The sequence below is a fragment of the Lepidochelys kempii genome, chromosome 7 (assembly GCF_965140285.1).
Source record: "Lepidochelys kempii isolate rLepKem1 chromosome 7, rLepKem1.hap1, whole genome shotgun sequence".
NCBI classification, from domain to species: Eukaryota; Metazoa; Chordata; order Testudines; family Cheloniidae; genus Lepidochelys; species Lepidochelys kempii.
The window spans coordinates 35,930,967-36,196,255 of NC_136386.1; the positions used below are offsets into that span (position 1 = coordinate 35,930,967).

The 265,289-nt window shown below is 43.1% G+C and overlaps 1 protein-coding gene across 3 annotated transcripts; it reads left to right on the forward strand.

Moving 5' to 3' along the window:
* Nucleotides 1-47,364: 47,364 nt before the first annotated feature.
* NUP210 (nucleoporin 210) lies at nucleotides 47,365-165,067 on the forward strand. 3 transcript variants are annotated; one of them, XM_073352190.2, is made up of 40 exons: nucleotides 47,365-47,867; nucleotides 70,817-70,953; nucleotides 71,857-71,988; nucleotides 77,855-77,951; nucleotides 80,963-81,113; nucleotides 86,045-86,177; nucleotides 87,108-87,266; nucleotides 87,750-87,818; nucleotides 88,171-88,277; nucleotides 89,650-89,790; nucleotides 91,260-91,397; nucleotides 97,786-97,941; nucleotides 101,581-101,779; nucleotides 103,348-103,493; nucleotides 107,170-107,391; nucleotides 108,814-108,987; nucleotides 110,510-110,702; nucleotides 111,636-111,742; nucleotides 114,394-114,498; nucleotides 114,637-114,738; nucleotides 124,560-124,688; nucleotides 125,467-125,594; nucleotides 126,595-126,730; nucleotides 128,024-128,086; nucleotides 128,825-129,004; nucleotides 131,561-131,641; nucleotides 133,696-133,827; nucleotides 134,052-134,210; nucleotides 138,999-139,090; nucleotides 142,598-142,772; nucleotides 146,144-146,319; nucleotides 147,759-147,976; nucleotides 148,597-148,733; nucleotides 149,617-149,740; nucleotides 152,775-152,921; nucleotides 156,357-156,607; nucleotides 158,788-159,004; nucleotides 159,651-159,746; nucleotides 159,854-159,934; nucleotides 162,896-165,067. In XM_073352190.2, the coding sequence occupies exons 1-40, from the start codon at nucleotides 47,692-47,694 to the stop codon at nucleotides 162,994-162,996; spliced, it is 5,667 nt and encodes a 1,888-aa protein (XP_073208291.2). In that variant the 5' UTR covers nucleotides 47,365-47,691; the 3' UTR covers nucleotides 162,997-165,067. The 3 variants fall into 3 exon arrangements, with proteins under 3 accessions (XP_073208291.2, XP_073208294.2, XP_073208292.2); XM_073352191.2 differs by lacking the exon at nucleotides 47,365-47,867 and adding an exon at nucleotides 51,094-51,428; XM_073352193.2 differs by lacking the exon at nucleotides 128,825-129,004.
* The last annotated feature ends 100,222 nt before the right edge of the window (nucleotides 165,068-265,289 follow it).

Consider the following 265,289-nt stretch of genomic DNA (forward strand, 5'->3'; position numbering starts at 1 on the left):
CCTGGTGGGCTGCAGGGATTTGCAGGCTGAGGCCCTGAGGCAAGGACAAAGAGGATTCTGGGGCTGTGAGGAAGTGGCCCAGGGAAATCTACTGAGGAGTCAGAGGGGGTGCTGCAAGCAGCGGCCATCTACAGGGTCCCTGGGCCCAGATTAGTAGATGGGCCTGGGTACCCCCACTCGCCACTGAGGAAATGGCTGGATTAAGGGACTGTGACATTCTCTTGGAAGCGGGGAGCCCAGAGTGCAGTACAGGCAGAGGGCTGTGTCATGAAGAGGACACCGCGGTCCTGGGAGTGATGTGGGTCCCTGGAGCAGAAGTGGTGGTGGCAAGATGCCACCAGAAGAGGGCACACTGGCTAGCAAAGATGATCCCTGGGACATCCAGCAGGGGGTGCTGCAATGGTGAGTCCCACCCCATCACAACCATCAAAAACAATCTTCTTGCTCCTGCAGATAGAGAAAATATGACTAAAACTATGCATTGTACACGATAGCATAAGTTATGACCTCCCAAAAATATAAGGATGGCTCTGCCAATATCAAATCCATTCACTCTATCTATCCAACCTCCAAATTATAATAGGATATAATAATATCAGTACTACTTTAATAACAATAGTGTTGGAAGACCAAAATCTTCCTTGGGAGACAACATGCTTTTGAAAGCATAATGAGTTCTATGAGAAACCTTCATCAGCCTCTCAAACTCTCATAGTTTTGAAGTGTGGATCCCTGGATTTTCAGTTTTCAGGTAGGTGCATTAAGAGGAGTTTCAACTTCATCTGAAATATCCAGGTGACTGTCTGAGACAGTGGTTGATCTGTTATGGCAAATTCCATAGCCTTCTGACATTTGGAACTATGTATCTCATAAGCACTAACCCCTGCTAAAAACTATTCTTCTGTGTCACCTTCCCAACAGCCCACAAATGTATTTTGAAGCAACTGGGCAATCTCATAGCAGTGCCAAATTAAGAATTGTTGCAATTGTGTAATTATTTTCACCCATTATCTCTTTTCGAGCTGGAATTTGCCTAAATTCTGTTACTTTGAATGTCTCCCAAATGTATACAAAACACAAAAAACTTCCTGCATCTGCCCTGATTTCTTTAGATTTTTTTCTCACCTTTGCTTTCCAAGTTTTTTTTTTTTTTTTTGCCCCCTTCCCCTCATTCATACCATAGCCTCCCATCAGTCCAACCTTCAGTTTAGTGACAGTATGAAAATATGAAACTGTTCTTGGTGGTTAGGCCTTCTAGAATTAGAGTAAATGGTTTACCTGTCAGCCTCCAAGTAACATGCTTGCATTAGGAATCCACTGTCAGAAATGACCGTTGGATTAATCAGCACTTACTGGATACAGCACCTTATATTCATGCATCAAAATTCCATAGCAGAGCTGGGAGGTACACTCGGTAAGCACTGAAACACTCATTTTACATGAGAGAACCAAGTGAGAGAGCAGTCAAGTGTGTTATCGAAGTCACACAGCAAGCAAGTCTGTGGCAGATCCAGGAACAGAACCTAGGAGTCACGGTTTCCAATTTCATTCTTTAAACACTAAATAACACTGTCACAGTTCAGAGTAACTGCACCTGTACATCCCCTCCATGGTCCAGCAAGGGCATCTACTGTGAGGCTTCCACCTCCCCAGCTGTAACTCCCCCCACCATGTTTTAAACAGATATTTTATTGGAAACTTTAAATATACCCTGCAGACACGACATGACTTCCAGCTCAGGCCCTGGGGAGCTGGGTGGGGATGTGATGGGGGAGAGGCATGACGGAGCCAGTTGCTCACGAGTGCTCTTCGGCCAGCTTGTCTGCCTTCGCCACAGCCTCCTTGATGGGGCCCACCATGTAGAAGGCCTGTTCCGGCAGGTGGTTGTAGGCATCTGCCAGGATCTCCTGGAAGCCCTTGATGGTTTCCTTCAGTGGGATCAGTTTGCCCAAGTGGGCAGAGACACTCATCTCTCTTCCTCCTGACCTAGGTAATTCCAGGCTGCACAATTCCCTGACAACACTGAATTCCCCAGCAAGTCAGACTGCCTAAGCAGGCCTGCTTTGCCTTCTCCTCAGCGGCTATAAACAGTATAATTACCCATAGTTAAGTTACAACACAGCCCTTTCTGGGCAAGCATATTTATTCTAAAGGTAAATACATTACAGAGAAAACATACTGTAAACAATAAAAGAACCTACAAACGTGCTAATTAGTTTACCAGAGAGATCACCCTAACTCTAACGAGCTCTGGCCTGTGAATAGTCCTTCAAACCACATGTAGGTGTTTTTCTTGGTTACAAGTTCATAACACCTTTTGCTCAGAACAAGAATGCTCATGAGAAGTTTAGTCCCTCTTTTATGCAGGCTAGATCTTTGATCATAGAATCATAGAATATCAGGGTTGGAAGGGACCCCTGAAGGTCATCTAGTCCAACCCCCTGCTCGAAGCAGGACCAATTCCCAGTTAAATCATCCCAGCCAGGGCTTTGTCAAGCCTGACCTTAAAAACCTCTAAGGAAGGAGATTCTACCACCTCCCTAGGTAACGCATTCCAGTGTTTCACCACCCTCTTAGTGAAAAAGTTTTTCCTAATATCCAATCTAAACCTCCCCCACTGCAACTTGAGACCATTTTAATACATGATCTGGGAATAGGTAATTCATAGATCAGCAGTTCTCAAACTGTGGGTCGGGACCCCACAGGGGGTTGAGACCCCATTTTAATAGGGTCACCAAGGATGGCATTAGACTTGCTAGGGCCCAGGGCCAAAGCCTGAGCCCAGAGCCAGAGCCCAAGCCCGACGGCTTAAGCCCTGTGTAGCGGGGCTCAGGTTACAAGCCCCCCACTTGGGGCCAAAGCCCTTGGGCTTTGCCCCTCCCGCCCCACTCAGGGCAGCAGGGCTTGGCCTTTGACCCCCGCACCCCAGGCGGTGGGGCTTGGCAGGCTCAGGCTTCGGCCCCCTCCACCCAGGGTAGTGGGGCTTGGGCGGGCTTAGGCTTCAGTTCACACTCCTGCAGTTGTGTAGTAATTTTTATTGTCAGAAGCGGGTCACAGAGCAATGAAGTTTGAGAACCCCCATCATAGACAGTGGGTTTCTCCTCAGGGCGTGGTTTCAAAAGGTTGGGTCTAGAAGTGGAAATTTGCATTCCCTAGGAAATCCACTCAACCAAAAGTTCATTCTTGTCTAGCCCATTGTTTAAAAAAGTCCTAACATAACATTTAAAAAGTGTTATTAAAGAGTTCATAGCATTTCATGGGGTTTACACTAGCCATGTCTTCCCCTTAAATAAGTTACATACAATTCCACATAAAACATAAACATTTCCCTTTTTAATACATGAACTCCTAAGATACTTAAACATAATTCAGTAAGGTTTGTCCAGGATATTGCAGGAAATTGCCATATATGTCACAAACACTACCAGATTGCAGTACAAAAAATGGAAATGGAGTGACTTCAATAGACTTTATCATGCCCCTGAAACAGGTGCAGATCTCCTCTATATAGGAAGGGGACCTAGTTCGCTGCAAAGCCTCATTCCTTTTCCTATGGACACAGAGGAAGGTGCTCTTCAGATCTTTGCGTGGAATATTTGGGAATGGCCCCCTTTTTTTTAAATTATGACATGTAAGAAACTTTCACAGGCTCATGAGTTATGTCCTTGAGCTCTATCAAAGGGAATTTATTGTAAAATTATCATAAATCTAGATTCTGGTATCAGATTTTTCATAGGTAGATCTACGTATAAAACAGATGAAACATCTGTAGAGTAAAGAAATATGCTATAAGTAATATGAGGGATAAAATACATTTTAAGGAAATATGAAGAAAGCAATGGATTTTTAGATTACAATAGAATCATAGAAGATTAGCGTTGGAAGAGACCTCAGGAGCTCATCGAGTCCAACCCCCTGCTCAAAGCAGGTCCAACATCAACTAAATCATCCCAGCCAGGGCTTTGTCAAGCCGGGCCTTAAAAACCTCTAAGGATGGAGATTCCACCACCCTCCCAGTGAAACAGTGTTTCCTAATATTCCAACCTAGAGCTCCCGCACTGCAACTTGAGACCATTGCTCCTTGTTCTGTCATCTGCCACCACTGAGAGCAGCCGAGCTCCATCCTCTTTGGAATCCCCCTTCAGGTAGTTGAAGGCTGCTATCAAATCCCCCCTCGCTCTTCTCTTCTGCAGACTAAACAAGCCCAGTTCCCTCAGCCTCTCCTCGTAAGTCATGTTCCCCAGCTCCCTGATCATTTTCATTGCTCTCCACTGGACTCTCTCCAATTTGTCCACATCTTTTCTGTAGTGGGGGGCCCAAAACTGGACACAATACTCCAGATGTAGTCTCACCAGTGCTGAATAGAGGGGAATAATCACTTCCCTCTATCTGCTGGCAATGCTCCTACTAATGCAGCCCAATATGCTGTTAGCCTCCTTGGTAACAAAGGCACACTGCTGACGCATATCCAGCTTCTCATCCACTGTAATCCCCAGGTCCTTTTCTGCAGAACTGCTGCTTAGCCAGTCGATCCCCAGCCTGTAGCGGTGCATGGGATTCTTCCGTCCTAAGTGCAGGACTCTGCACTTGTCCTTGTTGAACCTCATCAGATTTCTTTTGGCCCAATCCTCCAATTTGTCTAAATCACTCTGGACCCTATCCCTACTCTCCAGTATATCTACCGCTCCCTCCAGCTTAGTGTCATCTGCAAATTTGCTGAGGGTACAATCCATCCCATCATCCAGATCATTAATAAAGAAAACATAAACATAAGACAAAGTATAGGATATTTTTTCTGTAAACTTTTTCATAGCACATCATTACATGAATTTCCAAAGAAGCTTTAATTAAGCTTTTAGTGAGCAACATCTTGGAAAACCATGCTACTTTAATCTCTTTGATCCTGAAAGCTTTTATCTATTATGTGGTGACATGATTGAGATCAGAAATCTATTTCCATGGTGTGTAGAAAATGTAAAATTATTGATTTCTATAATCCAGCAGGGCAGAAAAAGATCTGTTTTATATAGCTCAGAAGCTGCTCTAGATTTCATACCTTAGTATTGCACACAGCTGCTGGAAATGCATAGTTTGGATGCTTCTCAAAGACATCATTACTCTTCTCATAGTCTCATCTTTACTTACAAGTACCCTATATCTGCCTCCCTTGTTGACATTCATCTAGTCTGAAATTCTCTATTTTTAAAACAATACAGCCTGATAGCACTAACTACCATTTTATGGCTTCAGGTTAGACCTCATTCTTCTTTTGAAAACTACACTATTTCAACAAATTTTAGAATATACAAATTTCAGCTATGGTTTATCTAAAATAGAACTATAGCCATTTTAGATTCCCTAAGATTAAGTCTCTGCTAAAGGCCCTAAGGAGACCATCTCATGAAGACAGAGTCATAAGATTTGATTCACTGCTTTACACTGTAAATCTCTGTTGAAAGTGAGACAGCTAAAATTGCTTCTAGTGGAATGAAATTCTTTCCAAATGAGCACAAGTTTTCAAATCAAGTGTTAATTTGCAAGTCACTTTACAAGCATGACTAGCTAGTTAATGGGGCAGTGGTATGCAAAGAAGGGAAATGAAATGAGTTTAATAAGACAAAATAAGTACACACAAGTACACACACATATGTGTAACCTCTGATTTATCTGTCTTCACATAGATATACACGGTCAAACCTATTTAGAAATTTATATATGTTTCTTAGGGAAAACCAGTATCAGTCACAGTGGGATACTGCAGTATATGAAGCACTTTGGTATTCATCAGAATGAAAGACATCATATACAGTGTGTACGTTTTTTTAAATTTTCAGACATGAGAAAATGCAAACAATAATACACAGTCAGATAAACTCAGTTACACTGAAATTTTCTCCACTCTTACCTCATAGTGCCTTTGCTAATGGTGAGCTATGTAATTCTTTTGTTATGCATACAGAATAGGAAAAAGCTGATGAATTAAGTAAAATACAACTTCTGTCTCCTATGTAAAATAGCTTCCTATAACTTCCAACTCTATATATTAAAACTCAGGTGATTGGTATACAGCAGGTATCGAAAATGTGGTAAAATTTTGGTAAAATATTCAAAAAGGACTACCCTTTCTTAATCTAAAAGATAAGGATTAAATTCCATATTCCAAAATTCCCTTTTTCCGTATAGCTTCAGATGCATTTCTTATTCAGAAGGAATTAACATACATCATTCCCTTTGATCAAATCTTTGAAAAAATAAAAGGAAGTGAACTTTTACAGTGCACTTCCAGCACCACCAAGAAGTGGTTTAGTAGAACCCCAGTTGTATCAAACTGTGGGGAAAGAGATATTCAAATGTTTAACCCAAAAGTTTTCTGAGAAAAGATTAACATGAACCACTGGAAAGATGTCTATGTACACATAACACATTTCTATGCAGTACAACATTCTCTAGAAGGGATACTACATCCCTTAAAAGATTACTGTCAGTGGTCTGAGGACACTCAAGCTTATGTTGGGGAGGACATGGCTCATACATTTCAAACCAATGTAAGAATCCTACCTGAAATGTAGATGTAACATATTAAGCCTATATGGTTGTAAAGTATAAGGCAGAATTATACATACCAATTACTTTATTGATTTAATAGATCAAAACCCAATACAAAAAGAACATTGAGGTGCATGAATTTTCTACTACCAGCGTCTCAGATAACATTTGCAACTGAAATAAGAAAAATAACTGATTCAGGAAAGAATATGAAGTGCTGATGAAAGCGAACACAACCACTCAAAGTACACACATGAAATATTTGCAAATCCATTCACCATTTATTGAATATTTTGTTATGAACTTATTTTTAGATTTATAAAAATGCACCCTTCAGAATAACTCAGGGAGATGTACAGCTATTTATGCAGAAACAATATCAACATTTAGTTGAGCAGTCAACATAAATAAAGAAACTAGCCCATGATTTTACAGCAATATATCACATTCCATTTGGCAAAAGCCTGTGTAAACAGATGGGGTTCACGCCATGTGCTAAAAGTCACCACTCTTGAGTGTTTCAGACCAGTAAAGGAAATTAATTCCAGAATCAAGAGCATTCCAGTTGAATTTCCCTATCAGCAGCCCACACACATTTTAATCTAGGCATTGTTAGCTTGAACATCTCAGCTGATCTCAGCTGTCATGGAACAGCTTGGGAAGAGGTCAGCTCTCAGGTAACTGGAATTTAATTCATATGAGGCATTATAGATTAATATCAATACTTTGAATTGAACCTCAAAACAACTAGGTAGCCAGTGTAGTCAGTGGCTCCCTACAACCAGTTCTGCTAAGTAAATGCACCAATTATAGCTTCAGAGGTTAGCCCATTAAACTATAGAGGTGACAAAAGTATGATTGAGAGAGTCAACTATGCTAACATGGTTGCAGCTGTTACACCAAACTTTCTAGGATATGCAATATCTTGTATAGAGTTTCTTTCATGGGGCCTGCTTTTGTACGAGAATACTACAGAGTTTCAGTACTTAAAGAGCCTGAGGACCACGCCCATTGTGGTGAAAAAAGTGGAACACCTTAAGAATATTTCAGAATTGCATTCTTGAATCGTACTTGGCAGCCTTTTTATAAGTGTACTTTGATACTACTGACCATGAGGTTTCGGCATCCTGCTTGCAGTCTTTGGCTGGAGTAGACAGGACAATTCTTGAGTGATAGCTACAAGTTACATGAGATGCACCCAAGAGGCTGTTAGGGAAGCTAGGGATCAGAAATGCATACAGAAACCACAGTAATAGGGAGGGGTGCTGGTGTAGTAGCTACTATATCCCTGTACACTGCTTTAATTCCAGAATCAACCCACACTACAGAACAAACTGTTCATACTACACACCAGGATCTGGGCTGTGATCTCTATGCCTCTGTTCCTCAGGGGGGAGGGATGGCTCAGTGGTTTGAGCATTGGCCTGCTAAACCCAGGGTTGTGAGTTCAATCCTTGAGGGGGCCATTTAGGGATCTGGGGCAAAATTTGGGGATTGGTCCTGCATTGAGCAGGGGGTTGGACTAGATGACCTCCTGAGGTCCCTTCCAACCCTGATATTCTATGATCAGTAAAATGAAACCTCATAGGGGCACTGTGAGGATAAATGTGTTAATGTTTGTAAAGGACTCAAATACTACAGTGATGAGAGTCTCATGAAGACTTAGATTTGGTGCATTCTCATGCAATCCAAAGTCAAAATATATGCAGTGGAGGCTTTTGCACTGCCCAGGCAGGGGAATGGAAATTTACTAGAGACAGGGAAATTCCCCCTCTCCACATTATGATCAATCTGAACATCATTAAATAAATAAATAAAAACCCACACGTTTTCCAAATATCCCAGCAAAATCTTTCTTATTGCTCAGAGGAAGGAACTGCTCATTTCATCTTCATTTTTATTCCACAGGAAATTATTTTAACAAAGACACGTGCTGATCACAGAACATGAAAGTAATACACATTCTGCATTTCTGAGGTTAATAGGCTGCTCATCATCTGAAGTACGTCAATGACCAGCAATTAGCACCCACACATTTAGTTACAGTGATTACAGCAATTCTTGTATTAACACTGGTTTAATTGCAGCTTACATCATCTTGATTGGTGGCCTGTGGTGTTTTAAGGTATCAGCAGGGGATTGATGACTTAGCTCTGTCACCTACAGGAAAGCTGAAACCGCATTTGCTCCAACCCCTCAGACAGAGACAAACACCTACAAGATCTCTGTCAAGCTTTCTTACAACTACAATACCCACCTGCAGAAGTAAAGAAACAGATTGATAGAGCCAGAAGAGTTCCCAGAAGTTACCTACTACAGGACAGGCCTAACAAAGAAAATAACAGAACGCCACTAGCCGTCACCTTCAGCCCCCAACTAAAACCCCTCCAACGCATTATTAAGGATCTACAACCTATCCTAAAGGATGACCCAACACTCTCACAAGTCTTGGGAGACAGGCCAGTCCTTGCCTACAGACAGCCCCGCAACCTGAAGCAAATACTCACCAACAACCACATACCACACAACAGAACCACTAACCCAGGAACTTATCCTTGCAACAAAGCCCGTTGCCAATTGTGCCCACATATCTATTCAGGGGACACCATCACAGGGCCTAATAACATCAGCCACACTATCAGAGGCTCGTTCACCTGCACATCCACCAATGTGATCTATGCCATCATGTGCCAGCAATGCCCCTCTGCCATGTACATTGGTCAAACTGGACAGTCTCTACGTAAAAGAATAAATGGACACAAATCAGATGTCAAGAATTATAACATTCATAAACCAGTCGGAGAACACTTCAATCTCTCTGGTCACGCAATCACAGACATGAAGGTCGCTATCTTAAAACAAAAAAACTTCAAATCCAGACTCCAGCGAGAAACTGCTGAATTGGAATTCATTTGCAAATTGGATACTATTAATTTAGGCTTAAATAGAGACTGGGAGTGGCTAAGTCATTATGCAAGGTAGCCTGTTTCCTCTTGTTTTTTCCTACCCCCCCCCCCCCAGATGTTCTGGTTTAACTTGGATTTAAACCTGGAGAATGGTCAGTTTAGATGAGCTATTACCAGCAGGAGAGTGAGTTTGTGTGTGTATGGGGGTGGGGGTGATGTGAGAAAACCTTCATCTATGCAGGAAATAGCCCGACTTGATTATGTAAAGAGTTGTCACTTTGGATGGGCTAGCACCAGCAGGAGAGTGAATTTGTGGGGGGGGGTGGAGGGTGAGAAAACCTGGATTTGTGCTGGAAATGGCCCACCTGTTGATCACTTTAGATAAGCTATTACCAGCAGGACAGTGGGGTGGGAGGAGGTATTGTTTCATGATTTCTGTGTGTATATAAAGTCTGCTGCAGTTTCCACGGTAAACATCTGATGAAGTGAGCTGTAGCTCACGAAAGCTCATGCTCAAATAAATTGGTTAGTCTCTAAGGTGCCACAAGTACTCCTTTTCTTTTTTTGAAAAATACCAGTTGGTAATAAAGTTCAGCTCCTTGCCTGCGACCCTCTGTGTAGCATAGGCTTCCGTTTCTCTTCCCCACCTGGCTTCTTCTCTCTGATCCGCACGGCAGTGATGACAGTATCTACTTCTGTCTCAGAGTTAACCATTAATTTGTTCTTACCCTATAAAGGATTAATTTCACTGTGACAAAGGGCTGCCAAATCAGACTGGAATATACACTTTATTCTCCTCCGGTGCTACTGTCACAGTGGTTCTTAGACACAGTAGAATCAACTCATCCTTTGGCTGTGCTAGCTGGTGGCACAGAAACCTAGGATGCAGAATGCAGAAACCCAGGATGCTGCTAAGAAGTCCAGCAGGTGGGAAGGCTGCAGTGACACCAAGTGTCTACAACCCCAACCTTGCTATGTGAACTGGGGCAGGCCAGGACCATACCAAATGTGGTATACCCAGACATATGCTGATGCAGAGCATTTTCCAGGCAGTTTCCACCAATGGGCTCCTATGGGTGCTCAACAGCAAGCTGCCTATGCAGATACTGCCTACTCTCTCCCTAGCCTAATTCTCTTCCATGCAGCTTCTTCCACTAATGCAGCTTACGCTGTCTGTGACAGTGGAGATGGATCAAGCCCAGTTGCCGGGTGGCCCATGAGATTGACTCAGTCTGCACAAGACCCCTAGACTTGTTCCAAATCAATCAGACTTAGTGCCACTCCCTCCCACATCCCATGCTCAGGTTCACCCCATGGGTTAGTCACCCACTTATTCTATCTGCACTGGATGCCAGACACAAACTGAGACAAAGGTTTTGAGAAGTATATTGGTTTGTTTGTTCCTTTTAGCAATCCTAAATAACCAACCAGGCCTCCGGGCTGCTGTGTGGAAGGTATAAAACACAACCTAACATGGGCCTCTCTTGTCCAGAGGTAAATTCCCTTCTCACCCCCTAAAAAAGGCACTCTGGCTAAGCCCATAGCATATCTGGAGATCCACCCAGGGAACTATCCACAGTAAGAGCAAGATGGGTGGGTGCAACTCTGTGGGAGCCAAACAGCCTCCTGGTCTCAGAAGGGACCCTTTATCTTCAGAGGGGACTGATACAGGCACCAATCATCTCCCAAGGACACCCCCCCAACCTCATACTGGCCAATCACACACTTACTCAGGGAGACACAGACCTAAATAACCCCCCTCCCATGCATATGAGGATGAAAGGAAAGGGGGGCAGCGGGTGACCTCCCTGCTGGCCAGCATAAAGGAAACAATGTAGAAATCTCCCATCCTCAACTACCCATCAGGACCCCAGGGACTGTCTATCCCCTACCAATCTGACCAACTCAGCCGCTCCACTGTGATGGGGGAAGGATACGGCAACTTATTGATTTTGGCACTTTAAATATTATTTGCTCACTTCGCAGGCTTTGCTTGAGGACCTTGGAAGACCTGTACCATGACTAAGGCCATGAGTAAATCACAATTTCACAGACTGAAATAAGAAATAAGCACAACACTGTTTTTTCTGACAGCGGAGAGGAAGAAGCACAAATGCCCACTTCTGCCCTCTTACACACACTGTTGGAAAAATTGATTTATTGAGCTAATTTGGCAGCTTGCAAGGAGTGAGGGATGGCATCTCACCACATGGTGCTAGCCATCTGGCCCAGCCCGCTACTATTGCTTCCTGTCTGGCCGGCCAGCTGCGAGAGGGGCAGCATTGACAATGCATAGCAATTAGGAAACCTGCCCCAGTCCACCCCACAGCAGACCCTGGCAGGTCCAGGGAAGACACCTCAGGAACTGAGTGTGGGATCCACTGCTTGGAGCACGAGCATGTCTGCAAGGGGACCCTGCCCAGCAGAGGGTCAGGAGGGTGAAGGGGGCCCTGCCCAGTAGGGGGCTGGATCCTGGTCTCACCCTGATCCCCCTGCCAGGGCAGGGCCCCCTCATACACCTGCTCATGTTCCAAACAGCAGATTACAGTCTCAGCTTCTGGGGTGTCTCCCCTGGGCCTGCCTGGAGAAGCTGCGGGTGGGCCAGCCTGGGGCTCCTAATTGCTGTATATTGTTAGTGCCACCCCACTCTCCCTACGGGCTGGCCAGTCAGGAAGCAGGAGTGGTAGCCAGACCCCACGTGGTGAGACACCCCGACACGCTCCTGCCTTCAGTCACCTCCTACTCCCCGAGATGGGACTGGCTCACCACCTATCCACCCCGCACTCAGATATGTGACTGGCTCACTACAACCCCATGAGCAGCCACAACCGCAGCAGGGCGGTGGAAACTGGGATACCAGCTTTCACCTCCCCGCTGCAGGGAAAAATCACAGGAGTTCAGGGAGTGGACTCGGGGGCTGGGCAGATCCTGTGAAGTTCCAACACCTGCTAGGGTGACCAGATGTCCCGATTTTACAGGGACAGTCCCGATTTTACAGGGACAGTCCCGATTTTTCGCACTTGCTGTCTGGTCACCCTAACACCTACCCTTGACACTTCCATGATTTTGTTAAAAAAAACCCCAACCAACCAACCAAAACATGAGACCCACGGGGCCTTACCAATAACACCACACAATTGTGTAACCTGAGCTGCAGCTCTCCCGCCTCCCAAGTGAGGCAGCAGAGAACACTGAGCCTAGATTTTCAGTTGTAAAAACAACAACACCCTCCCCCCTGAGCTTTTTACGTTCAAATATCTGAGGCTGTATTTGTACATTGTAGGTTGCGGGCAGTGTGTGAGAAACAGCAACTTAGGAGTTTTCTGCTTTACAATTCACCTTCCATATTTTTAACAATGCTGAGAAGCGAACAGATAATGTTCTCACTATCTTATATGTATTTTAGGCAGAGCTGGTAGCACCACCTATTATTAAGATTGCCCGACACTTCCCATTGTAAGACTCTGTTTTCAGTTGCTTATAACTCTGCCAAACTAACCATTTGGGATTAAATTTTCCATGACAGATGTTTGCCTCAGGCAGAAGAATTTTCTAAATCTATATCTCTGTATATTTAATGCCAGCCAAAACAGGTCAGCTGCTTCTAGGAATGACACTTATGAAAAATGTCATTTTGCCCATGTTACAAAATTCTGGCCCTCTTTCCTTTGAAAAGCTCTACTGCCCCCCCATGCTTTGGAGCACTGACTTGAAATGCCCTCCCTGTGAAAATCCACCAAAATTTGACCGAGTTATAAACCTTTGAAAAATTGCAGCTCACAAATGCTGAGCAGAGAGTTGCTAGAACTTTACAGTTTAATTCCCCAGAGGCACAGGTAATCTTAATGCTGGCAGATGTGTGTGTGTGGTTTTTTTAAGGGGTTGAAGTTTTGGTGGCTGTCATGGGGTAAGATGCTATTTATTTATTATTTAGACACCAGTTCAAAACGAGAGCAGTTTCCATTCAGCAGCCTAACCCCCTTACGAAACATAAAAAAAACCAAATTCCCCCTCCCACCAAACAAAGCTGACCCACACCAAAGCCTACCTTCCACAACAGCCCAGGCAAACAGATGCACCTTGCAATATATTTTGTTCTTGTGAAGAGGTGACTGAGGTTTTGGATAAGCACCCACTTTAATTTTTTAATAAATCTAAATAAATAAATAAATAAATATAACCTGAATGACATTGGAGCAAGACTGTGTCACAGATTATTTTTATCTCATCGTAAAGAATCATTCATTTGTGACAAGCCCAGCATCCTCCTGAGGACATCACAAATCCGTATGCTGTATTTTGTATTTAAATTTCTGATTTAGCTGACAAATGTAAATCACAAGTAACTACAAACAAACTCCCTAGTGTTTACAAAACTGCAGCGTCTGAAGAGAACAAGTTATTCTAGCTGCTTCAGCCTTAAGTTATGTTTAATGTTTTCTCAGATCTATGTCCTTTCCGGATGGTACAATATGTTTTGGATTTGTTTTGTGCTAATTCTTTCACTTATCTTGGCATGCTCACGCTGAGCTGGTGTTGGGTGGAGGGAGGTGGTTCTTTCAATACAAATATGAGACTTTGGAGATGCCTCCCTTTGTTGAGTATCCAGTTCAATAGATCCAGAGACTGCTCCTTATATACATACAGCCAGATTTCAGAGGTTTGCAATTCAGATTGGCCTGCTGAACTGTGAGAGGTCTGCAGCTGGATTTTCTATTAAATTTACAGACTTTATGCAATCATCAAACACTTTACCGATAAATCAGCCTCTCTATGTTAAAGTAGATATTACAGGTGGGAATTAAACTCTTAGAAACTTTGATTCGAGTTTTACCGGAGTAAGGTCGATAGGACTAGGCCCTTTAGGCCCAAATTCATCCCTGTGCTGGTGACTTCTGAAGGCCAAATTTGCAAAGGTATTTAGGTGCTTAAAGATGCAGATAGGTGCCTAGTGGGATTTACAAAGGTGCCAATTAGGCACTTAATTCCCATTGAAGTCAATGGAAGTTAGGCGCTTAACCCAGGTGCTTTTCAAAATCCCACTAGGTGCAGGGCTGGATTAAGGCAGGGGCTTTAGGGGCTGCAGCCCAGGGTCCTGGCTCAAGGGAGGCCCCGCAAAATTAAATCACAGGCAGCCATCTCTGAGCTGCTAAAAGGAGTGTTCAGGCAGGCTGCCTGCATGCCGTGGCCACATGCCACTCCCGGAAGCGGCTGGCTGCTGGCACCTCTCTGGGGCCCCTGGCAGGGGTGGGGGAGGTGGCTCACTGCGCTGCCCCCACCCCCAGCATTGTCCCCGCAGCTCCCATTGGTTGGGAGCCGGCCAACGGGAGCTATGGGGTGGCATTGGTGGGCGTAGGCATCGCACAGAGACCTGCTGCCCCCCTCCCCTCAGGGGCTGCAGATACATGCTAGCAGCCAGCCGCTTCCAGGAGCGGCGTGGGGCCATGGCATGCAGACAGGCAGCCTGACCCCTGCTGCGCCACCGGCCAGGAGCCACCTGTGGTAAGCACCTCCTGGCTGGAGCCTGCATCTCCACTCCAACCCCCTGATCAGAATCCCCCTCCTGCAGCCCAACCCCCTACCCCAGGTCAGAATCCCCTCCTGCACCCAAACTCCCTCCCAGACCCCACACCCCCTCCTGCACCCCACTCCTCTGCCCCAGCCCCCTCCTGCACCAAACACCCTCCCAGGAAAAAGGCTTGTATACAGGGGCCCGACAACATCTAATAGCACCGGGCCCACAGGAGAGTTAATCTGGCCCTGACTAGGTCCTTATCTGCATCTTTAGCTACCTAAATCCCTTTGTAAATCTGTCAGTGCAGCTCCAGTGCATATTAATAAAGCCCTAAGGACATCCCTAGCTTGTGTCTCAGCTGCACTGGCTCCTATCAGCTGGAGAAACCCAAAGCACAGGAATGCATCAACCGTGTCCCTCCTTACCTTAGGCTGCCCCTAGAATCCCTCCTGTGCCAGTGGCTCTTGCAAGGGGTGGTCTCAAGCTGTCTGTCCTGGCTCTGTGTTCACAGGGGAAGCTCTCTGAATTCGGAGTATTTCCCTGATGGGGCTTGGCAGCCACTTTTCCTTGGCATAACCAGTGCAAAGTGGCCACAGCACAGGTCCCCCCTTCAGTCTTTCATCTATTTTGTAGTGTCCTCTTGAATAGTGGAACCTAGAGGGTTAACCCACAATGTAAAAAGAAAAGAACTTTACCCGTCCCTTAAAGGAGAGTTACAAAGGATTTTTTTTTAATTTGGGTTTATGATCCTTTTGATTGTAGCCCTTTTTACTTTGGGCTTTTGATCCTATTTCTGATTCATAATGAAGGCCTGAGCTTATTTCTGCTTGTGTTTTGTTTTTGGTCAAGAAAAATATTATACAAAAATTAAAGCTATTCTTTTTTAAATTTAAAAAAGGGAAACATTAAAAAAAAATAAAGTTGTACGTTTGTTTCAGATACCATCTTCGAAAAGGTGACTTGCTTGGCTAAAAGATGCCTTGCTTGGCTCTTGCAGCATTGTTTTTTTCATTAGCCTGTGCAACCCTGATTCTGCAATGAGCTACGTGCAGGCGTCTGCCCAGGCAGACCTCAGCATAGGATTGAAGCTTGTATTGCAAACTGACAGTATTTACATATTCCTTCTAATAACAAGCTATATCTCCGGCTCCCAAGGGTGCTTCACTTTACAATCTTAGCTCTGCTTCTAGTAAAGGATATGATGTGGAATGCAGCAATTCACTGAGCTACTCACAATGTGTAAAGTTAGTCATGTACATAAATCTTTGCAGGATCAGTGCCTCGAATTTTAATTATATGATTTTTTTAAAAAGAATTTGGAAAATTATTGGAAAAATGTTAATAAAGGGTTTTTTGCAGCATTGATGTAGCCATGTTGGTCCTAGGATATGAGAGACACAAGATGGGTAAGGTAATATCTTTTATTGGACCAACTTCTGTTGGTGAAAGAGACAGCTTTCAAGCTCCATAGTGCTGAAGAAGAGCTGTGATGCTCAAAAGCTTATCTCTTTCACCAACAGAAGTTAAAAGATTCACCCAATTTACCTCTCTAGTAAAGAATTTTGTTATTTTAAAGACTGTTTTTAAGTTGTAGGGAAATCTTATCCGTTACTGAGTTGTTTTATTTAAAATATATCCTTTACTAGAAATAGATCTAGAATTGTGGAGTGGGAGACTGAGCTATAGCATGGTATTCAAATTCTTATGCAAATTTTACCAATTTTAAAATACAGGCCTGGAACCTGCACTGAGCTCTGCATCCCAGCTAATTCCTGAAGTTGCACATAGCTCAGTGCAAGATTGGGTTCACACATGCTAATGGGGAGAAAAAAAATCTACAAGGAGCCAAACAACATATCTTTTTAACAAAAGCCACTCAATTTAATGAGACTGCTCACAGTGTATAAAGTTAAATATGTGTAGGATCTGTGCTGGAAAAAACCACACAAAGTCAAAAAGAATGTGTTCAGAAATGGATCAAATAAAGCAAATTTCAAGCTATGCAGACTACAATATGGATATTTTAGTCTTTGTTTTTTAAATGGTGGAATTTTAAAGTTAAAACACTGATGAATATTCAATTATTTATAAAGAAAAATCTCATTTGTGTTCCACTTTTAACCAAGTACTTTTTCAATTTGAAAGGGTTGTTTGATTGTAATTAAGCCAAATGTTACTGAATAATTCACTCCTTTTTTTTCTTCCTTCAGCCTGTTACGTCAATTAATTTGGGCCCAGAGGCTCATACATTCAAATAAATAACAAATCTTTATTCAAATAACAGTTAACAATCAAAGGCTGGGAGCTGTTAGAACAGTGAATTATAAGCAAAGAGACTATATTTGTCAAATAAAAACTAATAACTGAAAAACAAATTTTTCGTCAACCTAAAAATTTCCACAAAACCAGGCCTATGTACAACATAGTTTCCACTGAGATTCTGTGTGAGATTTCATTTTATTGTTACAGAACTAAGATTGGCATTCTTGTAATTAATTTACAACGTTAATGCACATAAGACATGGACAAAGTAATTCACGAAGAGATTCCACGTGCTATACAGTAGCTTTGAAATCATCTTTTATTTCTCAATGAATTGTCAGATACTCACTTAAATAAGGCAACTTTGCACTTCTAGGGCTCCTTTAAATTGAAGAAGTCAAAGAGCTTTCCAGACATTGGGTGGAACATTAAAGCTGTAAGCTATGCTAATATTGGGCCAATTCATGAGGTTAGTCCCACCAAAGTCAAAATCATTGCAACTTGCATGAGAAAGTCAACGACAGAATTTGGTCTATTGTTATTAGAGATAGGCCAAAATTAGAAACTTAAGTGCAAATCCCTTTGAAAAAAAGTTGTTTAGGGGTATGAAAACAAAAGGCTTCATCTTAGATTCAGCCATTATTCCAGATTCCTTTTAATAGCTCAGTTTCTTGTTAGCCAGTGATACTTTCTTTGGGTAGAAATTACATCAAAACTAAATTTAAAATCAAACTCAGTTTATTCATTGTAAACACATTTTTTTCTTTATAACATTTCAGGTATAATTTCAGGTCTGTATGGTCACTTGCTTTTGCATTTGGTAATCAGTATTATCAGGATTGCCAAAGTATTCAAAAATGAACATATATACTATCTCTTCTCATACAGAAGTCTTCCCATGCCGCTAATTATTTCCATTGCCCATCTCTAGACCATGTTCCATTTCTGTTCTTTCTCATGAGAGATGGGATGACCAGAACTAAGACACAGAATTCCAGAGGTGGGTACACCATTAACTTTTCTTTAATGGTATTATAATATTCTAAGCATTTTCTATCCCGTTCTTTATGTATGATAACAGTTTCTATGTTGATTTCTGCTAGGCACTGAACAGACTTTTTCATTGAACTGACTACAGTGATGGTCTTTTTCCTAATTACATGTAATTTAGAACATAGCATTGTGTGGGAGAAGTTTAGATGTTTCCTTCTAATATGCACTATTTTGCATTTGTCAAACACTAAATTTCAGAAACCATCATGATGCCCATTTGCTTAGTTTTGTTTCTCTGAAGTTCTCACAGTCTCCCCTCATACTGATGTACCCAAAATAATTTTGTCATCTGCAGATGTTGCCAAACTCATTGTTCTATCCCTTCCCCATGCCTCCTCTCTTCCAGATAATAACGAATACATTCAATACCAAGCATAATACAGATCCTTGGGACAACCCAACATTAACCTCCTGCTATGCTGAAAACTGACAGCCTGTTGATTTAGGCCTGGTCTACACTACAAAGTTAGAGCAATTTAAGTTGCCTTGCATCGACCAATTTATGCATGTGCCTACACTCAGATTTGTCTCCTACCACGCCATTACGGTGATGCAGTAAAACCACCTCCCCAAATGGCATTGAGCCATGGCTGATGCAGTGTGAGTCTAGACATTCTGTGACCTATGTTGGCCCTAACAGTCCTCCAGCAGCTGTCTCACAATGCCCAAAACTGACCGCTTTAGTCGTAACTGTGAACTCCACTGCCCGAGGTCACAGAGACCCCAAACTCCTTAAAATACAGCATATATTTTTAAAATGCTTTTTGCTGACTTCCCAGCTTGGAGACCACATCTAGCAGCTCTCCCTTATTTTGTGCAGCTGCCCGAATGACCATGATGGCAACACTTTCCAGACACACTCCTGCCTGGAAGAGACAGGAGGTACTGGATCTCCTGGGCCTGTGGGAGAAGATGCTGTTCAGGCCCAGCTGTGGAGCAGATGTAGAAGAATGGACATCTACAAAAAGATTTCAGAGTAACAGCCGTGTTAGTCTGTATTCGCAAAAAGAAAAGGAGTACTTGTGGCACCTTAGAGACTAACCAATTTATTTGAGCATGAGCTTTCGTGAGCTACAGCTCACTTCATCGGATGCATACCGTGGATACTGCAGCAGACTTTATATACACACAGAGATCATGAAACAATACCTCCTCCCACCCCACTGTCCTGCTGGTAATAGCTTATCTAAAGTGATCATCAAGTTGGGCCATTTCCAGCACAAATCCAGGTTTTCTCACCCTCCACCCCTGGATTTGTGCTGGAAATGGCCCAACTTGATGATCACTTTAGATAAGCTATTACCAGCAGGACAGTGGGGTGGGAGGAGGTATTGTTTCATGATCTCTGTGTGTATATAAAGTCTGCTGCAGTATCCACGGTATGCATCCGATGAAGTGAGCTGTAGCTCACGAAAGCTCATGCTCAAATAAATTGGTTAGTCTCTAAGGTGCCACAAGTACTCCTTTTCTTTTTACAAAAAGATTGTACAGGGGATGCAGGCAAAGGGGTATGACAGGGAGCAGCAGCAGTACTGGGTGAAAGTGAAGGAACTGCAACAAGCATAACGCTATGCCAGGGAGACCAACAGTTGATCTGATGCTGAGCCACAGGCCTGCTGCTTTTCTGATGAGCTGAATGTCATATTTGGCAGAGACCCCACCTGCACCCTGCAGGTCACCCTGGATACCTTGGTGGAGCCAGAGTCACAGACCCCTGCTGTGAATAGCGAGGAAGAGGAGGGACATGCAGCACAGGGTCCAGCTATGCCCTGAGTCAGGATACATTCAAGATTCTGCCACTCTAACCAGTCCTGCTAGTCAAGCCTGGGCGAGCCTGATTCAGGGGAAAGAACCTTGGGTATAATGAATAGTTTCAGTGAAAGATAGTGGAATGGTTATAAACGTACAGCAAAACACAATAATTCTTTGGTTCATTGTATTATATGTCTAAATGCACACCAGGCACGACACAGCTCCTACCAGCCCACAAACCTTCAGGGCCAAAGCACAGCCAAGCACAGTACATTAATATGGCTGACCATTAAAGTGCCCTTTCAAAGCCTCCCACAAATGCATCACTCCATGCTGGGCTCTTGTCATTGCCCTTGTGTCTGACTGTTCAAATTTAGCAGCGAGCCACTCTGCCTCCATCATCCTCCCTAGTGGCAACTTTTCTCCCTTTGCCTCATGTACATTACGCAGCACATAATAGGCAGCTATAACCACTGGGATAGTTTTCTGACTGAGATGCAATCTTGTAGTAAACACCATCAGCTTCCCTTCAATCTACCAAAAGCACATTCAACCATCATTCTGCACCTGTTGAGTCTGTAGCTGAATCTTTCCTTAGTGCGGTCCAAGTGGCCAGTGTATGGCTTCATGAGCCAGGGGAGCACGAGGTAGGCTGGGTCTCCCAGGATCTCTCTTGGCATTTCAACATTGCCAATGGTAATCTGCTGGTCATGAAAATAGGTCCCTGTTTCCAGCTTTCTGACCAGCCCTGTGTTCTTAAAGAAGTGAGCATCATGCACATTCCCTGACCAGCCCACACTGATACTGGTGAAGTGTTCCTGGTGATCCACCCACACTTGCATAATCATAGGAAAACAGCCCTTGTGGCAAAGTGGGCTGGTGCAAAATTAGAGATACGCATGCCAGTGTCATCTATCACCCCACTCACTTCAGGAACCTCCTGGCTGCAAATCCACTCACTATGTCCTGCACATTGCTGAGAGTCACAGTCTTGCGTAACAGGACACGATTAATGGCCCTACGCGCTTACATGATAATGGCCCACACTGTGGATTTTCCAACTCCAAAATAATTTCCTACTGACTGATAACAATTCAGCAAACTTCCAGCACATGATCACCATTCACTTCTCAACTAACAATGTAGCTGTCATTCTGCTATGTGTGCGCTGGAGGGCTGGGGTGAGCTTGGCACACAGACCCAGGAATGTGGCCTTTCACTTCCGAAAGTTCTGCAACCACTACTGCTAGACCCAAACCTGCATTATGATGCAATCTCTCCAGTCTGTGCTCATTTCTCTGGCCCAGACGTGGTACTCCACCATTTGACGCTGCTCGGTGAACACCACCACTGACTATGAACTGTTTTTTCCTCTGTCCCTCAGCAATATGTCCTCAGACAAATCATCATGTCTCCCACTGTTGTGGTTCTTCCTGTGGCTCTAATAATACTGGAGAATCAGGCATCCTGTATTTTCAACATTCAAGAAAACCATACAGAATTGTGCGGGCTCCAGGCTTCTGTCGGAGACGGTGGACACTGAACTGTGCTGCATGGAATCTTTAAAAAAAAAAAAAAAAAGGCAACAAATCATGGGATAGGGATGGCATTATGGGATGGAGCAAGTTGCTTGAAGAGCACTTGACTCCTAGCTCCCAGTGTTCCCTATACAGCTCATATCTATGCCACAACTGCAAAAACATCCCTGAATGCACTGTGCTGTTTGGCAGCTCATGGTACCCTGGAATATCTATTCACTGTGCACCACACTTTGCATCAACACAAGCACTCCTGGTGACCATGTGAAGAGCTGGCGCAAGCAATCAAGTATGTACACACACGAGCGATATACTAACTGTGTCAGTATATGCCAACATAACTCGCGTCAACCACAGTTTGTAGTGTAGAGATGGTCTCACTGGTCTTCTACCTGTATGACAGTGGCAGTGTTGGCAGGGGAAATGCAAGAATGACTAGTTTCAGCTCTAACCCAGAAAGACCAACTCTGTGGGTGATCTGACTTTTCAGTGGGGCCAAGCACCGGCAGTTCTCACTGACTTCTGTGGGAATTGTGAAAACCAGGCCACTGATTTTATGTAATTTTAGGCAATTTAGTTTGGAAATTATAGCCTATACGTAAAGATGCTGAAAATACCTTAACACAAAAAAGATGAAATTATCTCCGGATCTCTCTACTTACTGCTCTGTAGGCTATTTTTGGAATCAGTGAACTATTTAAAGACTCTTAAGCAGATTTCCTCTGAAGTTGTTATTAAAGGCTCCTGGTTAGGTAGCTGGGTGACCTTTGGAGCCTCAAAAGCCCTTTAAGGTATTTAATTTTGACAGGCCTGCGTACAGAATTTAGAGCCAATCAAGCTTGAAAGTAGAAGCTGACCTAGGTGAAATAAACTTGTAAATGCATTTCATTCATATTGTTTACTGTAGCTATTATCAGAACTGGCAAGGAATGACTCCTTGTCAAAGTCATTTAGTTCATTCTGGCCACTGTAGAATTTCTCAAGGAAATATCTAGAATTTTGATACAAGATTAATATGCATTTCTTTAAGGGAAATATATACTTTAGGTCAAATTTATCACAGGGAAAACTGTCTTTTGTCTAAAGATGGACCCAAGCTGCAAAATTCAGATCTCAGTTTCAAATGGCCTGAAGTTTATCCATTATAATATTATTATTGACAATAATTATAATTACTGTAGCACTTAGGGGCCCTAGTCATAGACCAGGACCCCACTGTGCTAGGTGCTGTACAAACACAGAACAAAAAGATGATCTCTGTCCCCCAAAGACTTACAATCTAAATAGTTATTGGGGCAAGCTGCAAAATCCAGATATGTTCCAAGCTGGCATTTTCTCTCTAGGATTATCTCTACTTAAGACCATGCTGATGTTCACTTACAACTAATATTGGTGATATCTGCTCCATGTTTATATCTTGAGAATTGATTTCTGTGGGAGTTACAGGTGCTCAGCACTTTTCCAAAGTTGGCACTTTATTTGCAAAGAACTGTAAATTCGAACATATATTAGAATGCTCATTGCTGATATAAACCAGTAGACATGGCGCGGCTCCTGCTAGGAGAAATGAAACTGTATCATTGCCCAAACATGAGCTATCTACACCTACTCTCCATTCATTACAAACTCTTGTACAATATTTAAAACACTTTGGTGTATTTAGCTAAGTCCCATTCTCCCATCTCATCCCCTAACAAAATTCAGCTTCTGTTCACAGGGTTCCACTTAACAAAATGGCAAACATGGAAATTGAGTATAACTTATGTCTATCTCCATTTTATTTCTTCCATAAGCTGCAAAAGTTACATTCATACTGTTCCCTTTTTTTCTTTTGTCAAGAAGTTGCTAGGTGTCCCTTGCCTACCATCGAGCCCTATAAAAGTCAGCAGTTTAATCTCTGCATTCTGCTGACACTGGAGATACTAATAGTGTGAACCTGGAATGTTTTATAAACGTCAGCAGAACCTCTAGGATATGGCTAATGTTTAAAATACATTTTACTTTAGGGTAACAGTTCAGTGTGTGAAGAATTGTTGTGGGTTTTAAAATTTTGTTATTAATATGAATTTTTAAAAATATGCTAATCAACATTCTCAAAGCCAATATGCCTTTTTTGTTGTTTAAATTTCATACCAAAGAAGAGCTGAGAGAATAATGCAAAACTATTCATGAATATTCAGAGTATTTAAATGAGTGCCCCTCAGCTGTGATTGCATAGTCTTTTGTGTTCAACTTCCATGAACATTTTGAAAGACTGCGTTTTATTGGCAGATGTCTGCATAAAGTTAACAGCAGATTTCAGTGGTTAAAAGCAAATCAGGTTTAAAATATAAATTCTAGTTTAGTAATCTCTGGTGTTATTTCAGTAAGAGATAAGGAACAGTTCAAATTTTTTTTATCATGTCTGTATTCCTTTCAGATTTTGTAGGTATGAAATTCGAGGTTTTGTGTTTTTAGGGGTTTCTTTCCATTCTAATATTTTAATGCACTCTAATTATTAATTTTTATTTTGTACAACAGTTTATTATTATTGTATACAGGACCCAAAATGTTCTAGAGGAAGGATGACCTTGTGGTCAATGCACTGGACCAGGACTGAGGAGATCTGAGTTAATTTCCAAGCTCTGCCTCGGACCTGCTGTGAGACCGATTAATTCCACCGTGTTTTAGTTCCTCATCTGCAAAATGGGGATAATAATGCTTCCATAACTGCTGTGAGAACAAATTCATTAAATGTTTGAGGCATGCAGATTTTTATTGCAATGGGGCTACGAAAGAGAAAGATACCTTTACCAAACAAACAGAACTCTACAATCCCTGCCTTTAAAAGTTTACAATCTACAGTGAATCTGTGTCATTGATATTCTTTTGTAACTTGTTTTATATCACTGATTCACAAACTTTTTTGTACTGCAGGCAATTTCTTTAACAGACCATTTCATGACTATCTCCCTTCCCGATCCTGAACCTACACCTTCCCCACCGTAACCTGACTGGCAGCTTGATTACATGAAAGTGACATTAAAAGAGAATTAAGGAAACAAAAGACACATAGTGTTATTTATGCAATGGATGCATAAAAGTAATACAACACCCTCTTCCCCATTTTGTACCTCTTCTATTCATTTCTGTTCCCTAGGTACAGGACTTTTTGGTGTCAAATAAGTCCTGACTGCTCGCTTTTCCCACTGCTCTAATTTCTCCAGTTCATTTTGCAGTGTGGTTCTGTCATCCTGTGTGTGTGCTACCCTTACAATTTTGTGGTCCTACACAAATGTAATCACAGATTTACCACCAAAAAAACACTGGCCGAAAAAAGACACGAAGCAGTTACACAGGGTACAAAGTGGGTGTTTGTTTTTTTTAAAGTTACTCAACAAAAGCATCTAGAAATCCTGGGTTACAACTCCCAAAATGGACTCCTTAAATGATGGTGCACTCCTCACCGCTGGGAAGCAGGTCTGTGGAACATGTAAAAGTGCTGCACTGATCTCCAGTGGACCACAGACCATAGTTTTCAAAGGACTATTTCTGTCAGCCCAATGTTATATAATATAGGAGTAAACTATATAATGAGTCCCAGCTGTTAACATTTACTAGTTATCTTATGATAACTTAGGCCCTAATGCCACAGTGAGAACTGTGGTGGCAGATTCCTGCATCCAACTGAAGACCTCTTGACTTCAGAGTGCCTAAGTGCAAATGCCCAGGTCCACCTACATTATTCTCATTGTAGGACTGGGGCATTATTTTTCACTACTACACTGAAATATATATTGATAATGAGAAGTTAAAAAAGAAAAAAAAGAGTGCATAAAGCAACACATTCCCTTTGCAATTATTAGTCACTTTCCCAGCTAATCAAGCTAGCATAAGCAGTTTATTATATAAGACTTTTTACACATTCATTTGATTATTGAAGAATTGTGAGAACATCCCTTCAGGCTTGCAGAGATCTAATGATGGATCGATTGAAGCTATAAAACTGGGCACTGTGGTTATTTCTACCTAGCTTTTCCAACAAGTATCTCTGCAAGGTGCTTGAGTGAAATATATAAATCCCCATACATAAGGGAGGAAGTGGATAAAAATTTAAATTATAGCATTCAATTAATGTTAATAAGGAATGTAAATTTAGATTTACATTGGGTTTACTTTGTTTTAAATTATCAAAAAAGGAACACTCTTGATTAGCAAATCAGTGAAGTAGGGGCCCAATCTGCCGTTCTTTGCACAGCCAAATCTCCCATTGATACCAGTGGAAGTCTTGGGTGAGTGCAAAGTATGGTGAATTAGGTCCCAAAAGAGAAACTTCTCTCTTTTTAATTCTGTATTCTTATCATATCAATCCATTTCACTTGCAAGAATTTCCCAGATGGTGTAAAACCTTCTCAAATTATTCAGGATGAGAGTCATAATGCTGAAACTATAAAACAGGATATCATCAGATAAAAATAAATGTTTTTCACTTTCAAGTTTATCTACCTTTCTAGTGTAAATGTTACAGCTATTAAAATAGGTTGTTTACAGTTGTCCCTTTTCAAACTGTTACATAATACTGCTTTGGCCTTGTGCCTGTCAATGCAGATTATAGTTCACATTAATGAGCCATTCACTGAATGAATGAGTGAATGAAAGTCTCATAAGAAAGAAAAGCGATTTCAAAAGACATATTTACATAGGAATGAGATCTTTTTTCCTTAAATCTACATAATGGAAGCTGATGAAAGCCTAGGAATTCCTTACACGTTGACTGTAATTAACATTAATATATACTTACATAAGTGGGCATATGAATTACACATTACAGTTAGTGGCATGTACACATTGGAAATTTTTAATAGGCAAATCAGGTCTGGCAATCTTGAGTCTTTCAAATTTAACAGGATCTGGAACTGTTTTGTTCAATCATACTTCCTGACCACCTGCATTGCATAGGATATTGTGCAAAATTATATAACTAATTATCCTTACCTTTCTGAACCTACATAATTCTTCTGATTTCATATATCTTGGTGCAACCATGTGGCACTGGCAATGATCCCACAACTGTTTACAAAGTTCTTATATTTCTATATCAGGACTGTCGGACTTTAAGAATAATGTGCCTCCGTATACGAGCAATCTGTGGCCTAAAATTTCAGGTGTGAAATTATTTCCATGACTTGTTTTTTAATTCTAACAAAACATTCATACAAAATATAGCACATTGTTCAGACAGAATGGGCCGAATACTAACTGCCTTATTCACATAACTAATTCCACTGATTTCAAAACTGCCTTACCATAAATGGGACTATGAGTGTGAGTAAAGCAAGTAGAATTTGGCCTGATATACAGTATAGAGCAATACATACAAAACAGGCATGGTAGAGTAACACTAAGTCACACTACTTAAGGATGTGCTTAAAAAGTCCTTTGCTAGATTGGGAAATTTGCCAAATTTCAACTCAAAAACCTCAGGCTCTAGAGGTGGGGGAGGGGAGGAGACTACAGCAAAACTGACTATTTTCACTTGTACTCAAAAATGACTGAACCATTTTAAATCAAGCTTAAAAAAATAATTATCCCTCATGAAGAGACTAAGCCTGTAAAATTTCAGCTCAAAAAGGTAAAACTCCAACCAAGTCATAAGCAACTGAAAGCTGGGAGTTATAATAAAAAGTGCTGAGCAAATGGAATATAGTTGGGAGAGGTCAGGTTATACTGCATGCCTATATAAATATTGTGGGGGAGATTCTGTGCTGCACCAAAACTCGTAGCCCAGGGGGAAGGGAACACTATGATATCTTTAAGTCACCTTAACCCCTCCCCAATCCTGGGGTGCTCCAGGCCTCTGGTGTAATTTAGACAGCCCTGAAAGCCGTTCTAAGTTATAGCTGTCTCACAAGGCTGCTTTCTGTGACTAGCATCTCTGCAGGTAGCTGTACCCTCACCTGCCCCAGCCAGATACCCTATAGACTTGCAAAGAGGTCCCTCGAAAGCAGTCTTATGGCTGTCTTACTAAGTTGGAACCAGGGCTTTTAGGGCCCCTCAGAGCTGCTCCAATGCTTTTACATGGCTAAAAGGGGCTGCAGAGGGAGTGGGAATCTCTCTGTACACACATCTATATAAACATTCAATTTTAAAACAAAAATCTTCTACCATATTCTTAAAACCTTTTGTATTTGTCCTATGGACGTCTATGTTCACAGTCAGTGAATTTTAGGGCTGCACACTAGAATACTCATGGAAAGTGAACTTTAAATTTGCTTTCTGTGAGCACACCCATACTTACATGATTATAGGAGCTAAGTTCTTCCAGGCCCTGATTCAGGACAGGACTTAGCACATACTTAATGGGAGCTGAACACATGCTTAAAATTAAACATGTGCGTTTGGCCGAATAATGATGCTTTCCTGAATGAATCAGGGTTTGAGCTAGGGAACAGAAACACCAATACAGTGTAACTTGTGACCAATCACAACTAAGCAACTCAGTTTGCTATTTTGGATTTCAAATACCAAGCTATAAATAACCTTCTCAAATCATTTCATAGACTATTTTATGGATTAAATTTGAGAAAACAAACACTAGTCTCAGGAATTCTGTGAACAATGACAAAGGGAAACATTTTCTTATATATTATTTGTTATGACTATTCAGCCAAAGTTAGTAATAGTATAAATAATGGGAAGGATGAATATTAGCCCACTAATTGTTTTGATATTTTTTCCTCTTTACCCACCTATGCTCTGTGTTGCCACTCTTCAAGAAAAAGCGTATGTCTTGATCGTGATCTTTACCACATTATGCATGTACCTATTGGGTTCTGGGAAGTGGGCGGGTGGAAGCCCGCCCACTGCTATAGGACCACCCCCCCCAGCCTAAGGGGAGGATCCACAGGACCTGGAAACCAAATGATTCCGGGGGACAACTAATGAAATAAAAGGGATAGGAGTGGGGTCAAAGGGTTAAAAGAAGGGAGCCTGATGGGGACACCGAGCGGAGAACCCTGGACAGCGCCCACTGTTCCTCAAAGGCATCAAAGGAGCCAGTGGACGCCGCCCAGAGGAACTCTGCCCTGATACGTGAATGGACAGAGGATCGGAAACAGGCCCCACAGTCACAGGAGTCCCCATCAGCCAACCTCCTCTTCCTGGTTTTATAGATGGCAGTTTTAGCCAGGGCCAGGAGGAGGTTGACCAGGAGGTCCCGTGACTTTGTGGGGCCACGGATTGGGAGTGCATAGAGAAGGAGGTGAGGGGAAAAGTGCAGGCAGAAATGTAACAGAATATTTGTGAGAAGCCGGAATAGGGGCTGCAACCTGGCACACTCTAAGTAAATGTGCGCCAGAGTCTCCCTCACACCACAGAAGGGGCAGGTATCTGGGATAGGGGTAAACCTGCCAAGTACACACCCGAGCTCACGGCCCAATGAGGGTGCCACCAGCTGATATCCCCGGTGGGCCTTGGGACCAGGGTGGAGTATAGGCTGGCCCACTGGGGCTCCTCACCCTCTAGAGGTGGCAGGAGGTCCTACCACTTTGTGTCAGGGTGGGACGCGAGGGTGAGGAACAGTAAAGGGTGTGGAGCACGAGCATGTATAGGTGTTTCCTTGGCGCAGTCTGGAAATGAACCGGCTGCAAGTCGTACAGCCGGTTCAAGGAGAAGAGGCAGGGGGACCGCTTGGGTCCACCGGGCAAGTGCCCAATGAAAAGGTCCGGAGGGCCTGGGGTGGAGGGTGGGTGGGGCATGCCCTCGTGCAGGACCCAGTCAAGGTAAGCCCGAGCAGCAGGTGGCAAAGCGGCCCTCACCTCCTGAAGTACGCGCCAGGGAGTACAAGGCCTGGAGAGCCCCATACGCTGAGTGAGCATCAGGGGATCCAGCCAGTCTCCCCGGTCATAATCCGGGAGGTCTCCAACTCTGACTTCATCCAGGACCAACCTCTGGTGCACCGAGGGGGACTCTGCCACCTGCACACGGAGCTGGGGGTTGTGTAGCAGGGGCTCTGTGAGGAGATCTGCTCCCTTGGTGGCCGCCGCTGACCTGGTCGCCGAGAACAGTTTTCAGGTCTGGAGGAGGTCCTGGTAGAAGACCGGCAGCCCAGAGAGGTCTCACGGAAGACCTCTCAGATCGAGATAAAGGAGCTGCCGGTCGTACCAGAGACCTTGGAATCGGCGCAGGAAGGTGTGCACCAGTACTCTCTACACCGGACTACCTGCACCATAAAGGAGCCTCTGCAAGGCCTGGAGGTGGAAGACATGGACCCGAGTGCGTAGGCACTTCAGACTCTGCCCTCCCTCCTCCAGGGAGAGATGGAGGACCCCTGCAGAGACCCAGTGCAGTCCTGGCCAAAAGAACTCCAGAATCACTGCCTGGAGGTCAGCGAGGAAGCCCAGAGCCAGGACCAGGGTGTTGAGCTGGTACCAGAGCATGGACAGGACTAGGTGATTGAGTACCAGTGCCCTCCCTCAAAGGGAGAGGCACCGGAGTAGTCCTGTCCATTTCCGGAGCCGCTCTATCACCCTGCCCTGTAAACCATGCCAGTTCTCTGGCAGAGACGGATGCGTGGCAGAAACATAAACGCTGAGATAGCGCAGCGGACCTGCGCTCCACCGGATGGCCTGAAGCACGGGTGGGAGGGAGCTCACCTGCCACCCGTCCCTGACCACGAGGCCAGAGCTCTTGACCCAGTTGACCTGGGCAGAGGAGGCCGCCAAGTACACGGTCTAGCAAGCCTCCACATGTGCCAAGTCGCCCAGGTCCTGGACCACAAGGAGCACATCGTCGCCGTACGCCAAGAGGACCAGCCACCACTCTGGCTCTCGGAGCACCAACCCCGTCAACCTCCTGCGAAGGAGACAGAGGAAGGGCTTGATCGCCAGAGCGTACAGCTGGCCTGAGAAGGGACACCCCTGCTGTACTCCCCGCCCGAAGCTGACCGGCTCGGTCAGGGTCCAGTTGAGCCTGACCAGACACTCTGTGGAAGTGTACAGCACCTGGAGAAAACCCACAAACTGAGATCTGAAGCCTAACGCTCGCAGAATGCCCAGGTGATAACTGTGGTCCACCCTGTCAAACGCCTTCTCCTGATCCAGGGACAGGAGGGCGAATGACAGACCATCCCTACACCCAAGCTCCAAGAGATCCCCGACCAGATACAGGTTATCAAAGATGGTATGACCCGGGATGGTGTAGGTCTGGTCTGGGTGGATCACGTCCTCCAGCACAGACCCCAGCTGCAGTGAGATGGCCTTCACTATGATTTTGTAGTCCATGCTGAGGAGCGAGACGGGATGCCAATTCTAAGTCGCGGAGGTCCCCCTTCTTCAGCAATAAGGCAAGCATGGCTTGCCTGCACGAGAGAGGGAGGACCCCACTTTGCAAAGACTCGGCCCAGATGGTGACTAGGTCTGGGCCGAGGATGTCCCAGAACACATGGTAGAACTCCACGGTCAGCCCGTCCATGCCCAGAGATTTATTGGTGGGCATGCGGCGGAGGGCTTCCGAGAACTTGGCCAGAGAGAGAGAGAGAGAGGCAGCTCTAGCCGGTCCCGGTCACCCACGCTGACTGTCGGGAGTCCGTCCCAGAGCACTCTGCAAGTGGTAGGATCGGTCCGATCCGGGGAGAAAAGGTGTGCGTAGAAGGTCCTGGCCCTCTCGCTCATCTCTGCCGGATCTGTGAGGGGGGTGCTGTCCTCTGCCAGAAGGCAGGTGACGTGCTTCTTGGCCCCCCTCTTTTTCTCCAGGGCATAGAAGAAGCGGGAGCCGCGATCCATCTCTCGAAGGAAGCAGATGCGGGATTGAACAAAAGCACCCTGGGCCTAATGGTCGTTGAGGGCCCGGAGCTCCTCCCGCTTCTCCCGGCACGCTCTGCAAAGGGATGGATCCTCAGGGCTGGCGGCCAGATGCCTCTCTAGCTCTAAGACCTCCCGTTCCAACTGCTCTATCACCGCATCCCTCCATTGGCTGGCGCCCCGGGTGTAGTCACAGCAGAAGAGCCGGGCGCGCGCCTTCCCCATGTCCCACCACCGCCATGCCGAGGTAAAAGCACACTGCTGCCCTTGCCAGGCCAGCCAGAACTCCCGGAAGAACGCCGTGAAGCCCACATCCTCCAGCAAGCTGTTGTTAAAATGCCAATAGGCTGTCCCCAGCCTCTCCGCTCAGAGAGAGGCCATCACGGTGGCCAGATGATGATCTGAAAAAGGGGCTGGCTGGATGTTCGAGGAGTGGGCCCGTGAAAGGTGGAAGCGTGACTGTAGGGAGCCAGGGTGGCTCCCCTCCGAACCAGAGGGTAAAGAGCCACCCTCTGAGACTGAGTGGGCGGGGCCAGGCCAAGCTTCCGCCAATCCCCGGAAGGGGAAGGGTGGGACAGGAAGTACAAAGGGTGGGGCCCTCTGCCCAGGGAGGAGAGCACCAGGGAGGGAGACAGACACAGGCGGCTGGCTGTTCCCTCGCGATCCTGCTGCTGACCCAGGCGAAGCCCTGGGCAAGGAGGAGCCTGACCGGGGGGAAGGCCTGTGGCAACCAGGGCTGCCGGCCGCTGAATACCCAGAGGACCTGGAGGGGCCGGACTGCAGCCCGGGCCAGCGTGAGTCCGATACCGAGGGGGAGCGGGAGTGGCCTGCAGCGGAATACCTGGAGGAGATGGAGGAACCGGAGCTGCCCACAGTGGAATACCCGGAGGAGATGGAGGAACCGGAGCGACCCGCCTGAGAGAGACCGGGTAGCAAGTAGCCCAGGGGCCCAACTACACCGTGGGGTGGGTGTGTTTGGTCAGTGGGCGCGGACTGCCCCGCTGACCCAGTGGCGGGACCTTCGCCTCCCGCCACTGTCAGGGCCCTGGGCTGGAATGCAGTGGAGTTGGGTGGGCCTGCGTTCCCCTACCCCGGCTCTCCCCTGCCTGAGGGGCGCACTATTGACTCTTGCCGGCGCTCCCCTGCCTGAGGGGTGCGCTACTGACTCCTGCCGGCGCTCCCCTGCCTGAGGGGTGCGCTACTGACTCTTGCCGGCGCTCCTCTGCCTGAGGGGCGCACTACTGACTCCGGCCGGCACACCTTCCCGCTAATTCCCCAACGCCTGGGAGGTGGGGCCGAGGCCTGCCACGGAGACCATTGCTCTCCATCGCCCCTAGGGGCTCGGAGGACCGACTGACACCTGTCACAAGTGGTGGAGAATGCGGGCAGGTGATCCCAACCCCTGCCGAAAGGGGTAAGTGCGAGGGTGCCTCTGAAGCTCCCCTACTGGAAAGATGGAGATGGAAAGGCTTATCAAGTTCCTGGCTGAGAGCCAGCAACAGCAGCAGCACCAACTCGTGCAACAGCTGGGCGCCCACCAGCAGCAGTTGCTCCAAACCCTGGGGGCCCAGCACCAGGAACAACAAACCCAGTGCTTCCAGCAGCTTGCAACCCTGTGGTCGGGCCATGGTGGCGCTCAACCGGAGCGGGCAGCCACCCTGACCCCTCCTGCCCCACCAATCCGTCTGGCCAAGATGGGGCCTGAGGATGACCTGGAAGCCTACCTAGTGACCTTTGAGCGGGTGGCCTCAGTGGCTGGTTCGGCGCCTGACCAATGGGCGACACTCCTCGCCCCGTATCTGATGGGGCTAGCCCAGAAGGCTTACCGTGGGCTCCCAGAGGATGAGGCCCACATTTATGCTCGAGTGAAAGCGACTATCTTGGATGCCTTCGACATTACCCCGGAAACCTTTCGGCGACGGTTTCGGGAAAAGGTCTACCCACCGGGCGCCAGACCCCGGGCGGTGGCCCAGGAACTGAAGGATGCGGGTACCCGATAGCTCCAACCCAAGCGTCAAACCGCAGCTGAGGTGACAGAACGGGTCATCCTTGAGCAATTCGTGCACATCCTCCCACCCCAGGGGAGGGCTTGGGTGTTAAGGCACCGGCCACAAAGTCTGAGCTCGGCCGTTGCACTTATGGAGGACTTTCTCGAGGCTGAGGCCCCGATAGGACCAGCTGCCCGCCCCCCAAACCCTGGACCCAATGCACAGAAACTTGAACGGAGGGGGCCTGCCTCCCAAACCAACGCACCCCACCGTACCCGACGACCAGAAGGCGGCAGGACCGAGTTTTCCCAACGGCCCGAGTCGACACCACTCTCCGGCCCTGGACGCTTAACCCGACCACCAGGCCCCCGCCCACTCGGCGGCCCCCCCAGTGCCCCTACGCGGCTTGCGCGCCCAGAGGTAGGACCTTGTTTCCGATGTGGCGAGTATGGGCATCTGCAACGGGGCTGTCCTGCAATGGACTGCAACTTTGGCCTGGTGTGCGCCGTGGAGCAACGGGCCCGTCTGCCCTCCGTGGCCAAACTGACAGCTCCCATGGAAGTTGCCGGGGTCCCCGTGGTGGGTCTAGTCGATTTGGGCTGTGGGCAGACCCTTGTCTGCCAGGCACTCTTCTCGGACCCCCAGCAGACCGTCGGGGAAGTACGGATTCAGTGCATCCACGGAGATGTAAAATCGTACCCCACGGTGCGGGTCCCCATTACGGTGCATGGAGTAACGCAGTTAATGAATGTGGCGGTGGCGTCATCCCTTGCCTATCCAGCGATCCTGGGCCGGGACTGGCCAGACTTCGTCGAGGTGCTCCAATCCCTACCCACCAAAGAGGCATTTGAGGGAGCCCCGCCTGAGAAGAAGACAGGGCCTGACTCAAGCTCCGACCCTGGAGCTGCGACCCCGGGGGGTGTTGAACCTCTTGAGGGAGACTTGGGAACACAACCCGTCTGCAACACAGGGTCTCTTGCAATATGTCTTACAACTGCAGGGGCGGCTGGCGTGGGCGGGCGAGCTCGCGAGGGAGAACTTAAACACCGCCCAAAGAGCCCAGGAGCAACCCTACAATCGGGGCGCCCAGGCTCGATCATTCGGGCCAGGGGACCGAGTACTCCTCCTGCTCCCCTCGGAGGAATCAAAGCTTTTTGCCCGCTGGCAGGGTCCGTATGAGGTCCTCCGCCAGGTAGGGCCGGTAACTTATGAGATTCGGCAACCTGGTCGCCGTAAGGAAAAGCAGATTTATCGTGTAAACCTCCTAAAACCTTGGCAGGACCGGGAAGGGCTCCTAGTGGCCCCATATCCCCCCGAACCGGAACTGGGGTCCCAACCACCCAAGGAGTCGGATAATGGTGAACCCCAGCTAGCAGAGACACTCACTGTCGAGCAGCAAGAACAGGCACTCTGCTTAGTGAGGGCGTTCCCCAAGACGTTCACCACGAAACCCGGGCGGACTACGCTCACCTACCATGTGATCCAGACGGAACCCGGGGTGGTGGTCCGAGAGACAACCCAGCCATTGCTAAGACGAATGTGGGAGGCCGTAGAGGAGGAAGTCCAGGCGATGTTGGAGCTGGGTGTTATTGAGCCCTCCCAGAGTGAGTGGCGGAGCCCTGTTGTCCTCGTACCGAAGCCCGATGGGAGCCGGCGGTTTTGCATTGACTTCCGGAGGGTCAATGCCATCTCAAAATTTGATGCCTATCCGATGCCCCACGTCGACGAGCTCCTCGACCGGCTCGGGGAGGCCTGTTATATCACCACTTTAGATCTCACCAAAGGGTACTGGCAGATCCCCTTGGATCCCAGGTCCAAGGAGAAGACCGCGTTTGCCACCCCTTCAGGGTTATACCATTTCACCCGGATGCCTTTCGGCCTACATGGGGCCCCGGCAACCTTCCAGCATTTGATGGACCGGGTGTTGCAACCACACACGAAATACACGGCGGCCTACCTGGACGATGTGGTCATCTATGGCAATAACTGGGAGAAGCACCTTAACCAAGTAGCGGCAGTCCTCCGGGACCTCCGTGCCGCCGGGCTGACGGCCAACCCGAAAAAATGCCGAATCGGTCGGGAGGAAACCACTTACCTGGGGTACACCTTGGGCCGGGGGCAGGTCCGCCCCCTCATCGGGAATGTCCAAGCACTCCAGGAATGTCCGGTGCCGACCACGAAGAGGCAAGTACATCAATTTTTGGGCTTAGCTGGTTATTACCGGCGGTTTGTACCCCACTTTGCAAGCATTATGGCCCTGCTAACGGAGCTCTGGACAAAGGACAGTCCCCGCCGGGTGCATTGGTCCAACGAGTGCGAGACGGCCTTTCGAACCATCAAGGAACAGCTGTGTAGCGATCCAATACTCTTCATCCCCGACTTTCATCGTGACTTTATTGTCCAGATAGATGCCTCAGGCGTTGGGCTTGGGGCGGTCCTCTCGCAGGAGGTGGATGGGGAGGAACACCCGATTGTTTACCTCAGTCGGAAGCTGTTCCCCAGAGAACGGAACTACTCCGTCGTGGAGAAAGAGGCCCTAGCCGTTAAGTGGGCAGTCGATGCTCTCCGCTACTACCTCCTCGGGGCCCTCTTTATACTGGTTACGGACCACGCACCCCTGAAATGGCTCAATAAGATGAAGGACAATAATGCCAGGCTGATGCGATGGTATCTCGCTCTGCAGCCCTATGCCTTCATGATCCACTATCGGGCGGGACGAGACAACGCCAATGCGGATTTCCTATCCCGCCTCGGAGAAGGTGAGGACGCCAGCTCCGAAGATCGGGAGCTGGATTTGAGGGGTGCGGTATGTAGGGAGCCAGGGTGGCTCCCCTCCAAACCAGAGGGTAAAGAGCCACCCTCTGAGCCTGAGTGGGCAGGGCCAGACCAAGCTTCCGTCAATCCCCGGAAGGGAAAGGGTGGGACAGGAAGTACAAAAGGTGGAACCCTCTGCCAAAGAAGAGAGTACCAGGGAGGGAGACAGACACAGGCGGCTGGCTGTTCCCTCGCGATCCTGCTGCTGCCCAGGCGAAGCCCTGGGCAAGGAGGAGCCTGACCGGGGGGAAGGCCTGTGGCAACCAGGGCTGCCGGCCGCTGAATACCCAGAGGACCTGGAGGGGCTGGACTGCAGCCCGGGCCAGCGTGAGTCCGATACCGAGGGGGAGTGGGAGTGGCCCGCAGCGGAATACCCGGAGGAGATGGAGGAACCGGAGCTGCCCGCAGCGGAATACCCAGAGGAGATGGAGGGACCGGAGCAACCCGCCTGAGAGAGACCGGGTAGGAAGTAGCCCAGGGGCCCAACTACACCGTGGGGTGGGTGTGTTTGGTCAGCGGGCGCGGACGGCCCCGCTGACCCAGTGGCGGGACCTTTGCCTCCCGCCACTGTCAGGGCCCTGGGCTGGAACGCAGTGGAGTTGGGTGGGCCTGCGTTCCCCTACCCCGGCGCTCCCTTGCCTGAGGGGTGCGCCACTGACTTGTGCCGGCGCTCCCCTGCCTGAGGGGCGCGCTACTGACTCTTGCTGGCGCTCCCCTGCCAGAGGGGCGCGTTACTGACTCCAGCCAGCACACCTTCCCGCTAATTCCCCAATGCCTGGGAGGTGGGGCCGAGGCCTGCCACGGAGACCATTGCTCTCCATTGCCCCTAGGGGCTCGGAGGACCGACCGACACCTGTCACAGTGACAAATAGATGCAGTTCAACCAGGAGTGGCACGACCGATGGGCCTCCACCCGGACATAAGTAAACATCAAGACATCATCCGGGTGATGGTCACGCCGGATGTCCACCAGGGAGTGATGTTCGACAATCTCCCGGAAGATGTCCGCAGTGGCCAGGCTCTGCTCAGTCCCTGAGTGGTCCTGCTCCTCAAGGGCAGTGTTCAAGTCCCCACCCAGGACCGGCACGCATGAGGATCCAAGGAGCCAAGGAAGGCGGATGCCTGCTGATAGAATCGCAGCCGCTCCGGGCCCGATGTTGGGGCACAGACGTTAACGAGGTTGACCATGAGCCCCTCCATATGGACCCGGAGATGCAGCAGGCGGTCCAGCACAGCCTCGGCGACCCCCAGCACCTCGGGCCGTAGGTCGGGGGAGAACAGGGTCACCACTCCAGCCGTACGAACTGAGAGATGGCTAAAGTCGACCCTGTCCCCCCACTCCAGCCACCAGCTGTCTTCGGCGGCCAGATCCATATGGGTCTCCTGCAGGAAAACCACAGAGTACCCCCCTCCTGAAGGAAGGAGAGCACCTGGGACCTGCGAAGACCCATCCTACAGCCCCCAGTGTTCAGTGTTGCAAAGGTGATAGGTGCCATGAGGAGGGCTGGGGGGGATCCTCACTGGCAGGGACGCTCACGGCCCCCAGTGGGCTGCGCAGCAAACCGTGACCTACCCCGAAGGTGAGCAAGGAGTCACAGAAGCTGCGGGCCTGGTGGTCAGTTGCGGCACCCTGCTTCCCGGTCCTTTTACCCTCCCCCATGAAGGCTCTCGCGGCCTGGAGGATTTGATGAAAGTCCCCCCATCGCTGGAGAGCGAGCTGCACCTTATTACGGGAGCCACGGACATCTTCAGAAACTCCCACAGCTCTTCTTGCAGCCTATGGCGGGGCCTCTGGCCCCCATCGTCCTCCGGTGGGGCCCCTGGCACAGCCCCGTGGCCCACCAAGATGGGCAGGCAAGTGGCAGACCCTTGACGTGGCGCCCGATGGGCTGGTGCCACGTGGCCCGCCTCAGACCCCGGCTCAATGGGGAGAGGCGGAGGGAAGATAGCAGCTCCTAGTGGGTCGGGACAGAGAAACACAAAGGCCGCTCTGTGGGGGTCACCCTCCGGGAAAGGGAAGGAGACAGCCCCAGGAGCAGCAATGGCATTGCGGGAGGTGGAGGGGATAGGGATGGGGTCAGGAGTAAGGTTGGGGAGAGGGACAGAGGCAGGATCCTGGGCCCCAATAACTGGGCTGCCGGGAGGTGGCTCCCCTTAGTCTGGCTCAGGGATCTGAGGAACGGGGAGGGGATCCCCAGTGATTCCGGGCTCAGGCTCAACGGCAGGTGTAATAGCCATGGCATCAGGAGGTGGGCAATTTTTAGTGGGGCCCCCGCCCGAGAAGGAAGTCAGTTGCCCCATGCCAATGGGGGATACCCCTGGTAACTCGGGTCCCAGCCGCAAGGCACTGGCCCTTGCCTCAGCAGGCTCGACGGCCGTCAGCGGAGCGCCACCTGCAACCGGGCAGGTTGAAGAGTCCAGGGGACCCTCGGAGGCGGGAGCAGAAGCAGTGGTTATGGGGAGGGAGCACGGGAAACGGAGGGCCGGGGTGAGGTCACTCAGGTCGAGGCCCGCTGGCAGAGGGTCGTCCTCCCGCTGGGTGACCGGGGTCAGACCCAGGGCCTCGATCTCCTCATAGATGGAGGGGAGATCACCTCCCACCACCCCGGGGCCCTCCCAGCCAGCACCCGGAGTGATGCTCGCTTCAGGGCTCGCAGGGGCTTCAGATGTTAAAGGGGCAGGAGGGGCTCTATTGGAGGCCTTCGTGGGGAGGGACCCCGACTGAGGGGGCGTCGCTCCTCTCCAGTGTTGCCACAACTTCCCCAGCCGGCACCAGTGGATGGAACGCAGCCATGGGCAGGGCGGAAGGCTCGGCAGCGGTGCCCCCCTTCCTGGTTTTCTGGGGGGCCTCCGCATCGGATGGCAGGATCGGAGCTCGAGCCTTCTGCTTGCCCCGCTTTCCCTGTACTAGGGTCCAGACTTCCATGGCATTGTCTGCGGGCTGAGTAACAGGGGTTAGGTCTGGGGGCAGGGATGATGACTCGGGGAGGCAACTGTGGGGCAGCACGGGGGCAGGGGCGGGGCAGATTCCCTCTGGGGCGGGCCCTGTCCCATGCCCGGCGATACTCCCACCACACCCTCCTCTACGGGCTCCGCCAGAGTGCATGCAGCAGAAATGGGGCTCTCCCGCTCATCTGGGTGTACTGAGGGAGGTACCCCTAGGGCCCGAGCAGGAGCAGTGGTGGGCTGGGAAAGAGAAGGGGCGGCTCTGGGGGCTTGGCAGCCAAGGATGCTGGCGATGATGGGGCCGGCGCCCTGCCGGGGTTCAGGGGTCCCGGGCACTCCTCCATGCCGGGCCAAAGGGCAGTCCCTCTGGACGTGCCCCATCACCTGGCAGAGGTAGCACCAGGCCTCCACCGTGGAATAATGCACCCAGTAGTGGGCCCCCTAATAGGGGACCTAGTAGGGAACCAGGAAAGACCCCTCAAGCGCCTCTCCGCCACGTGCCGCCAGCAGCAGTTGAAGCTGCCCCTGCCGGCAGAACGAGAGGACATGACAGAGGGCGGGGTCTTTGCAGCCCAGCGGGAAAGGGCTGATAATGGAGATTGGTTTCCTCAGGGTAGAGCAGGGCAGCATTGGGGAGGAAAGGAGGTCAGGACTACATGAGCACTCAGGTCCTCCAGCTGCTACAGGGGGACGAACATGCCCCCCACCGCCAGGCCCTTCTCCACCGCCTCCTGGGCGGCAGCCTCCGAGGCAAGGAAGAAGACAACCTTGCCATATGTTTTGGAGGCTGCCATGATGGCTGTGGGCCCCACCACCTCCCTCACCAACGCCCAAACGTAGGTCTCCGCATGGGGCGAGGTGGGCATCAGGAGGCAACGGACTCCGTGCTTCCTGGTCAAGGTGGGGAAGGGGCCCCGGCCGCTAGGGATGGCAACAGTGACAGTGGTTGGGAGAGATGACGTAGTAGTTCGCGGCGGGTCTGCCGCCACCTGGGCATACACTCGGGGGGCCGGAGCAGGGGCCTCTGCGGTGCTGGTGGAGGGAACAGTGGGGAGGGATGCTGCAGCCGGTGGCAGGGCTGCGGCAGTGGGGGCAGCCCCTGCCATGGAAGGCTTAGTCTTTCGAGTGGGGCTCTTTCCCTGCAGGCCGGCAAGGCCCCCCCCACTCAACAGCAGCATCAGCAGCAATCCAGGGAAGGATCACTCCAACCAGCAACAGCTCAAGGGAGGGAGAAGGAGCTCCAACCAGCAGGGCAGCCCGAGCAGACTGACCTTTTTCTCCTGGAGCTCTGGCCCTGTGGGGCTTAAAAGCCAGCCCTGGGCAAGAGCCAGGGCTGAGGGCAAGAGAAGCTAGGCTGATTGGGGAAATGGCTGCAGCTGGGCCTATAAAGAGGCTGCAAGGCTGAAGCCTTGCCAGAGTCTTTTGTGTTCTGAGAGGGAAGGGCCTGGTTGCAGGGACCTGAGGGAATACCTAGTTTGGAGTAGGGCTGAGGGGGGAAAGGCCTTGGGGGCAGAGAAGCTCTGGCCTGGAAACCCCCAGGCTGTGAGGTCTAGATTAGGGCCTATTAGGTACTGGAGTTGCAGCCCACGGGTAGACCAAGGCAGCAGGTCGAAGCCCCCTTGCCTGTGTTGAGTGGCTGATCCACTGCAGTCTGTCCTGAGGAGCGGGGCTAAGCGATGACTGGCAGTAGCCAAGACTGAGGTGAGGTCTTGTGGGGTAGTGGATGGGGGTTCCCTGGGGAGGGGAGACCCGCAGGGATTGTTAGGGGTTTACTGTCAGGGGGTAGCAGTGGGTCCTGGGAGGGACTGGGGCTAGGGGTAAGGCAGATCACCAGACAGCGCTCCAAAGGCTGATGAGCTAATTCCCAAGGACAACCAGCAGGACACACTGCTGGGTGAGTCCGGCTCTATTACAATGCACTACATGGGCATATGTCATATGACTAATCTTACAAGAAGACTAATTTGGACCCATACCTTACATCATAAATCCACTCAGTGTGTCCAGACCTTCACCTAACAGCTGAGGAAATTAGTTGTACCACTTACTGATCATTTATATTTACTACACATATTAGTTTTAATATACATATAAGGGAAATAGCAAGTATGGAGCCTGATCCTGTTATCCGTACTTCCACAAATAGATTACTTCTGTGGAAATACTCAGGGCTCAATCTTACAAATACACACATGTTTAACTTTAAGCGCATGCACAAGTCTTCAGGAGCAGAGTCTGAGTCACAACACAGAACAACAGCCTTTAAAATATTTTAGGTCTTTTTTTAAAAAAAAAAAAAAGACTTAAAAACAGGTTGTCAAAAAGGTGAGTATGAAACTTACATTTAAAATAAGAATGTCCCTTAATAGAACATTCCTCTAGCGAGGGGTGAGGTGAACAAATGCATGATATTGAGAGAATGCAAATAGAAGAAGAGGGAGGGGGTAATAATAAATCATCAAAGGAACACAACAATCTGGTTGGGGTATACACCAGTATTAATGACCTTTAATAAAACAGATTGGAAGTGCCTAAAATATTAAACATAACATTCAAAATCTGATATTTAAGTGTATCAGCAGTCAGTGAAGGTGGAAATATGGAGGACAGTGAGAAATTGTCAAAGCTGAATGGACTGGAGGTTATGGATCCAAGAATGTAGAAGAATATTTCACTTGCCGAATGGGGATATTCTGTAATCAATGGATGAACTAAGTTTTTAATAATACTACTTTGCACTTACATAGTACTTTTAAACCTTTTGGCACCTTCTAAGTATTGTTTATTGACTAATTTAGCAGCCCAGCCAGACTACCAGTTGAGAATCACAATGAACAGCTTCCCTGTACAGTCCATGCTGGAACCATACCTCTCATTTTAACTTCCCATTTGAAATAAAACACTTGATTTAACATTATTTTAAACATACATGTGGATACAAATGTCTCTATACTCTACATAAATAAACACCATTACTGAAAACATGGTCCCATTCTTCCATATACCTAATTAAATTACTCAATAAACCATAGTATACTTGAAGATACCAGAATACCTTCTCCCACCCCAAAAAGGATATACTACTATTTTTGTGGACTTTTACTGGAACAGGGAAAAACAAGACTAGATTTAAGTGGGTTGCCAGGCTCCTAAATCCTAAATTCTTTTGTGAATGTGGGCTCCAGTTCCTATCCTTGGCCACATTGTACCCAGATGATTCTCTTGCGCAGAGAGGTAAAGGAGGAGGTCACAATGATATCCCCTTTATACTTTTGCAAAGTAATGGGTATAACTGGAGCCCAAGCACAGGGATAGCTACCTCCACCCACCTGCTAGGATGTGAGCCTCCAAAGTTGGTGAGGAGAAGGTGGTGCCATTGCTCATTCCCCCTTAGTACTAGTCAGCAGAGGTAGACTGTACACAAGAGGAGTATGCTGCACCATCCCACATGCATCGAAGCTCCAGGAGGCTGAATTCCAGAGGCAGAATTCCTCCTGGAGCTCTCCTCTGGAATGAAGCAAAACAAGCCGCCTGTTGGAAAACATAATTTATTCAGGTTTCAGAGTAACAGCCGTGTTAGTCTGTATTCGCAAAAAGAAAAGGAGTACTTGTGGCACCTTAGAGACTAACCAATTTATTTGAGCATAAGCTTTCGTGAGCTACAGCTCACTTCATCGGATGCATACTGTAGAAACTGCAGAAGACATTAACTACACAGAGACCATGAAACAATACCTCCTCCCACCCCACTCTCCTGCTGGTAATAGCTTATCTAAAGTGATCACTCTCCTTATAATGTGTATGATAATCAAGGTGGGCCATTTCCAGCACAAATCCAGGTTTTCTCACCCCCCGCCTTCCAAAAACCACACACACAAACTCACTCTCCTGCTGGTAATAGCTTATCCAAAGTGACCACTCTCCTTACAATGTGTATGAAAATCAAGGTGGGCCATTTCCAGCACAAATCCAGGTTTTCTCACCCCCCTCCCCCACACAAACTCACTCTCCTGCTGGCAATAGCTCATCCAAACTGACCACTCTCCTTACAATGTGTATGATAATCAAGGTGGGCCATTTCCAGCATAAATCCAAGTTTAACCAGAACGTCGGGGCGGGGGGGTAGGAAAAAACAAGGGGAAATAGGCTACCTTGCATAATGACTTAGCCACTCCCAGTCTCTATTTAAGCCTAAATTAATAGTATCCAATTTGCAAATGAATTTCAATTCAGCAGTTTCTCGCTGGAGTCTGGATTTGAAGTTTTTTTGTTGTAAGATAGCGACCTTCATGTCTGTAATTGCGTGACCAGAGAGATTGAAGTGTTCTCCGACTGGTTTATGAATGTTATAATTCTTGACATCTGATTTGTGTCCATTTATTCTTTTGCGTAGAGACTGTCCAGTTTGACCAATGTAGATGGCAGAGGGGCATTGCTGGCACATGATGGCATATATCACATTGGTGGATGTGCAGGTGAACGAGCCTCTGATAGTTTGACTGATGTTATTAGGCCCTGTGATGGTGTCCCCTGAATAGATATGTGGGCACAGTTGGCAACGGGCTTTGTTGCAAGGATAGGTTCCTGGGTTAGTGGTTCTGTTATGTGGTATGTGGTTGTTGGTGAGTATTTGCTTCAGGTTGGGGGACTGTCTGTAGGCAAGGACTGGCCTGTCTCCCAGGATTTGTGAGAGTGTTTGGTCATCCTTCAGGATAGGCTGTAGATCCTTAATAATGCGTTGGAGGGGTTTTAGTTGGGGGCTGAAGGTGACGGCTAGTGGCGTTCTGTTATTTTCTTTGTTGGGCCTGTCCTATAGTAGGTGACTTCTGGGAACTCTTCTGGCTCTATCAATCTATTTCTTCACTTCTGCAGGTGGGTATTGTAGTTGTAAGAATGCTTGATAGAGATCTTGTAGGTGTTTGTCTCTGTCTGAGGGGTTGGAGCAAATGCGGTTGTATCGCAGAGCTTGGCTGTAGACGATAGATCGTGTGGTGTGGTCAGGGTGAAAGCTGGAGGCATGTAGGTAGGAATAGCGTCAGTAGGTTTCTGGTATAGGGTGGTGTTTATGTGACCATTGTTTATTAGCACTGTAGTGTCCAGGAAGTGGATCTCTTGTGTGGACTGGACCAGGCTGAGGTTGATGGTGGGATGGAAATTGTTGAAATCATGGTGGAATTCCTCCAGGGCTTCTTTTCCATGGGTCCAGATGATGAAGATGTCATCAATATAGCGCAAGTAGAGTAGGGGCGTTAGGGGACGAGAGCTGAGGAAGTGTTGTTCTAAATCAGCCATAAAAATGTTGGCACATTGTGGGGCCATGCGGGTACCCATAGCAGTGCCGCTGATCTGAAGGTATACATTGTCCCCAAATGTAAAATAGTTATGGGTAAGGACAAAGTCACAAAGTTCAGCCACCAGGTTAGCCGTGACATTATCGGGGATAGTGTTCTTGACGGCTTGTAGTCCATCTTTGTGTGGAATGTTGGTGTAGAGGGCTTCTACATCCATAATGGCCAGGATGGTGTTATCAGGAAGATCACCGATGGATTGTAGTTTCCTCAGGAAGTCAGTGGTGTCTCGAAGGTAGCTGGGAGTGCTGGTAGCGTAGGGCATGAGGAAGGAGTCTACATAGCCAGACAATCCTGCTGTCAGGGTGCCAATGCCTGAGATGATGGGGCGCCCAGGATTTCCAGGTTTATGGATCTTGGGTAGTAGATAGAATATCCCAGGTCGGAGTTCAAGGGGCATGCCTGTGCGGATTTGATCTTGTGCTTTTTCAGGAAGTTTCTTGAGTAAATGTAAGGAGAGTGATCACTTTAGATAAGCTATTACCAGCAGGAGAGTGGGATGGGAGGAGGTATTGTTTCATGGTCTCTGTGTATATAATGTCTTCTGCAGTTTCCACAGTATGCATCCGATGAAGTGAGCTGTAGCTCACGAAAGCTTATGCTCAAATAAATTGGTTAGTCTCTAAGGTGCCATAATTTATTCACTGGCTTCATATTCAGATATTTAGCAGTTATATTTCAAATCTGGATGCTGAGGCTTTATTGGAGGTGAAAGGATTTGAGAAAATGTTGTCTGAATATGCAATGAATGTCATTATCAACTAGCTTCATGCAGAGCACCCATAATCTTTGGAAGCAGGCTGCTGGCATGATGAATTCCACTCTATTTTGGTCTCAACAAGCCTCACTCTGGCTGAATCCTCTTCTCCAGATTGGCAAGCCCCCTTTTTATGACAAATTCTCCCTTGGTGTAATTACACTGAAATCAGTGGAGTTACACCAGGCATAAATGTGGCCAATGATGAGATTAAACCTTTGCCAGTCTGTAGTAGGAACTGCAGCTACCTTTGATACAGCTATGGACATATTTTAACATAAAAGGATACTATTCAATAGTTCTGGAAAAAAATGTACTCTCCACACATACTACTGAACGGCAATATCCTCACTAGCACAGCCTGGGCTTCAGATAGAGCTTCAAATATGTCAGCAAGTTTTCTGAGCCAACAGTTTGACCTAAATATCTTAAACATGTTATGGGAAACAGATCTTGCAATCATCATCTTCCAGAATGGGCAGTCATTACCTGCTACATTGTTGTTCCTCATGTGCTGATTCAGAGATACACACACAACTGGCAAGTTATTTTGCCTTAACACAGCTGAAGATACCATTAAGGTTTTGCACTAGAGTAAAATGTTGGATGAAGCTGGGCTACATATTTGCTCTTGTGTATCTGTTGGCAATAAAACCAAAAGCCTCATGGAGCCAGTGGTGTAGTGGTGTATGCAACATGAAGTCTGAGAGGAATGCACATCTTTTCCTTTATTTCAGGGGTTCTCCAACTGGAGGTCAGGACCCATCCAGGGATCGGAAGGTTCTTACATGGGGGGGGTCACGAATTGTCAGCCTCCACTCCAAACTCTGCCTTGCCTCCAGCATTTATAATGGTTTTAAATATATTAAAAAGCATTTCAATTGATGGGGGGGGGGGGGGGGTCACACTCAGAGGTTTGCTATGTGAAAGGGGTCACCAGTAAAAAAAAGTTTGAGAATCACTGCTTTATTTACATGCTTTTAAGGTTTTTGGATGTGGTGTGTCCTGACACAACCTTAACTGTCACAAAATATAACTTTTGTTTGTTAAATTATAGAAACATGGAAAAATAACCCTATATTATTTAATGTTTGGGCAGTCGGAACAAGGTAGGGAAAGCAGGACTTCTGGGTTCCTTAATGTTCTGCTGCTGACTCACTAGGACATTAGTAAATAATTTAAATTTCTCTCTGCTTCAATTTCCCCACCAGTAAAATTGTGATATATCACATTCCTACCTTAGTCTTCCCTTCTGGAATGTCTTTTGCAGAAAAATTGCTTCTCTAAATTGAGATATCTAATGGCCCATATTTGGGTAGTGATAATTCCTCTTTTCCCACTGACTCAGTGCAAGGTGTTTCCTAAAGGCCATAATGAGTGCCAAAGGACTAATTCTACTAAATATAAACATGAATCGACATAGATGTGTAGACTAACAGTGTGATAGATATGGCTAAATGTGAAAAAAATCCCCATGTGCAGTGTGGCAAAATGGGATATGAATGACTGTGTGCGTTGTGTTCACAGTAAATAGCTTTATGAGATTATTCTGCCGCAGAGGACACAAGGATGGGTGAGTTTGGAGGCTTAATCAACGTTTGTAAAATGCTTTGAGATCTACAAATGAAATTATTATTAAGAGGGAAGGTAGCATGGACCAAACTACACCAGGAAACCTGGGCTCTGCTCCCATCCGTTTGGTGACCCTGAGCAAGTCACTTTGGGCCTGATTTCGAAGACTTCTGGGCACTTAGAACTCCAAGTGAAGTCAACCAGAGCTGCAGGTGCTCACCGCCTTTGTAAAAAAAAACCAGATGCTCTGTTCCTGAGCTTCCCCCACTAAAGTGGCACAGCGCCACACACCACAATTATTATGCAAAAACCCAGGGACACCTGTCCGACTCCTAATTTAGGCTGCCCTTAGATTTCCTTTCATCCCTTACTGGGATGGGTTGCCACAGCCAGCCTTCAAGGCTGGAGAGACCCAAGCGCCTACGCTCCAGGACCACCTGAAAGTGAAACAAAAACTGCCTGCTGCTGCCGGGGGTTACAGAGACTCGCTGGTGACCAGGAGCTGCCATGTGACATTCGCTTTTTGCAGCAGCACTTGCGGCTGCTCTCCCCGCCTGCGGCTGAGCGCCCGCCCCCGAGGCACACGGCCCCGCCCCACCGCCTCGGGCCCGGTTTCCCCTTCCCCGGCCGCTGACGTCCCTCGAATAGCAGCACAAGGCGGGTGATTGTGATTCTGGCGAAAGGTTCGGAGCCTCCAGCGGGCGCCGCGGCCACCCCGGTGCCTCTTGGTCCCGGTGCAGCTGGGCTCATCCCCTGCCCTTGCCCCACACACGCGCCGCCTGACAACAAGCGTTGTGGCCACGGCTAGGCCACTTTGTAGCCGGAGACCTTTCCCCGGCTGCGGGCCCCGCATCCCGCCTGACCCCCCCTCCCTACCTGCAGCCCTCCCCAGTCCCCCGGGCGCGGGCAGGGAGAATGGCCCAGCTCGCTGCCCCTTCGCCCCGGGCGCTGCTGCTGCTTCTCCTGCTGCTGCTGCCGCCGCCGCCCTTCTCCGTGGCCTCCAAGCTGAACATCCCCAAAGTGCTGCTGCCCTTCGCCCGGAGCACCAGGATCAACTTCACCCTGGAAGCCAGCGAGGGCTGCTACCGCTGGTGAGTGAGCGCGGGGGGCAGCCCGCCCGGGCGCTCCTCTGCTCGGGGGCTGCCTGTGGCGCGGGCGGCCCCTCAAGAGCCAGCCCGGAGCAGCACGTGGGGCTGGGAGCCCTGGCAGCTCGCGGCCTCGTCCCTTTGTCTGCAGCCGCCCGCCTGGCTCTGGCCGGGCACCCCCGGGGGAGGCGTCCGCTCCCGCGCGCTCTCCCCAGGGGGTGCGGCCGAGCTCTGCAGCCTTTCACGCCCCTGAGAGCAGCCGAGCCTGCAAGGCAGCGGCTGGGAGCCTGGGCCCGAGGGCGTCCGTGCACCTGGCGCTGCAGCACGCCCAGGGCGGGTGAGATCTGAGCCCTGCGTGCTGCTGGGGCTGATAGGAGCGGGCGGGTCCCTGGGAAGGCTGGCCTGGGGCTGAGCGTGGTGTGAAATATCAGCTCCTTGCACTGCTGGGCCCCGAGAGCCGCACACACCAGCTCTGCAGCTCTGTGCCACGCGTGTTTGCACAGGGCCCAGACCGCGCTGCTTAGGTGCCCCGTATAGGTGGGAGAAGGGCTGAGAGAGTCTGTTGCAGGCAAGGCCTCTCTCTCTTACAGTGTAGTAAATGGGCGTGAGGGGCACGGGGTGCAATAAAAAATAAGTGGGTGCAATGCAGGATGGGGGAAGAACTGAGAAAGGGGCTTGCTTGTATGCACCCTTTGATGGACCCATTGACATTTTCATATGGAAAAGGAACCTCAGGTATGCTGGCAAAGCAACCTGTAGTGACTTTTTCTGGTGATTTGAAGGTGTTCAGCAGCCTTTGCTGTGAAGGATACCTATTTTTTTTTAAAAAAAAGCATGTATTAATTATATTGGGGGGAGGGATAGCTCAGTGGGTTGAGCATTGGCCTGCGAAACCCAGGGTTGTGAGTTCAATCCTTGAGGGGGCCATTTAGGGATCTGGGGCAAAAACTGGGGATTGGCCCTGCTTTGAGCAGGGGGTTGGACTAGATGACCTCCTGAGATCCCTTCCAACCCTGATATTCTATGATATTCATATTTTAACTTGGCACTTTATCACATAATAGTGGGAATCCAATATATGCATTGGCTAGCTCATCCAAGGATAGCACATACGCTAGGTATTGTGGGAACACCAGCCATTCTCTCATCCTGCGAACACTGGACGCTCACCTGCTTTTGCAGTGTAAAGAAATATGAGAGGGAAAATCCATAAAGGCCTGATCCTACATAGTTTGAAAAACAAATCTCATTATTTTCTACCCTCTGCATGAAAAATTCCACACCCGCCTAGCACCAGATCCACAGAGGAAGTTAGGAGTTTAAATAGCTTTGTGGATCTAGATGCTGAATCCTGGGCAAGAAAAAAAGCCAGGAAAGTATTTGCATATTGGGCTGGATGAGGAATTTTTAGGTACAGAGAAATATATACTCTCACTCTGCATGTGAAGTGGCTTTGAACATGTCACCAACCTATATGTGGGCATGGTAGTAAAGGAGGAGCTAAATGCTTAGATGTCTGTCCAAATACTTAGTCAGATTCACCCCTAGTGTTTCTTCATTGGGGATTATGCCAGAAACAAAGCATGAGATGTAACAGCTAACCCCTTTCTCAATCCCTCCATCCAAAAATGTAAAAATTAGGCAATACCTCACTGTCATGGCTGATTTAGACAATATGCTAAGCATGTAGCCTCAGGAGAGACTGGATCAAAGAGGAACACTCTGTCAGGTTGTTGTAAAAGGTAAAAGATGCCCCAGTGTGAATAATTGTACTGGCCTCTGGTCAAGATGTCAGAGTAAGGTACAGGATATAATCAAACACTGCATGGGCGTGGAATAGACATTTCTATGTTGGGAAGCCTGCTTGTTCACGTGAAGCAACACAGAGGTTAGATGATAGGTTGGACATGTTTAACTCAGTGGGACTGCTTGCTGAGTAAAGGAACACATACTGTACATGCAAGTGCTTGCAGATTCAGAGCCATAAGTGTTTCATGATGGTGCTAATATCTTCATGCTAAACAACGTTTAAGTAACACATCTCTGATTTGCAGTAGCAGTGAATGTGAGGTGTCCAGCTAAAGAAATGTTGATATTCCAAGTCTTCTTGATTACATCTGCACTTGCACTACTTACATGTTTGTAGCAGATTTTAGTTGTTAAATTTGTGGTTGAAAACCATTAAAACTCGTCCCAGTAGAATATATTTTTCCTTTGTATCAATGAACTTAAGCTATCATTGAGACTTTTATGTACTTGTATATTTGCCTTGACATTAAATATTTGAGAGGCTGATCAAAAACCTTTAATATGGCTACTTACAAGTTTGAGTCCCACTCCTCCCCCACCCAGGAAGAACAGTAATCAGAGTTGCATCAAAAGTTTATTTTAATCCTAAACTGCATGTGTAGAAAGAAAAGAGGAAGCAAGTTATAAAGTACAACAGTTTTTAAATGAAAACAATAGTTTGCTATGGAGCTGTTTAGTGATTGCAAATTTATTCTACAGATATTTCTTATCATATTTTTTTAAAGGTGGCTGGAGACTATACAGAATCATTTTACCAGTCAGTTTGGCTCATTAAAAGAAAAAAAAGTCACAAATTAGGGATGTAAAATATTCAACGGTTAACCGGTAAGCACTAGTTTTATGGTTAACCGGTAAGCATTAGTTTTACTGTTAACCCACCCTAACCGTTAACCCCTAGCCGCGCCAGCCGGAGCAGCCCTGGGCCAGCCCAACCCGCTGCCCTAGTCCCTGCCCCTCTCCCTTTAATCAGTTAACCAGTTAAACGATATAATTTTAATAGTTTAAACGGTTAACTTTTAAAACGATATTTACATCCCTGTCACAGATGCGTCACAGTGGTACTCGGTTTGTCTAGGCAATATATCTTCATTATTCCTAGTAAATGTGTGAAAAATAGTAGTGAACATTCTCTCTCTCTCGTATCGATTAGTTCATGGGAAAAAATAATGACAAACTTTCTTTGTACCAGACATCCATTCAGAATGTCAGTTTCTCTATTCTGCATGATTAAAAGCTTGCAGTGGTAGTTAACATTAACTAAGAGATGTGTGAATCAGATATTGATCACAGTGGAATTGCACCCTTAGGCAATATGGCCTAGTGTATAGGACACTGGCTTGGACTCAGCAAAACCTGGGTTCTGTTCCCAGCTCTGCCACTGGCATTCTGGATGACCCTGGGCAAGTCATGTCACTGCTCTGTGCCTCAGTTTCCCCCGCTGGAAATGGGAGTTAATGATGCTGACCTCAGTTTGTAAGGCACTTTGAGAGCATCTAATGAAAAGCACTGTATTAGAGCTAGGTTTTATTATTATTTGAAGGAGAAAGGCCCAAGATCTGGCATCAATTTAGACTTACTACGGTGTGCCCTCTTTTTCAGTTTTTGTGATATAAATCTATCTTAACTTCTCTCTTGCAGAGCAACAGGCAGGATGTGGGTGACAGTCTGTGTATATCCATAAAACCTTTTGGAGGAAGTAGCAGCTCTCTGTGAGGGGCTGAATATAAGTGATGAAGATGATTTAGCAAAACTGAAAATGTTAAGTAAATTGCATTGATTAATCTTTCTTTCCCGTCTCACAACCACCTGCCAAAAAGCCAGTCTTTAACTAGAATGCGTTAGAAGGAGACCTAATATGAGGGCAGACTGTTGCACATCTGCTTATTACTAGGTTCTCCTCTGAAACAAGTGGTTCTGCCCATTGTCAGAGACAGAAAACTGGACTGGATGGACCTGGGGTCTGATCCAGTCTGGCAGTTCTTATGTTTAACTCCCCCTTTGCTTCCACCCAAACCTTTCCATAAATATGCTGGTTGGAGTTGCATATGCAAAAAAAACAAAGTATCAGAATTACAAGATACAGGCACATATGTCTGAAGAGAGGATTGAGACTGTGTAACGTGGAGCAGTGCTACCACATATCAGAGGTAACAGTATAAATATTTAGGGCATTGCTATCATTTTAATCATTTCTACTCTGCGAAGATACAGCAAGCAGATAAGAGTGGCATTTGAATTTCTCCTCTTTCTAGAAGAGAAGAAACTTGCATAGGCTAGAGAGTGGTAGCTGTGTTAGTCTATCAACAGAGAGAATGAGGAGTACTTGTGGCACCTTAGAGATTAACAAATTTATTTGAGCATAAGCTTTCATGGGCTAAAGCCCACTTCATCAGATGCATGCAGTGGAAAATACAATAGGAAGATTCTCTCTTTCTCTAGAGAAAGAGAGAGAATGAAAAAATGGGGGTTGCCATACCAACTCTTAACGAGACTAGTTGGTTAAGGTGGGATATTATCACCAGGAGGGAAAAAAAACAACATTTGTAGTGATAATCAGGATGGCCCATTTCAAACAGTTGACAAGAAGGTGTGATTAATAGTAGGGGGAAAATTAGCGTGGGGAAATAGTTTTTAGTTAGTGTAATGACTCATCCACTCCCAGTCTTTATTCAAGCCTAATTTAATGGTGTCTAGTTTGCAGATTAATTCCAGTTCTGCTGTTTCTCGTTGGAGTCTGTTTTTGAAGATTTTTTGTTGAATAATTGCGACTTTTAGGTCTGTAATTGAGTGTCATGGGAGGTTGAAGTGTTCTCCGACTGGTTTTTGGATGTTATAATTCTTGACGTCTGATTTGTATCCATTTATTTTGCCTAGAGACTATCCAGTTTGGCCAGTGTACATGGCAGAGGGGCATTGCTGGCACATGTTGGCATAATCACATTGGTAGATGTGCAGGTGAACGAGCCTCTGATAGTGTGGCTGATGTGATTAGGCCCTATGATGGTGTCCTCTGAATAGATATGTGGACACAGTTGGCAATGGGCTTTGTTGCAAGGATAGGTTCCTGGGTTAGTGTTTTTGTTGTGTGGTTGCTGATGAGTATTTGCTTCAGGTTGGGGGGCTGTCTGTAAGCAAGGACTGGCCTGTCTCCCAAGATCTGAGAGAGTGGGGGATTGTCCTTCAGGATAGGTTGTAGATCTTTGATGTGCTGGAGAGGTTTTAGTTGGGGGCTGAAGGTGATGGCTAGTGGCGTTCTGTTACTTTCTTTGTTGGGCCTGTCCTGTAGTTGGTGTCTTCTGGGTATTCTTCTGGCTCTCTGTCATGGGGTGCAGACTCACCCGGCAGCGCCGCCTGCTGGTCATCTCGAGGAATTAGTGTCCAGCCTCTGGAGCGCCTCCTTCAGGCCGGTGTCTCACCGCCCCTGGCCCCCGTGTCCCTCCCGGTGCACTTGTTTTGGGTGCTACCCCCTGGCAGTACCCCCACAGTTCTGGGTCTCTCCCTCCCAGGTGAACCCCCACCCACTATCTCCATCTTGCCTCAGTCTTAGGCTACTGCCAGTCACCAACTAGTTCCTGCTTCTTGTGGAAGACTGCAGTATAAGGCCCTCATCACAGGCAAAGGGGTTTGGACCTGCTGCCTCTGCCTACCCGTGGCTGCCCCTGCAACCCCTGTACCTAATAGGCCTTCCCAGGTCTGCAGCCTGGGGCTTTCCTAGGCCCGAGCTCCCCGGCTCCCTTGGCCTTCCCCAGCCCTGCTCCCAATCTAGGTACTTTCTCAGCCCTTGTAGCCAGGTCCCTCTCTCCCCAAGCTAGAGAGAGTCTCTACTGGAACTTCTGGCTCAAACTTTATAGAGCCAGCTGGGCCCTGACTGGGGCATGGCCTCCAGCTGCCACCACTTCCCCCAATCAGCTGGGGTTTTGCTTCCTTCCCCAGCCCCAGCCCTAGCCCTCTACAGGGTTTTTCCAACTCCCTCAGGGCTGGAGCGGGTGCTCACCCCGCTACACTCTGTCAATCTGTTTTTTTCACTTCAGCAGGTGGGTACTGTAGTTGTAAGAATGTTTGATAGAGATCCTATAGGTGTTTGTCTCTGTCTGAGGGGTTGGAGCAAATGTGGTTGTATCGTAGAGCTTGGCTATAGACAATGGATTGTGTGGTGTGGTCTGGATGAAAGTGGGAGGCATGTAGGTAAGTATAGCGGTCAGTAGGTTTCCGGTATAGGGTGGCGTTTATGTGACCATCGCTTATTAGCACCATAGTGTCCAGGAAGTGGATCTCTTGTGTGGACTGGTCCAGGCTGTGGTTGATGGTGGGATGGAAATTGTTGAAATCATGGTGGAATTCCTCAAGGGCTTCTTGTTCATGGGTCCAGATGATGAAGCTGTTGTCAACGTAGCGCAAGCAGAGTAAGGGCATTAGGGGATCAGAGCTGAGGAAGTGTTGTTTTAAGTCAGCCTAAAAATGTTGGCATACTGTGGCGCCATGCAGGTACCCATTGTAGTGCTGCTGACTTGAAGGTATACATTGTCCCCAAATGTGCAATAGTTGTGGGTGAGGACAAAGTCACAAAGTTTAGCCACCAGGTTTGCCGTGACATTATCGGGGATACAGTTCCTGGCGGCTTGTATTCCATCTTTGTGTGGAATGTTGGTGTAGAGGGCTTCTGCAGCCATAGGGGCCAGGATGGTGTTTTCTGGAAGATCACAGATGGATTGTAGTTTCCTCAGGAAGTCAGTGATGTGTCAGAGATAGCTGAGAGTGCTGGTAGCGTAGGGCCTGAGGAGAGAGTCTTCATAGCTTAGCATAGGCTAGGAATGCAATCTAGATGATTAACTAGGTTATGAGAAATGGGTCTCTTCTGTGATGGTGAGGGAGTGTGAGAAGTCTTGTCTAGTTACTTTTTTCTTGTGCTTGTAAAGTTCCCTGGGATTTCTCTTTGCACTCCTTCAGATCTCCTGAGGTGAGGAGGCCTTTACTTCTGACGGATGAGTTCTGGATATTGATTCCTTCAGAGCTCATTACTGGTCTAGGAAACGGGACATGGGAGAGAGGACATAATGCATTCTGCTTTCCTCCCCTGCTCATAATGATTGCAAGCCCTACTTCTGTAGCACTTCCTGTCCAGGGAGTGGGGGGGACTGACTTAAGTCTCAATTTCTGGCACATCTGTGGTAGAATAAATACCATTAGATTAAAGCATCTACCTGTTTCTTTTCTTATTCATTCCTTCCCCATCTTCTCTATTCTCCTCTCTGTAGTGTTCTTTCTGAGCTCTCATTCCAATGTCTTGCCATTGGCCTGTGACACGGTCAAGAATTTTGCTGCAGATTTAGGGAGATTTTTTTTTCTTAATTCCTGAGGAGCCTGCTCCTTTTATCTGTTGGTAAACATTCAGTCTGTTGTAAACATCTGCATGGTTTTTTTTCTTGTGTAATTTTACATGTTGTTTGATGATAGAAATTGGAAAAGGTCCAATGATACACTAATAAACTGCAGAAGTTTTACAGTGTAGTACGAATGAAGACCTGTTCATAGTCTGATTTTAAAAAAATGGGGCCAGGGAGGGAATGAACCCTTTCTAGGATGAACTCTAAACCAGTAGCTGTCAAACTGAGGTCCATGCTAATTGTCTGTTTGGGAATGTGGTTTGGTAACATGTTAACTGTCCTTACTTCTGGCTGCTAAATTTGATTAAAAGACTATCAAAATATTTTATATAGTTGGTTATGTTATCTGTCTACATAAACAATTGCTATGGTTGCCCCAGCAATGTAATGTGAATGGGAGGGGAGATGGTGCATGAGAAAATCTCTCAAACATATTTTAGTCCATGCTATGAAAATGTTTGAGAACCCCTGAAATAGGCTCCTCCTTTCATGGTTCTCTCTTTGATCCTGGATCTGCTGACAGTTATGCACATGCATAACTTTATTTACATGCACAAGTTCCACTGAGTCAAAATTAAACACACACATCATTGTTGATAGGATTTGGGCCTTAGTTTTCAAAATGAAAGATTGTCTTAGGTATGTCAGGAATTTCAAAGAAATGTTTGTTTTCAGTAATAATTTAAGGGCTATTTAACATTAAATTGAATATTGAGTAACTGAGGATGGTGGGAGTTCTGACACTTCTGATCAGTTGGCCTCTGCCCCTATATGTCATGTTCTAGCTGGGGGATTACTTTGGGTGAAGTATAGACTTTATAACTTTTACTTTCGTTTACATCTTTGAAGATCCTGGTAGGACAACTGAGTAGACCTAACGCTATATTTTCTAGTTTGACTACATTAATGTAGTTTAATTATTTATCCTACTTTTTCTATTATTTAATGTGAGGTACTTTGATACATAGAAGTGATTAACACAATTGCAAAACGAGTTGTCTAGATGTTAATACACACATTTACTGTACTGAGTCAATTCTCCTTTGCACGTAATTATAAAGAATTTCAGAACAGGGTCAATATGTACAAAATTATTTTTAATCTTAGCCTGAAAGGATACTGCTGTCACATGAGACATTCCAAACTTTGACCTCTGACACATGGTTTGATAGCTTGTAGCAGCTCTCTTAGAAGACATCACTGTTACATGCAGAATCCACCCACTACACAGTTGTTTAACTGGTTTCAGAGTAGCAGCTGTGTTAGTCTGTATTTGCAAAAAGAAAAGGAGTACTTGTGGCACCTTAGAGACTAACAAATTTATTTGAGCATAAGCTTTCGTGAGCTACAGCTCACTTCATCGGATGCATTTAGTTGTTTAACTGTGCTATATAGCTGTACGTGATGCTTTCTGTATGAAAAATTCAAGATAGAAATTTAGATTAAAATCTGCTCTTTGAACCGCACTCCATTGAGGGTATAAATGTTGACCATTCAGTGCAGGAATCCTAAATTGCAAATCTAAGTAGATTTATTGGTTAATTGTTCAAAGTTAAATATAGTCTTTCATATCAACCCTATGTAAATTGGTGTTTCGATGTTGTCTTATCACCATCAGTGGCTCTCTTTTTTTGAAGAACACCTTATTAATGCTCCTAGTACAGTATTCCCAAGCATTAAAACCCCAAATATACACGATTTGGCTTTTTTTATTTGTCATCTGTCTTTTAAGCATTTGGGGTTAATGTTTTCAAGAAAAAGGAACAGGAGTACTTGTGGCACCTTAGAGACGAACAGATGTATTAGAGCATAAGCTTTCATGAGCTACAGCTCACTTCATTGGATGCATCGAATGGAACATATAGTAAGATACATGTGTGTTTTTTTATACACACACAGAGAGAGAGAGAGATAAGTTGGAAGTTACCATACAAACTGTGAGAGGCATAGGGCCTAATCACATCAGCCACACTATCAGAGGCTCGTTCACCTGCACATCTATCAATGTGATATATGCCATCATGTGCCAGCCGTGCCCCTCTGCCATGTACATTGGTCAAACTAGACAGTCTCTATGTAAAAGAGTAAATGGACACAAATCAGACGTCAAGAATGATAACATTCAAAAAGGTTTAAGAGTAGCAGCCGTGTTAGTCTGTATTTGCAAAAAGAAAAGGAGGACTTGTGGCACCTTAGACCCTAACCAATTTATTTGAGCATAAGCTTTCGTGAGCTACAACTCACTTCATCAGATGCATACTGTGGAAAGTAGAGAAGATCTTTTTATACACACACAGCATGAAAAAATGGGTGTTTATCACTACAAAACGTTTTCTCTCCCCCCACCCCACTCTCCTGCTGGTAATAGCTTATCTAAAGTGATCACTCTCCTTACAATGTGTATGATAATCAAGTTGGGCCATTTCCAGCACAAATCCAGGTCGTGTTCTCCCCCCCCCCCCCCCAAGCCCACTCCAGTTGGAGAACACTTCAATCTCTTTGGTCACTCGATTACAGATCTAAAAGTTGCAAATCTTCAACAAAAAAAATCAGAAACAGACTGCAAGGAGAGAGTGCTGGATAGAGTTAACTTAGGCTTGAATAGAGACTGGGAGTGGATGGGTCATTACACAAAGTAAAACTATTTCCCCATGTTTATTTCTCCCCCTCCACCCCCCACTGTTCCTCAGACGTTCTTGTCAACTGCTGGAAATGGCCCATCTTGATTATCACTACAAAAGGTGTCCCCCCCACCCCCCCGCTGTAATACCTCACCTTAAGCGATCACTCTGGTTACAGTGTGTATAGTAACACCCATTGTTTCATGTTCTCTGCGTATATAAAATCTCCCCACTGTATTTTCCATTGAATGCGTTCGATGAAGTGAGCTGTAGCTCACGAAAGCTTATACACAGAGAACATGAAACAATGGGTGTTACCATACACACTGTAACAGTATTCAGAGTAGCAACCGTGTTAGTTTGTATCCGCAAAAATAAAAGGAGGACATGTGGCACCTTAGAGACTAACAAATTTATTTGAGCATAAGCTTTCGTGAGCTACAGCTCACTTCATCGTATACCTTTTGTAGTGATAATCAAGGTGGGCCATTTCCAGCAGTTGACAAGCACATCGAAGGAACAGTGTGGGGGGGGGGGGGGAGGGGAGAATAACATGGGGAAATAGTTTTACTTTGCGTAATGACCCATCCACTCCCAGTCTTTATTCAAGCCTAAGTTAATTTATCCAGTTTGCAAATTAATTCCAATTCAGCAGTCTCTCCTTGGAGTCTGGCTGTGAAGTTTTTTTGTTGAAGAATTCCCACTTTTAGGTCTGTAATGGAGTGACCAAAGAGATTGGGGTGTTCTCCGACTGGGTTTTGAATGTTATAATTCTTGACATCTGATTTGTGTCCATTTATTCTTTTATGTAGAGACTGTCCAGCTTGGCCAATGTACATGGCAGAGGGGCATTGCTAGTGCATGATGGCATATATCACATTGGTAGATGTGCAGGTGAACGAGCCTCTGATAGTGTGGCTGATGTGATGAGGCCCTATGATGGTGTCCCCTGAATAGATTTGTGGACACAGTTGGTAACTGGCTTTGTTGCAAGGATAGGTTCCTGGGTTAGTGGTTCTGTTGTGTGGTGTGTGGTTGCTGATGAGTATTTGCTTCAGGTTGGGGGGCTGTCTGTAAGCAAGGACTGGCCTGTCTCCCAAGATCTGTGAGAGTGATGGGTCATCCTTCAGGATAGGTTGTAGATCCTTGATGATGCGCTGGAGAGGTGTTTTAGTTGGGGGCTGAAGGTGATGGCTAGTGGCGTTCTGTTATTTTCTTCGTTGGGCCTGTCCTGTAGTAGGTAACTTCTGGGTATTCTTCTGGCTCTGTCAGCCTGGTTCTTGACTTCAGCAGGAGGGTATTGTAGTTGTAAGAACACTTGATAGAGACCTTGTAGGTGTTTGTCTCTGTCTGAGGGGTTGGCGCAAATGCGGTTGTGTCATAGAGCTTGGCTGTAGACAATGGATCGTGTGGTGTGGTCTGGATGAAATCTGGAGGCATGTAGGTAAGCATAGTGGTCAGTAGGTTTCTGGTGTAGGGTGGTGTTTATGTGACCATCGCTTATTAGCACCGTAGTGTCCAGGAAGTGGATCTCTAACAGACTCCAAGGAGAAACTGCTGAGCTTGAATTAATCTGCAAACTAGATACCATTAACTTGGGTTTGAATAGAGACTGGGAGTGGCTGGGTCATTACACATATTGAATCTATTTCTTTAAGCTAAGTATCCTCACACCTTCTTGTCAACTGTCTAAATGGGCCATCTTGATTATCACTACAAAAGTTTTTTTCTCCTGCTGATAATAGCTCATCTTAACTAATTAGCCTCTCACAGTTTGTATGGTAACTTCCAACTTATCTGTGTGTGTGTGTGTGTATATATATAGATATATATATCTTACTATATGTTCCATTCTATGCATCCGATGAAATGAGCTATAGCTCACGAAAGCTTATGTTCTAATACATTTGTTAGTCTCTAAGGTGCCACAAGTACTCCTTTTCTTTTTGCGGATACAGACTAACACGGCTGCTACTCTGAAATCTTTTCAAGTTTTTCTCTGAAACCAGAAATGGTAGAAACTTACCATTGGTATGCATTTTTTTTCAACATGAAAGCTCAGATTCTCATGTAATTAAATGACTTCTAGAGCTGGGGTTTCAAGAAAAGCACAAAATATCATGAGTCACATGAGAAAATTATGAAAGACGACAAAACTACAAGTGTGGCTTTAAATGTACTTCTGACATTTCAGGAGTCCATTGCTTTCTTGAGGTGTTACTGTTACTCTAGCAGGAAAGAATAATTTTTGTAAATTAAGTTTTAATCTAGATTTGTGATGTTTCTAAGTATAAACATCATATATAATACTGGTATTTTTTTTGCAAAACACTGTACCTACAGAGAAATGAAGACAAAACTTAATTTAAAAAATGCTCCAAATTTATGGTTACTTTCTAATCATACTGGGGGAAGGGAAGCATTCAGAAGCAGTGATTTTAAAATAGCAATGCTCGCTGGCTGAACTCTGTATCACACAATTGCAAAACCTCTTTACATTGCAAATTAACGTGTGGGATTTATATTTAAGTTCACATGTGGCATATAAATATGCTTATATTCTTGGAACACACTTATATCCGCATCTCTTTTGTGGAAATGGAAAGCATCACGACACGGACCTCTGCTGATAATGAAGTATTGCTGTGTTAAGAAATATTACTGACTACGGGTCTGATCCAATGCCTATTGGAGATGGTGGAAAGTTTCTGTTGACTTCAGTGGGAGTCAAATTGGGTCCTAAAGCCTTAGAAGAAGATTGTTTTAATAATGCTGAAATAATAACACAGGATTGAAAACTTATCCAGACACCCCCTGTGCAGAAATAGACTAAAATTGTTAGCTGATGACTGATACAAAAGATGGGCAACAAGGTGTTGGGGCTACATCGTGATGAGAGCACAGTTGCTGGAGCTCTGTCTCGGTACTGCCACTGGACTCTACTTAGGGTTCACTCTTTCATTGCCACTGGCAAGTGGGCATTTGATAAACTTGAAGTCTGTCTGCCCCTTACCATGATTCCAAATAGTTGCAGTAAAATTGACCAGTCTTGTTCATACTCTTAGGAAAGAACACTAGGAGAATTATTATTACTATTATTCTTTAAATAGAACGCTTAAATGACTTCAGTAGATGTTGAGGGCACTCTGCACCTTTCAGGTTCATGCCCTTTTTTGTGTCAGGGTCTGTCTTTTCGTTCTTGAAGCACTTCCATATCTCTGCTGCTGTAGAAGTAACAATCTTTTATAATTTTTGTCCATGATCAGAAAAAGAAATGTAGAGTAAACATAAGATATATTTAAAATAATGTAAATTAAATAATGGAAGGGTCACTGGAGCATTAAATTAAAGGAATGAGCAGGGCTGGCCAAATTAATTATACCTCCTGTGGATCTTTGTGCTGTTCAGTGCACATCTGACAAGATAAACATGCTTACTACATGGTTAACTTTGCCATGTTAGCATGTACAGTGCAGCCTATCTTCTCTCCAATCACTGATGACAAGGGTAAGAAATAATAGTGTATCAAGTGTCAGTCCCAAGACAAAAAGAAAAGGAGTACTTGTGGCACCTTAGAGACTAACAAATTTATTTGAGCATAAGCTTTCGTGAGCTACAGCTCACTTCATGGGATGCATTCAGTGGAAAATACAGTGGGGAGATTTATATACATAGAGAACATGAAACAATGGGTGTTACCATACACACTGTAACAAGAGAGTGATCACTTAAGATGAGCTATTACCAGCAGGAGAGCCGGTGGGGCGGGGGGGGGGCCTTTTGTAGTGATAATCAAGGTGGGCCATTTCCAGCAGTTGAGAAGAACGTCTGAGGAACAGTGCGGGGGTGGAGGGGGGGAATAAACATGGGGAAATAGTTTTACTTTGTGGAATGACCCATCCACTTCCACTCTCTATTCAAGCCTAAATTAATTTATCCAGCTTGCAAATTAATTCCAATTCAGCAGTCTCTCGCTGGAGTCTGTTTTTGAAGGATCTACAGCTTATCCTGAAGGACTACCCATCACTCTCACAGATCTTGGGAGACAGGCCAGTCCTTCCTTACAGACAGCCCCCCAGCCTGAAGCAAATACTCACCAGCAACCACACGCCACACAACAGAACCACTAACTCAGGAACCTATCCTTGCAACAAAGCCCGTTGCCAACTGTGTCCACAAATCTATTCAGGGGACACCATAATAGGGCCTAATCACATCAGCCACACTATCAGAGGCTCGTTCACTGCACATCTACCAATGTGATATATGCCATCATGTGCCAGCAATACCCTTCTGCCATGTACATTGCTCAAACTGGACAGTCTCTATGCAAAAGAATAAATGGACACAAATCAGACGTCAAGAATTATAACATTCAAAACCCAGTCGGAGAACACTTCAGTCTCTTTGGTCACTCGATTACAGACCTAAAAGTTGCAAATCTTCAACAAAAAAACTTCAGAAACAGACTCCAATGAGAGACTTCTGAATTGGAATTAATTTGCAAACTGGATACAATTAACTTAGGCTTGAATAGAGACGGGGAGTGGATGGGTCATTACACAAAGTAAAACTATTTGCCCATGTTTATTCCCCCCCTCCAGCCCCCACTGTTCCTCAGATGTTCTTGTCAACTGCTGGAAATGGCCCACCTTGATTATCACTACAAAAGGTCCCCCTCCGCCACCCGCTGTCCTGCTGGTAATAGCTCACCTTAAGTGATCGCTCTTGTTACAGTGTGTATGGTAACATCCACTGTTTCATGTTCTCTATGTATATAAATCTCCCCACTGTATTTTCCACTGAATGCATCCGATGAAGTGAGCTATAGCTCACGAAAGCTTATGCTCAAATAAATTTGTTCGTGTCTAAGGTGCCACAAGTACTCCTTTTCTTTTTGCGAATACAGACTAACACGGGTGCTACTCTGAAACCGGTCTCAAGACAAGAACCTGGGTGTCTTGGTTCCAATTCCACAGTCCATCCCTAACTCCCTGAACTAAACTGCTTTCCAGCAAAGTAACTGAATCTGTTATCCCAAATGAAAAATATGGGTGATGATAATTTATACTTGCATGGTTCTTTTACATCCCTACATCTCAAATCACTTCACAAAAATGGATAGAAACCATTATCCCCATATTATAGTTCACCTTCCTGAGTATAGAAGATTAAAGCAATTTGCATGAGAGTCTCTGTGGTCTAGCAGATAACATACGGGTCTGCCACCTCAGGGCAGTGCTCTGTTCCAAAAACGGTTTTACATATTTTCTTCAAGCTTTGCAGAAACCTTTGCTTTTTGAGTAATCTGGCAATTTTCAGGGCAAACTAATTTTCCAGGCCAAAATTATAGGGAATGAAGAGAGCACTTTTTCTACTGTAGTTGGTTGCACACTTTACTGTGGAGAGTTTATTGCAGGGGTCGGCAACCTTTGGCACGCAGCCCATCAGGGTAATCCGCAGACAGGTCTTGAGACATTTTGTTTACATTGACTGTCCACAGGCACGGTCCCCCGCAACTCCCAGTGGCCGCGGTTCACTGTTCCCGGCCAATGGGAGCTGCAGGAAGTGGCGGGCCGCAGGGATGTGCTGGCCGCTGCTTCCTGCAGTTCCCATGGACCTTTACAGGGTGAAAGCTATAAATTCTCCTCTGGATTGGAGAGGAAGGAGGGGTTAATTTTTCCCACCTCTTGGCAAACCAGTTTACTTGAAAAAAACTAGGAGTACTTGTGGCACCTTGGAAACTAACACATTTATTTGGGCATAAGCTTTTGTGGGCTAAACTCCACTTCATCGGATGCATGCAGTGGAAAATACAGTAGGAAGGTGTATATATATACACAGAGAACATGAAAAAATAGATGTTGCCATACTAACTGTATGCCCACCTTAATTAATTGGTCTCGTTAGAGTTGGTATGGCAACACCCATTTTTTCATGTTGTCTGTGTATATATATCTTCCTACTTTATTTTCCACTGCATGCATCCGATGAAGTGAGTTTTAGCCCACGAAAGCTTATGCCCAAATACATTTGTTCGTCTCTAAGGTGCCACAAGTACTCCTCGTTCTTTCTACTGATAGACTAACACGGCTACCAGTCTGAAACCTGTTTACTTGAAGTGAAGGTTTGAATGTGAAGGAGCCTTCTTCTGAATCCGTGAATTTTTGGGGGGAGAATGGGGAAAGAGGAAATCACCGCAATGGCTGGCATCGCACTAAGCTGAACAGCCATGCAATATTCTTAGACTTGCGTGCTCCCAAGATACAGTGGCATGAGTTCTCACCAGGCATGCAGCCATACCTTGACTCTCCTTTTGATGATTTATACAGTCAAACCTTAATCTGTTTTGATTGCATTCTAATATTTGGATTATCTCGTGATTTAAAAAAAAACAACAATTAACTAGCAGGCTACAAGCATGTTAGCCTTCTGTCTGTACTCTCTCTAGCTTTTTGCATAAACGTTTCAGCAGTTATAATAAAATACTTTTTGGCCACCTGTCCATGGCAGTTACTTTTGTTATCTTTTCCTTTTTTAAAAGTCCAGCCAATATTTCTAGTTTGGTTGGATCAAAAACTTTCTTTGTGGAGAATTAACCATTTTCCTTTACCATGAATAGGTTGCTATCCATAACCTCTTGGGAATGGGCTATTCTATTTTAGAATTTGTAAGGTTGCCTGGGAAATCTATGAGAACAACAGCTGCAGCAGAGAAATGCCACTTTTTCAGAACCGCAATGTGATGGCTATTGTAGAGCTTTTCTGAACACCAGGAAAGGTTCAATAGTATCTAGACAAAGATAGGCTAACTACAGCAGTGCAGGGGAAAAAATGTTTGTGAAGAATCTCTGGGTGTCTGGCTGTGCGAGAACTTGGCTATTCATGTATTTAACAAACCTAACATGCCTGTACTCTGCCTCCGTTGAATATAGATTTAATGAAAAACTGCGATCTTGTTCTAACGCACAACTGTCCCATACACTTTATTATTATACATTTATGTAATCATAGAATCATAGAATATCAGGGTTGGAAGGGACCTCAGGAGGTCATCTAGTCCGACCCTCTGCTCAAAGCAGGACCAATCCCCAATTAAATCATCCCAGCCAGGGCTTTGTCAAGCCTGACCTTAAAAACTTCTAAGGAAGGAGATTCTACCACCTCCCTAGGTAACGCATTCCAGTGTTTCACCACCCTCCTAGTGAAAAAGTTTTTCCTAATATCCAACCTAAACCTCCCCCACTGCAACTTGAGACCATTACTCCTTTTCCTGTCCTCTTCTACCACTGAGAATAGTCTAGAACCATCCTCTCTGGAACCACCTCTCAGGTAGTTGAAAGCAGCTATCAAATCCCCCCTCATTCTTCTCTTCTGCAGACTAAACAATCCCAGTTCCCTCAGCCTCTCCTCATAAGTCATATGTTCCAGACCCCTAATCATTTTTGTTGCCCTTCGCTGGACTCTCTCCAATTTATCCACATCCTTCTTGTAGTGTGGGGCCCAAAACTGGACACAGTACTCCAGATGAGGCCTCACCAATGTCGAATAGAGGGGGACGATCACGTCCCTCGATCTGCTCGCTATGCCCCTACTTATACATCCCAAAATGCCATTGGCCTTCTTGGCAACAAGGGCACACTGCTGACTCATATCCAGCTTCTCGTCCACTGTCACCCCTAGGTCCTTTTCCACAGAACTGCTGCCTAGCCATTCGGTCCCTAGTCTGTAGCTGTGCATTGGGTTCTTCCGTCCTAAGTGCAGGACCCTGCACTTATCCTTATTGAACCTCATCAGATTTCTTTTGGCTCAATCCTCCAATTTGTCTAGGTCCCTCTGTATCCTATCCCTGCCCTCCAGCGTATCTACCACTCCTCCCAGTTTAGTATCAGCTACATACAAAAACCTCAAAACCATAATTATTCATTCAGAAGCTTTTTTCAGTTTTAGGTCAAGACAAGAGGAGGAAGGGTCCAAAATATCACTTCAGTGAACTTAAAAGGAAACAATATGTCAAATAATTGCCTGCATTTAGGAGATGCATAATGTTAATTTTGCTAAACACAGTCCCAGCTAAAATTCTGGAACAAAACCCATTATGCTTTGGGGAATGTACATCTTGTTTTCTTATATTCTACCTAGTGAAGCTAAAGGCAGAACAATCCACAAAATTAAATCATATTTTAGCTAGAGCAGTGTACTGTAATACTCAGTGAAGGCCAAATCATGAGAGACTTACTAAGATTAAAACCCCATTGTCGGTTTTGCCTAAGAAAAAAATGAATGATAAAGATCTTTTGGATTTAACAATGTGATAGATTTGATTTCAGTTGGCATTCTAGGTCTGATGTTCAAAAGCAGTCACCGGTGGCTTAACTCTGCTCCTGTTGCTGTCCAGAGGTGGGCCAACTCACAGCCCTACTGAAAACCCCACTCTGAGCAAAAGCTTCACCCTTGGCTACTCTCACTGTGTCCATCTATTGCATTTGCCTCTAAAACATAGGACAGGATGGAAATCTGTTTGCTACTCTTTTTCTTAGTACAATGAGAATTGGTCTAAGAGAGGATCGAGTAGACTTAAGAAAACAAAAACAAATAAAACGTCCCCTGTAGGTTTAAAAACTCATGCAAATAGGGAAATTCTGTTCCATTGTGAGGAGGGCAAGGCTGTGGTTCAGCTTGAACATCTTACGATTCCCTGGGAATCTGTTTGGAACCATAATTTGCTGATACAGATAAAATTGCTTCTATGTTATTTTGGATGCTGTGTAGTCAGTTTGGTATATAAACAGTAAATTGGGTCCTGAGATTCACTGTGAATACAGCACCAAACATATTGTTCAATCAAGTCTCTGTTGAAAGGCTTTACATGCCAGTTGATGTTACTGTTTCCATCTGGCTACATGTCTGTAAATGTTTCTAAGTCAAGTCCTGAAACATTAGATGAGCTGATAATTATTTATCTTCAGAGAGACTTATTTTTGCTAATTATGCATTCTGAAGAGCAGTTATTCTGTGGTACTTAAACTGTGCAGTCTGAACTTATCTATAAATTGATGCAAGAGTATTCACCAAAATAATGCTAAAATTATGGGGAAGGACATACGTTTGTCAATACTTTAAAATGGATTATTAACAGCATTAAATATGGTTAGACATAATCACCCATGATACCCACTTACTTTTGTTCCTCTACCATGGCAGATAGTTGAATATTATTCTTGTAATTTTGCAGTACAGTAACTCCCCACTTAACATCCTCTCACTTAATGTTGTTTCGATCTTGCATCCCTGCTCAGTTACAGAACATGCTCCATTTAAAGTTGTGCAATGCAACCAAACAACGTTATAGCAAAGCTTGCTTTGTCCACAGCACCTCCCGCCCGCCGGCAGACCCCGTGGATCAGCGCCTTCCCCCTCCTCCCCCTGCCTCCTGCCCGCGGCAATCAGCTGGCTTGCAGTGTTCAGGAGGGAGGGGGGAGGTGCGAGGACTTAGCACGCAGGCTCCCCCTGCCTCTTGAACACCGCAAACCAGCTGATTGTTGCCGGTAGGGGGGGAGGCTGCGTGCCGAGTCCTTGCTCTTCCCCCTCCCTCCCCTGCCCCCTGAATGCCACAAGCCAGCTGATTGCCGTGGGCAGGGGGGAGGACGCAGCGCGCCTCCTACCTTGCTCCCCTGCCTCCTGCCCGTGGCAATCACCTGGCTTGCAGCATTCAGGGGGCAGGGGAGGGAGGAGGAGCCTGCGTGCTGTGTCCTCGCTCCGCCCTCCTGAATGCTGCAAGCCAGCTGATTGCCGTGGGCAGGAGGCAGGGGAGGGAAGAGCGAGGATGCTATGTGTGGAGTAAAGGGGTGGGGGGAAGAAGAGGTGGGTTAAGGGTGGGAGTTTGGGGGAAGGGGTGGAGTGGGCGGGCCGAGGGTTGAGCCATCCGCCCCCCTCCCCCCGGTGCTTGCAAAGTAGGGGACGCAGCTGCTCATGCTGCGCAACATGCTTCTCCTACCCTATGGCACCTTCAGCCTCCTTGCCTGCCTTGTTGTCTCCAGTGCCAGTGGGCTCTGCCTGTGTGGGGTAAGGCCGGGGCACCTCTCAACTATAGTACTGTACTGTATGGCAAATTTTTTTTTCTCCTGGAACCTAACCCCCCCCCCCCCCATTTACATTCACTCTTGTGGGGAAATTGGATTCGCTTAACATCGTTTCACTTAAAGTCGCATTTTTCAGGAACATAACTACAATGTTAAGAGAGGAGTTAGTGTATTTGTATAGGGACAAATTTAGGGCCCAATCTTGTCCCGCTGATGCGAGTTTTGCTACTGACAGCAATAGGGACAAGATTGGGTGTGTAAAGCCTAAAACTTAAAAAGTTGAACATAATGAGGTAGAAGGTACTGAAGTCAGTGGGAGTGCTGAGCAGTCACCTGAAAGTAGAATTTGGCCCAAACTGTTGGAGTAAAACAAATGTTGGGACATAAATTACATATTTCTTTTGTTTTTCCCTCCCTCTTCGCTATTCTGCTTCTTCCCACCAGCACCACGCAAGCATTGTTTTTACTGCTAGACGCTATTAGCGGTTTTAATATGTAATTCAAGAAGTCCTACCAGGTACATATTGGTAGAATCTAATGTTGAAACATTAGTAGCTCTTTTAGCATCTAATTACTGGCATGCTGTCCCAGGAATTAAAAACACTGCAGTAGTTAGGATGTGGAATAAATTGGGGAGGTATGTGTTGCTTTGTGAAATAGTGAATTGTTTGTCTATATCACAAGACTAAAATTAGCTCTGTGGAGGGAAGAGCATAACAGAGTGCAAGACACTACTGTAACAACATTTTTTCAGTTACTGTCTTCATCATCCAACCTACAATTATTACGCCCTATTTATGGGCAAGTGTAGATGGGATTCTTATTAGTGAAAATTAATGTATAATATTTTCTCTATCAGGACTTGACTCTCACACTTTTAAGTACATAAACTTAATTGTTTTCTGTTTATTTTCAGACTTAGACAATTGATCAGTTCTTAAACTGCCCATAAATAACTGCTGATAGCTGTTCATTTGTTGTGGTTTGGTGTGATTTTTGTTTTGTTTTGAGTAGGCCAAATCCTGGTACTTGTTTCAGAAACATCAGTGACAGTTGCGCCCCGTTCTTTAAACCTAGTCCTTACTTGGGCCAAACATCTGTTGGAGTCATATTCATTAATACATTGACTTCAGTGGTGGTCATTTTGCCTAAGAACAGCAGGGTTTGGCAAGCAGATATGCAAAACCGTATAAATCCCCACAAATCTGCATTTTCATGTGCAATTCCTATAATTGCAAACCAAGTACTTGTGTACTTTACAGATCCAGTACTTTACTCATACCTTTAAATTGTAAGCTGCTTAAAGCCTTTTGGTCATGTGTTTGTTCAGTGCCTGCTATGGTGGAAATCTGGTCCTCACCTAGGTACAACTCAGTGCCAACTGTGTACAATGGTTACATGTCCATTTCTACAGTTATACATGTTGTGTAGTTTTGAAAATGTATTCTAATTCAAACCTTATTGATCCTGAAACTGATCTGTTGTTACGTGTTTCATTTGAGGAACCCAACTGTGAGACTTGCAGAGTCTCTTGAACTTCCATTGATCCTGCTTGGAGTTGATGGTGTTCAGTATGTTGTAGGGCTGGATTCAATATTAAGATGGTGATTTTTGTTGTTTAATGTTGCAGTGGGACAAAGAATTATTTATTCTAATTAATATAACAAAGGTGGTTCTGTGTTCTCCTTGGCTGGATAACTAACTGAAAGAAAACTGCAAGTACTGCAAAATGCAGTGTGGTGGTAATGTGTTTATAATGGGCATGAATTAATCACAAAGGAAGGGGCTAATTTCTTGATATGGTTAATTTGTTAATATCAAATCCAAGCCTCAGGTTTGGAGAGAGAGTTGATGGAAAATCAAAACATTTCTGTTTCAGGTGATCTCCCATAGATCATTGCTTTGTGAAACTTTTCCAAAAATTGCCATTATTTGGAAATAATTCCAAAAACAAGGTCAGTTCTTCAGCCGGTATAAATCAGTGTAGCTTTGCTGTTTCCACCAGCTGTGGATCTCACCCATAGTTTTGATTATTATTTTTGAAGAAAACCCAATAACCAATCAACTGTGCTTTCATCATCACCATGAAGTCGCCTTAGAGAAATCCACAATGTTTCTAGCTGTGACTCTACACCCCCCTCCCCGCCAATCCCGCTTCTATTCAGGCCCTTGCAACATTTAAGAAATTAAAAATTTGGGCCCCAGTCCTGCAATGAATTCCGTGTGGACCCAGGGGCATGCAGAACTCACTACAGGATTGGGGTCTTGCTTTTTAAAGAAACACAATTTTGAGCAAAAATGGAATTGGTCAAATAATTTATAATGGTTCAAACTGTTGTGTTAATTTAAATAGCACCAAATAGTATTATACAAGCTTCTAAATCTAAATTGCATTGCATACATTAACTAGATATTATATCACATGTGAATTTCTTAATTAGAAAAATGTTACTCATCACTTTTACTATTAATGGGCTCTGCCACAGCGAATCTATGGATAATTGTGACTTTTTGTAATTGGAAAAAACCTGAGTCATCATCCATACCTTTGCTATGGAAAATGCCAATTATGATTGCAAGTGAGGAATAGCATTTATCTTATGACGGTAATTGATAGACTTAATCTTAGGTTGCACTTCATATTCTGTTTGCATTTTATCTTACTGTCTCTGCTTCTAAGTTGTTAAAACACAAGATGAAGGATTTTTTGGCTTAGTAAATGCATAGGATTTTTTTTTTTTTTAAAGCAAAATGACTAGCATAAGCTGGCGTTCTTGTGCTGCGGTGAAGGGTATATAGATATAGCAATAGGCTTAGGGCATGCTTTTTCCCCAGAAGTGCTGACTAACCTCAACTCTGGTTGAAATCCCTGGTAGATGTGGGCACTCTGCACGTGCAAAAGTCAGTCCCATAGCTTATAATATGAAGACACAGATTTTACATACGGTAATGGTGGTGGTGGTTCAGATAAAAAGGTTACTGTTGCTTTTAAATAAGAGTCTGTGCATTTTCCATGATAGCTGACTAACATTCCAGTAACTTTCAGTGATATTCTTGTAGGTCTTCCACAAGGCCAGAAGTTGCCAGCATAGAACCTGCAGATCACGATGAACGCCAGTGTTCACAAAAGGCTGTTGTCCAGGCACGTTCATCGCAGCCAACACGTCTGACAAGTATAATTTTTGCTGAAGATATATGTACGTTTTCAAATTTTTAAAGTCACATTTTATTGTGTGGGTTAAAAAAATTGTACAATACTGCAGGTCTATGAGCCCTGTGACATCTTTAAGGGATACACACATATACACACTGTATATGTAACAAACAAACATCCATTCATCTGTGCACTTATATATAAGCAAAGATCACATGAACCCTGTTCCGCAGAGGTCTCAAGTCAATGTGGGTAAGGCATCTGAAATCTTCAGGGGTGGGTGATAGGTGTATCTGAAACCCTCACAAATCTGGGGATTCCTAGAAGTGAATGTTTCAATTTTAATTTTACATAAATCAGTTTTAGATATTTGGGATTTGGAAAATTGGAGTTTACTTCCATGCCTTACATCAATGCAGGGTACTGTCTGCCTTTAGAAAGAAAGATATGCAAAGTAGATGAGTTAATAGACATTTATTTGTAACGTAATCATTGTATAATAAATTGGCTATGTTATATTGCACTTTTCATCCCAAAGGAATGTAGGGTGTTTTATGAATGATACGTGTAGGGGGATTTTACCCATTTCAGTCACTGAATTGTGTCCAGGGAGCTGCTATTCTGAACCAGCAACACTCTACAAACATTTTCTGGAGGGGAAATAATGCAAATTTTCTTCACTGACAGTATGATGGGCATTGCAAATCCCACACAAACACTTTTATTTTGAGCTTAGAAGGGAGGAACTACTTCTCCTGTCTTCAGGGCCTAGTTTGTTTTTCAATAGCATTCAGGACCTGGATTCCATTCCCTGAATGGCAAAGCTTTGTGCTGCCCTTCGTTTAGATCTGCCAACTGGTTAATATGTTCATCTTATTTGCTTAATAATTTTGGTGGTGATCATGCTCAGTGCTACTGACTTCATGTTTTCTATTGTTTCCTTAAGTGACTGGTCAAGTGCTTCGTTGTGATGCTATAGTTGACATAATTCATGGCATCCAAATTGTGTCCACGACAAGAGAACTTTATCTTGAAGATTCACCGCTGAAGCTGAAAATTCAGGCTTTGGATTCTGAAGGTCAGAGGCTTACTATTAAGATGTGAAAGTGTTAATGAAGTCATACATGTGTGTGTGATGTACTCTGCTCAGACTTTACCTAGGACAGGACTGGATGTTGGAGCCCAACCCGGACAATGTGTAGGAGAATTGTCCTGTTGGCGCACAGATACTAACTTATTGTAACATTTGTGGTTAAGTATAAGAGGGCTGACCAAGCAATCCCAAATATCCAGATGGGCCAGTTGGACACTGTTTCATATCAGACAATTCCTGTTTAATTTTTTCTGTGTTGCTCAGGAATCAACTTTAGTATTGATGGCATTTCAAATATCAGAATCCCATATAAACATATTTACATGTAAAAGCTCTAACTTCAGGGAAAGGGGGTGAGAGAAACAAAAAGCAGGAAGCAATAACATTTGCATTGCTGAAATGTCACATCAATATTTGGCTGGTCTGGTCAGGGCTACAAGGAAGATTGAAGCAGTAGTGATACAAGTCTGTGAACTGCACTGTAGATTGATAGGGTTTTGCTAAGCTGAGGCAAGGAGGATGCATTTTTAAGGCAAACCTGTAAAAAGACATTTTATATAAGGTCAAACAAGTTTAATGTGTCTTTTGTTCACATTTTGTTCACACTTCTGTCCCTATTCCAGCCACCAACAGCTGGGCTTCATATCCCTCAATCTAATATCATCTAGATTTTTTTTATAGTTGTTTCCACCAACATAGGGTCTGACCCACTGAAGTCAGTGAGAGTCTTTTCAGTGACTTCAGTGGAAGATGGATTGGGTCCTTTGTATCTAAGAGGAAGAGGAAACCTCTACTTGCCATAGTGTATGTAGTAATCTGAATGCCCTCAGGAACTTCAGACCTTGCTTCAGCAGCTCAATTCTACACACAAAACAAAAGGTTTTTAAAATACTTAATGAATTAAGGAGGCCAGCCGACTTAAACAGCAGTAGAAGCTTGATGTTTATAGTTTGGATACTAGAGGCCTAAACCACATATGTCTACTTATAAATCATAAAAGCCAGGCTCTGTACTGCAAAATATCAATAGGTAGAACTGTTAAACTTCCTTATTCTATTTGTAATTCCAGAACCTTGGCGTGGTGTTTCTGTAGATTCTCAAACATACTCAGCTGACAAATTTTCTTTGGGAGCCATCCAAGTTAAAGTTTGAACAGAAGCTGTGGTTTAAAACCCACAAAGAACACTATAATCTAAATTGCTGGAACAAGATGTTCACTAGGAGCCTAAGTTTAAACTATCAAGCTTAAATTAATGGAAACAGTGATTGCTCAGCAGCTCTGAAAATCACTTTTTTTTAAGTGATTAACTTAGGAACTCAACTTTAAGAATTTTGCTGGCGACTTTTAAACTGCTATCGTGTTCTCTTACAGTACTTTCTACACATTCATCTCCTTTTGCAAACATTGTTCCTCTACTAACAGATGACCAAGTTTTGGAACATGAGCAGAGTTATTGAAGACAGTCTTTACATTTCAGAGATGCTCTCTTTTCATTTAAGAAAACTGAATAAATGACTTTTAGACAATTTATTATTTATTCTTTTGCATACAAGAGGAACAAAAATAAAGGGAAAAAATAAGCTTGTAATTGGTGAACAGTTGAACACTGCAAAGGGCCTGTAGCTGGCTTTTACTTTGGACTTCTGTTTATATACATGATTATATTTGGTAGATTTTGTAGTAACTTGTATGTTATTTCATTTACTCACATAATGTGATGTTAGGGAATTTTTAAAAATGTTATCTTTGGTTCAGACTGACCATATGCTGTACCTCATTATTGCATCTTGTATGAAAGATCAGGTCATGCATTACTGTGAACCTCTGGTCCTGTGACAGAGGATGCTGTAAATAGCAGTACCTAGATATATAGTTCAGTGGTGCCTCCCCTTACACATACTTGTTTGGAATTTTGTAACACACTTAACATCCTAATGTATTGTGTGCAAATTATTTTTGTTAATGCCAGTAAAAAAGGAAGAAGACACTTTAAACATGCACATTAAATATGTCTAACATGTATTTTTTTCTGATGATACCAGTTACGGTGTGCTGTTTAAATCGGCACTTAGCACTTTCCCCAAATAGTTTTGCAGCATTGTTGAAAAAAATTAGGACAATAGTTACACCATGGGGAAGTTGGCCTCATGAATGTATGGAGAAGGGAGATGATATTCAACCAATCTTTGATACGGTGAGCCAAATTAGTCTCGGTGTAAACTCTTGCACATCACCCATTATCTCAAAATAGCTTTATATCAAGGCACTCTGTAAACACAGAGAATGTTAATGTTAAAGCCATTATGTAAACTTTTAAAAAACTTAATCACAAAATTACTGTGCATGTACATGTCTTCATAGCTTCTAGACTTGATTCATTTTTGTACAGTGTAAAATGAATCAAAATTCTGATTCACAAGTTCTGGACTAAACTTCCTACCAAATATTTTAGGAAAGTAAAGTTATTTTGTTATGCTTGACATGAATTATGGAGACTTAAATACAGTGAAAGCTTCTCGTTAAATGCTTGAACTTCCAATTGTTGGTGACAGAGTAGAACTCTTAAGATTAAATTCCATCTCAACATTTTAAAAGTGCCATAACATTAGCTTAGCTCACATGATTAGTCTTGAGTTCAAGAATAGCTATTTACATTTGTAAGTGTTTGTTGGACCAAGCCAAACCTGCAATCTTTATTAAAGGCAAAAGTCCCATTGAATTCATTGGGACTCTTATCTGGATAGGGCCTGTGGGATCAGGGCCCAAAGTAATTTCATATATAGGATTCCAAAAGCTGCTGGAACCGTTGCAGTTCCATGATGAACTCCAGTCTTATCATAGCTCAGTGTAACAAAGAGTTGGTAGGGCTGTTGCTTTAGAACTGCTGTCATAGATCTGTTAGCAAGCGCAGGGTGGGGTATCTAAAATGATTTTTTAAACTCCTGTCCAAACTTAATCTTTACTTGATTGATCAGTGTGTTCTTGGCGTAAACTCTGTGTAAGGATTAATGGATGCTAATCAAGTCATAGTGGGACTAAAGTGCTTTCAGTTTCTAGCAGGCAGGATGAAATTTAATATATCGTGCCACTCTTTTTAAATTATACTTCGGGCTAAATCCTGCTACTAACTAAAGTCTAAATGGAGTTTTTCTATTGACTCCAGTGAGACTAGGATATGACTTTCTAACATTTGTTTACCTTGGATAACTCATGTGCTTCAGAGCCCTGTCCCCATTGTCCCAGCAGGGATTTCATTGTGCTTCTGCTGAGTGTTTGCTGCTGCACAGTTCAGGCACATCTCTGCACGTTGCTTATCTTTAGTTTGAGCAAGAATGAGGGAAGACTTGTCTTAGCTTTGCAAAGCTAAAACATTTGTTATGAGAACAGCTAATTGAGCTCTGCATCTTAAATAAAGTATCCTCAAGCAGTTCAAAATATGCTGCCCCTGTAACAGACTGAGTTAAAGAAAGAAGTTTTAGAATGGAAGAATAGAAAGGTGCTTTTTATAGTCACAATCTTGTTCATGCAGGATACAAAGCTATTTGTGTCTGTGTAGTATATATTTGGGAGGGAAAATATGCTTTGAATTGTATTACCACTGTTACAACATTTCTGTGGTTTAGATGATGCCATAAGCCTTTAGCTGTAGGAACGTGGCAGTGAAGTTGCAGTGGTCATTATAATTTGCCAATGAAAGAGTGAGAGAGGAAAACAAAGAATATAAGTGAAAACAAATTATTATTAATAAAAAAATACTAGCAATATAAGGCTTCAGCTCTGCACCCATGAATGTCAATGGGAGCTTAGTAATTGATTTCAGTGGGTGCAGCATCTCTCCCCAAGACTGAGAGATCTTTTTAAAAGACTTTCAGATTCAGCATGAGACAATTCAGTGTGTTTATTCCATTTGTAGTCCTTTAATATCTGTTATTTCACATGTTGCAATGACTCGGGGCTTGTCTACACTTACCGGGGGATCGACGAGTGGCGATCAATGCATCAGCAGTCAATTTAGCGAGTCTAGTGAAGACTCGCTAAATTGATCGCAGATCGCTCTCATGTCGACTTCTGTACTCCATTGGATTGAGAAGAGAAGGGGGAGTCAACGGGAGAGCATCTTCCGTTGACATCGCATAGGGCGGACCCTGCGTAAGTAGCTCTGGGCTACGTCGATTTGAGTTACTCTATTCACGTAACTCACACTGTGTCGCTCAGGCTGAATTTCTCTTCTAGTGTAGACAGGACCTAAGATCTAGCCCCCCAAAAAAGTGAATGACTTGAATTGTCTATATTACAGGTAAATCCATTTCAGGTTTAAAAAAGTCATATTGAAAGTGCATTTCATTAAAATGTGGATCCCAAATTCCTCAAAGAGTATCTCAGATCCACATGTCTCAAAGTGCTGGATTATACGCTTGGCTCTGAGTTAGCTGAAGGGTGTATAAAATTATATGTAGGTTGATAGTTCCTTACTCATAGTATGTCTAAAGTGTCTCATGTATGTGGTTTGTTTCCACTTGAATGTGGAATATACGGTACTTAGGAGATATGACTGTGATATACATATGCCGTAAAAGAGATTTGCCATTGACTTGAGGGGTAGTCGGATCTGGCCTTCTGCAGATAGCCAAGGTAAAGGACTTAACCCTCTCCTTTTCTGCCAAGCCACTGAGTTGTTTAAGGACTTGTATATCTGCCCTAATGTACCATTAGGGAGTCAGCAACACTTTGTTATGGAGTCTGTTAGCACCTATGATGCAAAAATGCTTCTAATTTTAGGTGGCGCACAAATACTTCGGGATTGGAATCTATCCTGCATGTGAAAATGAGTTTGAGATAAATTATATTGTGATGTTTTCAACATTCAAATGAAGGTGCCTCATATCCACTTGGCCCAAAGAGCGTGGGAGTTTTGCTGATTACCAGGAATGGACTCATTGTCACATCTGACTTTTGTAATAACCTGCATTGAAGGATGCATGTGTCCTATTGGTATCCAAAAAGTAGTCACAGAATCTAATCGTGGTTTAGGTAGTTCTTGTTTTGAAGGGGGAAGGATGTGATTTGCTTATTCCAGCAGTATCTTATTAAAAATTCAGACAGTTAATTCCCTTTTCTCCAGAGCAGACATGCTGGTACACTTAGTGTGACCAGAAAATACAAATTTGTAGTTGAGCAGTGAGGGTCTATGATAATGTATATATGTACTGGGATCCAAAGCATGCCCAATGTCGTATGTTGGGCATAAAGTGGAACAACTGCATTCTTACCGCAGATGTTTATGGTCACCACAGGCTACTGGGGTCATTGTCTGCAGATGGTGTCTTGCACTTTTTGGACATGTTGCAAGAATGCCACAAGACGTTCTGGCGACTTCCATTCTACAGCTGGCTCGTAACATCCAGGATAAAATTCCACCAACTGAGGAGTGTAGGCGGCCCAGAGGCAGACACCTTATTACAGGAGCGTATCAAGTCTGTTCCAGTGTTGGACTCTTGGCCCGTCAAGCCCTTGCGGCTGCACAGGAACAGACCCAATGGCAAACAATTGTTACGGCCGACCATTTCACTAAGCGTTGAGGAAGAAGAAGATCCAAAGCCATCAGACCATATGCCGGAAACAATTCTCTGTTCCATTTTGATTCTCCAAACCTTCCAGTTACCTGGCTTAATAAAAACCCCCTCCTTTTTAACTTTAATGAAGAGCTATCGTGTTTGAATGATTTTTGCAAATTTAAGATGCTCCTGCTTCTGTTCATTGATATTTTTGTTTGTTTGTTTGTTTCCAAGCAGCAGGAAGACTTCTTTGTCATTTTGAATTTTATTACCTAATTATTCATTTGATTTATAGGAAACACTTTTAGCACATTGGCGGGGTTAGCCTTTGACTGGACGATAGTAAAAGATACTGAGGCTGATGGCTTCTCAGATTCCCACAATGCATTGCGGTAAGCACAATTTACGTTATTCTCAAAGCCCCAGGTTTAGTCATGTTCTTAAAGTTAGGCATGAACAAAAGCTACCTTCCTGAATCTGGGTCTATAAACTGAAATGATAATATCCAAAGTATCGTATACAGGTTCATTGTTTTAGATTTCTAGCTACTACAATTGCCAATCCACAATTCTGGGCACATTCACACCCATTTAAAATTCACAATAATAAAAATACAATTAATGATGTTCAGAAGTTGCCCATATAGCTCTAAACCACCAATAAAAATTTAATAATAGACTCAACTGTGCCATAGCTGACCCCTCCCCAAACAACTGGGGAAAACAATAAGGTATTAGTGCTGTGATTGGTGTGCAAGGATGTGGGATTGGCTGCAGAGGTCAAAGGTTAGCCTCTTGTTTGGAAGATGGGGCTATGGCCCATTCAGTATTTGGCCTCTCTGGTGAGACTGCCAATAAGGTGGCCAGAGTGTGGTTGCGGTGTTGGTGACTCTCAGCACCATTTACAAGGAACTGTATGGAGAAACAAATATTTCATTTTTTAAAAGGGTTTAATAAGCTTTTTGAGGCTTTCAGAGCAGGGTATTTAGCGTTCTAGTGGAAGATGTAGCAGTTTTAGCCTCTCAACATTTTGAAAATCCAAACCACTGTGTCTTGCTTGGCACTTATAATCTGTAGGAGCCCTACACACCACACTGGGACCTATGGTGCCATCGACTTGTGAGTATGATCTGGCCCAAACTCTGAACTCTAATAGAAACTTCCATCCAAAAGTCTTAAAGTGTTTTGTAACTTCTTAATGAATTAAGCCTTGTAACACCTCTGGAAAGTAAGGAAATACTCTCATCTGTGTTTAACAGATGGGAAACTAAGACACAGCTAGGTTAAGTTCTTGCCTAACATCATACTGAGAGCTTGTGGCAGGAATAGGAATACGCCTAGCTTCCTGTGCTTATCCAACAACAGCCTTCCCCTCACTTTTAGGTACTGCATAAGCTTTCACTGTACCTACTTTAGTATTCTGTTGATTTCCTTTGACTGAGAGGAGTCACGCTACAGGAATTTCAGTTTCCACACTTATTAAACTCGTCAACTTTGAAGGCTACCTGGCTTTGTCGTATTTGGGATATTCTTCATTTTAGGTTCCCAAAGTCCTGATTCAGCCTTTATATTGATACTGACTGACTGACTGGTAATAGGCCTTCAGCAAAGCAGGATTATTTTGTCTATTAGAACTTTACTAGTATCCATCATAGTAAATGCTACAATGAATGTTTGCTTTGCTTGATATGAATGTCAGCTCCAGAAATGCTTGCCTGACATACTTTTGGGTTTCTGGTCATACCAGAAGCATATAAAACACTAACTCAGTTTTCTTTCCTATCAAGCAGTTTCCACACACTAGTCAAGTAGAACATTAAACTGACGTTCTTGTAATATATAATCGGGATGCGAAGACACGATAGATTCAAACTCAAGTGCCAGGATTTCCATTTACTTAAAAAAATAATATCCAGCAAAATTTAGTTAGTAAAGAAGTGAATCAAAGCGTGAGGCAGAGGAGATAGGAAAGCATATTGTGCTTTGAGTCCTGCTCATTAATGTGAAATATCTGTGGTGTTGTTGTGTCTGTAGTACACTGTTATGTTGGGTGTGGTTTTTTTAATAGTAAACCGATGTCATTTCTCTGATCAAACCTACGTTATTTTTTTATTGCCAGTATTTCCCCTGGGTTTTGCCTGTAATGGCAAAACATGCCTTTTTAGCAGCTTATATGGCTAGAACTCTTTCTGCACTAATGTGTGTGTGTGTTTTGTTTTGTTTGTTTTTTTTAAATGGTGCAGCTTTTGTGTGTAGATGAGCCCTGAGTCACTTAGGTGCTTTTGAAAATCCACCCCAGCTCTTAGAAAGACATCCCATCTTGATTTAAAAATGCTAAGGGATGGAAAATCCTGTCACAATTTTAACATATAATATTTTTAATAAAGTGGTTGTGTTAACCGCCCCTTCCCTTCCACCCCCCCCCCCCAAATTTTCTTTTGAAGCAAGAAATTCAGAGTTTAAGGCTGATTTTTAAAGAAACCCAAGGGAGTTAAGTTGCTGAACTCCCACTGAAATTTAGTGGAGGTCCGGTGCCTAATAACATTCAGTTTCTTGGAAAATTTCATCCTAAATTTTGTTTTTGGTGTATTTTTGCAAGCAACCTTCAAAATTTGACCCTGTTATCAGCACCTAACCAGATCCTGTCCACCAGAAATTCCTTTTCTCCTAATTACTATACCTCATCTAAATTTCCAACAGAGACCACATAATACATAGTTTACATACTGCCCGTGCACATGTAATCAGCGCTTCTATCCACTTCACATCAAACACCCTTCTAGTTCACTTGAGCAAAACACCATAATGTTCTCTTAATCACAATCAAAACCGCAATGCCTTTCCCATTTACCATACCTCACTGATCTAGAGAATCCTCTATACGCAGACTGGAAACATAATTCGAGATACCTCGTCCATGTTTCCTATATGTCTCTAAGAAGGTCCTGCCTTCTGTACATAGGCTTCAGATACACTTTCATCCGAGTCACTACACAAATTAGCCACAGAAGCCAGAGTGCCACAGTATCAGAGCACACAGATATATTGTGCACTATATGTCCATTGCAGAATACAGTGCAAACTCGGAATTATCTTGGTACGGAGTACAGTTATGCCTAACAGTCGCAATGCGGGTTAGAAAAGGGACCTGCACATAGGTATTACAGACATCTATGTTTTCCAGTCCTACACAAGCCCATTGAGCACCCATGGAAGCTTAATTTAACATTCATGTGTTCAGGAATATAAGTGAAAATTGAGCCTCTCCTTCCTGGTATAAAATAAGCACCTTACATTTGCTGTGGGCGTTTTTGCGAGAAGTAAACAATACTGTAGTTCTGATATGGGTTAGTATATATTATTCATGACCCTTGTCTCATAAAGTTGTTCTGTTCACTTTTCAGTATACTCAAATTCTTAGAATCTACTTACATACCACCTTCCTATATATCAGAGATGGAAAAAGTTGCCAAACAAGGAGACACCGTTCTGGTGTCTGGAATGAAAACAGGTAGTTCCAAATTAAAAGCAAGAATACAAGAATCTGTCTATAAGGTAAGAAATTCACCTGGTTGATTTATTATTTCTTTTTCATGGCAGAACTTCCCTGGAGCCGCATTAATTTTCCCTCTCGTATTACTACATACTCCACTCCAACATCTCTTCCTTTATCAGCTATTGTAACACTGCCCCTCTTTCCCAATGAGTAGATTATATGGCTTTCCGTGAGGTGGTTGCCCATACTACTCCATTGATTTTTGCCCAGCACTCGGGATGAATAGTGCAGTTGTCCTGTTTAATGAGCACCGCAGATGATGTGGGTCCCAAAGCTAGTTTCCAAACCTGTCTCTGTAACATGATAGTGTAGACAGCTTGTTCCTGTGTTGTTTAGTTTGTTTTACAAAGGAATGCACTTTAAATTCACAATTTCTTTTCCTTCTCTTTGATCATTAGCTCTTCAGGGTAGAGACCGCCTTTCACTCTGTTTATATGGCACCTAGTACAGTGGGGCTCCATTTCTCATTAGAGTCTCTAATCACTGGTGTAATACAAATACTTAATAATAACGTGAACTTATTGTGGTGATGTGCAAGCCAGAAATAAAACAGCTTACTTTTGAAATCCCAGCTTATGTAAGGCTTCCAGTTATAAAAACAGCTGTTCACTTGTTTACTGTGCAAACTTCTACTGGAAGTCTGAAAAGTGATTATGGAAAAAAAAAGGCATCTTGGGATTCCAAGTTTATTGTCTTTGAATCAGAGCATAATGACACTTGGATGCTTGCACAGTGCTTTGACATCATACATTTTTAAATAAGTGCTGCTATTATTAATGTTTGTTTATTAATATCCTTGGACAACATCTGCCAGATTCTGGCCTTCACTTAACGCTGTGCAGCATTGTGTAGCTCAACAGGGCCCTGATTCAGCAAGACACCTAAACACGTGTATCTTTAAACATACAGGTTGTCAGCCTGATTCAAGTGGGGGACACACAGTTAGGTGTCTGCTGAATTGAAGCCTTGATCTACTACTGCTACCAAATAGAAGCATTCCCTCTGCTTGGTGATTATCTGAATTCATTGTGGGATGAGGTTTTGGCCCTCTGGCTTCCTGTCAACAAATATTAAAGATTTATCTGATGGATTTTTCTATCTTGAGCATTGTATTGAATCGAGACCGCCCCCTTAGTTCCCTGCATCGTACCAATCCTCATTTTGTAATCAATTCTGCCTCATTAGATTCCAGTCTCAGAAAGCACTGAGATCAAATGCTAATAAACAAGTGTGTTTAACTGTAGCATTGGCCTTTTTCCTAGCTCACCTATCGATTTATGCTATTTGTTACTTCGTAATCTACAGTAACAGTGTTTTCATTTTAACCCTAGCAATGAAATTGTCCTTTCTGTTAGTACAATCTACTTAAGACATTTATCTCTTTCTCTCTTTTTTTTAATGGGTTATTTCCTACAGGAATGTTTTGCATTTCATTAGTATTTTAAACGTTGCAATATTTTAAGAAATAAATGTTCACCTACAGTATTTTAAAAAAAAATCCATCCAGTATCGGTATGCAATTACTTGATATATTGCCAGTTTCTCTAGTAAACAAAATATATTGGTTTACGTTTTTTAGATATTGGTTAAATAATCTACGTCCTCTGAAAATATTATCTAGAAGTACAAAAATAATAGTGCATCTTAAGGACCATATTTTGGTTGCAGTGGTGCAATTGAAAAGTAATTCTGCTCTACTCCTTGCAATTACTCCAGATTCACACTATTGCTGATGAGATCAGAGTATGGCCCGGTATTACTAATGTTTATTTTTGCGGTGGTCCTTAGCCACTTGAAGTTGGTTTTGTTTTTTATCTTCATATTTATTTTTTTCTGCATTAGTTCTGGCATCATTCTGTGAATTTTGATTGAAATAATAGTATCCTGTTCAGAACTTTATATGACTTGCTTTGTTACTATTGTCCTTACATCTTTCACTGCTGCCAGACCACGTGTTTTCAGTGGAACATCCCTCAAGCAAATGGAATAGAACAGTATTTGATTTTGTGTAGTGTATTTCATATTCTTGATTTTATAAACAAAGGAGTTACACAGAGATACCATAGCACAGTGTTAGAAGACATGCCAAACAAAGGTATGTTGGACCACCCTGAAAAAAATGCATTTCCAGATCTCAGATTATCCATTGTGTGCTTGCCCCCAAAAGTCGTAGGGTGAGACGCATTCTCCACAAGATTAAATTGAGCAGGTGCCCTCTACCCCATCCTTCTGCAGCATTGCTGAACAATGTATAATTTGGAATTGCTTCCTTCTTTGAGCTGCTGCAGGGACAAGCTTTTTGCATCTGCAGCTATTGTAGAGTGTGACAGGCAGTCCACAAATTCTAAAGGACCACTGAATTTTTGGGCTGTGCGAGGATGCAGACCATAATTTATGGCTGAATTCTTGCACTGAAATCCTGACTCCACTGAAATCAGTGGCAAAACTCCTATTGACTTTTGTGGGTCCAGGATATCACCCAGGTTCTTGGTGTTCTTCCCGCTATCCAGAACAATAAACCTGAAAGGTGGAAGAAGGACAGAGCACTACGTTTTGCAGCTTCAATGTGTTCACTGTTGTATGACCACTTTCATTTTTTATAAACACTTTTTGGCATGTCTTTGGGCTATAACAGCAAATATAAATGGCTTACATAAAAAGGAAAGGATATAAGAGAGATCCATCTATACATAAGTAAATTAAATTCCCTGTTAATAAAAAAAAACCCCAAGAATTTCCTATTACCCTGCACCTTCTTATTTTTTTCCTATTAAGAATAAACCGAAATATGAAGAAACTTTCAATGCACTGAGCCTCCTAAGTTGTTCTACCTGGATATGCAAAAGACCATAAGGAGAGAACATCTGATCATAAAGGGAAGCATGATTTAGTGACCGAAAGCACACATGATTCATGAGCTCTTCATTATATATATTCCTGGCTGCAACATAGTGTGGACTAATTACTTATACACTCTATGCCTCAGTTTCCCTATCTGTGAAATGGCATTAGTATTCCATTGTTGAGTTGTGAAGTTTATTAACGCCAGTAAAGAACTTTAAGGTTTTTGACTGGAAAATACTATACATTTTAAATTATTATTTGCTAATTGAGATTTTTATTCACTTACTGGTATAACCACTATTTAGTAGGCTTTTCTACTCGGAGTCAGTTCTCAAGGTACATAAAGCCATGCCATGGCCAGTTGGATTGAGCTGGAGGTCAGGGACGGTGTTGTTAACTCGGAAACTTTTCTGCTGGGAGTAGTGGCTATGCCAGTGCACTCTGTGGCACTGTTGGCACTGGTTTGTGAAAGGGATAGTTGGCAAATTAGAGAGCAAGTTAATGCGTGGCAAGCCAGGGTGAATCTACAGCACACCAGGTCTCTGTGAATCAAGATCCATGTAGGCATGGCTGTGGTGCACTGAAAGTTAGCATACTATACTTTCAAATGTAGCACGTTTAAGCCAAGCCACACTCCACACTTTCAGTGCACCGTAGCAGCGTCCACATCGGATGTTACTGCATCGCAAGATGATGTGCTGCAGAGTCACACCCCGGCTTGCTGCACAGTAGCTCACTATGTAGCCTCTCACATGGCAATACGTGTTACTTTGCCAATAAACTAAAACTGGCCGCCTTCAAGCTTCCTTGAGTATTTAACAGCAATTTCCTCCCAAAAGCCTCACTTTTTTCTTCACTGTCCCACCCTCAAGAAATGTAGGCTTGTAGGCAATGTAGAACTGCAGGCTTTAACAATGTGTACAGTTTTTAATCTAGGCCATAGATTGGAATATAGGTGGGGGGATTTTAAATGTGTGATAAGGTTAAAAAAAATTCCCAGTACTTGAAAAATGGGAGAATCCACTCTTAAGTCTATCTGGTAAATATGTAAGTGCCAGTTCTTCATAAAAGTATTCTGCATTTAATACACCCGAATGTCTCTTCTGAAGCATTTCAAAACTGTCATGCAATTAGAGAATATCAATGTTTGCTGCACTGTAGTATAAAAAGAAAAACACTTGTAACAAATACCTACTGAGCTTGTCCTATTCTGGGAAGTCATTTTAAAAAAAAAAAGATCTGTAACAGTTTGGTATGATGCATGGTACAGTACAGACTTTTGGAGTGCTGCTACATTTAATCTGCTTGGACCCTTATAAAAATGCTCCCTGCAGCGCACAAACAGATACAAAAGTTTATGATACACTTACCTTTTTCCAGCGCTGCAGAAGACGTGTATATTCTTTCACTGAAATCCAGTCTTTTTCTGTCTAGTCATGTGATATTCTTAGCCATCAATATTTATTAAATGGTACACTTCAAACAAGCCCAAAGCCCCAGAAGTGTGCCAACGTTGAGATTTTTCAAGTTATGAAATTTTGAGAGCAATTGTGGAAGGCTTTATGAAAACACTGGTTGATCTTAAATAAGAGGTGCACAACAAGTACTATTGTAATGATTAGAGAGGAATGACTGTGACCAAAATATTTTGATTGCCTTGTCTCTAATGCCCTGGGCAGTTTTATTTATTTGTTTGTTTATTGATTTATTGATGCTTGTCTTCTTTCATGATCTTTCCTCATCTCTGTATATCTGAGACCTCTTCTTTGTATTATCACTTGATATTTTACACATTAATCATTAAGTTAACTGTTTGTTGGTTTGACCCTGCTCAGATATGTTCAAATGTCTTATTTTGCTTATCTCCTTTAACATCCATTGCTGATGGTGCAAAGTGAAGCTGTGCTTCTGTGCCCCACTATGTGCTCTGAGTTCTATTGCCATTAGAAAAGTGTTGGTGTGAAACTGTTCTTCAGGACAGAAATAACTTTATACATATTTTTAATTTGTGGATTATGAAGCTTTATTAAAATAGATATGTTTGTAACTTTAAAATGTGGCTTTTGTTTTTTCTTTTAACCAATAGAATGTACATCCTGCAGAAGTCAGGTTGCTTATTTTGGAAAACATTCTTCTAAATCCAGCTTATGATATCTACCTGCTGGTAGGAACATCACTTCAATATAAAGTTCAGAAAATAAGACAAGGCAAGATTACAGGTTTGTCTTCTTCCATTTTTCTTAATATTCCACATTCAGTGTGAATTTTTCACCTATAAGTGGAAAATTAAAATATTGTGTATACTGATAAGGAAATGGTCTTAAATTCAACTTAGTTTGTTTTAACTTTCATAATCAAAATTATGATGAGATATCCTTTATCTCTCCCCTTTCTCTCATCATGCAAACACTTACGCATATGCTTATCTTCTGTGTAGGAGTAGTCCTATTAAGGATTAGTCATGTGCATAACTGTGAGCACATTTATAACAGTTTGCAAGTTTGGGACCCAGGTCTGTATTATTCAAACAAGTTCATCTGTCTTTCATATTGGGAAACATTTGAATTTTTAGTACATTTGTTTTCCACAGAAAGGCCTCACTCACTTTGTGAAATGCCTGATTTAGATGTTACTCCATTTTCTTGGCACATTAATATGAAAATTGGAAAAGGGTTGAACTAGCTGCATACCAATTTCAGAGGATGAGGAGATTTGTTTATAAGATACAGGTACAAGTACAAGACACTTGCAATATTGTTGATGGGAGTTATTTTAAGAAACCAGATATGAAATAATGTATTCACTTAGACTTACTTCAGCTTTCTAGCTGGCTGTATGGGGTACAGCAGCTTGGATTTCAGTTGCTCATGTGAAAAGTTCCCTTTGCCAAGACTAAGATGTCGTTCTCCTTTAAGCAGGAAGGCAATTTTAGTTGGAGGCTTCAGCAATGGGAAAAAAATATTATTTTATTCACCTAGCTTACATTATGCTTCATGCCTGGGTGTAGAAAATTACTACAAAACTATTTAAAGCGCCGATTTAATGTGTGCTAGGCATCAAATAAAAAATTAATCAGTAATAATTAACAGGGTCCAAACAGTGACACATTGGCTTGTGTTGTTTCATATGTCTTCTTGCTTCATGTACAGAATTAATGATGCCTTCAGATCACTATGAACTGCAGCTTCAGAACAACATCCTGGGTCCTGAGGGAGATCCGGCTCGGCCTGTTGCCAAGCTGGATCAGGCAACATCAACGGTAACTGCATTGCAGCAGGGACAAATTAACCTAGTGCTGGGGCACAAAAATATCCTTTCTGTGGGGTGCTCTTTAGTTCAGCATTCAGTGCCTGATGTCAGAAGGCAGATTTTCCACTCTCTGCCACACACCAGGATAAAACTCTCCAGGCTTTGCCCAGTGGTCTGAAAATCAGCACTAGCTGACAGAGGTATAGAAAGCAACATTGCTGTGAGTTCAGTCACAGCACTACCTCAAGATACCTTGACATGCTCCTAGAAATTAGGGCTTTAGGGCTGGAAAAGATCCATTACATTATCTTGCCTGTTACCTTAGTGGGAGGGAGGAGGAGGGACAGAGAGAGTATGTGTGTTTGTGTGTTGTAAACCAGTATAATCTGGAAATGCTCACTCTTTTAAGGGAGGTAGCATTTTTTTGTCCTTCTTTTCAGGAACATGGAGTCAGTTTTAAATAACATGAAAGCAGCCCTAGCCAAAAGTTAGTTTTAATGTTCTTCTTTCAAAACCTTTTAGTTCCTTTACTGAGCTTGCAGGTATTCGCATGCAAAGTGTTTCCAGATTACCAAACAGCACTATCTATGTTGTGGATCCTGGGTATTTAGGTTAGTATTTGCTGTTACTCTTCGGAGTGTTTATTTCTTTAACAAATTCTCAGACTATGTATCTGTATCAGTGCCTCTCTGCAGTATTGGTGCATATGGTATCTAAGTACCTGTACCTGCTCACATATATAAATCGTAGTTAGTAGAAATGTCTTTTTAATAAGAAAATGTTTCATATTAAGCAATTTTGGCTTTAACTTGATTTCCTCTCTGTTTCCCCACCACTAGTCTTTAGCAATTAAAGCACATCTTTAAATTTTATGAACAAAATGTTTGTGAATATATGATACATAATAGTTCATCACATAAATGGCCTTCTGGTCTATGCTGTTGAATGTTTTCTGTTTTACAGGATTTACAATTCATCCTGGTGACAGATGGGTCCTAGAAACAGGCAGACTTTATGAAATTACAATAGAAACATATGACAAATCAAGCAATAAGGTGTATTTATCTGATGTAAGTACAGTGTTAGCGTATGTTTCTATTCTGTGTTACTGGATGTTGTGTGTCTAGCAAATCTGTAAAAAATTTTGTGAAATTAGCAAAGCAGCCCTTTACTTACACAGACTTGGAAAGTGTATATTTTTTGTTCTTAAAAAGCCTGCTGGGTAGCTCTGTCAGGGGACACATCTTAGCACACGTGACAGAAAAACGGAGAGAACATTGGCTGCATCTCTGCAAGTTTACGATAGAATGAAACTTCCAAACCAGTGCAGCCAGTAAGGATGAGCACCAAGTGTAGTTAGCAGACATTTTCAAGGTATTGAATCTTTTTTGAACCTCTTGTTAAAGGTGTTTCTTCTCTAGTCTTAGGAGTAAGTTTACATAATTACACAGACGTAGCCCCCCAGTGTAGATGCAACATATATTGACAGGAGGAGTTTTCCTTCCAGGGTAGGAGGAACACCACCACAGGCACATCAGCTACACCAACACAAGCAGTCTTCTGTCGGCATAGCTGTGTATATGTTGGGGTGGGGGGTGTGTGTGTGTTGGCATAGCTGTGTTGTTCAGGGGTGTGGTGTTTTCACACCCCATACCACATAGCTGCACCAGTGTAAGTTTTAACCCAAATTATGAAGAAATTTGTTGTTAGGGAAATAATTCATATATTTCCTTGCGTATTAAGGATGACAACATAGAGAAATTGTAAATTGGAGATTGTAAAATCTGAATTGATTAGTTTAGTGATAGAAGTAGTGCTGTCCTTTCCTGCCACATTACAGGTTGTTTTTGATGGAAATAAATTCTCTTAAATTATGATAGAAGTGTTTTTGGATGCTAGTACTCTGTCCCATAGGAAACCAGTAAGATGACCTTGATGCACCGGATGATGTCTGTCTCAAAGGGGGGGGGGGGGAGGGAACCCTCTTATATGCCTGAATTTCAGATATGCTTGTTTGAACTATATATAGTTATACAATGTAACTTTACAACATTTGCTTACATTATTTATGTCAACATTTTCAAACTTCAGTACCTCCGGTTAGGCATCTGAATCCATATTCATTCACCTACATGAGTGATCTGTTTTGGAAGTTGTCTGTGCTCAGCACATCTGAAAACCTTATTTAGCTTTCTAATCTGAAGCACCGAAACTTGGAACTTTTAGCTTAATTTTATTTATTTATCTGAGAGGAAGGTTGGATATTTGGGGATTTATTTGTTTGTAAATTGACCATATATGTGTAGTGTGACTTTTTTTTTTCCTCTGGTTGGATTTTCTGATTATTTTTTTTTAACAGAATACTTTTTTTGGCTGTCCTGAAATGTACTCCTCAATGTTGTTAATCCATGGCAACACATAAGCAATATATTTTAATTTCAGAATATCAGAATTAATACAGAATTGTCTGAAGAATATTTTGAGATTCTGAAATCCTCTCTGAATGGATCATATCACTATGTGAAAGCAATAAAGAAGGGTCAAACTATTATCGATGCTGCTTTAACATCTGTAGTAGATCAGGTATGTCTTACTAAGAAATGTTCCAGTTTGCTCATATGCTTAGAAAAATTATCAAATACACACACGTCAGAATCTTTTTATTGGTATACTCCTCTGAAAGCAAAAATAGGAATTAAGTGACTAAGCCACACAAAAATAAGAATATATATAAATGGACAAGGGGGCAGAGCCTGAATTCCTTACTTAAGCAAAATGCTCAACAAAGTGTTTTTGTTCTGTGTTTGTACAGTGCCTAACACAATGGGGTCCTGGTCTGTAGGTGGGACTCCTGAATGCTACAAAAATAGATATAATGAATAATAGATGTTTTGCCTGAGTAAGGCTTGCAAGATTGATTCCTAATTGTGGGCCATTTACCTCTTGTTTAGAGTGATTGAAATGCACTGCTCTGAATTTCTTCCCTGGTAGCTATCCAGAATACGTGGGCATGGCTTGTAGCAGGGTGCTGACTTAGGGCCCAGTCACACACTCTGAGTAAATGTCAAGGCTCACTACTGTGTGTAGGGAAATTCTGACTCACTGTGCCATGTCCTGGTCCTGCTGTGCATGACATTAAATTTTGGGACACTTTCTGTCATTTGGTAAGTGATCATTAAATGCTAGAAAGAGGACCTGCCAAACATACCAGCCTACAAGCCTCTTAAAAACTAACATGGATTAAACTTTTCTGCTACCGGGCCAGTCTTGGTGGCTGCCAAGTATGCAGCCACCAGGGCACTTCAGTTTGGAAGGGTTCCTCCCCATTCAGCAATTTGGTTTTATGTCTGAAAGTTGACGGGGTTCAAATACCTAGACACGTTTGTTCTCAAATCTTTTCCTAGCCGCTCTTTGAAAGTGATGAACCAATTCTACCCTCTGCTTCAGGCAGTCGGCCTCTCTCTGTCAGCTTCTCTGAAAAGGCCTCCCTAAGGTCTGCGAGAGTTGCAGTGCTTTCAGAACCCCAGCAGGGGGAATGACATCTTCATTGGGAATCATAGTCATGGAAGGCTCTTGATGGAAACGTAACAGCCAGTTTCAGAGTATGGTATTAACAATCCCTTCCTTGGGCATAGATGCATTATTCTCCACCCACAATCCGCCCCTTTCCCGCTGAACAGGATGTAGTAGGTAGGAGGCTGAGCAGGGTGTGAAGAAGGGTTATGAAGTACAAGGAGTGGAGAAGGGGTAAGTGGGCTCCTTGTTACTTAATTTGCCAGTAAATTTCCATGTTCATCTATGGCTCCAGAGTAATGACAGTGGTAATATTTATCTAATTTAGAGTAGGCATTACTCCAATGAGTTGCTAATTTGCTCACAGGAAGTGCAGAGCTAATAGTAAAAAAAAAAAAAAAAAAATGGTGCTAAATATATCCTTTTGTGTGTGTGTAGGTGTGTTTCCTCAGTAACCTAATTATAAATAAATACAGAATATTCTTCTAAAAAGTGCTATGAATGTCATTTATAATTATACACGCTGTTACTTATTATAGGATGGAGGTGTTCATACATTGCCTGTACCAGTACGAAACCAGCAAGAAGTTGAAATTTATGTTCCCATTGTCCTTTCTCCAAGCATTTTGACATTTCCATGGCAGCCAAAGGCAGGAGCCTATCAGTACACAATAAAGGTATGCTAAGGAAGCCATCTAAATGCAGGAAGTGTCACTCTGGCAGATTCAGTGAGGCCAGTAGTTGTTTGGGGAATCTGCTGCTACATATTAACTCTGGATGCTGTAGGCGTGTTCACGTTAAAAGTGTGTTTGGTGGAATTTCACTGGAGTTCAGTTGCACTGACTGGTAACTGCTTTAAAAAGAGTTGCACCTCTTATTTTTGTCTCTGTTGTTGGTACCTTTTAAAGTAAAGCATAATTACAAAAAAGCCAAACTTAATGATAATTGAGTGTGACAGATTTCAGGCAATGAGAGAGGCACTTAATTTATTACAAATAGGTTCCCTGAATTAGTTGGCATAGTGACTGACTGCCAAGAAGCCATCTTAAGATGAGTGAGCAACTCCGTAGAGCATTGACATTGGCATTCTTCGTTCCCTGCCTATCTCCCTGGCTATCCCAATAGCATGGTTATTGGAAGGGAAAGGCCAAAGCTGTCTTTACCGTAGATGCAACAACAGTGTTTTTAAAATTCTCCTTTCTTGTACTCCTCCTGTCCTTCTCATGCTGCCACGCTTGCCAGGGCACACTATTAAACCAAACCAACTTTTGAATGTGCTCCACTGGAAGCAGAGTTTACAAAGCAAACAGTATTTGTTTTGTTTTTCTCCAGTTCAGACTGTATCCTTAAATCAGGAACCTTTTTGTATACTGCTTTCAAAATCTGAACCCTTGAGACGGTCGCTAAATGAAGATTCCCCAACACATTTGGCCTCAAAAATATTACATGTGCAATTCCTGTCTATCCACTTGGCATATGTGTATGCTGAGAGATGAGTCTTTTCTCTGATCAAACTGTCCAGGAAAAGATACGGAGCAGCCTACATATGGTAGAACAAGAGATTTGAATGGCTTATTTTTGCACTTCGTACAGGGCCAAATTCTGCTCTTCCACAGTGGTGTAAATCTGTAATGACACCATTGACTTCATTGGCTTCAACTGGATTTTCACTTGTGAGAGACCAGAATTCAGCTCATACTCAGTTACCCTATACATAACCACATAAAAACACCCTGCATTGTTGCACATTTCTGTTACAACACTGTAACTCAAGTTGGTTGTCCCCGTTGGAGAGTTGAACATTTGGCGCATGCTCTTTCAAAATGGTCCTTTGTTTCTTCTTTTAATCTTTTTTTTTTATGCCATCATGGTGGTTAGCGCGATATTAAATGTCCAACTGGTTACAGTGATTTTCATAAAAAATAAATCTTTAGATGTTCTGATTTGATTTCCTTAAATTATAAAGTGGGTCTACTGACAAGTTTTACCTAATCTACATTTACAGCAGCATTGTATTAATTTAGATGGAATAAAGGGGCCCAGAGAGTCACAGGGGTTACAATGATCCTGACTGTCCAATGGTAAACAAAGTTTGGGGGTTGGTGTACAGAGACCTCAGCCTGCTTGGTACCATGGCAAACAGGCCATGACAAATCCTTGTTAACATTTTATAGAAAATACAGAAAAGGAGGAGGGGGGAAGGTGAAAGCATTTGAAATGTAAAATATTGAATAAGGCTTTCATTTTAAACATAGCCCCTGTTGCCTTTCCCCTTAGCTGGAGAAAGTCGTCTTCTTCCTTTCTTTCTTCCTTTCTTCCGCTTTTCTTGGTGAGAGGCATGGAGAGTAGGAAGGACCAGACCTCCTTTTCCACAACAGGTTCCAGCGCCTCCTAGGGGATTCTCCAGCATTCCCAGGCCAGCCAGGAGATATAATCCCTCCAGCGTGTCCTGGGTCGACCTCGAGGCCTACGCCCAGTGGGACGTGCCCGGTAAAGTTCCAATGGAAGCCCCAAGTGGGCATCCTTATCAGGTGCCCAAACAATCTCAACTGGTTCCGCTTGATCCAGAGGAGTAGTGGCTGTACTCCGAGGCGCTCCCATATAGCCGAGCTCCTCACCCTATCTCGGAGAGTAAGCCCAGCTACCATGTGGAGAAACCTCATTTCCACCACTTGTATCCGCGATCTCATCCTTTTGGCCATTACCCAAAGTTCATGACCATAGGTGAGGATGGGGACCTAGAATGACCTGTAAACAGAGAGCTTGGGCGAGAACTCGGCTCCCACTTCACCATCATGGATCAGTACAGTGCCCGCATTGCTGCCGCACCAATCTGCTTGTTGATTTCACGCTCCCGTTTGTCATCACTCATGAACAAGACCCCTAGATACTTGAACTTATTCACTGGGGCAGCTGCTCCCCCCTCACCTGGAGAGGGCAGTTCACTTTCTTCTGGGAGAGGATCATAACCTCTGATTTGGAGGGGCTGATTCTCATCCTAACCGCTTCACACTAAGCAGCAAAACATTTGAGTGAGTGTCGGAGATCACAGTCTGAAGAAGCAAGAAGGCCAACATCAGTTACAAACAGCAGAGATGCCACCTCCGAGTCCCTCTACCGGATGCACTCCATAGCTCAGCTGTGCCTTGATGTCCTGTCCATGAAAATCACAAACAGCGGTGGTGACAAGATGCATTCTTGGTGGAGTCCAACGCCCACTTAGCACAAACTCAACATGATGCCAAGAATATGAACGCAGCTCTCACTCCGAGAATAGAGGGACCAGATAGCATTCAAAAGCGGCACTGACACCTCATACTCCCACAGCACTTCCCACAGGACATCTCGTGGAACGTGGTCATATGCTTTCTCCAGGTCTATAAAACAAAGGTAAACCAGATTAGCAAATCCCACGACCCCTCAAGTATCTGCGAGAGAACAAAGAACTGGTCCATTGTTCCATGGCCGGGACGGAATCCACATAAAAAGCCTCACCAGTTTACATAGGTGACCACAGACCCAAACCCTTGGATCTAAGAACAATTAAAAAAGCATTCAGTTTTCTTACAAGAAGACTTTTAATAAAAATAGAAGTAGATAGAAATAAAGAAATCCCCCCTGTAAAATCAGGATGGTAGATACCTTACAGGGTAATTAGATTCAAAACATAGAGAATCCCTCTAGGCAAAACCTTAAGTTACAAAAAAGATACACAGACAGAAATAGTTATTCTATTCAGCACAGTTCTTTTCTCAGCCATTTAAAGAAATCATAATCTAACACGTACCTAGATTACTTACTAGATTACTAGCTAGATTACTTACTAAAAGTTCTAAGACTCCATTCCTGGTCTATCCCCGGCCAAGACAGAATATAGACACACACAGACCCTTTGTTTCTCTCCCTCCTCCCAGCTTTTGAAAGTATCTTGTCTCCTCATTGGTCATTTTGGTCAGGTGCCAGCGAGGTTACCTTTAGCTTCTTAACCCTTTACAGGTGAGAGGAGCTTTCCCCTGACCAGGAGGGGTTTCAAAGGGGTTTACCCTTCCCTTTATATTTATGACACTAGCATTAGACTGTTTAGGACATTGCTTTGAGCTGTCTCTTTCTGGTCACAGGTGTACAGCAGTGTTGCAAAATATGCAATCTTCCTGGCTAAGCCAGACTCTTATTAGACCACAGGAAAAAGGCGAGAGATGGGAAAAAGAGGAAATAAGGTAGTGAAGGAAAAGGACACATTTCAGGTGGGAGGAGACAAAGTGTGACATCCCAGGTAGTCCTCTCTAAGGATTAGGATGAAGAAGGTCCTGGGTCTCAGGAGATGGTGAGGGTGGCAGCCAGGATAGTGAAGCTCACTCCAGGAACCAATTTTTCTCCCAAAGTCTTTCTTTAAGAACCCCAAAAGGAAGTGATGGGCGGAATAGCCCATCTCCTCATTATTTTGTCCATCAGTTAGACCTAATTTCAGACACACGTATTTTGATTCATTGATTTCTGGTCCTCTGCTCCTCATGTTTACCAGTCACAATCTTAACACAATCCTTGTATTATAACAACAGGCCTTTTTTCTTTTTACTAAATCAGTCTTTCCATCTTGCTTTTCCTATCAATGCTTGTTGTAATAGGCTATTGTGACACTTCATGAATTTTCACTTCTCATGGCTGCCCTCACAATTAGGGCAAATTTGTAGGCTTAATTATCACAACAGCAGTCAGTGCTCAGTTACAACTGGTTATTAATTACGGTAGACAGTTTATTATTGCCATTCTTGTTTTCAGATCAGTCTCTACCTCTTGCTCAGTGCGTTTCGGATCAAGCCCTTTTAAGTCAAGGAATAAACTCCCAGAGATTTTGGTGGGCTTTGGACTAATCCCAAAGTTTGTTTAATCTCTGAAAAGTGTTTCTGCCCAAATAGCATCATGGGGGTTCCATGTTTATTTTATGTCACTGATTTCTTGATTTCTAAACTGGCTCTGAATACATGTAAAAGAGAGTTTAAATATCATGTTACTTTACTTAGTTTAGGAAAGCCAAGTGTCAGCCCTACGAAGCTAGGAATCTGAAAGTCAAGTTGTGTTTTTTCTGGTTTGTGCATCATCAGTAATACAAATTGTGCAGGTAGGGCCCAGTTAACAAGTCTGTGGATGATGTGCAAGTCAGGATAGAATCCAGTGTGTTCTCCCTGAGCTGTCCAGTAGTAACTAGAGTAAAAAGTAGCAACACTTTTTTTTCGCTGCCTAGTAAGAAGATGTCACTCTGCATACACATAAGAAGGTAACATTTTTACAGTCAGTCTTCTGACTATTTTAACTGAAATTCTGTTTATCCAGATATACCTGATGTCTCCAAAGCATTTTGAGTAAATAATTCTGCATTATCCTAAGGAATCTGAGCTTTCACCCTTCTAGACTGGGCCTGTTTCCCCAAGTTCCACTCCAACTGTTGCCTATTTGGCCAGTAGTTTCATTTTTTTCTGATGATTTTCCGTTAATAGGCCGTGCAGAAGCTCACGAGAGAAAAGGAACTACCATATTAAATCGCCTCCTCTTTGATTCCTTTGGGAAGAGTCTACTTGCATGTGTCTCAGCTGTTCCTCCTTTTAGACCTATGATTACTGCCCACACAAACCTTGTTTTTCATTTTACTTGGTTTTCATCCGTTGAATCGTGAAACTGTTTATAGAAAATGTTTATTATGCTACAGAAGTTAACCCCCACATAATTTGAAGCTTCTTGCAATATGACATTATTCTTTTTGCATCTCTCATTATGGAGCATTGTCTCACAGGTTGACCATAGTATGTGGAGAGCGGCACCTGGGTGATAGAGAAAAAGATGTCTTTTAAAAAAATGCAAATTATTCTCGGTATCTTTTGCTGTGCAACACAATGTTGCCACAGAATTATTTTTATATCTTGTCATAGTGCAGTTTAAAAACTATGAATTCTATAGCAGTGGTTTTCTTTATATAAGAATGTTACAGATCGAGAATGACATTGTTACTTCTGATGGGGCAAACTCGGTGGTTCTTGACTCAGTGTGAATGTGGAACTTCAGCAGATAGTATTCTGCTTTGATTCCAATAAGCTACAGAGTTACCATACTACTTAATGGGCAAAGTCATTCATCTCTCTTGTGGCACAGACCATAAGACTGAATAATTAGTTGTTCCCACTTGCTCCGCTAAACGAAACTAAAGTTAAAATCCTGGCAATTTATCTTAAAATCCTTCATGAAGTGTAAAGCTCTGATTCTTGGGAATGGTGCCTTTTGACATGAATATCTAGGTTTGGCAATGATTGAATCCTTAGAGAGCCTGGCTGAGGATGTAACCTACACAGTGTACGGGCCTCTGTATTGCCCAAGGTAAGTGTGGGCAATCTATGTTGCTACCTATCACTTACTGCTGATGGATAAATTCCTGGAGCAGTATGTATGCTGGATGTACAGATACAGAAACATCTGCTAACATACCCTTCAGGCTAAAAATAAAGATGTGATGGCAGCAAAAAATCAGTTTTTGTTTCCTTTTCTCTGCACTCTTCTTTTGCTTTTTAGACTTCTTAATAATTCCTGTTGGTAGAATCCAGTTGCCATAGTACAGTAGGTTAGCTGCGCTGAGACCTAAAATTGTTCACTTGACTGTCTTTGGCTTTCAGCAACAGAAAGTTAATCGGAGTTTTGAAAAATACAGCAATCACACATGCTGGGCCTCTGTTGTGCTGACTTGTGAAATGATATGCTGACGGCAAGTGCTATTAATCACAGGGATCTTTGAGCATTAGAATTCTGCAGCAGTGGTAGAGATAGGCATTTAGATTAGCAGCAGTGATGAGCAAAATGTACATGTGTGAAGAAATCTGAAATTAAAATGAAAGAAGGGCAGGAATCTGCTAATTTAAAGTGTTGGGGCCTCAGTTTCATTGTATTTCAGTGCTAGCATTCTTAACTCTACTCAGTGTGTCTAGCATTTTATGCAGTATGTCCGAAGTTTGGGTAGATGATAACCAAGAGAACAGGGCACCATATTAATACAAATTAAATATTTTTTCCTTCATGTTTTAGGCTCACGGTGGAAGTGGAAATTTCAGTTGGTCCTATTCTAACCAGGCTGTTGCTACAGTAACAGTCAAAGGAGTCATGACAACTGGAAGTGATATTGGTGTCAGTGTTATACAGGCAAATGATGTTCAGAACCCACTGCACTATGGAGAAATGAAGGTAAACAGTATTTTCTCTGGTCACTTTTGAAAGTTGGCTTTAGTGGCTGTAGAGAAGGCAGGGAGAGCGGTCAGTCAAGGAGCAAAGTGTCTCTAAAACCACAATCCCTGGTCACATGTCCCATAGAATTCTACGTCCATGCCCTGTGGCGGGCAAGTTGAGTCAGAGCTCACGCTACTGGTGGCTCCTCTCAGACTATCTCTTTAATTACTATTTTAATGTCTGTCCCAGCGATGAAATTTAGCCTGTCCTTTTACCTCCTCTCCCAGGAAAGGCTTTTCCCAGTTGAATTCTTTATGTTGAAAAAATAACACACACTTACTAGCTGCAGGCCAAGCAATTGGCCTGATAACCCTAAGTAAAAACACCTGTTTATTTTCCCGCAGAGCCTCTGCCAGAAACAGTTAGTTTGTTTTCCCCTTGTGTTAAATGATAAAAGATACCATCCAGGTGAATGGGCATTTCTCAGCAAGGATAGAAAGCCAGAATTTTACAAAATCCCACATGACAGACCCAGTTGAGCTCCAGATCCCAAAACAAGCTAAAACTGTGTTTAGAAAAGACACCATGATTACTTCTGTGGGTTATTGCTTCACACGGATACAGGGGACAAAAAAATATACCTCAGTCAGGAGGCATTTGGAAGCATTGGTCACCTCTCTGCAAACCCACACCCATTCTTACTGCTTTTCCAGAATAATCATTGCTTGGGGTAGTGACCTAGTGTGGGAAAAAAATCTAGGAACAAGCATCGCAATCTACCTACAAGAAAATCTCTTGACAAGAAGTGGTGGAGCAGAAAATTCCCTACTTAATGCTTATGGTGGAGCTCCATGAATTTAAATACTTTTTCCTAGCATTTTTGCAGCTTTGGAAGTTTTCATTTGGGGGAACTTACATGGTGCCCTGTTCCTTAATGGAGAACTGGCCACTGTCTTTAAGTAATCCTGAATAATAAACTGGTAAAAAATAAATTGAATGGATAAACCATATTATTTTATTTATTTATTTATTTATTTTATTTTACAAAAGAGAAGTCAGTAGCCCCAGTTGTTCTGGTCAGATTCTAACCTGGGTAACTGCATTCTGCCTTCTTCAAAAACGGTATTATTTTTCATTGTATTCGACTGTTGTGTGGCATTCTTGGTGCTCTTAGGAATACAGGCGGCCCCAGTCTAGCATGGCACGTAAGTATGTGCTTAACTTTTTAAGCTGGATTGGGGCCAAAATGGGCATACTCTTGTCTGTATCAGCCTCAGTGAAATTCAGCCTCTGAAGCATGAGCATGGCCTGAATGCAGGCTTTCGAAAAAGGCAGAGTAGAAGTATAGCTTTAAAAAGCTAAGCATTGTAGAGAGAACCTGAATTGAGGGGTAAAAGCTTGCTCCTGAACTCCAACAGTAGAAGTAAGAGATGGTGGTTGAGAGCTGCAAGTTTGTGTGTGAATTATTTGACTATTTTGAGACCTGGAGCCTGTATATTTGTGTACAATATGGTCATAAATAGAGAACTCCTCACCTGGAATATGCTTATTTATGCCAAGCAATGAGAGACCCAGTCTGGCAAGCGAACCTTTCACCCTTACATCCAACTGAGAGTCTTCTTTTAAAAAAAAAAAAAAAAAAGAAGAAGAAAAGAAAATTGCTGTCCATCTCCAAGAAAAGGTGGCAGTTGAGTTCGGAAGAGCATTTGTAGACTTGGAAGAGTGCACCTGCATAACAGGTGCATGGATATAGTTTAGCAGCTGATGTGAAGTGAACTGATAAGATTAAAATTGCAGACACTGGTGACCCAAAATGCCTAACCGCTTTTATGACCTCCTGTATCCAGCATAGCTAAAATCCTGCAGGTTCTACATTGTACCTTTGTTTGCTTCAGAGCTCCTTCGGGCAAGAGTGTGAGAGAGTATGTGCTTGTCAGACTCTCCAATACTGTCCTGTAATGAAAAGAGAGCTATTTAAGCAGCCAGACTTTTGTTTGATATGACTGTGTTGGGAAAAATCTTTAGAAACAAAACTTGCTGGGTAAAATTGTATTTGCACCGGCTTTGCAGGGTGCAGCAGCTTGCTTTTAATGTATTTTAAGTTAACTACATCAATTCTACAAAATGTAGTTTAAATGGACATTAAACATAGTGTTTAAATGTGTAAAAAGTGATGTTCTTCTGGCTGTTAAACCAGTGTTAAAGCAAGATGGGACCTACTTTACAATCTTTCTGTGACACTGCGCCCATATTATCTGTGTCCCAAAGATGTCACTTTTAGCAATATGACAGTTGCCTGCAGGAAGTTCAGAAATGATGTTTTTAATTAAAACTGTATTTCCAAATACAATTAAAAGTTTATAGACGGTAATAACTCAAAAAAATGCTTCTTATCATGCAAGCTTTTAGAGCAGTACACTGAGCAAACTGAGCATCATGTGAAGGTACTAAATGTCTCTGCTAACGTGTTAAACGTTGTGTGTTCTGTTTGGAATAAATTGAAGTGTTTGGGGTAGGAGCTTTATCTGCTGACCTTGATAAGCAAGTTATAAGAATAGTCATTTATGTTCCATGAGGATTGCAGTTTTAACACCATACCATATGGTCTAAATTTGCCCTGAAGCTTTTGGCAGATGGTTTAAAAAGTTAAAGATGCTGCAAATGAAAAGCTTTGATCACAGCAATGGTTATGAAGTGTTACAATCAGTCTGTGATGATTTCGTTAACATTAGCGAGAGGGTAACAAATCGGAGTAACAAACAAATACCATTCAAGGGCCTGCTCATCAACACTTCAGATAATGTCTTTAAACGTTCTATTAATCATTTCAGATCATCTAGACTCCTAGGATCTGATGCTCCCTCTCTTATTTACACACATAACCCTTTTGATTTCAGAGGTGCGTCTCACGTAAAGATTACCTGCATAAATAAAAGTTGCAGGATCAAGCTCCAGATTGTCAAGGGTGCTCAGTGCTTGGTATAGTTTGGGGTTTTTTGGTATTATAGCAGAAATCTCAGTAAGTAAAATGACAATCTCTTATAAATACACTATTGAAAAAAGACTCCCTTAATCAGAGTCTGTTAACATAGTTAAAGAAAAAATTAATATAAACCCCCACCAGCATTTCCCTCATACACTGCTGCCATCTCCTTTCTTGATCCAAAGCCCATTGAAACTGGTTGAAAGACTCTGACTTCAGTGGGATTGGATCAAGCCCTTATACCAGTGGAACTTCAGCTCAGAAACTTCCTCTGTCGGAATCTGTGGCAGTATCTTATGCTTGGGGAGGGGGAGGTCCAATGTTTTAAAATGATCCCAGAATAAAATTGGCAACGGATTATATAGTGCTTAAAAATAGGTGCAGGTTTCAGTGCACTTGTGAAAAGATCTCTAGACTGGCATTAGGGAACGCTTCTAGACGCTTCTTCGCGCCACCCTCTCCCTCCTCCCACCCCCATCAGTTTTGGGGAACAGCACTGGTGGGGCTCTGAACGGTTGTTCCTAGCCCTCTTCTCTCAGAGGGAAGCTGACTGTGGTGAGGTGTCCTTGGGAGGGGATGTTTGGGAGGAAAACATAATTAGTGAGTCTTAAACTTTCTTTCTAGTTCCTTATGTAGCTGTGTCTTACCTCCTTGTTTTTTCTTGTCTGTCTCAGGTATATGTAACTGAACCTAGGGGCATGGAGTTCACGCCGTGTCAAGTTGAAGCACGTGTGGGTCAGATACTGGAGCTGCCCTTGAGGATTAATGGCCTAATGAATATTGAGACCAGTGAGATGGTCACACTCAGCGATTGTTCACATTTTGACTTAGTCGTGGAGGTAGAAAACCGCGGCGTCTTCAGACCACTCCAAGGTGAGTTTAAAAAACAAAACAAAAAAAAAAACCCCTATGTATATTTAGTTCAGGTTACAAGACAAATAGAGATATTACAAATGTAAATCATTTACCTACTTGTAATGGCCTATTTTAATGGATTCATGGCAGATAACTAGAGAGATGTCCAACGGCAAATACAGAGACCATAGTAGTCCAAGATTTCTGTATATTGAAGATGCCTCTTTTCTTTTTTATGGAGGAGCATTTTTATTTCTTTGTCTTTTAATATTTAAGGATACCAAAATCTCTGGCAACAAATAAGCTGAGTACGCTGAGGAATGTTCAGACTCACATACACGCTGCTCTACCCCAGACCTTTCCACTGTTTTTTCAAAGTCCTTGTTGTAACAAACCTGATGGTTTCCTCACCAGAGATGATCAGTTAAGTCAGGTTTTGGGGAGGCACGTTGGCTGATGGGAAGATACCAAACTCTTTCACTTATGATACCTTGCCCAAATTTGCATAAAGTTCCCTTTTCAGTTCTATTAAGCCGTTCACCCATCTGATTGTTTGCTTGTTTTCTGGGAGAAATGGGGGCCGAGGATAGCAATTTCTTAAATTCCATTCACTGCAGTCATTGGAGCAGGGCCAAAGTACTGTCCTTCTGAAGCTTACTATTTTAAGCCGTGCATTTCCTCAGGTGCTTCCCTAGCTGTTTCCACCATTATAGCACTTGTCTGACCAGAATATGGAATGTGCAAACTCTTCTAAATTTGCCATTAGTGAATCCTTCTGCACTAACAGGCTGAGCAACTTTATTGTCATCTGGTGTCTGCTGGACCTTGCACCCACAATCCTTTGTTAGCCTGCTTCTTGTTAGTTCTTCCTTGTGTTGTATTATTGAGCCAGCCAAAGAAGTTATTGTTAGACTTACAGCATCTGCTTGCTGAAGAGGCAGCTCTTTTAAATGTCATTCTACCTAGTTTGTATATGTACCTTAATTGCCATTGTTCTGTTAAAAAAATCCAGTCAAACTGAAAAAAGGAGAGCGAAGAAAAGAAAACCCCACAAAACACCTGGGTCAGCAAACAGACACATGCCATGAAACTAGCAACTTAGTTTCCCCTAGATAAAACTTAAAACTTAATCATTAACTTGAGTTTAGGTAATACATCATGCTCTGTGCAGTTTTAACTGTGCATTTGTTTTAACTGTGCATTTTATTTTGGCTTAATTACAAGCCAGTTTCAATTTAGAACAGCAGGGAAAAAATACTCTGCTAAAAGAAAGAGCAAATTATATTACTCTGTATCCCAAAGAGAAGACTAATGTCCTTTTAGCAAAATTTGGAAGGAAAAGAAGTTTAATAAGTTTGTGTGTTTCATAAGGTGACAGTTTTGAGGCTAATGACAATACATTATTTAATAGAGCTATGGGTATTGCATTTCCTCCATTCAGTCACTGAAATTATCTGTACATATTCCCTGCATATTTCTAGCACAAAAGTAATACTGTCAAGAAAGCTATATTAAAATCTGTATTAACGTGTCTCGCTTATTCTCCCCAAATGTTTACTCTAATTTGTTTGTTTGTTTTTTGACAGGGAGACTTAAGCCAAGTTCTGATTTTTGCAGTGGAGTCAGAGTGAAAGCTGAGGCACAAGGATACACGACACTTGTTGTTAGTTACACTCATGGTCAAGTCCACCTTAGTGCTAGCATCACCATTGCTGCCTACCTACCGCTAAAAGTACGCCTGTAGTAAAATATTCTCTTTAATTGCTGGTCTTAAAACAGTCTACTTTTGAAAATTCATTTAACTCTTAACTGAGATTTGATATTATGTGCTAGTATATGAAAATGAGATAGTCCATTGACTTGGGATGTCCCAATTCAGGTAATCATGTCTCTTAAGCACTGCTTAAGTACTTTTCTGAATCAGTGCCAATACTTACTGCAAGCAGTTTGATTTCTGTGCCACAACTTCCCTGATGTCTTTGAGATGTTTCTTGTCCAAATCAGTGCTCCAAGCCAAACAAAGGACTTGGTAGAATTCTGTAGTGGGTTAGTGCACTATATTTCTGTTTCTCCTTAGTTCAGAAATGAAAACAAGTTTGGTGCTATCTGAAAACAATCACAGATAGACAGGACTCAAGAAAAGACCTAGGACTAGGGGATACTGTCAGCATGAGTGTTGATTTGCTGGCAGAGTGGTGCATATAAGAACACATAAGAACAGCCATACTAGGTCAAACCAAATGTCCATCTAGCCCAGTATCTTGTCTTCTGACAGTAGCCAATGCCAGGTGCCCCAGAGGGAATGAACAGAACAGGTCATCATCAAGTGATCCATCCCCTGTCGCCCATTCCCAGCTTCTAGCAAACAGAGGCCAGGGACATTTCATGTTAGAGTAGGAGAACTTGGGTGCACATGCTGTTCAGACTATTCCTGTTTCTAGCTAGTTTTGCTAGTCCCTAACTTCCATGAATATTAAGTTTGCCCACAGTCATCTTCTCTTCAAAAAGGAAATATAAAAAGCACAGTAAAGAAGCAAAGGCAATGTATTGCAGATCTCAATAACAGTAATATAAAATCCTCGGAGATGAAGGTGCTATTAGGTGAATTAAATAGAGAAAGTATGCTGCTAAATGATAACACATAGTACAAGGTTTATAAAGGGATCTGGACTTGTCAATCAGTTCAAGAAATTGAATCTTTCTGAACTCAGATACAATATTTTTCTCCAAAATGTAACTGTTAAATTAGTTAGTTACTCATCAGTAAACTTCGAAGTGGTGGGAGGTTCAAACCCTTCCTTGTATCTAACTGTCTGTTTAAAATGATTAACAATTGGCCTAATAAGCTATTAATGAGAGCAGTCACAATTGCATGGCCACAGCAATAGGTAGAAGCAAGCATAGCTTATTACCCCTTTAGTCATAGCACATAAAACTATTGTTTGGGAAAAAGGCAGAGTCTGGTGGCCTGTATATTCTGTGGAACTGAGTATTTTTTTTCCTTGCAAACAATGAAAATGTGACAGGTGTTTCACCATTGGACAGGTTACAAAGTGAAATAAGACCCTCATTTAAAAGATAGTGTTCACAAGTCCAAGGAATGATTAAGAAGCATAGGACAGTGTGTCAGCTTCATGATTAGATGCCAACGACTGAATCCACAGAGGCTACCACTGCTGCATGTTAGGATAGTAGTGTTTCAGAATCTGGAATAAATCAATTTTCTTATGTCTAATGATGATTTCAATTTAAAAGATAACATTCTGTCCAAGAGTTGTTTCTGCAGCATTGATCAGAGTAAAAGAAATCTTGTTTCACCAGTATGGAACTAAAACACTAATTTTGTGTTTCATCCCCAAGGCTCATTGTAGAGATTTATGGACAAGGGCAAGTTCTGTCCAACAATCTGAAAGTGGGGATCAATTTAGAAATACACAGTAGTAGTCTTAACCCAGTATACTTAATTAACACAGTTAAAATAAAATAAGAGCCCGTTTGCTGCTGTGTCCCACTGCCATCCCTTGAACTCTGCTTTGCCTTTGCCAATAATCATTCCATCTTCTTAATTACTGGCTATATTTATTGCAATTTTACTTTTATAAAGTATTCTAAATTGAGCTCCGAGTACTACATAAAAAAACCTAACTCCCAATACAGTTTTATAGGGCAAAGATGCCATAAATTTTCAGTTCAGCAGCTATGAACTAGGTAAACTGTTGGGTGTTTGAAGACTGAACACAGCACAGGTAGTAAATTCGAAAGATTAAATTGACATGTAAGAGTTTATACAAGTGAATATAGGTATTGTATTAACAAGGGGATGGGGAGTCCATTCAACTGGGAAAAAGTTATATGAATTACATCAGTTGAAGAATGAGTGTTTCATTTCTTGGTGTTAAAATACACAGATTGAGATTACAAAGTGGAATACACCAGGTTTGGGGAAATTAACAGAAGCAATAAATGGATTCCATATCAGATCAAAGAAGTCTTCTCTTTTAAAAAAAAAAAAAAAAAAAAAGAGATCCTTGCACATCTTTCAGACAGGAGGATGTTGAGATATCCAGAACAGAATAAAAGATCTTCTCTCCCATTGAGTTAAGATATTAGTTATTCATTAGAAGTAGTCCAGATATGACATTAGTGCTTCCCTTCTGGAGCAATGAATAAAAGGGACATGGGTATATGGAAGGGGGAGGATAGACAACTTTAGGGATTACTCTGTTATCTTTTCATTATTAGCCAGTGCTTAGATAGCACTGTGACAGGGCCTTTAGAAAGAACTTAGAACTGTGTTTTTCAAGCAGTGATCCATAGTACCATTCCTTGTTGTTACCATTTGAATAATGAAATATTTTTATGTGTAAAAATGCAGGGGTGAGACATTGGGAGGAGTTGTCTTCCATTAAAATGTCTCTTACAAAGTGGTCCACAGAGCGAAAAAGTGGAAGAATCCCTGCCATAAGAAGACAAATAGTTAGGAGCCAAGAAGGACAGAGCAAAAGCACATGAATGAATAAACTTTACAGTTTTGGCAACATGTGGATGTCTGTGCAATGAAAATAACCTATGAGGGTTGAGTGAAAATTAGTCTGTGCCCAGCTTTTATAACCATGTCCCTCAAACCAGCATGCATGAATTTTCACAGAAAGTATTGAACCATCCTATGTCCAGATCAGTCTTGGTCTGTCTTACTAACATCAGGTTGTAGAACACTTGAAACAGATGATTCTTTGTGTATTAAAAATGTCAAACCAATTTCTGCGTTTATTTTCACTGCAGGCAATGTCAATGAGATGGGCTAGGATTTAAATCCATGCAGAATTAGTTCTAGTATTCCTGTAGGCTTTTGAAGTGAGACCTTTGTTTCATTTAGTAGGGTAAATAAAGTCAGGGTGTAAAATGCAGGTTCTGAAGAAAGGCTGTACCTGGGAGATTAATCAACCTGAAGGGTCTCAAAAGATAGAGGGTGAAATCTGGCCTTATTTAAATCAATGAGAAGATTGCCATTTACTTCAGTGGGACCAGGATTTTACTCAGAATCTCTTCTTCCTGGAGTAGCTCAGTTAATATAAGAGGGGGAGATTGGAGAATTATCAATAGAAGGAAAAACAGAGTTCCTGGGGCACTGTGGGCATAGCCCTAATGAGCTAAGTTTGCTTTTAATTGTTGATAATCATTTTAATACTCCTGTATTCTGAATTAACCATATTTATAAAACTTTTGGGAGAACAGATCATCGGCTAAACAGAAATGATGATAATCAAATGGCTCTTCCACAGAGAATGAGAAAAATGTCACATAAACTATGGTCACCTGATAGATTTCAGTATAAAATATATATATAATATGTATGTATATATATGTCATGGTATATATGCATGAGTATAACTTTTGTTCATTTCCAGACTATAGATCCTTCTTCTGTTGCCTTGGTAACTTTGGGTTCTTCCAAAGACATGTTGTTTGAAGGTGGACCCAGACCATGGGTACAAGAACCTTCAAAATTCTTTAGGAACATCACTGCTGAAGATACAGAAAGTATTGGTTTATCTTTATTTGGGCCTCCAACATCTCGGAATCATTTCCAGCACTGGGTTAGAGTATCTTGCAAAACCCTGGGAGAACAAGTAAGTACCAGAAGGTATTTATGTTGTTCTCTCTCAAATCCTGGGTAGAGTAATTGAGAAGAGAAACCAGATTGATTTATGATAAAGTATAGCCTCCAAATGATTAACAGCTTTTGTAATAAGCCAGTATGGAACTTGAATAAGTACATGACTGCCTGTTGCTTATGAACTCTGTTTAGTCTGGTATCAGTCAAGAGTGAAGCATTTTTGAAATTGTTAAAAAGATTACAATGGCTTTATTGTAGTATGAAGCCAGTTCATAGTAACCTTATATCATGGAAGGTATTAGAACAGATAAATCCTTATAGCTGCCATTGAATGTATTTACCATGAATACGATAATTGCAAAAGGTTATTTTAAGAAGAGACTGAACTCTTTAGTCTAACTTGCCATACTGGACCAAACTAATCCTTGGTGTAACTCCATTGACTTGAATAAATATCAGTAAGGAGGCCCCAAGTTCTCTCCATGGTGTACCAGTCTGGTATGCCACTTATTCAGTCTATTACGGGAAGGTGCCCAGCTCTTATGCTCAAAGATTGGGTACACACACAGCCAAGATCCATTAGCACTTGTTTCTGCAATATGTAGTAGAAGTGAATTCCCCTGCCTGCAGATACTGTTCAATTTGTATATTGCCTTGCTGTGGTCTACATTTTGACCAGTTATCTAATCATCTTCCAAGGGCTATTAACTACCCAATGTAGCTGGCATCCCAAAGTGCATACTGCACAAAACCCAGTTGAATCTAGCAGGGTTAGTCCAAAAGAAACAGTTTCTTGCTGTTACCTCCAAATTGAGGACTCTTGTAACAAAATATAATTCGGAACCTTTATGACTCAGAAATGGTCATATTTGAATGGCATTGCAATAATTCTCACCAATCGCTGATAGGGATTATTCACAGCCAGCCAACAAGGGGAAAACCCAAGGTTCCTGTACTTAATTCAGTCTGATATTATCATGTGAGAGAGCGCTGTGGGTAAAAAATGAAAAAACAAATGCAGTTTTTAAAGCTGCTGAAATGGCTACAGGACCTCCAGCCCAGTTCCCTGTTGGCTTCCTTTCCCTCCTATGAGAGAGTGAGCCCAGATGACTATCTTTATAAGCTCTGAAAGCTGCCTTCTTGTCAGTTTGGTGAGATACTAATGACTATGAAAAGGGACTGAGAATTTGAGCTTTGATAATGGTCTGGAACAGTGTTTAAAATAAATGTATCCTCTTCACTTGTCTGTCTGTGGTATAGAATGTGATTGGGGCATGAACTCATGAGCCCTTCATATCATATCTTATTTATTCTTTCTCGACACCAGAAAATAACAGAGATGCCTCAAGCAGGATAGTTGTACCTGTAAAATATACCTGCACTCAGTTGTTCTTTGCTTTCATCTACCTTGTTGACTTTCCCAAATGTTATACAGGTGATCGCCTTAACAGTTGGAAATAAGCCCACAGTTACCAACCCTTTTCCAGCCATTGAACCAGCCGTTGTGAAATTTATCTGCGCAGCCCCTTCCCGACTCACTTTGACTCCTATTTATGCAAATCCTCAGCTTGACCTATCCTGCCCTTTGCTGCAACAAAACAAGCAAGTGGTAAGTCTGATAATGACACAGGAGCAATCCATTCATTTCACCTCTAAAAGGCAAAGTGTGCTTCCATGTGGCAATATCCCGAAACAGGCGTGCTCACAGGCTGCAAGAGCAGTGATATTGAGCACCTATGTTCTGACCGACCAGCACTAGTTCCAACTCCACCCGTGCTAGGAGCAAGAATAATCAGAGTGTAGGGGTATTAAAGGGATTGTTCCAGTGTGTGTATAGTTTGGGTCATACCAGGTAATAGGTCATACCAGGTAATAGGATGTGTGTGCAAAACTATGTGGGTCATGTCCTCTGACCCCCAAGTGTCCCTGTCAGAGGGCCTCTCAAGTGACGTCTCCTAGGATTTCATGGGTCATCTGGGATAAGGAAAGGGGAACTCCTTCCTTGTATGTACTCTCTGCTATGCATGGGTTTCTTGCAAAATTTGATTCTGTTCTGTTTCCTTCTCCTGACCTCCCAGTTGTTCTTGGTGTGTATTTGATAACATCCTTGTTTTGTATTTTTGTTTGAAAACTTAATGTAAACAACATGCAGGTCAGCTACCCTGTTTATCTGACTTTAAACAAAAATATGTCTTTGACAACTGTTTCTGGGTACAAAAAGTTGTTCCTCATACCCTTTGATTCTAATCTGGATGGTCCAAGTTTATTGTATCCATGGAACCTGATTTTAAAATGCTTGCAAGTATGCACATGTGCCTAACTTGTGTAGGCGCAACTGTTTGTGTACAAATACTTACATGTGTGCATGAATTAGCCTGGGAGAGAGTGTTGTGCATTGAATTTAGGCGTATGTGAAGGTGCATGCATGCTTGAAAATCTGGCCCAGAATACATAGGCAATGTTTATTTGGCGGTTATGCCAACATTAAGGATGTATGACTCCATCATCCAAATGAGTAAAACTTTGTGCTCCCCTGCTAGCATGCGATATTCATGGCATCCTAGCATCAGCATTCATAAGTACAAAACATTTTAGTTGCACAAAATTAGAAGTCATGCCTTTATATGTAACTTTATATATTTTCTTTGTTGTCTTTTTTAATGTCTTGAGGTAGATACTTTGACATTTTATAAAACAGTTTGAGGTTGAACAGTTGTCACAAACTCCTCAGGCATCAGACTTGCAGTTTATATCATCTTAGTAGCCCTTGGAAAGATTTATAACCCTGAAATGCATCTTGTGTGTGATAGCAAGTTAATATCTCCAGACCCCTTTGATTTTTCAGAATCCAGAGACTCCTCAAGTGTTTTATAAGTAGACTCATTGGCACAAAAAAAAAAAAAAAAAAAATTGAAGTACAATCTAACATGGCTTTTCATTGGTGGCTGGTTTACCATTACTTTTCTTATGAAATGTTCTGATGACAAAACTTTACCTTAAAAATCTCATAAAAGTGATGTCTTTGTTTGAAAGTTGCCATTCTGCTGCACATAACTGTTTTTCAGGGATCAAAATGGGATCCTAGCAAAATGGGATCCCCTCCAAATTATTATTTTTTTTTTCCTTTTCAGGTTCCTGTTTCAAACTATCGCAATCCGGTATTGGACTTGGCTGCTTTTGACCAACAGGGGCGTAAATTTGATAATTTCAGTTCCCTTGGTATTAATTGGGAATCAACAAAAGTTTCCTTAGCCAGCATTGAGCCCAGTATGCTGATGGAGCTGTCTCTAAAAGAGGATGGAAGTGGTCAGAAGAAAATGCATGGTATAGATCACTTAAGATTATGCACTATGTTGTTTGGAGGAAAACTGGGTTAATTACAATTAGTTATGTTTATGCTAGAGAGGGGTGGGCAAACTTTTTTGCCCGTGGGCCATTTCGGGATGCAAAACTGTATGGAGGGCCAGGTAGTGAAGGCTGTGCCTCCCCAAACAGCCTGACCCCCATTCCCCCGCCCTGCCTGCCCCCCTCAAAACCCCCGACCCATCCAACCCCCCCCCCCGCTCCTTGCCCCCGGGACTCCACCCCCTATCTAACCTCCCCCGCCACCTCCCTGGCTGCCCCCCCCCAGAATCTCTGCCCTATCCAACCGCCCCCTGTTCCCCGTTCCCTGACTGCCCCCCGGGATCCCCTATCCCTTATCCAACCCCACAGCCCCCTTACCATGCCACTCAGAGCAGCATGTCTGGCCACAGCACCACTCGGCCGGAGCCAGACACACTACCCTGCGTGAGTGGGCAGCCCCGCCACCCAGAGCGCTGCCCGCACGGGGACAGGGGGAAAGGGGCCGGGGGCTAGCCTCCCAGGCCAGGAGGTTGGGGGCCAAGTAGGACAGTCCCACAAGCCGGATGTGGCCCATGGGCCGTAGTTTACCTGTGTGCTAAAGCCAAGAAAATGGAGTTCTATAATCTGACCTGCAAAACATTCAATCAGCTTTAATTTTTTAAAGCTTGTTTTCTAACTGGGTGTAAAATTTTTCCAAGAGAAATCTGTATGTAAAAAAGAAAATCCTTGGCTGTTTAAAAATGTATAAAATGAAAGTAGAAAATATGTTGAGCATTAATTTTAAATGGCCATAACCTCCCCTCTCCTTCTGCCATGCAGCCTGATAAATATGACTTCATTGGGGGTGCTTTAAGCTAAAATTTAGTAAACAGCTCTTCCTGTTGTAAATCTGTCATTTTGTTTTTGTTTCAGGCTTGCAAACTGTTCAAGTTCATCACGAGTCTGGAACCACTGCTGTCTCTGCTACTGCGACAGGATACCAGCAGTTTCATCTCAGTGCAGCTAAAGTGAATATACCGGTACTTTGAAGTATAATTTACTCTCTGCTTTTCCCATAGTGCCCTAATGAGGATTGCCCTATATATTCATTTTCTTGCTGCATTATGCTTAATTGGTTTAAAAATAATAAGATAACCCTTTATTAACATCTTCCCAAGACAGAACCACATCAATCTATTTGTATAATGTCCTCAGTTGTTTTATTTTTCTTTATTCTTAGTCATTTAACTACCTTAAATATAACTGGTTCTTTTTTCACAATCTGGGTAAGAGGATTATAAAGAATTTTCATACTTTATTTCACTTAATTTTCTTTGATTCAGGGTTTTTTGTGGATTGGTGAAGCTTTGTCAGGTTGTCCTTCACTAAAGCAACCATTTGCTTGATACAACCATCATTGGGGAAACAAATGTATTTAGGATTTAGTTGCAAAATAGAACAGAAAGTTTCAGCCTCTACAACTCTGACACATTGATGATTGTCAGGCTGTATCTCTGTAGTTCGGCTTGACTTGTGTCTGTTAGAGCAGTGAGGTTAATGTTTGTATAGTACCAGCCGTGTGCCAGCTAGGGGATGTATATAGATACATAAAAAGCCATAGTATCTGCCTGGAAATGCTTAACTAAGTAGACAGTTTATAAACACAGGGAATGGTGGCAGCAAAAAGCAGTCTCAATAAGCAGTGAAGTCTGACTCAAATTAGTGGCTTAATTTTTGAAAAAATATATATTTTTAAATTGGAGAAGGGAGGGTTGTGAGCATTTCCTTGTGGGATTGGCTAGGACTTGTACACAGCAAGTTACTAATTTACAAAAACCAAATCCAAACAAACCAAAAGAACCCTGAATCACATATCATTTGTCTTGGAGATCTAATTACTTGTGTAAAATAAATTAAACAGTGTTAGGGCTTTGCTAAAAAAATTTTCTAAGTGGTTCTTTGAAAACCCTGCTAAGGACATACGTGTATGTAGGATTCAAGCAAAGTGCAGAATTTATTGCCCGGGAGACTGAAGTTATCTTAGCTTATAACATATATTTGGACAGCAGTCATGTGAATTCCTCCCTGCTTTGTCAGTATGCCCCAGCTCTGCTCTGGAGGTGAGATCCTGTAGGAGTGGGAGGATAATCAGAATTGCCATTCAGTCCTTGGCTCTGCACTGAGATTGCCAGCAAGGATCCCAATTTGTTCCATTTGGGAAGTTGTTTTGTATCATGTGGGCATGTGCCCATCTAGCAATTAGACTGAAACTAACTCTTGGAAGCCATCCGATGGTAATGATTCTTTTTGTTCATGATTACACAGAACTAGATTTAAATTAACATAGAGAGTGAATGGGTCTGTGTCTCTTTTTCCCCTGACCTATCCAGTCCCTCTTCTATAACTTCTGTAAGGAAAGTGGAATGGTATTACTATATGATCCTACAAATTCTACCTTATTTTAAGACAAACAAATAACAATTGCCATATATTTCAACACCAAACATCAGGTAGGCAGTCTGAGAGATCGACAGATACCTAGAAATAGTAACTTTGTAGAATTTTTCTTTACGAGTTTGGAAAATTCTACCTTTTTTCCCAAATATGCAGGACTGATTTCTTGGCTATCCTTTCCATAGAACACCCACTCAAAATGACTTCAGACATTTGTAAGGTACCAGGATTTGGCTTTCATTCATTTTGAATTCCAGATCTGGGAGAAACCTGTATTTTGCCAAGGCAAAGATTGGTTACACAGTCAGTTTCCGCTAGTCAGACACATACATCAGTAATTTAAATGACAGAAAATATTGATTTGTTTGCTCATTCCTGTTGCAGCATGAACATTATGGCAAAGAAAGCTGGCACTTTTTTTTTTTCCCCCTTAAAAACAAAAAAACCCCAAACAAATATCTTGTTAATAGCTATGCTTATTAAGATGTCTTGATTGACTGACTGTCCTCTATTTAAGTAAAGTTTACTTATTTAAGTAAAGCGTTTACTTAAATGTGTTTCAAGTGTTTCATTGTGGATGACATCCCTCTCTATATTGAGCAAAATAATTTAACTAATTGGGTTGAGTGGGGATAAAATACTTAACTTCCCTGAAAAGGCTGCTCTGCATTTTTCCTGCTTAACCTAATGTCATTGGGATCAAATGATTAGACCAGGTTCTGTAGTACAATTTTATATAGCGGTTATGTACTTGCAAGTAATTGTGGGTTGATTTTATTTTATTTGTTGATTTTTGTGAATAACTTGTGTAATTCTGAAAAGGAAATGTGGAAGGACAAGAGAGACTGAATGCTATCATCAGAATTCTATCTAAACTTGGAACATCAGGCCTCCAAAATGTCTTTGGTGATCTAATAAGCCCTACACATTTATGTCAATCATCGTAAATTAATCCTTCCAAGCCCTTAATGCACAGGCCTAGGCTCTTTGTCTTGCCCTTTTGGGCCTAATGCAGAAAACTGCAGCATGCATTGTGTACCTCTGCATACATAACAGATAAGCAACTCCATCTGTACCTTGATTGTTGGAGACATTCTGTTACCTAACCTCCACTTCCATTGTCCATTTAAGTATCTGGGTAATCCATCCTTCCCTACATAGAGGAGTAACTAACTCTCCTCTGGCTTTTAATTGTATGCTACCCCAATTGATCACTAGTCTGCATTATTCCTTTCAGTATGAACCTCTTATCCCTGTGTCTGCCACTATTGAGCTGATACTTGTAGAAGATGTGAAAGTGAGTCCTAGTGATGTTACAATCTACAATCACCCTGATGTCAAGGTAAATAATTTTCTTACTAATTATTTTGATTTATATCTGGGGGAAGGTGGAGTGTCACAAACACTCAGAGAGTAAGTGTATTACAGTTTTGGCAATGTACTAAAAAGATGTAATCCCACATGCTTTTCCCCTTTGCAGGCAGAGCTGCTCATCAGAGAGGGTTCTGGATATTTTTTCATCAACACCAGTGTTGTAAATGTTGTAAAAGTGGCTTATCAAGAAGCTCGAGGCATTGCTTTGGTGAGTGGAATAATACTTCAGTGTATTTATTTTAATGATCTGAGTATGCTAATCTCATTGTTCAGTGTTGCCTTTTTGGTATGGTGAGAGATAACAGCTTGTTATAATTCATAATAAATTGTACTGTTAACAAATTATAAAGAGGAGGGAAGCACTTACTAAGAGATTGTAAAAATCCTTTGATTTTTCTTTCCTGTTGGTGCCTTTCCATTTTCTATTATCATACCACATTTGACAGCAAGATCTAGTGAGTAGCTTCTTGCACTCTTTACGGTCAAGATCTGTTAATGGTGACCATATATTGTCCATCCTTTCGGTTAGGAAACAGCGGGGGAGTTTTAGTTTTGCGTGGCAAGGACATAAGGAAAAACTTGACACTAACATTTGACAGTAAATGCTCTTTGTAGGTGAAGTGTTCTCTTGTAATAGTTTCTGGTTGTGGAATATTTTCCAGGTATTTTATTTGTGCTAATTTGTTTTCGTTATCATAGTAGGTCTCTTCCTACAACATAAATGACTTATCTGGTACAAGCATTTTTGTCCTTTAAAACAAAAAACAAAGTAAATTTGTCAGATTTAAATATTTATAGTTGCTGTTTAAAATCTGTTCTTCCTTTTATAGAGCTGTTATGAGACTTTCTGTAGTGCTGTTCATTGAGGTCTAAAGATGAGATTTTCAGATATGGTCGGTACTGGCCTAACTCTGCTCTCACGGAAGTTGATGGCAGTTTGAGTGGTTTTGTAAATCCGAGCCTAAATGCTTCCCAGATAAATGAGACCTTCATGGAGAGGTCCAGAGTTGAACTTCATGAGTGTTTTGTCCTTGTCCTTTCCATGGTAAAGCAGTCTGTGTCATGATTTTTGCCCATGATCTAGAAATTATTCAGGTGTTGTTATAATCAGTATTATTAGGTCCTGATTCAGTGAACACTCAAGCATGTGCTTCATTTTAGTACCATGAGTAGCACCATTGATTTAAATGGGCTTAGTCATGGTAGTAAAGTTAAGTGTGCGCTGCGGCAGTCAAAAAAGCGAACAGAATGCTGGGAATAATTAAGAAAGGGATAGATAATAGGATAGAAAATATCATGTTGCCTCTATATAAATCCATGGTACACCCACATCTTGAATACTGTGTGCAGATGTGGTCGCCCCATCTCAAAAAAGATATATTAGAATTGGAAAAGGTTTAGAAAAGGGCAACAAAAATGAGAGATGGAATGGCTTACATATGAGGAAAGATTGATAAGACTTGGACTTTTCAGCTTGGAAAAGAGATGGCTAAGGGGAGATATGATTGAGGTCTATAAAATCATGACTGGTGTAGAGAAAGTAGATAAGGAAGTGTTGTTTACTACTTTTCATAACACAAAACTAGGGGTCACCAAATGAAATTACTAGGCAGCAGGTTTAAAACAAATAAAAGGAAGTATTTCTTCACACAACCCACAGTCAGCTTGTGGAACTCCTTGCCAGAGGATGTTGTGAAGGCCAAGACCATAATAGGGTTCAAAAATGAACTCGATAAGTTCGTGGCGAACAGGTCCATCAATGGCTATTAGCCAGGATGGGTAGGAATGGTGTCCCTAGCCTAGGTTTGCCAGAAGCTGGGAATGAGAGATGGGGGATGGATCCCTTGATGATTACCTGTTCTGCTTATTTCCTCTGGGGCACCTGGCACTGGCCACTGTTGGAAGACAGGATACTGGGCTAGATGGACCTTTGGTCTGACTCAGTAGGGCCATTCTTATGTTCTTATGTGTATACCGGTTTGCAGGATTGGAGACTATCTCCTGAATGGCAACATCTTCTTTCAGGGTACTTACAGGGGTCTGCAGGCAATCAGTACAGAATACAGTTGGTACACTTTGAGGGAAAATGTGCCACTCTCCATTTACTTTATTATGTCAAGAATTATCCATTCAATGTTTTAATCTGAAGATGGAGTACAATAAATTATAACAATAAAAAATGCACCATACTAGAGATACAAATGTTTATATTAAAAGGCGCAGAAGGTAGACTTGGATAATAGTAGAGAAATGCACTTATAAATGCATTTCAACAACTTGCTTTTATTGTAATAATAAAACTAGCGACATGGCAGACATCCTACCCTTATTTCAACACACATTGCCATAACTCTAGCAATCTGTATCTTTTTCCACGCTCTGTCAGTCCAGCTTCCTGTTATGATTTTTCATTGTATACATCCATAAATCAGTGCTAATGTGCCTTCGGAAAGAACACATTCAGAACTAGAAATGCCAATTGGTCAGATCCCTTCCTATTCTCCTAAATATTTGTATTAAATAAATATATATATTAATTGGGTGATGATAACTCGTCACAATTCCTGGCTGTTGCTCTGGCGAGTTGGACTGGATTTTTGCAGAAGATGGCATGTTTGGCACTTTTCAAGGAAGAATTAACTGTCTTTTCTTCCTTAATCTCTTACACAGGGATGATGACAATGCTCCCAGCAGTTCTACAGTCAATTTTCTTTATTCCCTTTCTCAGCAAAGAGATCTTTAAATTGCTTCCTTTGTTTTCAAGTCCTCAACACTTAGCATGTCCCCAAGGTTCTTCTTTGAGTATGTGTCAGTGTGGATCCACTGGAGGTGTGCGTGCACGTGGGATTGGATTTTGTTTTGGAAGAGGTGCCACTGGAGCCATACTTGTGCTCTGTGACTCTTCATGTTCCCATATAAGGGCATAAAGAGCGGGGCAGCTGCAACCCTCCCTCAGTTTCCTCTTGCTGCCCTTGGCAGTGTGACTGAACCTTGATGTGGTGGCTGGCTCTGGTGCCAAGCTCAGGAGGGCAGAGCTCCGATCATCATTTGACTGATGCGGCTGGTATTCCTCATTCCACTATCCAGAAGGGATACTTCTTGCCAGTCACCTACAGCAGGAGCTGCACTGACGCACACCCTGCAGTAACGGTGGTTCTTTGAGATGTTGTCATCAAAGCATGACTCCCACCACTCTCTTTCTATCCCCACTTCTCAGCAATGTGGGCTGCCAATTGAGAGGGAACTGAGGTAGGGTCATTCCGCCCTCCCTTCATAACCTCGAACAGAAACATGAAGAGGCACAGGGTGGCCCTGATGGAAAGTGCTATTCAAAAGAATCCAGTTCTACATGTGTGAAACAGGTGCTTACCTAGAGTGGGATCAACATTGACTACAACATCTCAAAGAACTCCAGTTACTGTGCAGTGGTTTTCAAACTTTTGTACTGGTGACCCCTTTCACATAGCAAACGTCTGAGTGTGACCCCCCCCCCATAAATTAAAAACACTTTTTAATATATTTAACTCCATTATAAATGCTGGAGGCAAAGTGGGGTTTGGGGTAGAGGCTGACAGCTTGCGACCGCCCCATTTAATAACCTTGCAACCCCCTGAGTGGTCCCAAACCGCAGTTTGAGAACCCCTGCCGTAGGGTAAGTAACTTCCTTCTGGAGGGACAGTTGAAAGTCAGTGGATCTTGGAATCATTACATAAGGTTAAGGAGAATCATGAGGGAAGTCAGCACATGCCTCAATATGAGTGAGACTAGAGGCTACAAATCAATATTAGGGTTGCGCAAATTTAAATTGCAACCATAGGCGGAGCAAATAGATAAATTGTGATACATCATATGGTTTTGTTGCTTTGGGGAACGGGTGGGGAGCTGGTATATAGATTACAAATTCAAGCCTGAATGAGGCTTGTAAACTTTGCAAACAATAGAAATTTCCTCTCAAGTACGTTTAAGCCCAAATGAGTAATTTTGGAGAAATGTACTCATAAATACACAGAGACCTTGCAAAACTAAAGTTGCTTTACCCTGGTTAAGAACACAGGCCACATAATATAAACTCCACTTGTGCTCATTTGCATGCTAATACTCTGAATGCCCTTGTAGCTCAGAGAAACTGTCCATTCTCAAGAGATTTGAATGAGAACAACTGAAACTAGCTGAGTTATTACCATAACCAAAATGTTATTGCATCTAACATCCCTACTTGAATAAGCAGCACTCATATAGGAATGGTCAAACAGACAAACAAGCAGTTAATCTTATTGGCAGGATAAAGGTTTATATCTTTATACTAGACTTCAGGAAGCAGTAACAGCAATGGATTCTAAGGTGATAAAAAAAATCTATAATAAACTCTCCTATCGTTAAAGTGTTATGAAAACACAAAATTGTTCAGAAATAATATATATAAAAGATAAGTTGATTACAGCAGTGACATTACAATATTTGTTTCAGGTTAGCAAAGACATTTGTAAAATCTTCAGATTCTTCTAATAATGCTAAGGGAGAAAGCTGTAATATTTTCTAACTTCAAAAGGATAGCAGTACTGTGGCTAAAGATGGAAAAGATCTGTTTAAGTATTAGGCCCACGTCCTACAGGGATTTGATATAGTCACCCAGAAGATGCATTAAGTATTACTTTGCAGCTATGCTTGATTTCATCCATCGATGATATATTTGAATTAGGAGTTACCTGCAATGAACAATAATATATATGCATCATATTCTTTATTGAGGGAGGGGAGGAATATTAATGCCATGACAATACGCAGAATTCTTTGTAAATGGCAACAAATTCAACAAAACTAATAGAATTAATTCAATATTAGTGATGTCAGAGATGACTGTTCTTCATTGCTGGTGGTGTGTATTGATAAAAACACATCTCTGTATAGTTGTAGAAAGAGGGAGTTCACAATACATTCACAGGGAGACTGTCAGCTAGAGGGGAAAATAAGTTTGTTATTCTAAGAAGCTGAATTTATTTTTGAAGTTTATGCAGTTGGTCTTCGTTCTTAAAATCTCTTCAGTCAGATCTCCCATGTGGCTATCGGAATACTATGCCTGATGTCATATGAGTTTCATCTTGGAATGGTAGCCTTTAGGAGTGAGGCAGTGAGGAAGCCTTGTGAAATATATGAAACAAGATCTGTTCTTCTTTGAGTAGTGTCCCTGTGGGTGCTCCACATCAGGTGCCCAAATGCCTCTCGAGCCCTTGATTGGAGATTTTCCATTAGCAATGTCCATTCGGCCTGCACAGGTGCTCTCTACAGCCTTATGCCACATTCTGAGGGTATATTGGGTTGGCCTGAGACAGAGCTTTAGTGTGTCCACCTTGTGCACGCCTCAGCCTGTTTTATAGTTGTTAGTTAGTTTAGTGTTTCTAGTTAGTGTTAATTGTTGTTAGGATAGAATTAGTTAGGTAGTTGTGAGAGGTTTCCGTTTTTCCTCTCTCCATTTTATTTCTTCCCCATCTCCTCTGGGGAGCTTATTTGGCCTGCCTGGGCATGCCTGGCTTACCAGTTTTTAAACACTGCAGCTCTTTTTGGGAGGCTATCCCGATCAGCAGTGGCCACTCTAAGTGTACCTGTTGCTTGGAGAGTCAGATCTCCCAAAAGTGTACTGTTTTCCAGGCTCTAAAATCTGGAGTTCAGAAGATTCAGGAGAACAAACAGCTGATGAAGGAGCACTCCTACCTCCAGCTCCACTGGTCCAGGAAACTAGAGTCATACAGTCTCCTCAACCAAACACCCAACATAAGGAGACCTTTGAGGAACAGGAGGCTTGGGCAAACAGAGGCTACACCTCAAACCCCTATTTCATCTTTGTCTCTGGACAAGGCAGTCATGCCTCCACCACCATCAAGGGCTGACAATTTTAGTAAATACCAGGACCCTGTGAACAGGATGGCAGACTCCCTTCAGATACTTCTGGAGGTTAAAGACTCACATCATGAGCTCCTGACTCCATTTTGCGGTCAGCAACATCCAGCTGGGTTGTGCTACCCTTTAATGAAGTGCTCCTGGATCCATCAAAGACTGTGTGGCAAACTCCTGCCATCATACCACCAACTTGAAAACAGGCAGATAAGAACTATTATGTTCCCCCTCTGGGATTCAGAATTTTTATTCTCTCATCCCCCACCTAATTCCCTGGTGGTGGATGCTGTAAACAAGCATTGTAGACAGCACTATGCCAGGTCTACTCCTTTTATGACAAGGACCAGAAAAGAGTAGACCTTTTTGGATGGAAGGTCTGCTCATCCACAACCCTCCAGTTTCGGATCACAATCCATCAGGCAATCATGGCCAACAAGGACTATACAAATGAAAACAAGTTTGCATCCTTTATTGAACATCTGCCACAGGAGCATAGAGAACTTCCAGACCATCATTAAACATGGTCCTTTAGCCAGAGCCTCTCTCCAGACATGCTTGGATGCCGCAGATGCTGCCACTAGATCCATCTCCACAGCAGTTGTCATGCTCAAGGCATTGTGGCTCCAGTTTCTGGGTTTTGTGAGAGAGAGAGGTTCAGAATAGGGCCCAGGGTCTCCTGTTTGATGGTCAGAAGCTCTTCTCAGGAACTATGAATGAGTCCCTGCACACACTGAAGGACTGCAGGGCCATGTTGATATCTCTGGGAATGTACACCCCTATAAGCAAGAGGAGATTTAGCAGGTCTCAAACTCCCCACAGATCACACCCAGTTTACTTTTCTGGTTTTCACAAAACCACCCTGTGACATTGCACTACATATGTTTATGGAAATATGCTTATGAGTGTGAATATAATGTAACTGGAATATGCTTTATTCATAAGGCCTCTTGTAAGGTATCATTACAAAGCTTATAATCTACTGAGTGTGTTCATCCTATTTGTATGAATGTATCATTCTTATATCTAAAACTAGAAATATGAAGTATTACTCTGAGGTCCTATTGTAATTATGCAAAGTGTGGGCCATTATTGGTGGCTTAGACTCTTGATGGCTCCCATTAACTGGAACAATTGGTTGTAAATGGCTCTGTTTACTTGTAAGCCTTCCTGTATATGTGGATGCCAGCCAGTGAGTAATGAAGTCTCACAGAACATGTCACATGATACTGGAATCCATTTTAAATCTGGTGCTTTTCCATTTAGAAGGAAGGGTGGGAACCCAGAGAGAGACAAAGGATTTCCCCTTGTGCCAAAGATATAAAAGGGGATGGAAAAGAACAAAGGGGGAAGCAGTCATGAGAAATCCCCTAGTTACTACCTGAGCTGGAACTAACAAGAAATGTACCAGGGGAAAGGATTGGGCCCAGACTAAGGAGGAGTCTAGTCTGTGAAAGAAGCTTATTGGAACATCTCTGAGGGTGAGATTTACTGGTATTCAGTTTCTTAACGTATTAGGCTTAGATTTGTGTGTTTTTGCTTTGTTTTACTTGGTGACTTACTTTGTTCCATCTGTTATTACTTGGAACCACTTAAATCCTACTTTTTATTCTTAATACAATCACTTTTGTTTATTATTGAACCCAGAGTAAGTGATTAATACCTGGGGGAGCAAACAGCTGTGCATATCTCTCTATCAGTGTTAAAGAGGGCGGACAATTTATGAGTTTAACCTGTATAGGCTTTATACAGAGTAAAACTGATTTATTTGGGGTTGGATCCCATTGGGAGCTGGGCATTTGGGTGCTGGAGATAGGTAACCAGCTGGGTGGTTTTCAGTTAAAGTCTGTAGCTTTGGGGGTGTGGTTTAGACCTGGGTCTGTGTTGCAGCAGACTAGCGCATCTGGCTCAACAAGGCAGGGTTCTGGACTCCCTGACAGGGAAAACGCTGACAGGGAAAACGGGCTCAGACGTAGTTTCAGCACATCAGGTGACAGTCCCAAGGGGGTCTCAGTGACCGAACCCATCACACACCCAACCTGCTAGAAGAAGACAGATAATCCAGAATAAAAGAGCTTTCTACCCTCCTTAAGCTAGCACCCAATCGTAATCGAAACCAATTTTGACAGATTGGTCAAAGGCTCAACTCCTCCCTCATCTCTAGTTTGTAAGCTGCAACCATTTGGTCACCTCCAAACTTTTAGAGCTGTGATTCTCAAACTTTTGTACTGGTGACCACCTTCACACAACAAGCCTCTGAGTGCGACCCTCCCCCCCCTTATAAATTAAACACTCAAAAAAGGTATATATTTAACATGATTATAAAATTTGGAGATGAAGTGGGGTTTGGGGTGGAGGCTGACAGTTCACAACCCCCCACGTAATAACCTCATGACCCCCTAAGGGGTCATGACCCCCAGTTTGAGAACCCCTATTTTAGAGAGGCTGCCTTTTCCATTTCCAAGGGGCCTGGCAGTGTATTACAACTGACAAGTGAGTCATGGAGGTTACAACATTGGGCTTTACCATCACTATATATCCATCCATCCATCCATCCATCCATCCATCCCTCCCCCGTTCCCTGACCCTCTTCAGGGGCCCCTTTCATTAGAATATACTGAGTCAAGAATTACACTCCTTCTTTTCTTTAGGAGCAATAGAATGATGATGGTCAATATGGCTTGCATGTTCTGTATCAACAGACTGGAAGGAGCAAGGTCCCCCTTCCTCTGTGCCAAAGTTAAAAAGTTATGGAACTTGTGTGTAGCCCATCAGATTCAGATCTTAGCCATTTACCTTCCTGGATTCCAGAATGTCACAGCCGATATGCTCAGCAGGCACTTCTCCCAAGACTACAAATGGGAGCTGGATGCCCAGATCCTGCATGGGATATTGCAGAGATTGGGACTTCTATCGCTGGACCTATTCATCACTTCCAGAAACAGGTTGAACTAAGTCTATATTTTTAAAGGGTAAAATGTTTGATGTATTTAAAAAAACCACTACCTGCTCTCCTTCCCCTCTGCTTTGGACTGTTCTGGTTGGATGTTCAGACAGAGCAGTTTACCCGGCAGCCCAATATACCCTGGAAGTGCAACTTGAGATTGTATAGAGCAAATGCGCAGGTCAAATGAACACTGCTAACAGAAAATCTCAGCTCAAGGCCTCCAGAGGCGCATGCGCACCTGAGTGGAGCACCCATAGGGGGGCACATCTTGAACCACAGTTACTGCATGAGGTGAGTAATCTTTTGTTTTAACTACCTGTATGATCAAAAATACTGGCTTTTTTTAAATACATCAAACATTTTACCCGTTAAAAATATAGACTTAGTTCAACCTGCCTGCTCTACTTCTGTGAAAAATTCTATTTCTTGTGGATTTTCTTTCGTTTCTGGTTGCACGGCTAGCAGAATGCACTCCAGTCTTCTTAGGAAGGTGGCATTCTCCAGTCTGAAATGTCAGAGTGGCTGTACTGGATATCAAAAAGGCAGGACCACATGGAGTAGTCTAATGATGCCAAATGAAGTACTTTTGTAAATTAAATTCAATTTTAAAAGCTACTTGGTAATAATTGTCTTTATTTAAACATGGAATTCTTTTCCATAATGTGAAGCAAAGTTAATCGAGTGCAGTCACAATGGGCAAAATGACAGCTTTTCCCACCTCAGTTACAACGTAGCTCCTCTGATGATGTAAGGTAACATTCTGAATACTGTAGGTGCCGTGCTACTGGTTTGAAAGTTAGTCTCCTTCCCTCTCTACCGCAAGAAAAGTATTTTATTGCTCCAGATGATTTGTGGTTTGGGGGCTTTTTTTTGTCTTCCTGATAGCATGAGAATATAGGACCCCAGGCTATCCCCACATCAGGGTCCATTACAGAAATCGTTACCCAGAAGCCATTTAGACTACCTCAGTGGTATGAGATTGCTTACATAAATTTTACAGCTTTACTTTTGCTTCAGTGGGTAAAATATCTGTCTGCCTGATCCTTTGAGATAAAGAAACTTGTTTATGTCCAGAATTCAGGGTCCAACTTGATCTGTACAATAAGGAAAATAAGTTTAGTCCTCAAGAAGACACAAATTAAAGTTTAAAAAAAAATTGTATCAACTAATAGTTTTTTCTTTTGGCATTTTAGGTATATCCTTTATTTCCAGGAACTTTAACGCTAATGATTCATGACTTGTGTCTGACTTTCCCTGCTCCAGCTAAAGCTGAAATCTATGTATCTGATATACAAGAACTGTATGTCCGAGTTGTTGACAAGGTCTGTATTTTTTCAGCAGCCAGTATTGTTGACTGTCTCAGAATGTCATCGGCTTTTGTGCTGGTTATTAATGTAAGGCTGAGGTACACGAGAGGTAACATGGTGTCTTGGTTATGGCATTGGGCTGTGACTGGGCTTCTGTTTCCCTCTCTGCCACTGACCAGCTGTGTGACCTTGAACAGGTCACTTCACTCCTCTGTACCATTGTTTCCCCTCCCAAGCCTGCCTATTTAGATTGTAAGCACATCAGGGCAGAAGCCAATTCTTACTATGTATCTGCCTAGTCTGTAGCTCAGTTGATCCATGATCAGTTGGTGCTTCTAGGCATTGCCATAATAAAAAGGATTATGAATAAAAATACATGAATACTTCTGAAAAAACACTAATTCATGTTGTCTTGTTTTTCTGAGAGTTTGGGAGAGTGATTCTTGTACTAATATATTTTGTCACGGTCATTTTCCATATGTCAGATAAAAAACATTTTACTTGCAATTTTCCGTAAATCTTATACAAAATTAAAAGTTTTGATATTTCTGGATGTTTGAATTATGCCCATGCCAGTTGAAACACCTGAATTCATTCATTTCACTTGACACTAATGATGCCTGGCAGTGAGGGCTGCTTAACACTAGAACCTCACGGTCCAGTCTTAAGTTTTTATTAGAGCATTAAAAGTTTTACACATTACAATAAAAAGACATTTATGCCAATAAATAAGAATGATGATTAAAAATACCTTTTCAGGGAAAATGTCAGTGATTGTGAATATATATTGCAGGTGGAGATTGGGAAAACCGTTAAAGCTTATGTTAGAGTATTGGATGACTCGAGAAAACCTTTTCTGGCTAAATATTTCACCGTCATGGATTTAAAACTGAGGGCAGCATCGCAGATTGTGTCACTGGTGTAAGTTGATTCATGGTGTATTTTCATGAATTTAAAAGCAATTCCCTAATAGGGAGAAGAAGCAAAAGTAATATTGTAGAAGTATTTTCTTATTATTTTGAATGAATTTGAAGGGTAATGTTTTTAAAAAGGCCTCCATGCAGCCTTCATGTCATTACTCCCAATCAATCAGGCAGAGAAGTACATGTAGTTTTTTTAAAATTTGTCTCGAAAGAAGTGTCTCTCTGTGGGGCCTGGCTATGCTTAAGGTTCAAATTCAGCATTTATTTAATTCCCATTCACTTTTCAGATTCAGGGCCTTAGTCATGCACTGTAGCACTTCATTAAATTCTGAACATCGCATGAGCAGAGAAAGTGGAAATGATGTGAAGTGAATAAATACCTGCCTGGAGATCAGTAGGAGAGTATCCAACTCATTGTATTGGGTTTGTTACTGAATCTCTAGAAATGACAGAGTTGTATCATAGAATCATAGAAGGTTAGGGTTGGAAGGGACCTCAGGAGGTCATCTAGTCCAACCCCCTGCTTGAAGCAGGACCAATCCCCAATTTTTACCCCAGATCCCTAAGTGGCCCCCTCAAGGATTGAACTCACAATCCTGGGTTTAGCAGGCCAATGCTCAAACCACTGAGCTATCCCTCGCCCCATTTAGAAGCCCTTTATATTTTCTAACTTGGTTTAAGAACTGCTATCAGTGGAAACAGAAGCCTTCTGTACTCTAACCAGTTAGGGTTCAGGTTTCAGTGATGTATCCCATACGTGTGCTGTGCTATCGGTGCTTCATCCTGGATGTAAAGGTACTCCAGCTTCAGGCAGTTAAGAAGTCAATATTCCTGCTGCTCCATACTGAACTGACATCCCTATTTATTATTCTGCTTTGGACTTCGTCACCTAAAACTCCTTGAGATGATAGATGAACCCCTTGTACCCTAAGTCACCCTTTTATTAATGTAATTCATTCAATGACCTCTCTAATTTAATGTATTTTCTTTTGCTGCAGTCCTCTCGATGAAGTTCTTGATGACCATACTGCTGCTTTTCTAGTTCACGGCATGGTCATAGGTCAAACCAGCCTTACAGCAACAGTCACTGATAAAAATGGACAAGAAATCAGTTCTGCTCTCCAACAGATTGAAGTAAATAACTTCATTTCTAATTGTATGTTATCTGAAATGCTTGTTATGGTGGGGTCTGAGTGGTATGAAAACAGTAATTTGGCACTGTCAAGGCTGATTCCCCACTCTGGCACTCTGAGTGCAGAAGGTGGGGGCCCGCAAGTATTCTAAAAATTAATACTGGCTACTCTAGGCTTGTATTAAACTCCCAAGGTTACAGCTTTTCTCTGACCTTGGATGGGTAGATGCTGCCACCTCCAAGTGCAAAAAACCCCTTTGAGAACCGAGGAAGGTGCACTTGGGAATTCCTCCAACCCTCAGGCCCTTTGACCTTCCCCCTCGGGAAAGAGCTGAGAAAGAAAACAAAGGAAATCAGCTGTTGCCACCAGCTAATTAAACCACATATGCACAAACCTCTTAGGACACAAAAATCCAATCCTGTTCTTAAAAAAGAGGTAAATTTTATTAAAAACAGAAAGAAAATACATTTGGAACTTCGGCTTTTTGCTTGATTTAAAAAAACAAAACAATTACAAGGATTAAGCATCAAGCACCTCTCTTGAGGTCCAGCTTAAAGGTTACAAGCAAAACAAAAGCACCTGGGATTAGCACAGAGGAGTCCACAAGCCATAAAGAAATAAAAGAGAAAAACCTAATCGCATCTTCCTAGGCATTTCTTGATCTACTTACATATCTGGGGTTTCAAATGAGTAGTTTCTAGGTATGATCTGGTGATATTTTTCATACCTGGCCCGAAGCTTTTTACAGCTTAGTTCCAGCCCTGTCTCTGCTGTCCGGGAGAACAACAGAGACACAAAGGAGAAGTTTATTTTTTCCCCAGTTTTAAAAAGTTCTAGCCTTCCAATTGGCCCTTTTGGTCAGATGCCCACTCCCTTTCTTTTACGTATGCAGGGAGACTTTTTAACCCTTTACAGGTAAAGCAAGTAGAGAACAACTACCAAGAGGGATTTATAGCTAACTGGCTGGGTGTCCATAAAAGGGAGCAACCCCTCCCCCCGAACCCGCTTTCATTTATATCAGGCACAATCTGCATTTTTTTCCCTGTAAAATACCTGAAAAAAATATTTTTATTTTCAAAATGTGTCCAAAAACTACTCTCCAACAGCATTTGAGAAGTGTAGTAGTACTTCTCTGCAAACATTGCTAAGGGCCTGGGGTTAACAGCACTTTCTAGAGGCTTAGCTTGCTCAGGCTAAGCAAGTTGCCACACACACCTGTATATGCTGTTCAGAAGCATAATTCATCTAAATCAGATAGTGGTGAGAACACAAATGTTTGTGCTTTCATTTCTAGGTCTTTCCTCCATTTAGGCTACTGCCGAGAAAAGTTACTCTGATCATAGGAGCAGTGATTCAGGTGAGGTATTTTTAGATTTGGTCCACTGTAATTCCTGTTTGAGAAGTTGTTCTAATACATTATTAGAGAAGTGCTAACTGCTTTGCTTCCATGATACTATCTTAATTTTTTGTTGTTGTTTTTCTTTTTGGTGGATGTTGATATTTAGCTTGGTAACATAGCTACATTCATACCAGAACTCCTCTCCAGCACAGAGGCCAGTTGAATGTCTTCACACTTGACCACCTTTCTGTTCTAGCATATAGTCAGGACAATGTTTCAGTATTTCTCACTCGAATGAAAAGCCAGCCCTCCCAGGATGAGTGGTGATGTTCAGTAAACCTGTCACCAATATAAAACTGACAGCTGTGGGCTAAGTACACAAAGCAAGGCACAGAGCAGAGTCACTCCACCTGCGAGGAATACAGGGAGGCAGAATTGCTCCTTAAAATCCCTGGCATGGGGATGCAGCATGCGTGTTGCAACAACCCTTTATGTGTTTAGCTTCTTGTCCCCATTTCCAGCTCCCCATGCACTGGTCCTCCTCCATGTGCTGGTGTGTGAGCTAGATGGGGGTCTGGGTGCTGCTGGGGGAGTAGAGATGCCCATCCATTTGTCCTTGTGCAGTCTGTGCAAAAAAAGGAAGCTACGAGTAGCCTCCCCCTCTATTGTGCACCCTGGCCCTGTGAAAATATTAACTAGAGCAGAGTTGTGATGGATGCAAACTATTGATGAGCATTGGTCTCTGTGTAACTACAGATTACTTCAGAAGGAGGCCCTCAACCTCAGTCCAACATAATTTTCTCCATCAGTGATGAGAGGATTGCATCAGTGAACAGCACTGGCCTTGTAAGAGGAGAGGCAGTTGGAAATGGGACAGTAACTGGAGTGGTTCAAGCTGTTGATGCAGAGACTGGGCAAATTGTGGTGGTGTCGCAGGTAACACTTTATCATCTCATGTGTCACAGAACCAGTTAATGTTAATCTTGGTTTAGTGCATGGACTGTGTCCAAAATCAAAAATAAAATCTTGTTACAATAACTTCACTGGTTCCATTGGGATAAAAGTAGCGATTTCTTACTCCCCAGATTGTGATTTAGTGCATTCACTTTGGAACGTGAGCAATATGTTCAATATATCCTTAAATTGTGCATCTCACCACCTGAAAGTTGAGTTCTGCACAAAACCCAGGGCGATCTCATGACATTTGACATCTGTAGGCTTGACTGGTAAAACTGCCGAAAGAATCCGTCCAGACCAGTCCTGCCACAGTAACAAAGGTCGAGACTGCTGATACCTAGAAGTTACCCTGTGGTTGCCTGGAAGGGGTTTTTATTTTCCCCTTGAGGTTCATGGCTTCCTTAGATAACAGGTCACCTTCTGAAGTATCTCAGTCAGCTGCTAAGTTTGTGGGGGAGTGAAGCAAGACCAGAGTTAGTCCTCTGCTGTAGTCTGTGCCATGCTGCCAGGTACAGGCAATGAAACCCAGGAACTGCTCCTGTTGGTGCCAGTAGTGAGGGCAATGGCTAAGCCTGGAGGTGGATGCAGGCAGACAGGTAGAGGCCTGCTTCTAAAGCAGAAAAAGTGCAATGTTCTCTAGGGTGTGGCACATGAGTCTCATAGCTCTTTGTCTTTGTGTTTGTCTGAGCTAGGGTTCGGGCAACTAGTGCACAGCAAAGTTCTTTGGCCTTAATGGGGGGCACAGGGAGATTCCCAGGTGAGACAAGCAATGGAGACAGATCAGAATTTTGTTAAAGGATTTGGTATGTCTGTAACTCAGGGACAGCAATGTCTGCCTGTGGCTTCTGCAAGGGAGCAGATTGAACTAGGAAACCAAATCTCCTACCTTCTGACCACCAGGTCTGGTCCTGTCCCCACAACTATACTTCAGCGACAAAACTCTGGGAATGACAGGAGATGCAAAGAAGAGAAATCACCAAGTTTCACATCTATCTACCGCTCATTCTTACTCTTTCCTATTCTCGTTCTCCATTCCACCCTTCTCCCCTTAGTTCTCTTCTTCCTATGTTTCCATTTTGTGATTGGCTGGCTCCTTTTCTGTCTTGCACTGTTACTCTCCCCATCTGGGATCACTCACTTGTCTTCCTCCTGGAGACCCCATCTTCTCCTTCTTGGTCCTGCTAGTCATCAACTCTGTAGTCTTGAGCAAAGACTATTTTTTAAGTAGTGCTGTTGAAGAGCATAGCACCATACAGACATGTTGGAAGACATGGCTTCTTCCCCTGGTAGTTTACAATCTATCTTGCTGTCAAATTGACAATCATACTGAATTATGCCAATGTGTATATTGGTCTTCTGCGATAGACACATCCTCTACAAATTAGACTTCAGTACAGTAGGTAAGTAAACACATTCCATATTTTATCTAAGCCAGAATTACGCAGCAATCTCCAGACCACGTCCATTTAAAACACCACTCCATTCTCATCAGGGTGCCTTTTAAATTAATCACCAACTAATATGTATGTGTGACTTTGTTTTTCCCCTTCTGCCATAGTGGTTTTTTCAGTCTGAGAACGTAAATCCTCTCATGTTGTTAGGACTTTACTCAGCTGGATTTTGATGTGTCCTTTTATGGATAAGCATTCTGTACTGAGTTGACTTTGATTTGACATTGGATTTATAGTGTATTGATTTATATCAAGTCTGTGATTTCATCTGTTGTGTCAGAGGATTTCAGTTAAACTGCAAGGATTTTTTTTCCTTCAATTTTTTTCTGCAAATTTGTTCGTTGTTTTTTACGGGGAGAATAAAAGAACCAAGTCATAGCAGTTCATTACAGTGTGTGTGTGGGGGGGGGAGGGGAAGCAGTTGGTTTGTTTGCACACTTCCATTTTAATCAGGATCACACAAACAAAAAAATCTACCAAATGAATCATTTTTATTTCTTATTGGAAAGACATTTCTGTCACGCTATCTTTTTAAAAAACAGTGTATTCTTTTAAACTTTAACACTTGGTGCGAGAGGTTTTGAAGACACACATGCCAGTGAAACACACTTGTTATGGGGAGAAGCGTAATCCTTTTGTCACCAGCTGCATCATAAAACCAGGTGTTTTAAAGCTTGTTATCTCTGCTTGAAGTCAGCGGTTCCAGTCGTTCAGGTAACAAGATCAGTTCCCCGGACAAAGATCCTGGCTGTGCCCACTGCCTCCCATTTGTTTGTACCTTAGGCTGGTCCAACCCCAGCCTTGCAATTTTGAGGCAACTGGGGTGGATCCAGTGCAGTGGTTCATTACAGAGGCCCTGATCCTGCACTGAGCTTTGTGCAGACAGAAGGCTCTGCTGTGTGAACCTCAGGGTAGCCTACGGTAATCAAGGGCAAGCCTGAAGTCCCTGCTTTGATATGTATAGGTTGGGAACTTGTCATCTAGCTAATACTAAAAATCTAGTTCACAGAGGTCATTAAATGAAATGGTCAGAGGTCATTAAATGAAATGGTCTGCCTCTTACAGAGCTTTTTTTTCTTTTTAGGACAAAGTAGAAGTTGAAGTAGTACGGCTTGTGGCTATTAGAATCCGTGCACCCATTACACGAATGAAAACGAGTACTCAGGTTAGCTGAATTACACTTAGAGTTCTTTCTCTCCCACTCTTTTTGTTTGTTTATTTTGATATTTAATTTTCAAAGGAAATGTGCTAATGAGGATTACAAAGAAAAGGTTATTAGTTTAGTTGAAAAGCATTTTCACATCAACCAACCAAAGTTCTAAGCTTGATCTGGTGGAATAAAACATTAACTCATGATTTTTTAAATTAATTAAATGGTGATGCAAACCCTCATTCACTTCTCTGTGTTATTCTGGGCATCTTCCTATTTAACCTAATTAGACACTATTTATTTGTGCCACAATAAAGCATATGCTCTTACACCAGGGGTGGGCATGGGGCCACATCTGGCCCTCAAGCTCCCGCCAGGAGGTGGGGTTGAGGTCTTGCCCCACTCTGCGTGGCTCCCGGAAGCAGTGGCATGTCCGGCCTCTGGATCCTATGCATAGGGGGCTCTGCACGCTGCCCCCATCCCAAGCACTGCCCCCGCAGCTCCCATTGGCTGGTAACTGCAGCTAATGGGAGTTGCTGGGGTGGCGCCTGCAGACAGGGCAGTGTGCAGAGCTGCCTAGCCGAACCTCCACATAGGAGCCAGAGGGGGGACATGCCACCGTTTCTGGGAGCTGCTTGAGGTAAGTGCTGCCCGGAATCTGCCCCCCTGACCACCTCCCACGCCCCAACCCCCTGCCCCAGCCCTGATCCCCCTCCCACCCTCCAAACCCCTCAGTTCCAGCCTGGAGCACAGTCCTGCACCCCCAACCCCTCATCCCCAGCCCCACCGCAGAGCCCACACCCCCAGCTGGAGCCCTCATGCCCTCCCGCACCCCAGCCCCCAATTTTGTGAGCATTTATGGCCCTCCATACAATTTCCATACACAGATGTGGCCCTCGGGCCAAAAAGTTTGTCCACCCCTGTCTTACACTCATGCTTCTTCATCTTTAATGATAGCTGCTCCTTTAAGACAGAGTTTCTCCAACCACAAGGAGACTCTGACTTCTTTCAAGAGAGGATCATGCAAAAAGGGTGCAAACAGGAAGAAAAGGAATGCTTTTTCTGTTCTTGCTTTGGACTTGCTAGAGCCAGAACTCAATGTAGAACCAAATACGAGCAATCTGCCATGTTGGCATGACCACCAGGAAATCTTTTCATTTGGAGATGGGTTGTCCGGTTTATCCTCCTTTCAGGAAAATATGTAGTATGTCCACTAAGTCCAGACTGGCTCTAGTATTTCAAAATATGGGACCTCGACCAATTGCTTTGAGAGACTATTTCAGTCTTAGTCATGTCACTGTTAGGAAGCTGTTTCCAATATTTAATCTAAATCGTTTCTTAATTTCATCCCATAAAGCCTAGTTACGTACTTGTACCAGGCTAAATAATAATTCTCCTTGCTTGGTATTTTCACCTTCTGGATATTTATTATATGTATATGATGTTGTCGCAAACCATGGGCATAGGGGAAGGAGCGGGTTGAAGCAAACAGCCAATCAGCAAAGAGGAGAGAATGCCTAGTGAAAACAGTAGCGAATGTAAGAATGTGTAAGACGTTTCTGTTGTTAAGGGGACCACATAGGATGAGTGCCTCCTCCATATGACCAGCTGCTGAGGCTTCTGATGAAATGAATCAGCACTTGGTTGTGGTAGACCCTCTTACCAAAGGGAATGGTTTAAAGCTCTTTAATGCAAAAAGATATTGTCATTGTGAGAGTCCTGTACATGATATCACTTTAAAGGTGCACTTGGTAACCCAATATTTTTAAAAAGTGTTATTTCTTTTCAGGTTTCAGAGTAGCAGCTGTGTTAGTCTGTATCCGCAAAAAGAAAAGGAGTACTTGTGGCACCTTAGGGACTAACAAATTTATTTGAGCTGTAGCTCACGCTCAGATAAATTTGTTAGTCTCTAAGGTGCCACAAGTACTCCTTTTCTTTTTGTGGAAACCTCTTCAGTTGGCTTGGGAATTTTGTGTTGAGTTACTGTGTTCCTTCCTTACTTGTGTAACTAATTTCTGTCCCAAAGTTGCACCTTTTTCAAGCAAAGCTCCGTTTTTATCTGCTTTCAGATGCCAGTTTATGTGATGGGCATCACCAGTAATCAGACCCCTTTCTCGTTTGGCAATGCATTGCCAGGATTAATGTTTCACTGGTCTGTCACCAAGAGGGATATCCTGGACATCAAGACAAGACACAATGAAGTAAATTCTACTGTGGGCCCCGAAATGGATGGGGGGGGGTGTGAGAGAGAGAGCATGCCCCTTTTTTTGTAATGCTTAAACTTCCCCAGGATGGGAATTGAGGAGATCCACTGCCTCCATTTGCTCAAGAGGAGGGTACCCACATCAGGGGCAAAGATGGAATTTCTTTCTTGTCAACTCCAAGTATTTCCTTGAACACAGTTAATGAGTATTTCCTATTTCAGGCTTTTCTTCAGCTTCCAGCAAAATATAATTTTGCTATGGATGTTTATGGCAGAGCAAAGGGAAGAACAGGGCTGAAGGTCGTTGTGAAAGCCCTTGATCCTACTGCTGAACAGTTTCGCAGCCTGGAAGGAGAGCTGTCAGATGAAATCCAAATTCAGGTAAAATGTTCTGGTTAGCTTGTCTCATTTTAAACAAGAAACTACAGTATTAATCAATATTACAGGTCTGAATTAAATACTTTAGAGCAAGGAATGCAGTTGTAAAGATGGGTTTCAGAGTAACAGCCGTGTTAGTCTGTATTCGCAAAAAGAAAAGGAGTACTTGTGGCACCTTAGAGACTAACCAATTTATTAGAGCATAAGCTTTCGTGAGCTACAGCTCACTTCATCAGATGCATCTGATGAAGTGAGCTGTAGCTCACGAAAGCTTATGCTCTAATAAATTGGTTAGTCTCTAAGGTGCCACAAGTACTCCTTTTCTTGTTGTAAAGATGCAGTTCCAGTCTAAGCTGCCACTAGATATTGGTGCATAGGTGGCATCTCCCACTACTAAGAGAGGAGATACCCATCTATTAATTTGGTGTTAAGTGTTGAGCATTCCTTCCCTGATGGTGTCTGAATGTAATTTTGCTGAATTTTCTTTTTAGATGGGACAGTACTGGAAGTGCCTTTTGATTGGCTGTGGTATTAAGAAAAAGTAGCCTTTAACATGCTATGGCAAGTGGCTCTTTCAAACTACATGTCAGGGGCCCCAGTACGATATAGATTAATTTTGTGTCATGGTGGTGCACTATCACTGCAGGCCATATAATGATTTCTTCAGGTCTTCAGTGCCATTTTACCAGTGTGGTCTGATCTTAGTAACATGGATTTAGAAGGGTTTTCTGGATAGTAACCTAGATCCATATCATGCCTACTAGATCCACTCAGAGAAAGAATTTCACCTTCACCACCCTGGGGTCCACAGATGTGGTATTTAGGGGACAAAATCCAGCTCTCAGGGGGCCAATGTGGGGAGAGCATCTCCACCCCCTGGATTTTACCACAGGTGGGAATGATCTGAGCAACATATATTATAAACAATGTGATGGAAATTTCAGTGTTGTCTTTTGAAACAGTGAGTAAGGTCGCTGTTGCTGTGAGTCGAGAATAAATGTTGGGAGAATCCAGTGAAGAAATGTTAGAAAAGTATACCATTTTAGTCAAATGTCTAGGTTCACTGTGAAGAGAAATGAGTATTCTTCAAGAAATGAGACACCAGCATTTACCCCCCTCCTCACAAGCTGTTATGTTGAAAAGCCAGCTGTGCCTGGCTTTTGACAAGAGAGACTAAATCTTCCCAAATTCTAAAATGTAAACACCGCTGTTGCCTATTATTAAAAACCATATTTTAAAAGTTTCTCTAAAATTGCAGGCTTTGCATTTTCACCTTTGCTCCTAAGTGACAATACGTCAAATGTGCACAGTATGTTGTTACAGATAAGTTATGAACAGCAACAGTTTGTGAATATTTTTTTTTCTTTTCAGTTTATAGCAGGGAAACATTTCAACCCTGTTTTTGCAAACATGCATGTGAGCAACTTTGCCTTTCAAGTAGGCCCATTAAAGCCACATGATTAAAGTTATTCACACGCATAAGTGATTGCAGGATTCTGCCCTTATTACAGAAGTATGTTTTACATCATATTAAAGCACAAGGTGGTGCAAGAATTAACACAATCTTCTTTATCTGCCAGTTACTATGCTTCTCATTCTTAAATCTTGGCATATATTGTGGAATGGTGGGTTAGCATTGTTTGCCTATGGGTTTCGTGGTTAATATGTCAACATAATCAAATTAAAAATGTCAAAGGTGGATGTAGAAAGCTATTAATATTTTAATACTGGCCCTTTTTTTTTTTTAAAAGGTCATTTGAGGTCTTGACTCTAGTGCAGTGTCAGACTTACTATATAAGTGATGGTGTTGATAAGAAGTTGGAAGCTTCATGAGTCAATTGTAGTTTCTTAGCTGGATTCTTGATACTCATTGTTAGCAGCACCCTGAAATTCAAATGGTGCATTTCAAGGTCTTTAAGTTGCAAACCACTTGAATGGGGGGGGGGGGGGGAAATCGTTCCCCTTTTTAAAATGAATGGCTATTCTGTACACTGGTTTAAATTTTTATTCTTTAACGCCACACCTGGATATAATGAACACTACAAAGTATCATTCAAAAATGAGCGTGTTGGCAACTTCCCTCTTTTGTGATTCTTTTTTTTCCCCTTGCCTGTGTAAGGGCTAAATGCTGCTCACTTTAATCAAGCAGGAAGACCCAACCCTGTGACATGCCTCCCACTTCCTCAGAAATGCTGCGCACCCTCAGCTTCCATCACCTTTAATGAGAGCTGGGGACTCTCCGGAGGTGCTCAGGGTCATGTGGCTGCAAGTACTACTGATTAGGATGCATGTCCTGCTCTGTTCTATAAATACATTCACCTTTTTGTCCTATGATAAAGGTTTGAGGCTCACTGTCCCTTGCATAATACCAGCAGTTTTCACACACTGTGATCCGTGGACCCTATAGAATTTGTTGGTGTTCTCCAGAGAGCTGGCTGGTGACTTGGTGCTGGCTCCTTCTCCTTGTTCCTGCGACTAAATCACATGAAAAGACCATTACAAATGCAGCAGAGACATATAATTTCTAAGGGAGCAGTCACTGTAGTTGCCCCAGAGATGATGTGCAATCACTAATGAGAGGGGAGTGGCCCATGTGAGTTTGGATGCAAGGAGGAAGGTATCCATGACACAATCTCATTATCAAAATGTGGCCCACACTATGAAAGAGCTTGTAAATCCCTGTATAATATAATAGTCTACAGTCTGAAAATGCTGCATCTTTTGAAAAACCGTCTCCATTTACAAAGAAATTGTCATGTATGAACTGCTTTGTGCATGTTGAGAAATTGGAGGCCCACTCCTGTGGTGTTTCATGGGGCAAAACTCACCCTGATATTAATAGTAGTTTCGTCCAGCCCTTCTTTCCACCATCCAAAAATAGTGTGGGTGAGCACATGTGTGTATAATTAAGGCTGCAAGTGCATTACGGAGGTCATGGATTCTGTGACTTTCCATGACTTCTCCAGCGGCTGGTGCTGACCCAGGGGCTGCCCAAGCCTGGCAGCCCCTTGGGCAGCAGCAGTTTGGGTGGGGGTGGAGGGGGCGCTCAGAACTAAGGGCAGAAGTTTGGAGGGCGTGGGGGGGGCACTTACCTAGGTGGGGGGCCCCCTGTAGCCCATGAGGGGCAGTGGGGTCTCTGCGCTGCTCATGCCCGCAGGCCCTGACCCCGCAGCTCCCATTGGCTCTGGTTCTTGGCCAACAGCAGCTGTGGCAGCCAGTGCTTGTGGCAGGAGCAGCGAGTGGAGGAGCCCCTGTCTCCAATGCCTAAGAGCTGCAGGGACAGAACCGGTAGGAAGCCCCACCAAGCCCCCTCCCCCAGTAACTGTGGGGATACTGGGTCACCTCTAAACCGCTTCTGTCCCCCGAGCACTCCGACCCCCCTGCCCAAGTTTTAGTCACAGTGGGTGTTTTTAGTAAAAGTCATGGACGGGTCACAGGCCCATGAACTTTTGCTAATGGCCTGTGACCTGTCCATGACTTTTACTAAAAATACTCCTGACTAAAACATAGCCTTATGTATAATATACATGTACATGTGTGCATATATGTGTATACAATAAACTTATGATTGAATTGCTCCACATCTACAGACTCTCTAGCATGACATCATTTCCTTGTACTGAGAAACAATTGGGAAATACAACATATATGCTTATAGAAGTGCATTTTTTTTACAGGAATAACGGGCACAAAATATACTATGTAGCATAAGCGAGAACCTCCATATGTGATCTTTAATCTCATATTTCTCTGATTTTTCCACTACTTCATATAATAGAAATATTTAAAAGCTGCTTTAAATTTTAATTTTTCAAAAGATTTTTAACACCTTATTGCAAATTCCTTCTAATGAATTCAATCTAAAACACAAAGCTGGGGAAAATACAGGCAGACAATGCTCTGTCCAGAGATCTAATCTGTCCACAATAAATTGAGAAGCCATACTTTTTCTCATCATCTACATAAATACAAATCTCCCACTTCAGAGAGAAACAGGGAGCTTATGTATTAAATAGGTGATTTTTATTTTCATTGCAGTTCGTTCTGTTTGCCTTGCTAATATTTTTTTTTTCTTCAACTGTACATCTTTTCAGTATGCCGTACATAGAATCATAGAAGTCGTAGAAATGTAGGACTGGAAGGTACCTTGAGAGATCATTTAGTTCAGCCTCCCATGCAAGGAAGGATGAAGTAAAGCTAGACCATCCCTGACAGGTGTTTGTTCAAACTGTTCTTAAAAACCTCCAGTGATAGGAATTTCACAACCTTCCTTGGAAGTCTATTCCAGAAATCAACTATCCTTATAATTAGAAAGTTTTTCCTAATATCTAATCTAAATCGCCATTACTGCAGAATAAGCCAGTTATTTCTTGTCCTATGTTCGGTGAAATGGAGAACAGTTGACCACAGTCCTCTTTGTAACAGACCGTAACATGCATGAGGACTATTATCAGGTCCCCCAGGTCTTCTTTTCTCGAGACCAAACATGCCCAGGTTTTTTTTAAACATTTCTTCATAAGTCACATTTTCTAAACCTTTTATCACTTTTGTTGCTCTCATCTGGACTGTCTCACATTTATTCACATCGTTCCTAAACTAGTGCACAATTTGTTAATCCTGTATATTAAAATATAGTTAAGGTTTTATCACTACGAAGGTCTTGTTCTTATGTCCCTATTTTGTGTTCCTTTTCTTAATTTTGTTTTGGAAGAGGAAGAAAAAAATAGAAGTAAATGTTCCTCAGTAGCTAGCTGCTTGTAGAAATAAACAAGGCTAGTTTTTATTTTCCAGGTATTTGATAAACTACTTCTAGTTACTCCACAAGTGGATGCAGAGCAGATCTTAATGTCACCTAACTCATTTATTAAACTTCAAACAAACAGGTAAGTGGTAATTTTTTACAGTGTGTCAGCAATTTATTGAAGCTATAAAGTATAAGTCTAGATGTTTAAAATAACTTTTTTGGGGCTGTTTCGTTTAAGGATGTACAGGGAGATGATTTTTTTTTTTTTTTAATATTGAAGGATTTATCTGATGATTAGTAGCCCTTTATCTCTACATTCGTTTTCTATCAAATCTTGTACTGGTCTTTCCTTGGTTAGAAAGCAATACCTACACAGTCGTATAGGTATAAGAACTTTTAGGTCTTGGTTTTAAGAGGTGCTGGGAATCTGTAGCTGACTTTAACTTGCGTTGTGGGTACTCAGCACTTCTGAAAACCAGCTTCTTGATGGTTTTTCTGACTGAGCGGCTGGGACTAGATCGTGAGAGCAGAAAGTGTTTTACCTAAAGACCACAACTTAAATCCACTGATAGTTGGTAACATACTACATTTTTGTTTACTAAACTTTCACATCACCATGGTAAAATCTGCATTTTGTTTCTTAAAAATAATAAATACTGATTTTTGTCTCTTGAGATTTTTTACATGTCACGGTTACGCAAAATGATTGTATTTTGAGAAGTAGCAGTGTAAAAAAATGGCATGTCATTCCAGATGTATTATTTCTTAATGATTTCCAGCTCTAGTTTGTACAGTTTACAACTAAGAAAGACTATTTTTTTGGCCCAGCCAGACTTGATCTGTAAGTCTGGCTCATGTATTATCACTAGTAACGCTGGTCTTGGTTACACGTCTGTAACTCTGTCTTCAATAGGATTACAGAGGTGTAATTGGGAGGTTGGGGACAGCAGGACAGGATTTTGCCCTTCATTTGGAACTTAGTTAACATCTCTCATGATGGCTTGTGAGTCCGAAAAGAAACCTGCTTTCATTCCCAATTGCTAACACTGGTGATACAGTTATTCAGCTATAGGGATTGAAAAAAGCAGAAATGTTTTTTCTACCAAAGTCAGGAAACAGATCTGCTGAGTAAGGAGGTGCCATTTTTTATATTGTCACTTTTCAAAGAAATGTTCTTTAAACTTTTTTCAAGCTTGATATAGTTTGTCTTAGCGTCTGAAAATTTCAAGCCCAGTGCTAGAAAGGGGCAGCTACTTTCCACAGGGGATTTACCCAGGGGGTCAGGACAGATGGTGTTTGCACCACTGCTTTCTCCAGGGGAGGAAAGCTTTAAAGTTTGACAGGGCTGCATCATCCTTTGGCTGCCTGAGGCATGATGCGCTGAATTCATTCATGTGTCTTAACAGTGAATACATTAATTAATCAAAACCCAGTCCTGGTGCTGTAAACACCATGCAATAAAGGATCTCCTCCCCCCACCCCACCCCAAAAAACCCCCAGCAGAGTTAACAAGATACATTCATACATGAACAGTCCCATGAGTTTAATTGTAATCCTTGTTCTCCTTCCCCCAACTTCCCTCCATTACTCTCATATTATCAGCTGTGGTGTTATTTCTAACATCTAGTGTATTCTTTCTAAACCTCATATCCTTGCTCATACTGAATAGTACCTTACTCAACACATAGCACTGGTGGAGATGATGAGACTCCTCATGATGTAAAGTGAGTAAGAGTATCAGAATCTGCCATTTAGCCTATAAGTTATCAGGGACAAGAACCGTGTGTCTTGTTCTCTAAATGGCCTAGCACACTTGGTATGGTCAATAAATTAAAATAATCCTTATGGCTCCCTGTCCTCTCCTCTTAAGGCTTTTTGTGGTTGCTCTGAGCAGATGAAGGCCCAACCAATGAAGAATATTTTGCATACTCCTTTTCATTGCACACCTCCCGCAATGGTCGGACCATTTCCACTATCCGGTATTCTGCATCCTGGGATATTCCTGTCACAGTTCAGGGCAACTGCACATATATTCTCCCCTCGTGGTCCCCCAAAGGAATCTTCTCTAGGCTTCTGCCTTCTCGGCCTTCATCTCTTTTGGGTAGAGACCCAAATCTCTCTCCCTCCTGACTGGGAGTTTTCCAGACTCCACTGTTCCTTCTTTACACAGGGATATTCCCAGCAAGCGAAACTGCCTAACCAGGCCAGTGTCTGTGCTTGGCTTTCTCGCCAAAGGCTATGAACAGCATAATTGACCGCAGTTACATGTTACCACACAGCTCTTTGTGAGCAAGCACATTTATTCTTGAGGTGAAAGCATTGCAGAGTAGACATATAAAAACAATAAAAGAATCTACACACATGCTAAAAGCTTACCACAGGTCATCCATCAGTCTTAGGGGACTATACTAGATCAAGTCTTTCCAACTGTTCTGCAAGTATCGAGGCCCCCTTTGGACAGAAAGTTCTGACTGTTGACTGGATCAGAAAGAAGGCCTTGAGTCAGTTTAAACTCAGGCTATTTATCCAAAAGTCCTTTCTTTTGTCTGTTGGCCTCAGGAGAATCCAGTTTAAACTAGTATATGTAAGCCTCTCTGGGAAGTGATACCTTGGGGGGCGGAGGAGAGATAAAACAACCAGGCTGATTCCCCTTAATCACCACTCACAGTTTCGGTTCCTAGAGGAGCTATGGTCATCCTTCTGCATGAAGAAAAACATAATCATACATAAACCATTCATTTAAAACAATGGACCCTAAAGATGCTCTGTGGGGTTGCAATATCTGTCACATCTCCCCCAGAGAGGTTACATACAATCCCAGCCCACAATAACACATAAACTAAGGCCTTTCAAGGAGAGTGCAGGAAGTTGCCATATCTGTCACAGCACCACCAGAAACAGTTTATCCCGTGGTGTAATCAAGCCTGGCACCTTCACTATTTGACCAGCCAGTAAGGACCATCAGGATACAGTTTTCATGTTGGGTTCCACAGAAGGAAAATGCTGTATTCTCAGTTGAATGGAAAAATGCATTGGGGGCAGGGGGGGAGAAGAGAAGGTTGTTTATATGTACTGTAGAACATTTGTAAGTGGTTCTTAAAAATATCCAATGAGTCAGAATGCCTGCTAATTGGAGTTTATACGTTTGCTCACTTTACATATTAATATGCTAATACCATGGAGTGTTTTATTCTAAAAATTAACCTTGTGTACAATTAATTTTCAGGAAACTGTTGAGAACTACTTAGTCATGTCCCTGTCTTTATCTTTAATACCAGCGTTGACCCTGGTAGACTAGTCTGCTACTGAATACTGTTGACAGAAAATGTCTGTGAAAGCCCATGCTGTACCCTTATACATTAATATTCTGAATCGAGTTCACGTCAGTGAATGATGACACTGTAAGGTAATGGACAGCAAGTGGATTTTAATATATGCCCAAGCATAGATAAGACTTTTTCCAGGAAGGCTTGAATCAGGATCTGAACACTTGATTCTTAGATTAGATTACAGTGCTTTGTGGCTTTATAGCAAAAACACGGTAAACACACACATCAGATAGCACTAGTTTACGCTTGGTTTAAATAAATCTGGTTGTAAATGTAGATTTTTTTTTTTTAAAGCTCTCTGTTTTTGCTTTATCAAGGGACAGAGTAGCTTCCCTGAGTTACCGTGTCCTGGATGGTCCCAGTAAAGTTCCTGTTGTACAGATCGATGAGAGAGGCTTTCTGAACTCGGGGTCCTTGATAGGATCATCAACAATTGAAATAATTTCCCAAGAGCCATTTGGAATCAACCAGACCATTGTAGTTGCCGTTAAGGTAGTATTTTTCCCTTTATCTTCACTAGTGTCAGAACACAATTAAGGCTAATGCAGTTTCGTCCGTTAAAAACATACGCTCCTATGACACCAACTGGGTAAAGTTAATTTCACCTTTAAATTCTGCAAAGTGTAAAATGCACCGATTAATGGTCAGTTCAGTGTTGTTTTTAACGAGATGTTGGAGTACCAGTTTGGTGGTGGTGATAATGAAGTTTTAAAATGTGCATCTCCTCACATTGGAGAATTCTCAACCGTAGCACAGTCCACCAAAAAATGTGCCTGTGGGTTGCATGTGCCCTTGTAAGCTAGAAAAATGTGCTAAAAAAAATCTCTTCAGAAGTGTTTTCTTTTAGAAGTGTTTGATACTCTGCAGCTACTGACATCTATCATAGGCGGCTCATTTCTCAAGGAAGGGAAAGGGATAAAGCCAGCCAGAGTGATGAATACAGTGTCAGCTGCAAGGTGACTAACAGTGGTGCTTGAATTTTCAGCATGTCTGTGTTGTGCAGAAATACCATTTTCTTTCTTCAGTTTCCAAGTACTGTAGCTCTTAACGGACTCTTTCTGCAGGAAATCAAAACAGGAGAGTGACTACCCTCAGGTTCAGATTTAGCTGCTGTCCAGTGTCCTTAGTAAGCTGGGCAAGAAGCATGTCCAGTGCTGGCGCATGTTGCTTATAGTGCTAAAGTTCTCTGAAGTGCCTTCGCTTCAGAGAAGGCACAAAAGTTACAGTAGGAACCAGCAGCGAAGGGATTAAATTGTCAGCCTGACTAATGCTCTTTCATATGATTACCATTATTAAATTGCATGAACTTCTGCTTGGGAATAATCATGCATGTTTCTGTTTCAGCACTTTGGGCACTGATGGCTCTCATGTCTGTCCTGCACTGTCTTAACCAAAGTAATATGGAAGAGTATGAGTACTTTCCACATCCCTCAGGCCAGAGTTTGCTTCCCCCTCCCTAGTACTTAGCCTAGACTCTGCTGGGTCCTGATCCGGTGCTTGTTATAGCCACGGAAAAGACTCCTATTGATTTTCTTGGGAGCTGGATCAGATACCCTGGCCAGCATGTTGGGGTTGTGGAGCCATGCTCTCTCCATTCACTCATCCATTCTGTCTGTTCATGGAGCCAGCAAACTGCAGGATTGAGGATTTAAGACTGTAAACTCTTTGGGGTGGGGGTTGTCTTTTTATTTCACGTCCATACAGCTTCTGCCGTGACCTGTCTACCCATCTTAGGTACTTATCTGGCCCTGTTGCCATCTGAACTCCTCATATCTTGAGTATCTTTATCCTCACAATGTCTCTGAGGTAGAAAAGTTATATTAGCCCCATTTTACAAATGGGGATTTGAAGCACCGAGAAACCAGGTGACTTGTCCAAGGTCACGCAGGGAGGCAGAGCAGGAAATGAACCCAGGTCTCCTGAGTCACAATAGGCTAGTCCTCTAAATACTGGGCCTTCCTTTCTGTATATACCAATGTGAGTATTTTGGCAGTCTTTGCTCAGGAGAGGCTGTATTCCGAAACAGCAGGTGGCAACGAAAGTAAGGAGCGATACACCAGAGTTTTGTGGGGAGGTAAGCTCAGCACTTGCTCACATGCCGTCTGGCTCTATTCAACCCAAACATCAAAACATTAATGCTAGAAATATTCAGAAAGCTGAGATGTTCTTAAAAAATAAATAGCTGCTTTCATCAATATTAGATCTAGCAGTTGTCTCTACAGACCCTGTTTTGAGACTGTTAAGTAAAACAGGCTTGAAAGTCTGTCATGGAAAATGGCATTTTTGTTATCTTGTTACATCAGTTAGTTGGGCAGATGGCCATATGCACTGATATTTTAGCTTATTACATCAGCTAGTGGAGCAGACAGCTGTACATACTGATATTTTAGCCACAGTTTTCAGACTCACCAAAGATGCAGTTTCCTTGAGGCCAAAGCTGTCCTTTCCTTTTCAAGTTTTGACACGTACATTTTGAGTTAAAATGTAAAACTCTGTTATCTGAGCCTCTTAGCTCAGAAGAAAGGTATGCTTGAGGGGGGCATTTAAAGTACTGTTCTTTATACAGTTGAAGGTTGTTGTTTTTTTTCCTTCCTTTATCCTTCCATTATTTACTGGTATTTTCCAAAAGCTATAGCAGACAAAACACACGTTGTCCCTTTACTTTTGATAGCTAGCCTAGATAAGTCAAGCAGGTTTTCCTTTTATTAATTAATAATGGAAATACATTTCCACAACAAAACATTTGTGAATTCATCATTGTAAGAACGATTCCCTGCAGGTAAGTGTTGCTGCAAAAATTGTCTTTATTTTTGCACAAACGCTTATTTCTTTAAACAGCTTGTAGGATGGGAGCAGGGATTGCAAACCCATTCTGATTTTCTGGGGCAGCTTCCTGACCAATCTGTGCTTAACAGACGCAAGGTGGGCCCAATTAATCAAGCCATAGGAGAGTTTATTTGAGAGTGGCCTGACCCTTCTGCAGCATTAGAAGTGGGCACTCCCTTTGAACGTCCTGGATGAGATGCTGTGCTGTGCCTCTTAGAGATGCAATAGCGAACTCGCAGCCCTGTGGAAGTTATATAGCTAAAGTGGCTTTAAGCCAGCTTTGTGCCCTCCCAGTCCTGGGCAACTCCTGCAGCACCAACATAATAGAGAGAGCCCAGGGGAGCTGTCTGAATTGCAGCAGCTTCTCCCTGGCTGCCCATAATCTCCACAGTGCTGGAGCCACACCCCTCTGTAGCAAGTCTTGAGAGGTGGACATTGGAGGGCAGCCTTACAGCTGTCTTCCACTCTTCCTGGACTGGGGGAAATCTTCCCCCTGCCAGATCTTGGGCTTTTAGAGTCCGTTTATGCTACTCCAGCCCTTTTACCTGGTGTAGAGGGACTGGAGCAGATGTTAGAATCTCATCCTTTGTTCATATGTACCTCATGCACCACTCACACAGGGGCTGATATTTGGTGATATATAATCTTTGTATATCCACCTTTGCTGGGGAGAAGCCTGCAGGTTATTAGTTGAGTTGTGTATCTGTTGAATTTTCTGGTTTTGTTTTACAGGATAACCACATCATCTCTGTAATTTTGTGCATTTGTTATATGTCATTACTGCTTCTCAGCTCCCGGTGCTATACGAGCAGGAGATACTTTGCAAGGACTTTATGAAACATAATATGCCCTGTGTGAAATATAAAGCTCCATCTCTCAATGCTGTTGTAATGTCCAGACTAAAAATGTGTGGTTCATAAAGAACTCTACATGTATCTGTGTCTGAAAATTATTTAAACGGCTTTATTTAATAGGCACCCCACGGTCAAGGGAAAAAAGCACTTTACAGAATGTCGTCTTTTATTAATGTCATACAGGTGTCTCCTGTTTCCTACCTGAGAATCTCCATTAGTCCTGTTCTGCACACTCAAAACAAAGAGGCTCTGTTGGCTCTACCATTGGGTGTGACATTAACCTTCACAGTCCATTTTCATGATAACTCTGGAGATACCTTCCATTCGCACAAATCTGTGCTCAACCTTGCAACCAACAGGTAAGTGTCTACATCAGAGTGTTAATTATAGGGGCACCTAAGAAATGTAAAAGACATTGTATTACCAGTCATGGTAACTGCCCCAGCAAAAGAAAGGGGATAAAGCTATGTCAGCAAGAGTGTGACTGTACTTCTGGTGGCAGATTGGGATCGCAGGCTTGGGATCGTTGATTGACTCCTGAAAAGTATACAGCCTTCAGAGATGCCAGAGAGAAGGGCACCAGTTTGTCACCAGTATTGACCTGACAAAATGAAGTCATGCTTAGGCAGAGGGTCAGTGGGAACAGGGGGTGTATGCGTGTTTATACTTACAATGGTTCTGAACCATTAAGTTGTACACATTGTTGGCCTATGTAACAAGTTGATTTTATTAGTGTTGGCCTTATCCTTCCTCCCTCCCTCCTGCCGTTTGTCACACTCATTGCAGCTTGTCTTAAACTTAGGGAATTTGGAGTGGGGACTGTGTCTTCAGATGTGTTTGTACAGTCTTTAGCACAATAGGATGCGATCCTGACTGGGGCTTTTGGGCACTACCAGGATACAATAAAAAATCATATTTGGTCAGTGGGATGTTCGTCAAATTCCCCAGCAATTACTGCACAAAATTTGTCTTCCACAGAATTCCTTGTGTAAATACTTGGATGAGAGTCATGAGGAAAAGGAAGATATGGGTTTTTTTAAGCTATCTTGTTTTTCCCCACTCATATAGATATATCTTTGTATTAGTAGTGTCAGGAGTGTGCAATGCTGATGAGCGTGCATATCTCAGTAGCAGTTTGAAGACACTGACCTAGTAGAGTTAAGAAATTATGGCTGACCAGCTGCAATTAGTGTTAGACCCATTCATAGAGTTTTCATTATATTGCTTCTTTTTTCTGTGAAAAAGTGAAAGAAGAGACTTGCCTCTCTTTAGGAGCTTCTTGAAATGCTAGAAAATGATATATTAGGTCATAAGGACCTCATGATTTCCTCTTCTAGACTTACAGACTCATAGACTTTAAGGTCAGAAGGGACCATCGAGATCATCTAGTCTGACCTCCTGCACATTGCAGGCCACAGAACCTGAAATAACCCACTCCTGAAATAGACCTCTAACCTCTGGCTGCATTACTGAAGTCCTCAAGTCATGGTTTAAAGACTGCAAGCTACAGAAAATTCAGCATTTACACTAGTTTAAACCTGCAGGTGACCCGTGACCCATGCTACAGAGTGCAGTGGTTAGGATTCAGATTTTCTTGAACGACAACTAAATACATCAGTTGTATATTTTGCTCCTTTTTGTTAATCTCAGTTAATTAATAACCATCCCAAAAAAGGAGTCAGGCAAAGTAAGATTTTTTTTTAAAAATGGAATAAATACCTATCAGCTAGGAGAAGAGTAAAGGGAATAGCAGAATTTTCTGAAGTCCAAAGCCATTTTTTTTTCCTTTTATTTACAGAGATGACTTTGTGCAGATTGGGAAAGGAACCATGAACAATACATTTGTAATTCGAACTGTAAATGTAGGCTTGACCTTGCTTATGGTTTGGGATACAGAGCACAGTGGAATTGCAGATTATGTCCCCCTTCCTGTGCAACATGCCATTTTCCCTGAGCTCAGAGACATGGTAGTAGGTGATGTCATCTGTTTTAGTACTACACTGATGAATCAAGAAGGTAAGAAACACTAGCTGTTTAAATGCATTTCAATGTTGGCTCTGAATTACCATGGAAACTTTGTAGTGCTATGCATTGTGACAGTCTAGGGAAACCAAATACATTATTTATGATGATGATCAGAATCAGATGACACACGCTATTCTTTTTAACACCACAAATAAGTTTGATAAACTGTAGCTTTCGAAAAATTCACTTGTGTTGAGGTCTTGGGCATCAAACATCTGCAGTTTCCAATTCAATTGTTCTTAAAATATAAAACATTCTGGAAAAGACTTAGTACATTTTTTTTAACAGGGATAATAATACAAAGACACAGTCTTGAGGCCTTTACTCAATCCTCTAATTAGTTCTTTGGCCTTAATGGGATTTTTGCAACAGTGGCACTTCTGCTGGTGTAACTGAGAGCAGAATGTGGCTCTGAGACAAGGACCTCAGAATCTAGCCCCCGCACATCGGATAGCATAGCTAATAATATGCACACACAGACACAGAGTGGTAGGAATTGGTGTATGTAATAGTGGGTACCTATAGATACACACTCCAGTTTCCAAACAAACATGGCTAGCATATTGCAACCCTGTTAAGCAGTTTAATTTACAAGTAGTCTTTTCTCATAGGCTTGTCAGGAATCTGGAGCTCTTCACTGAGCAGTGTTCTTCAGGTTGACCCAAGGACTGGTGTAGCTGTGGCAAGGGATTCAGGAGTTGTCACTGTTTATTATGAGATTCCTGGACTACTTAAAACATACAGGGAGGTGAGAGATTTCTAACTTCCACTAGGTCTGTTGAGGTTTGTTTGCTGTCTGTTAGGAACATATTTCTACCTACGGTCATTTTTTTTTTTTTTTTTTTTTAGCAACAAAATTTTAAGCTTCTGTTATTGTCACTTATTTAATTTTTTTTTCTTGGAAATGTATAAATAGTTTCCTATATCTGTACTGTTCATCTTGAGCAGAAGATGAATTGATGGGGAAAATATTTGATGTACTTCCAAAGCCATCATGGTTATAGTTTGTGTTAAAGAAGGCAATTTAACGTAATAGTTTGTATTTTGAGCCTGTACTATTTTTATATGGCACACTCCATTTCTTTGCTTGGCTAAGTTGGTTCCAGATGCTAAACAACTTTTGATTAAGGCTATGCTGTTCTGAATGAAGTTTCACTGTTTGAATGAGATACCCAACCAGAATTTTTTTAATGTGGTACCATATGTACTGTACATTGGCCAGTCAGTATTACTGAATTTAAAGGGAGTTGCATTTATTTGATCTTCCGTGAAATAGTTCTGTCTACACTGAATTCACTATATCAGCAGACATAAGAGCACCAGACATTATTTTTAATTAAATTAAATACAGCTTTTTTGTGCCTATTAAGCAGACTGATTTATGAGGGATTAATAGAAATAGTAAAATGTTTTTCTAACTTAAGCTGCCTAAAAAAGCAAATTCTAAAATTAGAGAAATGCAGCATTTCTTTAATAATAATAAAAAAAAGTGCATTGTGTGTGTGTGAGGGGGAGAGAGGGAGAGAGAGAGGAGAATCAGTTTTTGACTTACTAAAATCCATTCCTACCTTAATTTGTTTTCATTTAACAGTCTTCTGTAATAGGGTTCTTTTGTTGACTTTTTTTTTTAGGTATCGATCAGTATTCCTCAAAGGACTATAGCGATGCATGTAACTGGAGTGAAAACAAACTTACAAGGAGTTGCAGCTTCAAAAGTTATAGTTGCAACTGGGGATAGAAGCAAAAATTTGAAAGGTAGTATGCTGAATCTTCTACTTGCCTGTTCATTACTTAATCGCACATGCATGATCTTCTCTAGCATCTAGGAGTGTAGCAAGAAAGGATCCTGCACTAGTGCTTCACCATTGCCTCGCAAGCTATGTGGGAGTCGTCATGGTCATGTTGCGAGTTTGTAGGGTCTTACTGGCTTTTTCCTTTCCCCGCTAAAATCTCAGAGTGAGAAGACCATGGGCATGCTCCTGAGTCACCACACACAATGTTGAGGAAATGGACAGCCAGTGAGAGCTTTTGCGCAGCTGGGCTAGAACCAGGACCAGGAGGGAGGGGAGAAAAAACCCAACCTTTCCCTCCCAGTAGCCATGAAAGATGGGGAGGCAAGAGCTGAGACTCCCTGTCACTCTCAGCAACTGTGCTATGTAAGTGAGTTCACAACACTGTGTGGTGAATTGAGCCAGGAGGTTGCACAGTGTGAAGATACTGAATTGCAGTGAGGCATCATCATATAGTGATATACCATTGTGATGCCACATACTATCAGGAAGTCACAATGTGATCCTTTTGTGGCCAAGGAGCTGTCCAGCTATTAATATGGGAGTTCTGCTGTCCTATGCTGTGAGCTCTTCATAATCATCGTAAAGCCTACGGGTCTGACTATACTTTAAAAAAAAAAAAAAACCCTCAAACCCTATGGCAATGAGTCTCAGAATCCTTGCTGGGTTTCAGAGCCCAAGGAATGTGTACATGGCTTTTTAGCTCTGTTGCACAAGCCCCGCCTGAAACTCACTGCTGTGGCAATTTGTCTCTGTGTAGATGTACTCTTAGTGCTATGAGCCACAATATTGTCACAACCACAAGGAACTCAGAACAAGGTTCTGACATGTTAAATTGGAAAAAGAGATGAACATATTTTTGAACTAATATAAGAATCTCTAAAACACTCTTTCATACAAATAACTGATTTGTGATATGTGTACAGGAATCATTCTGCATTTTTTGAAGGTGGTGGAGGAGTTTGAACCATTGTTTAAGTATGGGTTTTAAAATATTTTCGGTTAACAAACTCAAAATAGCTCAGTGAATTTTCATCAACTTTCCCAAGAGAGTTAATCTTTGAGTTTCCAAAAAGGAAAAAAATTGAGAAAGTTGATCAGTAGAGCTGATTTAAAAAATGTTCACATTTTGGGGATAAAAATGGGGAGAATTTCAACAGTTCTAGCAAAAATAATAATCCCCTACTTTTCAACTAGCTGTTAGAGAGCTGTTTAAAATTTTGAATTTCCAAATTAAATAAATGGGAGAGGTTTCAGAAATAAAACTAGTGTAATTTTCCCCTTTGCTCGCAACAAATGACAGAAAAAAGCTGTACACGGAAAGTGTATTTGAACCTGACTGTCATATTGTCATAGGCCATTAAAATATAGTCTGCTTGTGTTTAGTGCTCATCACCCACACTAGAGTCAGGGCCCTGCAGGCTGACTCCCTCTTTCTGCAGGATAGGTACAGCACAGGCAGTCTATTCAAGCCTTCCACACGTTATCTCAACCTTGTGTGGGAGGAACCACTGCCAGAGAGAGAGAACAGATTAGTCTCCAGGCCTGTTCAGTTCTTGATATCTCTCCTAAGATTGCCAGCAAGAGCATCATTTTGTAACAACAGTTTTTGTGATCTAGACACTTTTCTGCTAGCACATGGAATGATGCTATCACTTAACTCACACAGGCCATGTCAGAGGCCTTTTAGGCAGTGCTGACAGACTGGATTTCAATGGGAAACCTAGTGAAGAAAGGCTTTGTATCTAATTACCAGTTCCCTGAGCCATCCAATTCACAATTTTTACCTTATGAAAACAAAACAAATTTTAAAATCACTCAGGTTTCTTCTACTTAAATACTGAAGGTTGCGGCTTCTTGTCAGATGCAGAGAGAGAGAATATTTTAGGATACTTGGGACAGATTTTTAAGTGAGTACCAATTTTGGCTCAAAAACCCAATTTTCAGCTTTAATGGGAATGTTGTCATTTGAAAATTTGTTCTTCTGTATTTAAACAGAGAAAACAGAAATGCTTGTGAAGTTTGTTTTGTCTTGATAAAGGTCAAGTCTGACCCAAACCATCATTTTTCTGCAGTGTTTGTTTACAGAAGTTTCAAGCTTGAAATATGTTTTTTTTTAATTGGGCTTTTGTTTTTCATGCAATGGACATGGAGTAGTATGGAACCTCTGCTAACACTTCTGTATAGAGCTCTTTTGGAACTATTTTGATTTATTATTTTTGTGAATTATGGATGCTTTCATGATTTTTTTAAACTGAAGAGCTTAATAAATGTGTCTGCGTTCCTTAGTGATGTAAAGGAGCTAGTAGTCAACCAACAGCTTGACTGATTCGCTGTTATAATGTAATTGACTTTTTAAAGTAATATATTTAGCATTAAGCGTGCTCATGATCACCATTACTGTGATTGACGATTGCACCAAAAATATTTGTTTTTTAGAACCACTTTACAGGTGAAGTTAAACATCATATTTTCTCTTCTGATTAATGAGCCATACTTGATTCAATCACAGTTCCTTTTTGTTAATATTGAACAGTCTTAAGATTCAGCTCTTGTTGAAGTGATATTTTTAGTATATTTTTGTGTGAACTATTGGCCTGTTCAAATCCAGTAATAAATTACATTATCCTCTTGACAACTACTGAAAAATACATTTTAGTGGGGCTTTCAGAGTCTGCCTAACTTATGAGGTACAAGCTGTAGGAAAAAAAGTATAAATGAGCTGAAATCTATGGTTCAATATGACTCACTGACAAAAAAAAATCTTTTTTACTTATCTAAACTACCATTATAAAACTTTCAATTATACATACTCTTTCAGGCTACATGTGAGACAAGACAACTGCATTACTTATTGTAAGACATTTTTATAGTATGTCTGAGATTATAATGAGGGTGGCAGAATGACTTGAAATTTCCTCTCAGGGATGATGTTGAGCCATCCTTTTGTGTTAGCAAAGTTCACTTTTATCTTAAATGCCTGTTTTTTTTCCCCTTAGGAGACTGTTCACCTGTTCAGATTGAAGCCATTAAAGAACTACAGCCAGAATCCAATATCGGCTGCCACCTTCATTTTAACAATGATGCATTTGATTTCCCAGCACATGATATTTTTACAGCAGAACCTGGATTTGATGCAGTTTCGGGTAAGATGGGGAAAGAAGCTGAGATTGTAAATGCAGAGCTACACTGCTACTGCAATTTGTTCTAACATTCCTTGTGCATCTAAAACTCCTGACTCCAGTGGAGGTCTTGAATGCATAAGGAATTAAGGAGTGGGTCCCAAGCATAAATTAGAGTTTTTAATGTTAGTTTGTTACTGATATGTAGTTGTCTGACATTTGTATAATCTCTAAAAGAAAAGGAGTACTTGTGGCACCTTAGAGAAAAACCAATTTATTTGAGCATAAGCTTTCGTGAGCTACAGCTCACTTCATCGGATGCATGCTGTGGAAAGTGTAGAAGATCTTTTTATATACACACAAAGCTTGAAAAAATACCTCCTCCCACCCCACTCTCCTGCTGGTAATAGCTTATCTAAAGTGATCACTCTCCTTACAATGTGTATGATAATCAAGTTGGGCCATTTCCAGCACAAATCCAGGGTTTAACAAGAACGTCTGAGGAGGTGGGGGGGTAGGAAAAAACAAGGGGAAATAGGTTACCTTGCATAATGACTTAGCCACTCCCAGTCTCTATTCAAGCCTAAGTTAATTGTATCAAATTTGCAAATGAATTCCAATTCAACAGTTTCTCGCTGGAGTCTGGATTTGAAGTTTTTTTGTTGTAATATCACAACTTTCATGTCTAATCGCGTGACCAGAGAGATTGAAGTGTTCTCCAACTGGTTTATGAATGTTATAATTCTTGACATCTGATTTGTGTCCATTTATTCTTTTACGTAGAGACTGTCCAGTTTGACCAATGTACATGGCAGAGGGGCATTGCTGGCACATGATGGCATATATCACATTGGTGGATGTGCAGGTGAACGAGCCTCTGATAGTGTGGCTGATGTTATTAGGCCCTATGATGGTGTCTCCTGAATAAATATGTGGGCACAGTTGGCAACGGGCTTTGTTGCAAGGATAGGTTCCTGGGTTAGTGGTTCTGTTGTGTGGTATGTGGTTGCTGGTGAGTATTTGCTTCAGGTTTGGGGGCTGTCTGTAGGCAAGGACTGGCCTGTCTCCCAAGATTTGTGAGAGTGTTGGGTCATCCTTCAGGATAGGTTGTAGATCCTTAATAATCCTTAATATTTTTTTCATTCTTTGTGTGTATATAAAAAGATCTTCTACACTTTCCACAGTATGCATCCGATGTAGCTGTGAGCTCACGAAAGCTTATGCTCAAATAAATTGGTTAGTCTGTAAGGTGCCACAAGTACTCCTTTTCCTTTTGCGAATACAGACTAACACGGCTGTTACTCTGAAACCTGTATAATCTCTGTTACTGTTTGCTCCATACAGCAGTCAAGATCTTAATGTTTTCAAACAAGTCTTGAACCAGTGGGGGTTCATTAATTTCCACATTTCCTCCTATCTGTATAGTGCTGTTTTGAGAAATTTTATATGATACAACCCTGTGTAATTTAATGATGCATTTGGTAGAATTTTTGGGCTGCATCCAGACTTTAATGCTAAGAAATCACTATCTAGATCACTTCCGAAAAGGTTGAAGTACAAATTAAGATCCTGATTCTGCAAACCCATATGAGTAGCTTCACACATATGAGTCTTTCCATTGCACCTTGAAATGGATGGGAAGCGAGTGCCGTCTGTGGAACGGAGGCATAATGTGCTCATGCTGATCCACTTCACAAAACTAGCGGGGTGCCATATTGCCCTTGCTGAATTGTATAAAGGTAGCCCCAGATAGGTTGCTTTGCAGTGGCTCGGTCTGGATGTGGAAAAGGCACAGGTGATCGCGTGAGGAAAGGCTTCAGTTTCTTAGCTAACTGCAGATGACAAGACAAAAACAAAAAGTACAAGCCACCACTGCTACCTGAGAATGCATGAGTACTCAGGTGTCAAGAAATACCCTGACCTTGGGAACCTCTTCAGCAGTGGAAGCGCCTAACCCATCAACAGGTGGAACAGTTACAATTCACATCAATTCCTCTAGCTGCTTCCCCTGCCAGGGACCAATGTCTTTGTCTTCTGTCTAGAGTCAGGCAGATTCATAGAGTTTATGCTCAGATGGGACCATTAAATCACCGAGTCTGACCTGTAGAGCAGAGGCCATTAAATTTCACCCAGATAACCCTGTATTGAGCCCAATAACTTGTGTTGGGCTAAAGCTGATCTTCTCAATCTGTTCACTGTACCTGTCTTGTGTGGGTATTGCAGTATTCTCAATGCCAAGGATTCAAAAATCACAAGAAGAGCTTAAAAATTGTACATTTCTTTTAACCTAATGCATTTGAAGTTCTTCTTCATTTGGTTTGTGAACATTTTAGGGATTCATGTTTTTCCCTGAAACCGTGAGGGCTAGAAACTTTTTCATTTTAATGAAAGCTAAGATTCTCCTCTGATCCCATGACACCAGAAGCTGGGGCTTTAAGACATACCGAAACATTATGAGACTTGCGAAAAAATCATGAGATTTGGCAACACTGGGAGAGCAGGGGGAAAGTGTAGATGAGTCACAATATGATTTTTAAAAAGCACAGATTATGTGGAGAGAGCTTTCTTATAATAGTCCGTTAGACCTGCCGCTCTGCATAATGGAGGTTGCCTTTGTTGCACAGTGCTGCAGAAAGTATGCTACTGGGGGTAAGATGTTGCAGTTTCCTTATACAGAGTGGAAAAAAGGGGCATCTATTTATCCTTGCTTCAGGTCTGTGCTTAAACACATGGTCAGCCAAACCTTCCGAGGTGCGAAAGTGTGGTTACTCCCTCCCCCTCAAATTGTTCTTGAGAAAAGCATCTGTCTTGTGATACAAATGGTGGAGAAAATGGCAAGGAAATTGATGTGAATGAGAAAATCAGCTTGTACTGATAATATCCACTCGGCTCACTTTGGGATTCTTTTTTTATTTATTTTAGCAATCTAATGGGATGATGTTTAAGGGGTTGGAGGGAATCACTGAATATCTGAGCAGTAATGGAGCAGTGTGCAATAAGGCAATATGCAGGATGGGTTTCTAAAGAACAAATCATACCAGACAAAGTTTATGATGATGGTTGTTGGCTAGATGGATGAAGAGAACAGAGTATATGTTGTTATACTTGAATTGGAATAAAGCATTTGATCCAGTGTTCCCAGTAATCATGCACTCAAAATTTGGTTCAAACCAGCTGGGCACATGAACAATTTTACATGAAGGGAGTCTTCTAATTCAGTACCACTGGGAATTATTGGTAGGCCCCATCCTAGGGTCCCATTTGTCCACTGCACCTTCATGCCTTTTTCCGCTCTTGGGACACCCTTTCCATTGTGGTTTGTCAGGGCACCACCTTCTCCTTATTCTGTTCCCCTCTAAAGTCTCCCTTTTCCACAAGAAATGTTCTTGGGTGTGAAGAGAAAAACGATAAAGAAACTCAAGTAAATTAACAAGGGTTGAACTGTTTTCATCTTTATAGGACACTATACCTGTTCCATTACAATGCACAGACTTACTGACAAGCAGCTAAAGCATCTGAGCATGAGCAAAACTGCTCTCATAGTTACGGCTTCAGTCCAGGGCAGCCATTTCTCTGGAGAGCAGATCAGCGCTGAAGTGCCATTCAATCCAGGGTTTTATGCTGATCAGACTGAAATTCTCTTAAGTAACCATTACACAAGCTGTGACTTGAAAATATTTGGAGCCACTGAAATTCTTGACAAACTAGAGGTGAGTATGTCACGGCAAATTCTCATTACATATTTAAGGCTGTATTGAGCCGTTGGGTGCATTTGTGAGCAAGGGGCCAGTGTGTAAACGTCATCAGCCTGGGAGTATTTCCAGGCGGCAATGTGACTCTCTCATCCCTCTGATGATTAATGCCCTCCATGCTTTTCCCTTGCTCCAGGGGAGGAGTCATTTATGGCTGGCTTATTCCTATAGCAAATTTTTTCTCTCTCTCTCTCTCTCTCACACTCACACACACACCCCCTACTTGCTCAGTGGTGCTGGCCAGCTTGTCGTGAGGAGTGGTGCTGGCCTGGTGTTGGGAATGTTTGCCCATCTGTGTGGCCAGGCCCAGGTAGCCCATGCAAGTATGTAAGGAGGGGCTCTTGCTTTCCCGTGTGTGCCATGCAAGTCACAGAGTAGCCCATAGTGTAAATATACATGGCGCGTCACAAAAAATATAACAACACAAGGTCAGGGCATGTATACGATGATAGTCCCAGGAGGCGGCGTGTAAATTAATGAGGTGGCTCAGGAGAAATCAAGTAGCTGAATTGGCAGGATTTTTCAGCAGGGGTAAAACCTTTCTCATCATAAATCGGAACAAATGGGCCTGAGCGAAACACAGGAGGGAGATTTCCTGACCTGAGGTTCACCCACCACCCTCTTCCCCCCGGCAGCTCTGCTAGCATAGAGCCTTCCCAGAGCCATTCTCTCTTTCCCGCAGCCCTGCTCATATATCTTCCCCTAGACACCTATGCAAGGGGGGAGAAGGTGTAGCTGGAATTTAACCCCCTATATATTAGGGCGCAGTTAGTTCCCCTACACCCCATCACAACCAGCTATAACCCGTTGCCCATTGTTATACTTGTGCGGATTGTTAGATCCATTCTTAGTAGCTATTGTGAGAAGCCCAAACAGACCTGGCTTTGCATAAAAATAAAGTATCATGTTTGCTAGTTTAACGTCTATCCAGAGACCATGTGCTGCACTTTCTGTGGACTGACTCAATTCTTTGCCATCTGTAACTGCTATGATTCTCTGGTTTTATGTACTAATACATGCATGACCTTTAAAATTCAAAAATGTCTTCTGACAGTACCTGCTGTGGTGTGAACTGCAGACATTTATAATCTCTACAGAGGGGAAAGATTAAAACACTAGTTTTTGTAATTGTGCACATACAGTTGTGTGTATTTTTTCCAGCTAAGTAAACCATATTTGGGCATATCTAATATTTGATTGTTTTTCCTCTCACCTCAGGGACTAAATGCAGAAAGTCGTCATAAAATTTGAGATCTGATATTAAAATAATAACAACCTGTGTTCATCAACCTTGCTAAGTTTTTTAAAGCATTTTAGTATTTGACTCACTGTATTGACATTACCCGACAGTAGAAAGATTTAATTTGTAGAAGGATAGGAGGATCTTTTAAGTACTGTAGCTGACGTTAACATTCTTGTATCCACCAACTTGAGAAGCCAGGATGGGCAGGGATGGTATCCCTAGCCTCTGTTTGCCAGAAGCTGGGAATAGGCGACAGGGGATGGATCACTTGATGATTACCTATTCTGTTCATTCCCTCTGGAGCACCTGGCATTGGTCACTGACAGAAGACAGGATACTGGGCTAGATGGACCTTTGGTCTGACCCAGTATGGCTATTCTTATGTTGAGAATCACATTTCTATGTGGAAATATACTGTTACATTTATTGTGTTGTACAAGTATTATTACAAGTAACCCTGGAGGTTATGCAACAGGTAGGGAGCAGGGAGTGAAAACATTTTTCTGTTTTCACTTTGTTACCGAACGGTACAGCTAGTTTTACTAGTTAGTTGATGATCACTCACATGTTTTGTTTCATGCCCTGGCAGGATGATATTACTTTCATATGCTACTGTGTGGGGAGTTCACATCCATGCTCTTCTCCAGGCTTGCAAGAGAGGGTTTACCAAAAGTAGCAGCAGCAATACTGAAACGGCAACAGATAGTTGTGCGAGCAGAGAGGGAGAGTGACTCTGAGGATGTTTGGTGGTATAGCTCTATGGTTACAGCATTTGCTCCTCTTTGAAGCAAATTTTCCTTCCAAGAGAGTGGTAATTCTTATGCATCTCATTGGCATAGAACCAGGAAAAGAGGGTGTGCATAGTGCTTGTTCGGACAGTATGTTTGTCTTGCAGGTGAAATGTGGGTCACCAGTGGTGAAGGCCTTTGAGAAGGAGAAATCGTATGGACTGCCTAGTTATGTAATCTACACTGTTAGTGTATCTGATCCAAGAGTTCCAAGCCAGGAGTCCTTATCAACCATTCTTACCATATCTAGCCCAGTGACTGACCAGTCTATCACTGTACCAGTGACAGTGATCTATGTAGCTGAGAGAAGTGAGCCAATGAGACGTAAGTTTATGTATCTGTGTGTTTCATGTGTCAGAATAAATCTCCAATGTTCATTAGTGTTCAAGGTGATGGTGTAGAACTTAGTGTGGCTTAGATTTGAGCTGGGGTAACAGTCAGCTAAAAAGTTGTCTGATATGTGAGATAAACACTAATATTCTAACAGCAAAGTTTGCATGCAAATGCTCCTTGTGGCTGAAGCTGGACACATTTCCGTTTCTGGGTCAGTCCAATTACTGTCTTTGGAATATACTCTCTAATGGCTGCTTGCCCATTCCAGCTGACATAAGTTCCTTAATGCTATAGTATCCAACAGTACTTCTTGCTTTAATTTTTACATATTCTCAAACGTGGCTTGGCATTTCCAAAACTGATTAGTGGGTTGATGTGGGAACAATGTGTGTGACATTTCAATCTATTTTGAGTTATCACCGACAAGCACATTTTGAACATTATAGTGGAATTTGCCATTGTAATCTAAGTCAGTCATGTTATTTAAACTAATAAAATGTATCATGAACAAATAAATATTCAAAGTGAAATAGAAAAAAACTAGGAAAAGAGCCCAGTTGTCAGTAGAGGGGATTAAAAAGATACAATGCTATTTATAACATCATATGATATCTCTCCTTTTCAATCGGTTCCACAGATGGAGCCAGCTTATTCCAACACTTCCTTGATTCCTATCAAGTAATGTTCTTCACACTGTTTGCACTGCTGGCAGGGACAGCTGTTATGATCATAGGTAAGAGAGTAAAAAGCTTCAATAATATTTTCCTAACTTTTAAACATTGTAACTGTGATTTAAAGGAATAATTTCCACTCTGAAATGTTTTTGATAATGTCTTTCAGCCTACCATGCAGTTTTCTCCCCAAAAGAACAGAACACTTATCCAGCATTTACCCCAAGGACACCTCAACACAGCTATAACAGTAAGCAGCTGTTATAAATAAAATTAACTAACTACCCTAGATATTGCATATGAATTAATGCAAGGAGGTTGCACTAAGAGAAGCCTGTATCCTGAAATAAATTACAAGGCTGGCATCTAAGCACCATACAACTTTTTGTGGTCCTGATTCTGTTTTCTCACACATCTGTTCTACATCTGTCCTCAGTGGAAATACTTGTGATTTACATTTTTGTGATGGAGACTAGAATCAGGATCATTAAATGGTATTTTGCAAGAAATACGTGGGAAAAAATTCCCTGCTAAAAAATTAGTGGGAAAACTAAGGTCCATATCCTGTTCCTATGGAATCCAGTGACAAAAGCCCCCATAGCTCAAGACCTTCTATGTATGTTACTTTGCCTTTTATGTAACATGCACATCAGAAATCCCAATGTTACTTTGGGTACATACTTAGGTTTGATCAGAAACATAAAGAAAAATCAGAATTCTTTGACTGTCAGTAGTTGCACTCCTGATTGAGAGAGAAATTTTTAACACTTTGTCTTAGTCGCGATCTTTGGGAAATTCCACTAAGAGGGTTTCAGGGCAGTTTCCTATGCTGTAATGGAGATTTCAGTCCCTCTATGGTAGAACAGACACACTTTTATTTATAAGTTTGTTTCTTTGTAACATATCCTTGGTGGAATGAAGGTTAGCCAAAAGAGTGCCCTGGGTGAAAGGGTTTAGTAATGCTTCAGGCTCCATTGTTGATCATGGAAGATTCAGGCAAGGTCAAGAATCCCAAAAGCTTTTACCATCATCACTGCCAAGTGTGTCAGGAAAGAAAATAAAATGTGGAAAGTAGTGGCATGTTCCCTTCTTTAAAAAGGAAAACAATGAGCAGAGAGACTATTTAAATTTAATTTGGAAATCAAGCCCAGTATAACTGGGAAATACTCAAAATTCTTCTTATAATTAGTAAAATGAGCTTAGGTTTTCTTTCTTCCTCCTTGGCATTACATTACCCTTTATTAAAGTCTGAGCAAGGGCCTGCAAGGAATCAAAATTAATTACCCGGGATTTCAGTTGTCTTAGTGATCATCTCTACAGTATCTTCTGCAATGTTTCATGTATTAAATTAACCTTGTGAAGTATCCAGCTTACTGCAGAGGGAAACTTCCTCCTCTGCATAGTCCTACGTAGAGCAGAGAAGGAAACTTCTTTGCCTTCAATTAAAGTGAAGGTCCCAGTGTTAAATCCATGGGAACAGAGTGCAGAAGGGCTGGAAGCCTCACTAGCTACAAAAAATTGCTGAAAAAAATGGAAGAATATATCTGGTCTGGGATTAGGGTGACCAGATGTCCCAATTTTATAGGGACAGTCCCAATTTGTGGGTCTTTTTCTTATATAGGCTCCTATTACCCCTTGCCCCCATCCCAATTTTTCACATTTGCTGTCTGGACACCCTATCTGGGATGAAGGAAGTGATTAAGAAAGCCAGGTGCAAGGAAAGCTGGAGGAGCCTTTCATTTGCTTCTCCTTGTCTTCTGCTTTCCCATGCCAATGAAAATCTAAAAAAAGAATTGCCACAAGCATCACTAAACTGCTCCGGGGTCAGAGAACAGAAAGTAACATACAGGGAATAAAATTACCAAACTTCCAAAGAAATTCTTACTCCCACCACGCATCTTCAGACAGCACCTGCAGGACCTCCCATTTTGCCTTGTTCCTTTTTAACCCTTGGCCAGAAAAAGCAATTATTTAAAACCCTGGATTAATGAATTCAGACATGGTAGACCAACTGTTCTGTTGATGCTGTTAGGGCCAGAGCTCCCACTACTGTACATTCAAACTTATCCAAAAATCTAGGCTTCAGGTGCCAATGTGCTCTTTATTCTGTTTGGACAAAACAGAAAGAAGCTAAAACAACTACAGCTGGGTGAAATTTTCGTACCAAAATCTTTTCTTGACATGTGCCTGGTTTGGGGCTTGCAAAGAGTTCACAAGTTTTTGTTCAATTTTACTACATTTTGAAATTATTTTGGGGAAAATAGATCTAGCTGTCAAGAGACTTGGCTTCTAATCATGTCTCTGACACTGACTTGCTGTGTGAACTTGAATGTAACTATGCACCTTAAGTTCCCCTAATAAATAGTGATAGAGATTTACCTACTTCCAATATAGACCTAAATTTGCTTGTGACATGTTAAGGTGAGTCATTGGTTGAGGTAAGAAGAGAATTCACAAACCTCTCACTCCCACTAAGTAGGATTAGTTTTGCAAACCTCACCACATACTCATCCTCTTCTTTTACTTTTTGCAATACTGTTCATATTCTTTTTCTTCCTTGCTATGACTTTTTGTGTGCATTTGAGTTTCCGTGTACCTGCCCATGACAAATGTTCAGTTTCTTGAACTGCCATGGAAAATCAAAACATCAGATGGTCAATAACCACATAAAATTAATTACTGAAAAAAATCACATTAACTTTCACAAAAAAACAGATCAATCAGTTTCACACAGAAGTCACTGAATACCTATTGCAGTGTAGGACCCTGAGTCAGCAATGCATGTAAATACACGAATAATCCAATTTACTTCAGTTGGGACTACTTGCTTATAGTTAAGCACATGCTTGAGTATTTTGCTGAACTGGAGCCTTGCTTCATATTAATGACTTTTGGGGTATTCAGAGTGAGGTAAAACAAACCCAGATTATTAGTTACTGTCATTATTTACTGAAATGAAATATGTGTGGGCCTCAGGGGTTTTATCGATGCACTAATTCATGTTGCTTGTGAGAAGAAATACAGAAGTCCCATCATTCTCATTTGATAAAAATATACCTCACAATATAAAGGTAGAGCTTTATTTTCAGTGAGTTCTTAGACTCCCTTTCCAGTGTTAATCCAATCTAAGAGCAGCTGTTGGTTTTTCACTCCCTCACTCCCCCTCCCCTTCTTTAATATGATTGTTTTCTCTCTTTCTCCACGACTGTAGGCTTTTCTGTTTCATCTGCAACGTCGCTCAGTCCTTTGTCCTCAGATAGAAAAAACAGTCCTCCCTCCAGGCTATGGAGTACTGGTTATGCTTCACATTAAAGAAAGACTACAGGACTCGTCTGCACAAGGACATATACTTGGGTTAAAAGAAAAGTCAATGCTTTTACTTGTAGCAAACTCATTTCACTCTGGAAAATTCTCAGCTAGGCTTAAAAACTTCCAAATGCTCAGTGTAATGCAAGTCATCCTAAAAATGCAGTGTAATATACTGTGCAACACCTGTTTTTTTTAATGCATAATAATGCTCTTCAGTTTTTTAAGGGGATGCTTTCAATCCTGTAAAATCTGTTCCTGTGTCTTTTACGTTATGGTCAGTTGACAAAGATGACTGGACAATTAGCTTTCTTTGTGCTAAGCTAGCTTTCCTGCATGCTTCATGCAATTAGAAGGTACACTTAGAAGAAAGTGGTTAAAGTATTGCGTTTTTTTTTATTTGCTTCTTGTGGACATTAACTTTCTTTTAACATGCCTTTCAAAGAAGGGAAATAGTAAAACAGGTAAGATGTGAGCCAAAAATGTGATGGAGTCTGTATTTCAAAGGACTAAAGTTTTCTTTGGGCTCCAGTATTATCATCATGAGACTCAGGAATGTACTGCACTGATAAGTGTTCTTATATTTTAGCCTTACAATGTGATTTAGCTTCATTATTTGCCAGTTTAAAAATAAGAAATACTGTAATAACTGTGAATAGATTAGTCTGTTTTCTTTTTTTTTTTACAGAAAATTATAACTATGGCTCCCCATAGGTACAATTGCAGTATATATATGGTTACTGTACTCTCCTGCGCTAATGGCCGAGAATGCTAAAAAGCATGTGCCTTTCTAGAGTAACCATAATTTATGAATGAAGATTTCTAGAATTGTTACAAAGGAATATGCAAATCTTTTTGATTGAAGGCAGTTATTTTTCATTTGTTTTTGGCTCTTTATTTGTTAATACAAACATGAAGAACAGTGTATTTTTATTGATTGATTTTAGAAATATAGGTACCTCAGCAGACACTGAGCCTCCATGCATCACCACTGCCCCGGTTACTGCATTGTGAACTAAGTGGCATGTTATGTGATAAAAATGAAATATGAATTTCAGTTAGTTTAACCTGTTTGTCTCTGGTACAATATGGGCACCCTAAAAATGTTGACTTTTACTACTAGCTATTAATGGTGTGTACAAGCAGAGCATAGTATAATTAATATCTTATCTAATAGTAAAAAGAGTGCTTACTGTATAACAGCTACTTGTAATAAGTGTATGCAGCATATTGCAGAGGTAGTAAACTATTTTATTTTTTGTTCTGTTTTTTTAAGTTTTGTTTGGCTAGAACAGGCCCATATGACTCAAACTGCGTTATCGACAGAAAAGTCAGAAGCTACTTTACTAAACCAGGAGGTAGATCACTGCACAAGCTCAGACATGCTGTGCTTTTCAGAAGACTGCCTACAAAGTACACACGAGTGAGATTTTTACACGTTTATTTTAAAACATGAGAAGAGAGTGATTTTCAAGCCATAGCTTTAAAATATTGCTCCTAGGAGGGAAAAATTACCTCAGTTGTGGTATATTAAATCCTCTGATGATGAAATTGAATTATTGGTCATTTTCTTTTATCCCGTGGGCAGTGTTTTGCAGCTATCACCCTCAGCCTCAGGCTTTGTTTACATGTATGTAATACTGTCAGAGTGGCAACTGTGAATAATTTCCTTAGTTGTGAATTGTCAAAAAACCAACAAAAAGTTCGATGAAGGTAGTCACAAGTGATCTGTTATAAAGAACATAATATTGTGTTATTACAGTGTGAGCCAGTAAAACATTCAGCTCTTCTTGTGAGAAATATATCAAATATGCAAGATTATACAGGCAAATATTCGAAAGACATGAATGTATACACAGACAAATTCTGTGGCATGTAGTTTTTTTTACATGGTATTACTGGAAAATGCCACATTGTTCAGTAGTATTCCTTTGTGGGGTTTTGTATAATTTAGTTACTAGTGTTGGAGAAATACAGATGTGCCTTACATGCTGGTGTTCCTTAAAATGGAGAGTTTGAATGTAAATATGAGTGTTTATACTTGTTTTATTTAATAAAGCTTTATAAGATTCCTTAACATATTATTCTATTATATTCTATTATATATATTACATTCTATTCTAAGTGGTGTAATTTATGGCGTAGTTTGGAGACAGCAGGATTATGCAGGTGCCACTGAAAGTGTAATTTGCCCTACAGGATTTTACAGGTGGTATGAGAAAAATAATCTATCTTGACTGTCCAAACCAAAAGTGAGTATGTAAATTTACCAATTGAAGGGGTTTAAAAAAAAACCTTTTACTTGTAAACTGAGCAAATTTGACATGGAATCACTGAAATACAGGTAAGATGGACCCCCCAGGATGCCATTTTTACTAAGGCACTTTGCAGAGTTGAACTGATCTGTAAAGAATATAACTATAGAATGAAGCGAAACACTTGGTTAAGCTCATGAACAGCAGTGTTAAATGCAAGTTAATGGCTGTCACCTACACTTATCACTTGCAGCTGATTTCTTCTGATATATCCAGATGAGGTGTCCAGATTATCCTTTGATTCTGTTATTTTTTTATGAACTTGATAGGGAGTGGCTGAGAGTTCTCATCTGAAATAGGTGAGGAATTCCATAAATCTTCTGTGATTGAAATGGTGGGGAGGACTCTGGGCCCTTCCCTTTGAGTTCCTCAACATTAGAGTTGGTCAACATTTTCCAAATTTTGAGGGGTTGTTTGTTAAATCTTTCCTCAAAAATATAATTTTCTATTTAAATATTTTTGTCAAATTTTCATCTAAAATGGGTAGGTCTCTTTTTCAGTCAGCTCTGCTGAACATCTCAATTCCCTTGTGTTCAGTGATGGTAAAGGATGCCTTAGTTTCCACAGCTCTCACTTGGGTTTTTCAGAAATGGCAATTTTTTCCTCTTGGAGAGAGCTAAAGATATCTGAGAGATACCGAGTTGCTATGGTGATAAGTACTTTAGAAATGCTTATAGACAGGTTTATTCTCCTCAACATAAAAATGTCTCCTCTGTTCCAGTACTTAGTCTCTTCCTAGTCTAGGCCACCAGTTCTGTGTTGTATGTATTTAATTAAGTGAACTGCTCTAAGTATTAAATGACTTGGGTGGAGTGCTTTGGGAACAGCTTGTTGTATATTACACCTCTTGGGGCCCCTAGATGTAGTTTCTTGGCATGCATCCAACTGCCCTAATGGTGACTTACCTTAAATTGCTAGTGCTCAGGGTCAAGGGGGGGAAAACTCTAAAAGCAAAATGGCTTGGTTCATGAAATGGCTTGCCACAAGAGGAAACAAAGCTTTTGAGTTAGAGCCCTGTATGGTCGCATCAAACCACTGGTGCTCTGGAAGGTTATTTGGAGATGTAAGCGCTCTTTGTCTAAACAAATTTCTGCCACTGTAAACTCAATCTTTTCTTAAAAGAACAGTTTGACTAGAATAAGGTTCAGGCTTTCTGCACCTAATGCTGCGATTTCTTTCTCATACATTTATTGTAAGCTGATGAATTTGCAGCTATGATGAGTACTTTCCAGTGGAGTCATAAACATTGTGAATGAGTTAAATTGATTCTTGTACTGTGATGCTATGACCAAATGTCAATGGAGCACATAAGGCCAAGTCCTGGTCCATTAATAGTTAGTCCTGCCATGAGTGCAGGGAACTGGACCAGATGACCTCTCGAGGTGCCTTCCAGTCCTATGATTCTATGATTTAAGTTCTATAGGCATTTTGCCATTGCCTTGAGTGGGATCAGGATTCAGTCTTTGTTGCAATGGCTTTTGGTTAATCAGCAAAATTATTTCGTAGTATTGGTTCTTACAGTGAATAGAATCCTTCATTGGTTGACATAGAACTAGTTGCATACTGAAGGGGAAAAAATCAAACCCAAATCTGTGAATATTCAAATTTCTGAACAAATGACTTTGTCTGTTTACAACCTTGTGTTTACTTCTCTGAATATCCAATTGAATGAGTTCAGTGGCAGAAATGGTGGCTTGCAGCAGCGAGTGGTAAGTGACTACTGCAGGAAATGTCCAGGAAACAAATAGTTTAAATTGATAATTGCTAATATTTGTACTGGCAACCTGATTCTAAGAGTTACGCTCATGTAGCGAGGGAAAAGAAACATGCCCTGAAATAAATGTGGCCAGTCCAAGCAGCTATTACTTAGGGTTGTCTGTACTTGAAAGTTAATTCAGATTAAAGTAGGATGTGAATTTAAAGCACAATAGCTAATCTTGAATAACTCCATGTGCAGATGCTCTTATTCCAGAATAAAAGCCACAGGCTGGCTGATCAGTCCTTTAATGGAAACAGGCTCAGTCTTGGCTGTGGCATAGCAGTTATCCCCAGCTGATCCTGATGGAGTGACTTAATTACAACTAGTGATCCCAGCTGTGAAAGGGTCAGGGTGGACCACATAGAGAGGGAAGAGATCTCAGTGAGGGAGGAGACCCAGGAGAGAGGAGCAAGGGGAGTTCTTTTTTTCTGGGAGGGGCCTTTTGAAGGCAGGCTGGCGAGGACCACAGAGAACAGGTCAGGCTCCTGTGGGAGGCCTGACAATAGGGCCTGTGAGAAGAACAGAGTCCCTGGGAGGAAACCACCAGAGTCCCAGGAGAGGGGAAGCTGTGAGGAAACAAGCTAGGAAGAAGGGCTCGGGTGGGGAGGAGCCGTGGAAGGCAGTGCTCAGACAAAGGAGCAAAGAGGGAGCTCTGCAGGGCTTGGGAGTAGGGGAGAAGAGCAGGGACTGAAACATAGCCTGAGGGGGCAGAAGGATCTTCTGTCTGGATGTTGGTGTGGGTTTTTTAGTTGCACTTTTGTTACCCTGGTAGGGGACAGAACTGGAAAGAGGTGAGCTGACTGGAGGACTGGCATGGAAGATGTAGCCAGACAGTCCCTTTCTGGACCAAAGAAATGGTCAGCGGGGCACTGGAGAGGAAGACCCCTGTAATACCATGACCTGATTCTGGGGCCACTATAGCGGTGAGTGGAACCGTTTACAGTGTTCTGTTCCAGTTTAGCGTAATCCACTTTCTTAACTCTGTGTGTAGACCAAGCCCTTAGAATATCTAATAATTGTTATGTATTGCTCAGGAGTGAGCTACAAACCAGAAATTATTCAACAACCAAGAAAACCATATTCCGTTTTCAGATGACTCTCAAACCAAAAAAATCACTGTTCCAGTGTGACAAACTCCGATTTGTTTTGAGCTTCTTGCAGTACACAGCATGAGTAGATGATTTAGTTCCTCATCTTGTGCATCCAAAGTGTTTTGGAGACCACACAACATTTTTACACTCTGCTTCTGTTACCTGGGTAGCTCCTGGGCTAATGATTTTAGAAGATTACAAAGTGCTTTTGTTCTTTTGTGTATTTTAAAGCATACCAAGAAAGACTTAACATAAGCCATTTCTTAATAAAATATATGGGCAGCAGTTTTTTGAGATCTTTAATTCTTTAAAAGGGAGAGGTAATTTTAGCTAATTTTCAGTAATGAAAACCAACATTTTTTAAAAATTGGTTTTATTAAATTTCTAACCCAAGAGCCTTGCAAAAATGATTGTAGATTTTTCTGAGTTTGTTCTGAGAATATATTCAGACAGTTCTGTCTGGAAAGGATCATGGTAAATGTATGTCAATTGTAAAGATCCTTTTTCCTATAATATTTTTTAAAATGCTGTGGTGCGTAAAAGTAAAAAATGACACACAAGCAGGAAACTTTATCTCAGCAAGGCTGAAAGTCACAGACTGTGCAATCAACTGATCTGTAAGATAACAGCTGCACTTTCTGTATTTGCTCAGCCTTTAGCATTAGCAAGGATTAGAAAAGGATTTGGCAGTGCTTGTTTTAAAATAAGTTATCATTAAGTCCTACTCAAGTTGTGGCTTATGTCACTGATGGAACTCTTTCTTCAAGGGGAAGGACATGTCATGCTAACAAAGCAGGTGATGTTTACTGAATTATGATTGTCAGACTTTCAAGTGCTGAACATAAGAACGGCAAAACTGGGTCAGACCAAAGGTCCATCTAGCCCAGTATTCGGTCTTCTGTCAGTGGCCAATGCCAGGTGTCCCAGAGGGAATGAACAGAAGAGGTAATCATCAGTGATCCATCCCCTGTCACTCATTCCCAGCTTCTGGCAAACAGAGGCTAGGGACCCCATCCCTGCCCATCCTGCCTAATAGCCATTGATGGACCTATTCTCCATGAATTTATCTAGTTCTTTTCTTTTCTTATCTAGTACTGGGGTGAAAGAAAGTTAGTAAATGAATTTCAGTGAAATAATTTAGGGGATAACACCAGAATAGAGAACTTAACATAATAGGTATCTTTCCCCACTTATTGAAATTCATACACTACTGTTACATTTCTGAAATCTTTTTCTACAAATTAAGTTGGCCTTGGGTCTTCTGTCCCTTTCATGTACATACCCAGACAAAACTAGTGTACAGGACTTTATTCCAATCCTATGCTCTTTGCTAAGTAGTTTAGATCTGTCTTCAAGGATTTATCCCCAAACTACAACTGGGAAGCTACTTACTCCTGGCAATACGTGTGCAGTCCTCATAAAAATGTGATCAGTTGTAATTTGCATAATACATTATGCACTTTCCTTTTATGTTTTTATTTTGTTTTTAAATAGAGAAACCCTGTATCATGCTGTTGCCCCAGAGAATGAAACAAGGAAGGGCTTAGCTGAAGCAGGGTCATTTAGCAGCATCCTTGTGTATGTGAGCTTTGTACTGCAACAAAACAAGGTACAGGATGCTTAGTGCACAGATGGCATATTAAATTGGTAATGGGATAAAGGGCCTTTTGGTCTCAGCTCTAGGTTGGCGCATTGCATCCAGACCAGTTGCTGCCCACCAGTGGTTGCTTAATAGCCCAGGTGAAAAGAATGATGTTCTCGCACTAATCTCTAATGTACAGCTTTTAGGTCAGTCTGGTTCTTAGTGCAACATCACAAAACCTACCATTATTCAATGATGTGCTTTTTGGGAGTCTCCTCTCCAAAGTGTGGTCATGTGTCACAGCGAGAGGTGGTTCTTCCAGGCCAAGCACGGGGATGATTGCTGTAGGGGAAGCTTCTTCTGTCGATTAAATAAAGAACGCCAGTCTCTTGGGCTGTCTAGCTAGCACCTTTCCTGAGCTCTATGTTTACTTAAAAATGAGGAAGCAGATTTTCTGCCCTGTCTGGCTCCCTTTTTGCACCCCTCAAGAGGTGCTGGGGAAATGGAAATCACCCACGAATCCCCTGCTGAGGATTCCCCTAGCATAGGCAGTCACCAGCGGGCACAGAGCCAGTATAGCCAGCCCACGGCTCCCTTCCTACAACCTACACCTGGAAGCATTGCGGGGTAGCAAGAGCATGCTGCCCTCTGGCTGTTGCTTGCTGGTAGAGTGTGTCCTTTTGGAAACTATAGCCAGCCAGAGCTAGTTAGAGCAGCCCACAGACTGCTCTAATGTGTGCCAAGGCGAGTGCTGGGTCAGAACCAGGGAGCTCCTTGACAGTCACCTTAGTCTGCTGTGCCAAGCAGAAACTGGGTATAACATAAGACCCAACACCTTATAATAACAAATATTCAATAGGCTGAGTGGAGGTAAATTCCTGAATAGAAAACTATGGGAGAAATAAACATTAGAGTCAATACAAGTGTGAAAGTTAAACCTTGCTTTGGGTTCTATTGGTGCCTTGAGGGAGTAGTGAAATACCACAGGAAGCTTCCGTCCTCCATTCTCACTCTGTATGCAAGTTCACCAGTGAAACCAGGTGCCTCCTAGGTCTTCACTGAGCTGTAGGAGCCTGGTTCTCTGGTGTGTTACACTCATTTCACGGGTTGAATTAATCTGACATTGATGTAGCCTTGTGGAGACGTAGGTTCTTGAGTTGGTGGGATGTTAGTAATGCACCTACCAATAAAATATAGCCCCACAGGGCACGGTCTGCTGGCTTGAATGCGGTTAGATCCCTGTGATCCCAGCAGATATGCTACAGTCAGCAACTCGAACTAAAGGCACAAACAGCCTCCTGTTAGAGAGCAAAAGTGTGTACAGGAGAACGTATCATATGCCTGGCTTCCCTCACATACCCTGCCCTTTGCTAGCAGGATGGCTCCAGAGGCCCACTGTACAGCTGGCAGCATTCCTCTTTCCCCCATGCTCCATTGTTGAGCCTCTGAGTGAGGGTAAGTTTTGGACCCTACTTTTATACTCTCAGCTGCTTCGTTACTGGTCATTACTGTGGCATTAGGCTTGTGGCTATGTTAATCGGATGTTCCATCACTGCATTGAAATTGCAGTGAAATCTCATGATGTGTGCACTACACCGGAGACGTCATTTGTTCACTGTGCCAGGTACATCAGTGAAACAATGTGTTGTTTTAAAATCCATTGCTGTACTTCAACTGTTTTTTTTTCCAGAAAGAAATGTGGCTTGTTCATGTTTTAATAATAACATAGCTTACATTCATAGTCACATGGCTAGGTTAATCATGACCTAAATCACCTACAAACATTCCTCCTGCTTCAGAGTTGTAGATGTTAAGGCCACAAGGGACCATTGTGACTCTCTAGTCTGAGCTCTTGCACAGACTGTAGCATTTCACATACTAATCCCTGCATCAGGCCCATAATGTCAGGCTGAGCAGGACCATACCATTCAACAAGCTTTGGCTGTCTGAAGTAAAGATTTCAAGTGACATGGAATCTTCCCTAGGTAATTTGTTTTAATGGTTAATAAGATTCACTTAAAACTGTGTGCTTAATTTCCAGTCCGAATTTGTCTAGCTTCAATTTCCAGCTATTGACTTCAATGGAACTACATGTCTGCTTAAAGTTAGGCCCAGGCTTATATGGGGATTTAGTTTTTCAGCTTCTCTTCCAGCTTTCAAGCTCAAAATTAACAGCAAGAGTATCGAGCTGATTTTATCATTCTTCTTTATATTCAGCATCATTATATTTGAGTTATCGTGAACTCTTCACTTCCACTCTCAATAAACCTAGCAATGTTTTCTATACTTTCCCCACTGCTTCGCCCTTACATCTGCAAGGCTATTTTTATTGCAGTTGGTGACTAGTGCTGTTTACCACTGCAGGTGGCCTGCTCCAGAGCTTTTTGTATTTATAATCCTGTTCCTGCGATTTATAATGTCTCATAACAATTCAACACAGCATTGTTTCACCTGTGTGTTGTTTTGCTTGGATGTCAGTGTTTCAGGAGCTGTGCAGTTTGTAATACTTACTAAATGGTTTGCAGAGAGTAGTTGATCATTTCCATTTAGCAGCAGATACATCTGTTTATAATTCACTCTCAGATTGTTTCTCTCTCTTTTGATCCTCCTTCATCTTTTAAAGTGGTGTTTCTACTCTGCTCTATCCAAAATGGCTGTGTGGTCACTCTGGCTCTTACATTTTATTGATGCATTTAGCATTGATAACTATATTTCTAGGGAGCAGTAGCCACTGTTGTATAAGTAGTGGCACTGTTATGACTCTCTTAATTTTTCATGCTTATGAGTACTTTTGGCCTCACTGCTTTTTCCCATGCTTTTTCATTGTCACAGTAACCTTGAACAATGTGTAGTTGCAATCAACCAGATTGTTACATGCTCTTTTTTTCAATGCTTCTTAAAGAGATGGGACTGTCAAAACACAGCACTGCCCCCGAGGAGCCTCATAACTCACAAGATCTTACTGTGAAGTTAGAACTTGTTTAAACACCAAAATTGTACCTCTTTGGCTGTAGTGAAAGCAGCCTAGCCCCCTTAGTATGGATGCAGTTATATCAGTATAAAGGTGGGTTTTGTACTAGTACAACTATTCCTATATGGGCAGGCGAAGAAGTTATACCAATATAAAGCCCCTTTCTACAGTTCCAACTGCAGCCACGTGGGAGGGACTGTGGGATATTCTGATGTGGGTCTCTCTCTCTCGATCTCCTGTTCAAGCTGTTCCACTGTGGATAAATAATGAAAGGAAGAAGACTGGACTCTGGGTCTCCCGCCTTCCAGGAGAGTGCCCTACCTTCCAGGTTACAGAGTCTCTCTCTTTTTCGGCCCAGTGACTATTTACATAATTATTCAAAGCGTGGAAAGGCGTCAACAGGAGTGATTGAAAGAGAACATCATCAGAATATCTGACAGCCTAGTGGTTAGGGCATTCTCCCGAAATGGGGGAGACTCATGCTCAATTCTTTTCTCCCCATCAGGCAGAGAAGGGAATTGAATTCAGGTCTCCCACATCTCAGGGGAGTGCTCTAACCACTGGGCAAAAAGTAAGGCTGCTACTTAGGTGCCTGACTCCAGAAGAGGGTTCATGGCTGTGGATGCCAAGCAGAGAGAGGCACCTCCATCCAGCCCAGACTGGGGCATCTAAATCTAATCTGAGTTGGCTATATTAAATCCAAGACAGGGAAGCAATTTACTAATCACAAATTTTTAAAGTTCCTGGACTAGCTTACAATAATTTTTGGGTGCCAAATGTACTAGTCTTGGGGGGGGGGGAGGGAACCAGAGGGAGGAGATACTATCCATTTGTTTAATGGAACAAGGGACTGGCAAATAATTTTACTTAGAGAGTCGAATGCTGAGAAGCTGTGAAGTAATAAGAAACTGCCCCTCGGAACAAATATTGTAAACTGTCATCTTTTAGCTAAAGGAAGAAAAAAGCTTGCTTACTTTAGGAAAGAGTTGCTCGTAATTTGATAGCATGAGTCACTCAGAAATTGAGTTGTTCATAAATAGAAGAGGCACTGAAAATGTAATTTTAAAACCTAATTGGGATAATCTGTAGCTCACAAAATGTCAGTGGGAGGGGAGTCAGCAATTGTAGGGTCTGATCCTTGGAAATCAGTGGGAGTCCACTGACTCCAGTCACATTGGATCAAGCCCCAGATCTGATCATACAATCTTCTAGTCTCCCAGTTGCTAGCCTTTGCAAAACTTTGGTCAGGTTGGTAATTACTCAGACACAGGATGTTCACTTCTGTGAGTGATTTTTACCATCTGTAGGTAATAATTGTAGTACAGCAGAAAGGAACAAAGCGATCAGGACAGAAGTGGGGGAAGACAAATGGAATGGAAAGAAAATAGTGAAAATTAAAGATAAGTGGAAGTGTGGGGGGAAATAAAAGAATTTAATGTGAGAAGAACAAAAATGTCAGTGTGACATTTATTTTGCTATGTCCTAAATTTGGATCAAATATTGTGTTATAGAAATACTATGGAATCATACATCACCAGCTGAGTTAGAATTAGACTTGCTACATGATATTTCTACATAGGTTTTAGAAAGTCTATTGAAATGGATTGCAATTGCTCTTAATTGTGTAAAGAAATTGTTCCTTGAAAGGTCAATAAAACGGAAACTCTTGAAAAGATTGGTAAATTGATATGGTGGAAATTTGCTTCATATGAACATTTTATAAGATTAATGGCAAAACTGAAGACTGTCGTGATATGAGAGGAATTTGTCTCTTAGCTAAAAGAAAAGATGTGAAAAGTCTGTAATTTTGCTAGGAAGGTGTCACAAGGTGGGTGAAGAGTAATAATTCAGACCTTTTTTGTTACTGAGTTAACGTGTCCATTTTTTATTATGAACAGTTTTTGAAATCAATAGACATTGTAAAAATAATAAATAAAAAATAAAAATAAAAATGAAAAAGCTGTTTTTAAAAAAAAAATTCTACATAGCCTCGCAAACATGGAGCCTGATCCTAATTCCATTATAGTCAATCAAAAGACTCTCTGACTTCAATGGAAGTTAAAAGAGACCCATAATTAGGAAAATACTAAAAGGTTTTGAGTTTCTATATTGAGGGCCTGGTCCTACAAACAGACACATCAGCGTGGACTCTTATGCCTCTGTGGAGTATGATTACAGTCAATGTCAGCCACAGTGCCTCTGTTAACAATATTTGGACCTAATTATGTAATCATAGGACTTTGAGAGATCAATTAGTCCATCCCCCTGTGCTGAGGCAGGATTAAATAGAAGTTTGAACAGAAGTTTGTCTAACCGGTTCTGAAAAACCTCTGATGACGGAGGTTCCACAGCCTCACTGGGTAGCCTGTTGCAGTACTAACTATCCTTAAGCTTAAAAAGTTTTTTTCTAATATCTAACCAGAATCTCCCTTGCTGTAGATTCAGCAGATTACTATTTGTTCTACCCTTGGTGAATATGGAGAAAAAATCATCACTACCCTTTTTATGACAACATTTTACATATTTGAAGACTGTTATCATGTCCCCCATCCATCTTCTCTAGACTAAACATGCTATAATCATTTTTTGTGGACAGCCTTTGGTCTTTCTCCAGACATAGCAATAGTTTGAATTTTGAAGGGGCGGAAAATTTCAGAATAGCAGTAAAGATAGTTTTCTTCCCATAATGAAGAAGGAAGACAACAAATAAAATGATGGCATCACTTAACCTCTGATTACACAGACAGAAATTTTCCAAAGCACGTGGAGATGTGTTTTGTGTACACTGTGAAGTGAATAGAAGAAAAGGCAGTAAATCAAGATAAAATACCAAGTAAGATGACTCTCATGCAGTATACAGATGCATTCACAGAAAGAAAACTGTGGATTTAATGGGACAAACAAAATAGCAAGAAAGGTGCAAGTTAAATTGATCAAGTGGAAAGATGACAACTAGCTTCTTTCAGCTGATCTACATCCTTTACTAGACTTCATCATTTGCTTTGGTTACTTGCATGTTATAAACAATAAATCTGCAATAATGACAAGCACAAAAATCAATTATGAATCTTTGCCATTTGACCTTTAACAACAGATGCTGTTACGTGAAGGAAAAAAATGCAAGTAACTTGTGAGTGAGTTTGGATTAGTGAGGAAAAGAACAGTTCATGACCATAGCCTATTCCACAGAATTAAACATTCCTAGCATTCTTGCCACTTAGTACTGAATAAGGGCCCAGCAATGCTAACACTAATCCAGATTTCTGAACTCTTGAGTTTTGAAGTCTGCCTGCAGATTTTTCTGTATTTCCATGCATTCTAAGCTTCCCTTCCATTTATTAAGTTCTGGTCTTGCTAATCAGAAAGGCAAGAGTCTGCACTACACAGCTATATCAGCATAACTACATCGCTCAAGGGTGTGAAAAATCCACACACCCTGAGCAATGTAGTTATACCAGTCTATTCCCCTATGTAGACAGCACTGTGTTGGTGGGAGAGCTTCTCCTATCGACATAGCTACCACCTTTCAGGGAGGTGGATTAACTATGCTGATGGGAGAAGCTTTCCTGTCAGCGTGGGAACATCTTCACTAAAGTGCTACAGTAGTGCAGCCATGCCGCTGTAGCGCTCAATGTGAAGACAATCCCTAAGGTGGCAAATCAGTGTACTCCGGTCCTCTTGAGTCTGCCGTTAGAGGAAGTAAATCACTAACGGAAATAATTTTTTTTCACGGGGAGGCAATGTGGGCTAGTGAACAGGGCACTGGACTAGGAGTCAAGAAGCTAGAGTCTGTTCCCAGCTTCCACCTGTCAGTTGTGTGACCATGGGTGAGTCATCGCTCCATGCCTGTGTGTCTACACCCACACTTTGCCTATCTTGTCTGTTTAGATCATCCTGGCTTGACGAGCTTACTGTCTTTCACAGGGTGTTTGACTGCGGCCTAGCATAATCTCTGTTGGTGCCTATAGATATTGCCATTGTGCTACTAACAATTTTAGAGCTTCTCAAATCTTAGGGCCAAATTCTGCCCTTAAATATGCACCCACAAGCTCCATTAACTTCCACATGAGTTGTGAGCATGTATCTGAGGGCAGATTGGATGTTGTTTGTATTTTATCAGTGCTCATAATATTGCTTTGATAATGTCTTTCATTGCATTTCAAATGGTTGGACAGCACCCAAATGCCTTGGTGAGGAGGTGCAGTATAGAACATCATTACTCTATTATGTAAGTGCAAAGGATCATAGTTCTGATTTTCTCTTGCATGGTGTGTTCTGGAATGGTTACGTTGGAGTAGACTTGGGTTCCTTATTAAATGAACCTACACACTGTACTTTTGGATGCATGTAATCCATTTACTGCTTGACTTATCCAAAGACTTCTGGGAAATGTACAAATCCACATGTTTTCTCTGATTTCTAGATCTGGTATAATGATTTCTGATTGAGCTGAGAACTAGATTAAAAAACATGTGTAGCCACAGAGCCATCTGTTAGCTAGATTTCTCAGGAGACCCAGGAGTGTGCGCTATCCCAGATAACGGTAGCAGTAATGTTCCATAAACTAGCTCCAAACTGGCCTATTTCAGATAGTAGCATGGAAAGGATTGTATACATTTTGCTAAATCTAACTACTGGGACCAAACCATGCCTTTTGAGGGGATCTACCGTCATAGAAGAGAGAGAGGAAAGCTGGGTGATCTGGGCATTTCAGGTCCTGTCAGGTCCTCTGGACATATGCAGTGTGGATGTGATGGTGCAATTTAGTCTTAACAATGGTGATGTAAAATTCAACAGCACCAGAAAAGATATGGCTGACTTGGCAAATTGCAAACCAGTAAAAGGCAAGGAAACTTAATTAGAGAGACGTATACTGTGTATTTTACCTGTGGACATGGTGTAAACTACCCCGCACACTATCCTGTTCTTTCAGCCAAAAGGCCTATGTCCAAGGACTGTAATCTACTTATGTGGACCTAAACTGTGAATTGAGTGGGTTGCCTGGGTTTGGTTGTGTCCTCCCAGCACATATTTTCTGCCCTCTTCCCCAGCAATCTATAATTTGGCCCATTAATGTCTCCTTATGACTTAGAAGCTGGGAGAATGAGATCCTCAGCCGGCATGTTCCATTCAAATCAACGGAGATAGGCCAGTTTACACCATCTGAAGATTTGGCTCTTAGAGAATAAACAGCATAAAGCTGCAACACAGTGTCTCGTGGGGAGAGAAAGAGAATCTCTGTTATCTTCAAAGTGTGGCCCCTCCAGGAGCATTCTCGCTGCCAGCTATTGGCGGTGGGGGGAGGGGAGGAGGAAAGGGAGTAAAGTGATCAAAAACTAGGAATCATCTTCAGTTACTATCCGGATGTTTAGGGCTGAATTATCCCTCAAGAGAGACAGGAACTGATTTAAGACAAGCAGCTGAACTGAAGGATTATCTTGACAGCAATGTGAATATGAGGAGCCACTGGTAGGGTCCATATGTCAGAGAGGGACTTTCTATGTCTAGCACCACTTTCTTTTGCTTTTTGGATGTGGTGTTTGCCCAGGATGCACTAAGTCCCCAGCTACTGGGATTCATAACTGTATGTTACACAGATTATTGCAATTACTGACATTTTACATCCCCGTCCGCAAGGAAAAACCTGTGAAAATACAAGAGATTTGGACCTTAGTCTCCGATTCTCTAACAGTAAATTGGATTAAATCAGTTGAATTTACCCAGAGCCATTTTGAAAAAGGTCATTCTGAAGCCAAGTCAGTCCCTCCCTTTTAAAACCAAAACATCAACAGAAGCTTCCTTTTTCTTCCAGCTACACTTATACTTGCATCCCTTAAAGCTGCCCATATTTTTAAAAAATGTTTCATTGTGTGATAACGGTGCTACAAATATCCCACCCTCTTAAAACACACACCTATGAGCGAGATTAAGAGCTGAATCCTGGAAGATGCTGAGCACTTGGTCCTTGTTCCATCAAAGCACTTAAGCACATCCTTCAGTTCAAGCACATAACCAGAGTGTCTTCCAACACTTGGTGGGACCAATTCAGGCCGCAAAACATTTTTTGTCCATATTCACCCTCTGAAAATACTGTAATAAATGCAATTCAAAGGGGGACATGTTATTCCAGCAGCCAATATTTTCTGTGGGGCAGGCTCATCCGACAGTTCCACCTACCCTGCATGATAAGTTACGGTGATGATCATGTAGTTACAGAAGTTTAAGGTATATTCTGTATTTGTTGTCCTGTGTGTAGCTCATTTACCAAAGGTCAGTGAAAGATGCCAGATTTCTGATTTGTATGAATAACTGCTCAGCATTTACATCACTGTTAATTGTTTTCCTGGAAAGGTTGAGACGAAATTCATCTAACCCTCCCTGCATTTGCTACATATTTGCTCTTTCCACTGTAAGTTAGTTTTCTTCCTGAGCATTACAGTATTTCCTATTAAGCACAAGGGTTTATTTCCCACTCTATTAAAACGGGAATTGTATTGCCAACTGTGGTATCATTTAGATCAAATTAAATTAAGTATATTTTTGTTGGAGAGGATGAAATGTAACCATATGGATTCTGCCAGGACCTTAATCATACATAGCCACTTAACTCTCAAAGCACGTATGCAAGGCATATATTTTTAGAGACAATATAATGGCTTATAAATGTGTTTTCTCAACATGTGCATGGAGCCTTGAAGATTTCAGAGTTTTTTCCTACACTTAGTCCTCTTCTCCAGCCTTGTGAAGGCTTTCCGCATGGGCGGGTGACTGATCATGTGTTGCAACTTGCAGTACAGGAACCCACTGAATGCCATGAAGTACACTGCATCAGGAAACAAGTTATCTATGCAACCCAAAGAACTAGAAACTTTAAAAAACAAAAAGAGAGCTTGTTTTCTGCAGCATTTGAGACTGTAATAAGGGCCTGATATATTCGTCAAGTAGGCTGCATCTGACCTGGGGGAACAAAAGTAGGATAGTCCTGGCTGAATTGCTCACATTTGCACTGCAACTGATCGTGGGGGTAAGACTAAAGTGGTTTGTTTTTTTTTAAAACAAGCCCTTCATATTACATTCAAACATTGCAGTTGTGGCGTTTTCACTTACATTAAGGGGCCTGTGACAACAACATGCAATATGTTCCTCTCAAGGCCTGAGTCTTAGTAAGACTTAAACTTAAGGGCCTTTTCACGCAAGTGTCCTGTTAGTTTAAAATAGCAGCTCTGCTGCTTCAGCCAAGCTATCACAGACATTGCTGTACTTCACCTCCACTGTATTTTTAGTTGGTTAAATACCTAACAAAAGGTTTCTGTCGCAGGATGACTGGCCCCTTTAAGTGGAGATGGATACAGCTCCACCTCTGATTAATCAGCTACCTCCCAGCTGAGCCTGTGGGAGGAGGAATCAGGTCATAGCCTGAACAGCACCTAGTCCTTATAAAGAGTTCAGTTCAGTGGGTGAAAAGCAGGGGAAATAAGTTATCTAGTAGTTGACTTCCAGGCAGTGTGAACTGTAGGGAGCAGGTGGACTCAGGGGTCAGGCTCAGAGAGATGGGGAGAAAGTCTCTGGGAACTGTAGCCCCTGTTGAGCAGAGGAACTCCTTTCTTTTCGTATTTTGTCCTAGTTTTTGTTGAACCGGTTAATTGTGCCCTGAGGCAAGGCTGTGAAGCAGACATTGATCTTTCTGGGGCAGATAAGAGCACCCACCAACTTACAGTTCCCTAACACACAAAGCATATGGAAAATGTTCAGCTTAACTAAGCAACGATCAGTCTGAAGATAACAGACTGTAAATACATGAAGGACTTTTTAAACTGCCTGCCATTTTAAAGTGCAATTTATGAAACGTGTGCTGCATATTCTGAAATGAAAGTAATTTCATTTGGATCTGTGGAAACCAGACTAATGTTTAGCATTATATTATTGTGTTGTTGAATGAGTCCCATGATCACTCACCATAAAAAGCAAGTATGTGGTTCTCCTACACAGCAGTTGAATACATTTCATAGGATTCATACTTGGTATTAATCACAGGTTAGATTGAGAAATAGGAAAATGACCCTGTATAATATGATTAATCTTGAAACTATTTTACATGGTGCAGGTAGGGATATAAATCACATTTGTTATCCTATAGGACACTGCTTTACATTAGGTACTGAAGTATGTGTGTGTCTATGTATATATATAAAAACAATGGAGGAAGTCATTTTCAGAATGCATACATATTGCGTAAAGAGAGAGGATGGGGGATTATCTGCAAAAGTTTTAGCTTAATTCACTTTGGAAGTGAATTAAGATAAACTGAATTAAGGCCATTTTAATTCTGAGTGAGTGTGTCCACACAGGGGTTTAATGCAGTTTAACTAATCCACTTTAAATTCATACTTTTTAATTCAGATTAACTTTCCTGATTATCACTGTAGAGACAAATCCTTGGTCCCTGCTTTCTATTTTGGTTTAACTCTGATGAACCATTATTTGATTTATTCTTGGGGAGGGGGGACAGAATACTTACTTTATAAAATGAAAAAATGAGAATTACTGTATAATCTATTCTATAATAAAGGGCACTTCTACTCTGAAAAATGACTATGTAAAAATACTACCTACCTAATCAACTGATCTTTGTGTGTATTAAGAAACATGTCTGCTCAGTAGACAATAAATTCACTGACTGTTTAGGATGTTTTCGTATCTGATAGCACTACAGAATGAGCACAGGTAAAACTGAACATACCGTAGATTCTGTTCCATCTTGTTCCAGCTTCAGGACCAAACTTCAGAGAGAAACTGCTGAGCTTCAGTTCATTTGCAAATTTGACACCATCAGCTCAGAATTAAACAAAGACTGTGAATGGCTAGCCAGCTACAAAAGCAGTTTCTCCTCCTTTGGTGTTCACACCTCAACTGCTAGAAGAGGGCCTCATCCTCCCTGATTGACCTAACCTCATTATCCCTAACCTGATTCTTGCTTGCACATTTATACCTGCCTCTGGAAGTTTCCACTACATGCATCCGACAAAGTGGGTATTCACCCACAAAAGCTTATGCTCCAATACGTCTGTTACTCTATAAGGTGCCACAGGACTCTTTGCCGCTTTTATTTATCCAGACTAACACGGCTACCCCTCTGATACTTGACACCATGCAAGGCACTGCATTTAGCTGTATGGAGTGGAAATCCATCAACCTCATGAAGAAACTTGCACAAGTACAGACAGATATCATTCTCCTTTCCAAATGCAGATGGATGGACATCATACCAAATGGACTGAAGGTGAAATGTTATTTAAATAAGGGAAGCTATATACATACTGCACGGACCACAGTAAGAGATTATGCCACACACTATCAAAGAAACTGAGGAACCACCTGATCAGCATCCTATACAGCAAACAGGAAAACATCAAAAAAGAGCTTTCCAACCTGGAGACTCTCATAAATAACCAACCTTCCATACAAACAGACTTTACTAAAATAAGACAGGAGATCTACATTACACACTTCACCTCTCTACATAGGAAAAAGGATTGTAAGCTGTCTAAAATCCTACCTGCCACATGGGGCCACAACAGTGGTACCCCTAACTCACCCAGCAATATAGTCAATCTATCCAGCTACACACTCAGCCCAGCAGAAGAGTCTGTCCTATCTCAGGGGCTCTCCTTCTGTCCTGCCACCCCCACAAACATGATACAGTTCTGTGGTGATCTGGAAGCCTACTTTTGCCATCTCTGACTCAAAGAATACTTTCAAGAAAACACTGAACAGCACACTGATACACAGATACCCTCCCACCAACTGCACAAGAAGAACAACTCCACATGGACTCCTCTTGAGGGTTGAAATGACAGTCTGGACCTATACATAGGATGCTTCTGCCGACGTGCACAGGCAGAAATTGTGGAAAAACAACGTTGCTTGCCTCATTACCTAAGTCATGCAGAACGCAATGCCATCCACAGCCTCAGAAACAACCCTGACTTTATAATCAAAGAGGCTGATAAAGGAGGTGCTGTTATCATCATGAAGAGGTCTGACTATCAAAAGGAGGCTGCCAGACAACTCTCCAATACCAAATTCTACAGGCCACTTTCCTCAGATCCCACAGAGGAATACACTAAGAAACTGCATCATCTACTCAAGACACTCCCTATGCTAACACAGGAACAAATCAACATACCCTTAGAGCCCTGACCGTGGTTATTCTATCTACTACCCAAACCTGGAAATCCTGGATGCCCCATCATCTTGGGCATTGGCACTCTCACTGAGGGACTGTCCAGATATGTGGACTCTCTACTCAGACCTTATGCCACCAGCACTCCCAGCTATCTCCGTGACACCACTGATTTCCTGAGAAAACTACAATGCATTGGTGATCTTCCAGAAAACACTGTCCTAGCCACCATGGATGTAGAGGCTCTCTACACTAACCTCCCACACACAGATGGAATACAAGCTGTCAGGAACAGTATCCCTGATGATGCCACAGCACAGCTGGTTACTGAGCTCTGTGACTTTATCCTCACACATAATTATTTCAAATTTGGTGACAATATATACTTCCAGACCAGTGCCACTGCTCTGGGGACCCGCATGGCCCCACAATATGCCAACATTTTTATGACTGACCTGGAACAACGCTTCCTCAGCTCTCGTCCACTCACACCCCTTCTCTACCTACGCTACATTGGTGACATCTTCATGATCTGGACCCATGGGAAGGAAACCCTGGAAGAATTCCACCACGATTTCAATAGCTTCCACCCCACCATCAACCTCAGCCTGGACCAATCTACATGGGAAATCCACTTCCTAGACATCAGAGTACAAATAAGTGACGGTCACGTTAATACCACTCTATACCGAAAACCCACCGACTGCTATGCCTACCTTCATGCCTCCAGCTTCCATCCCGGACACACCACATGATCCATTGTCTATAGCCAAACGCTGAGGTACAATCGCATTTGCTCCAACCCCTCAGACAGAAGAACTCCTCCAGCATTCAGCTGGCCCCATTTTCTGACTATCATCTAGCCACCATGACAGCTTCCCTCTGTGCGGAGAGGCCGGGGCCGGCCTACTGGCATTTCCTCCAACAGCTTGTTGGAGGATGAGGGCTTTGTGATTTCCTTCCGGGAATTCTGGCTGGCCTGGTGAGGGCAGCGGCGTGCCTTTCCCTCGGCGTGGCAATGGTGGGACCTGGGGAAGGTACGCGCCAGGCTTTTCTGCCGCTACTACACCCGGGGCACCAGCCGACGGAGAAATGCGGTGATAGAGCAGTTGGAATGGGAGGTTTTAGAGCTGAAGAGGCCTCTGGCCGCCAGCTCCAAGGACCTGCTCCTCTGCAGAGCATGCCAGGAGAAGCGGGAGGAGCTCCGGGCCCTCGAGGACCATCGGGCCCGGGGTGCCTTTGTTCAATCCCGCATCCACCTCCTTCGGGAGATGGATTGTGGCTCCCGCTTCTTCTACGCCCTGGAAAAAACGAGGGGGGCCAAGAAACACATCACCTGCCTCCTGGCAGAAGACGGCCGCCCCCTCTTGGAACCAGTGGGGATGTGCGGGAGGGCCCAAGCCTTCTACGCAAGTCTTTTCTCCCCGGATCCGACCGATCCTGACGCTTGCAGAGTGCTCTGGGAGGAGCTCCCTACTGTCAGCGCGAGCAACCGAGACTTGCTAGAGTTGCCTCTCACTCTGGCCGAGTTCTCGGAAGCCCTCCGTCGTATGCCCACTAATAAGTCTCCAGGCATGGACGGGCTGACCGTGGAGTTCTACGGCGTGTTTTGGGACGTCCTCGGCCCAGACCTAGTCACCGTCTGGGCCGAGTCTCTGCAGAGCGGGTTCCTCCCTCTTTTGTGCAGGCGAGCTGTGCTCGCCTTATTGCCGAAGAAGGGGGACCGCCGCGATTTACGAAATTGGCGTCCCGTCTCGCTCCTCAGCACAGACTACAAAATCCTAGCGAAAGCAATCTCGCTGCGGCTAGGGTCTGTGCTGGCGGACGTGATCCACCCAGACGAGACCTACACCGTCCCGGACCGCAGTATCTTTGGGAACCTATTTCTGGTTCGGGACCCTTTTGGAACTCGGGCATAAAGACGGTCTGTCGTTCACCCTCCTGTCCCTAGATCAGGAGAAGGCGTTCGATAGGGTGGACCACGGGTACCTTCTGAACATTCTGCAAGCATTTGGCTTCGGACCCCAGTTTGTGGGTTTTCTCCAGGTGCTGTACGCCTCCGCAGAGTGTCTGATTAAGCTCAACTGGACCCTGACCGAACCGGTCAGCTTTGGGCGAGGAGTGCGGCAGCAGTGCCCCCTCTCGGATCGAGCCCTTCCTCTACCTCCTCCGCAGGAGGTTGAGAGGGTTGGTGCTGCGGGAGCCAGAGCTGCGGCTGGTCCTCTTGGCGTACGCTGATGACGTACTCCTCGTGGTCCAGGACTCGGGTGACTTGGCACAGGTGGAGGCTTGCTAGGCCATCTATTCGGCAGCCTCCTCTGCCCGGGTCAACTGGGTCAAGAGCTCTGGCTTGGCGGTAGGAGACTGGCGGCAGGCGAGCTCCCTCCCACCCGTGCTTCAGACCATCCGGTGGAGCATGGGTCTGCTGCTCTACCTCGGTGTTTACCTTTCTGCCACGCATCCCTCTCTGCAGGAGAACTGGGAAAATTTAGGGGGCAGGGTGATAGAGCGGCTCTGGAAATGGACAGGACTACTCCAATGTCTCTCCCTTCATGGGAGAGCACTGGTGCTTAATCAACTAGTCCTGTCCAAGCTCTGGTGCCGGCACAACACCCTGGTCCCAGCCCTGGGTTTCCTGACCAACCTCCGGTCATTGATTCTGGGGTTCTTTTGGTCAGGAATGCACTGGGCCCCTGTTGGGGTTCTTCATCTACCCCTGAAGGAAGGAGGACAGGGCCTGAAGTGTCTGCACACTCCAGGCCCTATAGAGGCTCCTTTATAGTGCAGGCAGTTCAGCATGGAGCATACTGGTGCACGCCATCCTCTCCCGCATCCGAGGGCTCCGATATGACCAGCAGCTCTTTTATCTCTGTCCGGGAGGTCTTCCGCGAGACCTGTTGGGGCTGCCGGTCTTCTACCAGGACCTCCTCCGGACTTGGAAACGGTTTTTAACGACCAGGTCCATGGTGGCCACCGAGAGGGCAGATCTCCTCATGGAGCCCCTGCTACACAACCCCCAGCTCCGTGTGCAGGTGGTGGAGTCCTGCTCGGTGCACCAGAGCTTGATCCTGGCAGAAGTCACGAGAGTCGGACACCTCCTGGATCCCCTGATGCTCGCTCGGCACATGGGGGTCTCCAGACCTCGTACCCCGCCAGCACGTACTTCAGGAGGTGAAGGCCGCTTTGCCGCCCGCTGCTAGAGCCCCTCGATCGGGTCCTGCTCGAGGGCACGCCCCGCCCACCCTCTACCCCAGGCCCGCCGGACCTTTTAATTGGACCCCTGCCCTGTAGACCCAATCGACCCCCTCACCCTTTTACAGCGAGCCAGCTGCATGAACTTCAGCCGGTATGCTTCCAAACCGCGCCAAGGAAACATCCATACATGCTCGTGCTCCACACCCTTCACGCCCTCACCCTAGTGTCCCGCCCTGACACAAAGTGGCGAGACCTTCTGCCACCTTTGGAGGGTGAGCAGCCCCGGTGGGCCAGCCTATATTCCACCTTGGTTCTGAGGCCCGTCGGGGACGTCAGTTGGCGGCTCCTTCACGGAACTGTGAGCACGGGCACGTACGTGGCACGATTCAACCCCATCCCAGATACTTGTCCCTTTTGCGCTGTGAGGGAAACCCTGCCGCACGTATATTTGGTGTGCGCCAGACTGCAGCCCCTTTTCTGGCTCCTCACAAATCTTTTATTACGTTTTTGGTTGCATTTTTCCTTTCACCTTTTTATTTATGCACTCCCCATCCGTGGCCTCACAAAGTCGCGGGATCTCCTAGTTAACCTCCTCCTGGCCCTGGCTAAAACGGCCATCTATACCTACTGTTTTCATTTGTCAGCTGAGCACATTGGCTATGGAAATCAGAGACACCAACATGCAGCCCTCCTGATGCCATTTTACAGTCACTTGAACTACATTTTTAAAGTCTTTTTTTGGTTTTAACTTTTAATCTTTGGATATTTCTGAACAAAATTTGTACTGATAAAACAGATAAATGTTTCCAGATGAGAGGGTGTGGAGTTCTTTTGGTGCCCACTAGCCATAGTGTGTCCTGCACCCAGGGAGAAGCAGCCCTACCGAGTCACATGCCGGCTTCATACCACCATCTGAGGTAATCAAGGGCAGCTGAGCATAGTTGGGTCAGCGTCCTTTCTGAGATGGGAGAAAGGGAACACTTAGGACATAGAACCCTGTGAGCTGCCTTGCTTTAGAAAGTTTTGTATGGTGTGTGTACTGATGAGCTACATGCAGGAAACATGGTAAGGGACTTTCTTCATTAGTGGCAAGGTGATTAAACCAGGGGGGGAAATTAGTAAAAAAAAAAAAAAAACTTGAAAGCACATGGAGGATTTTTGCTAGTTAGCTGGTGACTTGTGCTGAGTGTGTTCACCTGTGAGGCTAACATGGCCCATCTCCCACCTGGTTCTGGTTACTGAACACCTTGCTTTGCACAAGGTTAGATGGAGTGCCATTAAACCTGCTTGGAAACTGTCCATCTGTTGGGGTAAGTCCTCTTACCACCAGCCTTTAGATTGAGTGCTAGAGTGTAGCTCATAGTGAGCTTGCTCTATAGCTTGGCTTACCTCATACAATTCCATTGTGACCAGATAGTATCTCCAAAGAAGCTGCTACCATCTCAGTGGAATGGTGGTAGTCTGGCAAAGTTTACTTTTTTTAAGTAACGCATTCCTGTTGTCCACTGTAGGTATTTGAAGTTTGACCCTTAACTGCAGGTCACACACAGCCGTAATGTTCCTATAACTAAAGCACAGAAGCTGGAACTAGGGGTGCTGGAGGTGCTGCTACACCCCCTGGCTTGAAGATGTTTCCATTATATACAGAGTTCACAGTTTGGTTCAATGGCTCTCAGCACCCCCGCTATACAAATGGTTCCAGCTCCCCTTTTACTACATACATTTTTATATAAGATAGGAAAGAAAGATCTATATTATGTGTGGTCACTAAGGTTCAGGCTCCATAAAGATAGAAAATCTTTGATTTTGCATGGTGGTGATGAGACAGAGTAGACCCAATATCGTTCAAAGAAGATATCATGGATTAATTTACCAACAATCTGTGCAACCCTAGCAGATTGAACTTCAAGGCTGCGTTAAAGAATGAGGAGGAAATAAATTAAAATGGAATAGGGCTCTACATAAGGCATTAAAGCAGTAAAATTTCCTGTGCTAAAATAGCATCACAGAAATTATACAGATCAAGGACAAAGCTTGACTGTAAACATTTCAGTAAAAAAGCTCCTCTATCCATATTATTGTCTTACCAAATGTACAACATTGTTGCCTTGTTGGATAGTCCTGGACCAGCATAAATACAAAGGAAAACCTGTTTATCGCCAGAGAACCCCAAAGCATTCACTGACATTTCCTTCACTAAATAAGATGTTGAGGACATGCCCAGAATCACACTTGCCACTGGTCCTAATTGGACAATGCAGCTGCCGTGCAAATACCTGAAAAATTTGAATGCCAGAACGCCCCTTCCATAAGGTTTTATTCAGAAAAGGGAGAGGATAGCCCTATGTTGGATTTAGTCTAAAGATGTTTGAGCCAATGTTTTAGCTTTTTCTAGTCCTCTGAATGAATTGTAGTGAGTCTCTGTGCTTAAATTGAATGCAATCTGGTGCCTCAATGGGATTCGTACAGCATTGCCAATATATTCATTAAATTAAATCAGAAGCATTAACAGTAACACTTGCTATCCGTGCTAGGCATTTGTGATTGTATATGGGAGTAATGGTTCTGTGGTGACAATGGTTTCTTTCCCCTTTATTTTATTTTATTTTATTCTCTGGGAAGATAGTGACCATCTCCATCTTGGGGCTCTCTAGTGCTGTGGTCACCAGTAGAGCAGGTTGGGAATTTTTCATCAAAATGTGTTTTTTCGTCAGGAAATGCTGATTCATCAAAACTAAAACTTTTTGCAGGAATGTATCTGTTCTGATAAAAATGTTAGTAAGGACTCTGAGCTCTGGGATGGATTTCTCTCCCTCTCCCTCTCTCTCTGTAAGAGAGAGCCACCAGCGTAGCTAATTTATCAGCGGTGAGGGCACTCAACTGGGGTGTCAGGGTCCCTTGTTCAAGTTCTTGCTCTGCCTGATATGGAACAGGGTCTTGAACCTGGGTCTCCCACATCCCATGTGAGTGCCCTACCTGTGGGCTATGCTGTGGGAGGGAGGTTCTTTCTTTCTAAATATTTCAGGAGGGAAGGAAAACTCTAGTTTTAGTTCCAGACTGAAAACAAACGTAAAAACCTAAACTACTCATGAGACAGAATTCTTGTTTCCCAGCCAGCCTTAGGCACCAATTGTGACAGTTAGTGCAATCCCACATAGTATCTTTGGGGAAACATAGTGTATTAAGGTTATGAATGGTTTATGTATTACTGTGGGCCAAGGAATGTATGCATCTCCATAGGGGGAGGGTTACTAGGAGGGAGGGTTGTATGCAACTCCAGGATGGCAGGGTGGATTTATTGTATTTTCTCTGTAATGTTCTTACCTTAAGAATGAAGATGCTTGCTTATAAAGAGCTGTATGGTGATGTGTTACTGCTGGCAATCTGCTGTTCATAGCCCTTGGGGAGAAAGAAAGGCACAAGTGCTGGCCCTTAGACAGAATGGCTTGCTGGGGATATCACAGTGGATGGCAGGGGACTGTGCAGCCTTAAAACTCCATCATCAGAAGTGTGGGACAAGGGTCCCTACCCAGAGACAGGTGATGGCTGGAGATCTGAGACCTGACTGGGCACACCTGGAGCGGACCATGGAGAGACGGATACAGGTGCAGTTCCCTTGAAACTAGTCTCTGTTTTGAAATGATCCTTGGGAGCACCCATTTTATATCACAGCTCAGGCAAGCACTGCAGGCTCGGGGGCTCCTAGGGCTCTATGTATTCTAGCACCTGGCGGGTCCCAGTCCTCACTCCCCAACTGCCTTCAACACTGCACTCCCCCCTGAGCCCCAGACATCTTGCCTCTGTGACCCCTGCCTGGTGAATGCCACACAGCCTTCCCCTGTTGTTATCTTGAGCAGGAAGAAAAGAGCAGCAGCAGCTTCACCTCATTGTTCTCTGCTGACCCATTATGGCTTAGCTGATTCACTAGGTGATGATATGCAAAACTTCATCTTCTGGGCAACCCCTGCACTGATTTGTCCTCCTCTGTATTGAGGAACAGCCATCACCCTTGCCTTGGTCTCCCCTAAGCTGTGTGTACACAGTTGTTTGTTTTACATACAGCATTGTATTGGTTTTGCATAACTTTAAAACCTGTGTTGAGTCACGTGACTCTCGGATAAATGATGTGGGTATTTAGGATACGTGGCAAGTGAGGGCAGGATGTGAGCCATAACTCTATAATGGTCTGAGTTTATAATTTCCTAAATATGAGTTACAACTTTGTTTAAAAAAAAAAAAGTTATCCTAGATAATAAAGTTGGGAGTGGATTGTTTGGTTCTGGATCATCTAATCTGACCCCATGCATCAAGCAGGATCTGACGCTGCTCAATTCTTGCCATAAGTTTATTTTACCTTGTCATAAAATTATCTAACCTTGCTGTAATTTTAAAGACATTATTATTGTGCTATGTAATCTCTGATCAGTTCCTCTCCTGGGGACAGTGGAAGGTTCACATGCCCAGGAGGAATTCACTCTCCCCTAATGAGGTCAGATGCTATTAAACAAGCTGATTGCTGGTGTTAGAACTGTTTACATTTGTCATCTTGACTACTTCAAATGTTTACACTTTGTTTTTGGCTTTATTTAAAATGTCTGCAGTCTCATCCCATTATTAAGTTCTCCTTGCCTACTACAGTGTCTCAGCTGAATAGAAATTAGCCCAAACAATCTACTTCTAACATCTGGTGGCTACTTAGAACTACATGCCTCTTGGCCCATTTCTATTCCTATCTAAGCATAGTTAAAATCATAATGGAAATGAGACCTGTACAAATCAATCACTGTCTCCCCATAGCAAGCTAATTAATCCCTGTCAGTCTGAATTCCATCCACTTCAGTCAGCTACTGCTGCTCTTGTGGGTATACCAGCTGTCATCTGCTCAGCTCTCATGGTCACTATTAATCTCTATACAAGGTACTGTGCAGTCTTTCGTCATTTCTTTCATGCTTTTGGCATAGTTTTACTGTCGAAACCAGGAAAATAAAATCCACTCTTCTGTGTGATTTTTTTTCTTCCCTTGCTGTTGCTCTAACATGTTTTACTCTGAAGGAAGTAGTTTTCTCTGAACCCTTTTCTGTGTCATGGTGGTATTTTAAGGGTAATTCTCAATACATTTGATCAGACATACTGTAGCCTGATTGATGTATTGATTATTGATTAATTTCTTAGACCACAGTGGTCAATAAATGATCAGCCTCCTGAATGGCTACAGCATCAGGAACATTATTACCAATGTTATTAGAATGAGAGACCTGAGGAGCACAAGAGAGAGAATTGCAATTTGTCACAAGTCCCTTTATTAACAATTCCATTAAACAGATAAATAATCCCACAAACACTGAGGTATGATATCAGATAGAGTGCAAAGTGATTAGCCCTATGACTGGTATCACTCACATCTCTTCAGGGGAACCCTGGAGTGTCAGTAGTTATCTTCTTCCTCTTCATCTTCATTGTCACCATCATTATTAGTGGTTGTCATCCTGGCATCTCCCAAGGCACGCAGACCCAGATACAACTTTCATAATGTGTTTATGCTGACATCCACTGGGCTTCATACCTGTTTGAGTGCTTCAATTTCCTTATCTGAACTTCGACACCCCATGACTTTTGGGTTGCCCCATTTTTCATAGTCCAATTGCTTAGTTTCCCTTATGCTCATTAACACGTATATCACTCAATGACTATAACAACTTGTGGTTAGCACATTGCTGACACCTTAGGTCTGCAAAAGTCCCAACAGTATTCTAACTGACTAACTGGAATATTGCAATATATATTCCCTAAATATTAGAGTTTAGCAACACTTAATGCAGCATTCTATCGCATGACACCTTGTGATATAGGGTCATTGCTATCTTGTGACAACTTACGTTCTAGGGTCACTTGATGGTTAGTTACTTATGTCAAGTCTTTAGGCCTTAGGCCTTGTTTGGCTAAGCTAAATATCTTACAAGTCTGTAGGATGCATTTTAGAACATTAAATAACACTAATATTTCACCTCTATATCCTAAATACACCTGATATTGTTTATTGTTCGCAACAATAACAAATGTGTTTATACAGCTCAGGTGAGATGGGAGTATATAGACCCTGCCCTGAAGTCGGCAGAGACTGGGGCAATCCTCCTCCTGGAGCTGGGCAGAAGTCCCGAGTTGTCTGCCCTGCATGTAGGGATTTCTGAGGTAGCAATGGTGGGCTAGCTGTCGGTAACTAATTTTCCAGCACACACTATCAGAGGGATATGCTATGAGGAGCTGAATTTGAATTCAAGAAGTGAGAGTCACAGAAGTGGGAAGTATTGGCCAATGGAGAATCAGGAGTTTCTCTTCACCCTTCTGTTTTGGACTTCACTATATGTCATGGCTCTCAGGGTATTGGCTGAAGTAAGTTGTCATTTATAACATAGCTCTGGGGCTTAGGCTATTTGTCTGGGCCTTTTAAAGATAAGATGATGATTGGGGGTACATCTACACTGCAGGCTGGAGGTATAAATTCAACCTCAGGGAGACATACTCTTGCTAGCTATGATTGAAGAAGAGGAGTAGCTACAGTGGCACAAGCTGCAGGAGGGACCAGCCACCCTGACTATGTACCCATTCAAGATACTACGTGCATACTTCAGTGGCTAGCCTCTCATGTGCTGTGGCTACACTTCTATTTCTAGCACACTAGCTCAATCAGAGCTAGCACGGGTATGTCTACTGGAGATGGAATTTAACACCTTTGTGTTACAACAAATCATGTCACACCGGTATCTAAACTGTACTTCCAACTCACCATCTTTATGTACAGAAGTGTGTTGTTCTCTCCACTGCCCTTAATGTCTGCTGTCACTTTTTCCTTTGAGGTAGCTCACAATGTGAACTGACTTAATGATACATGGCACCTGACTTTCAATCTTGAAAATACTGTTGCTTTGCTACTTTCTGGTGAAAGGCCAATCCATGTAATAATCTTAGAATCTGAGTTTGGTGGCTTCACTGTGACCTACATGTTATGTTTACCCACATGCCTCTGCAGTCTTGTGTGATAACACTTCGTCATTCAGTAAACACACTGATGGCATGACAGCTAACATTTTGCCAAATGAAGCTGTTTGCGCAGGTTTAAGAATTGCTTCAGGACTGATTCATCCACTACCTAATATAGTGAGGAACCCCCATTATTTTAATATTACTGGTCTATACTGTGATGTACACACAATTTGATCAAATCTGTCAAACAGTACTTTAAAGCCATTAAATGTGCTCTGAAACAAAGCAGCCAGAATTACAGTACGATGTTACTTTTGTGAACGCTATCGTAAATGTGTCAGAATTCATTTTGGGGATTAACAGAGTTTTCTTTGAATAGCATCATCTTATTACAATTAGTAATTGCTGTCACCAATAAAAATTCAATCTGGTTTTAGCAGTAAAACCAGCCTGTTTATATAGAGAACCCAAAAGTGAACAGCACCTTACATATATATTTCCCTGTATTCTTACCAGGCAGGCTGCAGGGCTAAGTCTTCCTCTTACTAAGAGGAACACTAAAACACAGAACTTCAAACTGCCACACAAATTAAAGACCGTGAATATTAAGGTAGGGAGCAAAATGGCTGTCTTTCAGGCATACTCTAAATGCCTGCTTCTGAGGAACTGAGGCCCACTGTTCGTCTGAAAGGCTGAGCTGTAGAAAGGATTAGAATTAATTACATATCAACAGAAAACAAACACAAACGCACATGAAATGGCAATCCTTGAACCAGAACACGTACATTCTGAGAAGCTAAGTGTCTTAAAAGCACGAGAGGGATACAATAAAAATATTACTCCTGGGAGAATTCTATGATAATGTGTATGTGCTGTGATGGGGCAAGGCCAGATGGCTATGGAAAAGTAGTGGGAGATAGATATATTAGCTCCAGGCTAAACAAATCCCTGGTACCAGGATAAGTGAAATGGCAGCTGCTCCAGGTCAATTAAGACACCTGGGGCCAATTAAGAACTTTCCAGAAGGCAGGGAGAATGCTAGGTTGATTGGGACACCTGAAGCCAATCAGGGGCTGGCTCTAACTAGTTAAAAGCCACCCAGTTAGTCAGGTGGGTGTGCATGTCAGGAGCTGTGGGAGGAAGTTGTGCTGTTGGAGAGGCTGAGTAGTACACACCGTATCAGGCACAAGGAAGGAGACCCTGAGGTAAGGGTGAAGTGGAGCTTGAGGAAGTGAGGGCTGCTGTGGGGGAAGTAGCCCAGGGAATTGTACATGTTATATTTCTAAAAGGTCAGCTACCGTAGTTGATACTATTAAGGTCCCTGGTCTGGAGCCGGGAGCAGAGGGTGGGCCCGGGCTTCCCCCCTCCCCACCTTTGCTCCCTTTATTAATCACTAAGACTGGGAGACAACAGAGACCGTGCAAGGAAGGATAACTTCTCCTCACCTCCCTTGCTGGCTTATGATGAAAATGGCTCAGTAGACTGTACCCTTGTCTCTAGAGAGAGAAGGGTTACGTGGAGGGTCACAGTGAGCCTCTGAAGCTAGTGAAATCCACCAGGAAATGCGGGACCCACGGAGGCAAGGACAGAGCTTTGTCACAGTATATAACTAATGAGCCACACGCATTTCTATTTTGGGGGGCAGAAAACAGCTTTTGCTGAAATGTTGCTGCAGTTCTTCCTTTTGGTCACCAGAGGGCGCTGTGGCATAAGACCAGCTGCAGCTTCCTACAGAAAATAACTCATGCAGTTCCACCTTTTGCCAACCAGAGGGTACTGTTGTGATAGAACACAGCAGCAGCTCCCAGCCAGCTAGGGAAGAGAAAGAGCCTGCCTTCTTCGTTGTGCCAGTCAGGCCAGATCAGAAGACTCGGGCTATGGGGAAACAAACAGTGTGGGGCTGCTGGGGGGTCAGACAGCAGCTCAGAAGAGCTCGTGGGGAGGACAGACTAGGGCAGGGGCTGAATGGGAGTGGAGGTGCAGGGCCACAGGAGAGGGAGGTGGAGGGCCACATGGTGATGGGGAAGGGGGTGCAGAGCTACACAGGGCCAGAGGATGGCTGACTGGGGACACAGAGACACCAGGGGTTGGGGGGGAGTACAGAGCCATATAAGGACAGTGGGAGGAATAGCTCAGTGGTTTGAGTTCAATCCTTGAGGGGGCCATTTAGGGATATGGGGAAAAAATTGGTTGATTTAATTGGGGATTGGTCCTGCTCTGAGCAGGAGGTTGGACTAGATGATCTCCTGAGGTCCCTTGCAACCCTGATATTCTATGAGGGGGTGCAGGGTCACATGGGGATGGGGTGGAGGGAAACACATGGCCATGGGGATGCAGGAACACATGGGGACAGGGGCAGATGTGCCTGACTGAATGGGAGAAGGTAGGGGTCAGCCAGGGTCTGCATGGCAGAAGCTCCCTAACAATCCCTCCCCACCACCCCAAAAAACCTGTATCATACTTTTCCCACTCAGACCCAACAACCTTCCAAGTTCACACCCAGGCTCTTTCCCAGCAATTTATTTCCCTCTCCCTCAGCTCCTCCACTACCCCTGACACCCGCAAACCTTTGCACTGCTTGTGAGGGGTGTGGGAAATACGGTTCCGTACTGTAATTTAAATGAATTATTAGTCAGAGTTCTGTATTAATATGCCTAGTTAGGAAAAAAAATATTTCCTGAATCTTCTTTGTTGTCTGTATTGTTACAGACATACTTGCTGACAGGTATTTTGAAATAAATGACCAAAAATAATTGAAACTGGTGTGATTATATTGTGTTATTTTGACAAAATATGCAGAATTTTGCAGAATATTAAAATATTGTGTGCAGAATTTTTAATTTTTTGGTGCAGAATTCCCCCAGGAGTAAAATATGTATAAATGTAACAGTTATTATATTCTTGGATAATATGGAGGTTGGGGCCATATGGTGTATGAATAGGGGCAGAGGTATTTTTAATTTTTAAGAAATGTGTCCATTATATCTGCTCACTCTCCAGCCTAGCCATTATGAGTTAGCCAGTTTTTTGTCGGCACCACAGAAAAAGTGGATCTTGAAGAAGATGAGGGGCTTCATGGATTGGTTCAGGGCAGATGTTCCAGGGTAAGGGGCAGTGTGTGAGAAGACACACATACACAGGTGATTAAAGGTAGCCTCACTGGCAGAAGAAAGAGAGTGTGAGGCAATGCAATGAGAAGGAAGGATAGATGAATAGGCAGGGGCTACGTTATGCAGAAAAAAAGGGGACCCATTGACAGGATATGGTGTAGAGTTTGGCCCTAAGATTTCTTTACCACTAGATCAAAATATTACATTTTTTATAAAGTTCAGTTGTGCTTCAATGATTCAAGTAGCTAGTCTTTTTAACTTTCTCTACCTCTTTATGTAACTGATGCCCACTATGCAGGGTAACTGGCAATGGGTGTGAGTGAGTGACTGAGAACATGTGAGTCTGTGCCAGGTTAGCTCTTAACATTTTTGGGTTGTTTCTCTAAAAGTAAATAAAATATTTAAAGTATCTGCTGATACTTAAAGTTACCCAGATACACAACACAGAACAGGCAAGTAAACTCAAGCAGTTAAAAACAAACAAATACCCGGTTACATAAAATCTCTTGCAGTCTGCATGTTGCTGTAGGAATTCTGTATTGCTTCAAGATCTGATAATTTCCCAGTGACCATTCTTCTGATACCTCTGTGTACCATAGCTTGATGTCCCATGGCTTGGGCTGCATCCTTAATATGAAACAAGCCAGCAATCCATATTTCAAAAGAACTTAGAAGTATTTATTCTCTTCTCCCTCAGATCATTGCAGAATTCCTAAGCTAACTCCTTGTCTGGTTTGATAATGAAACTGAAAGAGCCCATAAATCATGGGATAGCACCCAAAATATATAAACCACTTTGTAATTGTATTCAACCTAATAATAAATGAGTCTCATTTTCCTATTGTATTCATTGGTAGCTGACAGCTTTTCATAAAGCTAAAACATTTTAGTTCCACTGATATTGAATTTGTAATGAATGTAGTAATGACTTTGCTCATGTTCTCCTCCTACATTAAACTATTTAATTTATGAATGTCAAAACTTATCAGGTAAATGTAACATTATAGACATATCTTTCCAATTATACTGGTTATCCATAGATTACACAGAATGTGGTTTGGAGTATTAGAAGCACACTTCCTCCCTGAAGAATCTAATGTAAAAACCTGCACACAACTGCTGTGCAACTCTGGGCTATTATCTCTTCAAATCTTAGATGTTAAGTAGCATTAGGTCTGGATGGTATCTACATAGGAGAGCCTAAATTCAATAGGAATTGGTGTTAACGACATAGTAGGCAACCAACCCCCTTTGAGGGTACACTTGAATATTGAGTCACGTGTTATCTGTATTAACTAATAGGATTCTAAAATCTGCTGTAAACAGCAAGCGTTTACTCGTTATGTTTTCTGGTCTGTACACAGTAAAAATTACCATTGTGTTAAAATATGACTAAAAATTCAAGTGTAGTTATACTTGATCAAACATCAACATATGCCTCAAAATAAAAGTAGAGGATGCTATGCTGTTCAATTCCTGTTCTAAATAGTTAAATCATTATGCAGCATTGCTTTCAGCAGCAAGTGTTCTAGTGGAGAGGTGGGGAATGAACTGGAGTGGAGGGTGGCAAACTCAGGTTCATTCTCATCATGTATCCTGTGCCTCCATTCTAGCTCCTGAGCCTCTGCCTTCTCCCCCTCATGACGCTGGAGTCTGAACTGTCCTTTAATGGAAGGATTTCTTGGAACAGGGGGGCTATGCAAAAAAAGCAGTACAGCCTGAGGCTACTATCTTCTTTGTAGGTTGTCCTAGGATACGGGGGAAAGGGCAATGCACCCAGAGCCTGTGTCAGTACTGTAACTAGCAAGCTGGTGTCCTGATCTTCGTCTCGGACATGTTCCCGCACTCTCAGCCAGCTGTTGTGGAACAACTGACAATTATGGCCCTAAAATAAAGGCACCCCTCAAAATGCAACACTGGGAAAATCTTTTTGTAACGATTCACAAACAGAAGGTTGGACTTGGAATGAAAAAGTCCCTGAAAACCACGTTTAAAGAAATATTGACAGGTCTGAGTGACGTACCTGTGCAGCTCTAATCCCCAGCGTAGACACAGCGAGGTTGATGGAAGAATGCTTCTGTCAACCTAGCGACTGTCACTCAGGGAGGTGATGGAAACCCCCCCCCCTTTCATCGTTGTAGCAAGCATCTACACTATAGCACCATAGCTACAGTGTCCCAGCTGTGCCACTGTAGTGCCTGAAGTATAGACATGGTCTAGATATTTAATAAATAAATAACCTTCTTCCCTCCAAACTGCAGTGTGTTAGTCACTCACCGTGTGCTCATCTTTCGCTATTTCTAACATTGTTACTTCCATTGATTTTCTAATTTTGTTATTTAAAAATAGTCTGTTCATGTAATCAGTTCTGCAGCAACTAAATAACATAGAGGTGGATTATCTACCTGCCATGCTTATATGGCCCCAGTCCCACAGAATCTGAGCACCTCACAACACCTCTTCAAGGTAGGGAAGTGCTATTATTTCCTCCTGCCCCCTGCCACGTTTTTACAGAAGTGGGACTAAAGCGCAGAGACCCTAAGGGCCAGATTTTTAAAGGTATTTTGGAACTTAACTTCCATTCATTTAAATGGAAGTTATGCACCTAAATCTCTTTTAAAATTCAGGCCTAAATGCCCAACGTCACACAGGAAGCCTAAGCAGACAATGTAAAGCAGGTGTCCTGCGTCCTGGGCTACTGTCCTATCCATTGAACCATTCATCCATTCTATCCAGAGTGCTCTTCATTTTCACAACAAAGTATGAAGTTCCAAGGTAGTGTTCCACAAGACCCACCAGGCTAGTGTCATGTCTTGCCAGTTTTTCACATTTCCTATCAAGGTAACTTTCAATGTATTTGATCTAAAAGAGAAAATATTGATTAGCGGAATTAATGACATTCCATAACTGATATAAATAAACACAGCAAATCTACTATGTTATTGTATCTACTGTGATTTTGTGCATTTCTGTCACCCATTTGTTTCACTCAGCTAAGTCAGTGACATTTAGGACCCAATTCAGGAAATCCTCCCTATTTAGGAAAGCACTTGAGTCCAACTGAAGTCAGAGGGACTTGAGTGTTTGCTTGAAGTTAAACATGTGCTTTCCCAAATTGGACCATACAGAGCTCCAAGTCTTCTTCCATTAGGAGTATTCAATACTGGAAAGTTTAGTGAGTGGCTGGCAATAATTCTTGCTTTTTTATATATTTATATTTATAAAATTCCTTGTATTTGTTATATATTTGCTTCAGTATCTTATATACACATAATAGACATCCGGCAAAGCACTGTCCCTTTATGGCCAAATAGGAATACACTATGCATCCCTTATGTTCACATTAAAAGTGCAGATGCAGGAACAAGGCAACATGTTCCTGCAACCAAGTCATTACTAATACACATGGGGAAAAGAAGCTCTCCATGTAAACTAGGACACTAGCTACATCAAGCATTTCAGTGCTGGGGGAGGCAGATGGGAATAAAATTGGACAAATACTTCCTAAGGAATAACTTAATTGATTAAATTTGCCTCTTTCTTTTTTTAAGTTTTCATTAATTTTTCCAAATACACCAGAATACCAGATTCATCATGTCACGCTGTCTGAAGTGGCTCACAGCTGTGAATGCCAATCTCAGGTCATACTGCCAGAAAAAAGGGCAAACTGGTGGCATATTCTATAATTAGATTTCACCACGTCAGTAACAAATGTGCACTCCTTGATCACTATATTAGTTTTACCATGAAGTCACAGACAGTCCCTTTAGGCTGTCAAGCCCATCTTGCCAGACAAACTGGACTGCTTGCTATACCAAATATTGTATCACATTAGGTTATTCCCAACTCTACAGGGTCAGTCACTTTCCTCCAGGTCAATGCGATTAAAAAAAATTAATAATAGAATACCATTTAAAAATATTTTTGGATGTTTTCTACATTTTCAAATATATTGATTTCAATTAGAACACAATACAAAGTGTACACTGCTCATTTTATACTTTTTTTATTACAGACTAATACAAGTATTGTAGTGCAATCTCTTTATTATGAAAGTTGAACTTACAAATGTAGAATTATGTACAAAAAATAACTGCATTCAAAAATAAAACAATGTAAAACTTTAGAACCTACAAGTCCACTCAGTCCTACTTCAGCCAATCGCTCAGACAAACAAGTCTGGTTACAATTTGCAGGAGATAAAGCTGCCCATGTCTTGTTTACAATGTCACCTGAAAGTGAAAAGGGGCTTTCGCATGGCACCGTTGTAGCTGGCTTCGCAAGATATTTACATGCCAGATGCGCTAAAGATTCATATGTCCCTTCATGCTTCAACCACCATTCCAGAAGACATGTGTCCATGCTGACGATGCGTTCTACTCGATAATGATCCAAAGCAGAGTGGACTGATGCATGTTCATTTTCATCATCTGAGTCAGATACAGCCAGCAGAAGGTTGATTTTCTTTTTTGGTGATTCAGGTTCTGTAATTTCCACATCGGAGTGTTGCTCTTTTTAAGACATCTGAAAGCGTGCTCCACACCTCGTCCCTCTCAGATTTTGGACAACACTTCAGATTCTTAAACCTTGGGTCAAGTGCTGTAGCTATTTTTAGAAGTCTCACATTGGTACCTTCTTTGTGTTTTATCAAATCTGCTGTGAAAGTGTTCTTAAAACAAACATGTGCTGGGTCATCATCCAAGACTGCTAGAACATTAAATATATGGCAGAATGTGGGTAAAACAGAGTCAGAGACGTACAATTCTTCCCCAAGGAGTTCAGTCACAAATTTAATTAACGCTTTTTTTTTTTAACAAGCATCATCAGCATGGAAGCATGTCCTCTGGAATGATGGCGGAAGCATGAAAGGGCATATGAATGTTTAGCAGATCTGGCATGTAAATACCGGCTACAAAAGTGCCATTGAATGCCTGTTCTCACTTTCAGGTGACATTGTAATTAAGAAGAGGGCAGTATTATCTTCCGTAAATATAAACAAACTTGTTTATCTTAGCAATTGGCTGAACAAGAAGTAGGACTGCATGGATTTGTAGGCTCTAAAGTTTTACATTGTTCTGTTTTTGAGTGCAGTTCTGTAACAAAAAAAAATCAATATTTGTAAGTTACACTTTCATGATAAAGCGATTGCACTACAGTACTTGTATGAGGTGAATTGAAAAATAGTATTTCTTTTATCACTTTTACAGTGCAAATATTTGTAATAAAATAATATAAAGTGAGCACTGTACACTTTGTATTCTGTGTTGTAATAGAAATCAATATATTTGAAAATGTAGAAAAACATCCAAAAATATTTAATACATTTCATTTGGTATTCTATTGTTTAACAGTGCGATTAATTGAGATTAATTTTTTTAATCGCAGTAAAAAATTATGAGTTAATCGTGTGAGAACTGTGATTAAATCGACAGCCCTAAACATTTCATTAGTTTTCATGCAGTTTACACATCAAACATCTTCTCATCTTAGTACTAAAACACACTTTGTTCTAGGGGTATCTAATTACAGGGTATACATAATGTAATGTGATAGCAATCAAGTTATAGACAAGTGAAGACAATATCATTCACATTTCCTTTGAAATAAACTAACACTGGAGTGAGTTAGCACGCTTACCATTTCTTTGATATTCATACACAAGTGAATTGTCCTGAGATTCTGGCAGGCACTGGTAGCTGGCCTGTCAGCATCACACATCATACTATACAAAGTAAATAAAGTGGGTTAGGATTAAGTGGGGAGGGGAAGCAACATATCTATCTTCAGGGTCAACGTTAATCATACACCTCTGGAGAGGCAGCCCACATTGCTTTGAATATTTTGAGCATTCCCTTTCTACAGAATGCCAGTTGTTTGTTAGGTGCAAGTTTAACTATATCACTGAGCCAGGCATCAATGTTTGGTGGGAATCCATTTTTGCAGAATTAATTTTTTTAGCAATCAAAGCTGCACATTGCAACCATGCGGCCAGGTAATCTCCAGGAATCAGGAATATATCCAAGAATGAAATTTAAGGGGGAGAGGATACACTAATTCTTGTTCAATCTAAACCCAAAGGGGGTATGTGAGGTCATATCTAATAGCCACAAAGATGCTATGCTTAACAAAAAGGAGAAAATAATTTTCTAAATTGGGAAAATGAAATCCTCCCAGAGATAGGGGGAGCTATAATTTGTTCAGAGCCAGTGTAGGTTTCTTACCTCTGCCCCAAAGAAATTTTCTGAAAATATTATTGAATTTCTTTAAAAAGTTTGAGGAACAGAAATAGGGAGACCCCTCAGGATATACAAAATTCTGAGGAGGACATTCATTTTCAGTACATTATTTTATGCCACAAGCTGAGGTTTAACCAACTCCATCTCCCCCAGTCATTAGTCACTTGGACAGTAATTGGTTCTAAATTTATCTTAGGGATGTCCTGAATAATTTTCGGAATCAGTATTCCTAAATATTTCAGAAAGAGGGTTGCCCAATTTGAGAAAAGGTGCCAGTGGGCATATTTTGTAATATCTAAGATTTCTGATTTACCACCAATTAATTTTATATCATGAGAGAAGTCCAAATTATTAATAGTGGGTAGAAGGTTAGGAATGGTAACCTCAGGCTTTGATACAAATACAAGAGCATCATCTGCAAAGAGCATAATTTTGTGCTGTGGTTGACCCCACCCTGACAACATGAATAGGTTGATTTACTTAGATAGCAATGGCTAAAGGTTCTAGAGCTAAATCAAACAGAAGAGTAGAAAGGGAACAGCCCTGCCTTGTACCCCTCTGGAATGAAAATGGGGCAGAAATAATATCATTGGTAACTACCCTGGAAGTTGGGTTAAAGCAGTGGTTCTCAACCTATTTACCATTATGGGCCACATATGCAGCTCTCTAGGTGTTCTGTGGGCCGCACCCACACAATATATATACTACCTGTATGGCCCTGAGGATATCACATGGGCTGCAGCTGTGTGCTGATTGGGCCTCAAGCAGAACCACTGGGTTAGAGCATAAAAGCTTAATCCAAGCAATAAATTGTTTACCAAATCCAAATTTTGCTAACACATGAAAAAGTCCCAGGCTATGCAGTCAAAGACTTTTTCAGCATCTAAAGAAATGACAGCTAAAGGTTCTTTAGAATCTCTTGAAATGGCAATAATATCAATCAGTTGACACAAATTATCTGTGCCATGTCTATTATGAAGGAAGCCTACCTGATTTATGTATATAATGTGTGAGAGAACTTTGTCCAGTTGCACAGCAAGAGCTTTGGCTAAAATCTTAGCATCGCCATTGATTAAAGAAATCGGTCTATAATTACTACATAGTCCAAGATCTTTCCCAGGTTTAGGAATAAATGAAATTACATCTTCTCTTAGAATAGGTAGACTTTGCTCATTCTTGGCCTCATTGAGCATCTTCAGTAATGTAGGTGTTAGTTTCAGAGAACATTTTTGTAAAATTCAGTTGGGAACCCATCTATGCCAGGAGTCTTTCTGACCTTCGTTTCTTTTATAGCCTGAGTCACTTCCATGATTTCTAGAGGGGTATCTAAAAGTTCCTTCTAGGAGTCAGAGATCTGTGGCAGAGACAGTCCACTAAAAAAGGTTATCTAGGGCATCTGTACTGATTCCCTTTTCAGCTAAATATAGTTTTGAATAAACTTTTGAAATTTGTTAATATCTGATGTGACAGGGTTGGGCCAGATGGCTACAGGAGAGTAATTTTTTTTTAAGCAAAAAAAGATATTTTTTTATTTGCATAACACACTTACAAAACAAAACAACAGCATATGCAATGTGTAACACAGCAACCAATCACAATTGTTTTCTCATTAGCTTCAGGGGAGGGAAGTGTTCAAGCTTGCCTGTGCCCAGAGCGGGGGGCTTCCTCGACTCTCGTGGTCTTCCACCCTTCCAAGTTACCTGGTGGTCCAGAGCGAGGGGGCTTCATCGACTCTCAAGGTCGGCCACCCCCTCGAGTTACCTGGTGCCATGCCTGAGTGTCACCAACAATTCCCTCCTCTGAAAGCACCCAACAAAAGGGGCAGGCTGTGGGGTGGACAACCCGGGGGGGGGGGCACATGCAACCACATGTGAAAGAACCCCTCGAAGGTGGTGGTGTCCGCAGCAGCAATGGCTGGGGCTGGGGTCCCTTACTCTCTCCACCAATCAAAGGGTCAAAACAAAGGGAGCTGGACGGGGACACCGAGCAGAGAGTCTCAGACAGCGCCCACTGCTCCTCGAAAGCATTAAGGGAGTCGGTGGACGCCGCCCAGAGGAACTCCGCCCGAATACGTGAACGGACCGAGGATCAGAAAATGGTCCTACAGTCACAGGAAACACCACTGGCCAACCTCCTCTCTCTGGTTTTATAAATGGCAGTTTTAGCCAGGGCCCAGAGGAGGTTAACTAGGAGATCCCGCGACTTTGTGAGGCCATGGATGGGGAGTGCATAAATAAAAAGGTGAGGGGAAAAATGCAACCAAAAACGTAATAAAAGATTTGTGAGGAGCCAGAACAGGGGCTGCAGCCTGGCGCACTCCAAATATACGTGTGCCAGGGTTTCTCTCACACCACAAAAGGGACAAGTATCTGGGATGGGCTTGAACTGTGTCAAGTACGTGCCCGTGCTCACAGCTCCGTGAAGGAGCCGCCAGCTGATGTCCCCGACGGGCCTCAGAACCAAGGTGGAATATAGGCTGGCCCACCGGGGCTGCTCACCCTCCAAAAGTGGCAGACGGTCTTGCCACTTTGTATCGGGGCAGGACACTAGGGTGAGGGCGTGAAGGGTGTGGAGCACGAGCGTGTATGGATGTTTCCTTGGCGCGGTTTAGAAGCGTACCGGCTGCAGTTCATGCAGCCGGCTTGCCGTAAACGGGTGAGGGGGTCGATTGGGTCTACGGGGCAGGGGTCCAATTAAAAGGTCCGGCAGGCCTGGGGTAGAAGGTGGGCGGGCCGTGCCCTCAAGCAGGACCCAATCGAGGTAAGCTCTAGCAGCGGGCGGCAAAGCGGCCTTCACCTCCTGGAGTACGCGCTGGGGGGTACGAGGTCTGCAGAGCCCCATGCACCGAGCGAGCATCAGGGGATCCAGCCAGTCTCCCTGGTCATAGTCCAGGAGGTCTCCGACTCTCGTGACTTCTTTCAGGATCTAGCTCTGGCACACTGAGCGGGACTCTGCCACCTGCACACGGAGCTGGGGGTTCCGTAGCAGGGGCTCCGCGAGGAGATCTGCCCCCTCGGTGGCCACCATGGAACTGGTCATTAAAAACCATTTCCAAGTCCGGAGGAGGTCCTGGTAGAAGACTGGCAGCCCGGAGAGGTCTCACAGAAGACCTCCCGGACAGAGATAACAGAGCTGCCAGTCATATCGAAGCCCTCGGATGCAGCGCAGGATGGCATGCACCAGTATGCTCCACGCCAAACTGCCTGCACCATAAAGGAGCCTCTGTAGGGCCTGGAGGTGGAAGACGCGGACCTGAGTGTGCAGACACTTCAGGCCCTGTCCTCCTTCCTTCAGGGGTAGATGAAGAACGCCTACAGAGGCCCAGTGCATTCCTGACCAAAAGAACCCCAGAATCAATGTCCGGAGTTGGTCAGGAAACCCGGGGCCGGGACCAGGTTGTTGAGCTGGTACCAGAGCATGGACAGGACTAGTTGATTAAGCACCAGCACTCTCCCTCGGAGGGAGAGACATCGGAGTAGTCCGTCCATTTCCGGAGCCGCTGTATCACCCCGCCCTCTAAGTTTTTCCAGCTCTCTGCATGGCAGAAAGGTAAACGCCGAGGTAGAGCAGCGGACCCGCGCTCCACCGGACAGTCTGAAGCACGGGTGGGAGGGAGCTCGCCTGCCACCAGTCTCCTACCGCCAAGCCAGAGCTCTTGACCCAGTTGACCCGGGCGGAGGAGGCTGCTGAATAGATGGCCTGGCAAGCCTCCACCTGCACCAAGTCGCCTGGGTCCTGGACCACGAGGAGCACGTCATCAGCATACGCCGACAGGACGAGCCGCAGCTCCGGCTCCCACAGCACCAACCCTGTCAACCTCCTGTGGAGGAGACAGAGGAAGGGCTCGATTGCCAGAGCGTACAGCTGACTGGAGAGGGGGCACCCCTGCCGTACTCCTCACCCGAAGTTGACCGGTTTGGTCAGGGTCCAGTTGAGCTTAATCAGACACTCTGCAGAAGCGTACAGCACCCGAAGAAAACCCACAAACTAGGGTCCGAAGCCAAACGCCCACAGAGTGCTCAGGAGGTACTCGTGGTCCACCCTATTGAACGCCTTCTCCTGATCTAGGGACAGGAGGGCAAACGACAGACCGTCTCTACGCCCGAGTTCCAAAAGGTCTCGAACCAGAAATAGGTTATCAAAGATACTGCGGTCCGAGACGGTGTAGGTCTGGTCTGGGTGGATCATGTCTGCCAGCAAAGACCCTAGCCGCAGCAAGATTGCTTTTGCTACGATTTTGTAGTGCATGCTGAGGAGCGAGACGGGACGCCAATTTCGTAAATCATGGAGGTCCCCCTTCTTCAGCAATAAGACGAGCACAGCTCGCCTGCACGAAAGAGGGAGGACCCCGCTCTGCAGAGACTCGGCCCAGACGGTGACTAGGTCTGGGCCGAGGACGTCCCAAAACACGCCGTAGAACTCTACGGTCAGCCCGTCCATGCCTGGAGACTTATTAGTGGGCATACAACGGAGGGCTTCCGAGAACTAGGCCAGAGTGAGAGGCAACTCTAGCCAGTCTCGGTCGCTCGCGCTGACTGTAGGGAGCTCCTCCCAGAGCACTCTGCAAGCGCCAGAGTCAGTCGGATCTGGGGAGAAAAGACTTGTGTAGACGGCTCGGGCCCTCCCGCACATCTCCACCGGTTCTGTGAGGGGGTTGCTCGGGGCTGGCGGCCAGATGCCTCTCCAGCTCTAAGACTTTCCATTCCAACTGCTCTATATCTGCATTTCTCCGTCGGCTGGTGCCCCGGGTGTAGCTGTGGCAGAAAAGCCTGGCGCGCACCTTCCCCAGGTCCCATCATTGCCACGCCGAGGAAAAGGCACGCTGCTGCCCTCGCCAGGCCAACCAGAATTCCCAGAAGGAATTCACAAAGCCCTCATCCTCCAACAGGCTGTTGTTACAATGCCAGTAGGCCGGCCCCGGCCTCTCTGCACAGAAGAAGGCTAGATGATGGTCAGAAAATGGGGCCAGCTGAATACTGGAGGAGTGGGCTCATGAGAGATGGAAGCGTGATAAATAAATGCAGTCCAAACGGGAGTGGCTCAACCGATGGGCTTCCACCCTGACAAAGGTGAACGTGGAAGTGTCATCCGGGTGGTGGTCACGCCAGATGTCCACTAGGGAGTGATGTTCGACTATCTCCCGGAGGGTGTCCGCGGCAGCCGGGCTCTGCTCGGTGCCCGAGCGGTCCTATTCCTTGAGGGTGGTATTAAAGTCCCCTCCCAGGACCAGGCACTCATGAGAATCTAAGATGCCAAGGAAGGCGGACGCCCTCTGGTAGAATTGCAGCCGCTCCGGGCCCGATGTCAGGGCATAGACGTTAACGAGGTTAACCACGAGCCCCTCCATACAGACCCGGAGATGCAGCAGGTGACCCGGCGCGGCCTCGGCGACCCCTAGCACCTCGGGCCGTAGGTCGGGGGAGAACAGGGTCACCACTCCAGCCTGTCAAACCGTGGCATGGCTAAAGTAGACCCTGTCCCCCCACTCCAGCCATCAACTTTCTTTGGTGGTTGGGTCCGTATGGGTCTCCTGCAGGAAAGCAATAGAGTACCCTCCCTCCCAAAGGAAGGAGAGCACCTGGGACCTGCGGAGAGCCATCCTACGACCCCGGGTGTTCAACATTGCGATGGTGAGAGGTGTCATGGGGAGAGTCGGGGGGGTCCTCGCTGGCAGGGACGCTCGCATCTCCCAGCGGGCCGCACGGCAGTCCGTGACCCATCCCATAGGTGAGTAATTGTTCATGGAAGATGCGGACCCTCCAGTAGGCCACGGCATCCTGCTTCCCCGTCCCTTTACCTTCCCCCATGAGGGCCCTTGTGGCCCGGAGGATTTGCTGGAGAGCAAGTTGTATCTTGTTGCAGGAGCCACGGACATCCTCTAAAAACTTCCGCAGCTCTCCTCGCAGCTCATGGGGGGGGCAGGTTACGGTTTCCCGGTTGTTCCCCAGCAGGGTCCTTGGTGCAGCCCTGTGGTCCACTAAAATGGACAAGCAGGGTGCGGACCCCCGATGGGGTGCCTGATGGGCTGGAGCTTCTAGACCCGCCTCAAGCTCTGGGGCAATAGGGGAGGGTAGAGGGAAAATAGCAGCTCCTAATGGGTCGGGGCAGGAGAACACAAAGGCCGCTCCCTGGGGGTCATCAGTTGGGAAAGGGAAGGAGATAGCCCCGGGGGCGGCAATGATATTGCAGGAGGTAAATTGGATAGGGGTAGGGGCAGGGGCAGAGGCGAGGTTCTGGGTTTCGGGAGGCAAGCAGCTGGATGGTGGCGCCTCCTGATCAGGCTCAAGGGTTAAGGGGGTAGGGAGGGAGCTCTCAGTGACACTGGGCACGCACTCTATGGTGGATTTAATGGCCACAGCATCAGGAGGTGGATTATCTTCTGTAGGGCCCCCCCCCGGAAGGAAGTCGACTGCTCCGCACCAACGGGGGGTGCCTCTGGCGACTCATGTCCCAGCCGCGTGGCACCGGCTGTCACCTGAGCAGGCTCGGTGGTCATCAGCGGGGTGCCATCAGCGGCTGGGTCAGTGGAGGAGTCCAGGGGCTCCTCAGAGGTGGGAGCGGAAGCAGCAGTTAAGGGGAGGGAGCATGGGGAAAAGAGGGGTGGAGTGAGGTTGCCCAGATCGAGATTTGCTGGCAAAAGGTCATCCTCCCCCTGGGCGACCTGGGTCAGATCTAAGGCCTCGATCTCCTCGAACATGGAGGAGAGGACACTTTCCGCTGCCCCAGGGTTCTCCCTGCCGGCACCCGCCACGACAGTTGCCTCGGGGTTCACGGGGGCTTTGGGTAGCATCAGGACAGAAGGGGCTTCCTCGAAGGTCTCGGAGGGGAGGGTCTCCCGTGGAGGGGAGACACAACCCTCCGGTGCTGCCACATCTTTCCCGGCTGTCACTGGTGGATGGGATGCACTCATGGGCAAAGCAGAAGGTTCGGCATCGGTGTCCCCATTCCTGGTTTTTCGGGGGGCCTCCGCCTCGGGTAGATGAGGCGGAGCTCAAGCCTTCCGCTTGCCTCGCTTCCCCTGGACTGTGGCCCAGCCCTTCATGGCATCATCTGGGGGCTGGTTAGCAGGGGTCGTGTCAGGGGGTAAAGGTGATGGCTCAGGGACTTGGGTGGGGGAACGGTGGGGCAGCATAAGGGAGGGAGGATTCTCCCTGGGGCAGGCTCTCTCCCATGCCTGGTGGTATCTCTGCCACACCCTCCTCCATAGGCCCCGCTAGATTGTCAGCAGCGAGCACGGGGCTCTCCCGCTCATCTGGGCATTGTAGGGGAGGTGCCCCTTGGGCCTGAGCGGGAGTAGCGGTGGTCCGAAGAGGAGGGGGAGCGGGTTCATGTACCGGGCAGCCAGGGGCGTCGGCAATGATGGGGCCGATGTCCTGCCGGGTCTCGGGGATCCCAGATGCCCCTCCTTGCCGGGCTAAGGGGCAGTCCCTCCGGACATGCCCCGACGCCCAGCAGAGGTAGCACGAGGCTTCCCCCATGGAAAAGTACACCCGGTAACGGGCCCCCTGGTGGGGAACTAGGAAGGACCCTTCGAGCGCCACTCCGTCACGCGCCGCCGATGGCAGCAAAAGTTGCACTTGCTGGCAGAAGGAAAAAATGTGACGGAGAGTGGGGTCCTTGCAGCCCAACGGGAGAGGGCTGATAACAGAAACAGGTTTTCCCAGGGTGGAAAGGGAGGGTAGCAGGGCAGCCTGGGGAAGAAAAGGAGGGACAGAAGTCAGGACCAGGCGGACGTCCAGGTCCTCTAGCGGCTCTAGGGGGACAAACACCCCCCCACACCGCCAGGCCCCTCTCCACCGCTTCCTGGGCGGCAGCCTCGGATGCTAAGAAGAAAACGACCTTCCCGTACATTTTGGAGGCCGCCACAATGGCCGAGGGCCCCACCACCCTCGTCAACACCCACATGTAGGTCTCCACGTGGGGCGAGGCAGGCACCAGGAGGCATCAGACACCGTGTGTCCTTGTCATGGTGGCAAAAGGGCCCCGGCCTCTCTTGATGGTGGCGGAGGCGGTGGGCGGGAGAGATGACGAGGCGGCAGGTGGGGGGGCTGCCGCCGCCCGGGCATATGTCCTGGGGGCTGAGGGAGGGACATCTGCAGAGCTGGTGAAGGGGGGAGCGGGGGAGGATGCCGTGGTCGGTGGCAGGACTGCAGCAGTGGGGGTGGCCCTTGCCATGGAGGGCCCAGTGGTTTTAGCGGGGCCCTTCCCCTTCTTCTTGCCCTGGCCTTTCCCACCAGCTGCGGGGGCTTCCCTAGAGTCTGGGGAGGCGATGGGCATGGCAGCGGCGGAGGTCACCCCGGTGCCCTCCATTGCCGATGCCCCAGCGGGGGCGGTGGCAGGCAATTAACAGGAGTTGGGGTCAGGTAGAAAGGGACAAGCTGTGGGGTGGACAATTCGGGGGGGGGGGGGGCACATGAACCACCGTACGCTTGTCCAGAGAATCCTGTTTGGTTGGCTGGTGCTTCTGGCCCACACGGTGGAATCAGGGCGAGCAGCTGAGTCCAGAGGCAGATGTTAGACAGCCAACAAAGATGGTGGAGTGGGGGGGGGTGAAGATGATAGTGTGGGGGTTGGGAGGACACAGATGGATCGGGGGGCAGCTCTGTGCCACACCCCCTGTGTCCCTACAAACACAGTTAAGACACAGTCAAGGCCTCCCCCCACACGAGAGCACAGTTCGAAAGTTACTCAGTCTTAGGCCCCCTCCACGGCGATTTGTAGATTCCCCAGGCAGTGTTCCTCCGGTGGACAGCTTTTTCTCTGTCTGTTCCAGGCTTCTTTTTTGCATTCCAGAAATGCCGGAGCAAGTGATAAGAGTCCTCTCGACCGGAGACAGGTCCGCAGACAAACAGCAAGCGGTACTTCCACTCCCCCACTCTGGGGAAGCGGGCCAGCAGGCCCGCCCTCTCTCGGGCGGGGGATTACAGCTGGAGTGGCAGCAGCGTCCGAAGGCAGGCTAATCAGGGCACCTGGGTTTAAAAAGGAGTTCACTTCAGTTTGTGGTGTGTGTGTGAGGAGCTGGGAGCAAGAGGCACTAGGAGCTGAGAGTGAGAACGCGGACTGTTGGAGGACTGAGTACAAGCATTATCAGACACCAGAAGGAAGATCCTATGGTGCGAATAAAGAAGGTGTTGGGAGGAGGCCATGGGGAAGTAGCCCAGGGAGTTGTAGCGGTCACACAGCTGTTCCAGGAGGCACTCTAGACAGCTGCATTCCACAGGACCCTGGGCTGGAACCCGGAGTAGAGGGCGGGCCTGGGTTCCCCCCATATCCTCCCAACTCCTGGTCAGACACAGGAGGAGTCGCCCTGGACTGTGAATTCAGAAAAACAGCCAAGCTGAGGGCTGCCGTGAAGCTCCAAGGTGAGCCAATCCGCCAGTAAGTGCAAGACTCATGAAGGTAGAGCAGGAACTTCGTCACACTGACCGTGTTGTATATAATTTATTGCTACTAATGTGAACAGCAGTAATCTTATTTCTGTTCACCTTTTGTTTAAGTCTGTATGCCAACAGCTTGCCAGCTTTCTCTCCAAATTCCAAGTAGTTTTGCTTTAAACAGAATAAAGCAAACTCAGCCTTTTGGGACAGAAGTTTGTTGATTTCATAGCTTAGATTGATGAGGGTTCTCAGTTTCTCTGTGGAGGGGGCAGAAGCATAGTCTACATCCAAAGCCTTAATTTCCTTCAAAAGGGTATCAATTCTATGTTCTCTCCATTTCTTTTTAAAGGTGGCATAAGAGACAATATGGCCTCTGATGAAGGTTTCAGAGGTTTCCTAAAGTGTGGCAGCTGATGAAGCGGTGGGGGCTTTTGTTTTTAAAAACAGTTCTAACTCCTTCTGGATAAAGTTAACAAATGAGGTATCAAACAGCAGAGTGGTATTCAATCTCCACATTTTAGTTGGGGGTGCATATACCCTGAGGGCCTAAAAGACATATGTACAGGAGCATTGTCACATACAACATTAGCACCAGTACCACAATCAGTGACAGAATTGATCAAGTCTTGTGACACTCAGAAATAGTCTAATCTTGAATATGTTGAATGAGCCGCAAAAACAAACAAACAAAAAACCCCCAACCCTGTAGTCTCTGGCTGCAGGATTACCCAGTCTTCAGACATTTTATAAACCTAAATCAGACATGTATGGAAGGCAGATCTCCCCTGTTTTTCCAGTGCTTTCAGATTCAGAGAGGAGGATGCAGAGCTACAGGGCATCTTAGGGGTTCCAGTAATCAGGTGCAATATTTCTTGGAGTTGGATGGTAGGGTTTAGAGGATGGTGTCTGGAGATTACCTGTGGGCCACTTCTGAGTCCAAGCACGCTGCCTCCACATTTGTCGCAGCACCCTCTGGTGTCCCCAGTTTTGCCTCTTTCTGTTTCTGGAACTGACTTACAATTTTCTCATGTTCATTGTTCATATAATTCTCTGAATAAGTCTTAGACAATAGGTTGCCGATGGGCAGTTCACTGTCACTATTAACTGTTCAAATCCTGTTCCCTCATAGAGGGAGAGTATATTCTTAGTAGAGCTGTGAGACATTTTTGGAGCCTGAAGGACAACCCATCACACTCACAAATCTTGGGAGACAGGCCAGTCCTTGCTTACAGACAGCCCCCCCAACCTGAAGCAAATACTCACCAGCAACCACACACCACATAACAGAACCACTAACCCAGGAACCTATCCTTGCAACAAAGCCTGTTGCCAACTGTGCCCACATATCTATTCAGGGGACACCATCATAGGGCCTAATCACATCAGCCACACTATCAGAGGCTCGTTCACCTGCACATCTACCAATGTGATATATGCCATCATGTGCCAGCAATGCCCCTCTGCCATGTACATTGGTCAAACTGGACAGTCTCTATATAAAAGAATAAATGGACACAAATCAGATGTCAAGAATTATAACATTCATAAGCCAGTCGGAGAACACTTCAATCTCTCTGGTCACTCAATTTCTGATCTAAAAGTGACTATTCTTCAACAAAAATACTTTGAAAACAGACTCCAATGAGAGACTGCTGAACTGGAATTAATTTGCAAATTGGATACAATTAACTTAGGCTTGAATAGAGACTGGGAGTGGTTGAGTCATTATACAAAGTAAAACTATTTCCCCTTGTTTATTCCTTCCCTTCCCCCCTACCCCCCACTGTTCCTCAGACGTTCTTGTTAACTCCTGGAAATGTGCTGGAAATGGCCCACCTTGATTATCACTTCAAAAGGTTTTCTCTCCCCCCACCCCACTCTCCTGCTGGTAATAGCTCATCTTAAGTGATCACTATCCTTACAATGTGTATGATAAACACCCATTTTTTTGTGGTCTGTGTGTATATAAATCTCCTCACTGTATTTTCCACTTTATGCATCCGATGAAGTGAGCTGTAGCTCACGAAAGCTTGTGCTCAAATAAATTGGTTAGTCTCTAAGGTGCCACAAGTACTCATTTTCTTTCTGGAAGAATATGCATCTGATGAGAAGGGGCATAAATCTGAAGACTAAATTCTGACTCTTAAAGACTTAAATTTGGTCTGTTAAATGACGGCTGTGAAACTTGGATGTTTGAACAATTGATAATAAAGAAACAAACCCTTTGAATTGTGGTGTTATAGAAGAATTCTGAAAATATAATGGATAGAGCCCAGAACCAACAAAAAATATGGGGTATGAGTGGAACTCAGCAAACAGAGATCTCATGAACAGAGAGAGTCAACTGGCAGGGCACATTTTAAGAGGTTCACGGGTGATGTGTGTTTATGAGCATTGGAAGGGAAAGCAGATGGCAGAAGATGATGAGGCAGAAAAAGATTTTGGATGGATGATGTGGTATCTTGAGTGGATTAAAAGGGACTGTTTATACGCAAAGAGATTAGCAGAGGAATGTACAGAAAGGGCTAACGTGTTTGCAAACCTCATGTAATGGAAATGCCACATAAGAAGAAGAAGAACTGGTGGGTTGTTTTTGGGGTTTTTTTTCAGAACTGCCACCAAACTGAAAAATCAGTTATTTGGCCAGCACTACCCTTAGCATTAGGTTTTCAGTGCAAGTATTTGGGTTTCGAGCTCAAAAATGACTCTCCATGATTATTCCCTAGTGCATGCCTAGAACTCCATTGTTGCTTTACAAGTCATGCAAATAATTGAGGGCTAGGTGTGGATAGTGTCCTAACAGATGTGTCCATTAGACTTACCTCTCCAGCAAAAAGTAGGTGTCATTTAAGACTGCATCCTGCAATCTTATTATAATATAGCTGCTGAGGTGCAGGTGATTGTGGAGTGAAAGTGCCATTCCAGCATGTGCCTTTTAACTAGCCTATGTGATCATTTCATTTGATGATTAAGGTTCAGTGTATATCCTTTTACACATGCAAATCCAAGGTGGCACCTGGGCACAAGGTAGGCTTGTACACCAGCAAACACCCAATTGATATGTACATTGGGCATTAAGTGTGCACCCTTTTGAAAATTCAGATGCATTTACTTAATGTTTGCAAAGTGCTTATCATTTAATGGAGAATGATGAGAACATGAACCCATCAGAACCCATTGTCCAAAGCAACAATCAAACACAACCCTTAGAAACAAGGTACAAAATATTTTAACCCCCTGTGCCACCCAATTGTTTGGATGTTCTTGCTTGGTCTATCCAACTTGAAAGATCACATGTGTTGGCATTCTTCCTCTGGTTTAGCAGTTGGTTTAAGCTGGTTTCTTAATAGAAAGCTTATGTCTTCAAGAAAATTGTTATTAACTAGATTTATTTAGTATCAAGCACTGGGGCTTTGCCTAGTTACCCATCTCTCTAATATGTTGTGCATTACCTTTCATGTTTCCTAATTTCATGACCTTTTCTTTCTGGCAGTTGTCCTCCCCTAATTGAAGTGCTTTTCATATTTTTCTAATCCTATCAATTGTGTTGGATTTCTTTATGAAACATTTGAACCTATAAAACTTGTTTGTTAATCAAGATAACTTTCAATTTTTTTTCTTTTCTATTTGCTTTCCAAAGCTTATAGAGAAAGCTAGTTCAAAATTTTGCTTTTTCTAACAGGGCTAGCACAAATGATTCTAGAGTCTCACATGAAGCTACCTGATTAAGCCTCAAAATCTAATATGTGTCAATTTCCCCTGCTGCCCAATTCCAATTCCATGCGGGAAGGAGGGGATTTAGTCTCGTGATATGGGGATTAGAAGGGGGAATGTGTTCAGAACTGGGGTGTGTGTGTGTGATTGTGTGAGAGAGAGACAGAGAGAGACAGTCTCACTCACTCACACACAGTCTCCCTCTGTGTGTGTGTGTAAGAGAGAGAGACTCAATGGAGAAAGTTAGGGTAATAATAATACATGGATGTTTATCTTTAAGCAGGAGGACAGGAGAAGCTGTATTGACCCCATTTCCACTCATGATCACTGGAGAGGAGAAGTCCTCATTCCCCAAGGGCTTAGCTATTGGTACAAGATGTTCTCTCTCAGTACAAAGCAGCTTGTACATCACACCATACAACACAAGAAGAAATTACATCCATCAGTCTCTGTTGCAGTAGAGACTCCTGGGCTGAGGCACTTAAAGCTGCAGGTTTGGCAGCAATGCTCAGACCAGTCCTGCTTTTTTACTTTGTATCCACTATTTGACTCCCCAGTTGCAGCTGGGCTCATTTACCAAGGAAGCCAGCACCAAACGGGGAAATATTGTTGTGGTTAAAGCACAAGTCAAAGAGATGGGAGAACTGGATTCAGTCCCCAGATCTGGTGGAGACTTGTATGACCTTTAGGCTGGTCAGTTATCCTCTTTGTGTGTCATTCTCTCCATCTGTAACATGAGTTTAATAATGCCTTGGGGAAGGAGAGGGCATTTGATTCATCACTGTTTGCAAAAGTGCTTTGAAATGCTCGGATAGTAGGTGCTGCAGAAGTCCAAAGTATTTGGAATACTATGTGCAGTACCAGTCAGCCCATATGAAAATGGTTATTGCAGAATTAGAAGGGGTTCAGAGAACAGCAATGAGAATGATTAAGTGGATAGAAGAAAGACTGACAATGGCATTGTTTACCTTAGAAAGGAGATGAATAAGAAAGAACATAATAGTATATAAAATGAAAGAGGTTACAGAGAAGGTAGATCAGGAACTTCTGGTCTCCCTGTCTCATTACATAAGAACAATGGGACATTCAGTGAAAATGAAAGGTGGCAAATTCAAAACTGACCAAAGGAAATATTTTTTCACACACTATGTGGACTGTGTAACTCATTGCCACAGGATGCCTCCAAAGACCAGAATTTAGCAAGATCCAGAAAGGAACTGGGCAGTTATATGGACAGCCAGAATATCCAGAGTAACTTTTGTTAATGCTAAGAAAAAATTTGGAAGGGATATAAAACCTACTGCTTTAGGGTTTAACTCAATCTCTAACTATTAGGCATCAGGAGGAGACCTTCATGGAGGACAAATTATCCCACATCTGCCCACTGAGGAGTTTCTTGCACTTTCCTCTGTAACTTCTAGTGCTGACCACAGCCAGTGACAGGATACTGGGCTAGATTGACGTTGGGTCTGATGCAGATGGTCTGGCAACGCCGATGGTTCTGTCTCCTCAGACCATAAGAAGAACTTCTGTGCCTTGGGGATTGTGAACTTTGAGGAGGAGAGGGTCCTTTGTCCATCCATTAGCTGTTCATATCTAAAATGAATCCGCATTTTGTAACCTGTTGCTGGGAAATGCCCAAAATTTGAGGTTACATTTTTGGAAAACTTGGCCTTTAACCTGTGTGTGTCAACTTTCCTATCTTTAACATGGAGACAATAATTTTGAACATGTAGATGCTGTGGTGATGGGCACTCTGTAGTTATGAAGTCTGAATAAAATGTTTACCCTACCTCATGGGATTGTTGAGAATTAATGAATATTTGTACAGAGCTTTGAATCTGTAAAGCACAACATTATAATAACACCTAGCTCTTATGCAACACTTTTCATGAGTAGATCTCAATGTGCTTTACAAAAGACTTCAGGATCACTATCTGTATTTTATAGTTGGCGAACCTGAGGCACACAGCTAAGCGACTTGTTCAAGGTCATCCAGCAGGCCACTGGCAGAACCAGGAATAAAACTCAGGTCTTCTGAGTCACAGGCCAGTGCGCTATCCACTAGATTACACTGCTCTGAAGAGAAACCAGAGCATAAGTGGAAAGGATTATTCCATATACACTTACATAAACAGTGATATAGTCAAAGTGACATGCAGTCCTTTTACATTTCTGAGGATACAACCTGCTAACTTTATAGAAAATGATTTGCTTGCCATGCTAAAAGAATAAAGCTGTTAACTGAAGAAATAGCCTGTGAGCCTATGGCAGGTATGAGCAATGTTTCACCAAGCTCATTTTAAATAATACTCTGCTTGATAAAGTAAGAAGACTGTCTCTGTTTTGAGTGCATTACTCAAGATTATATTGTTTCTCAAAATCAATCAAATTTCTGCTTTCATGATGATTAGTCCTGCATGAGAAGGGTAACCTAAGGCTCTGAAAGAGAACAGATGTGCTACTGCTTGACTACCTGTATTTTTTTGGAAGTAGATTCTTTAATGATAGTTACACCTTAGTAAGGATCTAGCTGCAGCTGATTGTCAGACTTGTACAGTTTCAATTAAAAAATACAAACTCTAGAGAGGCTCCTGTCCGCTGTGAGGTGCTGGACGGAGCTATCCAGTGCTACTCTGCACTTGTGTCAGCAGCAAAGGGGGCTGGCTTCTCACACATACTGCTGCTTCTTCTTGGTGGCAGCCTTGCTGGCCAGGTCCTTGGCTTTCTCTGTGGCTGCTAAGGCTGTCTCGGCAGGCAGGCAAATATCTCTCTGCTGGCGAACCATGCAGTTTCGGAATTGTTTGGCTGCAGTACAGCTAAATATGCTTAACAGCGGTAACGCCTGCCAGTTAAAAGCATTGTGTTATAGGGATTGCTTCTTCAGCCTTGCTCTTTCAATGTGAAATAACTATATTAGGCCCTGATTCAGCAAGGTACTTAACTATGCTTATAACTATGCACATATAGCTAGCCCCATTCAGGTTTGGACTACTCACATGTGCATAAGTAATTTGCTGAATCTGGGCCTTTGAAAGAGAAAGGGAACAGAATCTGATGGAAATGATCCTACTGGATAGACTCCCTAGCTATAACACAAATTAAGTGCTGTTAAACATTTGGGCTTTAAGGACCTGACTTATCAAAGCACTAACCCCCATTGATTTCAGTGGAATTTGAACAAGTGCTTAAGTGTACCAGGGGTAAATCTGGGATTTTCAGAAATGCAGGAACTTTTATACACTATGTCTCTGTTTATAAAAGCAGGCAGCAAAGAATTTTAAGACATTTGGTATGAAAGAAAATGACTACATGTTGGAATAAGGTAGAAATCCATGACAGATCTTTATTATTTTTTATTATCATTATTCACAACACTTGAAAATTAGACAAGAATAAATTTAATGGAGCTATACAATTTCATGGTATTTAGAAGGAAGTTACTTTCCCACACACCAAACAATGAATTTTTTTAGTGTATTGCAATTACAGTGGTATTTTTTTCTTTTAGCGAGGAAAAGTTACTCACTGTAGATAGTTACCTCAGTATTTGTAGCACTTCCCCAGCTTCCTTATTCTTACTACAGCATAGGAAGTAATTACTGGGGTAACCTTGTTGACTTATCTAAGGCAATTGGCAAGTTCCTGTGAATCGCAACTGCATGCAGACAAAGGGGTTAATACAGTGTGTGTGAGAGCTTGTTGTTTGTTTTTAATGTCATTGGCAGAGCATTCATCTAGAACTTTAGCAGCAATGTCCCTCCACAATTAAATATTTTTCTTTGTACCATGATGCTCTGTGTGTGCACGACCGCATGTGTGCGGTGGCCTCCAGATGGAGATTACTGCAGGCCACTATATGGCCCAGAAAATCATGACAAGCACTGAAAGTTGCATAACGCTTCTTTGAACTAACATTGTTTTATTGCTGCAGTGATTTTAAAGGGATGATGTTGGTTTTATTTTTTTTCCATTTGACTTAAGTTAGACAAAAGGACAACAATAGGGCAATGAAATTGTTCCAGAAGCCATGACAATTTGATGGTTTAGAGCAGCTTTAGATGTGCTGAATAAAGTGGCTGCACAGAAAAAGAGAGAAAATTAAAATGAACCCAAAATGATTAGTGGGCTGTTTAATAAATCTAAAACTAGTGTAATCGGAGTGTTTATCAGTTTTTGGTTATTTAAAAAAAAACAGTTACAGGTAAATGAGCTACAGCAATTTAAATTTTAATAGGCAGGAGCTTGCTTACACCTTGCATTTACACAAGGAGCAGCACAGAATGTGTGGAGGTTTACGGTTAGCATGAAGTGGCAGCAGGGGGCTTTAAATGGCCTGTGGCTTTGTCCTTATTGCCCCCAAAGGAGAGGGTTGAGTGGGGGATACCTAATGCAAGTTATCTATCTTGCTGTACAGTCCTAGTTGCACCTATAGTTTCACCATGAGGTCAGCCTCAGCTTGGCATGTAGGGCTGACCTTGCCTAGCTACTTCATGGTAAACACTAAAGGGTCCTTGTGTCCATTAGGAGTTTATAGCAGGATTGCACTGCACATTAGTTACCCTGTTGTAAAAGACCAGCTTTTTCTTTTTACAGTAAACACATTTCTGCAGAATGCTCCTGTGTCTCCACACCCCTACCCCCAAGGCAGCATCCTTCTGGACATGGTCCCCTTCTCCACTCTCCAAAGCATTCCAGAGACAAAAATCCACATGCAAAACATGCATTTGTGCTGGAAACTGGCTGTCACAATTACAGGGCTCGCTTTCATTTAGACGCAGAGCTGTGCAGGGCTATGAGCAGTGCTACACTCTTATTCCTTGGGTGAGGCCCTCTAGATCCCTTCTCTCCTGCTAGGAGGCTGCTGCTACACTGGTGAATTGAACCAGAGGACAACACTGGTGCAGTATGTCTAAACTAGAGCTGGTGACATTTTTTTCGACTAATAGTTTATTTGACCAAAAACGCAGGTTGAGTCAACTTGAAACTATTTAAATTTGACATGAATAGTTTACTCAATAGCTGGAGAAGGCAATAGTGCTACCATGGACACCTTAACCTTTAGCACCATGATTAGGGTGCTTACCCAGAAGGTGCTAGCCTCAGGTTCAATACCTGCTCTAGAACAGACCCAAAACATACTCTTTCAATTCACCAACAATTCAAAAGAAATTCAGATTCGCTTCACCCCAAAGTGATGTTTTTAATTTGATTTATTTATTTATTTATTAACTTCCCATTGAGCAGAAAAATCAGTTATTCACCCAACTCTCGTGTAAGCTAGTCATGGTGTTTCGGGTGCAATTTTGACCCCCTGTCCACACTTGTGCTGTACTACCCCATTGTAATTGTGCTGACTTCTAGGTAACAATCCCACAGTTTTCAGCACAGCTTCCTGAAGCAGTGGCTTGTAAGAGCAGAGCAGGGTGGATAAAAATCAATTTAAAAAAATAAATAAATAAAAGTGGATTTTTTAAATTTAAATTGGATTTTTTGATAAAATGATTTTTGAGGAGAAAAGCAATCAAAGATATCTCATCATGTAATAGGGATTATAAAAATTCTATAGTATGAGACAATATATTAATGTAATGTTTAAGAAAAAGTTTTGTAAATGAGTTCCAATAGTTCATGGATTCGGGACCCAATCTTATGGGGTTTCAGGGGCTTCTGTATAGATTATTTAGGTTAATCTTTCTATCTACCCAATGGGACTCAGTGCTCAGTCTAGAAGATACCATCAGAGATGCTTAGTTTTGCAGTTCTCAGACTGTGGACTTGTGTCTCCAGAGATAAGATGCTTGTTAACAACAAAAATGTTTTAAAATAAATAAATAATATATAGAGGTGAGAAATAACAGACCTTACCCCTATTGTCACTCTGCAAATTTGTGTACACAGAGTCAATCTCTTACCTCTTTCTAAAAGTGCAAAGTTTCAAAAAGTTGAATGAATAGAAGATTGCTGGGGATGAATAGATCTGGACAAGGAGAAGAAGTCTCGAGATAAATTGAGAAGGGAGGGACAGGCAGTAGAAACAAAACTGAAACTGTTTGAACAGCATATTTCAGAAGTCTTGAGGTCTTTCTGAGTGTAGCCTTCTTTGATTTGAAATCTACCATATCATTCTCTCACTAGAAGGGAAAACCTATAATGGCAGCAGGCCGTAAAAGAGACCCAGTTTGGAAATATTTTAATGAAGTTCCTCTACCTCTAGAGGGAGCGATAGCTCAGTGGTTTGAGCATTAGCCTGCAAAACCCAGGGTTGTAAGTTCAATCCTTGAGGGGGCCATTTAGGGATCTGGGGCAAAAATTGGGGATCGGTCCTGCTTTGAGCAGCGGGTGGAACTAGATGACCTCCTGAGGTACCTTCCAACCCCGATATTCTATGATTTTAATCTGGCTTGTTGGTCGAGGGGTATGATTCACGCTTTGGGTGCAAGAGGTCCTGGGTTCAAATCCCGGACAAGCCCCCTCATTAGAGTTTGGGGGGAGGAATAGCTCAGTGGTTTGAGCACTGGCCTGCTAAACCCAGGGTTGTGAGTTCAATCCTTGAGGGGGCGATCTGGGGCAAAAGTTGGGGATTAGTCCTGCTTTGAGCAGTGGGTTGGACTAGATGACCTCCTGAGGTCCCTTCCAACCCTGATATTCTATGATTCTATGATACCTGTGGGTAAGACAGGAATGCGTGCAAAATGCAAACAGTGCAACAAAGAAATGGAAGGCCTGGTTGCCCAAATGAAACAACATCATGAGAAGTGTTCCTTCTCAGGAGGAAGCTGCATTGAAGATGATGAAAGGAACATGTCTGAACATGCAGGATCTTCAGGTGGTAAACTTTTTTATTTTATACTTCTTTCTTGAGGGCTGCCTGTCCTCTTTCTGGACTATTCTTGAATTCTTATGTTTGAGCAAAAAATATAGTTGTTACTCTGTGGTACTATCATTTTAGATGCAGTTGTGATAAAAAATAAATAGCTGAAATAGGCAGATCTTTAAAGTAGTACTGTCAGTGAATGCAATGAGTAATACTAAATTAGCAGTAAGGTAATAATAATTAAATAACTACATTGACTTACTTTGTTTAGGAGAATCCATCCTCAACATACAGGACTATGAAGACTATCCACCTTCAAGATCACTATTATTTTCTATAGTTTCAGAGTTATCTGCCAATGATAGTGTTTCAGTCACATCATATACTGTGGCTATGTGACATACATCACCTGTAGCAAAAAGAAAAAAAAAATCTCCATCATCCAGAAACAACCATAGATAAGTTTGTGATAAGAACCAGCAGATTACAAAAAGAGGTAATTGATGAGAAAATTACCCAGTTTGTTTATGCAATAAACTCTCCATTCCATATGATTGAGAACCCACACTTCATTAACATGGTCCAGTCATTAAGACCAGGATAGAGTCCACCCCACAGACCAGATGTTGCAGGCAAATTGCTAGATAAAGTGTATGAAAGAGAAATTGAGCAGTGTGCAAAAGGTCTAGAGGGTAAAATTGTTAACCTGAGTCTCGATGGGTGGAGCAATGTCCACAATTGATACATCAGGAAATGTACACACAACAGAATACTTACAAGAAGTAGCAGTAAAAGCTATAACAGACTGTGGAAAAAAAATTCAAATGTCTAGTACGTAGCTTGGTGACAGACAATGCTGCAAATATATCCAAGATGAGAAGAAATTATTTAGAAGAGAGTCCCAAGCTAATAACATATGGTTCCGGTGCACATTTGATGCACCTCCTAGCCAAAGACTTCAGTGTTCTAGAAATAAAGGCGGATGTTGCTGAAATTGCAAAATACTTTGGAGCAGCTGCTCTGAAAAAAGTGGGAGGAACCAAGCTAACTCTCCCACAAGACATACACTGGAACTCAGGAGTGGACTGTTTTGAACACTAGATCAAGAACTGGCTGAATCTGATGACAGTTTGTGAACAAAATCGTAAAAAAATAGATGGCACTGTCACAGCCAAAGTTCTCAACATTGGGCTTAAGAGAAATGTTGAACACATGCTGGGTACTCTGAAGCCTATTTCTGTGGCCTTGAACAGAATGCAGGGAAATAACTGTTTTATTGCTGATGCTGTTGAAATTTGGAAGGAACTGGGTGAGATCTTAAAACGAGAAATTTGCAATGACAGATTTAAATTACAAGCATTAAAAAAACAAATGGGACAAGCACTATCTCCAGTTCATTTTTCTAGTAAAGATTCTCAATACTAGGTACCAGGGTCAAACCTTAACTTCTGAAGAAGATGAGTTGGCTATGACATGGACATCCAGCAATCATCCCTCCATAATGGCAACGATCATAAACTTCAGAGCTAAGAGTGAACCATTCAAGAAATATGTTTGCTGATGATGATTTAAAGAAAGTTACACCAGTGAACTAGTGGAAGTCACTTAAGCACTTGGATTCAGAGACTGTTGAAGTGATAATCTCACTTTTAACACCAGCAGCTTCTTCTGCCAGTGTAGAAAGAATATTTTCTTCCACTGGACTCATTCATTCCAAATTGAGAAATCATTTGGGACCTGAAAAAGCAGGAAAGTTTGTTTTTCTTTTCCAGGTGATAAACAAACAGGAAAATGAAGGTGAAGACGACTGAGTTAGCTGCAGAAGCCAATATTTTAAGTTTCTCATGTTGACCTGGCTGACATAGTCGATTTAATTTTTGTTTATTTGTTTTTTAAAATATTTCATTTAACTATTTTAGTTAAAAACAATTTTAACAAAAACAAACCTGATTTTAAAAAACTTGAATGTTTAACTAAATTCAAAAATTCATATGCTTGTTTTGTTAAAATACTATATGTTTGCTGTTGAAGAAAAAAATCCAGAATACATAACGTTGTTGTTTTAGTTAAATAAAACAATTTAAATGTCTGTCAGGTGATGTTCTCCTGCTAATACAGCATGACAAGAACATCCTCCAAATATTAATGATTAATGTGTTGAATTTGAGATAGTTTACCTCCCAATGACTTCATAAATATCTGCCTCAATTACCTTTAGTAAAAGAAATAACCAAACAATCATTCATTTTCTAATATAGCTGTAAAACTAATCTGAAAAGTTTTCAAAATAAATCACTTAAAAATGTATAGTGTGTATCTTCTAAAAATGAAACCTACATCTATCTCCAAGTTGTGAAGAATATGTATTAAGGTTATAACAACCAGCAAGAATGCCCTTTTATGTAGAAATCCATGATTAAATAGAGTCTTCCTGACTAGTGATTTAAATCAAATCCACCCTGGAGCAGAGGTCAAGCTCTCATAATTCCCCGGATACCAACGTAAGCCTCTGGGAAATGGCAGCTGTCATGGATCACAGCGTGCTATACCTTTTCCCCCCTGTGGTCTCTCGTGAGTGCACCCGTCCTAGTTCTAAGCTCTGGACCTCCACTTCACTCAAGGTGGAGTCCCGGGGCTCTGCCACTCTTAGACTGGGTCTGTAGGCTTCAGCACCTCCTGTTTCTCACAGTTGCTCCATTAGCAGGACTATTTGACTTGGTGCCCTGCAGGAGTCCTCTCTTGGGAGTTTTGTAGACAGTTTAACCTTTTCAGAACAAAGTATTATTTATTAGTCAATAGGAATGCAGTCAGAGATGGGATTAAAATCACAGAGAAGGCCTATGTGCATAAAGCGCACCTAACCTTTATTTGTTCCTTGCTAGCTTTGCCTAAGTTCCACTCAGTGCCGGTACCCTTGCTTCTGGGCTGAGACAGACAGACAGTCCCTGCACCATTCTCTGTGTCTCTCTGTCAGGCTCATCTCCAGCTGTTACTGCACAACCATCCCCTTCCTCTCCAGGCAGGGGTCTTTCACACTTTAATACCCCTTTGATCCTGGGTTCTAGCCTGGGAAAAATAAACCTGCTAGCATGACTGGAGCCAGGCAGGCAGCCATCTCCCAATTAATAGCTCCCCCCATTGCTCTATTGAGGGTCCTTGGTATTCTCTCTGGAGATATTTTATCTCTGTTATTGTTTCATTTCCTGTTTGTTTCCCCCATCTACCTCCTTTGATTTACCTGCATACAGTCATACAGAATAATATTAACCGGGTAAATTGAGACACAATCTTCACAGAAACGTCTCATGTCCTCCACCGCAGCCAAGATGAACACTCAGCTATAGCTTCCCACTCAGCAAAAAATGGTTCCTGCGGGTGATTTTGAAAAGCAGTTGTGTAACATCTGAGGCTGCTCCATAAGGCAACAAAGGGTGTTCCAAAAGGACACAAGTCAAGCCGTTCATGGAGTTTCCGCTCCAACAGTCGTGCACCACCAACACTTGGAACAGCCAAATCTGGGCCATGCTTGAGGAATGGTGGTCTGCTGAACTGGAGCCTGACCCACCCGGCCTGGCAGAAAACTATCTACTTACCCAACATGTAGGTGCACATGCACTCACCAGCTGAAATAACTACAAATCAAAGGGTGAAATCCAGGCCCCTTTGAAGTCAATGGCAACACTCCCATTGACTACACTGGAGTCAGGATTTCACCCAAATCTCCCGCCCCCATCTGTGCTGAAATGACAGTGATCAGGAAAATATTACAAACCCTGTTTCACTAAGAGACAGTTCATAGAATCATAGAATATCAGGGTTGGAAGGGACCTCAGGAGGTCATCTAGTCCAACCCCCTGCTCAAAGCAGGACCAATCCCCGACTAAATCATCCCAGCCAGGGCTTTGTCAAGCCTGACCTTAAAAACTTCTAGGAAGGAGATTCCATCACCTCCCTAGGTAACACATTCCAGTGTTTCACCACCCTCTTAGTGAAAAAGCTTTTCCTAATATCCAACCTAAATCTCCCTCACTGCAACTTGAGACCATTACTCCTTGTTCTGTCATCTGCTGCCACTGAGAACAGTCTGGAGCCATCTTGTTTGGAACCCCCTTTCAGGTAGTTGAAAGCAGCTATCAAATCCCCCCTCATTCTTCTCTTCTGAAGACTAAACATCCCCAGTTCCCTCAGCCTCTCCTCATAACTCATGTGTTCCAGTCCCTTAATTATTTTTGTTGCCCTTCGCTGGACTCTCTCCAATTTATCCACATCCTTCTTGAAGTGTGGGGCCCAAAACTGGACACAGTACTCCAGATGAGGCCTCATCAATGTCGAATAGAGGGGAACGATCACGTCCCTCGATCTGCTCGCTATGCCCCTACTTATACATCCCAAAATGCCATTGGCCTTCTTGGCAACAAGGGCACACTGCTGACTCATATCCAGCTTCTCGTCCACTGTCACCCCTAGGTCCTTTTCCGCAGAACTGCTGCCTAGCCATTCGGTCCCTAGTCTGTAGCTGTGCATTGGGTTCTTCCGTCCTAAGTGCAGGACCCTGCACTTATCCTTATTGAACCTCATCAGATTTCTTTTGGCCCAATCCTCCAATTTGTCTAGGTCTTTCTGTATCCTATCCCTGCCCTCCAGCATATCTACCACTCCTCCCAGTTTAGTATCATCCGCAAATTTGCTGAGAGTGCAATCCACACCATCCTCCAGATCATTTATGAAGATATTGAACAAAACCAGCCCCAGGACCGACCCTTGGGGTACTCCACTTGACACCGGTTGCCAACTAGACATGGAGCCATTGATCACTACCCGTTGAGCCCGACAATCTAGCCAGCTTTCTACCCACCTTATAGTGCATTCATCCAGCCCATACTTCCTTAACTTGCTGACAAGAATACTGTGGGAGACGGTGTCAAAAGCTTTGCTAAAGTCAAGGAACAATACATCCACTGCTTTCCCTTCATCCACAGAACCAGTAATCTCATCATAGAAGGCAATTAGATTAGTCAGGCATGACTTGCCCTTGGTGAATCCATGCTGACTGTTCCTGATCACTTTCCTCTCCTCTAAGTGCTTCAGAATTGATTCGTTGAGGACCTGCTCCATGATTTTTCCAGGGACTGAGGTGAGGCTGACTGGCCTGTAGTTCTCAGGATCCTCCTCCTTCCCTTTTTTAAAGATGGGCACTACATTAGCCTTTTTCCAGTCATCTGGGACCTCCCCTGATCGCCATGAGTTTTCAAAGATAATGGCGAATGGCTCTGCAATCACATCCGCCAACTCCTTTAGCACTCTCAGATGCAACGCATCCGGCCCCATGGATTTGTGCTCGTCCAGCTTTTCTAAATAGTCCCGAACCACTTCTTTCTCCACAGAGGGCTGGTCACCTCCTCCCGATGCTGTGCTGCCCAGTGCAGTAGTCTGGGAGCTGACTTTGTTTGTGAAGACAGAGGCAAAAAAAGCATTGAATACGTTAGCTTTTTCGGCATCCTCTGTCACTAGGTTGCCTCCCTCATTCAGTAAGGGGCCCACACTTTTCTTGACTTTCTTCTTGTTGCTAACATACCTGAAGAAACCCTTTTTATTTCTCTTAACATCTCTTGCTAGCTGCAACTCCAGGTGTGATTTGGCCTTCCTGATTTCACTCCTGCAAGCCCGAGCAATATTTTTATACTCATCCCTGGTCATTTGTCCAATCTTCCACTTCTTGTAAGCTTCTTTTTTGTATTTAAGAGCAGCAAGGATTTCACTGTTAAGCCAAGCTGGTCGCCTGCCATATTTACTATTCTTTCTACACATCGGGATGGTTTGTCCCTGTAACCTCAATATGGATTCTTTAAAATACAGCCAGCTCTCCTGGACTCCTTTCCCCCTCATGTTATTCTCCCAGGGGATCTTGCCCATCAGTTCCCTGAGGGAGTCAAAGTCTGCTTTTCTGAAGTCCAGGGTCTGTATTCTGCTGCTCTCCTTTCTTCCTTGTGTTAGGATCCTGAACTCAACTATTTCATGGTTACTGCCTTCCAGGTTCCCATCCACTTTTGCTTCCCCTACTAATTCTTTCCGGTTTGTGAGCAGCAGGTCAAGAAGAGCTCTGCCCCTATTTGGTTCCTCCAGCACTTGCACCAGGAAATTGTCCCCTACATTTTCCAAAAACTTCCTGGATTGCCTGTGCACCGCTGTATTGCTCTCCCAGCAGATATCAGGGTGATTGAAGTCTCCCATGAGAACCAGGGCCTGCGATCTAGTAACTTCTGTGAGTTGCCAGAAGAAAGCCTCATCCACCTCATCCCCCTGGTCTGGTGGTCTATAGTAGACTCCACCACAACATCACCCTTGTTGCTCACACTTCTAAACTTAAACCAGAGACTCTCAGGTTTTTCTGCAGTTTCATACTTGAGCTCTGAGCAGTCATACTGCTCTCTTACATACAGTAATGGAATAGTGCTGCAAAAGGGATGTTGTATCACTGGGATACTGAAATAGCCATGTAGTTTAAATGACCCCATTTCCAGAGGATGTCTGTAATAAGGCTGAAGGAAAAAAAAAAAGATCTGACATGGCATTAGGATAGGGTTGCCAACTTTCTAATCCCACAAAACTAAACACCTTAGCCTCGCCCTTCCCCGAGGCCATGCCCCCTTCCCCGAGGTCCTGTCCCCTGCTCACTACATTCCCCCTCCCTTGGTGGCTTGCTCTCCAGGGTTGGGGTGCAGGAGGGGCTGAGGGCTCTAACTGGGGCTGAGGGCTCTAACTGGGGCTACTCCAGGGTGGGGCCAGAAATGAGGGGTTCAGGGTGCCAGAGGGGGCTCTGGGCTGGGGAGGAGGGTTCAGGTGCAGGAAGGGGTGAGAGCTCTGGCTTGGGGTGCAGGTTCTGGGGTCAGGCTGGGGATGAGGGGTTTGGGGTGCAGCAGGGGGATCTAGGTTTGGGGCGGTTCAGAGCTGTGGCACGGGGTTGGGGCTTACCTGTAGTGGCTCCCGGTCAGCAGTGCAGCTGCCTGGGGCCGCAGACCATGCTGCGCCCTGGAAGTGGCCGGCAGGTCCAACTCCTAGGCAGAAGTGTGGCAGGCAGCTCTGCGCTGCATTGCTCTCACCCACAGGCACCGCCCCTCCCGCTCCCATTGGCCATGGTTCCCAGCCAGCGGGAGTGCAGAGCCAGTGCTTCAGGCGATGGCAGCGCATGGAGCCCCATAGTCTCCCCTGCCTAGACCGGACCTGCTGGTCGCTTCTGTGGCACAGTGCGGTGCCAGGACAGGTAGGGACTAGCCTGCCTTAGCTCTGCAGCTGACTGGACTTTTAATAGCCCGGTCTGCAGTGCTGACTGGAGCTGACAGGGTTCCTTTTCGATTGGACACCTGGTGACCCTACTTAGGAATGGCAGTGTCCTATTTGCCAGAGGTCCATGCTTCCTCATTCTCCATTGGATTAGGCACCCACTCTCAGATCAATGAGGGATGAGACTGCATCCAAGGACCAGGGCAGTGCTGCACAGGGGGTGGACTGCTCGATAAAAGTACAGCAATGCTGCCTCAGACCATCTCATAAAGAGCAGTGAAGGCTCTACCTACCCATACTCCTCTGTAAGTGGGGCAGCTAGTACAGTTCTGATTGGAAGGGAAGATGTATTGTTGATTAACCAGCTGCATTTGCAGGCAATCACTTGAGTAATGGCAAGAAATGCATTTTCCTGACAGGGCATAGGTTTTTGGTAACCTATGGGAAGATTTGTTTCCCCTCTAGACCGTTAGGCTGGCAGGGTAGAGGAGAGAGGGGAAAACACATTTCTAATTAATATTAACTGCAGTACTGTTGAATGGTAATTTTGCTTTGTACTTTTTGCTCTGCTGGCAAATACACAGGCCCTGTGGGGATGGTTTATCTTGAAACTTTTTGGTAGGTTATTTGTAATGAGGTCATTCCCCTGCATGCCATTTACATAGGCAATGACAATCACTCAGGGAAGGAAGCATTCATTATTGCCATAGTATGGCCCATGCCAATAAAATCTTCTGCCTCCATTAATCACCTCATTTTTCACAAGAAATGCCCCCATCTTTTTCTGTTCAGAGTTCAGATCAGCCATATAAACATTAAAGGAGCAGGTCATCCTAATTACATGGTGTTTAAAAGCTGGGGAGTTGAATTGGAATTTGCTGTTCTTTGAACCGTAGAATTACTCTGCTAATCAATATAATCTGTGTCTTTTTATGGCCAGGAAAGAGTTCAATCTTTTCAGCTGCATCTGGAGTACAAATACTCAGCCACTTGAGTACTGCAACAGTCTTTTAAAGTGAATGGGTCTTGCTGTTACAGGGAACAAGCCAATACGACTATGAAATGTATGCTTCAGCCATACCTCTTATTATGCAAGAGCTAGGTATTATTGTTTATGACTATATCTATCTAGGAAACAACATTACACAAGTGCATTACTTATACAACATTGTGAGGAAGTATCTGTGTCCTTGGCAGAATATTAGAGTTAAATTATTGATCAGGAACCCTTGATCTATGCAGCACAGCTACACCAAGCTCTTGCCCAGGGCAACATTCTCTCTGCCCCCTCCCCGCCCCCCAGATCCAGTCCAATCTTCCTCATTATCTATTTATTTTCAGTTTTCAGTGAGTCACAGTTTTTTAAATGTCAAATCCATAGCTGCATGATAGACATCACTGGAGGTTTTGGCAGCTGGCAAGTGGCAATTTGGGCTTGCATTTGTTCATCTTCCCTTCCTTACCCTTGCATACTCTTGTCAGCTGCTTCACTGCATCCTGTCCCAATATTTGCCACTCCCTCCTCCAACAGTGGGAGAAGCAGCTCAATGTTTCTGCTAAAGTAGTCAGCGGTGGAAAAACAAATACTGACCTATAATTTAGCCTCATTAGGTTTCAGACCCTACACCCCATTTGACATGAAATGGGGGGAAGGTAGTGCACACTACTTTCAAAGCCGTTATTTCAGGTTGTTGGCAGACTTGAGAAAATACTACTGTGTTGGTTGACAGTCATTTAGCAGGTTATCTTTGTAGCTGTAAGGACTACAGAAGCTTTTTTACTTTTTAAAATATAAGCCTATTTTTGGAGTACATTTAATCAGTGGATTTTAAAAGGAAGGACATTTATATGGCCACAAAATCACACTATACATGGAGCCCTAATCTTGGGGCATTGTGAACTAAAACAGCTAAAGTCAGCGGTTATTAATTTAAACCTATAGTTCATGCTAAAATCCAGCATTTGACATCTCCCCGACTCCTTCAGTAAGCTCTTTAAAGGTTTGAACTTTGAAAACTGTTCCTAAATTATATATATATATATATTTTCCATTTCAAGGTTGCCTTTATGAAGCTATCTTTTTATGCAAGATCATTAACAGTGGCCTTGTTATCACTTGGCTAGCAGGCATGAGACATTTTGCTACACAGAGAAAGCTCAGAATCATGCTCTGAAGAACAGGCAGAGCAAGGTCCCTGTTTCAGACTGGAAATCAGAAGACAGAGGATAGCCAACTCAAAATTGTCTTTTTGCCAACATCTTTATTGCATTGGGCTGGGTTGCAGGCTGGCATGAGGAGACTCCAGTGTAATTTTTAACACAGTTTTCAGCCAAATGCTGACTGTCTTTTATGTATGTGAACCCAGGATACAGTCAGCATGGAGAGTCAGCCCTCTGAAAAAATAAATCACTTTTGTTTCAAAGATTTACACCAAAACAGCATACACTTTCAAGACATGCTCTCTAATTATGAGTCTGCAAAACACCACCCGCATGTATTTGTGTTCACATTTCATTGCACATGAGGGCAGGAGATCAGACACTCCTGTGCTCCTCTGCACATGCAAATTTAATAATGGTGGGTTAAAATTTTGTTTTCCCTAGAAGGCGACTTCATTGCATGCTATGGGTACGCTTTGTAGTTGTTTCAATTAACATGGATTCTGGTTACAAAAAGAATAATAAGTATTGAGGTCCCTTGGTGTCCATAGTTCTTTTGACTTTTCACATACATGAAAACATGATCCTGGAAAATATAAACAATCTTTTGTACAAAATGAAAGTCTCACCTTAAACTGGAAATCTGCATCACCTTCATTTCACTGCAGTTAGGTCTCCAGCTCAGTCAGACTACCACTAGAAAACTCTTCATAAGCCCTTAAATAAATCTACTAACTTGCTTGACTTGCACAACTTCCTCCAAATAAAATCCTGGACTTCCCCTTACAAGAAGATTGTGCGGAACAATGATTTAGCAGATGAGGTGAGACCTTTACTTTGAGACTATAAGCTCTCTTATTTATTTATTATATATTTGTACAGAACCTAGCACAATATGCCCTTACCTGATTTAGGCCTCTAGACACTGCTTCAATGCAAGTAACGAACTTCTTGCTGTGGTCCTTAGTTATTTATTAATGCTTGCTTGTGGATACAGACTTACACTTTAAAAAAAAAAGAATAGATAACATCAGCAAGTCTTATTACTGTAAACTTATCCATGTTTAGTTTGATTTAAACTATTTTTAATGTTACTCCCATTTCACTGTACATCTTTTAATGCATGACTTATGCTTACACTGTGTATGATTGTCTAAAGCCACAACTTATCTCTGAATATATATGTACAGTTAAGAAAGGATCTTTTTATAAGAAAAAAGAAATCTAACACTTCACAATAAAACTATTTTAGAAAAAAATGACAGAGATAAGAAATGAAGGATGAAAGCACGTAAGATGAAAGCAAGTACACAGGGAGGATACACATATGAATTGCATAGCTGGGGGCCAGTGTGGACTTGTTCTGCAGTTCAGAGCTACCTTACAATGTTGTTTTAACCCACTTTCCCACACTTTGTTCATTTCTTTTTGAGTGCTGATAACACTCAAACTGCAGTAGAATTTTTATTTTCTTTGGATGATTTGTTTCTGCTTATTTTGCCTTTATACAACAGGCATATTTATGGCTATAAGGCTTGGTCTGTACATCTGAATGCTTGAGTAACTACTGGGAGGTGCTAAGCAGTCCAACTTCTATTGACAAGTGGTTCGATATTAACTTACGGAAAAAAAGATACTCACACTGCCAGAATTTACTGGGTTTTGAAATTTATTCTATTTATAGAACACACCCACATGGGATATTTGGTAATGTACTAACATCCAAACTTCTCACCTATGTAGAGGTACATGGATAGATGTCTTGAAACTTTTGAAAGTGGATGTTAAAGTTCACTATGCACTGTGTAGGTACTTGGGTTCTCAACTAAGTGTAGTTACAGTAGAAATATGAGAAATGCTTAATTCATTTAGTTCTTTCTTTTGCCTATGATGACATCCTATTTACTTTCTAGAAGGTTCCTTACTTCTCTGAATGTGTTAATTATCCCATAGTTTGTGCTTGGTTTTCTTAAGGTATGAGCTCTATGGCTGATGTCAGCCACTGTGCGAATTAGGTTACATTGCCATTTTTCTGCTAAGGACTATGTTTGGATATTATAATTGCTGCCACCATTTTCTAAGGTAAGGAGGCTTGGATTCTCTAAATAGTCCTTTAAGAAGTATAGTGAGAAAGGTATTGCCACAATTATTGTGTATCACAAGCACATCCCCATAATATGTTTGTTAGATGCATTTCAGTTAGTGTCCTGTTTAAAAATGTGCCACTGTGCACCCTAGGGACTTCACCTTCCTTCCTTTCACAGCTGCCATAGATTGGAATTTCTGCCAGAGGGACAATGGCCAGCAGAATCTCTGATGGTTCATAAAGTGCCTATGAATAATGTCATGTATATTTTCTCCTGGGAGAAAAGGAATGTTGTTTCTAGCTTATTCAGATGCCTGCTCTGATGCTGCCAGATTGCCACAGCTCAGATTCTGTGGCATGTCTATGTGTTTGTTTTCTTCTGATGTAGATCCTTCCTAAAGCCCCAAACACTGGAGAGATCCAGAAGGGAAATTCTAGCACCAGAAGGTGGCCACAACCTCCGCTAGGTTGAGGGATTCCTTGCATTGCCTGAGCAACCTCCTCTGGTGGGACTCCTGCAGAGCTTCAGCCAAAGCATAGAGATAATCAGAGAATCATAGAAATGTAGGGACTGGAAGGGAGTTCAAGAGGTTATCTAGTCCATCCCCGCATGCTGAGACAGCACCAAGTAGACCTAGACCATCCTGAGAGGTGTTTGTCTAACCCGTTCTTAACAACCTCCAGTGGTGGTGGGGGGTGTCCCACAACCTCTCTGCATAACCTATTCCAGTGCTTAACTATCATTATAGTTAGAAAGCTTTCCCTAATATTTAACATAAATCTCCCTTGCTACAGATTAAGCTGATTTCTTGTCCTATTTTCAGTGAACATGAAGAACAATTGATCACCATTCTCTTTATAGGAGCCTTTGGCATATTTGAAAACTGTTATCAGGTCCCCTTCAGTCTTCTTTACTCAAGACTAAACCTATCCATTTTTTTAACCTTTCCACATAGGTCAGGTTTTCTAAACCTTTTATCACTTTTGTTGTTCTCCTTTAGATTCTCTCCAATTTCTCCATATTTTTAACAATGTGGTACCCAAAACTGGACTCCATCTGAGACCTAGAATCATAGAATCATAGAATATCAGGGTTGGAAGGGACCTCAGGAGATCATCTAGTCCAACCCCCTGCTCAAAGCAGGACCAATCCCCAATTTTTGCCCCAGATCCCTAAATGGCCCCCTCAAGGATTGAACTCGCAACCCTGGGTTTAGCAGGCCAACGCTCAAACCCCTGAGCTACCCCTCCCCAGGTCAGTATGATGGGACAATTATCTCCTGCGTTTTACACATGACATAGCTGTTAATATATCCCAACAAATCAGCCTTTTTTTGCACCTCCGTCACATTGTTGGAATATACTCAATTTGTGATCACTATAACCCCCAGATCCTTTTCTGCAGTACTACTGCCTACCCAGTTGTTTTCCATTTTGTATTTGTACATCTGATTTTTTCCTTCTTAAAAGTAGTGCTTTACATTTGTCCTTATTTAATTTCACCTTGTTGATTTCAGACCAATTCTCCAACTGGTCAGGATCACTTTGAATTCTAATCCTGTCCTCCAAAATTCTTGCAACCCCTCCCAGCTTGGTGTCATCCATAAATGTTATAAGCATGTTTTCTACTATGTTATCCAAGTAATTAATGAAAATGTTGAATAATAAAAACAGGCCTACTGGCTCCCTTCAGCCAACTGGGCTGGGCAGCCAATTGGGAGGTCTTACCACATACCAGGTCAACTCATTAATCTGCCTGGAGGCTGGGCTGGCTAGTCCTCAGGCTCATCTGAAGCTCTCAACGAAGTCCTGATGCTCCCAGATGCTAAGTAGATGAACCACTATCCCTGCAGATCCCTCACCTGCTTCCTGAAGGACACCATCAACAGACACCTCTCACATTGGGTGGTTCCTCCTGCCTGGCTTTCTTCAGCAGGGACATGCAGGCCACATTCCTAAAAAGTGAAGCCCAAGACCTGGCTAGAGCCTGCAGGGTCAGGATGCTTGTCTGATGAGGGCCCCTACAGGTGCAGGCAGAGGAAAAGCTAGCAGTGGTGTGGGAGACACACTGTTTTCTTCCCATTGCAGGTTCTTCCTTGCAGAGTACGTGGGAGTTGAAAGGAAAAAACTACCGCCCTGCCTTCCTTTGTTGGTGAACTCAACTGGCTAATTCCCTTTGTCTCCAGCTGCCTTCATCTCACTTCCAGAAACCCTACTGTAGGGCAGATGGTGTTAGTACAGGAAAAGATTATGTAACTAAACCCAAATGGCAAGAAGAGGCTGTCTTTGCTTTAGCCAAAGCTGGAGTGCCCATTACTCTGTTCAGGTGTAAGGATCACCTCCTTTTCACAGGCTTTCCCCCCTTGCTTTCCCCCCTGTAGAGCTTTCCAAAACTGTTAATGAAGATCATGTCTCATTCAAGTATAGGAAATAATTCCTAGGACACGTACCAACAGCAGGCAAGGTGGAATGGCTGACAGGTGGCCTAGAATGGAAGCCTTTGTCACTAGTTAATAGCAGACATAATGGACTTTATTCTTTTCTCACTTACAATGCTTAGACACCAGCAGTTTCACTGACTTCAGTGGAGTTATTCCTGAGGGAAGGACCAGGACAGAGCTGACATTTGGAAGCTAATTCAGTTGTGATGGATGGGGCTGTAAGCTTTGATGAAGGCATCTTAGCCAAAGTGTTAGCAATTCTCTGCTCTGTATACAAAGCCTGACATCAAATGAAGATGAGTCTGAGTACGTGAGGAGCAGCTTCCTGTCTAAAGCTATTTAAGTACTTGTGGCCTCTCGAATGTCCATCTCACACGTACAGCCAGAGATGTTTTGGAAGGTAAAAAACCCTAAAGTATCAGCTAGTTCAATCTCTCTCTTTTGGCGAGGAAACCTGCAACCTATTCAGAATTAATATGATGTTACTTTAAAGAACACTTTGTTGGAAAAAACCCACTCCAGAAGCCTGTCTCAGCCTATAATATGTAGTGGTGGTTTTGCATTTATGAATATTGCAGATAATCCTTTTCCCCCTCTTCTGCGCAGTTTCAACTGCTATAATTGTCAATTGTTTCGAGGGACCAGATAAAATCCTGTCACACGTTCTGAAACAGAGTCAACCAGAATGTGCCATTTGCCAAGGACATATCTACAGAATGAAAATGAACATTGATCTCTGTTGCTCTTTTTAGGCAAGGTACTGACTGAGCTTCCCAGATCCAAACCACCTTTTACCATGGTCAGGAAGGTTGCTCTCAATATTCTGGAGATATCCTTTTTTAAGAAAGGAATTTAGTGCTGACAAAAGATGCCTGTTTGACGCTGGAACCCTTGAGTCACAAATCTGGCACAGTGCAAAGAGAGGCAATGCAAGCCCAGAAAAGAAGCCTAAGGGTTATAGGCCAGCTTTGAATAGCTAAGCATAGTGGGTCAAATTCCTCCCTAGTGTGACACCAACTGAAGTCAGTGGAAATTCACCAGCGATTAATTCAATCCCTTCTGTTTCTTTCTCTCTGGTCAAAGTTTTACCTCATTAAACCTTCAGACCATGCTGTGCTCACGAAATATAAGGAGTTATGAATTCTAAGTAGCAAACACCTCCACATCAAGAGGTGATGGTTTGAAGTTGATCCCTTGAAAGTTTTTTTGCCTTTTTTTTTTTAAAAAGGCAAAGTTACAATAAAATGTTAAAATACTACATCGTAAAGGCAATGGATATATGAAGCTGCCTGCTTACTGAGGAGAAGAATTCCATGATGACTTAACCAGGCTGACCTTCACTTGACTGTACTGAAGCAGGGACAGGGTAGATCTTTTACATCATTGCAAACTTCCACCTCTTTATAGCCTTTTGGTGGGATCCTCTGGGATTCTTTCATTTCCTCTCAGTGTTCCCTGGACACTCAGAGGCCCTGTGGCTGCTTCCCATCTGGCTGAGGGAAGGGAAATCACTCCTGAGGGAGGCAAGCTGCTGCCTCCTGGTCCGTCCCTGCTTCTCACTGCTCCCAGTTGCTGGCTAACAGGAGCAAGACCCAAGCTCAGGTACCCTGTGTAGTCATGCAGTGAGGGGCTATTAGACTCCAAGGCCCTTTAAATCTTTTTTTAAATGCTAGTTTTATGTGAGCTATTTTGGTAAGTTTGGGGGATGTTTTGCATTAGCAAAACGTTTGCTCTCTTAGTGTCAGTTTGCTCAGTTTTGCCTTAAATATTTGATAGGGTATGTCAGATCTGAAAATGTATTGATAGGCTCAGTGAAGCAGCCTTGGGCAGTGTGGGTATCTTTAGGGAAAGCTTCTGAGTGAGCCTAACTCTTCTAATCCTGCCGTGCTACACTACTACGTGCTGATTACAGCTCTGGCTACCTGCTGCTCTGTATCTCACTTGTCTGTTATCTTAGGGGCTGATCCAAAGCCCATTGAAGTCAATGGGCAGCTTTTCAAATTACTTACTTTGGATCGGATCCTTAGACTACAAGCTCTCTGGGGCAAAGACTGTCTCCTGTATGTTCTGCACGGTTCTAGGGACACCATCAGCACTCCTTGAATAAACAATGCAAGAGTGTGAAAGCTACATACGTGTACAAAACTTAGCCAGTGAAAGCAACACCTGGGTAAATGGCCAAAGAAGAATGAAGTGTGCAGATGAGAGTGGACATTTCATATAAATCAAGGACTTATCAAGACAGAAGCAACAGTTGTATGTGGGTGGGGAAATTCATTGAAAGATGCTTAGCTGGCCACCGTTTAATATTCTTTGTACGTGCCTGGAGTATCTACAGGCATCCGTACAGAGTACAAATGTACTTCAGACTTTGGTTTATTGTGTGACCCCTCTTTTGCAGAGAATTTGCTACTTAAATGGCAGCACATGTACTAACCTAATAGAAATATCTGCTTTGATTAGAAAATAGAACTGTGTTTTTGTCTGGGAGAGTTGCTCCCCATGGAGTGCAATTCTTGTTGCCATTATGATAACCTTTTCCATATGTTATAATTATTCTAGAATGTCCCCTGCCCCTTAGAGAAAAAAATTAAGGAAATGCATTGTTTTGCCTAGAAAGGAACAGGCTCCATGAGCCAGTCTTGCTAATAATCTATTTTCCTCTCTTGTTTCTGTCTCCCTTTGTCCCCCCCTCCCCCACCCCAACCATTTACAGCTGGCTCAAGACTGAAACGTAGTAGAAGTAGAAGCTGGAGAGGTTCCTCTTAGTTATATTCATGGGAGGCAGTTTCAGCAGCAGCCCAATTCTCCAATGTGACCTGGACACATGGGGTAATTTGCTTCCTTTATGGAGCTATAACTCTGAAATTACAGCTCTGAGAAACAAGATCTGAACCAAATAGCTGTTTTGTGCTTTTTGTTTTTGGGGATATAGACTAACATAAATGAAGGGGAAAGACTTCAAGGCAGAGAGAAAACTCATCATCCAACTAATCATGCAGAGAGGTGGGGGAGGAACGGAAAGGGAATTTGTGGGTGCATCTGGAATGCAGGTTTGGGGCCACAGTTGCTTCTTAACCCTCAATTTTGTAGGGCCTCATAAATTATTTCTTTGTGGTGTATGAGCACTCACCCTGTCTTTTATTAATCTCTTCTACATTTGCTTTTGAAAACATCTTGTTGTAATGGGTTTGGCTGCGGTCATCTCTTCTAGTAAACAACTATGACTCCATTAACATAAATAACTAGAGACTATGTTTTATAGAGAATTTACCTATTTCATTGTATTTAGGAAACCAAAGTTCAAATTCAAAGGAACTACAGACTCTTTATATAGTCTATTTCCATATACCTTTTTCTTCCTAAAAGAACCAGTTTTCCAGACAGTTACCCATTTAGTCAACAAATCAGAGCAATTCTAGAAGCAGCAATTCTACAAATCCTTCAGCAATATCTTTTCAGTCACAGAATAATTTCCACAAGCTAGTGCAAGGTCACAGCCAATGTATTTCTTTTAGTTTTAAAAATAACTACAGCAGAGTGACCTTGTCTGGCTGCTTGAAATCACCTATCAAAGGCCATTTGGTGACGTAGTGCTTCTGCATGGCTCCAATACTTTTGAAAAACAAAGTAAAAATTTTAACCTTTTTTGTATAATAAATTAGTATTTTCAAATCTGTAAAATTTAAACTAAAATCTGCCTTCTGATTTTCCTGTTTACCGCCTACCCCCTTGATACGTTAGGGAAGAAAGGAATTTGGTGCTTTTGTTGAGGTGGGCTCTGGGAGAAGGATTGGCTTGTGGGTAAAATATGGGGCTGAGAGTTAGATCTAGATTCTACTCCTGGCTCTGCCACAGACTTCACATGTGACACTGGGAAAGACACTTAATCTCTTTGTGATGTAGTTACCCCATCTGTAAAATGGGCATGAAAACTTTCAACCACAGAGGGTTGTTGTAATGGTCAATTCATTAATGTTCTTGCAGATCCTTGGAAGGAAGGGTACAAAGTAGTATATTTTATTAACAATGGGCAGAATAAGGAGAATTCTGGCTCCTGAATTGCAACACTGAATTGCATTCCTTAGTCTACCAATGATTAATGTTACTGATTTCTCTGTATTTTATTTCAGTTGGGTTTGTTTTGTATTTTTCTCTTGCTTTCATCCTTCAGATAAAATACTGAAACATCTCTTCACATTATAATTTTATTGTAATTAATAGCAAGGCATCAGTGACATTTTCTTAACAGCAAAGTCTTGACTTGTCACATGAAAAAGTGGTGACTCCATTTGATGAAAATGCTGGATGCTCTGTTCTTTCAGGTACAGTAAACTTATCCTTAGTAATGCACTGACGCATCTCAAATAAATTATTCAGATGGGTTGGCTTTTACCTGTCTGTTTTCTGAGTATGCTGCTTAAAGACAATACAGAGCAAATCAAGTTATAATACGGTTTGGCTAATAACTCACATACTCGGATGAATTACAAATTCTGGTTTTGAAAAAGGATAGTAAAATAGTGTTTTTTCTTTAAATTGGGGTCTAGATTTCTGGTCAGAGCACAGAGAAATCTACCTTGGAGACCATTATTTATTCCTTAAAGATGCTCAACTCAGACTCCGCCTCCCCTCCCCCACCATATGCATCAATGAGGCCTTTTTAGCACAGCAGCTTAACTCATTTAGCATGATAAATGATAGGAAACATTTGCTCTATTTTTCTTTCTAAAACTCTTTTGGAAATACACTGTATTAGCATGAGAAATACCCTAGTGAAACCAATCCTATTAAACATTAAGAGATGCTTTCATACATGACAGAAATTAAACCCGCTCAGATATTCTGGCTAGAAAGGGGAAGATGGCGAAACAATTCTCTGCATCAGTGGTTCCCAAACTTGTTCCGCTGCTTGTGCAGGGAAAGCCCCTGCCGGGCCGGGCCGGTTTGTTTACCTGCCGCGTCTGCAGGTTCGGCCGATTGCGGCTCCCACTGGCTGCAGTTTGCTGCTCCAGGCCAATGGGAGCTGCTGGAAGCGGCGCGGGCCGAGGAACATACTGGCCGCTGCTTCCAGCAGCTCCCATTGGCCTGAAGCAGCGAACCGCGGCCACTGGGTGCCGCAATCGGCCGAACCTGTGGACACAGCAGGTAAACAAACCGGCCCGGCCTGGCAGGGGCTTTCCCTGCACAAGCGGCGGAACAAGTTTGGGAACCACTGCTCTACATTCTTCAGGCCTGACTCTGCAATTGTCCTATATTAGGCTGTGTCTACACTATGGAGATTACACTGGCATTGCTCTATTGGCGTAGCTATGCTGGCATAACCCCACAGTGTTGACACAGCTTCACCAGTGGAAGAGTTTTTTCTGTCACGGCATGCCTATATTTTAAATGCTGTGTTGCTGTGGTGCTTTACTGTAGACACTCACTACGGCAATGAGAGGTGTTCTCCCATTGCTGTAGTTAATCCACCTCCCCAAGAGGCAGTAGCTCAGTTGATGGAAGAATTCTTCTGTTGACCTAGCACTGTCCCCATCGGGGGTTAGGTTGGCATAGCTACTTCTCTCAGGGGTGTGGATTTTTTCACATCCCTGAGAGAGGTAGCTATGGCTATGTAAATTTTCAGTGTAGACAAAGCCCCAGGAACCCTCCATGAGCCTTCAATGGGAATTGCGGGTACTTAGCATCTCTAGGAATCATGCCCAGTGACTCACATGGCACAACGATAGAATTGGACCTCTCAGATTACCAGCTCCCATTCAACAAGGTATTTAAGTACATGCCAACTTCAAATATGTGAAGTAGTCCCCATGAATGGGGACTAAAAGTTTGCTGCCTCCAAAAGCATGTCCAAATCCTTCAAGTTGTTTCCAGTGCTCAGACTGGCTGTGGCAGGGCTAGGAAGAAGTTCTGAGCTGGAAGAGCATTCCATGTACTGATATGCACTTCAATCTAGAATGCTGAACTGCCAAGGTGATGACACGGATGAGCAGGGTTGACCTACTTAACCAGATGGCCTGTGTTAGCCCTACTTCTGTTCCAAAGCTCTGTTATGGTCTCTACCCAATTTTCACTGAACTCAGTGGAAAGACTCCCTTTGACTTCAGTGGAAGTTATCCTCGGTCTCAGCTATAGATATTCTGAAGCAAAATATGGTGCTCTGTGCTCTCATTTGCAGATGATTACCCAGAATTCTCAACAGAGCTCTTAACAATGCAATTATCTGGGCTCCTAGAACAAAGTTCACATTTGATTTTGGATGCAAAGGTTTGTTCTTAGATTTTTGTTTTGCGGGGGAGGGCAAGGGGTTGAGTCAGAATTGTGAAAGGCCTCCCAACTCTTACTCACCTCACCTTTATTATGTCTAACTTTTAAAAATTATTGTAGGAACTAAAAATAAAGGTAACATTTGCAAAACCTGAACAAGACAGAAGAGAGGAGGGTCAAAATCTCCATACCAGAGAATTTATACTATAACATTTAGTTAGGCAATGCTTTTGGATAAGACAAAAAATTTATCATGGAAAAACAGCCAAAATGGTTTTAAACAAAATGGCCTACATTCATTCTTAAATGCAGAAAAGACAAGATGGAAAGTACTGAGTGGAGGCAAAAATCCGTTTTAGCTGATAGCAGCATTTACTGAGGAATACAAGTCTGTGTTTGAATATACCATGTGTCTGAGCCAGTTTAAAGTGGGAATGAGGGAAGCAGTTCTGATCACAAGAATGAACAACCCAGTCTTCTGAAATTGAAAACAAACAATGTGTGGGCTTACATTTTTACTTAGTGTTATTTAGCCATTTTTGTGATTCCTTTCAGGAGTGGAAGTAGGGAAATACTACACAAGGGGTTGCTAGCTGTTGGATCTAAATGGCCAGACCGCCTTGTGGTGAAGGAAAGTCAAGAAGCCTTTGTGAAGGCATGACTGCGAATACTTGTGCCAAGATTCTCAGCTAGTATAAATTGGTGTAGTTCCATTGACTCCAAAGGAGCTACACTAATTTACTCTAACTGAGAATTTGTCTGCTTGGATGTTTTTTTCCTAGATCAAGCTTAACTTCAACAGTCTAATTAACAAATTGCACTAGGGAACTGCCAATGATATTTCTTTTGCAACCTTCCTTAATTTAGTGAGCCTTAAAATGCAATCTTTAAAAGTACAGGGACACAGGGGGAATTTTTCAAAAACACTGATGTGATTGAGGAGGCCAAGTCCAATTTACAAATGCAACTTAAGCATCTAAGAGACTTGGATTCCTCGATCACTTAGCAGCATTTGCAAATTTTATCCATGGACCCTTTTTTGCACATCCAAATCAAAGAAGGAGCAGGCATCAGTGACTGTAAGGAGATGACAATGGGCACAAAGGTAAGATTATGTAAATTTTTTTCCAGGCTTTCATGCTGGCACAGACACATTCGATTTAAGTGTTGAGAATTTCGTATGAGTGTTTGAAGTGTATTGGGCACAATGCTAAGTGGGATGTGGAGTAACCAAGAAAGAAGTTAAATTGATCTGCTTGTAGAGTGGAGGGGTTTATCAAGAGAAGATTCAATAAGATTACCATTGGATATGAAAGCCTTTGTTAGACAGTGAGGCCTCCTGCTAGGGAGGGGAATACCTGCAGAAGGCTACATCAGGTGGTGCAGTGGAAGCATCTGGTTTGTATTTGTATCGAATGGTACTAGTGTAAGCAGAGTCAGGATGGGCTCCACCCTGACATCTGGTGGTGAGGTGTGGCAAGTTGTGGAAAAGAACTTCAGGGGCTGATCTCATTTGCATAGGCACACCCACCCCGCCTAGAATGAGGCCATAACTGCCCAAATGGTCACTTTGGCTGTTGTGGGATCCCCAGTGTCTCTGTTATTGGGGCGGGACGAATAAATTGTTATTACCCTGATTATGGGAACTGTGCTTGGAACTGTACTTGGCCTTTTGTTATGATGAAGGGACTCACCATCAACTGAGTAGCACTCGCTAGGCAAGGGACATGGGATCCAAAACTCTGTGAATTGAGAGAGACTTGAGGCAGGTATTAGTACCTGGTGGTGTGGGCCCCTTTGTGAGGGCCTGAAGCACCAATTGCACCTCTGTCTCTCTCCACTGTGGAATGTCAGAGCTAATTTTGGGTCTATTAAGAGTCTTGCTACAGGTACTGTGCTGCATTCACTTTGGCCTTATGGTGCACCAGCACTAAGACTCCCACTACTATGAGCTGAAATCACTGAGAGCTGAAATCACTGAGCACTGTGTCAAGAAGTGGGGAGCCGGAAGATCTAGAGTGCAGCGGTGCTGTTCATGGATAGGCTGGCGGAGTGCTCATGAGACGGCGAGGTGAGCAGAGCTGAGCCGGTCGTGGTGGAGCGGAGCTGTTCGTGAGACAGCAGTGTGTTCGTGGGACGGCGAGCTGAGCGGAGCCGGTCGTGGTAGAGCGGAGCCGTTTGTGAGACAGCGGTGTGTTCATGAGATGGCGAGCTGAGCAGAGCTGTTCGTGAGACGGCGAGCTGTGCAGAGCGGAGCCGGTCGTGAGACAGCGTAGCAGAGCAGAGCCCTGTGGGGCAGTCAGCTTCAGGACACGTAAGGTGCCCCTTACCTCTTTCCCCCACACACAGGCACATTTTAGCCAGACTGGGGAGTAACACTCTGCAGATGAACTTTTGAACTCTGGGGCTGGACCTTTTGGACTTTGGGTGATTTGTGGATTGCTGGACTCAAGAGACGTTTGGGTTCTGGGACTCAAGAACCCGAGGGAAAGGATGTTGTCCAATTTTCTGGGGTGGGTCTTTGCTCATGGTTTCGTTAATGAACACTAGTTGTGGTGTTTCCCCAATTTAATGCTGATGTTGTTTACCTCATGTTATTAAAGATTCTCTACTACACAGACTCTGTGCTTGCGAGAGGGGAAGTTTTGCCTCTTTGAGGCACCCAGGGGGTGTGTAAGATTTTCCCAGGTCACTGGGTGGGGGCTCGAGCCAGTTTTGCATTTGCTTTGGTGAGAGGGAACCCCTGTGTACTGAACCCGGCCCTTGCTGCTATCAACTTGGCCTGGCAGAAGGGTTACACTAGTTTGCATCCACAGACACTTTTGAACTGAAGCAGCTCAGTGGCAAGGTAAAAGGGCCTGTGGGTCTTGAAGCTAGGCCTATAGCTTCTTGGGTAGTCTACACTTCCTGGCCATGAATGGGCAGCCCACCCAGAACTACTGGAAGTGAAGAGCTAGCAGAACTCTGACCTTCCCAGAGGCACTGCCTCTTCCAGAGGCTGCTGCAGTGGATCTGATTCTTGCTTGATCCGTGGTTCCCGATTCTGCCTCTGACTCTTGGCTTGGTTCCTGATTCTGGATCTGACCCCTGGCTTGGACTCTGGCTCTGTCTGACCACCCCTGCCTAGACCGCCCACGTCCCAGTCCTGACACAAGGTATAAATAAACTCATTGACTGTTCTCGTAAAACCACATGGTTTTGTTACACAGAGCATTGTGGCCTACCCATTTGGATGTAGCCTCAGAGAGCAGGAGGCACTGGCAACCCACCACTCACCTGGCAGAGAGCCAGGTTTTGGCAGGGTGGGAATTAACTGTAATAACAATAAAAGAAGAGCTTGAATTCTAACCCCATTGTCTCCAGATTTTATATCATTCAGTGGCTATGGTAGTCGGTTTGCAATGAGGGAACTTGGAGGTGATGAAATAGGAATGCCTGCACCTACTGAGCAAGAGTTCAGAGCAGTTCATATATTGTTATATGCTGAGAAAACTGCAGTAGGCCACTTTGCCCTTTTACTGTCATAAGCCAAGACTATTAGTTGGAGAGCTGAAATTATGTCAGTTTTAGTATTTCACTTTCGTGCTCCTTCTCTGAAAGAAACATGCTAATCCCGAATCCTGTTTTAAACAGTCTTTTGTACTGTATTTACAAAAAAATACCCAAGTTATGGAAATAATTCTGCAACCTGCTTTGAAGACTGCTCCTTGAGTGTCAACTTCCAGTATGATTGTGTTTTATACTTTAAAGGATCCCAAAGAACTTGAAGAACTCTGGTTCTTGTCCTGAAATCCTTATTCACATGGGTATTCCTTATGGCAATGGTTCTATTAAATTCAGTGGAACTTGGCATGTGAGGGCAGCTCCACTGATGAAGGGCTGCAGGATCAAGTTTTTTCTTGAGAAGAATTGCTTCTCTCATGATTAAAATGTGGCAATCTCTGGTGTAGAACACAGCAGGGCTGTTACAGTGAACATTTCACTGTAGTTATGAACATAAAATGATTAATATGACAGCAAAGGGAGTGCACGATGGGCAGCAGGGACCAAACTTGTACTGGAAAAGCAAAAAAAGCCACATATTTAATATTCACTATTTTTTATATTGCATTTCAGAGCTTGATTTTCATCAGTGCAGTGCCCCTAAAATTCTTCATGCTGTGGCACTGGTTTGGATTTGATGTAAATGTGACCCACTGTGGGTAATTGTGGCCCCTAGAAGTGGATTCTTCCAAGCTAGGCAGTGGCATGGAGATTTGGGGGTTAAATCTCAGCAGCAATTTTTCAGAGCACTGAAAGTTTCTTCCTCAGCTGAGTCTGTACTGAGAATTTTCAGAAATGTTCCTGCTCTTGGTCTAGTACAGGTATAGCAGTTCCAGCAGTGATAGCAATGGTGGACGGGGTAGGGCAGGCATTTTCATCACTGTGTTACCTAGCCCATCACAGCTAGATAATGCAGAAGTTAGAATAACTGTGCCAGGTCTACACTACACTTCCACTGTTGCTAGTACTGGTGGAGGTGCATCATGGGAGAATTGCTAACAAGTCTTACAGTAGACACAGCCCTTAAGCCCAGGGTCACTGCGGGAGCCTTCACCTCAAAATAGGCTCAGACCTCTAGAAAGGGACATGGCTCCACTCAAGGGCTGGAAGCAGCCAGAGCTTTGCTGACTAGAAGCCAGGATGAAAACATCTGGAGATTAAATAGCTATCCTGTTCTCATTGTTTTGTAGCATCTACAAACTGTTAGGGTGCTTGACGGGAATGTGGCCAGCGGCTCTGCTGGCTTGTTGTTATGATTCTTCATGGGGAGGGAAAGTATGTAAATCTGAGACCCTGGAGAGGGTCTGCTTTATGTGGGACTCCTGCTGAATTCCGTGAGCCCTGGCCCTGTCACATACATTAAAGTACTGGTAACACTTTCTCTTTTCCCATATCCCTGTGTTGGTATGGTGGCAGCTCCATTGTACTGAAATACATTCCCATATCATAAAAGTCCTAGAAATGTAGGGCTGGAAGGGATCACGGGAGGTCAGCTAGTCCCCCCATGCTGAGGCAGGATTAAGTAGACCTGGACCATCCCTGACTGGTATTTGCCTAACCTGCTCTTAAAAACTCCAGTGATCTGGGTTCCACAGCCTCCTTAGGTAATCTATTCCAGGACTTAACTATCTTTAGAGTTACAAAGATTTTTCTAATATCCAACCTAAATCTTCCTTGCTGCAAACTATGCCAATTCCTTCTTATCCTACCCTCAATGGACACAGAAAACAATTGATCACAATCCTCTTTATACCAACCTGTTACATACTTGACGATTATTATGTCGCCCTCTTACTCTTACCTTTGCTAGACTAAACCTCCCCAATTTTTTCAACCTTTTCTCATATGTCACATTTTCTAAACCTCTTACCATTTTTGTTGCTGTCCTCTAGACTCTCTCCAATTTGTTCACATCTTCCTGTAACCTCTCACCCCCCTGCAGCAAAGAATATGCTTCCATTGTCTACCAAAATACATTACAAATAGAGAGCAAATTGCTCCCTTACAATGTTAGTTTGCCTAAATGTTCCAGTTTGATTGTAATCTGTGAATAGCCTTCCCTCCATTGGTCTACTCCATAACTTTGTTTTGTATGGACACCTCTTCCAAAGGTGTATGTGTAGACACCTCTGTTTAAAGGAACACCTAGCCTTTACTCTAAGTACTACTTGCCAATTCTTAAATATATGGCTATGAAATGGAGCACCCCAGAAACTTCCCTCCCTTCAGCCATGAATTAACACATTCACAACAGTCCGCAATAACCCAGCAGCAAAACACTTTTTCAATCTTTAATAGAAGACCTTCAGGAGTCTATTGTCTGCATGAGGCACGAGCATAAATCCCCTTAGTACCAATGGCCATGTAGGAAATGGAAGATATTTAATAGTTTTAAAAATTCATTATGTAGCTAAACACTGAAAATGAAACATCCAAAGTGAGTGGGGAGCTTTCCATTTTCTGAGGTAAAAGAATAAAGGAGATTTGCCTTTCCACAGAACCACCTGTCACATGTTTCATGTTGAAATGAATTGTGTCTAATGCGCCTTTTGTATAAGGATCAAAAATACTATGTGAAAATTGAGGTTAACAGTTTCTTGCTGCCTGAGGCCATAGAAGTCCAAAGGCTAACAGTACAAGAATCATATATCTTTACTATCTGATTAAAATAAACCCTCTCCCAGCCTATTTCCTTGTCCTTCACAGGGCCACCATCATCCTCCAGTGATCTGCCACAGTCCCCTTCTCAGTTTCATATTGCCCCCGTAGTATCACTGTGGCCCCAGTCCTGTTCTCCTCACACACCAGGGACTCCTATTATATTTAGTGTGAGCTTTTGACATATAAAGTATTCAGTATTGAGCTCTTAATGATGGAAACCTCAGGCAGTGGGACAATAACTAGGAAGGTAAGTGGCCATTTGAGCTATCACCGGCATGAATGATCAATAGTAAAGGTAACATCATTATCACTTACCTGTGGGAGAAGGGCTTGTGGAATTACTCTAACAATATAAATCTGAAAATACGATCAGCTTTTTATATTTATTAAACAATTAATACATTGTTGTTAGCAGCCAATGTAAGAAGGCATTATAGATGTGCAAAGTAGTCATATAGATATAGAACTTTGTGAATTACTAAGCCTGAAAATCATTGCAAATGTGGTATTCCTGCTACTATTTTATCAAGACTTAATATGTGTTCCGTGGTCCAGTTTTGAGTGGGACAAACGTAAATCAAATCTTGCCACTTCCTTTTGAGCTGGGTGTCCTGCTATGCACATAACAAGCTGTTATTGATACATAAGAACAGTGATCCATAAAATGTTCCCCCCTTGCCCCATTGCAACCCAACTATAAGAACTCATTGTGGTCCTGTGACTGTTGTATTTTAGTCATTTCCTGTGCCCTTTTGTGGAGCACTTAATAACAAGTTAATTCTTCCAAAATATCTAATGAAGCATTGCGTGTTTGTTTATATCTTGAGCAGTTGGGAATCATATATAATATAACAGAACAACTGCTAACAGCAAGCTGAGCACACTAGAAAATTCAGACTTTTTTTTTTTCTGGACATGATGAACAGATCTTGAAGCTGTCCCTGAGGAAGTTCTATTTGATCCTAAAAGCAGCCAGAGAGATTAGCCTCATTTGAACTATACATGTGAGTTTGCATTTTGCTGTTATTAAATGAAAACTAGATAACTTAAGCAAGCTGTAGTAAAAAGACCCTTACCCAATTCTTGCTTTCTCTTGTTCTGCAGCAATTCATTTTTATAAATGTGAAGACTATGCCTGCCTTTGCACAAAAGATTTCTTGATATTTTGTGGTTGAGACCAGAGGTTACATTTTTATATCACAGAGAATTCTTGCTGGGCCTTCACATTAAGGGTACATTTACAAATAGCTTATAAAGTCTTAATAGATGTTTATATATATATATATATATATAATAGATGTTACGGACGTAAGGAATATGTGTTAGAGATGGTTATAAGCACATCTGTAGAAGGTGTTATAAATGGCCTAGGTTATAAGAAACATTTTGACCTGTTGGACTTTAACAATAGAATCATTTATTAAAACATCTATTACAATTAGTAATTTAACCCTTAATGAACAGTTTATAAATGTACCCTTAATAAAAAGTATGGCCAAATTTTTACAGTGCCTATTGCTGTTGTATGTAGGTGTGTTATGTGACTTATAGAAACTATGAGCTCCACTAAGTGAAGTGTGCTGGAGCGGCACAAATATAGTGGCGTGTATCAGTATGAGAGGATATCTGTCCTGTGAAGGTCTTTCTAAATTAGTGTTGGAACATGGAATGCAGTAGAAAACAGGGAATGAGGCTGTGATATGCTGTCTCAAGGTTTCCCAGTGTCGGAGATGGGCTGCTGCACTAGATACCCACTGTAGTTTCTTCACCTGTTTCTTATGCACAGAGCATGTAGAGACAATTGCAGCATAAAGACATTAAGTGCTGTGTCAAGATCATTGGCTGAGAAGACTGGAAAGCATCGTCTCCTTGCTGGAGCAAGGAACTCTTGTGCCTGATCTAGCCGGGCTGAGTTCAGCGTAATCCCAAGACTCTTAACCAGCAAAGGGCAGTTGTCCTGCAGAGAGGGTGAGGTAGTGCTGTCCTCTGCCAATCCATTTTCCAAACAGAATCACCTCATTCCCCTTGGGTTTAGTTTGAGACAGCTGTTCTTTAGGTGGCAAGGACTGTGGTTTTGTTCTGTATTTGTACAGCATCTAGCACGATGAGGTAACGGTCCATGGGTAGGGCTCCTAGGCACTACAATAACACAAATAAAGTTAAGTGGGAGACAGCACTGTCTGCCTGGAATGAAAAGGGCACCTGTCATCACCATGTGGCTGGGATCATAACCCAGGTTGTACATGTAATTAAATAGAGCAGTGTCTGGACTGAGCATTAAGGAGCTCTGCATGCCAGAGCTCTGGGAAAGAAGAGCAGTTCCCTATCGAGGGATCTGTTGGATAGGAATAAGCAGAGCCAGCTTAGCCTGAATCTTCTTTACAGGCTATGTCCTCCCAACACTGCAAGAAAGCATGTAATGTGAAAACATGCACCAAAAATTCCTCTCCGACAGGGTGATGTAAAAAGCACTCACGCATTCCATCAGCTAACTCCCAGATGAATTTGTGATGCTAGTCCCTGTCAGTGAATGTGGTTTCATATACAGGTAAGGTCCAAACAAGGAAAGGGCAGAAAACACATCTGCACTTCTGGCTCTTGGAGACACCCAGCAGATTGTGCATAACCCTGGTTAGTAATCCCTGTCAAACTCAGAAAAAGGCAATGCCAGGCAGCAGGGATTAGCTCACTCGGGCATAAAGATGTAAGAGTGTGCAATAAGGAAGGGGTGTGTAAAATACTGTGCATAGCTCCCCAGAAAGGCAGGTTACATGGAATAGGAGCAGGATATATTGGGGTGGTGTAGGGGTCATGGATGTCTGGCACAAGTACAGATTGTGGCAGTACTGAACTCTCAGGGCACCGTACCCCGCCCTTCTATTGCTCTGTTATCTCGTGCGGCATATTACTGTGTTTGAGGGCAGAACAAGTCAGATAGAAGCACCTTAGCTCCAGAATGTAAAAGATAGAGTTGAACTGTGTGCCACACCACTGATGACAAATACTAAACAAAGCAGCAGAAAACCTACATCCCAACAGGATATAGTAATTGTCCTTTGTGAAGAGAATTGACCACATTCCAGTGGTCCATTATGTGTTAACTCAAAGCTCAACAGTGAACAGCATGCATCCAAAACCAAGCAAGTTCAGATGGATTCAGTGCCTGTGTTAGCCCACTGGGGGCCCTACACAGGAATATTTTTGGGGGACCCCCACACAGCACATACTGATATTTAATAGGTGGGCCCCTTGAGCTGCTTGGGCAATTTCCCTTGTCAGCATGAAACTAGTTTATTTCAAACGTGTAGTGTCCTCTCATAAGTGATTCATAGGCTGCCACCTAGCCCTTGGCACAGGCTTAATTAACCCAGAGCACCACAAGATACAACTAATTGACTTCACTTCTACTTTTCATTTTAACATCTTTGCAGTGCTGTGCAACATAGCATATATTTTATGTCAGTAGAGTTATGCTTCTACTGCACTTTCTGGAGAGAAGCAAAGGAGTGACAATTTCAGACAAATGTGAGGAAAAACTCATGGAAAGAGGGGAGCCAAGGCTATTTTGCCTGCTTTCCGTCTTTGCAGAAGTTCCACTCCCTACCCCCAATACCAATATATGTCTAGGGCTTCATGGGAAACCAGGGGATGAAGGTGGATAAAGGAGGGGAGCCAGCTCAGGAGTTGTTACACCACACAGCTTGATCCCCTAGAGAAAACTTTAATTTCCTACTACAGTTGACCACAGAACTTGGTATTAAATTAACAATGCATAGTCATGGACTGAAAACCAGCAGTGACATGGCCACAGCACCAGCTTTAATGTGAATGAGGAGCTCGGACGTGTGTGTGGATGGGCAGATACTCCGTGTGGGTGCCCTAAGATCTGCAAGGCTTGGGTCGAGATTCATCACTGATGCTTGTGTGTGGCTTTGCTTCCAACCCTTTTGCCCCAAAAGGAGACTATGTTGAGCTCTGTGACATTTCCATTGGATACACTTCATGACATTTTTTGACTTTCACAGGCCTTTTCCACAAGGCCTGAGAATTAAGGAAATAATTTCTATTTCTTTTTTCCCTTTATGTAAATGCTGGAGTTTGGGAAAGGTGACACCCTCTTTACCCTTAGAACAAGTGCAGCATAGTCAGTAACACCAGCGTAAGTTCCGCAACACCACCTTAACTCCGCCTTGCAGTCATCTCTAGGGTCATTTAGTCCTTGGAATCTCCACTGAGATTGATTCCGATGGTAGGTTTTAGGGTGCAATGACCACATCAGACTCATTTCTAATGAGGCACTAAACAACTGGTAACAACTCGTGGTTACTGTTCATCTTGGCTGCATTTGAACTAGTTATCTAGGGGAGAAAAGCACTATAGTCTACCTTGTTACCAATCCTGAGGCATCAAGCAACCTAGTAAAAAATAAGTTTTTATGTGTCCCCTTCATTCCTCAGTTATCAAAGGATGCCTGGTCTGACTGACTGTTTTATTAATTAATTTATTATTCAGACACTATTTTTGGTGTAGTTTGTATTTGAAATAATAATATTTTTTCATCACCATGTTTGTGCTAATGCCCTCATTTTATTGCTCTTCTAACGCCTGCTATATAAAGCATTCCCTGGAAGGCAGAATGTCATATTTATCTCTAGGCTTAAATTGTTTGCCTGTCTTTTGACTACTATGGAGAGTTATCATTTTAAACCAACAACGCAAATCTGCTCGATGCTAACAAAACTGAAGCTATTGTTCTTGTGACAAAAAATCATTACACAGTGCTCCTAATAATTCACTTTCGGCAATAAGCAGGCAGCAGTCTCCCTACAAGTGCCCTGTGTCACAAAGTGATATTTTTCAGAGTTTCTTTATCTAGAGCAATGGTTCCCAAACTTGTTCTGCCGCTTGTGCAGTGAAAGCCCCTGCCGGGCCGGGCCAATTTGTTTACCTGCTGCATCCACAGGTTCGGCCGATCGCGGCTCCCAGTGGGCGTGGTTTACTGCTCCAGGCCAATGGGAGCTTCTGGAAGTGGCGACCAGTACGTCGCTTGGCCCACACCGCTTCCAACAGCTCCCATTGGCCTGGAGCAGTGAACCGCGGCCACTGGGAGCTGCAATCAGCCCAACCTGCGGATGTGGCAGGTAAACAAACTGGCCCATCCCGGCAGGGGCTTTCCCCGCATAAGCAGCGGAACAAGTTTGGGAACCACTGAATTAGAGGAACTTTCGTGGGGGGAGGTATCTCCCAAACGTCATTCAATTAGCACAGACAGCCAATAAACTTTCTCTTGTTTTTCATATTTTCCCTTGTAACATTTGCTAACTATTGGACATATTTGCATGCAATAATGATATTTGGCACTTACTGAGCCTCTGTCATCCAAGAATCTTTCCTTTGTGAGTGGCCAAGCTCTTTGAGAACATCAGCTGGAAGGTCTGAGAGACATCTGAAAGCACTTTACAAAGATTAATTAAACATGGTAACCCCCCCGGGTTTGGTAGTTAAATATCTTACAGCCAGGCACTTGACCTGGACATGTCGTTCCCAGCTCAGGCAAATGGATGGGTCCTCTCTGTGGTAGAACTAGCACACTGAAAATAGAAGTGTAGTTGCAGCAACATGGATGGCGGGAGAGGCTAGTTGCCCCAAGTACAAACCCATCTGGGATCCTAGGTAAGTACTCAGGCCGCTAGCCCATCCTGCCGCCCAGGCCTCTGTGGCTACACTGTTTTTTCTTGTGCACACTAACTCGATCAAAGCTAGTACTCGTCCATCTACCCTAGCTGGAAATTACACCTCCAGCTCACATGTAGATGTACCCTGAGATTCAGAGGGGTATAAATGTCTTCATGAAGGTCACATAGCAATCCAGTGGCAACCGAACACAGGAGTCCTGACTAGAACTGGTTGGAAAAGGGGTGGGTAGGTTTGTTTTTCACAGAATGACAAGTTAGAGACTTTGTTAGTCATTTTCACATGTAATTATTATGAATGTTAGTGCAGATGTACAGCTGTGCACCCAATTTTTGCTCAAGCAATTGTACCCACTTTTTTTTTTACATGTGGGTCTCAGTGCTCAGGAATATTCTAATTTCCTGTCTATTCCCTTTCTTAGCATTTGAAACACGCATTCTTGACAAATGTTAGTCTGTGTCTGGGGAAAGTGGCAGAAAATAAATGTTTGTGTGGCAGGCATGTGTGTATTTGCCTCAAACAATATTCTATTAGCTTCTTTTAGATAGAGATCATTAAAAAAAATGAGAGAGAGAGAGAGATGACACTAGAAAATTCCTTGTAGCTGAATGCAACCTGTTCTTTTTAAACAGGACAAAAAATGTAATTCTCAGAACACCATGCTTGCCTGCCTGCCTTCCTCCTTGTATTCAGGAAGGCGACAGAACAAACTAAAACATAGCCACTGTGTCATGCTCCAATGTTATGCTGAGAATAGTGTATTATATTGCAATTATGATAATATGTCTTTATTATTTTTTCACACCAGGAGCATGCTTTGGAAAATCCATCTATTACTTGTGTGTGCTGACTGAGAGAGGAGCAAATCACATTTTTATTAAAAATAAATGATACCCAGGGATTGAAATTTTCACTAGTATAAGGTTCAGAACTTACTACATTCAATCTTCGAACACAATCAAAACAGCTTTGCTGGATTGTGAAGGACCAGTAAAAGTCTTGCAATCTACCAGTGCTAAGAATGACTGCTGTATGCAGGAACATGGGAGAACAACGTATCTTAGGGTATGTCTACACTACAAAATTAGGTCGAATTTATAGAAGTCGTTTTTTTAGAAATCGTTTTTATATATTCGAGTGTGTGTCCCCCCACAGAAAATGCTCTAAGTGCATTAAGTGTATTAACTCGGCGAAGTGCTTCCACAGTACCAAGGCAAGCGTTGACTTCCAGAGTGTTGCACTGTAGGTAGCTATCCCACAGTTCCTGCAGTCTCCGGTGCCCATTGGAATTCTGGGTTGAGATCCCAATGCCTGATGGGGCTAAAACATTGTCGCGGGTGGTTCTGGGTACATATCGTCAGGCCCCCATTCCCTCCCGCCCTCCGTGCAAGCAGCAGCAGACAATCTTTTCGCGCCTTTTTTCTTGAGTTACCTGTGCAGACGCCATACCATGGCAAGCATGGAGCCCGCTCAGGTAACCGTCACCGTATGTCTCCTGGGTGCTGGCAGACTTGGTACTGCATTGCTACAGAGCAGCAGCAACCCATTGCCTTGTGGCAGCAGATGGTACAATAGGACTAGTAGCCGTCATCGTCATGTCCGAGGTGCTCCTGGCAGACATGGGTGCAGAGACTACATTAGAAGTGACTTGACCAGGTTATTCTCTTTAGTCCTGCAGTCAGTCCTATTGAACTATCTTATGGTGAGCAGGCAGGCGATATGGATTGCTAGCAGTCCTATTGCATCATCTTCTGCCAAGCAGCCATGAGATGTGGATGGCTTTCAGTCCTTCTGCATCGTCTGCTGCCAGCCAAAGATGTAAAAGATAGATGGAGTGGATCAAAACAAGAAATAGACCAGATTTGTTTTGTACTCATTTACTTTCCCCCGCCCCCCGTCTAGGGGACTCATTCCTCTAGGTTGCACTGCAGTCACTCACAGAGAAGGTGCAGCGAGGTAAATCTAGCCATGGATCAATCAGAGGCCAGACCAACCTGCTTGTTCCAATAAGAACAATTACTTAGGTGCACCATTTCTTATTGGAACCCTCCGTGAAGTCCTGCCTGAAATACTCCTTGATGTAAAGCCACTCCCTTTGTTGATTTTAATTCCCTGTAAGCCAGCCCTGTAAGCCATGTCATCAGTCGCCCCTCCCTCCGTCAGAGCAATGGCAGACAATCGTTCCGCACCTTTTTTCTGTGCGGACACCATACCAAGGCAAGCATGGAGGCCGCTCAGCTCACTTTGGCAATTAGGAGAACATTAAACACTACACGCATTATCCAGCAGTATATGCAGCACCAGAACCTGGCAGAGCGATACCGGGCGAGGAGGTGACGTCAGCACGGTCACATGAGTGATCAGGACATGGACACAGATATCTCTGAAAGCATGGGCCCTGCCAATGCATGCATCATGGTGCTAATGGGACAGGTTCATGCTGTGGAACGCCGATTCTGGGCTCGAGAAACAAGCACAGACTGGTGGGACCACATAGTGTTGCAGGCCTGGAACGATTCCCAGTGGCTGCGAAACTTTCGCATGCGTAAGGGCACTTTCATGGAACTTTGTGACTTGCTTTCCCCTGCCCTGAAGCACATGAATACCAAGATGAGAGCAGCCCTCACAGTTGAGAAGCGAGTGGCGATAGCCCTGTGGAAGCTTGCAATGCCAGACAGCTACCGGTCAGTTGGGAATCAATTTGGAGTGGGCAAATCTACTGTTGGGGCTGCTGTGATGCCAGTAGCCCACGCAATCAAAGATCTGCTGATATCAAGGGTAGTGATCCTGGAAAATGTGCAGGTCATAGTGGATGGTTTTGCTGCAATGGGATTCCCTAACTGTGGTGGGGCCATAGACAGAACCCATATCCCTATCTTGCACCAAGCCGGCGAGTACATAAACCGCAAGGGGTACTTTTCAATAGTGCTGCAAGCTCTGGTGGATCACAAGGGACGTTTCACCAACATCAACGTGGGATGGCCGGGAAAGGTACATGATGCTCGCATCTTCAGGAACTCTGGTCTGTTTCAAAAGCTGCAGGAAGGGACTTTATTCCCAGACCAGAAAATAACTGTTGGGGATGTTGATATGCCTATAGTTATCCTTGGGGACCCAGCCTACCCCTTAATACCATGGCTCATGAAGCCGTACACAGGCAGCCTGGACAGTAGTCAGGAGCTGTTCAACTACAGACTGAGCAAGTGCAGAATGGTGGTAGAATGTGCATTTGGACGTTTAAAGGCGCGCTGGCGCAGTTTACTGACTCGCTTAGACCTCAGCGAAACCAATATTCCCACTGTTATTACTGCTTGCTGTGCACTCCACAATCTCTGTGAGAGTAAGGGGGAGACGTTTATGGCAGGGTGGGAGGTTGAGGCAAATCGCCTGGCTGCTGGTTACGCGCAGCCAGACACCAGGGCAGTTAGAAGAGCACAGGAGGGCGCGGTGCGCATCAGAGAAGCTTTGAAAACCAGTTTCATGACTGGCCAGGCTACGGTGTGAAAGTTCTGTTTGTTTCTCCTTGATGAACCCCCCTGCCCCGTGGTTCACTCTACTTCCCTGTAAGCAAACCACCCTCCCCTCCTCCCTTCGATCACCGCTTGCAGAGGCAATAAAGTCATTGTTGCTTCATATTCATGCATTCTTTATTCATTCATCACAGAAATAGGGGGATGACTACCAAGGTAGCCCAGGAGGGGTGGTGGAGGAGAAAGGAAAATGCCACACAGCACTTTAAAAGTTTACAACTTTAAAATTTATTGAATGCCAGCCTTCTGTTTTTTGGGCAATCCTCTGTGGTGGAGTGGCTGGTTGGCCGGAGGCCCCCCCACCGCGTTCTTGGGCATCTGGGTGAGGAGGCTATGGAACTTGGGGAGGAGGGTGGTTGGATACACAGGGGCTGTAGCGGCAGTCTGTGCTCCAGCTGCCTTTGCTGCAGCTCAGCCATACACTGGAGCATATTGGTTTGATCCTCCAGCAGCCTCAGCGTTGAATCCTGCCTCCTCTCATCATGCTGCCGCCACATTTGAGCTTCAGCCCTGTCTTCAGCCCGCCACTTACTCTCTTCAGCCCGCCACCTCTCCTCCTGGTCATTTTGTGCTTTCCTGCACTCTGACATTATTTGCCTCCATGCATTCATCCATGCTCTGACAGTGTGGGAGGACAGCATGAGCTCAGAGAACATTTCATCACGAGTGCGTTTTTTTTTTCTTTCTAAGCTTCACTAGCCTCTGGGAAGGAGAAGATCCTGTGATCATTGAAACACATGCAGCTGGTGGAGAAAAAAAAAAGGGACAGCGGTATTTAAAAAGACACATTTTATAAAACAATGGCTACACTCTTTCAGGGTAAACCTTGCTGTTAACATTACATTCATAGCTCATGTGCTTTCGTTACAAGGTCGCATTTTGCCTCCCCCCACCGTGTGGCTACCCCCTCAACCCTCTCCCCTCCCCGTGGCTAACAGCAGGGAACATTTCTGTTCAGCCACAGGCAAACAGCTCAGCAGGAACGGGCACCTCTGAGTGTCCCCTGAAGAAAAGCACTCTATTTCAACCAGGTGACCATGTATGATATCTCACTCTCCTGAGGATAACACAGAGAGATAAAGAACGGATGTTGTTTGAACGCCAGCAAACATACACTGAAATACTTTGTTGTACAATGATTCCCGAGTACGTGCTACTGGCCTGGAGTGGTAAAGTGTCCTACCACGGAGGAAGCAATAAGGCTGCCCTCCCCAGAAACCTTTTGCAAAGGCTTTGGGAGTTTATCCAGGAGAGCCGCGAATGACAGGGCAAATTAATCCTTTCACATGCTTGCTTTTAAACCATGTATAGTATTTTAAAAGGTACACTCACCGGAGGTCCCTTCTCCACCTGCTGGGTCCAGGAGGCAGCCTTGGGTGGGTTCAGGGGGTACTGGTTCCAGGTCCGGGGTGAGAAACAGTTCCTGGCTGTCGGGAAAACCGGTTTCTCTGCTTGCTTGCTGTGAGCTATCTACAACATCATCATCATCTTCTTCGTCCCCAAAATCTGCTTCCGTGTTGCCTCCATCTCCATTGAAGGAGTCAAACAACACGGCTGGGGTAGTGGTGGCTGAACCCCCTAAAATGGCATGCAGCTCATCATAGAAGCGGCATGTTTGGGGCTCTGACCCGGAGCGGCCATTCGCCTCTCTGGTTTTCTGGTAGGCTTGCCTCAGCTCCTTCAGTTTCACGCGGCACTGCTTCGGGTCCCTGTTATGGCCTCTGTCCTTCATGCGCTGGGAGATTTTGACAAAGGTTTTAGCATTTCGAAAACTGGAACGGAGTTCTGATAGCACGGATTCCTCTCCCCATACAGCGATCAGATCCCATACCTCCCGTTCAGTCCATGCTGGAGCTCTTTTGCAATTCTGGGACTCCATCATGGTCACCTGTGCTGATGAGCTCTGCATGGTCACCTGCAGCTTGCCACGCTGGCCAAACAGGAAATGAAATTCAAAAGTTCGCGGTTCTTTTCCTGTCTACCTGGCCAATGCATCTGAGTTGAGAGTGCTGTCCAGAGTGGTCACAATGGAGCACTCTGGGATAGCTCCCGGATGCCAATACCGTCGAATTGTGTCCCCAATACCCCAAATTCGACCCGGCAAGGCAGATTTAGGTGCTAATCCACTTGTCAGGGGTGAAGTAAGGAAATTGATTTTAAGAGCCCTTTAAGTCGAAAAAAGGGCTTCATCGTGTGGACAGGTGCAGGTTTACGTCGATTTAACACTGCTAAATTCGACCTAAAGTCCTAGTGTAGACCAGGGCAAAGGGTATTGAGTATTTGTTTACACCTGCCAAGGTAGCAAGAAATCAAACCTTAAAATCATGTCATTCTGATTGCCATCTTTCTTTCCTACCCCCACCTACCTGCCTCAGCTGAATTCTGACACAAGTTTTGTGGATGCTATCTCTTCAGTAAGAACCAGTGCTATAAGCTGTCTCAGAATGTACTGGAGACCCAGATCTCAAATGCATTACCAAGATTATGTCCTGCCTTTAAGAAGGGTTGAACATCCACAATCCATTGGCTATTAATGGGAGCGGCAGGTATTTAGCACCTCTCAAAATCAAGCCATTAATTTACATGCTCCAGTATTTTATGAGATCATCTGGTAAAATCATGTCGAGGGAGAAGAGAGACAGAAGTGAGATGGCAGTCAGAATCAGAACGTGGTTTTGAGAACCATTGTATCCTGACTGGCCGGAGCTAGAAACTCTGCAGAATAAACACATTCAGGGACCAGTAAAATTTCCAAACCCTGGGTCAGTGATTAGAAAGGGAACATTTGAGTTGCAGATGGCATGCACTCACTTTTGTGACCTTGGTGAAGCTTGGCATTTCAGAGCCAAATCCCAGCCGACTGTGCAAAGTGATTAAGGCAGTTGGGAAAGGCTAAATCCAACAGGCAGGGCATGGGACATCTGTGGAGCAGGTGCTGTTCCATCACTTGGAAGTCATGACCCACTCCATAGTCCACTCCATATCAGATTTGTTGATAGTAGATGCGGTAAGTTTTCAGAAACACCATTGCCACAACATTCTCTACCAGTGACTTTTCCTCAGTGGCGCTCTGCAGAGAGAACTAACAAGGAACTCAACACTAGGACTCATGCAGGGGAACTGCATGAACCCTCCATTTCTAGCAACCTCTGCCTATTCCACAGCTACCACTGCTACCACATAGTGAAACATTTCAGCCCTACTGCATTTGAGGCCTTCTGTGGCCACAAAGAGAGCAGGAAAATCTGGCTCTTACAGAATGTTGGTATCTAGATGTCCCACCCCTATCATTTCCAAGTGCCTCACAATAAGCAGGGAAGTATTAGCTCAGTTTGGGGTGACTTGACCCATGTCACACAGGAAGTCTGAAGGAGAGTGAAGAATTGAAACCAGATCTCTGGAGTCCTCGATGAGCAGCTTCACCACTGATCCATCCTTCGTTTCTGGAGAGCTTAGTTTAAATATTGTGCCGAAGATACAGAGAGGCAAGATGCATTTCATTTTCTTCCTTGGCAGACTGGAACAATGGGCTTCACTCTGCTGTTGGACTTTATGTCCAAAAAACACAAGTCTTTTGATATTACATAAATTGGCCTTTTTGTGTTTATTTAATTCTGCCTCTTTGTTTTATTAATGAAGTCTTAGCCTGGCCTAAATATATACAGAGATAACAGATAAACAAGTTGGCTTTACTTTTAACACATAAAGGTACTTTCAATATTTCATGGGATTCGATAGCCTGTGAAATGGAAATATGTGCTTGACAATTTGGACATATCTTGGATTTATATTCATTTGGAGTCTGACATGAATTTCCAAAACACTTTAATCTGTGATTACAGCAGGGTTTTTTTTTAAATTTCCTCCCATTGTTTCAAAGAAAAGCTCATCTGGCTAGTGGCCACAAAATGACACATTAAAAGCTCTATAAATTGAGTTGTGTACAGGTGGAAACAAAAAAAGGATATTACCAAATGTTCGTCCTGCAAATTACATCTGATCAAATTATGTATAGTGGATAAATTATATACCAATTTTAACCCTTTTTCTGACCATGAATTGTTGATGATGTGATCCTGAGTCCCAGGAATGTATTAATTATCTGCAAGTATTCACCAAATAATTTGTAAATATATTGCAGTTTATGCGTTGCTCACAAACAGTTCATTTCAGCTGTTCACTATTTATATTATTCATGGTACATAGTTGGTCACTTAAATGACCAAGTGTGCTTTCTCCTCCTTGATTGGATGAGTGAAAGTTTTTAAACCAGAGAACAATGAATGCTGAAGAATGAATTCTACTCATGAGGAGATATTTTTGTGCCTTCCAAAAAACAAACAAAAAAAAAACCCCCAAAATAAAAAAACCCCACCACATTTGACGCTTCATCAATTTAGTTACCATTGAGATAGTTATGATGTCACAGAATATTGTGCCTGCCAAGAATGAATAAACTTTAGGAGCTGGTGTCTTCTTAAGAAAAAAATATCTAGTTTTCAGGTTTCCGTATTGTGATAAATCCATTAGAGAGAAAGAAGAAATCTCTTTCAGAAAACATTCTTGTTTCTAACTGAGATGGATTGTTAGCTTTACATGGGGTACCGTGGAATTTTTAAATACCTTACACTGAATCCTATAGTATAAAGTAAAAACTGTTTCCCACATTCGCAGCACTCCAAACTTTCAAGGGTATGTTTCTGTTGTTGTTTTAACAGTCACTGAAGTAGAGACAACAAAAGAAAATAAAGTGGGAGAGCAATCTGGAAGCCAGGCTTTCTGTGAGCTAATGTTTTTGGTGTTCCGGTTGAAATAGATTACAGATATCAGTACATGTCAATGAGTTAGGAAAGGAAGTTGTTCTTGGCAACAACTCTCTAACTGGGTGAAGGATAAAGATGATATTCTACTGCTGAGTAGGAAAAAACATACAGAGTCAGTAGATCAAATTTCCAGGCTTCTGTTCTGGGGAAGGTTATAGCAATATCCCTTCTACAGCATTTTCATGGAAATCACTGTAATAAGGAAAGAAAACAGTGGCAGCGCAAGCATGTGACTATGATAAATTTAAAATAAATAAAAAATCCAATTATCTAGTTCTTTCTCAGGTGAAATTCTCATTGAAGCCAATGATAGGAGTAATGTATGGTAATAATAATGTCATGGTCAATATCACTGACCAGTATTTAATGGGATTAAATCTGTCTTCTGCTCTAGATTTATATGCCACTGGTATGGCATAAACTTCAATAAAGTTCTAATAGATATTTGAATTCTGATTAGGAAATTTCATTTTAAAACAACATATCACATCAGTTTTATGTTCTCCATTTTCTTCCTATTTGGTCTTTGCTTTCCAAAACATATTCCCATCAATTTAATGTTCTCATTCTGTTCCTTTACCTTCAGCTACTTCTGAGCTGGCCCTTTCAACACTGCAGCACTCACCATTTGGTTACATGCTTCCCACACAGGGCTTATATGACATTGGTCCCAGTCCTGCAAAATGCTCAGCACCCTCAGTGCCCATTGAAATCAATGGGAGCTGACCCATTCAGCACAACTTGCACAAAACCAAACACCCTTGCCTTGCCGCTTCTCTGTGGCCCCACCCGGCTCACTCCATCCGCGTTCCCTCCGTTGCTCGCTGTTCCCCATCCTCACTCACTTGTTCATTTTCACCAGGCTGGGAAGGGTCCCTTTTCTACTGGGAGTTCTGGTTGAAAACTGGATACCTGGTAACCCTTGCAGGATTACACCAAATAATTTATAAGTAAACTGGTTGTGTGTTTGTGTGTGTTGGGTAGGAGTTACCACTTAGATTTTCACATGGAAATCAAATATGCAGAGAAAAACCCTTTTCCTATTTGATTAATCAAAGCACTTATCCATATGCTTAATTTCATCCCTATTTGGTAAATGCTGAAAGCTGAGCATACACCTAAGTGCTTTGCTGAATCAGGACCTAAGTACCAATATGTGTAGTAAACAGCTATAATTTAAAGGGGTGTATGTGTGTATCTCTCTCTCACTTGAAATCAAATAATAGTGGCAGGACCCTGGGTTATTCAGTGGCTAAAGCACTGACCTTTCACCCATAGTACTAATGTTTAAATCTAGCTTCTACTACTAAGTGAAATTAGTTTGATGCTTGTAATGGGTAGCTGCCCCTTTAAGGGCCAGGTTTTCCCCAGTCCCATTTAATTAGCACCACTGCACCACACCTGTGCTGGGTGTAGGATTTAAAAAAGGATTGGAAAGCAGCAATGAGGAGTTGGCTGGGGAGACTAGTTAAGCTGAGTTGGAGCTGGAGCGCAGGGTCATAGGAGTGGTGCTAACTCCTGCAATAAGCCCCTGGAATAAGGGGCTAGGCTCTAAGGTGACAGTCCTGGGGCTAGTGTTCCACTCAAGGCACAGGGAAGTGAAGAGAAGCCCAGGAGGGGTGGAAGACCAGTGTACAATATGTTGTACTTGGACTCCCGGCAGGGAAAAGCCTGTGAAGTCAGTGCTCTGATAAGAGTGAGAGGCATTGAGAGTTGAGCCCCAAAGGAGTGAAACACTTTTTGTTGGTTAACTTGGGACTGTCATCAAAGGCGGTGTTTATTTTGGGACTGTGGGTGCCCTGAGGGGACTGAACTCTTAAGTAAGCTGGCTGGAGGATTAGGCCATAGAAGACCCAGATGGAGGTGACCAACAGGAGGGGGTAAACAAGGCAAAGGCCCGGCAACCCCACATCAGCCAGTGAATTACTTCTATGCAGGTATGGCTCACTCTAGGGTGGGATCCTATATCGATGGTTTACAGTGATTATATTTAATTTATAGCTATGACTATACCCAGTGTGTAGGAATCCCCATTGTACACTCACCTTCTTATAAACTGTTAACAGTCTTTACCATGTTTTCACTTGTGACTTAAAACATAAGCCTAGTATTTTTTTTTATCCAAGTTTCTAAAGGTATATTAGCTGTGTGTGTAAATTCTTGTTGGTGCTCTTCTAATATTGACAATATCTCTACATCCTTACAGTTAATATGAGCAGAGCAGACACTTCAGCTACTAAACTGAAATATTGATCTTATTGGGAAATGTATAATATGATGAGCATCAGTGGTACATAATCTCTGTCTTCACATCAGTTTGCAGCATCATTTATTTTTCAATGACACAAACTTTGGGGGCTTCACAGCATTTAAAATAACACTCTCTAATACAAACTTCTAACCAGACTCATTAATTTTTTTTAGCTTACAAACCCCCAACTTAATTCAATTTCCATACAGTCCAAACTCTTGGTAGGACAAC

Excerpts from the sequence above, each read along its gene's own strand:
- NUP210 (XM_073352190.2), top strand. The coding sequence starts at position 47,692 with ATGGCCCAGCTCGCTGCCCCTTCGCCCCGGGCGCTGCTGCTGCTTCTC. Across the intron at positions 71,989-77,854 it reads TCAGGCTTTGGATTCTGAAG|GAAACACTTTTAGCACATTG; the intron begins GTCAGAGGCTTA and ends TTTGATTTATAG. Across the intron at positions 159,747-159,853 it reads GACAGCTGTTATGATCATAG|CCTACCATGCAGTTTTCTCC; the intron begins GTAAGAGAGTAA and ends AATGTCTTTCAG.